Source organism: Pogoniulus pusillus, chromosome 30 (genome assembly GCF_015220805.1).
Source record: "Pogoniulus pusillus isolate bPogPus1 chromosome 30, bPogPus1.pri, whole genome shotgun sequence".
Lineage (NCBI taxonomy): Eukaryota > Metazoa > Chordata > Aves > Piciformes > Lybiidae > Pogoniulus > Pogoniulus pusillus.
The window spans coordinates 1,677,160-1,879,846 of record NC_087293.1 but is presented as its reverse complement, the minus strand read 5'-3'; the positions used below and the strand labels follow the sequence as shown (position 1 = coordinate 1,879,846).

Below are 202,687 nucleotides of genomic sequence, written 5' to 3'. Positions count from 1 at the left end.
AGCCTGTAGAAGTTGGAGGCTTGCTCCTCTGTCTCCTGCACTACTGACTGTGGAGTTTTTATTTCCCTCAGCAATTTCATTTGCCATCCAAGCAATGCATCTACTGGTGAAATTTGTGTGATTTAATACTTTCCTGGCACAAGGATTCCAAAATGTAGGAGGAAAACTGGAGACAAACTATTTCCATCTTTTGCTGTTTATTTTACTGCCTGAGTCTTTGCTCTTGACCCTTTTGAATGGCTTTCTTTGATGAGCTACATTTCAACTGCTTGTTCAGTGCAGTGTGAGACAGACAGCGCACTCAGACTGCCATCCTTGCAGCTGAAGGTGGTGAGAAAGCTTATTCTTAGGAATCTGATATACCTGACAGCTCTAGTATTCCTAGCTTAGAATTTCTGGAGCTGTTTTCCTTTCCACAATCTCCATAAGCTGAATGAACACATTTTTCAATTGTTTGCTTTACTAATCAGTGTTTGAAATGCAATTTTGAGGCCTCATTCCCCATTGCAAACTAACAGGTGTCATGCTGGGTTTACAGTGGCAGCCTGCCAGAAGTCTGAGGACTTCAACTGTGCCCAAGGGAGGGAAGATGAACATCAGAACCAAAGCAGCTCTTCACTGTGGAATACAGCAGCATATTGCCCACTTCCATTTATTGTTTGCCACCAGCAGCTAGTGGCAGTGAGAGCTGTGAAGTTTGAGTGCACTAGAAGGTAAAAAGTTAGAGCCTTAATTCAAGACTATACTTACCTAAGAAATAGGTGAGCTTTTAAGTTGAACATCACATTGAAACCATTAAGCTTCCTTCTGTCTTTGCAGTTAGACACATGGACATGTATTGTTGGATCAATCTGGCTGCATTAATGATTTGCATGAATCTCCAGGGAATGTCTCTGCTTCCTCAGGTGGCTCAGGTGTCTGAGTTATGAAGCCAGTTCCTGCAGGAACAATTTTCATTTGGTATTTGAGAGAATAATTTTGCCTTATCCTTCCTTGGAGGAGTGATAAACGATGGAATTAGACAACATTTCATAGACTCATAGAATGTCTCAGCTTGGAATGGACCTTAGAGATCATCTACTCCAACCTCCCTGCCATGGGCAGGGACACCCCTCAATTAGACTCAGCTGCTCAAAGCCTCATCCAGCCCGAGGGAGGCATCCACAGCCTCCTTGGGCAGCCTGTTCCAGAGTCTCTTCACCCTTGTACTGAAGAACTTCCTAAGCTCCAGTTTAACTCTGCTCTCACTCAGATTCAAACCATTCCCCCTTGTCCTGTCTCGAGACACCCTCAGGAAAAGTCCCTCTGCAGCCCTGCTGTAGGATCCCTTCAGGTATTGGAAGGCAGCTCTAAGGTCCTCCTGGAGTCTTCTCTTCTCCAGGCTGAACAACCCCAGCTCCCTCAGCCCTTGTAAAAGATGCATTTGAAGCAGCCTTTATTAAGCCTCCATAACCTTGTTACCTACCTGCCTAAAAGTACTTAAGATTACCAATCTTAAGAGAAGGAAGAGAACTTCTGATGACATCCTTGGATGCTCCATTGCTTGATTGTCCAGTCATCTGCAGGCCATGTAGTGTAACATACTGTGGTTTATTCTGACTCTCATCAGCTGCTGTGCTGGTTTAGTACCTCTGTCTGCAGCACGGAGTGACTGGAAGGTTGCCAAGCAAAGGGAAGCCTGTATGTGAACAGCCGGGAGGAATAATATGTAAATCTGGTGGAAAGAGGCAATTACAGGCAGTGTTGAGATATAATGGAAAAGAGACAATATTGAGCCTCAACAGAAATACCAACACAAACAGCAGCTACTCTGCAATGTCTCTGAAGTGAACTTTGTTGCATCAAACAACCACACTTCACAGAAGACAGATGGACTATGAAATCTATGAGCAGACTTCCAGAAAACAGTTTGGTCTTCAGTGACATGTCCATGTTGATGTTCAGCATATCCTCCCAAAACAAAGGGACAAAAGGTTTCTCCCTGCTGCTGAGTTTACATAATACAGAGAGGAGCTGGGAAACTGGATTACATGCAAGCCAAATATAGCTGAAAATAATACTGCATGTCATCTGTAACTATGAATGGACATGAGTAGAGAAAGTGATACCTGAGAGCAGCAGCATGAGAAATGCTGGCTCGTGGCTTCATAACCCAACAGCTGAGGAGGTAGCACACCAGTGAAACAAATCAGGAAGCCCTGACTAACCAGAGGGATCATGTCAAGAGCTTACCAGGATCTTGGTATCATCAGCAAACTCAGCTGCATCAAGAATGGGTGGCCTGGGAAGGCATAGAACATTCCCAAGTGTTTAACTTTGTATTACAAATGAGGATGTATTCAGACTGTCTTTTAATCCTATGGAATCCTATGGCCTAACTGGACCTCCACACACTCAAATTAGCACTTCATTAACTTCCATTTTTCCATCATGAGGACCAAAGCTCTGCAAAAAAATTCAACCCCAAAATGCCACATAAAAGGTCTAACTGGCACTTCATATGTGTGCCCTCTCACTTTTGCATTTGCTAAAGATATGTATCTGGAACAACACCACAGCTTGCCAAAAATTGATGTCACTTTTTTATGGTGCAAGGCACTTCTCAGGCCTTTAGAAAAGCAGGAAGTGCCAAATAGTTTTTAAATTCAGGAAGATCTTTCTAAAAACGAGTTCTTTCTAAAAAGATTAACTGCACTCTAAAAGGATAGGGCTGTAAATGCCCTCTCATGCTTGTTAAGGCTGCCTCTGCACAAGAGGATTTCTCTCTTTATTAAACATCCCTCATACAGGTAGTGTCAGTTACACTGAGAGCACAGCATGAAGCAGCACAGCTGCCCTAGTCTTGTGACATAGAATCACAGAGGGGTTTGGGTTGGAAGGAACCCCCAGAAGTCATCCAGTCCAACCCCCCTGCAGTCAGCAGGGACATCCTCCACTAGAGCAGGTTGCTCAGAGCCCTGTCAAGCCTGACCTTGAACAGCTCCAGAGATGGGGCCTCAGCTCCTCCCTGGGCAGCGTCTGCCAGTGTTCCACTAGTCTCATGATGCAGAACTTATTTCTAACAGTCAAACTAAATAGCCTCTAATTTCAAACCATTGCCCCCAGACATATTGCAGGTGAGACTCACAAGGCTCTGGGCGACCTGGTCTAGTCCCTGCTGACTGTAGTGGGGGTTGGCCTAGATGACCTCTGAAGGTCCCTTCCAGCCCAGACCATTCTATCATTCTATGATCCTATCACAGCAGGCCTTTGGGACCAGTCCCTCTGCAGCCCTCTTGTAGCCCCCTTTGGGAAGTGGCAAGCTGCTATTAGGTCTCCCTAGTGCCTTCTTTTCTCCAGGCTGAACAACCTGGTCTCTCTCACCCTGCCCTCATAGCAGAGGTGCTCCAGCCCCTCAATCACTTTTATGGCCCTCCTCTGTACCCTCTCCACCAGGTCCAAGTCCTTCCTGTATTGAGGGCTCCAGAGCTGGATGCAGGGTAGCAGAAGTGCTTCTGTAGCTTCTGCTAGCAGTGCTGGGAGCTTTTTAAAAGGTAATTTAGACATTTCATCACGAAAGCTTGGAGCATATCAGGCTGTGCTTAGCTACATTTAATTCTATCTCTGACATCTTGCTTCTTGTTTTCTCAGAAATCTGGAAGCTATCAAATGTGTACTTGTGGAACCTCTCTGGGAAACACCTTTGTGTTGTGCATATCATGAGAATTCCAGTGGAGACTGAAGTTCCAGAAAAACCAGTCTGTGCCACTCAGGTTAGAGCTGTCATTAAGAACCACAAAATGCAGAGACCTTCCATTAAAACCTGTTCCACAAGCAATTCAAGAGAGAAAGCCAAGAGTGAGTAAGAGAATCAGGGTGACTTTTATCTTCAGCTTCCTGAAATCCCACAAGCTGATAGAAAAACCAAACCCCAGGCCCTTTGTGTTATATAAAACAGCATGACACAGTCTAATAAAAACCTGGTTTGGAAGGGGAGAACAGAGTTCAGGGAATAATGTTGTTTTCAGGAGGGGATTTCTGAACATATCTTTGTAATTAATGCAGACAAAGGTTCAGATTCATACAAAAGAAGGAATTTGAGTACACAGAAAGGGAACAACAATATTTAATGAACAATAAAACTGATTTATGAATGTGCAGACCTGGTCAAAGATTTTTTTTTTTTTCCATTATTTGGGCTGACTGCTTCATAGATTCACCAGCAAAGGCTGAACTCCCACTTCAGCTATCCTCTCAAAGTAATAATCTCTTTCTACTCTCTGGCTACCTATTTTTATGACACTCCTAGAAATCTGGTGTCTCTGGGCTTATTCCTCACTATCACATCTGATTGAATTTGGTTAATGGTCTCAAAGCTTGCCATGGTGGGGAAAAGGAAACAGGCAAACACAGGGAAAGCAGCCATAGAAGATTTATTTCTTTCAGAGGAAGTGAGACAGTCATAGCTTATTAATTTAGAAAGTGCTTTTATCTAAGAATAAGAGAAAGAGAAATACATTGTAAAGGCCCTCCAGAAAATTAAAAGTCAGTTTAGCTTCTACATGGTTTACTATTACACGAAATTGTAAGGGGGGTTCTGCTTTTCTTGGCCTTATTGTTTTTCCTGGATAATACCACAACATCAAGAAAATGAACACTGAGTTTTCCTGGTCAAAGTTGTCAAAGTTCTACTTCAAAGACCCTAACAATCAATATATATTTAGCATTTCCAGGTCACCTTATTACACAGAATTGCAGAATGATAAGCATTGGAAGGGACATTGAAAGGTCATCCAGTCCAACACCCCTGCCAGAGAAGAATCACCCAGGGCAGGTCACAAAGGAACACATCTGGGTGGGCTTGGAGCATCACCAGAGAAGCAGACTCCACAACCTCTCTGGGCTCCAGCACCTTTGCTGTGAAAGTGTTTTCCCTTATGTTCACATGGAACCTCCTCTGCTCCAGCTGGCAGCCTTTGCCCCCTTGCCCTATCATCAGACATCCCTGAGCAGAGCCTGGCTCCATCCACCTGACACTGCCCTGCACATCTTTACCAACATGAACAAGGGTAGCCCTCAAACTCCTCTGCTGCAAGTTCCAAGCCCAGCTCCCTCGACCTGGCCTCACAGGGAGATGTTCCACTGCCTTCAGCAGCTTTGTGGCTCTGTGCTGGACTCTCTCAAGCAGTTCAGTGAGGCTTTTTTAGAACTGAGGATCCCAGAACTAGACACAATATTCCAGATGACATTCAGCAGGGCTGAGCAGAGGGGGAGAAGAACCTCTCTCCACCTATTAACCACAGCCCTTCTAATCCTTGGCCTTCTTGGCCACAAGAGCACATTGCTGGCTCATGGGCATCCTTCTGTCCACCAAGACACCGTTAGGTGTTGCTGTAGGACAGAGGTAATAACCAGAAGACTCCTTGAGGTCCTTTCCAGCCTTTTATTCTCGTATCCTAGTTATGCACAGTTACCAGTCATGCTCCTAGTTGGTATTTAGCCACTCAGACCAATTAGACCAAGCTTTCCCTTAGTCAGTTTATGAGGGTAGCTTGGTTCCTGTCATTCCAGAACTAGTGAAATTAGCAATAGATGCACAGCTGATTCATGTTAGTTACCTCATTTCTTTCCATTAGTAATATTTTCAAAGAACACATTCACTCTCTATCCACTTGATGGATGAGCTGCCAGAGGAAACACTCTGGAGGAGTTCAGCTTCTAAAAACGTTGGTGTAGCAAGCAGCCCTGACCCATCTGTCACGATTCTGAAGACAGAGATTGACTCCTATGCCCTTTGCTGTGCTTTGCGTCACTGAGCAGTAGACCTCTGTTTTCATAAGGCTGGGCTGGAGGAGTTGCAGTTTCAGCTCCTGTGCTGCCCTGCAAGTAGCACAGCATCTGTGCTGTGGAGAACACAAACACAAGTGTCCAGAGGAGCCCAATGCCCATTGGAATGCACCAGGAGCACAAATGTCAGCACTCTGCACACAGAAATGGCTTCTTCAGATGGGAGTGGAAGAAAGGTTGGCATACTGTTTGCAAGTGACTTATACATCATCATGGCATTAGCTCTGGGGTGGATCTAAAGACCTCCAGTCTTCACTGCCACTGTCTCTAGACACTTCTGTCCATTTTGACATTAAATACCATCAGTATTCATCATCTCCAGCAGGGAATATGGGACGGGGCTTCACATAGCAAACTCAATTCATAAGGTGACCTGAATTCATGATGTGACCAAGAAGATTTCAGGAGCTAAATCCACCACAACAGAGGACTTTCTTTAAATGCTAAATCTGTATGACATTCTCCTGCCAGGGAACTAACTGCAGGGAATTTAAACATTAAATAGTTACATGTTGAGCAACTCTGCAAGAAAATCTTTCCATTTCAAATCATTCCTTCAAAGACATCACATTTACAATTTTTACCGGTCTGCTCTTCAGGAGCTTGCTCAATGGCTTAAAAAAGCACAGAAGAAACCCATCCAGAGCCTCAGAGGACTTTGTGTGACCCAAGATGTATATGTGCAGTAATAAGAAGAACAGATGGAGAAAGGTGAATTGGATTCCAGCAAAAAAGAACATTACTTGGGTGGAATTTTGCATTAAAATGGAGAATGACTGTGTATAAGGAGTCAGTTCTGGATGGGAGATGAGGAGAGGAGACAGTTCTTGACTCAGCAGTGAAGAGCCTGTTGGAAGAAGAGAGCAGAGAGGAAAGGGGAGGGCTCCACTGTCTCCAGGAGACAAACTGGAAAGAAGTCCAAGGAGTGAGGGTGTGGTTTGAAAAACAAGGAGTCCGATTTCAAACTGGATCCTGAAGCAAACGGGGCAGTCAGAGAGGACCTCGAGAGGCATGAAGTGTCAGTTTCGCCTCTGAGAGAACAAACCAGAGCTTTTGGAGTCATTGTTATGCTCAGCCTATGCTGCACCAGGACATCTCTGCACTCTGACTGCTCCTAAGGCTTACATTCATCTGCAGGCCCAACACTGACACTAGGGGGGCACAGCCAGCCCACAGCTGAGAGCAGGTGGGGATCAAACACTCTGCATCAAAGGCTGTGCCACATGCAGAAGCTCTCCAGCAGTTAGTAATGGTCAGCTGCAAGGATGTGCAAGTCCAGCTGACAGACTCTGTGTCACTTAGAGCTTTACTTGTCCACACTGTGGCAGGCAGGTCTCCTGCTGTCAGCAACTGGACGCTGTCTCACAGAGGCCAGGATATGTGCTAGAGTCTCATCTGCAGCTTGTACACTCCTGTAGTTAAACTGATTTGAACTGGTGTCGTGGAGCAAGAGTCTGAGAGGAACGCTTAAGAGAAAAGGACACTGCTTTTGTAGTGAGACCTCCTTGGCCGATTCTGTGGGAAGAAGGCTGGGGACGTGCACAATGCCTATACAAGTAACAACCGCTCCGAGGCAAACACACAGCTCTCTTCAGGGCTGTTCTTGAAGACTGGAAGAGAGCTTCAGGCTGCCATCCATAGGACAAGCCAGAAAACTGAACATCTGGAGGACAGCAACCACTGAGAAAACAGAGAAAATGTTCCTAGGCACTTTTCCATGTGCATTGTTAGAGGATTGCTTGGGATTACACCCTTCTCAGCTGCTGAGTGCTGTGGCTCTGCCTTTTACAAAGCAGGGAATGGAGCAGCTGGCTAATCAGAGGGGTAAAAGCACAGCAAACGGTTAAGGCTCTTTACGTTTCCTTTTCATAGACCTTAAATGAGACCAGCAGTGCCTTTCCATTGAGAGATCCCAACCTAAAGATACAAAACAAGGTTCAAAGTCGCAGTCAAAACACGGGTGCACCCAGCTGACAGTGCAGAGGTCTTTAGCTATGGAAGCTCAGCTGATTGCAAAGTGGAGAAAAGAAGGCAAAATACTTTCCCCACTTTTTTCATTTGGGTCAAAGTTTCCAACACTGCCAGCTAGCTCTTCAGAGCCAACCACACTTGCAAAGAACTTGAGCCCTGTGCTCACCAAAGCCCGGTGGTATTTAGCACAAGGATGTAAAGAAGGCACAGAGGAGAAAGACATCAGCAGACAGAAGTATGGCAAAGCACCGTGTGTAGAAGTGAGATGCTTTTTTTACTACAGAAATGATGGGATGCTGTAATTAGGATTTAGCCAGCTGGGAGTGGGCATGAAGAATTGTATTATTAAAAGTGGATTGGAGAAATGTAACAGACCCTTAATTTTAATTATACTTTAAATGAGTCTTCATCTCCTTAGCCAGTGATTTCTCTAGCTCATGTCAGCATTGTGCCAGACTCCTAAGAGTGATTGCACACAGAACATGGAGATTTTTGTGCATTTGTAATGCCTGCTGTTTCCTTCTTTTGTCACAATCTGCTCTAAATTAGAAGAGTTAGAAATATCTAGCCTGTGACTATGTACATTACCTAGGAGGTCCTACTTCGTTTGTGAAGTACTTGGTGAAATGCTCTGGCTCCTTGTTGTGTGTTTGGTGGGTTTTTTAAACAGAGCTAGTTAGCAATTGGAGCTCTGGGTAGAAATAATTAGCATCTAAAAGGCGATCATGAGGGAGGGCAGCTGACAGAGGCAAACACAGAACCAAGTTCTTTGTACCAAACGGCTTGGTGACAGACCATGCCCTGCTGCCTCACTGACCCTCTGCTCTGCCCTGGTGAGACCTCATCTTGAATACTGTCTTCACTTTTGGGCTCCCCAGTTTAAGAGGAACAGGGATCTACTAGAAAAGGTCCAGTGGAGGGCCACAAGGATGATCAGGGGACTGGAGCGCTGCCTGATGAGAGGCTGAGGGACCTGGGGCTCCTTAGTCTGGAGAAGACTGAGAGGGGATTTAATCAATGTCTATAAATCGCTGGGGGTCAGGAGTGGGGACAGGCTCTGCTCACTGCTGCCTGGGATAGGACAAGGAGCAATGGATGGAAGCTGCAGCACAGGAGGTTCCACCTCAACACCAGGCAGACCTTCTTTCCTGTAAGGGTCCCAGAGCACTGGAACAGGCTCCCCAAAGAGGTTATGGAATCTCCTCCTCTGGAGCCTTTCCAGGCCTGTCTGGATGCATTCCTGTGTGACCTGAGCTAGATTGGATGGTTCTGCTCTGGCAGGGGGGTTGGACTTGATGATCTCTTTGGGTCCTTTCCAATCCCTGACATCCTGTGATGCCTTGTCTCTGCAGCACTATTGGCTTGCCTTCATTTAGAACCTGCTATAGCTAACCCACCCTAAGGAAGCTGCTGCTAACAGACCTATGGACTAGTTACTACTACTCAAACAAATAAAAGTTATCCTTCACCTCAGCTCCATTTTTGCTTGCTCTTGAGACAACAGACCTTGGTGCCTAACCCCAGGTGTGAGCTCTCTGGAGAGAGCTACAGATCCGAGATTTCCCAAGGAATGGGGCTTCAGTGGCACCTCAGTCTCAGCACCTTCTGCCATCTGTTCAATGGCCTGCTCAGAGTTTCCTCAGTCCAGTTGTAGACCTTCAGGTCTCCCATGTATGGCAAAGGGGTCCCAATGGCTGCACCCTACAGCTATGCATGCCAGTAGGAACCCAAGTGTCTCAGCAGAGCCATGTCTAAGATGCTTTTGGAAACCTAACCCAGTTTGGGGAATTTCCTGCTCCATGTATTAAAAATGAATGTGGTAAAGTAAAATTAATGAGGTTTTAAATTAGAATACATTTGGAGTAATTTTAATCTGCCTTCTGGTTTTGATTCTTCAGGGGTCCCTGGCTCAGCTTTTCTTTGCAACCCACAGCCTGAGAAACTCATTTGTGAAAAGTTAAATCCGAGATTCTCCTGTATCCCTGCATGTCTCTGGAGCTGGGCTCACTGTGAAGAATTCAACAACATCACTCCTGGGGTAAAACCTCTGGACTTAGCAACACCGTAGCAGTTTCCATCAGGAAGGATTACTGTAATTTAGGAGAAACATAATAGCAGTGATGTTACTTTCACCTCCCTCATCTGAAGCGAACAGGCTGACTAGCAGCGAGGCTTCAAAAGAGAGGCTGATGTATCCCTTCCATGACAGACCCTTCACTTCTTGGTTAGTCAGTAACTTTCCAATTTACAATGTCAACTCACCAAGGGAGGAAGCTTCTTTGTGTTTGGAAGTCCAACAGGTCAGGACAGCAGGATGGCTTTTCAAACACCCATGACAACTGGTCACAAAGCTCCTCGTTTACCTTCGGGCATGGCAGGAGACAGAAAGCCTGTGCGGCACTGCGCTAAGATCTGTAGGATCAAGCCAGGCTCAAGCACGGACTAAGCACCTTAGGACTCCCTAGGGCTGTTGAGCAGCAGTGGCCACGCTGGCCCTTGTGCCTTGAGCCAGGGGACTCGTCTGTCAAAGGCCGTGTGGCCCTCTGCTCCCCCATGGCCAGACGAAACAGCGTCCACCTAGAAGAACCATTCGTCACTACAAACAGCCACTCTCGGCTAGAGCAGCTGCAATTCCCCACAACCAGCTGCAATTCGCTACAACCACTGCCGACGGCAGGTGCCGGGGCAGGCCGCGGGGCTCTGAGGCACAAGGAGCAGGCCTGCTCCCGCTCCCCAGTGCCCGCCAAGGGCCACATTCGGGCAGCAGGGCAGCACCTTGGAGACGCCTGCCTTTGTCCTCAGCCCCGGGGCCAGGCAAGGAGCATCGCCCACCGGCTACAGAGAAGGCTGAAGAGCACCCACGGGGCCTGGCGGCTCTGGAGGGGTCCGTGTGAGGCGGAGCAGAGCCAGGAGGGGAGGCAGCGCCGCAGGGCGCTGGGGAGGGGACCGAGTCGCGGGAGTGTGTGTGGCAGCAGCGGAAGGATACCTGAGCTCTGCAACCCTCCCGCCTCTCTCTCCGCTGACCGCAGCTGGGGCGGGAGGAGCCCCCCTGTCCTCGAAGCCCTCTCCTCAGTTCCGCCCATCAGCAAGAGTGGGGAGGCAGCCGACGAGAGAAAGACGATGGGGGAGGCTGAGGGCGTAGGAGAAGCAAAGGGGGGCGATGGAGTGGAAGAAAAGGCGCTGCGGGGAGGGACTATTTGAGAAGACCCTGTCAGGCTGGCGGGGAGGTGCGGAGTGATCCCGCCGCCGCAGTGAGCGGCCCCGGGCTGAGGCAGAAAAGGGAGGCGAGCCCGCCGGGGCGCCATCCCAGCCGGGGCACTGCGCCTGCGCCGCCTTCCCCTCCCCTCCGCCCCGCTGCCGTGTGGGGTGCAGCGGCTCCTGCCCTGCTGCCACCGCTGCTCCCTGCCCCGCGCCCCTGTCCCGGGGATCTCGCCCCTAGCCATGGCCCAGATACTGCCCATTCGCTTCCAGGAGCACTTCCAGGTGAGCGGAGCCGGGGGGCGGCGGAGGCGCAGGGACGGGGCTCCCCCTGCGCTGCCTCACCCCGTCCCTCAGAGAAGAGGGGGCCGCGGCCTAGCCGGGGCTAGGGGCACGCCGAGGGGAGGGGCGGGGAGGGGAGGGGACGGGCCGCCAGAGCCCTTCCCGCGGCCGCCGTGGCGGGGGGACCCTCTCCCTCCTTCACTCCCTCCCGTCCGCTGCGGGACTGCCGTCCCGCTGTGCGCCGCGGGAAGGAGCGCGGTGCGGGCCCCCCCCCCCCCGGTGCGGACTCCCGTGCTGCCGCCTGCCGCCGTCCATCGCTCCATCCCCGGGGCTGCTTCTCCGCGGCGTACGGGGCGGCCGCGATTTGTGCAGAGTCACTCGCCGCCGGAGGGACCTCCCGCGCCGGGGAGGGGGAGGCACCGGGCCGGGCTGCTCGCCCTGGGGACCGCGGGGGCTGCCCCGCTCGGCAGCTGCGGTGGATGCCTCTGCGAGAGGGAGCGAGGCGTTTGGTTGGGTTTTTTTCCCTTTTCCTTTCACCTAAACGAACACCGGGCTCCGCATCGCGGAGGTTCCTGGGAACCTCTTTCTGTGCAGCTGCGAAGTGGAAGGAAATTGATGAAACGAGGTGCAAGAAACCGTTCGGACTTGGAAGCCGCTCAGCCGCCGTCCCCTCATCCAAACATAACAACATTAAAAACCACCAAAGAAACCTCCCTAAAAATGACATAGTTTTGTTCTTAATATCCTGCGAAAGCCCGAATGCCAGCATTGGAGAAGATCCATGACTAATGGATGCAGCACAGACAAACCGGTTTATCTGTTTCCTGGTGAACTGGTGTCGAGGGAGGGCTGTAAATGGAGTGAGAGAAGAGCAGTCTCTGAGCATGCAGTTTGAGGCAGGAATTAAAGGAATTTGCTAAATGAATGAGAGAACAGGAAGTGGACTTGGCAAGTCATGCCTCTGCCTCTGCACCGCCCCTTTCTGTCAAATCGGGCTTCCATTTCAAAATGCGAGCTGGGAATCGCACATCGCTGTGGGCTTGGGGCCACTTCAAGTATTCCAGCCTGGAAGATGGTTATTGCCCCTTCCGGCACCCTCTGGGAAGCATGAGGGTTTTTTCCTTGCTTGATAGAAAGAACTGCTTTGCTCGCTTTGGGAGAAGCAAAGCCCTAGCTTGAGAAACTAGTGAACTCCAGAAATGCCTGATCTCTGTGGCCAGCGGAGCAGGCACCTGTCTCCTCAGCGCTGTCGTGGGAGGTTAAAAGTGCTTCACGTAGTAAAGAAGAATCATTTAGTTACTTCCCTTCCCTTTCCCCCCATGTCCAGTGTAGCAGTGATTGCAGTAACCTCAAATGAATTCTGAAGAGCTACGATACAGCTGTCTGTGCAGGAAACTTGTGATCCAAGTGGTTTTGATGTCACTCTCCTGAGGAAGAGGCATATAGTCCTTACAACTTAAAACGTAGCCCATCCTCCTGCCTTTTGGTCTGTGCAACGTTTGGAGAACATCCCACTTGGTGTAATGCGCTGCTCTGTATAATCAGTGCCCAGTTCTGTGATGGCTGATGCTGTATGTCTGGCAGCCTTGCCGGTATTGGCACTGGAGTGCTTTTGTTTTGGGTGGGGGGCTGGCAACTTCCCGAGGGATTTGTATTGAAGTCATGTTCTATTTTTTGCCGCCACCTGCTTTTGGTCTTGAATATTTTGATCTTATTGAAAGGACTAAACTTATACTTAAGGGACTTTCTCCAGCATGGAGGCCACATAGAGGAGTAGGGGGAGGCCTTGGGACCCCCTGCTGCTAAGATGTAGGACCAAATTAATCGGGATTTACTCATTCTTGCTTCTCCCCACAGTGGGAATGCAGTAGCTGCAAAGCAGCACTCTGCTGAAGAGACACAGAGATAAGTAGTAACTGGGAGTAGGAATGCAGTCAGGCTCCTCAGTGATGTTTCTGCAGGTGTTGGGATAAATAGGGAGAGAAACCAGAAGGGATGTGGGAACTGGTAGTGTTTGTTCTGGCTAGATATCTGCAGGACAGTTTTATCAGCTCTAACTTAATGTTGTGTTGTAAACACCCAGTCAGGAATAAATGAGCACGTGGTGCTTGTTGTTGGCTGCTAGGGAATTCATGAGAAGATTCAGTCTTCACTCTCCATAATGCTTCACCATCACCCATATGTACCTTTAAGAGCTTAATCTTGCTCTGCTATTCTCCCATGTTACTTCCCAAGAGATTGGCTTAGCCCTGCTTAAATTGTCATATTAAAAAATGGTGTAGTGGATCTACTACAGTGCTTTATGATGTTAAATCCAAAGAAGTTGCAGTTCCTTGTAATTGTGCTGTCTTTGTGATCCTACACTGTTTTTTTTTGTGTGCCTTAAGTCAACCTGTAGCAAATTTAATTAATAAGGCTCTAAGTGGTTAGAGTAGCTGTTAGCACCATAATTACTCAATTGCAGCTTCACCCTGGTGCTGATGAAACACTATTTCACTCAAGTTCAGAAGCTTCCCAAGACGGTTGCATGTACTTTACTAAAAGAAGAAATGAAGCATGCAGAAAGTGCTCTCCAGGGAAACTAAAGTTGCAGTGATAAATCCTGAACTCTTCTCTCCCACTCTCTAGCTGAAAGTGGATAAATGATAGTGTGAAGTGAAACAGGGATCCTGGACCATGTATATTTGTAGGAGTACTAGGGATCAGCAGACTGTTTACATTCCTTGTGAAGCTCATTTTGCCTTATGTTGATCATCCTTCTGACTGAAGTGCAGCTCCAAGCCTGTGCAGAGAAGTGACTGCCAGTCACAGTGCACGTTAAATTTGGAAGCTGTTATGGCTTGTACTTGAATGTACAATCTGAGTCCCAAGTGATCTGAAAGATGGAGAATAGCTGCAGTAAGAGAAAGATATCCAGGTCTTGGTGTGGCAGTAGTCAAGTTGAGAATGAAGTTGAGTTTAGTTTCCTCTTCCATGCAATTGAGCAGTTGTTTCTACATGTCTGCTCTAGCTGAGCCTTCAAATTCATGAAGACCTTGCACCTGGCTTGTTCTCCCAGAGAGCGTTTCATAGTTGCATACCACAGCGAGGGAGGAGAATAAGATAAGGCCTTAGTTTGTGTCTGGCTGGTGGCTGACCAGCCACAGCAGTGCAAACTATGCCAGTGAAGGACTGGTGCACACTACTTAAGCTGCTGTGATTTAGTCCAGTTCTTAACCCCAGTGCTTCTGTTGAAGTGGTGAATGATGAATTACCAGACTGAACTCTTCCAAGGGAATTGCAGTTTACAGTGGAAATGCTGTAGAGACTAAATATACTGGACTGGATGCAATACTACTGGAATTCAGTGTACAAAATGTTCTTGATCTAAAATTAAACTTTTCCTTTACTTAGTCATTGGTTTGCTCCTCAAAGCTTTTCTTTGCCCCATTTTGAGACTTTTTTTTTCCCCTAAACCAGCAAAAATCTCTGCTTGCCTCCAGAGAAAATTGTTGCTTATACAAAATCTGAGGTGCTGGGGGCTTCATCCCTTGGGTAGATGTGGATCTGCAGACAGAGTTCTGGTTTCTGCTGAGTAACTGGTACAGGCTCTTGAGCACAGGCAGCTAATGTGGAAAAAAAAAGGTCTTTCCTTCATGTACTCTGGATGCCTCAGGTTTTAAGAATCTTGTAGCACTGAGAGGCTAAGGTATGGTTTCAAATGTGAAGGATGTAGGTTTACTTCTGGCTTTTTCTGGAGAAAAATACTTTCTATTTGGCTAGTCTGAGGTGTTAAGAATTACTGTCTGTTGTGCAATAGACATGACTGAGATGAAGTGTAATGGCTTTCAGCAGGTTTTTTTTTTTGGCTGGACATGTAGACTTAAGAGCACTCAGGATATTTGCAAGCTGTAAATGACTTTTTGGACTTGCATTCAAAAGGTAAAGCTGAATAGCATGGCTTGATACACCTATTTAGTGTGGAAGAGGCTGCATGTGCTCACTGGTATGAGAAATGGCCTAGGTGTTGTAGGGAGGCTCAATGGATGATCTAATCCTCATCAGACATACAGGAACAAATAGTTGATCACCTTCAGAAAGCATTTCTGCTAGAGCTGTGTTGGATAAAGCTGAAATGAGATCCTAAATTTGGAGTTCTTCTAACTAGCATTTAGTTGATGGTGGATCCCAAGTGTTGGCATGTCAGTGTCGGACAGTAAGCTAGGCTTAAGTGTTTCCCATTTAAGTAACTGACTGAAGACTGGTTGTACCTGTGTCTAAGCTGGTCTGTGCTGGCTCAGCCTGAGTCACTGCAGCCCACAGAAAGGGAAATGCCTTAGCCTGATACTTAGTACAACTCTTGTGTAAGAACATCTTGACTCATTTCTTAGCAAATGGTATCATGCTTGTGAAGTGGAACAGAGAAAGATTTACTCTCAGAGTAGTTGTACTTTGCCCTAAGTGTAGGACTGGTGTTTCTTCATTCAGCTTGAGAATCAAATAGTACATCTCAAGATCGTCTCTATGATGTCAGCAAGTTTTTGGTATCTACAAGATGCTGAGAAGTAGGTTTGGTACCTAATTCAGCCTGCAATCACACTAGATAAGGTCTTTGGGTCATTCCATCTGATTGTGAGGGTAGTTCTGTGCTGTGGATAATGGGCATTAGGGCATGGAAGGGAGTTAGGCTGGTACTTGTAGAACCTCTACAGGATCAACTTGGCCTAGATGGAGTTAACTCTTAACCACTCTTGGGATATTGGTCTCTTAGCCTGGACTATGTTGGTGGATGGACTTGGATCATGCTCAGTATTGAAGTGCTCAAGTGTCTACTCTGAACGTGTAATTTGTTGCAACAGGTGGAAGTTGTCCAGCCTAGAGCATGTGACCAAGACCAGTGGAATTAGGAGTCCATTTATTCCTCTGTCTGAGGTCCCAGAAGTTGGTGCAGCTGTAACTTGCCTGTTGTTTGGCTACTAAAACTTTCAGCATTACATATAAAAAGTACAGGAGCTGTCTTGATATGGAAACTTCTTTCCTTTCTGACCCTGAAGCCTGTAAAGCTGCATGCCTGGTGGACTTGTTTCCAAAAGTCCAGGTGCAAGCAGCTTCTGCTGTTCTTGAGCCAAAATCTGGATTCTCTTCTAGAATGAGTGACACCTACTGGAGTTGGCTGGTGTGCATTGAAGTACCAAACTGCAGAGTGAAGTGTTGGGCTGAACAGAGCTCGAATTTGCTGAGAGACACTTGTGGGAGGGAGTCAAGGTCTCTTTACACATGCCTACAGCTGCCTTGCGTTGCTGAAACTTGAGTGCGTGGAGATTATCAGTTCCTGAGCTGAACAGCTCTTCATTAGTAAGCTGAAGGAAAAAGAAACAATTCCTGAGGCATTCCTGGGTGCAATCCTGACACCGTACTGAGGTATCTCTCTCATATACTCTGTTTATGACTTAATGAGTGGCTTTACAGAAGCTGCAACAAGCCATGATCAGCCACATCAAAATACACTAAAACAGTGCTTGTAACGCCATTATGGGACGCGTTGCCCGAGGAGTTTAGTCTATTGTGTGAAGGTCCTGGTGGTATCTATCAAAGGAGTCTGATGACTCATTGGTGATGGTAGTTTCTGCCCTGACTCCTTGAGGGCACTCATTTTTCACTGAAAAGCAGTGTAGGTTAATCCCTTTAGCTTCAGTGAAGCTGATAGAGTTCCTCTGCTTAAGTTCCTCGGGGGCATGAAGCAGGTGCTCAGGCTTGTCACAGTTACTGTTCTATAGAGTACACGCAGGCCAAGCTGGGGTGTGCTGCACAGGTAAACCTGGCTGCAGCCTGGCCTGGCTGCCACCTCCTGCTAACCTGGAATTGGAAATGAATGGAAATGAGAAATAGGCATCTGCTAGGGCAGTTCATTCAGTGACACAAAAGTAAGATGCATTAAGAGCGACTGCTTTCTAACCACTGTTTCATGATTGAACACAGGTTATGTTTTGAGAGCTGGACATAAGACTGGAGGTATCCTGCATTGAGATCCTGCCCTTGCTGACCCCAAGTGGCATCTTGGGCAAGGAGGGATGGATTGCCTAATTATTTTAGCACACCTTCCTTTCTTTTCACCTGTAAGAATTGTATTCCATGAAGCAAGATGAACAAATCTACTTGTAAGAACAGGCCATTAGAGACCTGTGCAGACTTGATTCCATCATGTTGCCAGGAGTGAGTTGCATAAGGGTTAATTGGGTCTTTCCCTAAGTCTCACTAGTGCTGTATGTTGTAGTCCTGCTTCTTAAGTTTTTAATACCAGATTTACCAGCCTTGCTAAATCTGGAGTAGTGATGCTACTGATAGTCATTGCTTAACCTAGTTCTAGCCACAAATGCTTCAGATAAAACCCCTTTTACTTTGCACCAATAATGCAGCTTGAGAATGTCTTTAGGAGTCAAATACTGAGGTTTGCACAGTCTGTGGAAGCTGAAGTGTAGCTCAATAACACCCATTCTTGTCAGAGAAACATGCTAGCCTTGCACTTCTTGCAATACAAGCTCAACATGAGCCACCAGTGTACACCTGGAGCCAAGAAAGCTGGCCGTATCCTGGGCTGCCTCAAGAGAAGTGTGGCCAGCATGATGACAGAGGTGATTCTCCCCCTCTATGCTGCCCTGATGAGACCCCACCTGGAGTACTGCATCCAGTTCTGGAGCCACTATTACAAGAAAGATCTGGACATGTTGGAAGGGGTCCAGAGAAGGGCCACAAGGATGATCCTCTCCCGTGAGGACAGGCTGAGAGAATTGGAGCTGTTCAGTCTGGAGAAGACCTTGTTGTGGCCTTCCAGTACCTGAAGAGGGCCACAGGAAAGCTGCTGAGGGACTTTTTAGGGTGTCAGGTAGTGATAGGACTGGGGGGAGTGGATCCAAGCTAGAGGAGGGGAGCTTTAGACTGGATGGTAGAAAGCTCTTATCCATGAGGGTGGTGAGAGACTGGCACAGGTTGCCCAGAGAAGTGGTGAAAGCCTCGTCCCTGGAAGTTTAAGGCCAGGTTGGATGTGGCTCCAGGCAATCTCATGGCATGGGGGCTGGAACTGGGTGGTCCTTGAGGTCCCCTCCAACCCTGATAATTCTGTGATTCTATGATTCTTTCTGGAGGAAACTTTAGACCTTCAGCATGAGTAGGATAATAAAACACTCTTCTGTCGTTCTAGCTCCAAAACTTGGGCATTAACCCAGCAAACATTGGATTTAGTACCCTAACAATGGAATCTGACAAGTTCATCTGCATCAGGGAGAAAGTAGGAGAGCAGGCACAAGTAGTGATAATTGACATGAGTGATCCAACCACACCCATCAGACGTCCAATTTCTGCTGAAAGTGCCATCATGAATCCAGCCTCCAAAGTGATTGCTCTAAAAGGTGAGTAACCCTTTAGTACTGCAATGTCAAACCTACTGTTCAGCTGTGCTGGTGTTTACCTATGCTCTGAGGCTTAAGATAGATGTAAGCTTTCTAGGAATGTACATGAGAATGGGAATTCCTGCCCAAACTTGCATGAGTATTTTTGGCAGTGGATTTTTTTTTGTAATCCTTGGATGATTTGCCTCCAGGTAGGTGTGAGATGCCTGGGCTTGGCACTGCAGCCTCCTATTCTCACTGAGGACCAGGTCAACATATGATATACTTTCCCTTTAAACAGGTGTTGTGAGCATAATGGGCACTCCTAAAGGTGAATAGGAGTGTAAAGCCATTCTTAGTCCTTGCTCTGTCCTAGCCCTTGATTGTGGCTCTGAAGAGCTTACTTAATACTGCCAAAATGTCATAGGGTTGTCCAGTAACTGTGCACATCTGAATGTACAAGCATGTTGAGTCTGGCAATCCTGAGACCTTGCAGATAAGAATTCTGCTTAGCAGTGTTGATATTACTTTTAAGTAGGACTCGAAGCTCAAGTGTGTGTGTATATATATATATATATAAAATACAGCTCTAGCTCTTTTCTTCTGATATTTAATTTCCATAACTGACTCTGTACTTTTCTTCCTGCATCTAACTAAACAGATGGTGAGTGAACTTTGTCATGACATTTTATGTTCAGTAGTACAGAATGGTCTCATCTCATAAAAAGTCCTGAACTGAAGGTAGCCATTTGACAGTTCATAGCCAGGTGGGAGCTCCTAATCCTCACCTGGTACTGTACTGAAAATGTTTTCCATTGGCTTGTTACCAACCATTTGGTTGCTTTGACTATTGACTGTACTGAGTGAAAGAGAGGAGCCTGCTCTTAATGTCTGTATGTGTGTCTGTGTGTTTAGATGATGGAAGTACAGTTGATAGACAAAACCAAGTTGCATATTTTTATGAGAGACCTCTGCTAGCATGTCCTGTGTGCTATTCATTTCTGCCTAAGTGTGGTTTTGACTGTGACAAATCATGGTGAAGTTAGGGGGCCAAGAAATAACCGTCCTCAGAACTGGCACAAAGTCTGTAACTTCTTGTCTTTGAGCTCAGGCTTATACTGACATTAGGGGGAAAGTGATGTCTTAATGTTTGACTTCAGCTAAATCTGGTTCAGCTATGATGCTTACACATCATGCAGAGGGCTGCCTTACCTGGGGTGTGGTTAAAGGTAGCAGTGGAAAAAAATGTTTTAGATCTGTGGAGTTCACTGCCCTTTAATCTTGGGCCCCTTTAAACAAACTGTATTGGCAAGGAAAGTGCCTTCTCTGCACTATCAGAGCTTCATCAAGCTTTTAAAAGGAAACTCATCTGGTTTTAAACTAACCTACTGAATAAGTTATCATTAGCTTTGAAGAATACAGCTTTCTCTTGCCAGCATTAAGACTTGCTCAAAAGGAGTACTTCTCTGTCCATGCAGAGGGAATAAGCTTGTCCTCTGAACAGAAAAGGTTGGGTGAATGATGTCACACTGACATGAAGAGTTGTGTTGTCAGATACTGCAATCTGAGCAATCTCCTATCAATAATCTAATAATCAAGGGGTTGGGTAGAGAACAGGATGTGTATAGAGCTACCTAACCAGTATGTTGTTACACACAATAACCTGCAGAACTCCAGTGAACTGCTCTGGTTTAGGTCAGTCTGTCATTCCAGGCTTTCCCTGCTGATTGACTGAAGCTTCAGTAGTGAAAAATGTATTGTGTATTGTGACTGTGTGCCATGGGTGGGAGTTGCTCATAATCTGAGGATTATTGAGCAATAAAGGTACAAACTCACCCCTAGAAAAAGAAATGAAATGGTTCTTGATTTAAACAAATACAGGATGCACAATTTCATTTCTGGATTGCATGTGGCATTCTCCTGGTGTACCAAAGTTCCTGCCTTGTCCTTGTGTTCATGATTCTCTTGCTTTGTTCTGTACTGAGAGTTCTGCCCAGTCAGTGTAAATGGAGAATGCAGTACTTGGGTGCTTCCATTCTTCATGGAATAGAGAAACTTCATGCTCCAGTGAACTGAAATGTAAATTCTTGTGCCAGTATTCAAACTTGACTATACCTGTAGAGAATAGTGGAAGTAGATTGATCAGAAAAATTATGTAGGAGCCTGGCTTTTCATCTTCATTCTTGGTCTAAGTGTTCGAGTAGACATAACTCACAGTTGCCTTCACTATGACTTTATAGCAAAGTCTGTTCTCAGTCCAAATAACTGATTTGCTTGAGTAGCACAGCAGTCAAATGTAAACTAGAAAATAGGCAAACTGAGTTTCCAGCTCATTTTAGTAGCTTAACAGTTTCTTGTGTGGTCTTAAAACTGGGAAGGACATCCTGCTTCATTTAAAGGAAGACTGAGAGCAGTTTCTATATGGATGTACTGGTATTCCTGTTGAGGTGGTGATTAGAGTTCTTCCAGAATTACTTGCCTGCCTTCTGTGTGTAAGTCTGCACACCATGGAAGTTCCAGAGTCAATCCCTTAATAGCACCAGTCCACTGCTGGACAAATTGTTCTCCAGTAGAAGAAATAAGTTGTTTCCAGCTATCTGCTTACAGCTACTCTTAGGTCTGGGCTTACTTCATTTGGATAATATAGCAGCAGCATGTGTGGAGCAAGGTGGTCAGCAATAGGCTGTTTTTGCTCCCAGGAATGCCAGCAATCTGGCCTAGGAACTAGTTGGTCAGGTTAACAGTTCTTTGTGCAGTTAATACAGAGAACATAAATGCTGCCTGTGGTAGCTCTGAAGTGTTGTGTTGTCTCCTGGCACTGCATTAAACTAATGTGATCAGTTTATTGCATCAATCTATGCTAAAATGTTACAGAGCGGTCTCAGATGCCTACCAGCTTCAGGTTAGTGTCTCTCAACAACAGTTCTTTAGTGGCCAGCAGCAATCATCTATCGAAACTTCCCAGCAGAAGGCACATCTACCAGTTTGACAGGGAGAAGTGTTACTAGCAGGGAACACTTGTGAAATGTGGAGAGAAATAATGGCATTACAAGCCAATACTCTGGCAGTCTGAGTGGGTGTCTTGTGAACAGAAAACAATATTCCTAGAGCTAAGGCATCTCATCTGCAGGGAAGTAAGACATCATTTGGATTTCCTGAAAGGAACAGAGCCCTTTATTCTTTATAGGTTAGCTCAATTAACATTATTTTTAAGCCTATGCTTGCTACCTACTTCTGGTAGTTGAAAGGAATCCTGAATTCAAGCTTAAACCTGCAAATCTTGAAGGACTAATTTTAACTGGAGCCAAAGCTGCAAACCTTTCTATAATCTTTGTGAACTTCTGATTGTCCTCCTCAATGAGCATTCATGTTACTGTTGTACAGAGCCCATCCATCTCCTAGTGAAGAGCACAGCTTGTTCAACAGAAATACAGAGTGCAAGGTGTGGTCTTTGGCTGTCTTGAGCTGTTGCAAGTCTTGTGCTGTTGGACTCAGCCCAGATCATTCACAGTAGCTACTAAACTGATACAAACTGGAGCCCTTCTTTGTTAATGACGCTGAATGACATCTCCTAGGCACCCATCTCTGGATACACCAGTGCTGCTACCAAAGACAGAGCTCACACAAGCTCTGTAGTTTAGACTGTCTTGTAAATACAGCGTAGAGGTGGTTGAAATGTCTCTGCTTGTCCCTTGTTGGAATGTCTGTGTAAGTGTCCATAAAAAGTCAACCCTTCTGCTTCAGCGATGGTAGAGGTGTTTGGGGAGGGGAGTCTGATAAGAATCAAGTATCAAAGGAGTCTTGGATTTGGCAGGACCCTTACCCTGTCTGTAAGGTCACTGGAATAATGGGTTAAACAGGGTGCTTGTAAATAGGCAGCCTGCAGGTTGGCCATGGTGGTAATCTGTCTGTGATGTTTCTTGGGTTTTGTCATACTAGCTGGGAAAACTCTTCAGATCTTTAACATTGAGATGAAAAGTAAAATGAAAGCCCACACGATGGCAGAGGAAGTGATCTTCTGGAAATGGATATCTGTGAACACAGTTGCCTTGGTGACAGAGACAGCAGTCTACCACTGGAGCATGGAGGGAGAATCCCAACCTCAAAAGATGTTTGACAGACATGCTAGTCTTGCAGGCTGCCAAATCATCAACTACAGAACAGATGAACACCAAAAGTGGCTGCTGCTGATAGGGATTTCAGCTCAGGTAAGTTACCTGGAAACAGGATACTGTGAAGAGACAGGAAACCCTGGCCCCACACTTGCTATAGTTACTTAATTTTTGGTCTACAGAAACCAAAGGTCAGAAGTATCTTTTGTCTGGGAATAGTCTGACCTGTAATGTGGTTCAAGTATCAAATAAAGGGGGGCATTTGATGCTCTTTTCTGTCCCATACATCTTGCTCCAAACATCTGAAATCTTGTCTCTCAAAGCTGACCTTTCTTCTTGTTTTTTTTTTTCCTAGCAAAATCGTGTGGTTGGTGCAATGCAGCTGTACTCAGTTGATAGAAAAGTCTCCCAACCTATAGAGGGCCACGCAGCAGCTTTCGCTGAATTCAAAATAGAGGGAAATGCCAAACCTTCCACCCTCTTCTGTTTTGCTGTGAGAAGTCCTGCAGGAGGCAAGGTAAAGTCTGCAACTGTTTCTACTGTAGTAGAACTCTGTACTCAGACCTTCAGTGATCAGAGTTTAGTGCATGGTCTCTGGAGAACATCTTGGGATGTTTAGCATCAAAATGTTTTCTTTCAGTAGACAGAAACTGCAGAAAGTCTGAGATGCTTGGATGAAACTTAGACCTAAGAACAAATGTAGATGCTCTTGAGAGCAAATGAGAACAAAGCTCAGGGTGTTAAAGCATTGCTTTATGCCCATGTGGGGTTTTCTGTGTAAGAAGTTAAATCATCAGGCAGCCTTTTGTCTTGAATTCAGTGCAGAAAGGGACTAGATAAGCCTCAGTGCTGTGGGTAGGTGGTTTGTACCAAACTGATAGTGGGATTCAGTAGCAGTTGAAATGTTGCATCTGCTGAGCAGTCTGTAAAAAGCTGAGGTAGCACTCAAATGCATTAAGCTTTCCAGTCTCATCCTGCAAAACTGAGTAGACAAGTCTTACCCAAATCATCTTTGGCTAGGTTCTGCAAAGAAATAGCCTGGTTTTGTAGGAAGCATGAGGGCTCTTGGGATTTGGTCTTGTCATGGTTTTCACTTGTTAAGACGTTCTGGAAAACTTGTCCCTCTGATGAGTAACTGGAACATAGCTCCTCAAATTGTGGTTTGGAATTGGGTGGAATCATCAGTCGAGTGTAGCAGATGACTGGGTAGCATATTTGAAGAGAGGAGCTCCTTTCATGTGGCTGTGCTTGCAGGCAATCTTGTGACATGTATTCTTTTCTTCCTAGCTACACATAATTGAAGTAGGTCAGCCAGCTACTGGAAACCAGCCATTTGTTAAGAAAGCTGTGGATGTGTTTTTCCCACCTGAGGCACAGACAGACTTTCCTGTGGCAATGCAGGTAAATGTTTGACCTCCCAAAAATCAACTCTGTAGCTGCTATCTCTGTCATAAAGATTGCTTTGTTGGCATTCTTCCCGGTTCTGGGAAGGGTCTTAATAGACTTGTGGGAGGTAGTTTGGAGATTAAAACAGTCACTCAAACATGCAGGCTGATTCAGAACTTGTCCAGATATGTTGGCTTGAAGTTGTACTAAAAAAAAAGAGGGAAGGAGGCAAACAGAAGTCTCTGGCAAAAGCCCTACTGAAAAAAAAGGCAAACCAGTAACAACAAAAAGCCTCAGCAGTGTCTTCTGGTGGAATATCTAACGTTGCTTTGGCTGTTCAACTGCAGTTCTAGGTTTGCTACTTGATGTAGCTTCACATGAAAGTGACTTTTCATCTACAGTATGTCTCACTACTAGGCTGAGTAAGGAGTCTTGTATCAGCTTAACTCCTACAGCAGCAGCACAGAAAGGGCCATTTAGGGACATTCATGGGAGGTCCTTTAAGAAAGAATGGAACTGGTTGCCATGATAGACCAAGCCTCACTTAGCATGTCTGCAGAACTTGAAGTTGTGTAAGAAAAGCAGACTTTGAGAGCATGCAACTGCTGGCCAGTCTGACAGAGCAGCTTCATAAATGAACCAAGGGATGCCTTAAACTCAGCTGAAGGAAGCAGCTGCCTGCATGGCAGAGTTCATGTGGTTCTGGAACTCAGCATGAGGCTTAATTAACAAAACATCTGAGGACTTCTTCCAAAGTGAAGGGACTTCTTTGAAGACTATTTTTTGACTTGAAAGCCTCCCCATTTTAAGTAACTTGACAGGTAAACTGGAGCACTCAGTAGCTGAGCTTGGTTTAAGTTCTGCTGGTGTTTGGGGCAGCTCTTGTTGGACGAGTAGGATTCTGTCATCAGTGTTTCTGAATAGGAACTTCTAGTGACAGACTAGAATGCTCATTATGCCTCAGCTTTCTGCTCAGCCTAGCTCATTGAGATAAGGATGATGTCCTTTGCTATAGTTGGACTTTGGTTTTCCTTCAGCCTCTGTTTAGTGGAGCTGTGGCTCCAGATGGCCAGCAGGACTGCTCCTTGCTTTGAGTCTGTAAGGAAGAGGCCAGAAGCTATATTTGTTCTTGGTGTCAGTGCAAAGGCATGGCACTGCAACAGGGCCTTGGCACCAGGCTACAGGCAGCTGTCCTGACTCTCTGACAGTTTTAGTCTTGACTAATAAAACTGGGTTTTTGGCAGATTGGAATTAAGCATGGAGTTATCTACCTGATCACCAAGTATGGCTATATTCACATGTACGACTTGGAGTCTGGCGTTTGCATCTACATGAACCGCATCAGCGCTGACACTATCTTTGTCACAGCTGCTCATGAACCTACCTCAGGCATTATTGGTGTGAACAAGAAAGGACAGGTAACAAATCCAGCATTCTACTTTTCAGGCTTCTGAAGCTTAGATGGAATGTAACAGACCTACACAGGCTCACAGGATGTCAGGGATTGGAAGGGACCAAAAGAGAGCATCCAGTCCAACCCCCCTGCCAGAGCAGGACTATCCAATCTAGCTCGGGTCACACAGGAATGCATCTAGACAGGCCTTCAAAGGCTCTGGAGGAGGAGACTCCACAGCCTCTCTAGGCATCCTGTTCCAGTGCTCTGGGACCCTTACAGGAAAGAAGTTTCCTTTTGTGTTGAGCTGGAGCCTGTGCTGCAGCTTCTGTCCATTGCCCCTTGTCCTATCCCAGGGAGCAAGTGAGCAGAGACTGTCCCCACCCCAGTCCTGACCCCCAGCCCTCAAATATTGATAAACATTGATTAAATCCCCTCTCAGTCTTCTCTTCTCCAGACTAAAAAGTCCCAGGTCCCTTAGCCTCTCCTCACCAGGCAGTGCTCCAGTCCCTTAATCATCCTCACAGCCTTCTGCTGGACCCTTTCCAGCAGATCTCTGTCCCTCTTCAACTGTGGAGCCCAAAACTGAAGGCAGTACTCAAGAGGAGGTCTCACCAGGGTAGAGGAGAACCTCCCTGGATCTGCTGGACACTCTTCTTAATGCATTCCAGGATCCGACTGGCCTTCTTGGCCACAAGGGCACATTGCTGTGCCATGGTTGTTATCCACCAGGGCGCTCAGGTCCCTTTCCACAGGGCTGCTCTCCAACAGATCGCCTCCCAATCTTTACTGGTGCTGTTTGCTATTCCTCCCCAGATGCAGGACTCTGCACTTGTCCTTGTTGAACCTCAGAGTGACTTGATGCAGCAGTCCTCAAAGGGAGCAAGTAATTGATCAGTCAGTTCTTAATCATTCCTAGCACAGAACTGCTCAGGCAGGAATTTGGTTTTCAGTAGTCTGCTGCTTCACTGGTGGGCTGCATACCTACTTGGTTGCTGTAGTTCATAGTAGTTGTAGAAAGGACAGTACTTACTATGCCTTTTATTACCTTTCTAGGTGCTTTCTGTGTGTGTTGAGGAAGACAATATAGTGAACTATGCTACAACTGTTCTCCAGAACCCTGACCTGGGCCTGCGTATGGCTATACGTAGTAATCTGGCTGGGGCAGAGGAGCTGTTTGCCAGGAAGTTCAACACACTCTTTGCTCAAGGAAGCTATGCAGATGCTGCCAAAGTAGCTGCATCTGCACCAAAGGTAAATTAACTCCTGAAGGTGAAGTTTAGAAGTCCTGGGGATTTGCCTAGCTTAGAGGACTTAGCTCCTTTGCATTTCAGTACCTGGCATTCAAAAACCAAAGTCCTGCAAGAACACCCTTAGTTTGCTGCAGCTCAGTTGTTGTTCTGATACATTCTCCTGTTTCGTAAAGGAGCATCTGCTGTTTTGGGTTTTTCTTCAACCACAGACTGGACTTGCTGTGGCCACCAATGTTTGTTGCTAGAATGTCATTGGTTTGAAGATCTCCACCCTGAAGATGCTTCTGTGTGTGCCTTAGCAGCTGTTCTTAACTGATACTGTTCAGCTTGTACTAATTAAACACTGCTGCTCTCTATCTTGTGCCCCTTTAGGGAATTCTGCGTACCAGTGATACCATCAGGAAGTTCCAGAGCGTACCAGCTCAGTCTGGGCAGGCCTCTCCCCTGCTCCAGTACTTTGGAATATTGCTTGACCAGGGGCAGCTGAACAAGTTTGAGTCTCTGGAGCTCTGCCGCCCTGTCCTACAGCAGGGCCGCAAGCAGCTTCTGGAGAAGTGGCTGAAGGAAGACAAGGTAGGCTCCATCATCACACCTGGCTTCCTTCTATTGCCTCCTAACAATTGTCTGAACAATACTTCTGGTGATACTGCATCTATGAATTCCTTTGCTTAATCAAGTGTCACTTCTGACTTCAGCTGGAGTGCTCAGAGGAGTTGGGAGACCTGGTGAAGACTGCGGACCCAACCCTTGCACTCAGTGTCTATCTTCGTGCTAATGTGCCAAACAAAGTGATTCAGTGCTTTGCTGAGACTGGCCAGTTCCAGAAGATAGTGCTGTATGCTAAAAAGGTAAAGCTGTTTATCACAAACTGCTGGGCTCTATCTTATGTGCACATTCTTAAGCTATCTTCCATGAGATAAGTTTGGTTCCTGTTGCTTCAAACTGCTAAGTAGGTAAGATTGAGAAACAGCCTTTTCCTCATTGCCTCAGTGTATGATTAAGGTTGGAGCAGTCTGCAAAGAATTCAATTCAAAACATCCAGGATCTTATGAATTACCAAATTCCTGGTCTGGCTCCAGCTTATTCTGGAGAATCAAGACAGGACTCTTTTGAAACTCTTCAGAATTCTTTATTTTTCCAGGGTTGATTGCCAATCTGTTTGCCTGATGTCCAGGTCTAAATTTAGGACCTCACCTGATAGTGTCTTCAGGCTGGTGAATGGTTTGTTCCCAGCAGTTTTCTTACCTTGCAAGACACATACCCTAGTGCAAGTTCAGTTACTGGGTGAATACTCAATTTGTCAACAAACAAGCAATGCTTTTATCTGAGAATCCCTGGAAGATGGGGGACAGGCACAGCAACCTCACAGCAGTTCATGGTCCTATGCTATAGAATCTGAAGACTTCAGTCTGTGTAAAGCTTTCTATACAGGCATGACTGTGTCTGAAATCTCTAGGTTGGCTACACCCCAGACTGGATTTTCCTGCTGAGAAGTGTGATGAGAGTCAGTCCGGAGCAAGGCCTGCAGTTCTCTCAGATGCTGGTACAGGATGAGGAGCCACTGGCTAACATTAACCAGGTGATGCCTACAAGAGCACTGGTCTCAGTTTCTAGACAGAGGCAATACCATGGTACTTTTCTGGGGACTGATAAGGCCAGTTTAGGTCTCTATTGTGCTTGGTTAAAGTGACTAAACTATTCTAGTCCTATTTGGTTACCATTAAGATTTCAGAGGCAAGTGTGCTGTCCTACAGCTGGTTTTAGTAGAGCATGCATCAGCTCTTCTTGTGCAGAGACTTTAGAGGAAGATGAGCAAATAAACCTGAATGCTGCCTGCCAGGGGCTGTTCCTGATTATATGGGCGAGAAACAAGGCAACAATTTGCATTATTAAATATTTTAAGCTACTTAAAGTCTTTGCTTTTCTTGTAGGAACAACTCCAGCAAGGAGACAGGATTTGCATGCTGTGTTAAAACTAGAGTGGGTGGCAAAATCTGGCATAATAGCTCAAAGTAATGTGCTGCTTATGTTCTCTGAAGTGTGAAACTTGTCTGTTACTCTGGTAGTAATCCTCTGAAAACAGAGTGTAGCACACTAGGTGCTGTGATGAGCTGCAGTGCCAGCCTTCTAGCCAGGCCATAACTGTACAGATGAATGTGCATGTGTGCCTCTGGACCCCCTCCTCCAAGGTGCCCATCTCCACAGATCGTGGATGTGTTCATGGAGAACAGCCTCATCCAGCAGTGCACCTCCTTCCTCTTGGATGCCCTGAAAAACAACCGCCCTGCAGAAGGCCACCTTCAGACTCGTCTCCTGGAAATGAATTTGATTCATGCCCCACAGGTAAGACCTCTTCCCCTCGTTCCTCCAAGTGAAGGACAGACAGCAACCAGCTTGCATGAGCACCTGCTGCTTGATGCTGAGATCCAAAGTTACTTCAGTGATGGGAGTTACTGCTTTGACCCAAAAAAAATCACTAGTATGGTTTTCAATGACTTCTAGACTGAGCTGCTGTCATGCTCTGAGAATCTGAATATAGAATAGCTGCAGTGGCTGCCACACCAGAGGCTTGTGCCACCATGCAGAGAGACTTGGGCTGAGAGTTGGGCAGGGAGAAATTTAATGAAGGTCAATGGGGCAAGTGTAGAGTCATGCACCTGAGTAAGAACACCCCCAGGGAGCAGGACAGGTTGGGGACTGAGCTGCTGGAGAGCAGTGAAGGGCAGAAGGGCAGGGGAGTGCTGGTGGATGGAAGGGTGTCATGAGCCAGCAGTGTGCTCTAGTGGCCAGGAAGGCCAATGCCATTCTGGGGTGTATTAGAAGGGCTGTGGTTCGTAGGTCGAGGGAGGTTCTCCTGCCCTCTACTCTGCCCTGGTGAGGCTTCATCTGGAGTGTTGTGTCCGGTTCTGGGCCCCTCAGCTCAAGAAGGACAGAAGCTGCTTGAGAGAGTCCAGTGCGGAGCCACAAAGATGGTTAAGGAAGTTGAACATCTTCCTTCTGAGGAGAGCCTGAGGGAGCTGGGGCTGGGAGTTTGGAGAGGAGGAGACTAAGGGGTGACCTGATTAGTGTTTGTAAAGATGTGCAGGGTGAGTGCCAGGAGGCTGGAGCCAGCCTCTTCTCAGTGATGCTCAGTGACAGCACAAGGGGCAGGGGGTGGAAGTTGAGGCATAGGAGGTTCCATGTGAACCTGAGGAAAAAATCTTTCCCATGTGAGGGTGACAGAGCCCTGGCACAGGCTGCCCAGGGGTGTTGTGGAGTCTCCCTCTCTGGAGATATTCAAAACCTTCCTGGATGTGTTCCTGTGTGGTTTGCTCTAGGTGATCCTGCTCTGGCAGGGGGGCTGGACCAGATGAGCTTTCAAGGTCCCTTCCAGCCCCTGACACACTATGGTTCTGTGAAATGTCACCTCCTAGGTTGCAGATGCCATTCTTGGGAACCAGATGTTTACACACTATGATCGTGCTCACATTGCCCAGCTGTGTGAGAAGGCAGGCCTGCTCCAGCGAGCCCTGGAGCACTACACGGATCTCTACGACATCAAACGTGCTGTGGTTCACACTCACCTCCTGAATCCTGAGGTAAGACTGCTGCACACAGCAAGAAAGTGACAGCTTGAGTAGATACTCTTCTACACTTCTGTAGCTGCCACAAAGATGGTTTGCAGGTACCAACACAGCCTATGTAGTTGAGATTCAAGAGCATCTGTCTAGTTAGTGATTAAAACATCCATAGCCTTGATGGCTTAAATCTAACCTCAGTTTCCCAGGGAGGCATTGCAGATCTTGCTTCCAAGCTGCATTTTGGCAGTTGTAATGATGGTGTGTTTCTTTTTAGCTGGGATGCAACATCTAGCTAGCTGCCACCCCTTAGAAGTTGGTCAAATCCTGTAGAAGCTGCTGAGTGCAATTTCTTTCTCTTTGCAGTGGCTCGTGAACTTCTTTGGCTCTCTCTCAGTTGAAGACTCTGTGGAGTGCTTGCGTGCCATGCTGTCAGCCAACATCAGGCAGAACCTACAGCTCTGTGTGCAAGTTGCTTCTAAATACCATGAGCAGCTTGGGACTCAGTCTCTTGTGGAGCTTTTTGAGTCTTTCAAAAGCTACGAAGGTACAGTAGTGGAGGGAAGCAGCTTCCTTGGAAGCGCTGCCTGAGTGAAGCTAATATTAAGGGTTGCAGCTTTTCTGGGGGAGGTACTTGCCACATGGCTTAACAATGAGCTCATGACGGTGAGTTCTAGGGGTAGCTTTGTTCTAGGTTGTTCCTTAACCCTCTTGAATGAAGATCAGAAAGATGAAACCTGGAAGAGGGGAAAAGTCATCCTGCTCTTTCCTGCAGTTGTATGAAAGCTGCTCACTTAGCAGGGGTGAGCTGAATCATAAGCTGCAGTCTGTGCTTGCATCACTTGGCCTTCTAACTATCTTAAAAACATGATTGTTTCTAGGGCTGTTCTATTTCTTGGGTTCCATTGTAAACTTCAGCCAGGATCCAGATGTTCACTTCAAGTACATCCAGGCAGCTTGCAAGACTGGCCAGATAAAGGAAGTGGAGAGGATTTGCCGTGAAAGCAACTGCTATAACCCAGAGAGGGTGAAGAATTTTCTGAAGGCAAGTGTTCTGTCCAAGGGACTTAGCAGCTCCCTCTAGTTTTGTTCAGCAGCAAAAGGCTGCTTACAGCCTTCTCATGGAGGGAAATGCCAGCCCAAGGTTTAGCTGGCATGGCTGTGGGTGTTCTACTACATAGCTGGAACAAGAACCTGATCCTGTTCGAGGCTACCTCTGGGGGAAGAGAGGCCCAAATTCACCACTCCTTTTAAAATGGCTTGTATGGTGTAACTTGTACTGAACTTGTGAATGTTATCACCTAACAGTAGACAACGAAGAAAAGACAATGCTGAAGTATTCAGCAGGAGCTTTTCCAAGGATATTGGCTAGAAAGATGTTACTGAAATGTGTACTTCAACACTTGGTGTGCTCTGAGACTGGTGAAAGGGGATTTTAGTGCCACTTCATTTTGTATGAAGCTCTTGTCCTAGCAAATATCTTCTGAATTGATAGGGGATTTGAGTTTGAAGCTAGAGAGGTAGACCTAGCATGACACTTTGTTCATGAAAAGCTTGACCTTGAAGCTCCACTGAGAACTGGCTGTGTGGCATTCATAGTGAGTACCTTGCTTTTGAAGTCAGTGCCTTAAACACGAAGCTATTGTGACTTCTAGTGCTAGGGAAACTTGGTCAGACTTCTCTGCTTTGAAAGCACTAACAAATAGTGATTGTTTGTCTCTTTTACCCCACAAAATACAGGAGGCAAAGCTGACTGACCAGCTGCCTCTGATCATTGTCTGTGATCGATTTGACTTTGTCCATGACCTGGTGCTCTACTTATACCGGAATAACTTGCAGAAGTATATAGAAATCTATGTGCAGAAGGTAAGGAGAATCCAGTTTTAAGCTCTTTTTCCTTTCTTGGAAAGGCCTTGACTTTTTAGTATCCTGAAGCAGAATGTCTAATGTCCTTTATACTTGTACTTCTAGTGCAGGTGCTCTTCAATAAGCCTTTTGTCTATTGCCAACTACAAAGTGTAGCCTTTCCTGTGTTAGCGACCCAAAATTCATCTCTCTGCAGCACAGATAAAATTGTTAACTATTGTTTCCCCATGTAGAGGACTGGGGGTGGGCTATTAATTATTCTAATAACTGATATTATTGATGGTGGCTTATTCTAGGTGAATCCTAGCCGTATACCAGCAGTGGTTGGAGGGCTTCTTGATGTGGACTGTTCTGAAGATGTCATTAAGAACTTGATCATGGTGGTTAGAGGCCAATTCTCAACAGATGAGTTGGTGGCTGAAGTGGAAAAAAGAAATAGGTAATGGAAACAGGGCTGTAGACAGCAATGTTGAGCTTCCCTGACCCTGCTATACCCAGACTGAATCAGATGCAGTTTTGTTGAGTGATGAAACACAAATGTTGTTTTATTTTTCTTTATAGAAAAGCAGCTTAAATTTGCTAATCAGTCTCTTGATCATCTAGGTAGTCTAGGAATGCCTGACAGCCCTGCATGATGAAAGCCATGGCTTTTGAACACTTCTACAGCCAACCATGGGGTGTGACTTTGGAGTAAAACTGGACAGAACTGTCTTGACAGTTTTGTTATAGGCACACAGCAGCTTGTAAGATCAGTTGGTAATGGCATGTAAAGTGAGCAAATGGCTTTAAGTGTCAAATGGCTGGGGACTGAGTGGCTGGAGAGCAGCCAGGAGGAAAGGGACCTGGGGGTACTGATAGATAGTAAGCTGAAGATGAGCCAGCAGTGTGCCCAGGTGGCCAAGAGAGCCAATGGCATCCTGGCCTGCATCAGGAACAGTGTGGCCAGTAGGACAAGGGAGGTTATTCATTCCCTGTACTCAGCACTGGTCAGGCCACACCTTGAGTACTGTGTCCAGTTCTGGGCCCCTCAATTCAAGAAAGATGTTGAGGTGCTGGAAGGTGTCCAGAGAAGGGCAACAAAGCTGGTGAGGGCCCTGGAGCACAAATCCTATGAGGAGAGGTTGAGGGAGCTGGGCCTGTTTAGCCTGGAGAAGAGGAGGCTCAGGGGTGATCTTATTACTGTCTACAACTACCTGAAGGGGCATTGTAGCCAGGTGGGGGGTGGCCTCTTCTCCCAGGCAACCAGCAATAGAACAAGGGGACACAGTCTCAAGTTGTGCCAGGGTAGGTATAGGCTGGATATTGGGAAGAAGTTCTTCACAGAGAGAGTGATTGGCATTGGAATGGGCTGCCCAGGGAGGTGGTGGAGGCACCGTCCCTGGGGGTCTTCAAGAAAAGACTGAATGAGGCACTTAGTGCCATGGTCTGGTTGACTGGCTAGGGCTGGGTGATAGGTTGGACTGGATGATCTTGGAGGTCACTTCCAACCTGGTTGATTCTATGATTCTAAGAGCTAATAGAACAGGAGTTGAAATGAAACATTGCAAAACTAGTGTCATCTGCAGCCTTCCCTGATGTTAAATTGCAGACCTACTGAAAATAACCGTGTGGTCTCCACCTGCTTTGAAGCCTGACCAGCAGACTTGCTTGAAGGGAGGACTGGGTGTTAACGGGCAGCTGTCAAGCCTAGCTCAGCCTGACTTGTAAACCTAAAATGTTTCCTTCTTCAAAGGCTGAAGTTGCTGTTGCCATGGCTTGAATCAAGGATTCATGAAGGCTGTGAAGAACCTGCGACTCATAACGCCCTGGCCAAAATCTACATCGACAGCAACAACAATCCGGAGCGCTTCCTTCGTGAGAACCCTTACTATGACAGCCGTGTGGTTGGCAAATACTGTGAGAAGAGGGACCCCCATCTGGCCTGCGTTGCTTATGAGAGGGGGCAATGTGATCTGGAACTCATAAAGGTTAGCAAGACTATATTCATAAGCATGTTACAGAGCTGCTTGCTGCCTGAAGTGGAAGCCTAGCTGGCTGTTGGCCTAACGCTTGCAGAATCCTCTCTTGCAGTCTCACCTAGGAGTTGAGGTAGGCAGGATTCTTCTGTATGGAAACAGTCATTTTTATCCTGATGAGGAACTCTCATGCTGTGTCTGAACCAAAATGTGCAGTTCTGCAGCTTTAAGGTACTGTTCATGTCTTTCATCCACTGACTCTGCTCCAATTTGAATTGTTTATTGGGCTCAGCTAATGAATTATTGTTAAACTTCTGATGTGATACTTTTTTGAGCCTTGATCACTTGATAAGCAGAGAGGACAAGTTATCATCTAGTCTGACTCTACAGCAGGAAGAAAAACTTCCCTGAAACTAGAACGTGGCTTGTAATTTTCCCTTGTTGTGTCTGACCCTTAGAGTTGCTCCAACACTTAGCTAGGAATGAGGAAAATAAATGTTGACAGTCAAACTGCGAGGACTTGCTCTGATAGCATTCCTCTGCTATCATAAACATGTTGATTCCTAAGCCTCCCTCAGAAGTTCAAGGGCAAGTGAAATTCCCAGAGTTTTCCAAACACATCCTAGTCTCAAACAACACCAGAGCTCAGTTTCAGATTGTACTGCCTGCAGCTGCTGAGAAGGAAAACCTGCTCCACCTACCTGCTCTGCCACGCTAGGAGATGCAAAGGCTGTCAGCTGTGTACAGGCAGGAACTAGCTGGGTTTGCACTGTTCCAGAGGAAGGAAGCACTGCCCCCTGGCAAGGCCAGCTGCGGTGTGGTGGTGTCATCTAACCTTGCTGCTCTGCCACCCAAAGCAGCTGGTGTTTTGAAGTAGTGCCTCCTCTGTAGCTGTAAAAAGATAACTGCCTACAGTTGGCACCTTTATTTCAGGTTATGAAAGTGGCTCTCAGCTGTTTCGTTAGGAAACTTTGCTAGGCTAAGCTTTAAGGTTCTGGTTAACCATGGAAGCCTGCCAGTACCACTTGGTGCCTTGAACTGTTCTGAACAGCTGTTTCTGGTTATGGAGAAAAGATCTTTCATCTGTGAAAACTATTCTTGAGGCTTCTGCCTTACAGAAAGAGGGTTCAACTCCTCACCTAAGAAATGTACAACATAAAATTGTGCTACTACCAATTTCTCTACAGCAAAATACTTGAGGTTCCAAGAGCTAATTTGGATGCTAACAAAACATGACCTCTTTGTAGATGGAAGAGGCCTGAAGGTTTCTATTCTAGTTGGAAATCGAAGTTAATGATGCTAATAGGATCACAACTCATAACTCTTCCTTGATGCACTTCTACAGAGATTTCACATTTGTTCTGTACCCTTAACATTTTAACAGGGGACTCCAAGGCACTTGCTGCTCTGAGCACTTCTAGTGTAAAGCCAATGACACCAATCACACAACCTGTTTCTGGCCTTAAACACCAGCACCATTCCTCAGTTCACTACTTAATACTGCCCAGGCAAATGGCTCCCTTTCTAGATTTAAAACTGAAGTTCTTCAAGCTTCTGCAGGTCTTCACTCCAAACAGAAGCAAATAGTTACTATGAAGCCACTGTCAGAGTACTTGTGTGTCAGGCAAAACCTGGAGAAGCTATAGAATTCCTGCTGGAGACCTTCTCCATGAGCATTCCAGATCAGAGGCTGGGTAAGAACTTGTCTGTGGCATTTAGCATTGGGCAGCAATTAGTTCTAGTCAGTCTTCTAGACTGTCTGATACCCAACGAGCCAAACCTGTTTTGTGGCACTGACCCCTAACACGAGCACCAATGCTTGTAACTTCTCCCTCAGGTCTGCAATGAGAACTCTCTGTTCAAGAGCGAGGCTCGCTATCTGGTGCGCAGGAAGGACCCTGAGCTCTGGGCAAACGTTCTAGAAGAAAACAACCCCTTCAGGCGGCAGCTTATCGACCAGGTACAGCACAAAGCCTCAACTTCCAGCACAAGGAGACCTCAGGATGGCTCAGAAACATAGCAGAGCATCAGAGTAGCTTTCTGAGCTCAAGAAGGACAGGGAGCAGCTTGAGAGAGCCCAGTGCAGAGCCACAAAAGTGATTCAGGGAGCGGAACGTCTTCCATATGAGAAGAGCCTGAGGGAGCTGGGGCTCCTTAGCTTGGAGAGGAGAAGCCTCACTAATGTTTAGTAAAGGGTGAGTGCCAAGAGGAGAGAGTCAGGCTCTGCTAAGTGATGCCCAGTGACAGGACAAGGGGCAATGGGTGGAAGTTGAGGCATAGGAAGTTCCATGGAAACATGAGGGTGATGGAACACTGGCACAGGCTGCCCAGGGGAGTTGTGGCATCTCCTTCTCTGGAGATACTCAAAACCCACCTGGATGCATTCCTGTGTGACCTGCCCTAGGTGATCCTGCTCTAGGAGGAGGATTGGACTAGATCATCCTGCAAGGTCCCTTCCAGCCCTTAACATTCTGTGATTCTTTACCCACAAAGTCCCTGAAGGCTCCATCCAAGCCACACAGAAATTTCTAAGAGTTTGAGTGGCAGATAGGAACTCTTCTCATTATGGTTAGAAAATTTAAGTTACCAGCAAGGTACTGTTTCTGTCCTGTGGAGTGACCTACCTCTAGAGAATCTGCTTCCTATACAGACCCAAGGTCTGCTGTTAATAGCTCTGTCCACTACAGAATTGGCTCTTACTGCCTGTGACCAAATACAGCTCTGAAGCCTGAATTTGTAGCTCGGTGGAATAGGTTGGCAAATTTCTCCTTCGTGGAAAACACTTAATGCTTTCCTGCCTTCAAATCCAGGTTGTTCAAACAGCTTTATCAGAGACACAGGATCCTGAGGAGGTTTCTGTCACTGTGAAAGCTTTCATGACTGCTGACCTGCCTAATGAATTGATTGAGTTATTGGAAAAAATTGTCTTGGATAATTCTGTATTCAGTGAACACAGGTAAGAGGAGAGCGTTGTCCAGAAGCTTAGTCTACTCATTGCCTATGTTTTAGGTTGCAGGACTTAAATGTGTATAATCAGATGAAAAAGCAGAATTTCAAGTGCTCTGTGCATTTAGAACAGAGCTAGCTCACACTATGCAGTGTGCAGTGGGGTGCTGAGAGAAGAGATCCCTGCTGTTCGTAAGCCGTTTCTCTTTGATGGTGAGTAGTAATGCTTCTCAATCTGGGCCTGAAAGGTTGCTGCAAGTGACAGCAAGTGGTGGCTGTATTTTCTTGTCTGTGCAGTGTGTCACTTAAGCAGGTGTTGCCATGCACTGCTTATAATCTTCTGCTAACCACAGGAATCTCCAGAACCTGCTGATCCTGACTGCCATCAAGGCTGACCGCACTCGTGTGATGGAGTACATCAATCGGCTGGACAACTACGACGCCCCTGATATTGCCAACATTGCCATCAGTAATGAGCTGTATGAAGAGGCCTTTGCTATATTCAGAAAATTTGATGTTAATACTTCAGCTATTCAGGTGAGGTGTGCTTCCTGCCTGCTGGGAACAGAGAATGGCAAGGTTGCAGTTGCATTGGCTCTCGAGGAATCATCATCACTTAAGTTAGTGAGACTGAAGAGTGTAGTTCCTGTATGATACAGCCAAACACTCAGAAGCTGACCTGGTCAAAGCAGTGTAGAAGTGTTGGCTGTGGCTTAAATAGTTTGTGCTGCATTTGGTTCAGAGTGACTATCTTGGAGACTCATGCTTGAAAGGTGCAGGAAAAGCAGACAATACCAGGCATTATCTTTAGGCTGGTGTTGCTTCTGTGAGGCAGAGGAGACACAGCAGCAGCAAGAATCTTATTTTCTCTGCCTCTACTTCACCAAACAGGAATGGCTGTTCTAAAAGCAACTTGCTTCAGCTGCTTACACAGAACAGCATTACCCTTGAGGAGTTGTTAGAAAGGACGATGTGACAAAGCTTCATTTGTAACTTGCAACTTCAATTTCAAACAGGTGCTGATTGAGCACATTGGCAACTTAGACCGTGCTTATGAATTTGCAGAGAGATGCAATGAGCCTGCAGTATGGAGCCAGCTAGCCAGAGCACAGCTCCAGAAGGACTTGGTGAAAGAAGCCATTGACTCCTATATAAAGGCAGATGATCCCTCTGCCTATATGGAAGTTGTTCAAGCAGCTAATAGAAATGGTAAGGCAAAGCATCTTCAAACTTAATTGTCTGGAGATGAACTAGGTTATTTCATCTACCTCAAGCCACAGAGATTCATGAGACTTCTGAATTGTGTTTCAGAGGAAAAGGGAGCAGTCAGTGCATGGAAAGGATGAGTCAATGTTTAGTGAGATTCCTGTCAACAAGCTTGTCTGTGTTGCTGCACCAAAGATAGACCTTCCTCTGGAGATAATTTGGAGTGTTATCATCTAAAATACAACCAAGTATAATGGATTTATTTAGCTGTATGTGGCTGAGTTGCTTGCCAGCTGGGTTGTGGAACAGTTGCAAGAAGTTCAACCTTACATGGGGGTGACTTTGTGTCTAGCAGGGAGTCCCTTAAACGGCTTAGTGCCACCGTGGAGATGGTTTTGAGACTGCTAGTAAAAGCTCTTCCTAAAGTGGCGGTGGGGGCAAGATGAGTGATACAGAACAACTAAACAGAGGCTCTTGAATCTCTCTTCAAGATAACTGGGAGGACCTAGTCAAGTTCTTACAGATGGCCAGGAAGAAGGCCAGAGAGTCTTATGTAGAGACAGAACTCATTTTTGCTTTGGCAAAAACTAACCGTCTGTCGGAGCTGGAGGAGTTCATTAGTGGCCCTAATAATGCCCACATACAGCAGGTATGTCCTGATCCACAGCTCCCACCTGAGGCTTGCTGCTTCTCTGGCCCCTGATCCTTGCCATTACCCTCGTGTGACTTGAACTCCTCATGCAGGTTGGCGACCGCTGTTACGAGGAGGGCATGTACGAAGCGGCGAAGCTTCTCTACAACAACGTCTCCAACTTTGCTCGCCTGGCTTCTACCTTGGTGCACCTGGGAGAGTACCAGGCAGCAGTGGACAGTGGCCGCAAAGCCAACAGCACAAGGACTTGGAAGGAGGTAACTTAGCCTAGAATCATAGAATGGTCTGGGTTGGAAGGAACCTCTGAAGGTCATTCAGTCCAACCCCCTCTGCAGTCAGCAGGGACATCCTCCAGTAGATCAGGCTGCCCAGAGCCCTGCCAAGCCTCACTTTGAACATCTCCAGGGATGGGGCTTCAACTACCTCCCTAAGCAACCCATTCCAGAGTTCCACTACCTTAATGGTAAAGAACCTGTTCCTAATATCCAATATAAATCTGTTTTTCTCTAGTTTGAAGCTATTGCTTGTGGTCTTCAATGTAGAATGTGCTCTACTGTTACTTCTGAGCATGCTGCTTTAGCTCTGGCAGTAGCTTGCTAACTGTGGCTGGCTACAGAACCCATCTGTAGCTTTAGAAGTTGTCCTTTTGCCCAGGATAACAAAATGAACAGTAGAGGCTTTAATTTCTAGAACAAGCATTATGGAAATGCCTCAGATTTGGTAAAGCTTTGTTAATTATCTTTTCCTTTGCCATAAGGACATGAAGCACTGCAGTATTCTTCTGCTGACCGTATGCTAACTTCCCTCACAGGTGTGCTTCGCCTGCGTGGACGGGAAAGAATTCCGCTTGGCGCAGATCTGTGGCTTGCACATAGTCATCCATGCTGATGAACTGGAGGAGCTGATCAGTTACTATCAGGTTCGATCACTGTTAATGCCCTACAAGATGCAATATACTTGCATCTGCTGGCAAAGTGGGCACAGGGAAAACCTGTTACCTGTGTGGGGCTGATTGTTAAATTCATTCTTCTCCTATCTCCGTTTCCTCATAGCTGTGTGCATCTTGTTTTTTCTACAGTAAATAGAGGGGTGGAGGTTTCCCTTTCCAAGCAGTCTCATCTGATGAGAAAAGCAAAGCATGCTGAAATGAAGCAAATACTTTAGCAAGCTTGAAGTGCCAGTTGGTCATGAATTTGCAGTTAATCCTTATTTTCTTGACATCCAGGATCGTGGCTACTTTGAGGAACTGATTGCCCTTTTGGAAGCTGCTTTGGGCCTCGAGCGTGCTCACATGGGAATGTTTACTGAACTTGCCATCTTGTACTCCAAATTCAAGCCTCAGAAAATGAGGGAACATCTGGAGCTCTTCTGGTCTAGAGTTAATATTCCAAAGGTATGCAGCAAGGTAGCTCCACTGCAAGTGAAGGTGGGAAGCAGTCAGTGAATCCAACTGATTTTGTTCTGTTTTATCAGGTGCTCAGAGCTGCAGAACAGGCTCATCTCTGGGCAGAACTTGTATTCCTCTATGACAAATATGAGGAGTATGACAATGCAATAATTACTATGATGAATCATCCCACTGATGCCTGGAAAGAAGGGCAGTTTAAAGACATAATTGCCAAGGTAAGTAACTGGTTAACTGAACCAGAGGGCTGAAAGCTCTTTCCAGAACGGTGGCAGAAATGCACAACAGAGCTGCTGTTTGAAAATGAGCTTGCTTAAGCTACTATTCAGTTTTCCTGCTACACTTGAAACAACTTCCAAGCAGTTTAGCAGAAGAATTAATGTAATCTGATACTCCTTGTTTTCTGCTGTGCTGCACATTCTGTTGAGTGGCAGCAGCTAGCACAGAATGTTTTTGGAGACTGCTGAGGACCATAGGTCACAAGCAAGAGGCGTAACCTCCTTAATAGCTTTGTGCTGGCTGCTGTCTGAGGCTGTAACTGTTCTTGAAAGGGCTCTGCAAATGTTTCCAGCTGTTTCAGTGTTAGAGCTGGGACGGGCACCTCCTTGAATACAGAGCAGTGAATTTTGAATAGCTTAGACAAGATTTGAGACTGAGCACTTTATGATTGGTCTTACCAGGCAACAGCTTGAAGACTGGCTGAGGCTACAGCCATTACTGCCTTCAGGAGTTCAGCAAATAATCACATTTCTTGTAGTGGATTACCTGAGCCAGGAGAGTGACCCAAGGACTGGAGGACCTCCATGTGAGAAAGGGCTGAGAGCTGGGTTTGTGCAGCCTGCAGAAGAGGAGGCTTAAGGGAGACCTTAGGGGCATGGACCAGGGCAGAAAGGGTTGGTGCCAGGAGGATGAAGGGAGAAGAAAAGGGGTGATGGGGACAAGTTACTGCTAGGTGTTTAAAGCCAGGCTGGATGAGGCTCTGGCCAGCCTGATCTGGGGTAGGGTGTCCCTGCCCATGGCAGGGGGTTTGGAGCTGGCTGATCCTTGTGGTCCCTTCCAACCCTGACTGATTCTATGACATTCCCATTGAACTCCAGAGGAAAATGTTTCCCCATTAAAGACTGGATGAGGCACTCATCATGGTCTAGTTGATTGGATAGAGCTGGGTGATAGGTTGGACTGGATGATCTTGGAGGTCTCTTCCACCCTGGTTGATTCTATGATTATCTCTCAACTGTGGACGGGTTAGAATTGGTTTGTACTATCTCTGTTAGCTGATGGCTTTGCTCTCTTAGAAGCACTCAAAAGATTGAACAGGAGTTCTGTATGTGAGTGTAACACTCCTGGCCTCTAGAAGGAGACTAATATTTTTACTCAGGTAAATTTTAAATTAAATGAACTGAATGAAGCACCTCAGGCTGATTTGTGTTTGAAGTATTAAACTGGGGTCTAACCATACAGGTGGCCAATGTGGAGCTGTACTACAAAGCCTTGCAGTTCTACTTAGACTACAAACCTCTGCTGATCAATGATCTTCTGCTTGTATTATCTCCACGGCTGGATCACACCAGGACAGTCAATTTTTTCTCAAAGGTGAGTTGGGGAGATGGTAGATAAAGAAGAAATTCTCTTGCTCAAGGCACTTCCATCCCTAGGTGGAATAAAGGGTTGATACCTGTCGGGTCGCTTTGCCTCCAGTGCAAAGAACTGAGAAGCAGCCCAGTGCTGGCCTGATACAGGAAGCGCTGGAAGAGTTGGCACAGCTGGTCTAGGAGACTCTTGCTTTACTTCTGCAAATACAAGATGCTTTGTGTGAGGGGTCCTGACATGGTAGTAAGCACAAACTCTTGTATGAGCAAGTGGGAACTTGCTTCAGGAGTGTGAAGTGTCAGAATTGGTATCCTTGTAATGAAAGCATCTTCATTCCAGGTTAATCAGCTGCTCCTAGTAAAGCCTTACCTGCGTTCAGTCCAGAACCACAACAACAAAGGAGTCAATGAAGCTCTAAACAACCTTCTAACAGAGGAGGAGGATTACCAGGTGAGCCCTACAAAACAGATTGCTGGGCCTGAGGGATGTTCCTCTTTCTCCAGCAAAAAAGGCCATACTTTGGTTGTTCCCCAGCTGACAGAGTGATTCCTTTGAGGAAAAGATAACATCTGCAGTGTGCTGATAGTGGGGGTGGAACTAGGCTGTTTGCAGGTGTCTTGAGACCCTGATTTGCAAACAAAGCAACTGTCACAGTGCTGCTCAGAACAGCTTCATGAAGGTTGCTATCAGATGAGTCCTCTGCTGGGTGACTCTTCTGTGAGCAGACTTGGTTCTGGCTCACTGGCTGGTAATTGGAAGTCATGCTTTGTATCTTCTAAGGATAGCCTTTCTGTTCTATCAAGTGAAGTCAGTCTGACAAAGCAAGCACCTTGCTTTGTGGAAAACCACTCTCTGGAGAGATGCATGAAATTACACATGGTGGACAAACTGTGACCATCCAGCTGGCGGAACCTAGGCCTGCTGCACCGTGCTTAAATACTTCTCTGCTTCTCCCCTGCTACCATATGGGAGGTGAGGTAACAGTTGTCTCCCCAACAGGGTTTGAGAGCTTCCATTGATGCCTACGACAACTTTGATAACATAACGCTGGCTCAGCGCCTGGAGAAGCACGAACTGATCGAGTTCCGGCGCATCGCAGCCTACCTCTACAAGGGCAACAACCGCTGGAAACAGAGCGTGGAGCTGTGCAAGAAAGACCACCTGTATAAGGTGAGGTCATGCAGCCTTCCTCCCTGACTCTCAGGAGTCATTCAGGGTAGAGCTCGATGGGGCTCTGAGCAGCCCTGTCTAGTTGGAGGTGTCCCTGCTAACTGATGAGATGACCTCTGGGGGGATCCCTTCCAACCCGATGCAGTCTGTGACTCTAAAGTCTGAGCTGTGAAGCACTGGATCAGTGCTTCATGATCTGCTGGATACTCAATGTGTTTTCTTGGTTTCAAATCAGGAGGTCTAATTAGTCTTAGCCTTTCCCTTCAAACTTAAGGAAAGATTCTTGGAGCAGAAGTGTTTGCAGTTCCAAACATGTCTTCAATCTAACTGCATGATGTTATCTATCTCTATCAATGGTGTCTGTACAGCCTTCTGTGTCAGTACAGAACATCCTCTATAGAACTGAGGACTGATACCCTTGTAAAGGTACAGATGAAACATGGTTACACTGCTATGGTCTTCCAGCCTGAGTGTTCACATGGGGCAGTTTTTGCCTGTTCTGTAGGAGAGCTGGCAAACACTCCTGTCTTGCCACACGGCAAGCTGTTGATGCAGCAATCTCCTCTGGCTAATCCTTAATGACTAATGGTGAGGTAGGCAGGGTGCCAGAGGGACTGTTTCATCTTCTCTGTTACAAAACTGAACAAAATCTCATCAGGTCACTTCAAGTACTTAAGGAAAGCCTGTTGGATAACGTTAGTACAAGTGCTGGGCTCCCCAGGGCAAGAGGGACAGGGATCTGCTGGAGAGAGGCCAAGGGAGGGCTGCAAGGATGCTGCAGGGCCTGCAGCACTGCCTGAGGAGGAGAGGCTGAGAGCCCTGGGGCTGCTTTGTCTGCAAAGGAGAAGGCTGAGAGGGGACCTGAGCAATGTCTGCCACTAGCTGAGGGCTGGGGGCAGGGAGGCAGGCACAGAGACAGCCTCTGCTCACTTGCGCCCTGGCACAGGACAAGGTCACTGGGTGCAGACTGCAGTGCAGGAAGTTGCAGCTCAAGGTGAGGAAGAGCTTCTTGGCTGGAAGGCTCCCAGAGGCCTGGCACAGGCTGCCCAGAATGGTTGTGGAGTCTCCTTCTCTGGAAACTTTCCAGATCCATCTGGACATGTTCCTGTGCCACCTGTGCTGGATTCGGTGGTCCTGTTCTGGCAGAGGATGGACTGAATGCTCTCCAGAGGTCCCTTCCAATCCATAACATCCTGTGATACTGTGATCTGGGTTGCCTCAAAGTTAGAGAACTGAGTCTATGTACTGTAGCTTGACTCCTACCGAACATGTCTGGTGCTATCAAAGACTGACTTCCTGCTGTGCCAAATAGCTCACTTCTCTAGCCAGCAGTAGCATGCACATAAGGTGTAGAGCAAGATGCTGACAGGCAAGGGTTGATTCTAACCATTGCTCTTCTCTGCAGGATGCTATGCAGTATGCTGCAGAGTCCAAAGATGCAGAGCTAGCAGAGAAGCTGCTTCAGTGGTTCCTGGAAGAAGGCAAGCAGGAGTGCTTTGCAGCCTGCCTGTTCACGTGTTACGACTTGCTGCACCCAGATGTAGTCCTTGAGCTTGCATGGAGGCATAACATCATGGACTTTGCAATGCCTTATTTCATCCAAGTGATGAGAGAATACCTTACCAAAGTGAGTATTGCACAGGCTGAAAAGCTCCGACTTGCAGTCAGCTGGGTGACTAGTGTTGTTTGCAGGTGTTTGGAATATTGATGGAGTAGTTCTCAAACATTCTATGGAGAGCTCTGTGGGTTTAATCACTAGGCTAGCTAGCAAAATTTAGGTGTAGCTGCTTGGGAACTTGAATCTAGTTCAACTTCTGCTTTTAACAGTGTGCAGCAACAGCTGTGTGCTTTTTGGAGCAGCTCTGTAGCTGATGTCCTTAGTGAGGACCCAAGCTAGAGGAGGATAGATTTAGATTAGATGCTGGGAAGAAGCTCTTCACCATGAGGGTGGTGAGACACTGGTACAGGCTGCCCCAGGGAAGTGGTGGAAACCTCATCCCTGAAAGTTCAAGGCCAGGCTGGATGTGGCTCTGGGTAACCTGATCTAGTGAAAAGTGTCCCTGCCCATGGCAGAGGGGCTGGAACTGGGCTATCCTTGAGGTGCCTTCCAACCCTGACAATGCTGTGATTCTGTGGCCTGTGTAGCTACACAGAAGTGTTGTTTTCTGGTTACAGAGAGGTGGGAGTAGACTGGTAGCCAGTTCTAAAAATGGAAACCAGAACTTTAGCTGCATGGCCTGGCTGTACAGTGCTGCTACCAACAGATAGCACATTGAGAGAGAAGAGACATTCTGATTGTGCATGGTCCTGAAATGCTTGTCTCAAACAGCTCCAAGATACTAAGGAAAGAGCCTTCTTTAGAAGGCTTTAGGGTTGCATAGGACATCAGAGTAAAGAGCTTCATTACAATGAGTAACCTAAAGTGACTGCTTCATGTTAAGTGTTCCCCTCTGAATTTTCTTGCAGGTTGATGGGCTGTTCTATAAGGTGACACTCTGATTTCCAACTCTTTGTGTTCATTTGTGTCCCTCAATACCCTAGGTTTCTTTTACAGGAAATCTAGCTGTAGCTTCTGCCAGAAGAGCAGTGTAATTTAGCTCTAACTCGTTTCCTGTTCACTTTCTAATGCTAAAAGGATAACTTAATTCACGAGCAACTTGAAAATCCAACCAGACTGCTCCTCTTCAGGGGAAAAACAGAAGCAAGGGATTGAGGAGGACTTGCGTGTCTGGACTCCTGTTTGCTGTATCACAGCTACCTTGTGGCAAGCAGAGGGCTGTTCAGATGTAAACAAGCAGTTGCCCAGTAGCAGGATGTGTTCTAAGTGCAAATTTCTTCTTCAGCTGCAAATTCCTGCAGTGTGCAATCTTTCAGGCATAGTGAGTTCAGGCATAGCAGCATGAACTGCTCTGAGCTTCTTGCCTGTTGGTACAACGCCCTGATTTTAAATGCCATCTCCTCCTCAAATTCCACTGAGGAGTAACTTGCTGCACAGAGTTCATCTGAGCTTTGCCACATGAGGTTCAGGTGTGAAATTGTGGGTTTAGAGCTGCTGGTTGGATTTACAAGAGCTCAGATGTACTAAATGGGATAACCTGCCAGAAGGAAAAAATCTGCATGGTGGAAGTGGTTTACAGTGGAACTAATTTAGTTTGTGGAATTAACTGCAAGATCTGGAATTAGAGAATGGGCTTTGTAAATGTCTGTGTCTGAAACTGTCGTGTGACTAACTGCAGAAGTACAAAAGAAGGGACCAGTGCTGGGCCCAGCCATGTTCAACACCTTCAGCAGCGCCATGGAGGGGAGAGTCTGCTCAGCAAGTTTGTTGAGGACACGAAGCTGGGAGGCTTGGCTAAAACACCTGAAGGCTGCAAGGCCATTCAGTAAAACTAGAACAGAGTGGAGAGCTGGGCAGAGGAACCTGATGAGGTCCAACAGGGACAAGAGCAGAGTCCTGCAGCTGGGCAGGGAGAAGAAGCTGCAGCAGTGCAGCTCAGGAGGTGACTGCTGCAGAGCAGCCCTAGGGACAAGGCCCTGGCAGGGCTGGGGCACAATAAATGCTGCATGGGTACCAATTTGTCCTACTGGCCAAGAAGGCCAATGGGCTCCTGGAGGGCACTCAGAAGAGGGTGGGCAGCAGATCCATGGACGTTCTCCTGCCCCTCTGCCCTGCTGAGCACACACCTGGAATCCAGTGCTGGGCTCCCCAGGGCAGGAGGGACAGGGATCTGCTGGGGAGAGGCCAGGGCAGGGCTGCAAGGATGCTGCAGGGCCTGCAGCACTGCCTGAGGAGGAGAGCTGAGAGCCCTGGGGCTCCTTAGCCTGCAGAGGAGAAGGCTGAGAGGGGACCTGAGCAATGTCTGTCACTAGCTGAGGGCGGGAGGCAGACACAGGGACAGCCTCTGCTCACTTGTGCCCTGGCACAGGATAAGGGCACTGGGTGCAAAGTGCAGCACAGGAAGTTGCAGCTCAAGGTGAGGAAGAACTTTTTGGCTGGAAGGGTCCCAGGGGCCTGGCAGAGGCTGCCCAGAGAGGTTGTGGAGTCTCCTTCTCTGGAAACTTTCCAGATCCATCTGGATGTGTTTCTGTGCCACTTGTGCTGGATTCAGTGGTCCTGTCCTGGTAGAGGATAGACTTGAAGCTCTCTAGAGGTCCCTTCCAACCCCTAACATCCTGTGATCCTGTGAAAAGAATAGACTAGTTCATCAGCAGGGCATGTTTGTCTTCAAGAGTTGATCTTTCTTTTATGGATAAGAAGATGTTAAAGCACAGAATAGTCTGTCCCGGCAGGGACCAGGCACACAGACACAAGGACACTCATTTGCAAACCTTTGAGAAAGCAGACAGACGTTTAGGCTTCCTGGAGAGCTGCTCTTTTGCTTTCCTCGGCATGCCTGCTCTCGGCAAACCTGTGCTGTTTGTCCAACAGAGGGAGCGACTGCACCTTCCAAAGCCCCTTAACGCCTTAGGGGCAGTGAAGAGCGAAGTCGAACTCAGGGGAGAGTGGGAATCCCAGGTATTAAGTAGAGCAGTGCTAGTGTGAAACTGGCAGCTCCCAGTTGCTTTGATCCGTAGGAATACGGACAGCATTTGTGGTACCCTGAGGGGCTGCTGGCCTGACAGCTATAACTGTACCAGTTACAGCCTCACTGCCACTCAAGAGCTGTGAACTTCAAAAAGCCCAGGAAATGGAAACACTACATCTAGAAAATATCTCTGTAACAGTGATCTCTCCTGCAGCACTGCTCAGAGCAGCTGGAAAAGAGGATGAGGAGTAGCTGAAATGCAGCACTCAACTAAATGTAGGCTTGCCCAGGATGTGGGCACTGCCCATGTTGGGATGTGAAGCTGTGTGACTTTTATGCCTTGTAGTCTTCAGTCTGAACGGTTCTCTTATGGAAACCATAACTTCCTAGCCCTGAGAAGAAGGCAGGCACTGTTTCCCTCTTGGATTACTCCTCCCATCCCAAGTTCAGAGCTGTGTGCAGGGCTCCTGCATTACTGTGGCACTTTGCATGAGCAGAGCTTTATTTGGCACGACACTGGGATCTGTATGAAGCTGATACTGTAGGACTGCTCTCCAGGATGGTTCTAGAGCTTCTTATGTGAAGCTGATACTGTAGGACTGCTCTCCAGGATGGTTCTAGAGATTCTTATATGAAGCTGATATTGCAGGACTGCTCTCCAGGATGGTTCTAGAGATTCTTCTAGAGGAGCTTATGCAAATGCTAATAAGGTGGAGGCAGTACTCTACAGCCCAGGTTAGGCTATAGTCCTAGCTGAGATCAAACTTCATGGGTCTGGAATACCTGCAAATATCTGGGTGCTCCCACTGAAGGTAAGAGTGGGGTTGCAGGCTAACAGATAAGTGTAGATGAAGCTCATTTGAGAGGGTGCTTTGGAATAGTGAGTTGATGGGCTTGTTGTCTGGGTCACAGAGTTAACAGTGACTAGAATAGGGCCCCCGAAAGTGCTTCACTGGAAGGTAGTTATTATCTCAGCTGCATTTGACAGCTACTGTTAGTTGCAATAAACCTGAAGCAGTTGGGAGGGCAGGTTTACCACAGTTTGCTGGCAGCATGCAGACTTTCACAGTCTCCAGCTTGGACTAATAAAAGGAACACTTCTGATAGCTGAGGGACCATGAAAAGCCTCACACAGTGGTGCAATGCCTGGACAAGGCCTTCATGTATCTCCTGTTCGCTTCAACGTAGGTGGATAAACTTGATGCTTCTGAAAGCCTAAGAAAAGAAGAGGAACAAGTAACTGAACCCACTCCAATAGTATTTGGTAGGTGAAAGATTTGGTTTTAATTGGTTATCTATTGTCACTCTGGTCTCCTTAAGGAAGTAACATGAATGACTACCTCCAGGCAAGGTGAACTGGTTTCTAGCAGGTAGAATGGTTGCCTCTGCTAGATGAACTGTAAGTCGTTGAAGTGACATCTCACTCTCACAGTCCTTCTCTTCAGCTCAAGTGTGGCTCAGAACTCTAGCATAGGAATAGCCTTTCAGTATGGTAACAGGACAGGGGATACCAAGCTGTGCACAACCCAGGAATAACTTCCAGAACATGCAAATTCCTCTTGCTCTTCCTGTCTAAGAGGAATGTCTCTGCTTTTCCAAGTAGAAAGGCAGAGTGGCTTTCTAGCTCACCCATTTTAAGCCATGTACAGCCCACAAAGCATGGCTGTCATCAAGTGTGCTGCTACTTTAGGAGCCCTTCTGAAGAAGTATTCTAGCAAGCATCTAGAAGTGGCTGGTAAGGGAAGGATGTGACTGGCTCGCTGTCTGCAGTCGTTACCCTGAATTTAACCTGTGCATGAGGCATGTGTGTTCCTAGTGATGAAGACAAATCTGTCAAGATACTTGGAGGCCTTCTGCAGCACCCTCCAGACCAAGACCTAACAGACCTAACTATTTCCTTGAATTGCTTACTTTCCAGTTCTGAACATGCATGGGTTAAACAGTATCAGTTTGTTTGGCTTTCAGTATGGTCACTTCAAAACAAGCCACTTTAACATGCCCTTAAGGTCAGTCGATCCTACCTTGCCTCCATCCCTGCCTTGCTTTGGTAGTTCTCTAGCAGCAAGAGCAGATGGCCTGGGTGCCCTCCCTGGGGTGCACCTTGAGTAACAGTAACTTGCTAGTGTGTGCTTGCACAGTGGCTGCCCTGTAGCTAAAGCCTCAGAGCCCTGACCGCAGCACAGCCAGCACTGTGGGGCCGTGGGTTCTGGAACTGACTTTCTCTTTTCTCTCTGCTTTTCTAGGCCAGCAGCTGATGTTAGCAGCAGGCCCCAGTGCAGTACCTCCCCAGGCAAACTTCCCGTACGGATACACAGCGCCAGGATTCACCCAGCCGCCTGTTTACGGTTTCAATATGTAATGAGCTCTCTGACAGGCCTCCACTGTCTCTCTTCTCTTCCTCCCCGTCCCTTTTTAACTTCTCCAAGAAGTGTACGATGGTCCTAAAGGCACAGATGACCTTCTGTTGGCTGAGCACACTTGCTGCCCAGCTGAGGGAGGAGACTTCAGCGGGATGCCTGCACTGTTATTTATTGATTGTTGTCCGGTTACATTTCAACCTCTGAAAGGCAGCTTCCGTCAATGGCAATGTGAGAGCCACGTCTGAAGTTAAGGCACTATTTCACTAACTCGTATAGCAATAACTGCTTGAGGCCAGGGGGAGGAGAGCAGATTCTTTCTTTCTTTCTTTTGCCAAGCCCGTTGAAGGCAGCTGGGAAATGGCCTGGCACCAAGTTGTTAAAGCTTTAGCTGAAGCTACAGGAGCGGCAGGGTTGCTAACAATGCAGTGAAGCATCTCGGTGGTGAGTTGTCCAAAGCTGGTGTTACAGCTAACTGACCCTGTTCTGTTTGCAGGCTTACCTGCAAAAGAAAATGGGCTGTCTGGTATTTGTGCTCTGAATGTTTAGAGGAGTCTTGGGGGAGTTTCCTTTTCTGGACAATAATGGGGTTGGGGTTCGATGCTGTTGGAGTCTGTTCAATATTTTCTGGAGTAGATCTGAGACTTGAAGAAAATAAACCTCATGCCAGAGAGCAAACACTTCCCAGATCCTTTTTGTTTAACAAGAAGAGAGCATGTTGCTTATTGAGGTTAAATGGTACTACAGGACACCTCGGCTCTGTGTGGCAAGCAAACACAGGAGTGTGCACGGGCTGCCAAAGTACTGGAGATGCAAGAGCACAGTGTCAGGGTTGGGGAGGGGGACACACTGCTCAAATACTGAGGCAGTGGCGGGGAGGGCCATAATCCTGACTTCTTATTTGCACCTTTAACTGACCCTGGCATTGGCTTCCTGCCACACCATGTTCTGACCCTGTCTGGTGGGCAGAGGCAGCACCCTCTGAATTGCCAAGCCGCAGTGACTCAGTTCCGCTGTGCTGCAGTGGTGTCGGCAGCCTGTCCATCACCCACCCTTTCCTTTGAGAATGCCAACAGGGATGTATCATTACTTTGTGCCACTTCAAATCCATGTATCATTAACGTTTTATGTACTTAGATAACAATGTATAATTTATGGTTATGAATCTTGTGCTAATCTGGAATATTATAAAAGTCCAACTATAAATGTAAAACTGCAGTACCCACCGTGTGGTTCTAGTCTCAATGTCTCAGGGGTGGGGGCTGGTCTGTAGGAACACACTGACAGTGTCTGCAGCTAAGGATGCCAGGCAGCAGAAGGGAAACTTGTAGCAAAGCACCTAACCTGGAAGGCTTAGCAGTTGTAACTGAGGAGGGAGCTGTGGTCTCTTCACTGGAGATGCCAGCACACTGTTGTGTGCGGAGGCCACGCTGCAGGAGTTGTGCTTCCATGACTGGGAAAGCTTCAGTCCTGTGCTGAGGCAGATGCTGCAGTTAGTGTCTTCTCCACTAAAACACACCAGCACAGCAGAGGTTTTGTGCTGAATTGCGCTTGAACAGGGCAAGACATCTTTAAGTGCCAACCAGAAGAGACTTCCAGGGTCATGAGCAGCAAGCTGTGCCTCGGCACGAGTGGAGTTGGTGTATTGTATCCCTGGGTCGCTGCACTGTGACAGCGAGGGCAGAGACATGTCCTGATAGAGAGCAGCGTGGTCCCAGTGGTAATCCACCATCCTGGCCTCAGTTCTGTACTGCTCGAAGTGCTGAGCAGCCAGGGAGTTCAAATCTGCAGGAGCCAGCCAGGCAGCATGCTGCTTTCCAGGCAAATGGTGCTTGTTTTGTAGCCAGTTCCTTGAGGGGAGAAAGGAATTTGGGTAGGTCAGCTGGAACTGAAGACCAGCTCTGGTGGTATTATGATTGTGGGAGTTTCCTTCCTCTCGAATTTTGTGACCTCACAGTAACAAGGACAAGGCAATGGTGGAACAGAGGGCACTGCTAGATGAAACACTCCAACAGCTCAAGTCCTGTAGGAAATTGGGCTAGCCTGGGGATCCTTAACAGCTTCAACATAGTAAAACCTTGTTAGAGGAAGGGCTGATGTCTCAGGGGAAGCAAAACTGCCTCCTCTGAGGAACAGGCTTGCTTTAGTTGTTCTCTTGGTATCTTGAGCTCTTGCTAAGTATGGTTTATAAACTTTGTGATCTTGCATTCCAAAGCATTCCCTGCCACTGAAGTGCAGCTCTACCTCAGCTGTGGAACGAACCCTTGTGTATCAGTGCACTTCCCTGCTTCTTTACATTAAGTGCAGTCGTTCTCAGCAGGACATCAGCCCTCTTCTGGTGGCCTGAGTGGAGGATTTCATTCACTTGAAGCTGCAGTGTCCATCCAAGTTTTCAAGAACTTCTGGATAAGACCCTTTTGCAGGAAACCTCCTTTCAAAGTGAAACTTCTCACTCATTCCCCTTGCTTCAGTGAGATGGGACCAATGCTGCCATGAGCTGATCGTGCAGAGTGCAGCACCTGCAGACTGACTTCTGGGCTTACAATCCTGTCAAACAGTAACTTTCTTGTGCCTGCATGCAGGCCTTGGCTGGCTCAGGCTTTCCCTGCAAGAAACTGAGCATGGATTTCCTTCTATTTGGCAGGGGAATTTCCCCCAGTCTGGCAAGTTTTGGGTACCTCTAGCTGTGGCATCAGGGCTGAGAAGCAATTCAGGAGGGTTGCTGTGCAGCTGCTGTAATGTCTTGTGAGCTAGGTGGAAAGTGATCTCCCTGCCAAGTACTGCAAGGACATGTGCTCCCCTTGGCACCAGATTCTGAGCTGCCTTCAGCTGCTCACTCGGCACTAGCACTAGGGCTCCTCACGCTATTCTTTGCTCCCTTGCAGCTTTAAAGGTTACTGCTTGCTTTTGGTACAAGCACCAAGTGAAAGGGGAGGAAGAGTGTCCAACAAAGCTGCTGCTAGAAGCAGAGTTCTGGTGGAGGCTGCTGCTGTCTGCTCTATTGGGTTGGACAAGCGAGCCCTGTAAGCTCGGGAGGAGTTAAACCTGGGAGGAAGTTGTCACTGGGGTAAGTTCTGTTTCTTATTTGCTACATAATGTGGTGCTTTAGAGGACTTTTATTTCTCCAGTCCTCTTTTTAGGACTCTAATTAAATAGAGTAGCAGAAGAAAATGCTCTTAGCTGAGTTTGCTCTTTAGGAAACAAAATTAAGAGTTAGATGAAGCCTGTTGCAGTTTGTACATGGGAATGGAGGAAAGAGTAATGACTGCAAGGTCTGAAACTTGATTTAATAGCTTCTGTTTTTAGCAGCTGTGATGCTGAGAGCTGGCACTTAGAGCGTGGCATGGATCCCTTAGTAAGGCTGTATGAAATGAGGAACAGCTTTTTGCTTTTACTCTGGCAAATACTTATGCAGAAGCACAAAAGATTTCTTCTGGGTTTTTGAACTCTCAGACTGACAAACACCCTTTGTTGTCTGATGCCCACTTAGATGAGCGTGGCTAACTTCTGTACTTTGGCACATACCCTTGGGTAAGGCTGAATGTCCAAGGGCTGTATAGATAAAGTTCATGCTTCAACATGTGACATTCTGATCAGCAGGCTACATCTTAGCCACTGAGAAACTCTGAGTGTGATTAAACCAGCGTGAGAGTGGCTGCAGCTCACACTGCAAACAAGTGGAGGCCAGAGATCTTGCAAAGCTTGGAACACACAGCATTGCATGTCCTGGGCTCCCAGAGCAAGCAGCTTAGGAAGTGTGTGTGCTGCCTTGTGACAGGGCACATTCCTCCTCTGTAGAACTTCTTTCATCCTTTCTGGGTCCTTTCTGTTCTGCTATGAGTGCTTTGGCTTGTCACTTCTTTGCAAGCTGACAGTTTTTGCTTTGCAGATTAGCCCAAGACTGATCCAATTTAATATGTTCCTGCAAAATAAAATTGAGGCGTCTTGAATTTGTGATAAAAAAGTTATGGAACATAAGGCTGGAAATGCTGAAGGACACCAGAGTTGGTGTGTCATTAGGTTGTGCATTGCTAGGTGAATTAACACTTGCCCTAGCTATCTGCAGGTGCACCAGTCCCTCTTAATGGATCACAGGATCAGAGGATGTGAGGGGTGGGAAGGGACCTCTAGAGAGCCCCCAGTCCCCCCCTGCCAGAGCAGGAGCAGAGAACCCAGCACAGGTGGCACAGGAACACATCCAGATGGATCTGGAAAGTTTCCAGAGAAGGAGACTCCACAACCTCTCTGGGCAGCCTCTGCCAGGCCTCTGGGACCCTTCCAGCCAAAAAGTTCTTCCTCACCTTGAGCTGCAACTTCCTGTGCTGCACTTTGCACCCAGTGCCCTTGTCCTGTGCCAGGGCACAAGTGAGCAGAGGCTGTCCCTGTGCCTGCCTCCCTGCCCCCAGCCCTCAGCTAGTGCCAGACATTGCTCAGGTCCCCTCTCAGCCTTCTCCTCTGCAGGCTAAGCAGCCCCAGGGCTCTCAGCCTCTTCTCAGGCCCTGCAGCATCCTTGCAGCCCTGCCCTGGGGAGCCCAGCACTGGATGCGCTATTCCAGGTGTGTGCTCGGCAGGGCAGAGCAGAGGGGCAGGAGAACCTCCCTGGTTCTGCTGCCCACCCTCTTCTGAGCGCCCTCCAGGAGCCCATTGGCCTTCTTGGCCACAAGGATCTGAAGCCTTTATTCTGTTACATCTGATCCTGGCAGACATTCAGCTTGCAGAGGGCTTGCTGCTGGTGCAGGTTTGCTGGGTTCCAATACATTGTTTTCTGTGGGTGTCTTTCCAGAGGTGATGACAAAATGCTCTTAGCACAGGTATGTGTTTCAGCCCAGATCTTTCAGTGTGCACCCTTTGAGATCGTTCAGCAAGGAAGCAAAACCCATCTCTTCTCTTCCAAGCTAAATGAAACTCCAACGTTGCCAGCTCTTGAGCACTGGGGTGGTGGGAGTTTGAAATGCAGCCCACGAAGGCTAAGTCTTGTCTTGCTTTTGTGTGTCAGACATCCAAAGATCCCGAGTCAAAGTCTGAACGTGCTCAGCCATGCACTCTGCTGCCTGCTTCAGTGACTCAAGCAGATGATTTTTTTTCCCCTGTCTGCTCTGGTTGTAATCAAAACCTTAAAATACTCCATCTAAAAACCTGTATTTGTTCTTTTCCCCCTAGCGGTTATGGAAGGAAGGAAAGAAAAAGTCATCTGGGCTGTTCTTTCCTGCAGTGATGAAGTCTCTGGTGTTATTCCCCAGGTGCTGCTTATCCAGCTGGGATGCCAGGAGTGGATTCCAATGGGGAGGGTTGGTTAGTAAGTGTCTCAATTGCTTCCCTTTTTTGTTTCCATTTACGGGGTGGGGAAAAGGTCTTAAACTGCTAACAGGGCTTGTCAGCTGGAGTACTTTCTTCCTGCTGTGAGGGAGGCAGCACCGGGGTCTGGTGGCAGAAGGATAAGCTGTAAACACTGTGCAGTGCATGGATTGCACTCGTCTGAGATGAGTCAGGGCCACCCAAATGTTAATGTAACAGGGACTTCTGCTGGGCTCTGGAGAGGCTCAGGCTTGGTACTCTCAGTGACTAATCTTGGCTGTCAACAGGAGCTCTCTTTACGTGGCTACTCCAGTGGGAATCATGCAAGTTGCTTTGCAGTAGCATCCTCTTACAGCCAGAGTAGCTCCTGCTGCATGCAGCTAAAAGGTGGGGGAACACTGGCTCAGACCTGTTCCTTGAAGCCTGTTACACACAGGGGCTGCTGCACACGGGGCAAGCATTTGCTCTCGACAGGGAAACCAGAGGCAATCAGTTTCTCTTATTTTCACCATCAGCCCCCAAGTGTTTTGGACTATTGCTGTGTGGAAAGGTTTGTGGTAGCCAATGAGCTGTAACACTGCAGATAAGAGAGCTGTTCAGGGAAATGATTCTCTGATTCAGGGGCATAAATCAGGGACTTATCTCCCTATATTGAGCAGCTCTCATCTCTGAAACCGAAGTGTGCTGCAGGTGCATCAAGCTGTGCTAATTGGGGGAGGAGCAAGGGATGGCAAAACTGATGAGCTGCTGAAGCAGGGGCACTGTGCACATACTGCTTGGGATCCAGGGAGCTCTGCCTGCAGCCAGTTTGTGCTCGAAACCAGCACGGAAGTCGCTTTCGTTGCTGGTAGCTCTGTTTAACACTGATGAGAGCCTAGAGGGATGCCAGGAGGCAGAGAGGCTGCAAGAGCACCTGTTTCACAACTCTATCTTCTTATGGCAGCAGGGGCAAGCACCAACCAGCAGCAAGGGAGGTGGGCTCCAATTGTCAGGGAGTTCTTTCGCTGAGAATCCCTGAAGTGAGAGGGGTAAGACAGAGCCACATAGCTGTCAGGGTTGGAAAGGACCTCAAGGATCATCTAATTTCAACCCCTGCTGCCATGGGCAGGGACACTCTCCACTAGATCAGGTTGCCCAGAGTCTTAAAAGCAGAGGCCCTGATGTCTTATCTGCAAGAGTAGCTGCTTTTTTCATGCTGTGACCACCTATTTCCTAGGAGATGCCCTTGACCATTAAGTCCACTCAAGCCTTTACTTCATGTAAACCTCTTATGGTATTTAAAGCACACCTTTTGCAGCCTCCTGTGTTTCAGGGGTTGCTTATCTTCCTTAGATGCCCTTCCTCTCCAGGCACTCTGCTGGGCAGTGGCGTTAGCAGCCACTTGGAGGTCAATTTGAGATGGTTTGCAATCTGTGTGTGATTGAGTATGACTAATCCCTTCCCTGTGGAGCAAAGCAAGCAGTGTCGTGAGCCCCACTGACTGTTTTTCTTGGGCAAGATGAGGCTGTGTGCACAAGAGCTCTGTGAGTTGGTTTGGGAATCCCTAAGAATCAGCATTTGTTGTGAAGCTGCTGATGGGCTGACAGCAGCAGCTGCATGTGTCCACAAGCACACATACATGTGGTGGTACCTGCTGGAAGTTGCAGAGGTTAAGCAGAGACCCAAATGCTTTTCCAGATGTTTGCTATTGGTTTTACTATTCCAGTACTGCTAACCTGAGCACTGAGTAGCTGCTCTGCATCTAGGGCTGGGGCTGTGAATGTTTATTCCTTCTGTGTATCCTTCATTTTGGTTTGGGTTTTTTCCCCAGCACTGGAGGGAGTTTGCCCTAGGTTTGCCATGGAGCCACCTCAGTCAACTTGCCTCTGTGACTGCCTCAAGTCTGTTCTGAAACCATGTCTAGTTTTGGCATCATCCAGGAATGAGTTCCGTCCTTTTGCTTAATCTTGGCAGGATAAAGGTGCTTCAGTTTCCCAAATGGTCTCTCTGCAGTCAGTTTAGCCACAGAGCCATAGCTGTAGCGCTGCTCTCCACCTGCACAGTGTGCTTTCAGATGAACCCAGCTGCCTGAGTGCTGAGTCCTGTTAAGCAGAAGTCAAGTCACAGTGCACAGATAGCACATGCTCCTGCCAAGACCTGCTACTCATGGCCTGGGGAGACCTCTTACACACTTTGCAATAGAGTGGCTGTGCCAGGTGTGAAAGCACAGCTCCGAAGTCCAGGTGCAGTGTTCCCTGCTTCCTGTGACATTCCAGACACAAAAGCAACTGGGGTTGGTTTTTGGCCCCAGCATTCCTGTGCATGCAGCTTTCAGGGCTGTCTTCCTGCAGCGAAAGCAGAACCAAGCAGTGGTGCAGTTATTTGGTGGTTATGTAGGAGCAGCAGCCACAGCCTCCCTCTCTAAGATCCTAAACGTGACCTGGCCCCCACCCTCTGTGCACCCACAGGCTCTCCTTGGCTTCCAGAATGCTTTGGTTTCTGTTCCTGTTGTGTTGGGTGTTTGCTTGTGGTCAGTGCCTTGGCCCTTCCCATGTCTTCCTTCCTTGCCAACTGTGAACCAGAGGACTGAAGAATGGGTGCGGGGAGGAGCAAACCCACACGCTTGAAGTGCACTTGGACCAGCAAGGCTCAAACCTGCTCTGAAGGGAGCCCAGAGCGGATGTGTTGTGCAACTCTTAGGTAGGAGTGTGCTTGGGGGGGGGGGGGTTACAGCCTGCTCCGGGAGTGCTGCTGCCTGTGCTGGCTGCTGCCTGCTCTTCATGGACTGATAGGGGTTGGAAGTGACCTCTGGACCCTGTGCTAACACAGGGGCACCTAGGGCAGGTTACAGAGGACTGCAGCCAGCTGTGCTTTGCGTGCCGTGGTGCCCAAGGCCAGCAGCAGCCTGAGGTGCATTAAGAACCCTCTCTGCCGAGCCTGCACCTGGAGTGTTGTGTCTAGTGCTGGGCTCCCCAGTTCATGAGGGACAGGGAACTACTGACGAGAGTCCAAGGGAAGGCTGGGATAATGATGGAGGGGCTGGAGCATCTCTTAAAGGAGAGGCTGAGAGACCTGGGTGCCTTTAGCCTGGGAACGAGCTGACGACGGCGCAGATCTTACCGAAGCACAGAAAGAGGTGAGGGGTGGAGGCCCTGAGGGTGGGAGTAGGACCCTGCCTCGGACACGAGGCAACAGCTACGAGCTGCAACCCTGCAGGCTCCATAGGAGCTCTTGCACTGAGGGCGCCGGAACCCTGGCACAGCTGCCCTGGGAGCTTCCCACACCCGCCCCTGTGCCTCCCTCCCTCCCCGCCCGCCTGCCGCCTCTCCGCGTCCCTCCGCCGAGCGGCTTTCCCGTAGGCTCCGGCGCACTCCTCATTGCCGCACCGGCGGAGCCCGGGCCGCGGCCCAGCCGCCCTCCGCCGCCTCCGGGCCGCTCCGCGCTCCCCCCCTGCGCTCCCTCTGCCGCCGGCCGAGCCCCGGGACCCTCCCCCGCCCCGCCCCACGAGGATGTGACGCCGCCGGGGCCGCCCCTCCGCGGGCGCGGCCCTGAAATACGGCCCCGGCCGCCGCTGCCGCCGCCGGGCAGCGCAGGAGCCGCGGCGCAGCGCGGCCATGCCCGCCCCCAGCGCGCCCCGCCGCCTGGCAGCCGCCGCCCCCGCCGGCAAGGCCAAGCTCACCCACCCCGGCAAGGCTATCCTGGCAGGTAGGTGTCCCCCCGCACACCCGCCCCGTTCGTGGGGCTCTCCTCGCCTGTGGGCTCTGCCCGGCCGCCGCTGCCAGCGTGGGCATCCGTGCAGGGCGGGGGCTGCCGCGACCCTCCCGGGGAGGCAGTGCGCTGCCCGCAGGTGCTGCTGCCCGCAGGTGCTGCGTCCCGGCCGCCCCGGCACTGCCGGGCATCGCCCGCTGCCCCCCCGGCCCCGCCGCATCCTGGCAGCCGCTGCCCCGCGGCGAGCAGGATTTCCCTTCGGCAGTGGCAGAGCCCCGGCAGATGCCCCCTAGGCTGGCTCAGCTCGCCGGGCTCCTGCTGCTCCTGGCCCCGGAGCCGCAGCGAGGCTGTGCCTGCAACCTGTGGCCTTGCTGGGGACGTGTCTCTGTTCGCACCGCGGGCTGAGCGCGGGGCTGCGATGGGGCAGGTCCTCATGTCAGCAGCAGGGACTTGAACCGATGGAGGAGGCGGCAGTAGGGGACCTCCTTGTGCACCTCCGGATGACGTTGGGGGAGAAGCTGAAGCGGCAGCTTAGGGCAGGAGCAGCGGTAACTGATGTTGCATGCTGCTCTGATGCAGCTGCTGGGTGCCTCCTTTGTGTCTCAGCATCAGTCCCTGTGGATCAGGGCGTGTTTTCCCAGCGAGTCCTGGCCATTTCCACGGGATCTGAACAGTCTCTAAGCACAGCAGTAACTGCACAGTTAATGCTCCTCCTTCTGCATGTAGCTGCTTTGAGTTCTGAGCTGAGTGCGGTCCAAGACAGTCACAGGCTTGTTAAACTCCTTTGTAGCCGTTCATTAGCTCCCTGCTTTCTCCTGCCGCTCTGGAGACAATTCCCCGAGTGGAGATTAGTGTCTTCCCTTTGAAATGAGCCACTGCAGTCTCAACGTGATTGACGTGTTTAGACCTTTTGTGTTTTCCAGCCAATTCCTCCTCCTACGATTGTGCCTTTGTTCGTCTGTCCAACTCTGCTCCTCTCCAAGGGCAGAGCTCCAGCCCCCTGTAGCGAGGACCCGGAGGAGCAAGCTCTGCCCGCCTGGGCTGGCTGTGGGGAGCCTGCTCTTGCTGTTCCAGCTCTGCCCGCTGGCGCCGGCCCCTGCCTCCTTAGTCAACCACCCCTCGCCAGCTCCATGGAGCTGCCTGTGATGGCAGCGCAGGGGGAGATGGATGGTGCAAAAGGTGGCAAGGACTCCTAGGGCCGTGTCACCTCGAGGGGTCTGTGCTGTCAAATGAGAGGGTGTCATCTCCTTCAGATGGACCCTTCAGTGAGGTAGGGCTCCAGAGCCCTCTGCTCCTCAGGGGTCCCAGGGTTTGTGGTGCCATCCCCTTGAAGTGAGCTGTTAATTCAGGGCTTTCGTTTAGAGGGTTTCAAAGTGGGATTTGATCCTGCATCAGGATGGAAAGACAGGCTGCTTGCTCCCCACCCAGCCTCCCCAGCCGTTCCCAACTCGCTCTACACGTGTGCTGTGCCAGGCTGCTACTGCCTGGGCCAGTGCATCAGGAGACTTTCACAGTCCCGGTGCAGGTTTGCAACTAGGGATCATCAGATGTGGATGGCTTACTGACATACCCTGACAGAGAGGCTGCAGCAGCCTTGCCCTGCGCTCCCATCCAGGAGATGGTGTGGGTGTGCCTGGAAGCTGTTCAAGTGTAAAGGAAGGAGCATGGGTTTTGTGGCCTCTGCCAGGTGTCAAGTTGGGCAACGTAGCACAAAGCTGCACATGCCCCCACTTGGAGGAGCCTGTCTAGGTCTGTATGAGGCTGCAGAGGTGGGAGAAGGACCTCGTTTTGGTGCTGGTCCTTTCCTTGCATGCAGCAAATCAGAGTAATTGGTTAATGGGCAGAAGTCCAGCCAAGCCTCTGTGACATCTAATTGTGTTAGAGAACCACAGAGAAGAGAGAATGCTGCTGTTAACCCTCTGTGTCCCAGGCTGCCCAGCCCTCCAGCCCCTTGCTGTGGGCATGGAGTGCCATTTGTGTCTGTCTCTGCCGACAAAGGAGTTTGCTGACAGTCTCAGGGTTCCTCATCTGACATCTGCCTGCACACCAGGGGTGCGTGCTCCAGAGCTCAACCTTCTGGAGCGCTGGAGATGCTCAAGCCAGAGTGACTGTGCTGTGTTTCATCTGCCTTGTGCTGGTAGAGCTAAACAAGCACCCTGGGTGCAGATCTGCTCCCAGACCCTGCGTGTGGCTGAGATCCTCTGCCGAGGAGGCACAGCTCCCTCACCGTGCCAGACCTAAGCATGCTGAGGTTGGCTCTTCCGAAGAGACGCAGTCAGGCCCTGGCTGCCAAGAACTCTTCTCCTTCAGCTGTCACAAGAGATACACTCAAAAGTTAAACATTAATTTGCTAATGGGTCCTCGTTTGTCCAAGCAGTTGCGTGCCAAGGCAGTGCTTCACCTTGCTGTGCCCACACAGCCTCTTCCAAAGCATCCTTTAGCTGGCCACACTCCTGTCCCTCCTGCCAGCCTGCTGCAGGGCTGGGAGCTGCTGCTCCACCTCGCTGCAGCAGGAAAGCAGGGAGCTCGAAGTAAAGGCAGCAAGGGGGGAGACAGGAGCATTGGCTGCAGAGCTAGCAGGGGCTGCCACCCCTGTGGTTTCCATGGAGGGGGTTTTCAGGCACCATGGTGTTCCTAGACCAGCTTGGTCCTCCCTGGGGTGGACCGTTTAGGGCCCCGCACAAATGCTCCTTGCTGTTTTGCATGCAAACCCCTGCCCTCCTCCTGAGAATTTTGCTCCTGGTTAGCAGCAGCTGTTTGATGAAAGGCTTTGCCTGCCCTTCCCGGAGTTAAGTACAGACTGACTCTGTTTTTAGCCAGCTTTGAAGCCAGGGGTCTGCTCCCTCCCACAGAGCCTCGCTCTTCGGATGGGACCTCTGCCTGCGTGGGGGCTGGTGCTCAGTTGTTCCTCCTGCCTACACCTAATCCTGCCTGCTCAGGGCGGCAGGGTGCCTGGATGCTCCCACATGGTGCTTCCTTTGGACAGAGCTCGCCGTGGCCGTGGCTGCTGCTCCTCTGCCGCTTGCTACAAACACCGAGTGCCACCGGGCAACAGCAGTGACGTGCGTCAAGGTCTCAGGAGGGGCATGGGCATGGGGGAGAGAGGCTGCAGGGTAGGAGGAGAAGGGCCTGCAGGGCAGGGCTCGAAGCAGGGAGCCCAGATGAGAAACAAAGCAGTAATTAGAGCTTCAGTTTCCTCCTCTTTGTTAGTCTGTGATATGATCTCTCCGAGGAAGTGCAATACCTGCAGAGGAGAGCAGGCAGGGCCCAGGTGTGAAAGCTGAGACCTGCTTCTTGCAGAGCAGGACTCCTTCCCCTGGAGACCCAAGTCCACCTGGACTTGCAGGGCACTCCAGGGGGGATGGGAGGGAGGTTGTCCTGCTGGGAATGGCAGTGAGTCAGCATGCTCCCTGGCTTTCAGATGGATGCCTGCTGCTCACAGCAGGGCGGGGAACGTTGTCCCCTCGGTGCTGAGCTGGGGGAGCTGGCTTGTGGCTAGCATGGCAGTGGAAGAGGATTGATGAGCATAGAGGGAATCAATCTTGCTAGGTCTGCTGGCCCTTGGTGCCTCACATCTGGTAAGAAGCCCCCCTGGCTGTCATCTGCTAGGGAGTGGGGCAGAAGGATCGCCATGGCCTTCAGCCTGCATGGACTGCAGCTGCTAAGAACCCTAGAGCAGCCCCAAGGCTTCTCTGGTGTGAATGAGCTCTGTGGGAGCCGGGCTTAACCCCCTGCTTTGAAAGGCAAGTTCCTGAGCTTTCCAGGTGCCTGGTGCTCTGCCTGGCACTCTGCAGGCAACCATTTTCTCTGAGCTGATGTGGCGGTGGGAAGGAGCCATCAGTCTTCCCCGGGGCCACAGGCGCCGCCAGCGACAGCTCAGGGACCTTGCCGCATCTCTCATCTCCTGATGGCCTTGTGTGGTGCATGCCAATGCAGCCTCCCTGCAACCCTTCGCTTCTGTGCCAGGTCTCAGGTCACCTCCTGACAGCAGGAGTTGATTTTTTGGACGTGTCTTCTCTCTCCCTGTGCTCCAGTGCCTGGTGCAGCAGTCATTCTCCCACGCTGGTGGCAGGGGACCACAGCCTGGCCCCAAGGAAGCAGGGACCCAGCAGTGGCTCCTTCCTCCAGCTTCAGGACTGTGCTGGGGAAGACCTCCAGCAGCCCCAGGCTCTGACATTGGCTCCCTGTTGCCTGCCTCTAGAAAGAGTTCTGGACACGTGAAGAGTAGGTGTCTGAGGTGGCGTGGTGGAGTGGCAGCCTTGGGGTGCAAAGGGCAGTGGGCTGAAGGTGAGCTGAGCCAGGGTGAGACACTTGGCGGTCCCCAAAGGTGTAGTCAGCGGCGAAGGCAACTGTGAGCAAGGGGAAATGGCTTCTGCCATCACAGAGCCCCGAGGTCTGAGAGCTGGCAGTGACCGATTGCAGCCTCTGCCCATTGGCCGTCAGCGCGGGGAGGCTGTGCAGGGGCAGCCTGCTGGAGCAGGACCCTCCCAGGGAGGCTGCGGACCGACGGCTCCGTCCCACCCCAGCCTGATGTGCAGTGTTTGCTCGGGGCTGTTTACCCACCTGATGGCACATGTTTGCTGTTCCGTGCAGAGCAGCCCCTGACGGCAGCAGCCACCCCCGTGTTTACTGACGGGCACTCCGAGCCCTCCTGCCCCTCACCGGCCTTGCCCTGTCCAGACAGGAGACCGTCCAGGGGCCCCAGCCCCGCTGTGGGGCAGGGGCACCCTCTGAGACGAGCTGACCTGCTGCAGGTCACGTTTCTTCCCTCCCAACCAAGACTCCAGCAGCCACCTGGCAGGCCCCGGGCAGAGCAGCCCTCCCTCATCTCTGCCATGCAGAGCAGCAGCCCCCGCGGTGGTTCTCCCTGAGGACAGGGCTGTGGATGGGGAGTGAAGGGCCATGCCCTCAGTGCCATGGGAGAGCTTTCCCTGCAGGGCAGCCCCCGTGGTGGTTTTCCATAAGGATGAGGCTGTGGATGGGGAGTGAAGGGCCATGCCCTCAGTGCCATGGGAGAGCTTTCCCTGCAGAGCAGCCCCCGTGGTGGCTTTCCCTGAGGGTGGGTGGTGAAGGGCTGTGCCTACCAGAAGGTGCCCAGGTGAGCAGCGTGGTGCCAGCCCTGCTGAAAGCCAGCTCTTTGGAGGACACTGTCCCCAGGGAGGTGCCTGCCTGCGCTGAGCCTGCCGCTGGCTGTGGGGTGTGCGGGGCGGGAGGAGCCTGTTCAACCCGTTCCACCGCTGCAGGCAGGGCTGATTTCTCCTCCACCGCCTCTGGCTGGGCTGCGTTAACAGCATGGCTCAAGAGCAGTGGGGATGGCTGCCAAGGGGGGTCTGTCCTGCCGAGGCAGGGAGCCGGCAGAAGGTTGCTGATGGGGCAGCAGCTGGGGTTGGGTATTCCTGCCTCCCGGATTTGTAGCACCCTGCTGGTCTTTGATTGCTTTTGTGTTTTGGTTCTTACTCCCCCAGCTCTTGGCTAACGGGGAAGGGCACCAAGTCCCCGTGTGAGGGTAGGAGCCATGAGCACAGCACCCAGGGGGCAGGCAGCCTGGCTTGCAGTGCCTGCAGCGTGTGGTCCGTGCCCACCCCTTGCACCTGCATCTCCTGCCCTCTGAACAGGGTGGGCATGCAGGAGTCAGCCACCACTGGTGCTCTGGAGAGGAGCTGGAGGCCTCTTTGTGCCTGTCCCAGTGCTGTAGGAGCTCTGCTGGTCTGCTTCCAGGCCCTTAGGAAAGATCCTGCTAAATCTGAAGTTTAAGGAGCATTTTGTATGGAAATCAGGTGCTTGTGAAATTACTCTCAGAACGGAGAGGCTGAAGTTGCTCTCCAGGTGCTCACTTCTCATCAGTGCTGCCTGGGGACCTGCTGCTCTGTCGGCAGGAGCAGGATGCATTTGCAGGCCCAGGCAGTCATTTGCAGGAGTGGCAGAGTGCCACTTCTGCCCCTCCGTGGTTGCTGAACAGGGCAGTGGGTGCTGGCTGGAACCCTTGCTTCAGGGCAGGGGCTTGCAGAAGGTAGCAGTGCCAGCCCTGACTGTGCAGCCTTGGTTTGTGATGAGCCCCTGGGGCTCTGCTCTTCTCTACTGGGGCTGCATCCTCCAGCCCTCAGCACTCACCCTGGAGCTGGTGCTGGTGTCCCTGGAGCAGAGAGGCCAGGAGGTGGCCAGCGGCGTCCCCAGGAGGTGCTCGTTCGTGAGGTTTGAGGCCATTGTCTGAACCGAATGTGCTGATGCCATCCCCTGCTGTGCAAGCGTAGCAGAGGCAGCACCCTCCTGCTGTCCACAGGAACCCTCTTCCTGCCAGCTCTCCCCAGCTGTGCCCCTCTGCAGGGCAGAGCCGAACTTTTCCTGGAACAGCTGTGCCAAGGGCCTGGCAAACAGGTGTTCTTCCTGCCCTGCTGAAGCTGCAGGGCTGGCACTGCTGGCAGCCGAGGCGCTGGCAGGCTTGCTGCCGGCAAGGAGCCCTTGCCAGTGACAGCAGTGGGATTCGCTGCCAGAGGCACCTTCTCTGGGGCCAGGCAGAGCAGCCTTCCCTCAAGCGTGTGCTCTCTCCTCTGGCTCCACTGCATGCAGCTGCCCTCCCGGAGCCTGGCTGGGGATCTGGGCTGCCCCACGTGCCCTTTCACCTCCCCAGCGCTCGCTGCCAGCTGTTCCTGCTGACTGTGTTGCAAGAGCTGAAGCTGCTGGTTAAAGTCCGGGTAAACAGGTTGCAAAGCCTCGGGCAGCCCTGCCAGGGGAGGGCAGGAAGAAGCTGCTGCTGCTGAGCAGTGGGGTGATGTATTTGCATAGATCAAGGTTTCCATTGGAGCAAAGTGGTGTAGGGAGAGGACACCTGACAGCAGAGTGAGACCTCTGATGGATCTCATCGGCGGGGTGGGTGTTTGGTGCTGCTCTGTCTCTGCAGACAGAGGTAACACAGGTCACAGAGTGCAGCTGGAGTCTCTGCTGGATGCACCTTCCTGTGGGATTTGGGGCCAGAGCAACACTGGGTGGCAGGGAGGAGAGCTGGCAGCAGAGGCAGCACACGTTACCAGGCAGGGCCAGTGATCCTCCTGGGTGCATTTCCCTGAGCACACCTGGCTTCGCCTGTCCACACCTGGATTTGCCTGTGCACAGCCACTTCAAGGGTGTTGGAGTCTGTCCTAGCTGGGCAGGCTCCACTTGCCTTGTCTGTCCCCAGCAAGAGGTGGCAGAGGCAGTCAGGGTGCCAGCATCCAGCACTGCCTGTGCTGCTCCTCAAGCTCTGAGGCATCCCCTGCTGCAGACCTGTGTCTGCTGCTCTGTGTTCTGCAGTGTGCCAGGGAGGAAGCCAGGCCCTGTGGCTCTGGGATGGAGATACTGTCTCTTTCCACTCCCTGCTTCGCTCCAGGGAGCCAGCACAAGCACCTCGTTTCTCCTCAGCTCAGGCAGTCCCAATGCCCCAGAGGCTGCCAGTTCCCAGGAGCAGTAAGCTGTCCCTTTGCCAGAGCACTTCACAGCTCCTGGGGATGCAGCTTTGCCCATGGGACGCCAGGCAGAAGCTGTCTGCCTTATCTGCACGAACAGATGCCCTTAGTTCTGATGGCCCCCGAGGCTGTGGGCAGTTGCAGGTGTGGCATCCCTGCCTGTGCCTTCTGCTGTGCCTGCCATGAGCCAAGGTGCTGATTGCCCCTGGACCGGTGCTCGTCCCGAGCATTTCTCTGCTGCTTAGCTGTCAGAGGTGCTAGGGAAGCAGCTGGTGCTGGAGGACTGAAAGGGAACAAACATTACAGCTCTTAAAATGTCCACACTCCTGACCTGCCGCATAGGAGGGAGGGCAGTGGCCTTGGCAGCACCTGGAGTGTTTGTGTGGCAGCAACGCTGGTGACACAGTGGTGCATGGAGAGGTGCCAGCCAGTGCTCAGCTTGTCAGGGACCATTGTGCCCAGCTGGAGGATGCTGCTCCTCGTACAGCTCCCCACGGCCCCACAGCCGTTCCCACAGGAGCTGCTGGGCATTGCAGAAGAAAGAATAGTGCTTGGCAAGCCTGGTGCCATGGCGCTGGCAGTGTCTGCACCTCTGACGGGTGTGCCAAGGAGAGGGTTGAGGAGGGAGCAGGAGAGCTCTGGGAACCCTGGGGCTGGTGGCTGTCCTCCCACGGTGCCTCGGGAGCGGTGTGAGCCAACCTCACTGTGGCTGTCAGAGTTTCCTCCTAGGCCAGCAGAGCACAGGCTGCTGCGGAGGCGTAGTGGCTGGCAGTGGGTGCCCATCGCTGCCTCCTGGGTGGTGCCTGCCTGGCCCGGGCTGAGCAGCTCCGTCCCCTCCTGGGAACACAGGGGCAAACAAGGGGCCTTTGTCTGCTGCAGTGGAGCCTGGCTGGCCTCATGCCCTCACCCCACTGCTGCCTGGGCTGGGGCACTGCCAGGCTGGGCTGGTGGCTCCTGCTCTAGGGCTGGGGGACCAGCACTTAGTGCCATGGTGTCCCCATCCCTGCCATGCCTGAAGGAGGAGGGGAGATACTCTTGGAATGTGTGGCTGGTGCTTTTCTGTTATCCTGGCAGCGCTGAGTGCTGGCACAGCTTCTTGGCCACCTCGGGGAGGAGAGCACAGCTCTGCCTGGGGGCTAGAAACAGGACAAGGCTGCTTTGGGGTGGGCACTGCTCAGCTGCTGCAGGGAGCACAGAGGCTGCTCTCAGCTCTCTCTAGAGAGGGGGCTGAGAGAGGGCAGTGGTGCCCCACGGGGTGCCAGCATGCCTGCCGAGAGGTCCCTGCGCTGGGTGAGCAGCTCCACGGCTTGGGCTCCGTGGGACGAAGCTGGAGGCAGCACCAGGGTGACTAAAGGCCTCTTGTAAAGGCGGAGGCCATAGCAAAGAAAGGAGACTGTGAGAGCCGGGGCCGCGGAGCTGCCTGCTCCCGCCGTGCGGAGCAGCCGTGCCCTGGCGGCTCCCCTCGCCGGGGAGGCTGCTGATGAGCACAGCCTGCAGCGCCAGGCCTGTGCTGGCCCGGGGCAAGCCCTGCCCGCGCCCCGCATCCCGCCCTTCCCCCGTGGCTGCGCCGTGCCCTGCCCCGGGACGTGCTGCGGCCGTGGCTGCGCCGTGCCCTGCCCCGGGACGTTCTGCGGCCGTGGCTGCGCCGTGCCCTGCCCCGGGACGTGCTGCGGCCGTGGCTGCGCCGTGCCCTGCCCCGGGACGTGCTGCGGCCGTGGCTGCGCCGTGCCCTGCCCCGGGACGTGCTGGGGCCGTGGCTGCGCCGTGCTGGGGCCGTGGCGGGGCCGTGCTGGGGCCGTGGCTGCGCCGTGGCGGGGCCGTGCTGGGGCCGTGGCGGGGCCGTGGCAGGAGCGCTGCTGAGTCACGCTGAGGCCGGGCCGGGCTGCAGAGGCGGCGGTGCGGGAGCTGCGAGCTGCTGCCCAGCCCATGCCAGGCCTGTGCGCTGAGGCCCAGGTTGCCCTGAGGGAGGCCCTCAGGGGCTGCTGCCAAGGGTGCCCAGCCCCAGCAGCATGCTCTGGGGCTCCCCAGCATTGCAGGGTCCACACTTGTTCCTATCGGGGGCTTTGCCCCAGTGCCAGCTCGTGTGTGCAGCATGGTTTGGCCCTGCAAGGCTCTGCCCCACGTTTCTCCCTTGCACTGGCACAGAGAGCTGCCATGGCATGGCAGGGTCCAGCTGTGCTTTGATGCACGGCACTGAGCCGCACGGGTGTGGGCTGAGCTGCAAACCAACCATCTGAGACCAAGCCTGGACCCCGGGGACCTCCAACCCAGCTGGCTTGGCTCTGCTGCCCCAGGGTAGCTGGCGGTGGGGCTGGCTGCAGGTGCTTCAAGTGAGCCAAGGGGATCCCAGCCACCGAGAGCCAGTGCCACCGGCTGCCAGGGTGGCTGTGGCAGGGAAGCTTCAGCCACTGTAATCAGCGCCCAGCAGCCGCTGCTGCGTGAGCTGCGAGCAGCCGGCGGGGGCTGATGGCGATTGTGCCTCCCCGCTGGCACAGCTGGGTCTGCAAACCAGCTCCTGCTGCACTGGGCAAGTGGTGCTGTGCCCCATGCTGCTGGGCTCCGCGGGGTTCACAAATCCCTGTGCTGGCAGCTCACCTGCAGGATGCAGGGCTCCAGGCAGGGAGAGATGCTGTTGGAGGGGAAAACAACGCTGAAACCATGGCCACAAGTGTGGTGTTTTGGCCACTTTTCCCACCCCTCTGGCCAGTCCCCTTGTCAGCTCTTGCCGTGGCCTGTGCAGAGTGCTAGGCTGGCACAAAGCCCCGTTGCCCCGTGAAGTCAGAGGTTTGGCGAGGACGGGAACGCCACATCCCAGCCCAGAGCTGGCTGCCAGCTGCTGCGGAGCCGGACAGGCGCAGTGCTGCCCCAGCCCCAGCATGGCCTCCTCTGCTGCTCAGGTGGCCTGGCCGGAGGCATCGAGATCTGCATCACATTCCCCACCGAGTACGTGAAGACGCAGCTGCAGCTGGACGAGAAGGCGAACCCTCCCCGCTACAAGGGCATCGGTGAGCGAGTGCCTGCCGGCTGGGGCTGGAGGCTTCCGGGGGTCCTGGTGGAGCTGGGGGGGGAGCGGGACCCGGCGGGGCGGGGGCGGCACCGCGGCCCTCGGCGTGGCCCCGGCTGACGGCGGCGCCGCTGTGCTGTGCCGCAGGGGACTGCGTGAAGCAGACCGTCCGCGACCATGGCATCCGGGGGCTGTACCGGGGGCTCAGCTCGCTGGTGTACGGCTCCATCCCCAAGGCTGCTGTCAGGTAGGTGTCCGCTCCGGCACGGGGCGAGTTGGGGGTGCCCCTGAGGCAGCAGTAACGAGGGGAGTGGGTTTGCCCTTCGCACCCCCAGCAGCACTTTCCCGGGCGGGGAGGGTCCGCTCGCAAGCTGTGCAGGGGCTCCTGGAGACAGACCCAGAGCAGGGGGGTGCGGCCCCCAGCCAGGTGCCCGGGGTTGGCACGGTGGCTCCTTGGCAGGTTCGGCATGTTCGAGTTCCTCAGCAACCACATGAGAGACGAGCAGGGGCGGCTGGACGGCACGAGGGGGCTGCTCTGCGGGCTGGGCGCCGGCGTGGCCGAGGCCGTGGTGGTCGTCTGCCCCATGGAGACTGTGAAGGTGGGTGGGAAGCAGCTGCCGGTGTCCCCCTGCCCTACCCCCCTCTCCCCAGTCCAGTCTAGGAGGGAGCAAGAGCCATAACTGCCTGAAGGCCTCGTGGGTTTGTTCATACCGGTGGTGTAAGGGAGGGATGGGTGCTGGAAAGCTCTATGGAGAGGCCAGGTCCAGCAGCCACAGCTCCTTCCCTGCTCCAGGGAGGAGTCCCACACGCAGGAGCCATCCCAGCACCCATGTGAGTTCTGTAAAAGCCATGCAGTCACTGGCAGAGGTGGTTCCTCAGGGCTTTCTCTGCAAAGGGGTTGAGGTGCTTGAGTGTGCCCAGAGAAGGGCACTGAGGCTGGTGAGGGGGCACAGCCCTGTGAGGAGAGGCTGAGGGCGTTGGGGCTGTGCAGCCTGGAGAACAGGAAGCTCAGGGCAGAGCTCGTTGCTCTCTGTAGCTACCTGCAGGGAGACTGTAGCAAGCTTGGGTTGGGCTCTTCTGCCAGGCACCCAGCAACAGAACAAGGGGACACAGCCCCAGGCTGTGCCAGGGCAGGTTCAGGCTGGACGTTAGAAGAAATTCTTCACGGGAAGAGCGATTGGCACTGGAATGGGCTGCTCGGGGAGGTGGTGGAGTGCCCATCCCTGGAGATGTTTAAGAGGAGGCTGCATGAGGCACTTAGTGCCAGGGGTTAGTGAATTAGAAGATGTTAGGGGGCAGGTTGGATTCGATGATCCTGGAGGTCTTTTCCAGCCTGGTTCCTTCTGTGAGAGGCCATGGGCACAGCCTTGCCCCGTGGTCTCCCCTGGTGTTTCCTGGCCGTGTGGGTTGGCTCTGATCTCGGGCTCAGCCCCAGGGCAAGGCGAGAGGTGGCCAGCAGCCCTCCGGGGCCGTTGCACTCTGTGTGTTTTCTCCCCACAGGTGAAGTTTATCCATGACCAGACCTCCCCCAACCCCAAATACCGTGGCTTCTTCCACGGCGTGCGGGAGATCGTTCGGGAGCAGGGTGAGTCCCACGGGCCTGGCCTCTGCGTGTCCCCACGCTGCGGGGGTGGGGCGGAGGGTGAGGGCGACCTCGAGCGGGGGCCGGGAGGTGAGGAGGATTTTCCTTGCCCGGGTGAGGCTCCTTCCAACACCTTCTCTTGCTGCAGGACTGAAAGGGACCTACCAGGGCTTAACTGCGACTGTCCTCAAGCAAGGATCAAATCAGGCCATCCGCTTCTTCGTCATGACATCCCTCAAGAACTGGTACAAAGGTATGGTGGCCCTCATCTCCAGGGCACCCCAGCTGTCCCCCTGCTCCACCAGCACATCCCTGGGAGCTGGTCTCAGGCTTTCTCCTAGCGTATCCTCTGCTTCTTGGGTCTCAGTCTCTTGGGAAGGAGAAGTGTGAAAGCCAGAGTAGGGTGGTCCCAGCCTGTAAGGCTGAAGCATCACTTTCACCCTGATCCTGAGCTTCTCTGTGGGGCTGAGATTGCAGGATAGTCCCCCAGTTCCTGGCTCAACATGAGCCCTGACTACAAGCAGCCAGACCTGGGACTTGCCATGCTTCATCCCCACACCACTGCTCTGCCCTCAATCTCTTCTCCTTCTCAGGGGATGATCCCAACAAGGTCATCAATCCATTTGTCACGGGGGTGTTTGGAGCCCTTGCCGGAGCTGCAAGTGTCTTTGGCAACACCCCACTGGATGTGGTGAAGACCAGGATGCAGGTATGGCACTGGGCCACGGTGTGGGACTGCTCTGCCTGTGGCAGGCTGGGCTCACCTGCTGCTTTAGATGATGCAGTGTGGTTTGGGGGATGCCCTTTGCAACCAGGCTGTGGGGGTGCTGGAAGTGTGCACGGAGGTGGGGACATCCCTGCCAGGTTCAGTGGCTCCCAGTAGCAAAAGAGGATCAGTTCCTCCTGGCACACTCCTAGCTCCCTGCATCCCCCTGGAGATCTTCCCCTGGCTCCAGCCTCTGACCCTGCTTTTGCCGTGCCACAGGGGCTGGAAGCGCACAAGTACAAGAGCACCTGGGACTGCACCTACCAGATCATGAAACACGAAGGGCCCCTGGCGTAAGCTCTGCGGCTGGGCGATGGGTGTGGGGGGGAGGATAAGTGGGGAGGGGGCTGTGAGGGCACCCAACCCCATGGCCTCTCTCTATCCCTGGCAGGTTTTACAAGGGCACAGTGCCTCGCCTGGGCCGTGTCTGCCTCGATGTGGCCATCGTCTTCATCATCTACGATGAGGTGGTCAAATTCCTCAACAAGGTGTGGAAAACGGACTGAGGGGGGCGGGCCGAGCTGCCCTCCCCCACCTCCCTCGCCCCGCGGGGCTGCAGCTGGAGAGCCATGACCAAGCCCGCAGCTGCCTGCGGGCACTGCCCGGGGCCAGGTCTGCCCCACGCGCACGCCCTCTCCCCAGACCCAGCCACCTTAACCCTTAGGAACAGGCTCTGGAGCAGGTTAAATTATTAGTTGTGTTCTAAAAGGAGTGGGGAGGGAGCAGCACCTCGGCCTCCAGACCTCCAGCATCTTGGTTGTGCCTGCCCCAATCCTCTGGTGATACTTCCCCCTGGGCCCACATCACCTGTGAGTGCCAGTTATCCAGGGTGAGGTGTCCCCTGGGATGGTGGCCCTGTGCCCCTGGCATCCCCCAGCAGCCAGGAACTGCCAGATGTTTAGAGGCCGTCCATTTTTGGCGGTGCCGAGTCCCCCCAGAGCCACGTGGGTGCCACTGCAGTTGGAGTCTCTTGGGGCTGCCAGCAGCAGCTGGAAGCGACGCACCAGGTCTCACAGTGCCTCTGAGGGGACCCACCAGCCCTACACCCCCTGGGATGAGAAGGTAGTGACCCACTAGTGCAGCCCCAGGCTCCCTCCTTCCTGCCAACACCAAGCAGTGCTGGGGTGCAGCATCCTGGCCCTTGAGTCCTCCTCAAGCCCAGGCTGCTGAGCAGTTGCTGCCCAGAATTGCACACAGAGCCAGGCCTTTAGTTCTCGCCCTGGGCCGAGCTGGGTGCCTCCATCACTTGAGTTTACAGTCAAGATGTGTGTGTGAGCCGAGGTGAGAGGTGCAGCCCCGTGCCACAGACCTGGGCCCTCGGCTGGGGGTGCAGACCCCTTCTTCTGCCACATTCCCTCCCCTCCCCCCGCCCTCTTGCCGCCTCTCTGCGGCCCTGTTGGTACCCCCGCAGCTTCCCGAGCTTCATGCTGCTCCACTAACACCCGTGGCCGTGGGGCCAGAACCCTGCGCTGCCTTCTGCTGGGCTCAGCCCTGCCAGATTTGTGCCAAACCTCTCAAAGTAGCCGAGGGGAGTGCGGGAGCTGGGGCTCGACCTGTCCCTTCCCCCTCCTGTTGCCAGCGATGAACGAAGCCTTAACGCGGGAGGGCGGAGGAGGAGGAGAGCCTGGGCGCGGTTCACCTGCGGCTTTCTGCTCTGAAGCCAGCGAGGGTTGTTTTTTTTATTGTTATTCTGGTTTACATTCGCAGTTTGAATAAAATGAGTCTGGCTTTAGCAGCTGCCTTGGTGTCCAGGCTGTGCTGGGGGGCAGCGAGCGGCTCCCGGGGTGCAGGCACGCCCTGGGCGCGGGGTGCCCCATTCCGTGAGGACTGGCCCAGCGCTGCCCGTTCAGAGATGCTCTCTGGCAGGTCCGGGGTTGCCTTGTCCCGGGCACAGCATTTTACTCACCGTTCTGGTTAATTTTGTGAAGCTCCTCGGCCCTGCCGCGGAGCAAAGAGCCGGGCGAGGGGCGGTGGAGCAGAAGGGAACAGGCTTTGTCCCCCCGCCCAGCCCGGGGGCGGTGCAGCCAGGGTTCCAATGCCGCCGCTGCCACCACCGCAGCCCTCACTCCTCGCCCGGCGTCCTCGACTTGCGGAGTCCCAGTGCCATGCGGGCACTGCTGCTCTGTGGGGGCTGGCTGCTGGCCGCCGGCTACCTGGTGGGTGCCACAGGCAGCTGCCGGCAGCGGTGCTGCCCGGGCAGGAACAACGCCTGCTGGGCTCCCGGCGCTCGCCGGGCTCGCTGCTACTGCGACTCATACTGCCAGAGGACGGGCGACTGCTGCCAGGACTTCCACGCCACCTGCCGCCGCGCCGGTGAGTGTCGGAGGGGTAGCACCGGCTGCACGCCACTGGCGGGGAGCGCCGGTCTGGGAATGCCAGCCCGGGCTGCTGCTTGCGGTGGCATGTGCTTGCTATTATCTGTCAGCCCCGTGGTTTGAGCAGGGGTGGGACGTGTCGGGGGCTGCCGGCTGGCTGGATTTAGAGTGAGATCCCGATTTTCCACTCTTTTCCATGCTAAATGCCTGGCTGCTGCCAGTGCAGTAGGAGAGCCCACAGGGATGGCCTCTGGGCTGCAGCTGCTGGTTGTGCTGTCGTTGCAAGCCTCGGAATCTGCAGCGTGGGACCTGAGTGGCACAAACCCCGGTGTCACCCCTGCCACTGCTGCGGGCAGGGCCTGGCACAGGGACGTGGGAACCGGGTGCTGTACAGGGAGTGTGGGCTTGGGGGCTGCAGAGCCAGCCCACCCTGGGGACCCAGCGCCGGGCGGGCGGAGGCTGCGGCCCCCCGCACAATTGCAGCAGTCAGCCCTGCCTAATCTCCGGGGAGATTAGCGGGGTCCCAGCTCAGCGCGATGCGGAGCCGCGGCAGCAGCACGGGGATAAAGGCCTGCGGAAGCAGCGCACAATGCCGCGGCACTGCCACGGCAATCCCTGCCCAGGAGGTGGGGAGAGGGGCTGCTGGGGTCCCCCTGGCCCTTTCCCTCCCTCCCCTCTCCCTTCCCCTGTGCTGCATCTTCTCTGCTCTCCTCCTCCCGTCTTCCATGCCACTGAAGCTCTCTTTTCCCGTTCTCCATCCCACGGGCAGCAGTGGGCTGCGTGGTGGGGCCCTGGGGGCCGTGGAGTGGGTGCAGCTCCCTGTGCGGGGTTGGCAGCAAGGCCCGCAGCCGCCAGGTCACCATCCCACCCCGGCACGGAGGGGAGCCCTGTCCGGACCTCAAGCAGCGTCGTGGCTGCCTGGGGGAGCACCCAGCCTGCAGGTCAGCCAAAGGTAAGGTGGGTCCTGTGGGGCTGCCAACCTCCCCCGTGCATGACCAACCCTGCTGCCTGTCCCAGAGCGTCTTTAGCCACCCACGTCCCTCACTCTGGTTGCTCTCCCGTCAGAAGTGGCTGAGATACTGCCCAGTTCCTTCAGCTGGGACTTCAGAGATCCCTGGCGGAGAGCCAGGCTGGTGCCCCCAGAGGAGCCATCTGGGTAGGCTTCTCTGCACCCTCCCCTCCCCAAAGCTGTGACTGATCTGCACAGTTCCCTGTAGCTGTGGCCCCTTTGCGACCTGCAGACCTTTGCAATCCCATGGCCATTACCCTTCTCTCTCTTTCTTCAATCTTGCCCTTTCTGCACTCCTTTCCTAGACCCCATGACCCATTTGCACCCCTCTAGAGCTATTACCCTCCTCTCCCACCCCCAGCCCCATGGCCCCTTCGCAGCTGCCCTAAAGCCATTCCCATCTCCCTAAAACTATGCCCCCTTTGCTCCCCACCCCAGATCTGTAGTCCCATCGTGTGCCCCACAAGCCATTATCCTCGCCAAATATTGACCCTCCCTAGACCACTCTCACCCCACCCCCAACCCCAGCCTCTTTACTACCCATCAAAGAAACACCACAACCTCAACCCTTCCCTCCGAGCACCACCTTCCCCTGCCTTTTCCCTTCTCCTGGGCCTCCTTTCCCCAGCCACTGCTGCTATTTCCACCTGATGCAGGTAGGGCCTCCCTACCAGAGGAGCTGCACTGGGACAAGTGGGTGTGCTGGGGGAGGACACACACACATGTCCTACCACCACTGTAAGGAGCCAGGTAGGTGGGAATTTGGGGGGGGGGATATGTCTTTAGAGGTGCAATGCGCCCTAAGGGCGCATTGCACCTCTAAAGACACATCCCCCCCTCCCCCTTCCATGGAGGAACATCTCTCCATGCCCTTAGAGCATCTCCTTAATCATAAACACACTGTTTTATCTATAAAACTAGTGTCACAACAGCATAGGCTGCTGTAACCTGTACCCTGAGCCTTGATCTCATTTTAATTAAGCTTACATTGATGGCACACCCCCAGCACTCCCTTCCAGGCTGTGCTCATCTCTGTGGTGGGGTGCTCAGCATTTCCTCCCCCTGCCCAGGGAGGTGAGCTGAGCTTCCCCGTGATGGGGAACGAGTGAAAATGCAGTGCCTGTTGTAATGTCACCCCCAGTGCAGGCTCCTGGCTGGCAGTTGGAGCGGACTCCCTGCATTTGAAGCCTTTATTGTTGAAGGAGGGGAAGAAACTTCTGCTTAGGAAGATTAAAACCAGTGAGGAAGTTGCTAGGATGTGGTGGAAGAACGTGGTGCTGAGGTTACAGCTGAGGGAGAAGATGGTGCAGCGGTGAGGAGGGAAGACAAGGCTCAGCCCTGACACCACTCCACGCCGTGAGGGGCTGCTGGCTGGGCGACGTGAGGCTGGAGGTGGCAGCTGGCATCTGAGTGCTGGGGCCGGCCTGGCTGCGGTGCGCTGCTGGGCGAGCCCGGGCAGGTGGCTCGGCTACAGGCTGTGGTTTGCAGAGGGAAATTAAACGGAGGCACCCGGAGTCTGCGTGGCAGTGACGGCACCGTTGCGGGTCTGGGTTCGGCTGTCGGGCTCGGCAAGCCCCTCCGCGGGAGCAGGGCCAGGCTGGGCAGTGCCCCGTACTCTGGGCACACACAGCCCCAGGTGCTCCAGCACTTTCCCTCCGTGCCCCTGCCGTTCGTGTGTGACTGCGCCCCCGGCCAGAGGCTCTCCATACACAGACAAACTGCTGGGCTGGGTTGCCGATGCCGAAAGCAGACGCCAGGACTGGCTCCTGCCCGCGGAGTCCCCACTGCGGCGGGACCGGTGGCGGGCGGATGGCGGCGGGAAGCGGATGTGGCCGCATCCTGCTCCGCGCCGGGGCGCGGCCGGTACCGGGGCGCGGCAGCGGGGCTGGCCCAGCGGGCGGCCCCGGGGGAAACGGGCGCGGCCGGGGGAGCTCAGCCGGGCGCTGGACTCGGCCCGGCTGCTGCAGCCATGAGCCCGAGCAGCATCCCAGGGCTGGCTGCTGGCGGTCAGGCCGCTCTGGGGCTGGGGTTTGGAGCTTCCTGGCGGCAGCCGGTGGCCGTTGCCCGTTTGCTGCCCTACGATGCGTCCGGGTCCTGCCTGCCGTCCCCAGCCACAAGCTTCCCCCTGCCACGGCCACCTGAGCAGGGAAATATGAAGGCTTCAGCGCTGGGGGTGTCCATGGCTTCTTTATTTGGGATACAAGCCCACATCACCTGTGAGGTTGGTTAAAAAACACAGGTGGTGGGAGTCGAGGGGGTGCAAGGGCTCTGGGGCACATGTCCCCTCCTGCCAACCAGATCTGAGGGCAGGGATGTCATGGGCCACGGGGCTGCTGCTCTGATGTCTTGGGATAGAGGTTAGAAAACACTGGGAACGATGTGAGTGTGTCCTGCACCATGAGTGGGGTTGCCCTGAGTTACACGCTGAACCCACAGTCCTGGCTGGTGACCAGGGAGCGTGCAGCAGATGGAGGGATGTGGCAGGGTGAACCAGGAGTCTCCTGGCCGTGCTCTGACACTGCTCCATGCTTGGAGCTGTCAGGCAGCCCCAGACAGTGATCCTGACTTCCCCAGTGCATTGCTCTGGCCTGGCCCAGGCGCCAGCCCATGCTGCTCCAGTAGCCTCTGCACCAGCGTGAGCTCCTGCTCCAGCTCCTGAGCACTGCAGCCCAGCCCTGGCACGGTGGTCACAGCTTCCCCCAGCACCCGCAGCAGCTGTGCCACCAGCCGGGCCCTCACCAGCAGCACGGCCACAGCCACATGCAGCTTGGCACAGCCCAGAGCCTTCATCCCCCAGCGGGCAGCGGCCTCTGCAGAGACAGCAAGAGGAGGAACCTTGAGTGTGGGGGAGTCCCTCCCCAGGCAGAGCTGGCCTGAGGGACAAGGACACCAGCTTAGGAGCTTCGTTCTGTGCTGTACCTTGGCCCCAGCAGTGCTTGCAGTACCGCAGGTCACGTAGCACGCTGGGGGCCGTGGCCACCAGCCAGCGCAGAGCTGAGGCAGGGAGTGGGCTACCAGTGGGCACCTTCTCCAGGAGCTGCAGCAGGACAGGGAGCAGCTGCCAGGCCAGGCTGGCTGGCTCTGCAAAAACGTTGGGCTCATCCTCTCTGTACAGGCTGACAGCTCTGGGAGGGGGGGAAGGCCAAGGCATGAGTGAAGCCCAGGGACAGAGCCATGGTACCCCATGCTCCCTCGCACTCAGGCAACTCACTTGTTGGCCTCCAGCCCTTCCACAATGCCCCTGAGGTCCAGGCTGGGGAGGTGTTGCAGCAGTGAGTGGAAGGTTTCTGGGTGCTCCCCGAACTCCCCCAGGAGCAGCTGCAGAAGCACCTGGAGCCCCACGGTGTCCTGCACAAAGACGCAGCTGCCTTGGAGCAGCTCCCTGGGGTCATGCCGCAGGAGGCTGGCGAAACCCGAGGACTCCTGCCGCACCTCCCGCTCCTCATCCTGCAGCAGGTGAATGCCCACATGTATCAGCCTGGGGAGAGGAAAGAGCAGGGAAGGGAAGGCCTCCATGCTCCCCAGAGCAGCCTTAGCCCCTCCCAGGGCAGTGCTTCCCTGAGGGTCTTTTCTCTTGGGCGGAGAAAGACACAGCCACTGCTCAAGAGCCCGTGGCTTGGAGGACAGGGACTGAGAGCCCCAGCAGTGCCGAGTGCCCAGCAGGGACTGAGTGCCCAGCACGGACTGAGTGCCCCAGCAGTGCTGTTTGCTGCTGCTGTTAAAATCCTGCCCATGCATTTTCTGTAGGCTCCAGGTTCTTAGGTCTTAACAGTTCTAGACTGAGAGGTTCTCCTTAAGCCCCCCGGGAAGTTTTTGCAGAGGACACCTCCCACAGACTCAACCCACAGCAGCCCGAGGCTGGGGCTCCAAGGAGCAGCTGGTGCTGGGAAGCATGACTGTCCCAGAGGGTGGGCTCAGGGACCTACCGCAGAGCCAGGGGGACGAGCGAGGGGCAGGCACCGTGCAGGGATCGCTGCACCACGCTGGCACCTGCCAGCCGCAGGGAGCGGGCAGCTGCCAGCCGCAGCACCTCGGACGAAGCGGATTGGCTGCACTCCTCCAGCACCGTGCACCAGCGCTCCTCCAGCGACCTGTCCTCGTCCTCAGTCCTGTCAGAGGCCAGGGAAGGAGAGGCAATTCAGGCAAGCCTTCCAGATCCATCCAGGGGCCCAAAGGCCACCAGCTGCGACGAGGCCACAGGAGCCAGGTGTGAAACTGGATGTGATTTACAGGCAGGAAGCTGTGGCTCTGTTTCCAGCCAAGACCAAGGAGTAATCTCCTGGAAGGGTCAGGCAGAGTTCCCCTGGCAGTGGCAAGGACCTACCAGTGAGCAAGCAACAGGCTGGCAGCGCACAGTGCCTGTAAGAGCAGGTCAGGGCCGGGACACTCAGCCTCTACCATGTGCAGCAGCATCTCCAGGCATGCTGCCAAGGAGCCCTGGAGCTTAGGAGAAGCTTCCTGGGGCCATGCTGATGGCTCTTGGTAAAGATGCAGCAAAGCCTCAAGGTACAATCTCAGGAACTCCTTGTCCCTCCTCTCTCGCAGCACTGACTGCAAACTCTCCTAGTTGACAAGGGGAAAGAAGGCACAGTTAGTGTAAAAGAAAGAAGGTACACAGTTGGTGACCCTGGCACTCTGGGCTGGCAACCTCAGCCAACCAGGCAAGTGCCCAGGTGCTTCTTAGCAAGCACTGGGGATCACAGCCACACAGTGTACTGGGGGCACTGCTGTAGTGACTTTGAAGCCTCAGCATACCAGCAGCGTCAGCCCAAGAGCCTTCTCCAGCTCCTCACAGGTTCCTCCTTCCCTGGTGACCACCCAGCTCAGGATGGCAAGCTGCACGTCGGGATTCGGCTGCCAGAGAAGCGAGCAGACGGTGCCAATCTGCTCGCTGCGTGCCAGCCGTGCCGCCTCGCTGCACACGAAGTGGGCCATGGTTTGGTGCAGCACAGCCAAGCCCACCTGCGGGAGAACCAGCAAACCCTTCCACTGCGCTGCCTCGGCTGAGGCCTCTTCGCCTCCCGCCTCTGGCCTCGCTGCCAGGCAGCCCCTGGCTGTGATTCTCCTGGCAGCAGCAGTACCTGCTGCTCAGCACATCTTGGCTTTCCCCGCGGTGGGAGGCTGCCCAGCTCAGCACTGATGGCATCATGGATGCTCTGGGTGAAGCCAGGGCTGAAAGATGCCGGCAGGAGGGCGAGGACCTGGAGGAAGGCGGCGCGGATGAGCGGGCAGCGCTGGGCAGGGGTGAGCAGCCAGCCCCGAGCCTCCAGCTGCAGAGCCAGGGGGTGCAGTGCCTCAGCCGACAGCCTGTGGGAAGACAGAGTGCTTACCGTGGGGCCCCTTCTGTGCCCAAAGGGCTACGTCAGAGACCGCAGTGGCTGCAGGCAGAGGGGTGGCACAGGACCGCTCACCTGTCCGTGCCCACAGAGGGGGCCAGCAGCGCTCGCATCTGCAGCAGGTGTCCGTGCACAGTGTTGTGTGAGCAGACACATCCAGGTGCAGTGGGGAGCTGCTGGGCCAGCTGCAGGAGGAGTCCGTGGCGCTGGGGCGGGGGGAGGACAGGCACCAGTGCCTTGGCAGCCATCGCTCGCACAGCATAGATGGGGCTCCCTGCCAGCCCCAGCAGTGGCTCCAGGAAGGGAGCAGAGGGCCTGTGGAGTGAAAAACGCACCACAGGTGATGCTCCAGCTGGAGAAAACCCCTCAGAGAGACAGAACCAGCTCTGGCACCATGGGACCACCTCCCTTGGCCAGGGCAGATCATCCCCACTTCCCTCCTACCTGCCAGGATCGTCAGTGCCAGGCTGCAGCTGGGCTAGGAGGGTGAGGACGGCATGGAGCGCAGGGCGCAGGCAATGCCCCCCTGCTGTGGGCCCTGTGGCAGCCTCCAGCTCTGCCAGCAGCACAGTGCTCAGCTGGGGGTGCTGTCCGAGGAAGGCTTGCAGGCTCAATCCCTCTGCCAGGCAGCCCTCCCCACAGCTCCGCTGCTGGCCCAGCAGCCGGGACGTGAGGGCACCTGCAGGGACAGGGCAGAGAGCAGTGTCAGGTCCCCTATATCCCCTCTACACTTCACCTCAGCCAGGCTCTGCACGCCAGGATCTGCAGGGATCTCTCCTCGGTACTCACTGAAGAGCTGGATGGCTGCGTTCCTCATGGCCCAGCACGGAGAGCCCAGGCCCCGCAGCGCCAGGGCCACCATGGGCGCAGTGTGCCGCAGCAGCGCACTGCCCAGCCCTGCCCCACGGACCAGCGTCTGCAGCACGTGGAGGGCACACACCTGGGGAGAACACTGCGTGGGGACAGGGCTCACGCTGCCCTGCCAGGGGAGGGTGGTGGCAGGGCTCAGCAGCACTGCGTGGGGACAGGGCTCACGCTGCCCTGCCAGGGGAGGATGGTGGCAGGGCTCAGCAGCACTGCGTGGGGACAGGGCTCATGCTGCCCTGCCAGGGGAGGATGGTGGCAGGGCTCAGCAGCACTGCGTGGGGACAGGGCTCACGCTGCCCTGCCAGGGGAGGATGGTGGCAGGGCTCAGCAGCACTGCGTGGGGACAGGGCTCATGCTGCCCTGCCAGGGGAGGATGGTGGCAGGGCTCAGCAGCACTGCGTGAGGACAGGGCTCATGCTGCCCTGCCAGGGGAGGATGGTGGCAGGGCTCAGCAGCACTGCGTGGGGACAGGGCTCACGCTGCCCTGCCAGGGGAGGATGGTGGCAGGGCTCAGCAGCACTGCGTGAGGACAGGGCTCATGCTGCCCTGCCAGGGGAGGATGGTGGCAGGGCTCAGCAGCACTGCGTGAGGACAGGGCTCACACTGTCCTGCCAGGGGAGGATGGTGGCAGGGCTCAGCAGCACTGCGTGAGGACAGGGCTCATGCTGCCCTGCCAGGGGAGGATGGTGGCAGGGCTCAGCAGCACTGCGTGAGGACAGGGCTCATGCTGCCCTGCCAGGGGAGGATGGTGGCAGGGCTCAGCAGCACTGCGTGGGGACAGGGCTCACGCTGCCCTGCCAGGGGAGGATGGTGGCAGGGCTCAGCAGCACTGCGTGAGGACAGGGCTCACGCTGCCCTGCCAGGGGAGGATGGTGGCAGGGCTCAGCAGCACTGCGTGAGGACAGGGCTCACACTGTCCTGCCAGGGGAGGATGGTGGCAGGGCTCAGCAGCACTGCGTGGGGACAGGGCTCATGCTGCCCTGCCAGGGGAGGATGGTGGCAGGGCTCAGCAGCACTGCATGAGGACAGGGCTCACGCTGCCCTGCCAGGGGAGGATGGTGGCAGGGCTCAGCAGCACTGCGTGGGGACAGGGCTCATGCTGCCCTGCCAGGGGAGGATGGTGGCAGGGCTCAGCAGCACTGCATGAGGACAGGGCTCACGCTGCCCTGCCAGGGGAGGATGGTGGCAGGGCTCAGCAGCACTGCGTGGGGACAGGGCTCATGCTGCCCTGCCAGGGGAGGATGGTGGCAGGGCTCAGCAGCACTGCGTGAGGACAGGGCTCACGCTGCCCTGCCAGGGGAGGATGGTGGCAGGGCTCAGCAGCACTGCATGAGGACAGGGCTCACGCTGCCCTGCCAGGGGAGGATGGTGGCAGGGCTCAGCAGCACTGCGTGAGGACAGGGCTCATGCTGCCCTGCCAGGGGAGGATGGTGGCAGGGCTCAGCAGCACTGCGTGTAGACAGGGCTCATGCTGCCCTGCAGGGAAGGATGGTGGCAGGGCTCAGCAGCACTGCGTGAGGACAGGGCTCATGCTGCCCTGCCAGGGGAGGATGGTGGCAGGGCTCAGCAGCACTGCGTGGGGACAGGGCTCATGCTGCCCTGCCAGGGGAGGATGGTGGCAGGGCTCAGCAGCACTGCGTGGGGACAGGGCTCACACTGCCCTGCCAGGGGAGGATGGTGGCAGGGCTCAGCAGCACTGCGTGGGGACAGGGCTCACACTGCCCTGCCAGGGGAGGATGGTGGCAGGGCTCAGCAGCACTGCCTAGGGACAGGGCTCACACTGCCCTGCCAGGGGAGGATGGTGGCAGGGCTCAGCAGCACTGCGTGGGGACAGGGCTCACACTGCCCTGCCAGGGGAGGATGGTGGCAGGGCTCAGCAGCACTGCGTGGGGACAGGGCTCACACTGCCCTGCCAGGGGAGGATGGTGGCAGGGCTCAGCAGCACTGCCTAGGGACAGGGCTCACACTGCCCTGCCAGGGGAGGATGGTGGCAGGGCTCAGCAGCACTGCATGTAGACAGGGCTCATGCTGCCCTGCAGGGAAGGATGGTGGCAGGGCTCAGCAGCACTGCGTGGGGACAGGGCTCACACTGCCCTGCCAGGGGAGGATGGTGGCAGGGCTCAGCAGCACTGCCTAGGGACAGGGCTCATGCTGCCCTGCCAGGGGAAGATGGTGGCAAGATGAAGCAGCCGAGGAGCTGCCAGCTCTCAGGCTGCTGGGACGGGCAGCGTGGGCAGGGCTGGGGGGGTTTGCTGACCCCGAGGTCTCATGCCAGGGCACCCAGCACAGCTCCCTTTAGGGGACCTCTTACAGGTCGCCCTGTCCCCAGACACGTACAGCAGCCAGGAGCTCCGTGCCCGCCACGCTCACCTGGGGCAGGTCGAGGGTCTGGTCCCAGTCCTGCGGCAGGGCTGCGGTGGCCAAGGCCAGCAGCGTCTGGACGCAGCGCGCCAGCAGCGGCCGCGCCTGTGCCGGGGCCTCGCCGCTGACGATGCAGAGGAAGAGCATGGGGAAGCCAGCAGCGCGGCGTGTGATGGAGCTGCTCCGCGGCCCGCTCAGCGCCTCCAGGCCCTGGGGAGCACAACCCACCTGAGATACGCTGGAAACCTGCCAGCTGGAGTCCGCGGCTGCTCGCCCCGGAGCGGGAGGAGGCAGGGACGTGGCTCTGGGGCTGCCTAGAGCCGTGGGAGAAGGCAGGGCAGGCGCAGTACCTGCTCCAGCACGGTGCGCGGGATGGCCTGCAGCTCTGCAGCTGGGTGGTTCAGCAAGGCGGCACAGAACTTGGTGAAGCCCATGCTGCAGCCCTCCACTGCTCCCTAGGGCACAGCAGCGTCAGGCACCCAGGCCCTGAAGGCTGCCCCTGCCAGTGTCCCATAGCCCCCAGCGACCTCTTTGCAAGGGGGAAGGAGAAAGTGAGAAGACACCAGGGTGTGGGGGCATGATGGGGATTGGCACTTGGATCCCAGATGTGTCTCACGTCCTGCCCCAGAGCAGACCCTGCCCAGCTGTGCTTGTCCTCCCTGCATGCCAGTGAGAGCCCCTGGCTACTGGCCCGGGGCAAGGACTGGACTGCAGAGGTGGGCAAGGGGCCAAGCCACCCCAGGTGGGACAAGCTCTTACCCAGTGCCGGCACCGCAGCAGGATCTCCTGGAACACCTTCGTGGCCACCTGCAGGGTGGGGAGCGGCAGGAGGGGCCCTGATCCGGCAGCCACTGCCGGGGCCAGCAGCAGCTCTGCCAGGCCCCCCAGGAGCAGCCCTATTTCCTGGGAAGAAGTGGAAGGTCATGAGGACCAGTAGCAGGGCTGCCCCACCCCTGTCCAGCCCCATTCCTCTCCTGCCCCATCACCAGTGCCACAGGGAAGCACGGTGGGTGCTGCTGTCACCCCCAGCTCGGGTGCTCTTGGTTGCTGGCACCATCAGGCAGCACAGCCACTGGCATGGGCACTGGCATGCCACAGCACAGCGGTTCCCCAGGCACCTGCAAGGTGTGTGTGGTGGACAAGGCACTTCTCCAGGGTGCCACTGAAGAAGCTAGGGAGGAGGAGCTGGCATGGGTTGCTGCTGGAAAGGAGCTGGGATGGGAGCCACAGGACTGCAAGGCAGAGACCCAGCTCTGCTGCACCGGGGGTCTGCCAGTGCTTGGGAAGCAGCTGAGCTACATAAGGGCATGAAGGCAGGTGGCACAGTGGTGGTTGTATTCTCCTTGGCAGTGAGTGAGGATGGCCTGCGGCAGCCCCTAGATTAAGGACACAGGCAATGCCCCCCTGCTGTGGGCCCTGTGGCAGCCTCCAGCTGTCCCCTGGGGCATTTTTCCCCCACTGAGGACAAGCAAGAGATTCCTCTTTGTTTGTCCCCACTGGGGGAAGAACATCCCAGAGGAAGAACCCAAGCGCTGGGGTGGGCAGGGTGCTGGGTGCTCTGCTGGGTTCTTCCTCTTCCCAGTACCACGGGGTGGGTGCCCACCTTCACTGACACCCAGCAGCAAGTCAGGATCAGGCTGTGCTCTTCCGACAGCAGGACTGAGTCCTCCTCCTCTTCCTCCTGCCCTCGGCCTTTGCCCAGCATGATGAGGGAGCCGATGGCGTTCCCCATGTCTGCAAACGATGGGGCAGCAGCTGTGGAAGGGAGAGGGCTGAGTGGGGCTGCGTGGGGGAGCGCCTGTGGGGCAGAGGGAGGGAGCTGCTGCTGGGAGTCCCTTGTTCATGTACATAAAAAGAGCAGTGGCTCTGGTCCTGCAACCAGTCCTGCTCAGGCTCACAGCTGCCCTTTGGTGGCTCCTGTCCTGCAACCAGTCCTGCTCAGGCTCACAGCTGCCCTTTGCCTTGCTGCTTCTCTGGAGTCCTCGCAGTGGGTTCTGCCAGCCCCACTGCTTGCCCAGCTGCTCCCACTGGGCAAGTGTCTCGCTGCTTCTTGGGAGGCTTTTGCCTCAGTTTCTGCTGCTGTTCTCACGTGCTGCTGAGAAAGGGACCCCAACCAGGTGCTGCTCGCTCCTGTATCCCCTGCCCACCATCTGGACCACCCCTGCCTGAGTGTCCTGCTTTGGACCTCACTATCCCCTCCCACCATCTAGACCACCCTTGCCTGAGTGTCCTGCTTTGGACCTCACTCCTGGTCCAACCTTCCCTGCTCGGCCCCACTGCTGTCCCCAGCTAGAGGCAGTGAACCCACAGAAGTGCCTTGCCCGCAGGCTGCAGGGCTGGGCCAAGGACAGCTGTGGTAGAGGTGTCAGTGGTTCCTGGGCCTGGCCCCCACCCTGGGGACATGCTCACCTTGCTCCTCAGCACCGGGGCCTCGCTGGCTCTGCAGAGCACCCAGAAGGAGGGAGGTGATGTCTCTCACTGTGTTCACAAGGCAGGCGAGGAGCTCCTGCCAGCTCTGTGCCAGCTCTGCTGTCCGCATGGAGGTGGCCACCTCTGGCACCTGGAGCAGGCACCTCCGCAGGGCTGTGATGGCTCCTGCACACACACAGAGCTCTGGTCACAGCGGTGCCCAGCACAGCTCCTGCTCTCCTGCCCGAGTCCGCAGCTGGAATGGCTTCACGGGCAGGGGAGCAAGCGAGGCCCCTGGGGGAGGAGCAGGTGGGGCAGCAGTAGAGGGAAACTGAGGCAAGGACATGGCACCAGCAATGAGCTGTGGCCTTGGTCCTGCCTGTGCAACTCCTGCCTGCTCCAAGTTCCCAGGGAGGGGATCAGCTGCAGGGGTTGCTTACTGCCCTGCCAGGCCAGGGCCTTACCATGCATCGGTGCAGTGGCTGCTGCCTGCAGCAGGTCCTGGCGTGCCACAGAGTACTGAGCTTGCAGCACGTGGAGAAGGTGCTGAGCAAAGCACAGCCCTCGGCTGGGCAGCGCTGGGGCTGCTGCAGCCTCCAGGGCCAGGCTCCTCATGGTGCTGCTGTCTGACCTGGGGGAAGAGGCAGGTGCTGCTGCGAGGGCAAAGGACTTTTCAGCCCATCTCATGCCAAGTGGCTCCTTCCTTCCCCACTGCAGGCTCCTGCACCCAGGTCCCAGTGCAGGGATAGTTCAAGCCATGGCTCCCTGAGCTTAAGCACAGACTCCAGCGAGACACCGGTGTCACGGGCATGCTCTCAGGGGCTGCCACGCCGCTGCGGGGAGGGGGAAGCCTGGAGCTCATACTTCTGCAGAATGGTTTTCATCAGCACGGCTCCAGCTTCAGCCTCCTGCACTCGGGGGCTGCCCAGGGCATCCTGGGCCAGCTGGAAGAGAGCCAGGGCGATGGGCTCAGGGAATGTGGCAGGGAAGTAGCGGACAAGCAGGTCTGAGGCCAGGTCTCTGATCTGCCAAGACAGGAGAGGAGAACTGTGACGTGGGAAGAAGGGAAGTGCCCAGAGTAGGGCAGGAGGGGAGCATGGTGGTCTTTAGGGGGTTCACCTCATTAGTGCTGTCCTGCAAGCAGCTCAGCAGCACCAACAAGTTGGGCTGGGAGAAGAAGTCCCAGCAGCCCCTCTGCCTGGCACAGCTCAGCAGTGCGGCCATGGTCCCTGCAGTGGGCACAGAGGGTGGTGGGCCAGGGTCGGCAGGGAGCACCCTGGCAGCCGAGAGGTGCTGCTCTGAGCAGGTTGCCCGTACTCACGCGGGGGCTGCCCTTTCTTCCTGGCAGGGCTCCAGGTGTCTGTGCATGTCTCCAGAACAGCGGCCAGGAGGAGCAGAGCTGTCTTCCTCCTCTGGTAGTTTGAGCCCGGGCTGAGGGAGGTGATGCTGAGCTGCAGCAGCCACTCCACAAAGCCTGTGGGCAGAGAGTGTGGCAGAGTGGCGCTGGACCGGGCACTGAATGCCCCGGGGCTGTGATGGAGTTGCTGGGGGGGGCTGCCTCACCTACTGCCTGGGCGAGCTGCTCCTCTCCCTCTCCCGGCTCCATGCCATGGGATGCCTTGCCCCGCAGCTGCGCCAGGGAGCTGTCCCGCAGCCGTACCAGCGCCTTCCTCACTGCTGCCTGCAGCAGCTGCCGGAACGAGGAGGAGTCGCAGCTGAGGTTGAGGGGCAGGAACTGCCGCAGCAGCTGCAGCTCGGTGCCCGAGAGGGGCCGGTTGGTGCTGGGGCTGCAGCAGAGGAGACTCAGCGCTGCCAGCCGGACGCCCTCCTCGCGGGCATGCAGGCAGCAGGAGAGCCGCTCCAGTGCCTCCCCCTGCAGAGGCAGGGCCCCTGCCACGTTCTTCTGTGCCTTCAGCAGCGAGACCCAGGCCCGCAGCGACGCCGTGTCCCGGCCGTTGAACTGGGCAGCCAGCAGCGCCTGGCTGGCCGGGATCTGCCGCAGCGTCCAGGTGAGAAGGTGGTTGGCAGTGTTGTTCTGCAGGATGGGCAGAGGGGAGCGGAGTGCCTGGGAGAGCAGGGGCAGCCAGCGCAGCGCCCACCGCTCTGCCAGCGCCACCTCCGCGCCCTGCTGCCTGTCCTGCCGCTCGGCACACTGCTGCCGCACCAGCGTCTTGTACACCTCGGTGGCCGCGGGGCACAGGTGGTTGGTGGAGAGGCAGCTCAGGAGGTGTTGTGGCAGGTCTGGGTAAGCGTCCAACACCTGGAGAGAGGCAGATGACCCTCATCCCCCTGCCAGGCTGAAGGCTGCAGATGGTGGGGGACAGATCTGGGTACAGAATACACTGCAGTCACTCATGGCACTGAGCAAGCAACTCTGCTACTTCAAGCTGCATTTGGTGGGCATCAACAGGCAAAGCTTCACTCCCAGTTGGCAGTCCCCAGGAGTGCACCACCGTTCCTACAGCTCACTACTCCACCCTCAATACTATCCCCTGGGTGATAGTATAAAGAGTTCCCCTGGCTGGAAAGGCTGCCTGCCCCCATGGCTGAGCTAGGCAGGGCAAGGTGACAGGCAGCAGGCAGAGGCCAAGCCAACCTGGCAGTACTGCCAGCCAGGACTGAGCCACCCCATCCCCCTGCCTTCCCTACCTGCTGGCTGCCCACATAGGGGACGACAGCACACAGGGGCACATATCTGGCCTTGATTTGCCATGGCATCGAGACCACCCTCTGCAGCATCTGTTGGTAGAGGAGCCTGTCCTGGTCCTGGAAGCGCTGGCACTCGAGGTGGTAGATCTCCAGGAGCAGGCGGAAGGAGCTGTGGATGAACTCAGAGACCCCTTCCACCTGCGGGGAGAAGAGCGGCAGCAGGAGCGGCTCGGGTGGGTGTCCCCTCCTGCCTCGCTGCCTCTCTGCATTCCCATGGCCATGGGCTGCCAGCACTGGCTGCTAACCTCAGGCTTAGGAGCTGGGGCCATGGGGATGGAAGGCAGTAAGCCAGCAGACGTGGGCAGGCTGGCACTGCACCAGTGGGTGCTCCCTGGGGAGGGCAAAGCACTGGGACGTGGCCCTGCAGAGCCTGTGTGTGACAAGTGCCCTGGCCTCGGCGGGGTGAGTGCCCCTGCCCTGCCAGAGGGCAGCTGCAGGCAAGGGGGCTGTATCCCGCTGGGGGAGCTGGGACAGGTAGGGTTGTGTTGGGGGCAGGGCAGCAGTTTCTGCCTCGGGCACTCTGGCCTTACCAGCGTCTCGGCGTTGTCCCACACCAGCTGGGTGAGCTGCTGGAGCAGCTTGGCACCCGGGGCCAGGACGCGGGTGCCCGTCAGGTGCCAGATGGCAGGGAGGCTCTCCCGCAGGCGCTGCAGCCACAGGGCACAGGCTGCAAGAGCAGAGAGCCCTGCTGCAGCCCTCGCCCCCAGACCTGCCTGTGGCACAGCTGCTGCTGGGCCTGAGGAACCCCCAACAAAGGGAATGGTCTCCACATTAGGTACAGAAGAGCTGGGGAGGGTTTAGTGTCCTGACACCAGTTCCCAAACCGGTTCTCAGGATGTACAAAAGCATCTTCCCTTCCTCCCTGGGAGATGCTGAAGCAGCACAGGGGCCCTGTGCACCCTGAGCCCAGTGAGCCTTTCAAACCACCCCGAGGTGGTGGGGTCGCCATCCTACCTTGGAAGCAGTAGTAGTGGCAGTCCTTCTGCTCCCTGGTCAGGGCACACACAGTAGGGAACACCACGTCGAGCAGCAGGCAGGCCTGCGGGAGCACAGCAGCTCATGAGCAGGCAGGTGTGGGCTTTCCAGGGCAAGAAAACCCTGCCAGGAGACAGGTGAGGGACACTGCCTGCTGCCTCTGCTCTTGCAGCAGCTTATTGCTGGCTTTTCCTTCCTGACTGGAAGTCCTCAGCTCTTGAAGACTCAAGAGAGGCTGGAGATGGGCAGACCTGGAGGCTGCACTTGATCTGGGCAGCCCTAGGTTCAGCCTGCAAGAGCACTGCTGCCACTTTGCTTGCTCAAGGGCTACTTTTGGCGCCACCTGGCTTCTTGTCCCCCCAGGAGAGGGGAAATCCTGCTCAGATGTCTTTGGAAAAAGCAGGCTCCTGGATAATGCAGCAGGATGCGTGGAAGCATTGCTGTGGAGGGGTGCAGCCTGTACACTGGGGATCCACAGCCCCTACCAGCAGCTGCCAGCCTCATGCAGGGCACTCTCCAAACCCCTGGTGCTGCTTTTGAGCTCCCCTACCCGGTGGGTGAAACTCTCCAGCTGGCAGCTGAGGATGTCCATCTTGCAGCAAGTCAGCAAACCTCTGGTGAACACCAACTTCTCCAGCCCGTCTGGCTCCTGCACCAGGGGCACACTGACCACCAACTCCCCAAACTTCACTTCTCCTGTGCCTGGTAGGAAACAGCTGTGTTAGATGGCAGAGGGATGCGAAACACAAATGCTGCTCTGAGAGCAGACTGCCCTGCCTCATCCCGGAGCGCCCACGGGAGGCAGCTAGGGCCAGCTCGGGCCTCTGTCCCCTCACACCCGCACGTGCCTGTCCCTGCCATGCCCTTCCCCAGCTCGGGCCGGAGCACACACCCTGGTCAGGGAGCTGGCAGAGCGCCAGCAGGGCGCTGGCTCCGCGCCGGGGCTGCGGTGCGGTGTTCGCCAGCATGCTCAGCGCCGTGCCCGCCAGCAGCCGCGTGTCCTTGTTCAGAGCCTGCGCCCGCAGGGGAGGCAAAGGCACAGCTCACGACGTCGCTCAAAACAAAACCCCCTGTAGGCATTGCCCCACATCCGTGCAGGCAGCTCTGCAGGGTCCCCTGACCCCCCAGGCGCAGGGGCTGCCTCTGCAGGCAGGGCGGGGAAAGGAGAAAGCACCCAGGAAGGATGGCACTGCTCTGCTCCTTGGGACAGGCAGCCCCATCCCTCCCTGGGGGCACAGGTACCTTCCCCCAGGCCACCTCCAGCAGCAGTCCCAAGAGGCTCTGCAGAGCTTCACTCTTTCCTGCTGCAGTCCACACCAGGGGGCCCACATCCTTTGGCAGCGTCTGGAAGAGCTGGAGGTAGGCCTGCAGGAGGAGGAGGAGGGAGGGAGAGCATGGTGATGGCTGCCAGCATCTCTCACCTCTCCAAAAGCAGCAATGTGCCACGTTCCTGCTGGACTTCATGGCCAGCGCCTGGCCAGTCCTCGCAGGGACTGATCCTTCCCCACTCTCACCTTGATGACCAAGCAGGCCCAGGAGCTGCTGGGCACAGGCTGGCTCTGCAGCACCGCGCGCAGGGTGGCGGCCAGGCGCCGCAGCAGCGCTGCCAGGTGCTGCCGCCAGTGCTGCCGGCCCAGGCTGCTCTCCTCCAGGAACATGCACACTGCGGGCAAGGGGATGGCATCGGCTCCCGGCACGGTGCCAGCAGCCAGCCGGCTCCTGGTCGAACCGAGGGCTGTGCCAAGGTTAAGTGGGGTGAGACAGGGCTGGGATGCAGGGGCTGCTTTGGCTTGTCTGCTTTCCAGCCACCCTGGGTGGGTGGGCAGAGCCACTGGGTGCTGCTGGGACCCCTGCAGATCCCACAGATCTGATCCCTGTCCCCACCTCTGGGTCTGGGTGGGTGTGAGGTCTCCTTTTGCATTAGTGGCGTGGGCTGGGTAAAGCCCTCAAAGCGGAAGGGGCAGAGACTGACCTGATTGAAGGTCGCCAGGAGACAGTACCTGCAGGGACAGAAGGACAGTTTGTCCCCCATGACAATACACTGGGGCTTGGTGCCTTGGGCAGAAGGGTCTCGCTGGCACCAGAAGCTGTCCCAGAGATGAGCAAAGGGCTGGTGTGATGGGCAGCCAGGAGCTGCCAGATGCAAGCAAGGGCACACCCACAGTCAGTGGGAAAAGAAGTAGAGGACTCTGGGCAGCTGAAACCAGGAGGACCCTGATGAAAACGTGCTCCAGCCAGGCTCCCACAAAAGACAGTGCCAGTGAGGAACCGGGGTGCTCTCACCTCTTCCTGTGGTGCCAGGCCAGCCAGCAGTGTGCCCACCTCCTGGGCCAGCAGGGCTTCCTTCCCCACTGCCAGCTGGGTCAGGATCTGCAGAGAGATGCCCTAAGTCCGCTGGTCTGCCTGGAGCCCCAGAAGCACCAACTGCAGAGTACTTTTATGGGAGCTCTGTGGCACCACCATAGCCCCTTTGGTGGCAAGGATGCACCACGCCAGGGCTGTGCCAGCAGCACACAGAGCTGGGCGAGACCAGCACTTATACTTGGGGCTCATAGAGCTCGACAGCCTCAGCTCAGCCAGTCGTGTTACAGACCTGTTCCAGCTTCTGGAAGGAGCTGGAGCTGCTGGTTGCCTCCATCTGGAAAGCCAGGACGCAGCGGAGCAGGGGCCGTGCCTCTGCCTCACTCAGCCCCCGCAGACCCTCGCTCAGCGCCCGCGACAGCAGCAGAGCCTCCTCCAGGTGCTTGTCTTTGCATCTCTTGGTAGCACTCCTGAAAGTGGGAAGGCAGTGAGGATACCCCAGCTCTGTGGGGATTGGGATACCCCATCTTGGTGGAGATTATTAGCATTGGGGTTGGAGTGGGAATAACCCAGCTCGATTTCAGTTTGGGTGAGGACACCTCATCTTGGTGGGGTTTAGGGTTGGGATACTCCAGATTGAGTCCCATGTTGAGGGGGGTTAGGGTTGGAGTGTCCCATCTTTCCATGCTGGCTCCTCCCAGCTGCTCTCAGCATGGCACGGGGCAGGGGGAACCTCCTCAGAGCTCTGGCATCACCCGGCCTGGCAAGGGGGGCAGGAGCACCCAAAAAGATGCTAGAACTTGCAGCCCTGCTGCTGCAGCGTGGGCTGGAAGAGGATGAGGGCAAGCGGGGGTGGCTCTGTCCCCACGCTGGGGATCGAGCGGAGCCGCCCTCCCTCCCTGCGCCCAGGAGATGCCCGGGGAGCTGCGCCCTGGGAATGCCCGGGGGACCCGCGCCAAGGGGATGCCCGGGGGACCCGCGCCAAGGGGATGCCCGGGGGACCCGCGCCAAGGGGATGCCCGGGGGGGCTGCGCCAAGGGGATGCCCGGGGAGACTGAGCCAAGGGGATGCCCGGGGGACCCGCGCCCAGGGAATGCCCGGGAGAGCCGCGCCCAGGGAATGCCTGGGGGAGCTGCGCCATGGGGATGCCCGGGGGAGCCGCGCCCGGGGGAGCCGCGCCCAGGCGATGCCCGGGGGAGCCGCGCCCAGGCGATGCCCGGGGGGGCTGCGCCAAGGGGATGCCCGGGAGATCCGCGCCCAGGGAATGCCCGGGGGAGCCGCGCCTAGGCGATGCCCGGCGGACCCGCGCCGCATGCCCTCGCTCGGGGGTGCGGCGATCCACGCGGCGGGAAGCGGCGCTCCGGGGGACGCTGGTGCGGGGCTCCCTCACTCGGGCTCCGCGCTCTTACCCCGCGAACTGGCGGAGGCAGCGCAGGCAGGGCAGCACGGCCGGGGCCATGCCCAGCGCCTCGTAGAAGGCAGCGCAGGCCTGCGCCTCCCGCTCGGCTCCCATGGCCGGCGCCGCCGCACCATAGAGCTCGGCCGCGCCCCCGCCGGCTCAGCGGCCCCCCCTAGCGCCGGCCCCGGGCCGCGCGGTCCCGCCGGACGGCGGCAGGAGCCGAGACCCAGGCACCGGGCGGGGAGCGCCGCCTGCTCCCGCAGCCTTCAGCCCGCCGCTGGGTCCATCGCAGGCTGCAAACCAGGGGCGAGAAAGCAACGCGGAGTCATAGAAACATCATCTGAAGCTGTTCCCTGGGCTGGCGGAGAGCGAGAGCCCCCCGGGAAGGCTGGAAGCATCCCTCCGAGCCAGCACCCCCACGGCCAGCATCGCTGTTAGCCAGCATCACAACACTAGCAGCCAGTGGAGCCATTCTGCTTCTTCCTACAGGGCGAAATGGCCTTTGGAGAGAGAAACAGCTTTATTAGAACGCTTAGCATCATAGAGTCAGCCAGGCTGGAAGAGAGCTCCAAGCTCAGCCAGCCCAGCCTAGCACCCAGCCCTGCCCAGTCAACCAGACCACTAAGTGCCCCAGCCAGGCCTGGCTTGAACACCTCCTGCCACGGCCACTCCACCACCTCCCTGGGCAGCCCATTCCAATGCCAATCACTCTCTCTGCCAGCAACTTCCTCCTTACACCCAGCCTAGACCTGCCCTGGCACAACTTGAGGCTGTGTCCCCTTGTTCTGCTGCTGGGTGCCTGGCAGCAGAGCCCAACCCCACCTGGCTACAGCCTCCCTTCAGGTAGCTGCAGACAGCAATGAGCTCTGCCCTGAGCCTCCTCTGCTGCAGGCTGCACACCCCCAGCTCCCTCAGCCTCTCCTCACAGGGCTTGTGTATTGTCAAATCCAAATGATTTCCTTTTGTCAGCAAGATTTTAGGATGACCTTTAGAGGTTCTTCCCAGCCCAAACCATTCTCTGATTCTATGCTGTCTCTACTAAACACAGTTATCACCCCTGACTAGTGCATCCCACTGAACTTTACCCAGCAGCTATCAAGAAGTTGCTCCTGGCTGGTTTTGACCTCCAAGGGTTGTTTTGTGCATGGTTGTTTCTCGCGGTGGCACTGGGGTGAGCTCAGCAATGGCACTGGGTGATTCAGTGGCACAGGCAGCCCAGGAGAGCTCAGCTGGGGTGGACCAGTGTGCCCTTGCTGAGTGGCCAGGAGCACACTGAGATGTGGCTCCATGGGTGAGCACTGCACCTGGAGACAGAGAGGCCCCAACTTGTAACTCCTGGCAGCATCTGCCAGCAGCACCCATCTCTAATCGGCTTTAGAAACCAGCCTGGAAGCCCAAATTCAGCCAGGGGGGCAGGTATGCCCTGACTGCTGCCAGTATCAGCCAGCAAAACAGCCCAAGAGCCACTCCAGCTAAGGCAGACAAGTGCAGGGTGGTCACCTCCCTTGGACGCACTCCTCCCCTCCCCGGGCACCACGGACACCTCCCACAGGTGATAAGGAAGCCTGGGGAAGTGCTGCCAAACCAGAGCTTGCACGAGTGCTAGCACCCAGGCAGGGCAAGGCAAGGGAGGCTGCTCCCAGGTTTTAGGGTCTCCAAAGCTCCTATTTCCATCTCCTTGTCCTGCCTAGGGGAGGGAGGGGAAGGAGAGGGACAGGAGGATTTCTTCTGGCTTCACCACGGGAAGGATTTTCAAACCCTATAAATTCACTTTTGACAAGTGAACAGCTAAAGCAGATTAACCTTTTTTGGCTAATCCTCTATAATGGCTTTGGAATCTCCTTAACCAATAAGAAAATGATAAGAGCCTGTTTCTTTCCTTTTTATCTCTATCTACATTGTCCTCTCTTGTCTGCATTCCCCCCCCCCCCTTCTTGTTTTATTTTCCTTCCTCTCACATGAAATAGCTCAGTGATCCTATCTCAGCAAACAGGACATCAATAATCCCTTCCCTTTATTCCTCTCCACTAGCAGGGTGCAGAGCAGTGTCTGCCGATTGGGATTTGATTACCAGCAGCTATCAAAAGGCTCTTGTGCAAGATCTGGGTGCCAAATCCCCTAATTCTGTGATAAAAGAAGTATTACCAGTCCATTTTCTGCAGTGAAAGGCACGGGAGGAATGAAAGAAAGCAATCAGTGCAGATCCTAATAGGCTAAGTGCCTGCGTGGTGGGCAGGCAGGGACGGGCAGGGGAGGGCAGGGAAAGGCCTCCTTTGTTAGGGGTGGGGAAAGAGAATTAATCCTCGGGGGGTGTATGATTATTACAGCTGAGAGCAGAAAGGGTCAGATCCTGCACCTGCCCAAGGCATGTCCCAGCTCACCTGCCCTGCTGTTGCTCTGGCCCTGCACAGTGTGGGGAGCACAACCCAGCCCCACATCCATCTGCTGCATCAGCATTTCATACAACCATGGAATCAGCCAGCTTGGAAGAGAGCTCCAAGCTCAGCCAGCCCAGCCTAGCACCCAGCCCTGCCCAGTCAACCAGACCATGGCACTCAGTGCCCCAGCCAGGCTTGGCTGCAACACCTCCAGCCACAGCCACTCCACCACCTCCCTGGGCAGCCCATTCCAATGCCAATCACTCTCTCTGCCAGCAACTTCCTCCTCACACCCAGCCTAGACCTGCCCTGGCACAACTTGAGGCTGAGGCCCCTTGTTCTGCTGCTGGCTGCCTGGCAGCAGAGCCCAACCCCACCTGGCTACAGCCTCCCTGCAGGCAGCTGCAGGCAGAAATGAGCTCTGCCCTGAGCCTCCTCTGCTGCAGGCTGCACACCCCCAGCTCCCTCAGCCTCTCCTCACAGGGCTGTGCTCCAGGCCCCTCCCCAGCCTTGCTGCCCTGCTCTGGGCACCTTCCAGCACCTCAACATCTCTCTGCAATGGAGGAGCCCAGAACTGGACACAGCACTCCAGGGGTGGCCTGAGCAGTGCTGAGCACAGGGGCACAAGAACCTCCCTTGTCCTGCTGCCCACACTGCTCCTGAGCCAGCCCAGGATGTCATTGGCTCTGCTGCCCACCTGGGCACTGCTGCCTCCTCTGCAGCTCCTCTCTGCCAGCACCCCCAGGGCCCTCTCTGCCTGGCTGCTCTCAGCCACTCTGGCCCCAGCCTGTAGTGCTGCTTGGGGTTGTTGTGGCCAAAGTGCAGAACCTGCCCTTGGCCTTGTTCAATCTCATCCCCTTGGCCTCTGCCCACCCATGCAGCCTGGCCAGGTCCCTCTGCAGGGCTCTGCTACCCTCCAACAGCTCCACAGCTGCTCCTAGCTTGGTGTCAGCTGCAAACTCACTGCTGCTGGACTCAATCCCCTGGGCCAGATCATCAGTAGAGATACTGAAGAGGACTGTGCCCAGCACTGCTCCCTGGGGCACACCACTGGTGCCAGCTGCCAACTGGATGTGGCACCATTCACCACCACTCTCTGGGCCCTGCCTCCAGCCAGTTCTTGACCCATATCAGAGTGACTCTGCCCAAGCCAGGAGCTGCCAGCTGTGCCAGGAGCTGCTTGTGGCAGACAGTGCAGACTCCATGCACAGCCTGCCCCACACTCAGCAGGCAGGTAACAGTATGCACTTGGGTATATGCATATGTCTGGGTTCTAATTAACAGTTCCCAGAGACTGAAATACAGTTGATAGAACCAACAGCAATTTACAGGATGCCCTCCCCTCTTCCCTCTTCTTTCCCAGGGAAAAGGAATTAGGTGGAGAGAGAGGAAAGCTGTGCAGACACAGGTAAATAACCTGGAGGTTAAAAGAAGAAAAGTTTAACCACAAATCAAAGGTATCTGAGGTAGGGAAGTTACAAAGGTGTAGGGAAGGGAAAACAAGACACATGTAAGCACACAGCCAGGTTTGATGGCAGTGGGTGGTGTCTGCCTCGTGGGGTGAGACAAAAAGCAGCAGGAAACAGGAATGGCGATTTCTGGTGGGCAGGAGGGCAGGGAGAGCAAGAGCCAGAGAACAGGCAGCTCCCCCTCCCCCCCTTTTATGGCTCTTTAGGCAGGAAGGGGGAGTGGGCTAACCATGAATCACCTGCTGGCGCTCAGACCCACCCCTGGGGAGGGGTCAAGCCCACCTGGGATCAGGCTCAAGATCGCTGCCCCCGCCCCAAGAGGGTTAACTCTGTACAGTATAAAAGCTGCCACGGCCCCTAGCATCAGTGCACCTCCAGTGCCTCTCTGGAGTGCTGGCAGGAGTGGCAGGGCAGCAGTGAGTATGCCCAGATGCTACCAAGGCTTCTTCCTCCCAGACCTGCAGCAAATACATCGAGATTCAGAGCATGGTTAGAGTGGATCCTACACCATCAGAACAGCAAAAGGAGAGGCCAAGAAAGGGCTGGAAGGAAAAATTGTGATGTGGCTGGAGGTGAGATTTTACAGAGGATTGGAGGTCACAGGTAGAGTGCCCATGGGCATCTCTTGCCAGCACTGGAGAGCCCCAGGGTGAGGACTGGCAGGCAGAAGGCAAGGCCAAGCAGAAAAGAGTGGGGACCCAGGAGGGGCTGTCCTGGAGCCTGACTCGCATCTTTGTGTGGCACTGGAGGAGCTGCTGGATTCAGTGTGAAGCCACAAGGAGCCAGAAGGGCCTTTGATAGGATCATAGAGCCAACCAGGTTGGAAGAGACCTCCAAGATCATCCAGTCCAACCTAGCACCCAGCCCTATCCAATGGCACTAAGTGCCCCAGCCAGGCTTGGCTTCAACACCTCCAGGGACGATGACTCCACCACCTCCCTGGGCAGCCCATTCCAATGCCAACCACTCTCTCTGCCAACAGCTTCCTAACAACATCCAGTTGCTATGTTTAACTGTTACCTGACTACAGTGATTTCAGTGCTCTGAAGAGGGATATCACCATGTAAAGGGTATGGCTGTGGACAGACTTTGAGAGAACAGTGTCTGTACACAGCATAGCCTACTCTGCAGCCACAAAGCTTGCATTACCACAGGAGAGATGAATCTATACCCTCATTTGCAGTGGTTTCACAGCACTTGCCTGGGTGTCTCCTGGCAGGTGCCAGGAGTGGGACTGGCATCTTCTCTGCCCTGCAAACAAACACCAGGCAGGAGGGTGCTCCCCGTGGGAGCTGTGCTGCTCACCTTGGCTTAAAAGCACCAGGGGCAAGAGAGCCTGGGTTTGAACATCTGTGAGCAACCTGAGCTCAACCACACCACCACTGTCCTAACCCCAGCTGCTCATTTCAGCCACAAACTCGAGGGGAAGGAGCCATCTCTCCTCTTTTGGATCACACCTGCCAGGCTTTGCTGTGTGCCCTGGGGAGGGTCAGTGCCAGTCACCCTGTCCTGAGTCACACCTCTTGGCTGTAGCCTCACTCCAGTTTCTTGTGCTGCCATCCAGAGAGACCTGAGCAGACAGAGCTGGGCACAGAGGAACCAGATGAAGTTCAACAAGGACAAGTGCAGAGTCCTGCATCTGGGGAGGAATAACAAACTGCACCAGTACAGGCTGAGAGGTGACTGCTGGAGAGCAGCCCTGTGGAGAGGGACCTGAGGGTCCTGGTGGCTAACAAGTTCCCCATGGCACAGCAATGTGCCCTTGTGGCCAAGAAGGCCAATGGGATCCTGGGGTGTATCAGGAGGACTGTGTCCAGCAGAGCAAGGGAGTTTCTCCTCCCCCTCTACTCTGCCCTGGTGAGACCTCATCTTGAATATTGCCTTCAGTTTTGGGCTCCCCAGTTGCACAGGGACAGGGATCTGCTGGAGAGGGCCCAGCAGAGGGCTACGAGGATGATGAGGGGACAGCAGGGCATGGCTGATGAGGAGAGGCTGAGAGACCTGGGGCTGCTCAGTCTGGAGAAGAGAAGACTGAGAGGGGATTGGATAAATGTTTATAAGTATCTGAGGGCTGCCAGGAGTGGGGAACAGGCTCTGCTCACTGCTGCCTGGGATAGGACAAGGAGCAATGGGTGTAAGCTGCAGCACAGGAGGTTCTGCCTCAACACAAGGGGGAACTTCCTTACTCTAAGGGTCCCAGAGCCCTGGCACAGGCTGCCCAGAGAGGTTGTGGAGTCTCCTTCTCTGGAGCCTTTCAAGGGCTGTCTGGATGTGTTCCTCTGTGCTCTGTGTTAGGTAGCATTGTCCTGCTCTGGCAGGGGGGTTGGACTGGATGAGCTCCTTGGGTCCCTTCCAACCCCTAACATCCTGTGATCCTATGATCCTGTGACAGAAGCAGTGGGAATTTAACTGACAAGGCTCTGCAGAAGCTCAGGGGCTGCAGGCAGCCATCTGGGCTGCTCTGGGCTCACTGAACCCCCTGCTAGCTGTGGCACCAAGACTATGCTCCTGCCCAAGCTGCTGCACCACCTCTGTCTGCCTGCCTGCCCACACACAGAGGCAGCAGGCAGCAATCCTGCCCTTCCCTTCCCGATGCCAAGCAGGGGTACTGCTCAGCTGTGCAGGAGGTGGCTGCATGCCACTAAGCTGTGCCACAGAGCTGCTCAGGCTGTCAGTAATCTAATTTCTTAACGGCTTTGAGCCCTCTCAAAGAACCTGTTAGATACAGGCAAAGCATCTGCATGGGGGCAGGAGTGGAAATACAATTCCCCTGCTCCCAGCAGAAAATGAACCAACTTCTGCAGAGAGCTCTGCCACAGCCAAAGGCTCTGCTGCCGTGAGCAAAATGATTTGTTTTTATTAAGCTGAACTCTCTCCTCTCTCATATTGTAGGATATGACAGCTCTCTTTTGACGGGCAAGCTTTCATTTGGCCAGAGAAAGGGATCATTTGCTTCTTTTAAGGAGCTAATCCTCTGGTCCATTTCCGGGCTGGGAGCAGCTATCCTCCCCCTGCCTCGGATGGGAGCCTGCAGCACAATGGAGATCATAACCACCTCAACTCCACACCCGAGATGGAGAAAGCAGATTTCCTTCTCCACTCATTTTGGTGGGATTAGCTAAATCTTAGATCCACACTAACCCTGCACAAAGCTGCCAAGATTAGGTGGAATTCATTTTATTCACAGAGGGCTTTAGGGTTCTCTTTCCAAAGGGATTATATCTCTCTCTATGGATACATATATATATATTTAGGGTGGCTCCAGCCATGAGGCAGCTGGGTTAGGAGGAAAAGTGCATGTGTGTAAGGAATCAAAACTTGGCTGTGGCAATGACACTTGGCACTTGAAATGCCAAGACAAAGCAGCCCTTCTGGATGGCTTTGCCAGTCCCTTTTAAAAGCCACCTAAGCTGTCTTTCTTTCCTTGCAAGACCCCACTCTGGACGTAGTGCACAGGGAGCAAGCCCAGCTCAGCCCGAGCTGCCTGCTCCCGCGGCTGCCACCCCGGCACAGGATGTCTGCAGAGCCGGCACCGGAGGCAGATGCCAGCAGGAGGGGCCTCAAGAAGCCCTGTTCATTCAGCATCGAGGACATCCTCTCCAGCCCAGCAGAGAAGAGCCCCCAGGTCCTGGTCCCACTGTGCCTACGGAGCATCTTGGACTGCACACCCAAAGGGCTGTGCGAGCTAGAGAGCATCCCAGCCGGCTCCCTGCAGGAGGAGGAGGAGGACGAGGAGGAGGAAGAGCTGGAAGGGGCAGGCTGCAACTGCTGCTGCTGCTCTCACACGAGTGTCCGCTCCCTCCAGGACTCACCAAGCTGGCTGGGTGAGTGTTTGGCTTTGGCTCACAGTGGAGGGCTCACGGAGGGGCTGGTTCCAGTGCTGGGTGGAGGGGAAAACCTGGGTGTTGAGTGACAAAATAGCCTCTGGTCTCCCTCCAGCTCCAGCCAGCTCAGCTCTGCTCTCAGCCTGGCTGCCAGCACCAGGCAATCCTCCCTGCAGTGCTGCTGGGGGTTCAAAAGCAGCAGGTGCTGTTTGTTGCTGGGTACCACTGCTGCAGTGTAAGACACCTGAGATGCTTCCAGGGGTGCACATTCTCTCTGGAGCGTGGGCCCCCACGGTCGTGCTGCCCACGTGCAGAGCTGTGCCTGTGCTTCCTGGGAAACCTCACTTGTCCTTTAAGGAAAAGAGGGTTTGGCTGCCCCTAGCTTTCAGGAAAAGAGGTAGCAAACACTTAAAAAGGCAGACCAAGAGCACCTCAAAAGTTCAGAGCCGCCCTGTGTCAGGGCTGAAACGCAGCTCCTCACCAGGCTGTGAGCTGCTGCTGTTTCCTGGGGCTGGCCAGAAAACTCAAGCAGTGCTCCCCACCTGCCAAAGGGGTCACAGAATCATTGAATCAGGCAGGGTTGGAAGGGACCACAAGGATCAGCCAGCTCCAGTCCCCCTGCCACGGGCAGGGACACCTCACACTAGAGCAGGCTGCCCACAGCCTCATCCAGCCTGGCCTTAAACACCTCCAGGGATGAGATTTCCACCACCTCCCTGGGCAACCTGTGCCAGGCTCTCACCACCCACACACTGAAGAACTTCTTCCTAACATCCAGTCTGACTCTCCCCACCTCCAGCTTTGTTCCATTCCCCCCAGGTCCCCCCCTGGTCTCTGACAGCCTAAAAAGTCCCTCCCCAGCTTTCTTGTAGCCCACTTGAGATACTGAAAGGCCACAGTAAGGCGATGCCCTAAGCCCTTCCGTGGCTGGCACGGCGATCGCACAGCTCACCGCCCACGCCGGCTGGGCAGCTGCCTCCTTCCAGACACCCCCTGCGGCTGCAGCTTATGCCTGAAGTGTGCCCAGCAAGGCAGCGCCGGAGCCCCCCAGCCCTGACGCTGCTGCCGTGGCTCTCCCCACGCAGACGCCCGCTTGCCCTGGCCCACGCAGCTCTTCCACTCGGCAGCCAGGGGCTGTAGGAGTGCCCAGGGCAGCTCGGGCGAGCTGCAGCCGCTGCAGCGGCGGACGCGCCGGCACCGCACCATCTTCACCGAGGAGCAGCTGCAGGCCCTGGAGGCACTTTTCCACCAGAACCAGTACCCAGACGTCATCACCCGCGAGCTGCTGGCGACCCGCATCCACCTGAAGGAGGAGAGGGTGGAGGTGAGACCTGGCGCCGGGCGGCTGCTGCGGGCTGCAGCGCCTGGGGCACGGCGCTGCCTCCGCTGGGAGCTGCAGTGCCTGGGGCGCGGCGCTGCCTCCGCTGCGAGCTGCAGTGCCCGGGGCACGGCGCTGCCTCCGCTGGGAGCTGCAGTGTCCGGGGCACGGCGCTGCCTCCGCTGGGAGCTGCAGTGTCCGGGGCACGGCGCTGCCTCCGCTGGGAGCTGCAGTGTCCGGGGCACGGCGCTGCCTTCGCTGGGAGCTGCAGCGCCTGGGGCGCGGCGCTGCCTTCGCTGGGAGCTGCAGTGCCTGGGGCAGGGCGCTGCCTCCGCTGCGAGCTGCAGTGCCCGGGGCACGGCGCTGCCTCCGCTGCGAGCTGCAGTGCCCGGGGCTTAGCTCAGGCACCGACCTTGGCTGTTTGGCTAAGCACTGGAAGAGCACAGAACAGCCCTGCCAGGCTGATCTGCTCTGGTGTCCAGCCCTATCCCCTCCTCTCAGCTACACAAACACTGAGGCGTGCCCAGCGCTGCCCACCCCTGCACCCACACCTGTCTCCCTGCTTATCTGACCTGCCACGGGGGGCTCCCAGCTCCCTCCTGCCCCGGAGGCTTGCCAGGGAGGGACTGATTAAACGCTGGGTCAGATTCTGATGTTGGGAAGTGGATCACAGCACCCTAAAGCTTTGGCTGTACGGTGCAGGAGGGCACCTGCCTGCCCCGCTCCAAGGAGCAGATGAGATGCCAAAGTTCTTCTCTCGTTTTGCACTCTCAAGGTTTGGTTCAAAAATCGCCGGGCCAAGTGGCGGCACCAGAAGAGGGCATCCGCTTCAGCACCGATCCTCCGCGGCAGCAGGAGGCCCCCTAAGGAGAGCTGCTAGCGGCTGCCAAGCTGCGTGGCTGCAGGTGAAAGCCAAGAGCATCCCCTCCCCACAGCTGACAGGCTCTGTAGGGAGCAGCCCCGCGGGGGCTCATGAAGCCAGAGGGGAGGTCTGTGATTCCCAGAGGAGGTAAAAGGAGACAGCACTTCCACATCCCAGTTTTTCCTTCCCAGCTTAGTTCACACAGCAGCTCAGCAGGCAGCGTCTGCAGCTGCTGAAGCAGAAATCACTGCCAGCAGCCTGCGCAGGGGCCAGAGCTGTGGCAGCACAAAACGTGTGTGCTTCAGGGGAAGGGAAGTCTCCTCTTAGACTCACAGCATCGTTCATGTTGGAAAAGACCTTTAAAATCATCAAGCCCAACCATAACCCAGCTACCAGGAACACTCAGCTCTACCCTGAAGTGCCACATCTGCACACGTCCAGGGACGAGGACTGCACCACCTCCCTGGGCAGCCTGTGCCAACTCCTCACCACTGTCTCAGTAGGGAAGTGTTTCCCAGTGTCCAACCTAACCCTCCCCTGGCACAGCTTCAGCCATCTGCTCTCGTCCTGCCGCTGGTTACCTGGGAGAAGAGACCACCCCCAGCCCCACTGCAGCCTCCTTTTGGGTAGCTGCAGAGGGGATCCGAGCAGTGGCAATACCTTTCTGTTCCTCTCACTTCTTAACTCTCTCTCTCTCTTTTCCCCGCTCCTTTCCCCCGCGTTCCCTCTGCTCCAGCCCATTACCAGGGGTTTGCATTGTCTCTAATAAACTGCGCTCAGCAGCTGCTTGGTGCTGGGTTGCTTTACATTGCTCCAAGGGAAGCTCTGAATCTTAGCACAGCCTCCTGCGCTGCCAGGGCTGGCTCACGACACTGGCTCATGACAGACGCCCTTGGCCACCTGGGCTCACTGCTGGTTTGCGTTCAGCTACCCCCAGCACCCCCGGATCCTTTGCCCCGGGGCAGCTTCCCTAGAGCACTGCTCGGGACTGAGGTGACCCAAGCGCAGGACTCGGCTCTCGCCGTGCTGAACCTGCGCTCCCACCCTCAAGCGGATCGACTTTCCCGCTCGGGTTGGTGGCACCTGCAGATCCGCTGGTGGTGCCCCGGAGCCCTCTATCCCAACCATTAGCGGCACAGAACCGGCCCCGAGCCCCCGGGGAGGCTGCCGTGAGCGGCGCCAGCTGCCTCCAGCTCGGCTTATCACAGCTCCCTGGGCCCGGCCGGGCAGGTGCCAGTGCAGCCGAGGGTCCGCCTGGCTGTGCCAAGCTCCGGGAGCGTGCTGCGGGGGACGCTGACAGCCGGTGCCGGTGCCGGTGCCGGTGCCGGTGCCGGTGCCGGTGCCGGTGCCGGTGCCGGTGCCGGTGCCGGTGCCGGAGCGCAGAGCGCGGAACGGGAGGGACCTCCCAGCCGCCAGGGGGCAGAGCGCCCCGAGCCCGCTCCCGCGTCGCGGAAATATGACGCCACGGGATGGCGCGGGGGCGTGACGTCACGGCGCGTCGCTCTGCGACGGCGGCTGAGGAGGGCCAAGGTTCGCGGCCCGCCCGGCGCTATGGAGGCGGCGGCGCCGGTCCCAGCCGCTCCGGCGGTCCCAGCCGCTCCGGCGGCCTCCTCCAGCGCCTTGGTGCCGGCTGCTGCCGCCGCCACCGCCCTAGCGACGGTGAAGGAGGCGACTCCGCCGACCGCTAAGCGCCCGAAGAAGATCCTGGATGAGGACGCCTACATCGAGGTAGGCCTCCGGGCCGGGGCCCGCTCTGCACCCGGGGAGGACGGGGACAGAGCTCGGCGGACCGCGCCGGGAGCGGGACCGGGACCGTGCCCTGCTGGCACCGGAGCCGAGCGGCTCCCGGCTCGGGTCTGTGCGGCTCCAGCCTGTGCCGAGTGTGGGCCTGAGGGCGAGGCAGCTCTGGGGTTGCTGCTTGAGCTCCCAGGGCGCTGCCACCTGCCCAGCCCCGGCCCGAACAGCCTCAGGCTGCCCGTCCTGCCCGCGGGCTGTGTGCCGCTGCCCGCAGGCAGAGCCGGCGCTCCGGCTCCCAGCGCGGCCGTGCCGCTGTCTCTCTCTGCAGAGCCTGGAGAAGATCATCCAGAGAGACTTCTTCCCGGACGTGGAGAAGCTGCGAGCGCAGAAGGAGTATCTGGAGGCTGAAGAAAATGGGGACTTGGAGAAGATGAGACAAATTGCTATCAAGTTTGGCTCCTCCCTGGGCAGGTCATCAAGGGACACACCTGCACCCTGTAAGAACTGCCTCACTGGGGCATAAGGAGGCCGAGGGGGGCATGTTGGGAGAGAAAAACCAAGGGGTGGGTGCCAGAGGCCTTGCTCTGGACTCCTGACTTTTAGACTTTTTTAGCAGCTCTGCTGCTACAGGCTGGGGACAGAGGGGTGGAGAGCAGCCAGGAAGAAAGGCACCTGGGGGTACTGGTAGGTAGTAGCTGAACATGAGTGTGCCCAGGTGGCCAAGAGAGCCAATGGCATCCTGGGCTGGCTCAGGAGCAGTGTGGGCAGCAGGACAAGGGAGGTTCTTCTGCCCCTGTGCTCAGCACTGCTCAGGCCACACCTGGAGTGCTGTGTCCAGTTCTGGGCTCCTCCATTGCAGAGAGATGTTGAGGTGCTGAAGGTGCTCAGAGCAGGGCAGCAAGGCTGGGGAGGGGCCTGGAGCACAGCCCTGAGAGGAGAGGCTGAGGGAGCTGGGGGGGTGCAGCCTGCAGCAGAGGAGGCTCAGGGCAGAGCTCATTGCTGTCTGCAGCTGCCTGCAGGGAGGCTGTAGCCAGGTGGGGTTGGGCTCTGCTGCCAGGCAGCCAGGGCCAGAAGAAGGGGACACACCTGAAGCTGTGCCAGGGCAGGTCTAGGCTGGATGTTAAGAGGAAGTTGTTGGTAGAAAGTGATTGGCACTGGAATGGGCTGCCCAGGGAGGTGGTGGAGTGGCCGTGGCTGGAGGTGTTGCAGCCAAGCCTGGCTGGGGCACTTAGTGCCATGGTCTGGTTGACTGGACAGGGCTGGGTGCTAGGTTGGACTGGATGATCTTGGAGCTCTCTTCCAACCTGGTTGATTCTGTGATTCTATGACTTGTTTGACACACAACTCCTGTAGTGGGAGATGTCACACCAACATATTCCATGCCCTAGTAACCATGTGAGCCTTTTTTTTCTGTCACAGATGTTACTCCAGCCACTTTTGAAACCCCAGAAACGCATCCAGGTGGCCTTCCACTAGGGAATAAATCCAAAGCTGGAACCAAAGCTACAGAGGAAGGTAGGAAGCTGATGTTTCTGTAGCTGAAAATACATTTGTGAGCTATGAGGGGTTTGGCTGTTTAGCAGATGTTTAAGCAGTTTCCTTTAGTAGGTGGAAATGATCACTCTGATGCATGTAACTGTTTACATCCTGTGTGTGAGTTCTCAATTATGGCTCTCTAAGCTTTAAAGTCATTGGATCTCTCTGAAGGCAGTACAGTTTTCCTGTGTCACCTGAAATTAAGTATGAAGTAAGCAAAAGTTGTGGAGTCAGAGCTATTCATGGGGTATGTTAAAAGTGGCTGCTGGCAGCTGGCCACTTGTGCACTGTGCCTTTCACACAAAGAGCTATGAATGCCACAAGATTTTGTGTGAAAGTTGGTTATATGTCTTCCCCCCCAAAAAAAAAAGCCTTTATGATTGTACCACTCTGTATATGTTTTGCTAACCAAGTCCCATGTTAAGTTTTGGTGGCTCCATAGAAGCCTTGGTCAGAAGGGATGAAGAGTTAGATATAAGGGAGGTATTAACCTTTCTCAGGCTTCTCTCCTTCTCTCTTGCTAGGAGAAGCAGAAAAAGAAGATAAAGATGCACTTCCCAGTCTGGATACCTTCTTAGCAAAACACACCAGTGAGGATAATGCTTCATTTGAGCAGATCATGGAAGTGGCCAAGGAGAAGGAGAAGGTCAAGCATGCTTGGTTGTACAGTGCAGAGGAGGAGTACACCCAGGTAGGGAAATGGCTCAGCTCCATCTCTGCTCTTCCCATTTTACTGCGTTTTCTCTTGTTTGATTCAGTAGATATTGTCTTACTTCTGGGTTTGAGTCCTGCTGTGAATAGGGATGAGGATTTGTTGGTGCTGAGGGTAGGGAGGGCTATTGCATGACACCGTTGGATGGCTTCTGTTATGGCCCTCAAATAGGAAAGTCTTGGTCTGCAGTAGTAGGTATGTGAGGTGATGCCATCTCAATCAGAGTTAAGCTTGAGTTTGTTGGATCCTGTGACAGCTCATTTCTTCTCTTTGCAACCCTGTTTCTATCCCATCTGATAACACAAGAGCAGTGTTGGCACAGGGTAGTTGCCGTAGCTGAGGATCTGTCTCTTCCTAAAGGTTTGAGGCTGGGAGGCACTGCATTAAGTGCAAGTTTTGCCCTCCTTGGCAGCACTTCCATGAACAGCAATACCAAGGTGAGCAGCTGAGGGCAGTTCCTGTTGCTCATCTGCCAGCCCTTTATTACTTGCAGTCAGATTGGCTTTCTGTTGTCAGGGATAAGCCATGCAGTGGCCAAAGTGCTGTAGTTGCCATGGCTGGTTGTGCTGTCTTCCTCAGCTGGCTTCATGGCAGGTTCAGGAGCTGTTCTGAGGCTGCCTTCTGCTATGAGGACAGGCTACAAGAGTTGGGGCTCTTCAGCCTGCAGAAGAGAAGGCTTCCAGGAGACCTTATAGTGGCCTTCCAGTATCTGAAGGGGGCTACAGGAAGGCTGGGGAGGAACTATTGGCAAGGTCTGGTAATGACAGGACAAAGGCTAATGGGTTTGAACTGGCAGAGGGGAGATTCAAACTAGATGTTAGTTACAGGGAGGGTGGTGAGACACTGGCACAGGTTGCCCAGAGAGGTTGTGGCTGCTCCCTCCCTGGAGATGTTCAAGGCCAGGTTGGATGAGACCTCGAGCAGTCTGTTCTAGTGGGAGGTGTCCCTGCCTATGGCAGGGGCTGGAACTGGATGAGCTTTGAGGTCCCTTCCAACCTAAACCGTTCTGTGATCTTTCTCCATCAGCAGTGAGCATCTGGCACTGCCGTTGCCAGGTGTCAGTGATGGATGTGAGCTGCTGTGCCTCTTAATGAAGTTTGGCACTGAGATGTGGCTGTTTGCTGCTGTCCTTGTGAGTGAGTGCTATGGTTTTGTCCCAGCAAACGTAAGCCCTGGGAGGCTGTTACAATAACAGTGCCCTCTGTGGCTCCTTTGTACATCCTCTTTGAATGCTTCCATCCAGCCTTTAAAGGCAGGCAGCAGGAGGATATTCCCAGAGCACAGGAGTTGTTTCAGGTCAAGGTGAAGTTGCAGGAGCTGGTCTTGTGCTCCTGTTTTGGCTTCACAGAATCATCAGGGTTGGAAGGGACCTCAAGGATCATCCAGCTCCAACCCCCCTGCCATGGGCAGGGACACCTCACACTAGATCATGTTGCCCAGAGCCACCTCCAGCCTGGCCTTACATCCAGGGATGAGGCTTCCACCACCTCCCTGGGCAACCTGTGCCAATGTCTCACCACCCTCATGATGAAGAACTTATTCCTAACATCCAATCTGAATCTCCCCACTTCCAGTTTTGCTCCATTCCCCCAGTTCTGTCATTGCCTGACACCCTAAAAAGTCCCTCAGCACCTTTCTTGTAGTCCACTTCAGTTACCTGAAGGCCACAATGAGGTCTCCTTGGAGCCTTCTCCAAACTGAACAGCCTCAGCCCTCAGCTTGTCCTCGCAGCAGAGCAGCTCCAGCCCGCTGATCCTTCTCGTGGCCTTGCACTTCCTTGCCCAGCCTGTTGGTGTAGCAGCAGCTCAGCTGTGCCTCATGGCACCTACTGGGGATGCTGCTATTTACATGTGTATGGGTGGCACAGCTAAGCTGATGGCTTTAACGCAGAGCTGCTGGCAGTAAGTGCCCAGTTTAATTAGCTGGCAGGTTCGGCTTGGCTCCCTTATCAGTGGCTGGCTGCCTGCTGTCAGTTTCTTTTGGGCTTCACTGGTGCTGCTAACAGCACACAAGTAGGCAGTAGTCTGTTGGTGGCAAATGCTCCCATAGCTGCTCTGACCCGTGGGGATCTTTGCAAGCTCTGCAAGCACTGAAGAAGTGTCTGTTCCTCTCCTCCTGCTTGCGTTTGCACTAGACTGGGGTGGTGCAAATATGCAAAACCTTGTAGGTGCCTTTACAGAGCCACAGATTGCACTGGGTTGGAAGGGACCCTCCGAGGCTCTTGTTCACCCCCCCTGCACTGAGCAGGGACACCTCCAGCCAGAGCAGGCTGCCCAAGGACACACTGAGTCTGATCTTGAATGTCTCCAGGGGTGGGGCCTCAGCAGTCTTATTTAGCAGGGAATGCTGCATTGGAGTTTTAATGAGTAAATAGAGAAGCAGCAGTGAAAATGTGAACCCTCCTGAGTGCTGTCATAACATGTAGTGGAGAGTCATCACCATAGTCTTCCTCAGAAGCTACTTCTTTACTTCCTTGCTCTCAGGCCAGAACTGGGTGCAGGCTCACCTGGGAACAGGATGGTTTGTTAGATGTGCTCCTGCCGTGCCAGGTGCAGAGTGCTGGGGCAGGTAGCTGAGCCCAGGAGTGAGCTCCCTTGCTAAAAGGACTGCAAGAGTCTCTTTCAGGTGTGTTTTTTTTATCTCCTTCTCCCTTTCAGCGACGGACTGAGAACTTGGCACTGCCTTCAGCAGAGCAGCAGGCTCTGGAGAGCGTGAAAGCTGGGCTGGAGACCTGGGAGTACAAAGCTCGCAACACCCTCATGTACTACCCAACAGGTGAGCCTGCAGCTGTCTCAGAGGCCCCTGGCCTTTTTGCCCTGCCCCCCCTTGCCTTTTTGCCCTGCCCCCCCTTGCCTTTTTGCCCTGCCCCCCCTTGCCTTTTTGCCCTGCCCCCCCTTGCCTTTTTGCCCTGCCCCCCCTTGCCTTTTTGCCCTGCCCCCCCTTGCCTTTTTGCCCTGCCCCCCCTTGCCTTTTTGCCCTGCCCCCCCTTGCCTTTTTGCCCTGCCCCCCCTTGCCTTTTTGCCCTGCCCCCCCTGCCCAGATTTCAGGTGCCACACATCATGCATCTGGTGCAGATTTTGCCTAGGGATGCCCGCAGCAGCCACTGCTGGGCTCTGTGCCGCTCTGGCAGCGTGTGCAGGTGTCCTGTCTGGGAGCTGGGGGCACACTGCTGGGTTCTGTGCTGCTCTGGCAGCGTGTGCAGGTGTCCTGTCTGGGAGCTGGGGGCACACTGCTGGGTTCTGTGCTGCACTGGCAGCGTGTGCAGGTGTCCTGTTTGGGAGCTGGGGGCACACTGCTGGGCTCTGTGCTGCTCTGGCAGCGTGTGCAGGTGTCCTGTTCGGGAGCTGGGGGCACACTGCTGGGCTCTGCGCTGCACTGGCAGCGTGTGCAGGTGTCCTGTCTGGGAGCTGGGGGCACACTGCTGGGCTCTGTGCTGCTCTGGCAGCGTGTGCAGGTGTCCTGTTCGGGAGCTGGGGGCACACTGCTGGGCTCTGCGCTGCACTGGCAGCGTGTGCAGGTGTCCTGTTTGGGAGCTGGGGGCACACTGCTGGGCTCTGCGCTGCACTGGCAGCGTGTGCAGGTGTCCTGTTCGGGAGCTGGGGGCACACTGCTGGGCTCTGCGCTGCGCTGGCAGCGTGTGCAGGTGTCCTGTTTGGGAGCTGGGGGCACACTGCTGGGCTCTGCGCTGCGCTGGCAGCGTGTGCAGGTGTCCTGTTTGGGAGCTGGGGGCACACTGCTGGGCTCTGTGCTGCACTGGCAGCGTGTGCAGGTGTCCTGTTGTTCGGGAGCTGGGGGCACACTGCTGGGCTCTGTGCTGCACTGGCAGCGTGTGCAGGTGTCCTGTTCGGGAGCTGGGGGCACACTGCTGGGCTCTGTGCTGCACTGGCAGCGTGTGCAGGTGTCCTGTTCGGGAGCTGGGGGCACACTGCTGGGCTCTGTGCTGCGCTGGCAGTGTGTGCAGGTGTCCTGTTGTTCGGGAGCTGGGGGCACACTGCTGGGTTCTGTGCTGCGCTGGCAGCGTGTGCAGGTGTCCTGTTTGGGAGCTGGGGGCACACTGCTGGGCTCTGTGCTGCTCTGGCAGCGTGTGCAGGTGTCCTGTTCGGGAGCTGGGGGCACACTGCTGGGCTCTGCGCTGCACTGGCAGCGTGTGCAGGTGTCCTGTCTGGGAGCTGGGGGCACACTGCTGGGTTCTGTGCTGCGCTGGCAGCGTGTGCAGGTGTCCTGTTGTTCGGGAGCTGGGGGCACACTGCTGGGCTCTGTGCTGCACTGGCAGCGTGTGCAGGTGTCCTGTTGTTCGGGAGCTGGGGGCACACTGCTGGGCTCTGCGCTGCGCTGGCAGCGTGTGCAGGTGTCCTGTTCGGGAGCTGGGGGCACACTGCTGGGTTCTGTGCTGCGCTGGCAGCGTGTGCAGGTGTCCTGTTGTTCGGGAGCTGGGGGCACACTGCTGGGCTCTGCGCTGCACTGGCAGCGTGTGCAGGTGTCCTGTTGTTCGGGAGCTGGGGGCACACTGCTGGGCTCTGCGCTGCGCTGGCAGCGTGTGCAGGTGTCCTGTTCGGGAGCTGTGGGCACACTGCTGGGTTCTGTGCTGCGCTGGCAGCGTGTGCAGGTGTCCTGTTGTTCGGGAGCTGGGGGCACACTGCTGGGCTCTGCGCTGCACTGGCAGCGTGTGCAGGTGTCCTGTTTGGGAGCTGGGGGCACACTGCTGGGCTCTGCGCTGCACTGGCAGCGTGTGCAGGTGTCCTGTTGTTCGGGAGCTGGGGGCACACTGCTGGGCTCTGCGCTGCGCTGGCAGCGTGTGCAGGTGTCCTGTTGTTCGGGAGCTGGGGGCACACTGCCTGCTGTTACCCGAGCCCGCCCTTAGAGGCCGTTTTGGTTTCGCAGGTGTGCCTGAGGAGGAGGAGGTGTTCAAGAAGCCCAGGGAGGTCGTCCATCGGAACACTCGCTTCGTGAAGGACCCATTCAGCCAGGCCCTGAGCAAGTCACAGCTCCAGCAGGCTGCAGCCCTCAACGCTCAGGTTGGACTATTTTGCTGCTTCTGACTGAAGCCTCACTAAGCTCTGAGCTCAGTGTTGTTCAGCAGGCAGCAGAGCTGTGTGAGTGCTGGCTCCAGCTGACCCAGCCCTTGCTCCATGTCGATGGCTTTTGTCTCTTTATTTCAGTACAAGCAGGGCAAGGTTGGACCAGATGGGAAGGAACTGATACCTCAGGAGTCTCCAAAAGTGAATGGATATGGATTTGTGGCTACCCCCTCTCCTGCCCCTGGTAAGAGGGTTTGCCTGTGCCTGTGCTGTTCAGCACTGGGATATCATTGCTGGCTCAGACAAGCCTCCTGTCTCTGCATGCTTCACCAGCTGGTGACGTTCTGCTGTGCCAAGTATGTCCTAGTGCAGTACATTGGCAAGAGAAGTTGTGCTGTACCCAGGAGGCTCTGAGTAAGCTGCCATGTCATTGCTTAGGAATCATCTAGAGGGCAAGGAGCATTCCTAGGCAACTGGAGTGTGCTGGCTGCTTGTTTTGTTCCTTGGTGATGCTTCTCTGGAGCCTAAAGAGAAGAAATTTCACCAACACTAAGCTTCCAACAAGTGCAGGTGGCTCTTTTTCTAAGAGAGGAGCATTCAGATCAGTTCATCCAGTGTTTTGCTGAGTGATGGTTCAGCCTGGCTCATAGGGATGAGGCATATCTCCCTTCCTTTACAGTCCAAACTACTGTTTTCCTCCAGGTCTGCTGCTTTCTAGGTCCTTTCTTTGCCTGAATACACTTAGGTGTTGTAAATTCCTCCTGTTCAGATGTATTAGCTGCAGGATGCTTTCACTTAGAACAAACTGATTGGCTTCTTCCAGTTGAAATGTGAGTTTCTGAACTTCCAGCTGTTCTTCCCCAGCCAGCAGGATTTCCCTGTTCACCTGTTAATGCTAAAAGTGAACATCTGAGACTTTTTGTTTGGAAAGCCTGAAGGTGGCATTGGGAGTTCACCTCCTTCTTCCATGGTAAATGCCTCTTCCAAAGCCTAGGCAGTAAGATTTTGTAGCCAGTGACTTAATCAGACTCTTGGAATCTATCCTACAGGTGCAGCTAGGATGCAGCAGTGTCTGGCAGAGGCTATGATATGTTTAAGTCCTCTGCCCATCGCCCTGTTCTGAAATAGTTGTCTGTGGTGAAGTTTCCCTGCATGGTAGAGGAGGTGACAGGGGCCAGAGAGGAAGGATTGGAAGTGTTACTAGGAAAAAAAAATCACCACATGGGAAAATAATCAGAGGGGAAAGGCAGTGCTTGGGTGTTGTAACAGCCTGGGAGACACAGCCATGGCAGCCCTGCGAGTTGAACATTGATCAGATCCTCTCCCAGGCTGCTCTTCTCCAGGCTCAACAGCTCCAGGGCTCTCAGTCTCTATTTGTCAGCTTCTCCTCATGCATTACTTCCATGTGTGGAAGTAATTACTTCCATAGTGGAAACTGTAGGGCAGGGAGGAGGAAAGAGGCTGGAATGGTAAGAGGTATTTTCTAGATCACTGCATGGTGCAAAAGTGCTCCAAGATTGTATGAAAATGTTGCTATGTTACGTGTACTGTGAAGGTGGATGAAGTGGGGGAGTAAGACAAAACACTGCAGTTCAGCTCTGGCTGGGGTTTCCCTGGCAGTGGGGAGGCTCCTTCCTCTGGTGAGCAGTTTGCTGCATTTCACAGCATTGAGCTTCTCATCCACCAGCACCCCCAAGTCCCTCTCCTCAGGGCTGCTGTCTGGGTTTGGTGTATGATGGACAAGCAGTCAAATGTCTTGCATGAGCTGACTCTTTCAATTTGCTCTCAGGTGTGACTGAGTCTCCTTTTATGACCTGGGGGGAGATTGAGAGCACTCCTCTGCGCCTGGAGGGGTCAGAAACGCCCTACGTGGACAGAACCCCAGGACCAGCCTTCAAGGTATCCCATGTCTGCAGTCAGCATGTTGTGCTTTTGTGAAGGGAGGGAATAGGAAGGGAAAGGCAAGTGAGAAGCTGACAGATGAACTTTGCTGTGGGAGTGTGACACATCTCTGGACTCTGCTCCCAATCCTTCGGACTAATAATCTTGGCTCTGCTTGGAGGGTGGAGGTGGACATGGCCCTGAATGAAAGCTTCCCTGGTGCATATAGAATCATAGAATCAACCAGGTTGGAAGAGACCTCCAAGATCATCCAGTCCAACCTATCCCCCAGCCCTAGCCAGTCAACTAAACCATGGCACTAAGTGCCTCATCCAGGCTTTGCTTCAACACCTCCAGGCACGGTGACTCCACCACCTCCCTGGGCAGCCCATTCCAATGCCAATCACTCTCTCTGCCAACAACTTCCTCCTAACATCCAGCCTATACTTCCCTGGCACAACTTGAGACTGTGTCCCCTTGTTCTGTTGGTGGTTGCCTGGGAGAAGAGACCAACCCCCACTTGGCTACATCTTCCCTTCAGGTAGTTGTAGACAGCAGTGAGGTCCCGCCGAGCCTCCTCTTCTGCAGGCTGCACACCCCCAGCTCCCTCAGCCTCTCCTCATAGGCTTTGTGTTCCAGGCCCCTCACCAGCTTTGTTGCCCTCCTCTGGATACATTCCAGCACCTCCACATCTCTCTTGAATTGAGGGGCCCAGAACTGGACACACATAAGCTCAGTGTTTGATGATGGATGCAGCAGAGGGACTTCCAGAGGAAGCTGAAGAGATGGCTCATCTCTCTGATTTTAATGTGTGCATCAACAGAAATTGTAGGGCTTCTCTCTGTCTCAATCTTCTGACTGTCACAGCCTGAGGCAGCAGCACTTGAGAGCAGAAAAGGTGCTCTGGCTCTGCTAATGGTCCCTGGCCCTGCATGCCACCTGTCTCCTGCTGGTGTCATTGAATGTGAGCCGGCTGAGACTCTTAGTTTAAGCAAGCTGCAATTTGCTCTATGTGCCTCTGTTTTGTCAGACTCCAAAGCCCTTGACTGGTTCTCCTGCTGTTTAGCAATGTCTGTGTTTGCCTGGGAGCTGGCTGGATGCAGGCCAAGCTAGGCAGGACACAGGTGACATTGTTTGTCTAGGAGAGACAGCAGGAGGAAATGCCAGAGGTAATGGCTGATTCCTTGACTGAACTGGTTTTGCCATTTCTGCTGCTTGCTAAGGCAGGCTGAAGGTCTCTCTGTGTCCTCTCTGGCTTTTATATAGCAGCAGAGAGGTGTGGTTTTGCCTTTTCTGGTGCTTGCTAAGGCAGGCTGAAGGTCTCTCTGTGTCCTCTCTGGCTTTTATATAGCAGCAGAGAGCTGTGGTTTTGCCTTTTCTGGTGCTTGCTAAGGCAGCCTGAAGGTCTCTCTGTGTCCTCTCTGGCTTTTATATAGCAGCAGAGAGCTGTGGGTTTACCTTTTCTGGTGCTTACTAAGGCAGGTTGAAGGTCTCTCTGTGTCCTCTCTGGCTTTTATATAGCAGCAGAGAGCTGTGGTTTTACCTTTTCTGGTGCTTGCTAAGGCAGGTTGAAGGTCTCTCTGTGTCCAATCTGGCTTTTATACAGCAGCAGAGAGCTGTGGTTTTGCCATTTTTGATAGATTGAAGATGTCTCTGTGTCCTCTCTGGCTCCTGTATAACAGCAGAGAGCTGTGGGCTCTCACTTCTCCCCAGCTTAGCTCCTTGTGGTCTGCAATCCAGCTGTGAAGGGGCTTTGACTTATTTATGCACACTCAGAGGAGTGCCTTGGCAAGTGACCTGTGTGGTGCCTTCCTAGATCCTGGAGCCTGGGCGCCGTGAGAGGTTAGGACTGAAGATGGCCAATGAAGTGGCAGCTAAGAACCGAGCAAAGAAGCAGGAGGCTCTTCGGAAGGTGACAGAGAACTTGGCCAGGTGAGAGATCTCTTCTGACAGCAGAGCTGGGCTTGGGCAGGTTCTGATGAGATGCAAATCAACATAGGCAGAAAGGGAGAGTCGATAGGAGTGCTGGAAGCAGGATTTTGCTGCAGTCAGACTGCACATTTCTAGAGGTTAGAAGACAGAACTGCCAAGGGAAGGTAGCTGGGGGCTGTCCCTGCTGCTCCCTCCTGTCACCAGTGCTCCTCTGCTGTACAGCTGCCCAGCAGAGCATCTGGGCTGATGCCTTGCCCCACGGTAAGGCTTGCTTGGCTGGGTCACGGGAAGGAAGGGGCAGGCAGTGCCACCCAGGTTTGGGAGGGATGTTCCTTATCTCTCTGGAGAGGCAGGGCTGCCTTTCCCTGCAGGCAGAGGGCCTCCTGCAGCACGTGTGTCTGGTCTGTGGGAGGGGTGGATGCAGTCTGCCCGTAGAAACACTGATGCTCTTCCTGGAAAGTGGCAGAGTTTAACTGTGAAGTCTTTTAAACCTCTTTATTCCGTTGCAGCCTCACTCCTAAAGGGCTCAGCCCAGCCATGTCCCCAGCTTTGCAAAGATTGGTCAACAGGACTGCCAGCAAATACACCGACAAGGCGCTGCGAGCCAGCTACACCCCTTCCCCTGCCCACTCAGGAACTCCTGGCTACAAGACCCCAGCAAATGGGCCTCAGACCCCCACGGGCACCCCACAGGCTAGGACAGTATCACAGACACCAGTATCTCAGGATACTACATCAATCACAGACAATTTGCTGCAGCTTCCTAAGAGGAGGAAGGTTTCTGATTCCTTCTGAGCCTTCCAGTCAGCAGCAAGTGCTCAGCTGCCTGAGGGCTGGATGCTGAGAGCTGACCTCTGTGTCTTGAGACAGCTGCCAGCACACCAGCCAGTGGCTACACGACGTGGGACCAGTGCTACTCTTGCTACATAGCTAAAACAGGCAGTGGGGTGCTTCTTTGGAAGCAGAGTGTCTCCTGCTGTGGTCTAACTTCCCTTTGAACTGCATGGGAGGGATGCATAGGGCTGCTGTAGAGCAGATCCTGGACTCTGGGAGGACAGGGCTAGTTCTGTAAAGATCAGTTTCTCTTTCCGAGGTGGCTGTGCACTTCAATGTGTTTCTGTACAGGTACAGCTATTTATAAAGTGTGGAATCCTTCCTAAAATGCTGAGCTGAACTTTCTTCCTTCTTGTGAGTTGCAGAGGAGGGGCCACAACCCTGACAAGACCAGGAATGTCCCCTCTTAACTCGAGGGGAGGTGAAACTGATGCTCTCAGACCTGCCTGGAGAGTTGGTACATTAGCAAACTAGTGTGCATATGTTTTCAGACATCAGATCACACTCCCTGATAACCTGCCCTGCAAAAGGTGGCTGGTGCCACGTGTGAGTTGTGCAGCTGGTGTGGGCAGGAACCTGAGGAACGTGAGTGTGAGAGCTGCTAAATGCCAGCGGCGCTGGGGGAAACCTGCCAGTGCGTTTTGACAGGAACTTCTCCCTGCAAAGCACACCAGAGACAGCTCTGTGGAGAGCAGCAGCTTTCAGCTGCTCTCTCACCTCAGCAGAGGTGAATGCCAACAGCAAGGGCTGCTGCTGAAAGGGTGCAGAGAAGCTGGAGCTGAGAACCAAGAGTATGCAACTTAGACCAACTTTTTATGCTGTTCAGATTAGCCACCCTTAAGAGCCTTCTGTTCCCTTCTCTCCTCCTCCTGAATGCGATTTGGTTTGCTGCAGGTGCTCAGGCTTTCCTTCACGTGGACTTTGGGAACTCTCCCCCTCTTCTGCAGCCGGGAGAGGGGAAGAGATGGTGGATTTTGGAGTCTGCAGCCACGGGTGTTTCAAAACTTCATCTATGCACAGCCTCTGAGACACATCAGGCTGGAGCAAGCGGGAAACGAGGTCCTGAAAGTCTGCGGTCTGGCGTTTTGGGTCAGGGAAGGGAATCCTCTGCCGTTTCTGAAGGGAGATCATTTTCTTGACGTTGGAATCATCAAAGGGCATTAAAGCATAGACCATGGCATAGAGGATGACACCCAGGCTCCAGACATCAGCAGCCCTGGGGTCGTAAGGAGTGCCCTCCAGCACCTCCGGAGCTGCGTAGGCGGCAGACCCGCAGAAGGTTTGGCTGAGGATGATGTTTCCGTTCTCATCCCGAGACAAGGATTTAGAAAAGCCAAAGTCTGACAGCTTGATGTTGAGGTCTTCATTGAGAAGGATGTTCTCACATTTCAGGTCCCTGTGAACGAGTTCCAAGTCGTGGCAGTACTTGATGGCAGAAGCCAACTGCTGAAACTTGATGCAAGCAACATCCTCCTCCATAGCTCCTGTCTCCCTGATGTAGTTCAGGAGGTCTCCCTTTTCCGCCAGCTCCATCACAATGTACACTTTGCCAGATGTCACCTCGAGGATCTCATAGGTTCTGATGATGGAGGGGTGGCTCAGACATCTCAAGAGCTTGAGTTCCCTGGGGAGGAATCTCTGCACGAAGTCAGGGGGAATGTTCTTCTTGTCGATGATCTTGATGGCCACGTTGCGCTTGAAGCGGTTGCAGTAGGCAGCTTTCACCTTGCCATAAGAGCCTTCTCCTATGGTGTTGCCCAGGGTGTAACCTCTCTTTTGAAGCAGGGCAGCATCATCCATGGTGCTGGGGGGAGCTGCATGAGTAGGCTGTGGACTGCATCATGCGTGGTGACAGGTGGTGTGCCCCTGTGCCATGGTGGCTGCCAGGGCTGCTGGTGTGCTGGCCAAGTGGGCAGCCCAGCGCTGGCTTCTGTGTGATGTCACAGGCAGTTGTGTCTGCCAGGAGGGCTTGGAAGGACCTTGCAGGTGATGTCATCCAGGGCAAGGCTTAATGTGGAGTCCCTGAGGGACACTGGCTGCCTGCTTCATAAAATGAATTTTAGCTGCAGCTTTGCTCATGGGCTTGGAAGTATCCAAAGAGTTTTCCTGTTTGAAATGAGAGCAGAGCAGGTTGAGATTGGATGCAAGGAACAAGCTCTGCACCATGAGGGTGCTGCAACACTGCAACAGGTTACCCAAGGAGATGGCTGAGGCCTCGTCCCTGGAGATGCTCAAGGTGAGGCTTGACAAAGTTCTCAGCAAGCTGATCTAGTAGAGGGTGTCCCTGCTGACTGCAGGGGGGTTGGACTGGATGACCTTTGGCAGTCACTTCCAACCCAGACCATTCTGTGGTTCTACATTAGGTGAAATTTGGTTGTCTTTTTGTATGTCTTGGATGAGCTTTTGAGCCCCACATGGGCTTGCTGCTGGTGTGCAGTGGCCATGATCCTTGTTGGGCAGCTTTCCTGGAGAGGGGTGGGGTGCTGCTTTCCCTGCCTTCCCCAGGGTTGTGTCCAACAGCTGGTTTGGGGTTTTTCTCTCCTGGGCTCGTTAGGGGAGGCAGGTTGCTGCTCTGAAATTGATTTCCTTGTCCATCCAGCCCCTCTGTTTTGTAGCTCTGATACTTGGCTGCTTTCGTGGCCTTTGCAGCTGGCTCCTAAGCCCTTGTTCAGTGAGGGAGTCACATTTTGACTTCCAGCCTCTGGTGTTTCTGAGAAAGGAAGGTGTTGGTCTGAGCTTCAGAAGGGCTGCTGGTCTGTGTGGGGCTTGCTCTGCTGTACTCAGCACCTGGGGCTTTTGGCCTGGTGTTGATTTCAGCTTTCTCACATTTGTTTTCACAACTGCTGCCTGTTTGGCTCCGGAGACTTGATGATGTTGATGATCACAACACAGGGGCTAGGGACAGTCCCACGTTGTCTCCCAGCACGGGTGGCAATGTCACTGTGAAGAACAGAAGTGGTGCTTCTGGCAGCCACACTGAGGCTTTCACTTGGCTTTTTCTGTTTGGTTTTCCCCTCCTGTTTGAAACTTTTGGCTACTTTTTCTCAAGAAGTGAGGAGCAGCTTTCACCATAGACAGCCTGCACTCAGAGCTGTGGCTGCTCCTTCGAGTGTGGGATGGGCATCAGTGCGGTGTGAGGCAGGCTGGGGACACGCTGAGCACCTTTCAGCAGGGAGCAGGCGTAGGCAGCTGTGTGCACGTCCTGCACCACGCCGGAGTGCAAGGCAGCCTGTGGAACACTTGGCAGCCCTCACGTTTCCTACAGTCAGGTGATGCTTTGCTGAAGGAGCAGCCATGGAAAATCTTACTTAGCTCCTTCAGCACTGCCTGCAGCCTCCTGTAAGGTTTGGGGTGGTTTGGTGCTGTTTGCCTTGGTGAAGAGCTTCCTTCCTTCCTTCCTCTGCTGCTGCTTCCAAAACTCCTGTCCCTGACTGGTGAAACTTTCCAGGGCACTCCTTATTTGTAGCCCATCTTGTACAGCTCAGCTGATCAGTGTGGAATTACAGGGCCACTGGATGTTAGGGGTTGGAAGGGACCTCTGGACAGCTTTGAGTCCACCTCCCCTGGCAGAGCAGGAGCAGAGAATCCAGCACAGGTCACACAGGAACACATCTGGACAGGGCTGGGAAGGCTCCAGAGAAGGAGACTCCACAGCCTCCCTGGGCAGCCTGTGCCAGGCCTCTGGGACCCTTAGAATCATAGAATCAACCAGGTTGGAAGAGACCTCCAAGATCATCCAGTCCAACCTAGCACCCAGCCCCCTTCCAGTCAAGAAGTTCTTCCTTACATTGAAGTGGAATTAAAGCAAATCCATTTACTATTCCCATGTTTTAGAGATGCTCCAAGGGCTGGAAGTGATAGCATGAGGGCAGTGGCTTTGAGCTCGAGGAGGGCAGATTGAGACTGAAGATTAAGAGGAAATTCTTTGGAGTGAGGGTAGGGAGACACTGCCACAGGTTACCCAGGGAGGTTGTGGCTGCCCTCTCCCTGCCTGGAACACAAACCCTATGAGGAGAGGCTGAGGGAGCTGGGGGTGTTTAGCCTGGAGAAGAAGAGGCTCATTGCTGTCTACAACTACCTGAAGGGAGGATGTATCTGGGTGGGGGTTGGCCTCTTCTCCCAGGCAACCAGCAACAGAACAAGGGGACACAGCCTCAAGCTGTGCCAGGGCAGGTCTAGGCTGGATGTGAGGAGGAAGTTGTTGTCAGAGAGAGTGATTGGCATTGGAATGGGCTGCCCAGGGAGGTGGTGGAGTCACCGTCCCTGGAGGTGTTGAAGCCAAGCCTGGCTGAGGCACTTAGTGCCATGGTCTGGTTGACTGGCTAGGGCTGGGTGGTAGGGTGGACTGGATGAGCTTGGAGCTCTCTTCCAACCTGGTTGATTCTATGATTCTAAGGCCAGGTTGGATGAGTCAAGCAGCCTGGGCCGGTGGGAGGTGGCCCCTGCCCATGGCAGGGAGTTGGCACTGGATGAGCTTTGAGGTCTGCTCCAACCCAAACCATTCTGTAATCTATGAATCTGTGAACCTGGCTAAATAAGAGTGAAGTTCTTAGGTCAATTTAAACCCTGATTTATTTCATAATGGTCACAGGATCTGCATACCTCCAGGCAGAAGGTCAGGCCCTGGCCTGCAGCTTGTGTCACCGAGCAGAGCAGGAGAAAGGAGCAGATGTGGCATGAGAAATGGCTGCATGCAGCAGGGAATAGCTGCTGGACCACCACTCGGGGCCCTGTCTGAACTCCATAGATGACTGAAGAGGAGCATGGGGAGCAGTTGGGGCATGGAACCCAGTGAGATGGAAGTGACCCAGAGAGAGGTGTCAGAAAAGCCAGGTTTGGCCACAGAGGTATCAGGTCTGAGCCTGATAGCAAAAGGTAATTGGAGAAGCTTTATTTTGGGAGGAGGTGATGGTTAGAAAGAGGGAGGGATCTGAAGAAGCAGCATGGGAATGTGGAGAGGAGCTGGGATGTGGGCTGGACATTGCAGAAGCAGCCTGTGATCACTGTGCATGTCTCAAACCTGCTGTCTGGTTTCCCTCATCATCTTGTTAGGCAACTCCTACCCATTCACTGCATGTCAGAGGTCTCTTCTGGGCACAGGTTGCATTAAAGGCTGGGCAGCACTTGGGGGACCATGAATTGGAAGCAGGTCGAGATGTGTGCATGTTTCACAGCCTTTCAGGCTGGTCCTGCTCACACCAAGATGTATCTGGAGGAACAAGGGATCTCTGTGAAGGATTAATTCATGCTTACAAGCAGATTGCATTGAGTATCCTGTGGAATGGTGTGGGGTTTGTGCCAGTAAACTTTTTGCTGCTGTAGCCTTACAGGGCCAAATCCAGTGTGAAAAGCCCTCTTGGTCCTCAATGACTTGTGGGTTTGGGGTTTTTTTTGTCTCTCCTGTTTTTCAGGAGGGTATTTTCCTTTTGCTGTTCCTGTATATCAGCATTCTCCTATGTGCAAGGCCTAAGTGCTCAGCTGAATTAGCACCCAGAGGTCTCCTAACACCACAGAGGTGGCTGCTGGTGGTGGCAGGGCTGCCTGCCATGTCTTGCTGCCTGCTTGCAAGAAATGATGGGAGCCTCAGTGGACCTGCAGCCCTGGGGCTGCAGCGTGCTCACAGGCAGAGTCTGTGGGTACTTGCATGTACAGCCTGGGGCTTGGCTCCTTGCTCCATGCAGGAAAAGAAGATGAGGCACTACAGGAGCGTCTTGTTCTTACAGGTGGACATGAAAGAGGCAGGCTGTGGCTGATGCGAGCAGCAGGGTGTAATTCTTAGAGAGAAAGTTGCCAGAGCTGGTAATAAAAAGCCAGAGAGGACGAGGGGGGAGGTGCTGGAACCCTGATGGAGAAGGAAGGCTCAGAGGCCTTCGTAAGGAAGCAAACCACCACTCACAGCAGAGGTGTCTGCTGCTCTTTTCCTTGCAGGGCGCAGGTAAGGAAATGCTGAGCAGCAGACAAGCAGCAGCACAGGGCTTGGTGAGGGGGGTGAGTGAGAAGAGGAACCCTCACAGGCTCCCCAAGCCACACGTGAAGCAAGCAGCCAGGCTGGGGAGCAGTGGGGACACTGTGCTGGGGCAGGAGGCTGCACTCAGGCTCTGCTTTGCTGATCCCCTGCTGCCTGCATGAGCTGTGTCTTGTGGCAGGGAGCTGAGCCTGCAGCAGGACAGCCCAAAGAGCCCCAAGCACCTCACCTCCGGGGCCCAGAGCAGTGCCCTGGGGCAGGGGCTGCAGCTTTGTACCTCCCCAAAAGCTGGTTCCAGAGAGGGCTGAGGGCTTGTGCTGCTTTCTGCTCCTCTGGTGGCTGAGCTCAGGAGGGAAGCTGCGGCTGGAGAGCCTTTGCTGCCAAAGTAAAGGAAATGGATCTGTTCACCCGGGGGAGTGGGAGATGGAGCAGTTCCTGCTTCCTGCTGCTTGCACTTTCTTTCTCAGTCTCAGGTTGCTGCTGCAAGCCTCGGTTTGGAGTCAGGCCAGGGCAAGAGCCAGGCTTGGCCACCCTCCCCGGGAGGCCCTTCCCTCTGCTCTCCCAGGCACCACGTCTGGGCACAGGGGATCAGCACCTGCTGCTTAGAGAAATGCTTATTCCCAGTAGGAAACTGGGAGTGCCTGGGACGTGCCAGCTGCTGCATGCCCTGAGCAGAGGTGCTCAGTGTGTTTTCACTTACATACCCTCACCCCTCCTGCCCAGGGCCTTGGGGTGCCCCCAGCTCCCCGCAGCACAAGCTCAGTGTCCCAGCCTGGGTTTTGGGGCTGGCACAGCTCTGCCTGGGCGCTGGCAATCCTGTGCCGTCAGTCCTTGCCAGCAGTATGGCATGGCACAGCCTGGGGTAAGGGTGCCTCTTGCCCTTCACCTTGGTGCTGCTGTGTGCCAGGGTCACTTATTGCCTGTTTGCTCAAGGGCTGTGGTGCTTGCCTGGCATACCTGTGTGCCCCAGCCCCAGCTGTGGCGTGGGCAGTTGAGGTCTGCCTTTCCCTGGGGCAGAAGGCAGGGGTGAGCAGTGCTGCAGGGTATTTATCTGTGCGCTGTCAGAGATGGTGTAATGCCCAGCCCTGGGTGGCAGGGGCTAGGAGCTGATCGGTGTGGGCTCAGCGTGTGTGGCTGGGCTGCAGGAAGCCAGGCTGAGAACAGCCTCTCCCCGCAGCATCCCTTGGGAGGAGCAGAGCTCTGGAGCTGGACGCTGGAGCCTTTGTGCTGGAGGCTGCTGTCATGCGTCAGGTCCCCAGGGCTCACGACAGCGTTGGCAGCCCCTGAGAGCTGACAAAGTGGGGTTTGGTCTAAATCTTCAGGCAGCCCCTGCTGCTTGTGCCGCACTCCAGCGGGTCCCCGAGCAGGCATCCGCGGCCGCGCAGCCCTGATGCGGCCCCGCGGGGCTCACAGCTCCGGGCCGTGGAGCCGCAGCCGAGGGCAGCAACCCTTCCCAGCCCGCTGCAACTGCTGCTGCCCTCCCAGCCAGCGAGGCGATTCCAGCTCAGCCTGGGACGCGGCTGTGGAAGGCGAAATTGCCCTTTGAGGCCGAGCACCGCCTGGGCTGTCCCCCAGCACCGGAGGAGCTGCGGCGCCGGGGCAGAGCTCCCCTCCCCAGGCCGGCTCCCCGGCAGGGACCGCCACCCCCCTGCCCAGCCGGAGGGGCAGCGACGCCCAGGCTCAAGCTCCTGCGGGCTCCTGTCATTTGTGGGGCCGTTAACGATCATCTGAGCCTCACAATTAGTTTTCCTTGTGCGTTTCCTCTCTGGCTGGGTCTGGGAACCGGGTCCAGTGTTTCCAGGAGGTATGGAAATGCCATCAGGCTCTGCCTCTGCTGCCGCTCCGGGACCTTGGCTGCAGGCACGTCCCGGCAACAAGTGGCGCTTGTTTGTGTCACCTCCTAGGAGATGGGAACACGGAGCACCTCACGATGGGCAGGCAAGTGAAGGAGACAAACGCCAGCGGCCGTCGGAGCCCGCTGGGGCTGGGAAACGCCAGCGCTCCACGCCTGTGCCGTGGGGGCAGGCAGGGCGACCAGGCAAGGATCTCCCCACTGCAGCAGAAGACAGACCGGTGTGGTGGTGGAGGGCACCGGGGAAGGCCGTCCTGGGGGACAGACGAGGCTGGTTGAGGCTGTGGAGGATAGGGAAAGGCTGTCTGGTCGTGATGGAGATGAGCGGCAAAGGCCACAGCGGCCGGGGACAGCGAGAGGCTGAGGAGCCGGAGGGGACCGGGGGCGTCCATCGCGTGGGGTCAGAGGGATGGACAAGGCCGTACTGGGAGGACGCAGTCCCTGGGGTCGCCATCCTGGTGAGGACGGAGCTGGGCAGGGGGAGGCCAGCGCAGGGCCGAGAGGCCGCCGCGGCACAGCGCTGCCCGGCCCGGGCTCAGCCCGCGGCGCCCCCCGCAGCCGGCGCCCCCTGCGCGCCCCGCTCCGCGCTCGGCCCCGCCCCCGGCGCTGATTGGCGGAGCGGCGCGGGGCGTGGCGGGGGCGTGGCGGCGCGGGCAGGCGGCGGGGAGGCGCGGCCGCCATCTTGTGCGTCGGCGGAGCCAGGCGAGGGGCCCGCAGCGTGGCGCCGCCCGACCCGCGCTGCTCCCGCCGCAGCCGCCGCCAGGGCCGCTGGCTCCCGCCCGGGGGCGGCGGCGGACGCGGGAGGGGAAAAGCTCGGTGCGGACGGGATCCCCCCCTGCGGGCTCGGCGGCAGCGGCGGCCCCTCCTCCCGTGGCTCCCCGCTTCCCTCCCCGCGGGTTTGTGGCGTTGCGCCGGGGGAGGATGAACGGAGGATAAATGGTGCCCAAGGCGGACAGCGGCACCTTCCTCCTCCTCTTTCTCCTGGTGCTGAGCATCACCGAGCCGCTGCGGCCAGGTAGGGGCGGTGGGGCCGGTCCGGGGGGCGGGGGAGCCTGGGGCTCCAGTCGTCCCTCTTCAGCCTGCGGGCGGGTCCCGGGCCCGGAGCCTTGCGGGGTTCCTCCGGGGCGGGAGCGCGAGCGGTGGGCCCGGGCGAGAGCCGCCGGTGGGCGCCGAGGCCGGCAGGGTTAGCCGCCGGTGAGCGGCGTCCCCGGGAGGTCAGCACCGGGCGGGCGCGCAGGGGCGCCGGTGCCGGGAGCGGGAGCCTGGAGGAGGCAGGCTCTGGCACCGCTGTGGCCCGAAGCCGGTCCTGGGCTCGGAGCTTGGTCGGGCTGAGCCAGCGGCGTCTCTGCCGCTTCTGTGCACTTTAGAAAGGGGTCGGGACGCGGCCGAGCCGTGGGGCGGAACGGGGATCCTCCGTGCCGGCAGGCTGGCTCCAGGGAGGACTGCGAGTTAGGGTCAAAAAACAATCGTTGTGAACTTTGAAAGCTTGGGCGGAAAGCTCCTTAACCCTGCGGGTCATTAGCAGTGGATATGTGGCAGCATGACTAAGTTTTCGGGTGCTTCTTACCTGCTTCTGTGTTATGAGCCTCGGGTGCCAACAGAAGAAGACAGACAAAAAGCTCCTTTTCAGAGTGCTGTTTGATGCTGCCGGGGAGGAAGAACCCCCTGTTGCATCTCAGCTTCGTGTGGCACCTTCCTAGCTCTGCCCTTGCCTCTTCCAGGGCAAGCCTTTAGCGCCGGGAGTTGTGCGGTAGCTGCTGTGCGCAGTGCTTTAACGTGCTAAGGTGACTGGTGATGAGGGGGTGTTTGCTGCTTGAGAACGACAGCTTTCCTAGGTACCTTGCTTGGTTGGGCTTTCTCTTTGGCTGTTGAAGTCCGTGGGGGAGCTTAGTGGAGCCTCCACGTATCTGGGGCTGCTCTTGCCCAAGCGTGAGGCTGCCTGGAGCAGCTTTGCAGGTCTGGAAACCATTGCACCATGCTGCTGCTCCTGGGTGCTGCCTGCTCCTTCCCAAACAGGAGCCTAAGAAGGAGGATGATGATGTCCTTTGAAATCCTCTTGTTCTTTCCCTTCCAACTAACTTTTATGACCTAGACTCACGAAACCAAGCAGTACCAGCCAAGCGCATGGAGGCAGTTCCCGAAGCACAACTGGGTCAGTGTGGGCAGGCTTACTGAAATAACCAGCTGGGATGTTGAAACCACTCTGTGTGTGCCTGGTTTTGTTTTAGCTTGTTTTTTTTGGCAGGGCAGTGCGTGTGTGTAGGGTTTAAGAGAGGCTCTTAAGTGGCTGGGAAAAAAAAAGAGCCATGGAGTTGCTAACCAGAAGCTTTTACCGGGGAGAAGACACTGATTTGGAGCAGCTTCCTCTGGAGCTGGCGCTGAGTGCCACAGGCAGCTGAGCTGCTGGTTGAAAAGGTTCAGCAGAGGTTGGGAGCTGTGTGTGCCCGTGTGCAGGTGGGTAGCTGTGACCCTGAGCTGTGTTGTGTCCTCTCAGAGAATGGCATTTCCTGCCTGGTCAGAGCCTCGTCGCTGCAGCTGGGTGTCAGAGCTCCCTGAGCAGCTGATGTTGGGTGGACCAGGACAGAGGTTTCACTGCTGCTCTGATGTGTCTGCTGTGGGGATTATTTGTGGTGCTGTAGCCACACTGGCATGTCTCATTCTTGTGAGCCAAGCCTGACTCTCCCCTGCTCAGGTTATACACAGCTGGCTTTGAAAGCTGTAGAATTAGGGCTCCTCTGTGGCAGCCCCGTGGGCATTCCCCACAGGGTGCTCAAACCATCTTGTCTTCCTGAGACTAATGTGAAGTAACCACACTGGGTGTAGTGTTGCTGCTGGAATTCCTTGCTCTGTGAGGTGTTCCTGTTTCCCATTTTGGGAGATGCTCCTCCATCAATCAGCAGCTTTCACATAAACCATCATCATGTTTGGGTTTGAGTCACTTTGGAGGGGAAAAAAGGGAATGAATGAAAGATTCTGAAGCTGAAACTGGCATTTGAGGCTTGAGGAGGGGAGATTTAGACTGGGGATTATGAAGAAATTCTTTACAGTGAGTGTGTTGAGACACTGGAACAGGTTGTCCAGGTCGCTTGTGGCTGCCCCCTCCCTGGAGGTGTTCAAGGCTGGACTGGATGAGGCCTTGAGCAGCCTGGGCTGGTGGGAGGTGCCCTGCCTGTGGTAGGGAGTTGGAACTGGATGATCTTTAAGGCCTCTTCCTACCTAAAGCATTCTATGAATCCTGTTTACTTGGAGGCTTGGGTGAGTGTGGTGCTTGAGCTGTCCATGGTGATGCCTCTTCTTCCCCAGGAGAAAGCCCATCTCTTCAGGGTGGCCTCCTCACATCATTTTGCCAGTGTCATTTGCTTTTCATTGGGCTTCATTTAACGTTCTGAGTCTCCTGTCTCAGTGAGGTCACCTGCAGCAACAGGTTAAATGCTCTGTGGCTTGATCCTGAAACAAGGTGCAGCCAGGGCAAGTCTGGTTGATGCAAGCAGGGAGGCTGCGCAGAGCCATATCTAACACTTGAACTGCTGCTGAAGAAGTCTCCTTTGTCTTTTTTTAGGGGAGGTGCCTGGATTTCCTCAGGAAAAAAGAGGAGTTTGGGGCTCTGTGGTGGTGTTTTTTCTTGATGCTTCCTTAAACCTGCGCCTTGTAGCAAGTGTCAGGGGTTTAGAAAGGCTGCCTGCGGCTCGCTTAGCTTGAGTCTGCGCTGGGAGCTCTCCGCTGAGTGCTGGGAGGTTTGCTGTACCCTCAGCTGAATGTGTAGTCCCTTCACAATTCAGTCCCAGCGAATCAGGCACCTCTTTGTCCTTCCCTGTTAATTTGACACTAGCTTTGTGTCCATGTTCTTGCTGTGCTCTTCAGATAAATAAACTCTCCTTTTAAGCCTCCTCCAGCGCAGTATCTTCTCAGGCGATGTGAAAGGCTGCGGTGTTACACAGACCTCTCCTTCCTGCGGTCAGGGTGAGGTGGGGGTGAGCAAATTAGGAGAGAAATTTGAATTAAACTTGCCTTCCTTGCCCCTCATTTTTCCTCTTTTCAGTACATGAGTTTGTTTTATGCTGCTGCCACGGCTAACAGCATCAGGTCCCTGCGACACACCAGGACACCAAACCTCAGTTCCTGGAGGTACTGTGGGCAGTCATTTTTTCATCTCAGCCTGTGGATTTAATGGCAGTTTTGTGCCTTTGAGATTCTCTGCTTGGGTCTTTTTGTCCCTGTGTTTCCCCTTCTCCCTTTCTCTTTTGACCCTAAGTTGCTTGTTCTGCCTAGGTGCTGGCTTCAAAGAGTTCTCTCTTCTTTTAAAGCAGGGCATTTCTCCTTGAGTTGTGTCTCAAGGACTAACTTAATATTTCCTTTAAACACTTCCTGAATTGATTATGTCTGGTGCTGTGACACTTGTTTTGGGGGGAGGTATTTACCACAGTAGGCTTTGGCTTAATAATATCTTTTGCAGGATGATTCAGAACATCTGCTTCAGGTTATCTGACAGGCTGCCTGAGAGCTGTTGTCTGATGTGCAGAAGTATTCCAGTGGAGCGTTAAGCGAGTCGCAGTCAGCGGTGCTGGTTCTGGCCTGCATTCAGGCTGAGTTTCTCAACACCAGATGTGTTTCTGTTGGTTGTTGAGAGAGCATCAGAGATGCAAATTGTTATAAGTCCAGCATAGTTTGAGAATCACAGAATGGTTTGGGTTGGAAGGGTCCTCCAAAGCTTATCCAGTCCAACCCCGCCCTGCAGTCAACGGAGACATCTTCCACAAGAGCAGGTTGCTCAGAGCTTTGTTGAGCCTCACCTTGAATATCTCCAGGGATGGGGCCTCAACTGCTTCCTTGGGCAAGCTGTGCCAGTGCTCCAGCACCCCTGTGGTGCAGAATTTGTTCCCAGCATCCAATCTAAATCTGCTCTGCTCTCATTTCAAACCATTGTCCCTAGTTCTGTCACTGCAGACCTTGGAAACAGTTCCTCTTCAGCCTTGTAGCCCCCTTCAGATATTGGCAGGCTGCTCTTAGGTGTCCTGGAGCCTTCTCTTCTCCAGGCTGAACACCCCCAGCTCTCTCAGCCTGTCCTTGTAGCAGAGGTGCTCCAGCCCCCCTGGTCATCTTCATGGCCCTCCTCTGGACCCACTCTCTGCAGGTCCTGTAAGAAGTTCCAGTTTCTGTTAACATCCCTTTGCGAGGCAAAGCTTTTGGTGTCTTTATGTAACACTGGGAACTCGAAACAGTCTGGAGTGATGGGGGTGGCATGTTTAGAGGATTCATTGGGATGATCATTGCTAAAGACAATGGCATCTTTTCCTATTTCTCTAACAAGATCCTGCTGCTTGTTAATGGAAAACACTTAAGGATGGTCAGGCTTTAGACTGGGTTTTGTAAGAGTGGTTTAGTACAGAGCCTGGCGAATGTAGGTCAGCGGCTTCCTTATTAGAGCCTTTGCTAGGCAGCTAAAAGCCAGTTGAGTTCGTGTTCTTGCAGCTTTCTTCCTCCACTTCAAAGCTAGACAGAGGAAGTCATTTTATTACCCAAGTTCTGTTCTGAAAAATTTTACACAGCTTACTTAATCTGCAGTGCTCCAAAAGGCTTTTGCCTCCTCTGATGAAAAAGCTCTGCAACTTTAACCTGAGGTTTGAACCTTTCTTATGCTGGTTGCTTGGACAGGGCTGGTGGTTATGGTCTTACTGGTGGGGAGTTTTTATCTTCCCATAATCACAGAATCACTGAGGCTGGAAAGGACCTTTGAGATCATCAAGGCCAGGCTGTACCCTAACACCATGGCATCAGCCAAACCACACCACCGAGTGCTGCATCCAGTCTTCTCTTAAAGACCTTCAGGGGTGATGACTCCACCACCTCCCTGGGCAGTCCATTCCAGTGCCTCATCACCTTTCTGTGAGGAAATGCTTCCCAGTATCCAACCTAAACATCCCCTGGTGCAGCTTCAGACCATGCCCTCTTGTCTTGCCTGGGAGCAGAGCCTGACCCCCACCTGAATACAGCTTCCCCTTCAGGTAGCTGTAGAGAGTGCTCAGGTCCCCTCTGTGTCTCCTTCTTCAGGCTGAACACCCCTCAGCTCCCTCAGCCTCTGCTTGTAAGACTTTCCCTCCAGTCCCATCCCCAGTCTTGTTGCTCTCCTCTGGACCCAGTCCAGCACCTCAGTGTCCTTCTTGCCCTGAGGGTCCCGAGCTGCAGCAGTGCTCCAGGTGAGGCCTCCCCAGTGCTGAGTACCCAATTCAGTTCTGGAGGCTCCTTCTCTGGAGCCTTTCCAGCCCTGTCTGGATGTGTTCCTGTGCAGCCTGCACTGGATTCTATGGCCCTGTTCTGGCAGGGGGGTTGGATCTGAAGATCTCCAGAGGTCCCTTCTGACCCCTAACATCCTCTGACCCTGTGAAGTGAGGAGTGTATTTCAACTGCTGACTCTGTATAGTCGCTTAGGTAGAAGTTGTGGGTCTGAAATGCAAGGCAGAGCTCTTTGGAGTAGAAATGTAAGCCAGCCTGCAGCCAAAGTCATTTCGAGGTGATCCACTTGTGTGCTGCTCTGGCTGCATGTGTCTGGGTCTGACCAGCTGAATGGCATCAGTTAGTTCAGCTCAGCCATAAAACGTGTCCTGGGCCCAGCCTTCCTCTGCTGTGAAGGAAGTTCCCTGGCAGGCAAGTGGAAGCCCTTTCTGGTTCCCTGTCTCTACCTCTCTGAGAGCTGTTGTGAGTAGCACTGATTCTGCTCACTGCAGCCTCTGTCTTTGTGCTTAGCTGAATTCCCAAGTGGCCTTCTGGCTGTGAGGGGCAGAAGAGTTTTTGTCACACCTCCTCAGGTAGTTTTGCTGACAGTGGGGCTTGCCTGCCTTCCCTTCTCCATCTGCTGGGGTTAGGTTTTCTCTGTTTTCCTTCTGCTCCATATTGCTGTGCTCCTTTGCTGGTGGTCCTCTGCTCTTCTGTTCCGAGCTGCAGAGCGAGGCTGATGGATTTGAAGAGGCTTTCTTCCACCTGCTGTCAGTGTGGCAAAGAGACAAGGCAGAAGGTACCAGACCTTCCGAGGTCTGATACTTAGATGATTCCTGATGGTAATTAGAAAGGAAGTTTTTTTGAACTGTGAGTGAATAGAATAGAATAGAAAGAATAGAATAGAATAGAATCAAGCAGGTTGGAAGAGAGCTCCAAGCTCATCCAGTCCAACCTAGCACCCAGCCCTAGCCAGTCAACCAGACCATGGCACTAAGTGCCTCAGCCAAGCTTGTCTTGAACATCTCCAGGGACAGTGACTCCACCACCTCCCTGGGCAGCCCATTCCAATGCCAATCACTCTCTCTGCCAACAACTTCCTCCTAACATCCAGCCTAGACCTCCCCTGGCACAACTTGAGACTGTGTCCCCTTGTTCTGTTGCTGCTTGCCTGGGAGCAGAGCCCAACCCCAGAGTGGGTTTGCTGCTAGTTGCAGCTACTGAGTAAAGCAGAAGAAAGGGTTCAGTAGGCAGAGGGCTGCTGGCTTCTATTGCTCTGGCTCTGAGAAGTAGTAGAACAGAAAGGGAGTTTGGGACTTTGCAAACACAACTTCTGTGCCTCTGTGGTGGGTTTGGGAATAGAAGAAGGTCAGGCCAGGACAGAAGTGATGGAGGAGAGAGCACTGCTGCAGCCACTCTGTCGTGGGAGGAGGCAGTAGCAGGAGTATTTCTTCTTTCTCAGCAGCTAAGGGGAAAGGCCCAGCTAGCTCGAAGAGAGGAGAGTTTTACCTATTGTGTGTGAAAGGTGTAAAATCCCCCAGTGCGTGTCAGAAAACCAGCCCAGACCTCGGGGACTTGCCCTGTCCCCTGGCATTAGCTTTGCAGGGGCTGGTTGTGGTGCCTCCCTCTGGGGTCAGCCTCTGAGTACTGCCTGCCTCCCAGGGCTTTTACATGGTGAGCTCTTGTGAATTTTATAAGGCCTCATTTCACCCTGGGGGGTGCAAGTCAAGAGCTACTTCTGCGGTGAGCAGAGCTTGCTGTTGCCCTTGCACGCACCGCACCATGCGGAGCCCTGCATGACCTGCTGGTTCCTGCAGAGCAGGGAGCCTGGAGGCAGCGCAGTGGCATTGGTGCTCCTGCCCTCTGGGGGCTAAAGGAGGTGCTCCAGGGGGTTGTGTTTCAAATTGAAATACGTGACTGAGGAGTTCTTGCACTGACAGCCTGAGCAAGGCAGTCCTTCAGATAGAAACAGGTCATGGCCAGTGGCAGGCTTGGTGGGAGGCTCTGCTGGTCTTTGCCTGGGTGATCTCAAGGGCTAAGCTGTGATGGGAAGAGCCTTGCTAATATTTTATTCTGTGTAGACTGATAGAAAGTTATGTCTGGAAGTGGTACTAAGAAAATGGGCTGTCCATCTTAGAATCATAGAGTCAGCCAGGTTGGAAGAGACCTCTAAGCACATCCAGTCCAACCTAGCACCCAGCCCTATCCAGTCAACCAGACCATGGCTAAGTGCCCCAGCCAGGCTTTGCTTCAACACCTCCAGGCACAGCCACTCCACCACCTCCCTGGGCAGCCTATTCCAATGCCAATCACTCTCTCTGCCAGGAACTTCCTCCTCACATCCAGTCTAGACCTGCCCTGGCACAACTTGAGGCTGTGTCCCCTTGTTCTGTTGCTGGCTGCCTGGCAGCAGAGCCCAACCCCACCTGGCTACAGCCTCCCTGCAGGCAGCTGCAGGCAGCAATGAGCTCTGCCCTGAGCCTCCTCTGCTGCAGGCTGCACCCCCCCAGCTCCCTCAGCCTCTCATCTTCCTGTCCCAGGACAGAACCTGGTGCAGGCAGGCAGCCTTGGAAGGATATCTGTCTGGCACATCTCAAGCTATTTCCTATGATGACACTCAGAACATGAGAGTCTCTTGGTAATTTTAACAGGCAGTCTCTGGCTTGTCCTGCAATTGTAGCTCATTATTCACAGACTCACAGAATGGTTTGGGTTGGAAGGGACCTTAAAGCTCATCCACTTCCACCCCCCTACTATGGGCAGTGACACCTCCCACCAGCCCAGGTTCCAGCCTGGCTTTGGAATACCTCCAGGGAGGTTGTGGAGCACAGAAGCACAGAATGTGATCAAAGATCACATTCTGTGCTTCTGTGCTCCACAACCTCCCTGGACAACCTGTGTCAGTGTCTCACTGCCTTCAACCTGTGCCAGTGTCTCCCCACTCTCACTCTCAAGGATTTCTTCCTGTCTGAGTACCCTTCAGGTGCCAGCACACAAGAGTTTTTCAGCATCTCTACGTGTGGTGGCTGCCTGGCAGTGACTCTTCCTTCCTGGCTTTCCACTCTGGGAGGCTTTATGTACCATTGCAGATCCTTGCATGGCAGGCTCACACCTTTTGCCTTGTACTTCCTGGGGTGGCTTTGCAGAGAACCTGTGGAGTCAAGGAGATATCACAGCTTGGTGAAGCCATTGATTAGCTGCAGCAGAACCTTAGCAGCTGAGTTGCTCAAAGACATGAGTTCAGGATTAACCTTTAAGCTGCATTCCCCAACCCCATGAAATCCTCTGGCATCTTGTGGTTTCCTGAGAAACTTTGTCTCTGTATTAAAGGGTCAACCTGCTAATTCTGGGCTTGATGAACAGCATTTTAATGGTCTTTGCTGGATGGAGCTCCTAATGGAGTTATTAGCCCTTTTGATGCTGCCATTTAGATTATTTAGAAACCCAGTTTTAAGTGTAATGGAAATTGATAGTTGCCTCATTAACTGCAGCTGAACAAAACAGCATTTGGCTCCCCAGTTAATTGAAGTTAAAACTGGGTGACCTAACCCTTACATTTAGCTTCTGGTTTGGGTATTGAGCAGTGCTTGACAATTGTCAGCCAGCTCATGGGGTAGAAATCCTCATCTATTCTGCTCTGCTGAGACCCCACCTGGAGTACTGCATCCAGTTCTGGAGCCCCCATGACAAGAGGGATGTGGAGATGCTGGAGCCTGTCCAGAGCAGGGCCAGGAGGATGCTCAGAGGCTGCAGCAGCTCTGCTGTGAGCACAGACTGAAAGAGTTGGGGCTGTGCAGGCTGGAGCAGAGGAGGCTCCCAGGGGACCTTCTTGTGGCCTGCCAGGATCTGAAGTGGCCTCCAAAAAAGCTGGGGAGGGACTTTTGAGGCTGTGAGGGAATGACAGGAGTGGGGGGAATGGAGCAAAGGTGGAGGTGGGGAGAGTGAGGCTGGAGGTGAGGAGGAAGTTGTTGAGCAGGAGAGTGGTGAGAGCCTGGCAGGGGTTGCCCAGGGAGGTGGTTGAGGCCCCCTGGCTGGAGGTGTTTGAGGCCAGGCTGGCTGAGGCTGTGTGCAGCCTGCTCTAGGGTAGGGTGTCCCTGGGCATGGCAGGGGGTTGGAACTGGCTGCTCCTTGTGCTCCCTTCCAACCCTGACTGATTCTGTGATTCTACCTGGAGAATTAGCTCTTGGTGGCTGCTCTTGGGCCACTCCCTGCTCGTTTGTCCTTTACTGCTTTGTTTTCTTTGTCATATTTTCATTTGTGTAAATTATTTCCCCCCCTGTGTCTGCCTTCTCTGCTGTGCTTCTTGTACCTTTCTCACTGTGAAACAAGTTACTTGGGGTACCCAAAGGAATTCTTGGGGAATGTAGCTAGCAAAAAATTGGGATTAAGTGCTTTTGCTGGTAGAGCAGTGCTGGATGTTCTGGGCTGGCTGCAAATGCATTCTCCTGAGGGAGCTTTAGATGTCACTTCGAAATGCTGAAGCCTCCGTGGGTTTGTGTTTTGCCACTCAAATCTGCATTGCAGAGTGGGTAGTACCACAGCAGCTGAGGTTTGAAGTGGGTGAGTGTAGTCCTTTGATCTGTGCTCAGGGAGGTCAGCTCCAGTCTGGACTGTGGCTTGCCCAGCCCAACTCTGCCCTCAGATCTCTGTGGGAAGATAAATGAGGTGATAGAAGGGCAAGTGTCAGGCATCACCTCGGTCTGAGCGAGTTAGTGTTGTCCTTCTGTGTGTTTTGTCTGCTGTATTTCTTCAGCAATGAAAAGAAGAAGGTTTCTTCTGACTTGGAAGCAGCACAGCTTCATTTGGACTCTCTGAAAGGAAACAAATCATCCTGCTTCAGCACCTGCTTAGTCTGAGGTTGTGCCCAAGTACCATTTTGCCTTGTGTATGCTAAACTTCCAGAGCCTCTTACAACTTCTTTTAATGTAGGGCTGCTGCTCTGAACTCCTTTTGTGAGTTCTCTTTTTGAGTGAATTGGTGAGCTGATTTGTTCTGTTGAGATTACTCTTCACTGATTGAAATGCACAACAGAAATTTCCTGCTGAGGTCTTGGGGGAAAATGGTTCTGAAAAGCAGAGGATCCTGCAGGACTGGGAGCACACAGGTCCTGGGAGCACACAGGTCCTGGGAGCACACAGGTACTCAGGTACACAGACTTAGGGATAGAATCAAGCAGCTTGGAAGAGAGCTCCAAGCTCACCCAGCCCAACCTAGCACCCAGCCCTGCCCAGTCAACCAGACCATGGCACTAAGTGCCCCAGCCAGGCTTGGCTTCAACACCAAGGGCGACGAGGCTGGGGAGAGGCCTCGAGCACAGCCCTACGAGGAGAGGCTGAGGGAGCTGGGATTGGTTAGCCTGGAAAAGAGGAGGCTCAGGGGTGACCTTATTGCTGTCTGCAACTACCTGAGGGGTGGTTGTGGCCAGGAGGAGGTTGCTCTCTTCTCTCAGGTGGCCAGCACCAGAAGAAGAGGACACAGCCTCAGGCTGTGCCAGGGGAGATTTAGGCTGGAGGTGAGGAGAAAGTTCTTCCCTGAGAGAGTCATTGGGCACTGGAATGGGCTGCCCGGGGAGGTGGTGGAGTCGCCGTCCCTGGAGCTGTTCAAGGCAGGACTGGACGTGGCACTTGGTGCCATGGTCTGGCCTTGAGCTCTGTGCTAAAGGGTTGGACTTGATGATCTGTGAGGTCTCTTCCAGCCTTGGTGATACTGTGATACTGTGATACCACCAGGCACAGTGACTCCACCACCTCCCTGGGCAGCCCATTCCAATGCCAATCACTCTCTCTGCCAACAACTTCCTCCTCACATCCAGCCTAGACCTGCCCTAGCACAGCTTGAGGCTGGGTCCCCTTCTTCTGTCCCTGGGGGCCTGGCAGCAGAGCCCAACCCCAGCTGGATTCAGGTAGTTGTAGACAGCAATGAGGTCACTCCTGAGCCTCCTCTGCTGCAGGCTGCACCCCCCCAGCTCCCTCAGCCTCTCCTCATAGGGTTTGTGCTCCAGGCCCCTCCCCAGCCTTGCTGCCCTGCTCTGCGTGCTCCTGAATCCTGTACTGGGGGGCAAAAAGTCAGATGCACTTCTTGTTGTCCTGCAGAGGAACAGCAAGTGTTGCCTTGTTGAAAGACAATGAGTTTTCTAACTAACCCTGCTGAAATCTGCCAGTTCCTGCTTCCAGTATAGTAGTGGCTACAAATTAGCCTGGGTTACTCTGTCAGTCCTTGGGTTGCTGTTAATCATCTTTCATCTGAATGCTCTTCTTGTGGAAACCAGATCTAAAGAACAGACCAAAACAGTTCATAGAAAACTTGAGACTGATTTTTTTCCCTTGCCTCTGATCTCCATGGAACAGTTGTTGGTTTGCTTTAGCTCTGGGTTGTTTCAGGGTGGGGGTTTTTGTGCTGGTTTGAGGCTAATTGGAATATTTTAATGAGAGAAGTGAAATAATTGGTTGTAGAAAGAAAATAATGATGAAGTCTGTATCATTCACTGGTTTGCTGAGAGGGATAAAATGCCAAAAAGTAAACAATTTGTCCCAGTCTGGTCTGTGATGCTGCTTCTATTTGCTTCCCCCTCACTCTGCTCTAGTATTGCAGAATCAGGCAGGGCTGGAAGGGACCACAAGAATCAGACAGTTCCAACCCCCTGCCATGCCCAGGGACACCCTACCCTAGAGCAGGCTGCACACAGCCTCAGCCAGCCTGGCCTCAAACACCTCCAGCCAGGGGGCCTCAACCACCTCCCTGGGCAACCCCTGCCAGGCTCTCACCACTCTCCTGCTCAACAATTTCCTCCTCACCTCCAGCCTCACTCTCCTCACCTCCAGCTTTGCTCCATCCCCCCTAGTCCTGTCACTCCCTGAGAGCCTCAAAAGTCCCTCCCCAGCTTTTCTGTAGCCCCCTTCAGATGCTGGCAGGCCACAAGAAGGTCACCTGGGAGCCTCCTCTGCTGCAGCCTGCACAGCCCCAACTCTTTCAGGCTGTGCTCACAGCAGAGCTGCTGCAGCCTCTGAGCATCCTCCTGGCCCTGCTCTGGACAGGCTCCAGCATCTCCACATCCCTCTTGTCCCAGGGGTTCCAGAACTGGATGCAGTACTCCAGGTGGGGTCTCAGCAGTGCTGTGCGCTGCTGCCCTCGGAGCTGTCCTAACCTCCTCACTGGTACAGACTGGCTGGGAAGTGACGGGAGAGGGAGGAGAGCAGGTCTGGTTGCTGGAAAACCTTTCTGGGTTCATCCAGGGGGGTTGAAGAACAATTAAGGGGGATCCAGTTCTGGGTACCTCGATTTAAGAAAGATATTAAATTGAGAAGATATAAGAGGAGGCTCAGGGGTGACCTTATTGCTGTCTACAACTACCTGAGGGGTGGTTGTGGCCAGGAGGAGGTTGCTCTCTTCTCTCAGGTGGCCAGCACCAGAACAAGAGGACACAGCCTCAGGCTGCACCAGGGGAGATTTAGGCTGGAGGTGAGGAGAAAGTTCTTCCCTGAGAGAGTCATTGGACACTGGAATGGGCTGCCTGGGGAGGTGGTGGAGTCGCCGTCCCTGGAGCTGTTCAAGGCAGGACTGGACGTGGCACTTGGTGCCATGGTCTGGCCTTGAGCTCTGTGGTAAAGGGTTGGACTTGATGGTCTATGAGCTATCTTCCAACCCTGATGATACTGTGTGATACTGTGATATTGAGGTGCTGGAAGGTGCCCAGAGCAGGGCAGCAAGGCTGGGGAGGGGCCTGGAGCACAGCCCTGTGAGGAGAGGCTGAGGGAGCTGGGGGGGTGCAGCCTGCAGCAGAGGAGGCTCAGGGCAGAGCTCATTGCTGCCTGCAGCTGCCTGCAGGGAGGCTGTAGCCAGGTGGGGTTGGGCTCTGCTCCCAAGAAAGCAGTGACAGAAGAAGGGGACACACTCTCAAGCTGTGCCAGGTCAGGTTCAGGCTGCACATTAGGAAGATCTTCACAGCAAGAGTGATTGGCACTGGAATGGGCTGCCCAGGGAGGTGATGGAGTCCCCGTCCCTGGAGGTGTTTACCAGGAGACTGAATGTGGCACATGGTGCCATGGGTTAGCTAATTAGAAGGTGTTAGGTGCTAGGCTGGACTCAATGATCTCATAGCTCTTTTCCAACCTGGTTGAATCTGTGATCCCTGTGAGGGTCCTTGTGTCGTTTTCTGCCCTGTAAGTAGTGGTAAGTAAATGTGAATAGATGTTTACAGCCACACACTGCATTATGTGCTTTTAGATTTTAGCTTGCTGTGAACACATTGCTTCATTTGCCTCCAAGCCTTCTGAGCTGGTCTGGTGGCCTTATTTCAGGGTAACTTCCACCCCACCACAGCAGGTAATGCTGGAAGCTTGTGAAGCCAGAGCTGAGAACCAGAGGTGTTTGTGGTGTACTGTGGATGAGACACTGGCACGTGTTGCCCCGGGGAGGCTGTGGATGCCCCCTCCCTGGAGGTGTTCAGGGCCAGGCTGGTGAGGCCTTGAGCAGCTGAGGCTAGTTGAGAGGCATCCCCACCCCTAGCAGGGGGTTAGAATAGATGATCTGTGAGGTCCCTTCTGTGGTCATTGGCACCCACAGGTGTGCTCTGTAGGCACTGAGGTTCGGTGAAACCTGCGCTCCAGGGAACCCCACAGAATCATCCTAAATGTCAGGGGCTGGAAGGGACCTCCAAAGCTCCTCTGGTCCAGCCCCCCTGCCAGAGCAGGATCACCCAGAGCAGATCACACTGCATCCAGGTGGCTCTTGAACATCTCCTGAGAGGGAGACTCCACAGCCTGCCTGGGCAGCCTGTTGCAGTGTTCTGTCAATCTCACAGAGGTTCACATGGAACCTCCTGTGCCTCAACTTCCACCCACTGCCCTTTGTCCTGTCGCTGGCATCACTGAGAAGAGGCTGGCTCCAGCCTCCTGGCACTCACCCTGCACATCTTTACAAACACTAATCAGGTCACCCCTTAGTCTCCTCCTCTCCAAACTCCCAGCCCCAGCTCCCTCAGGCTCTCCTCAGAAGGAAGATGTTCAACTTCCTTAATCATTTTTGTGGCTCTGCTCTGGACTTTTCAAGCAGCTTCTGTCCTTCTTGAGCTGAGGGGCCCAGAACTGGACACAATACCCCAGATGAGTCCTGTGTCCCTCTGCTCCTGCCACTGTTGGTACCCTTGCCCGGCTCTACTGATTCTGTAAGGCTGTGTCTTCCCCATGTCCCTTTTCTCAGTCCACAAGGTGCTGGCAAACGTGAGGAAGCTGTGGGTCCTGCTGGGTCTTTTGCAGGGCTTGGGTTTACCCAGCTGTGAGCCACCCCAGTGCAGTGTCAGTGGTGGCACCTGGGTGTGCAGGTGTGCTGGCAGCAACTGCTCAGTGAACCTCCTGCGGCTTCGGTGCCGCCTCGGCGTGGAGGCAGGCATCGCTTCCTCTCCTGGCTTCCCAGCCCTGGCACTCAGGCTGTGCTTTCCTGACCTTGCCTCCTCTCTCAGACTTCAGTCAGAGTGCTTCCTGAGCTTGGTTGTGAGGGGTGGTTGGTGCTTTCATTACCACCTTACTGGAATGGGCTTCTGTGATGGTCTGGGAGTTACCCAACCCCCCCCGGCTAGACTCAGCCGGCTGGAAGTTAGGGACTGAAGCTTTACATTCACAGCTTAGCACAAGATGCAAGCAGGGAGTTACAGTAGATACAGCTAGAGACAGAAATAGACAGGGTAGAAAAGCAATACAGAAACACAGCAGCCCCCCCCAGAAATCAGAGTCCCCAGCAGGGGCTCCCAACCACCCTTCCACCTTCTTCCCACCCCTCTACCTTATCCCAGACTTTGCCTTACGTGCAGGGTGAGGTTGGAGGATTGGCCAGGGGGGTTAGAAAGCAGAAGGATTAGTGACACAGAAAGCAGGCCAGGGGGAAAAGTACAGAGACACACATCAAGGACATCTTATCTATGTTCTTGTTTTTATCCATCTCAGCCAGCCAACGAGTGCAGCAGACATCAGCACTGTTTCCTTTTCACAGCCTGTCATCTAATTTCTCTCACTAAAATACTCCAGCTAGCCTCACACTAGCACACTGCCTTGTCCCAGAGTTTGCCTTACGTGCAGGGTGAGATTGGAGAGGCAGCAAGGGGGGCTAGAAAGCAGAATTAGTTGGGTTACAGGCAGTGACTGTGACAGGGGCACACACACACTGACCCACACTGTCTTATCTAGGTTTTGTGTTCTTGCTTTTACACGTCTCAGCAAGCCTGTGAGTGCAGCAGACATCAGCAGCATTTCCTTTTCCTGGCATCTAATTCTTCTCAGTAAAATATTCCAGCTAGCCTCAAACTAGCACAGCTTTCTTTAGGCAAAGGCCACAGCTGTGGTGATGCACAGGTTTAGGTCACCCATCACTGCTGTGCCAGGTGAGTCCCACTTAATGCTCTGCAAAACTCCTCAAGTCACAGAAGGAGGTTTTTAGAGGAGTCTGAGCCACGTTAATGGGCTCTGGAGAACCCCTGGCTTTGGCTGGTTGGTGCTGAGTGCTCTTGGTGCCAGTGCTGTGGCTTGCTTTTCCCCACTGCCTGTTTACTCCTGCTGTAACATAAGAGTTTCTGGGGGGGGGGAGGGATGAAATGCAACGCTGGTGCTGAGCTGGCATCCTCACTGCTACCAAAATCAGCTGGCTTTTGGTCTGGAAGGTTGCACTGCCTAATTCCCACTGCTCTTAGGCTTAGTTCAAGCAGCAGGATTTGGTTTCTGTGTAGTTTTAGCTGTGCTGAGGAGCTGGGCAATCTTTATCTTTTCTTTTTTCCTGTTTCAATGTTAGGATTAAGTGTCCATGTCTGTACAGCACAAAGGCTGTATTTACTAAGGCTTAGGCATTCATAGCTCCCATTGAGGGAGCTCTGATGGTGCTTTGGCTGGGTGCTGCTCTCTTGCACTGCCTCAGTTGTTTTTATTAGGGGCTGGGAGGTGTTTTTTGTTAGTTTGGGGGTTTGGTTGGTTGCTTTTCATTTGGTTTGAGATTTTACTTTCTTTTTGCCCCCCAGTGGTGCTAGTTTGAGCCTAGCTGGGATATTTCGGTGAGAAGAATTAGATGCTAGGCTGTGAAAAGGAAACAGTGATGATGTCTGCTCCACTCATAGGCTTGCTGAGATGTATAAGCACATAAATATAGATAGGGGAGTTGCTCTTTGTCTCTCGGGGCTGCATGAACTTCTGTCTCTAACCTGCTTGACTAATCCACCTGCTGGCTGACCCTCCAAACTCCCTTGGGCATAAGGCAAAGTCTGGTAGAGGGGCAGGGAGAAGGTGGAAGGTTGGTTGGGAGCCCCTCCTGGGCACTCTGGTTTCTGGGAGGGTGCTGTGTTTCTGTATGACTTTTTTAACTGTATAGATTGTAACTCTCTGCTTGTATCTGGTGCTCAGCTGTAAACATAGCTTCGTTTAGTCAGTTCCCAGGGGCTGAGTCTAGTCTGGGTGATTTTTCACAAGGGTGGGGGAGTGGGTAACACCCAAACCATCACACCAATCCTTCCTGGCATTGAGTGTGCCCTCCAGACAAAGAGCAGACAATGAGCTGCAGTGAGTGACACTTGTGAGCAAGGAGAAATTGGGTCAGTTCCAAGCAGAGCGTAGGTACAGCTGATAAGAGGGGGTGAGGGGCAGGAGGCTGCTGCTCTCCTTTAGTGAGCTCTAGAGGCTTTTGATGGACGCTGAGGTGATCCAGCATAACTTCCTGTAGCAGGACACTCAGCCAGGCAGAATGTTCATTAGAGTTGCTCATTAAGGATTTGCAGTTTTCAAGTGGGGTGCAGTCACAGTTCTGATTACCTGCTGAAGCCACACGCCGAGGTCACGCAGGAAACGCCGCTGCTGGCTGCTTTCAGACCCCGTATGTGCCTCCTGAATGGGATTGTGACCTCAGAATCCTTCGTTTCCAGGAATTACATCTGGGAATATATGTCTTTGGCTGCCTGCAGGTGTCTTGGGTCTAGTTGAAATTTCCCAGAGACTCAAAATATAGCCAACGATTAGAGGATGCCTTCCCCTCTGCCCTGCTGCTGGAAAGAAAGGGAATAGATGTAGAGAGGAGAAGGTAAAACACACCCAAATAATCTCACTTAGGTTTGGAAGTTGGAAGAAAAAAAGCCAACTTTAACAATAAATAGAAGGTATGCAAGGTAGGGGAGTCACAAAGAGGTGTAGGGAAGGGGTTGTGTATCTCTGCAACCAGATCGCTGGCAGTGGATGGGGGCAGAAGCAGGAGTTGCTTCTGTGCACCACGTGGAAGGATGGCCATGGGGAACCTCAGAGAGCAGCAGGGTGGTGGCTAACAGGCAGGGAGGCAAAGTAGAGAGAGGAATTGGAAGTTCCTTGCTCTACAGGGGGCAGGACAGGCAGTGGAAGTGGGATAACCACTACACCTGGGGCCAGGGTCAGACCCACCCCCGGGGAGGAGTCAGCAGGACCTGGGGGCAGGTTCAAGATCACCCCCCCAGGAGGGTTAACCTTTTATAGTATAGCAGGAGGTTCTTTTGCCTTTCTTGGCCTCTGCCCTGGTGCTTTCCTATCCCCTGCACATCCTCAGGCTACGATGAACCAAAGCTGCATGACCTGCATGAGGCATTGGATGTTCCATGGAAACATGAGGAGCACAGAATCATAGAATCAACCAGGTTGGAAGAGACCTCCAAGCTCACCCAGTCCAACCTAGCACCCAGCCCTATCCAGTCAACCAGACCATGGCACTAAGTGCCTCATCCAGTCTTTTCTTGAAGACCCCCAGAGATGGTGCCTCCACCACCTCCCTGGGCAGCCCATTCCAATGCCAATCACTCTCTCTGCCAACAACTTCCTCCTAACATCCAGCCTAGACCTGCCCTGGCACAACTTGAGACTGTGTCCCCTTGTTCTATTGCTGGAGTGACAGAACTCTGGAACAGGCTGCCCAGGGAGGCTGTGGAGTCTCCCTCTCTGGACATGCTCCAAATCCACCTGGACACGTTTCTTTGTGATCTGGTGTAGGAGATCCTGCTCTGGCAGGAGGCTTGGACTGGATGAGCTTTGGAGGTCCCTTCTGCTCCCTGACATTCTGTGGTTGTAAGGATTGCACTTCAGCAGGGTTTTGGTAGCACAGGTGAACAACTGAGCACTGTTACCTTCAGTGGAGCTGACCAGGACAATGGAGTGCTCTGCTCTATGGTTCTTTAATCCTTCTCAGGTTCTAAATCTGAATTGTTTTATGGCTTTATCATTTGAAGACCAGTAAATGGAACAAGTTTTAGTGAGAAACTTCTGCAGACTTCATCTGTGGAATGGATAAATTGTGTGGTGGGGACTTGGGAGCTTCACAAGTAAGTGTTCTTCTCAGAAAATAAGGAGATGTTCTCATAGTCTGATTTTAATGTGTGCTGAAGTACTGTGTGCACTCTGTGCTACACTGAACACAGCAGTGTGTGGGGTCAGGATGAATTTGAAACCTAATGGCAGTGAGATTCTCCAGGTGACATCAAGAGACCTGCTGGGAAATGAATGAAACCTCTCTGAGATCTGGAGCTCAGGGGAGGTACTGGTCAGGTGTGCTTCCACTTGCCCGAGAGCAAAGGATTTGTGTGGGATTGGAGGCAAACCAAGAAAACCTGTTCAAAGGCTGTGTCAGAGCATCCTCAGGTTCCAAGTCAGCTTCTCCTGTCACTGCAAGGGGTTCAGCCACTGACTTCTGGCCACCCTGAGCAGCAGCTGGGCAGCACTGCCCTGCTCTATGCCAGCTGGCAGGCTCTCAGCAGTTGTGTGAGAGGTGCTTTGACTGCTCAGGTGAAGAAGTTCTTCACCATGAGTGTGTTGAGACACTGGAGCAGGTTGCCCAAAGAGGTGGTGGAAGCCTCATCCCTGAAAGCTTTTAGGGCCAAGCTGGATGTGGCTCTGAGCAGCCTGATCTAGCAGGAAGGGTCCCTGCCTGTGGCAGGGCAGTTGTGATGAGATTGTCCTTGAGGTCCCTTCCACCCCTGACAATTCAGACTTCACCTGTGGACCTGAGACAAGTCCAGATTTTCAGGAGTTGTGTGTGAGTTGCTTTACTTGCTTCAGTGAACTTCACCTGTGGTCCTGAGAGAAGTCCAGGTGCTGAAAACTACTTTTCAAGTGCAGAGGGTTGGCTTCAGGACAGTTCTTTGTGCTGCTGTGTTGGGAATACTAAGAGTATCTAAAGATTCTCTTACTTCAGTAAATAGCAGTTTAGAGAAACACTGCTTGTGTTCTGCTGCCTCTTGAGCATAAATGTTAGACATGGAGCTCCCTGTGATGCCTGTGGTGTCCCTCTTCTTGTTGTTTTGTTTCTGATGCTTGTTTGCAGGCATTTGTTGAGTACTGGTGTTGAGCAAAATCTCCAGGAGCTAAGGACTTAGAGGTCAGGCTTAGAACCATAGAACCAAGCAGGTTGGAAGAAACCTCCAAGCTCACCCAGTCCAACCTAGCACCCAGCCCTGGCCAACCAACCAGACCATGGCACTCAGTGCCCCAGCCAGGCTTTGCTTCAACACCTCCAGGCACAGCTCCCTCAGCCTCTCCTCCCAGGGCTCTGCTCCAGGCCCCTCCCCAGCCTTGCTGCCCTGCTCTGGGCACCTTCCAGCACCTCAACATCTCTCTGCAATGGAGGAGCCCAGAACTGGACACAGCACTCCAGGGGTGGCCTGAGCAGTGCTGAGCACAGGGGCACAAGAACCTCCCTTGTCCTGCTGCCCACACTGCTCCTGAGCCAGCCCAGGATGCCAGTGGCTCTGCTGCCCACCTGGGCACTGCTGCCTCAGCTTCAGCTCCTCTCTGCCAGCACCCCCAGGGCCCTCTCTGCCTGGCTGCTCTCAGCCACTCAGTCCCCAGCCTGTAGTGCTGCTTGGGGTTGTTGTGGCCAAAGTGCAGAACCTGCCCTTGGCCTTGTTCAATCTCATCCCCTTGGCCTCTGCCCACCCATGCAGCCTGGCCAGGTCCCTCTGCAGGGCTCTGCTACCCTCCAACAGCTCCACAGCTGCTCCTAGCTTGGTGTCAGCTGCAAACTCACTGCTGCTGGACTCAATCCTCTCGTCCAGATCATCAGTAGAGATATTGAAGAGGACTGTGCCCAGCACTGCTCCCTGGGGCACAGCACTGGTGCCAGCTGCCAGCTGCATGTGGCACCATTCACTACCACTCTCTGGGCCCTGCCTCCAGCCAGTTCTTGACCCACACCAGAGTGAATCTGTCCCAGCCAGGAGCTGCAGCTGTGCCAGGAGCTGCTTGTGGCAGACAGTGCCAAAGGCTTTGCTGCAGTCCAGGCAGACTCCATCCACAGCCTGCCCCACACTCACCAGGCAGGAACCTGATCATGAAAGGAGCTCAGGTTGGTCAGGCAGGACCTGCCCTGCCTAAATCCATCTTCTTGCTGAAGATGCTAAGATCTGTTCATGCTCCTAGAATTTAGCATAGGTCAGGGTCTTAAAAAAGCAAAACAATTGAAGACAGATTCAATTTTCAATTTGAGTAAACATTCTGAAATGTGTTAAAAGACAAACTGATAGAGCAACCTGCAGGGACAGGTCTGAAATGTGTAGGTTTACTACCATAAAAGAAAAGAAAGACCTGTTGGACACGTTAAAATCTGAATAAGAAGAGTTACTGGGCACAGGCAGTTCAAGCTCTGCTTTGTTAATGCTTAATCAGCTTTTGAGAGCTGCAATTGCCCCTTGAAATCTGAACAGAGAAAAGAAGGCTCCTGGGAGACCTTAGCACAGCCTTCCAGCACCTGATGGGAGCCTTCAAGAAAGGCAGGGAGGGACTTCTTCTGAGGGCTTGTAGTAATAGGATGAGAGGGAATGGATTGAAGCTTGAAGAGGGCATATTTAGACTGGAGATGAGAGAGAAACTTTTGAGTAAGGGTGAGGAGACCCTGGCACAGGTTGAGGGTGGTGAGACCCTGACACAGGTTGCCCAGGGAGGCTGTGTGATCTTTGATCACATTCTGTGCTTCTGTGCTCCACAACCTCCCTGGAGGAGACGTTCAGAGCCAGGTTGGATGAGGTCTTGAGCACCCTGCCCATGGCAGGGGGGTTGACACTGGATGGTCTTCAAAGTTCCTTTCAACTCCTTCAGAGTAAAGTTGGGGAGACACTGGCACAGGTTGCCCAGGGAGATGTTCAGGATCAGTCTGGATGAGTCCTTGAGCATCCTGTGCTGGTGGGAGGTTTCCCTGCCCATGGCAGGGGGGTTGACACTGGATGATCTTCAGAGTTCCTTCCAACTTCCTTCAGAGTAAAGGTGGTGATTCCCTGGCACAGGTTGAGGGTGGTGAGACATTGGTACAGGTTGAGGATGGTGAGACCCTGGCACAGGTTGAGGGTGGTGAGACATTGGTACAGGTTGAGGGTGGTGAGACATTGGCACAGGTTGAGGATGGTGAGACCCTGGCACAGGTTTCCCAGGGGGGCTGTGTGATCTTTGATCACATTCTGTGCTTCTGTGCTCCACAACCTCCCTGGAGGAGATGTTCAAGGCCAGGCTGGACGAGGTCTTGAGCAGCCTGTACTGGTGGGAGGTGTCCCTGCATGATCTTCAAGGCTCCTTCCAACTCAAACCGTTCTGTGGATCTTACAGGTTGGTTCATCTGGTCTGGGACAATGAGTGACTAAGAGAAAGCAGGAAGAAGTTTTGTCTTTGCCTTCAATCTGTGTACAAAAATGCTGCCAAAACATCTCCCAGATGGCAGCCTTGAGGAGAGTGATGAAAATGAGGGAGGTACACCTGAAGTAAAGACAAACCTGCCCTTGTTCCTTCACAGCTGACGTGCAAAGCCAAGCCATGTTCTTGTTCTGGAGCTTATCTGCTCCAGTACATGCCTTCTGGAGTAATAGCTTGTAATTGAAGTACCACCAAGTGCTGGGTTTGTGCATCTAATCAGGTTTCAGTTTCCATCCTCAGGAAGCTCAGCAGACAAGAACAATTAGCTCAGCTGATGAAAAGTTGATGTTTCTTTGGATTCAAAACTTGAAAGAGATTCGAATCTCTACTTGCTGTGTAAATGCTGAACCCTAACATGAATCTGTAGTCTCAGCTACCAAAAAGGTATCTGTGTGTTTCAGCCTCTGCTGGCTGCTGAGTGGTGGAGTTAACAGAGGGAAGTGAAGCCACTGCAGCTAGCAGAGCCCATGTTCTGCTCACCCATGCTTGCAGCTCAGCCTCTGTATCAAAGCACTCCCTTCAGTTGAGAGTTGTGGTTTGTGGCTCTGGCTCCTCTTCCCTACTCCTCAATTTGTTACTTGCTCAAGACATCAGGGAAGGGCAATGAGGCTGGGGAGAGGCCTTGAGCACAGCCCTACGAGGAGAGGCTGAGGGAGCTGGGATTGGTTAGCCTGGAGAAGAGGAGGCTCAGGGGAGATCTCATTGCTGTCTGCAACTACCTGAGGGGTGGTTGTGGCCAGGAGGAGGTTGCTCTTTTCTCTCAGGTGGCCAGCACCAGAATGAGAGGACACAGCCTCAGGCTGCACCAGGGGAGATTTAGGCTGGAGGTGAGGAGAAAGTTCTTCCCTGAGAGAGTCATTGGACACTGGAATGGGCTGCCCGGGGAGGTGGTGGAGTCGCCGTCCCTGGAGCTGTTCAAGGCAGGACTGGACGTGGCACTTGGTGCCATGGTCTGGCCTTGAGCTCTGTGGTAAAGAGTTGGACTTGATGATCTGTGAGGTCTCTTCCAGCCTTGGTGATACTGTGATACTGTGATTTTGTGCTGCTGCTGCTGCTGCTGTTTGTATGTCAGAGTGAGGAAGGCAGGGAATCTCCTGCCTGCCAGGGATGTGTTCCTGCTGTAGGCAAGATCTGCCTTTCTGGTGTTCCTTTTGCCACTGGTTCCTCTAATGGTAAACTTCAGAACCTTGCAAAGATAAGATTGAAATGTAGATTTGGAAGGCTTTGATGTGTTCACCTAATGCTTTACAGGAGATAGCTGTTACATGTACCTGAGACAGGGCCTCTGGCGTTTATATTGGATGTAGCATTCCTTCAGGCTTGAAATCCTTTTCTGTCTCTCTTGACTTGAAGGAAGATAAATAACCCTGTGAAGACAGTATCAGAGCATTCCCATTTACCCACCACCTTATCTGTGCCCAAGTTTTGATGAACAGATAGTGTTTGTGGACTGGAAGGATGCTTCCCTGAGGGCTGTGAGCAGCTGACAGGATCAGAGGATGTTAGGGGGTGGAAGTGACTCTGGAGAGCTTTGAGTCCACTTCCCCTGCCAGAGCAGGAGCAGAGAATGCAGCGCAGGTGGCACAGGAACACATCCAGACAGGGCTGGGAAGACTCCAGAGAAGGAGACTGCACAGCCTCTCTGGGCAGCCTATGCCAGGGCTCTGGGACCCTTCCAGTCAAGAAGCTCTTCCTCACATTCGTAGAATCATAGAACCAACCAGCTTGGAAGAGATCTCCGACATCATCCAGTCCAACCTAGCACCCAGCCCTGTCCAATCAACCAGACCATGGCACTTCCCATGCTGCACTTTGCACCCAGTGCCCTTGTCCTGTGCCAGGGCACAAGTGAGCAGAGGCTGTCCCTGTGCCTGCCTCCCTGCCCCCAGCCCTCAGCTAGTGCCAGACATTGCTCAGGTCCCCTCTCAGCCCTCTGCTCTGCAGGCTAAGCAGCCCCAGGGCTCTCAGCTCTGCTCCTCAGGCAGTGCTGCAGTCAGTTTGTTCCTGTCGTGTGGCAGAACTGTTTTTATTAACCTGTGCTGAAGTCCTTCCAGTGGATAATGCCAGTTGTAAATGACTCTTCTGAGTGCAAGTGTCTGGTCTGGACAGGTAGCAGGAAATCTGGGTGCTGTGAATGCAGGCTCCAAAAGGTTGCTGAGCCTGTGTTTAAAGCACACAGTGAGTGCTGGGGGACCTAAGCCCTTCGGTGTGGCATCAGAAACGTCTTTGGAGCAAAGGTTTTCTGTAAGGATGCAGGCCACCACCTTGGGAAAAATTGGCTTGGTTCCTTAGATGCAACCTGGGTTTTTCTGTGAGTCAAAAATCTGGCCTGTTTTGTCACTTAGGACCATCACATTTGGCAGCCAAAGCAGCTGAAGACTCCTTGCTTGAGAGCACTGTTTAGGTTTATTTCTAACCTTGCTGGTTAATTCTGGTGTTTGATTCCTTAAAGTTTCCAACTGTTTTGTAAGCTTTCTCTTAAATTTCAAATTACAGGTCCAGGACTAGCTTTGGCAAGACTTCTTTCAGGTGAGTGACTTGTGGGCAGGGTATATCATCAGAGAATGGTTTGGGTTGGAAGGGACCTGCAAATATCATCTAGTCCAAACCCCTGCAGTCAGCAGGGACATCCTCCACTAAATCAGGTTGCTTGGAGCCTTGTCCAGCCTGACTGTGATTGTCTCCAGGGATGAACCCTCAGCTGCCTCCCTGGGCAAGCTGTTGCAGTGTTCCAGCACCCTCATGGTGCAGAATTTGTCCCTAACATCCAGTCTAAATCTCCTTTTCTCTCATTTCTTGCTGTTGCCTCTCATCCTATCACCACAGGCTTTCAGAAGCAGTCCCTCTGCAGCCTTCCTCTAGCCCCCTCCAGATACTGGAGGGCCACTTCTAGGTTTCCTCAGAGCCTTCTCCTTCCAGGCTTGACAAAACCCTGCCTTCCTCAGCCTGTCCCCATAGCAGAGGTGCTCCAGATCATTTTTTGTGCCCCTCCTTTGGACCTTGTCCAGGTCTATGTCCGTCCTGTGATGAGGGCTCCAGAGCTGGATGCAGTTGGTACTGAGTTTTGTTGGCCTTCACTCAGCAGTTTTCTCTTGGCTTCTATATGAAGCTGGTGGAACTGATACGCAGCCTGAACCCCATTTCAGTTTCCCTTCTCTTCCTTTATAAAGCTAAAGCTTTTCTAGCTCCCTCTGGCCAATTTGTAGCTCTCAATAAACCAATCCTGGAGAGAACAGGTGAGCTGTTAGCTGTTGATGGTTGATGTTTCTGCAAGACAGACCTCAGCTGGGGTCAGCCAGCAGATTTGCTTGGGTTTTAGGGTAGAAACACACCACGGTTGTGGAGGTACAGTCAGGACAGCTGACTTCTGCTGATAGGCTCCTCTCAGCTGCAGCCTTTGGCAAGCTGGAGTTGCTTGTATCCACTGGCAGAAGGATGCCAGGGGCTGGCAAGGGTTAACGCGGTGGAAGTGCTTTGAGATGAAGTGAAGAGACTGCATAATGACCCCTTGCTGCTGGGGGTGTTTTCACGTTCTCACTCTGCTTGAATTTCAGGGTGGTTTGTTAAGGTTGTTACCTGTAGTGCACAAACTACAATCGCTGCTGCTTGCAGTGCTTTTCCTGCCTCCTCTCTTCAAACCCCAGAGTGGCTCTGAAATGAGATCTCAGCCTCTTGAATTCTAGGCTGTCACACAGCAAATATTCCTGACGTCTGCATCTCATCCTGAAAAGCAAAGAAGCCTTTTCTGGGAGAGGTCCCTGTGTGGACCATGGCAGTGCTGATGTGACTGGTCCCTGCCCTACCTGAGCGCCGGGGGGCTGCATTTCCCTCTCTTCCCTTCCAGGCAGCTGTTGATGCTGTTAGCTGCTGTTGTGTGGGTGCCTCTGCTCCAGCAGCTGCTTGCCTGTGGCTGAGCTGGAGCCACTGCAGATTTCTGGTGCAAACACAAACCGTTTCTGGTTTAGTAGCAGCTGGTGCAAAATGAGTGTTTCCCATGCTGCTAGGTGCTGAGAGTTTGACAGCATTCCTTCCTCCTCTCCCCTTGCTCTGGGTTACCATCACTAGCTAGGAGCAGTGTGGCTTGAGAGCAGCCCTGAGGGAAAGGGCTTGGGGGTGCTGGTGGGTGAGAAGCTCAACGAGAGCCACCAGTGTGCACTGGCAGCACAGAGAGCCACCCAGAGCCTGAGCTGCAGCAGGGCCAGGGAGGGGATTCTGCCCTTCTGCACCCTCTGGTGAGACCCCACCTGGGGCACTGTGTCCAGTTCTGGAAACCCTGCTACAGGAAGGATCTGGAGGTGCTGGAAGGTGTCCAGAGAAGGGCCATGAGGATGAGCATAGGGCTGGAGCTGCTCTGCTGTGAAGGCAGGCTGAGAGAGTTGGGGCTGTTCAGTCTGGAGAAGAGAAGGCTCCCAGGAGACCTTCTTGTGGCCTTCCAGTGTCTGAAGGGGTCAACAGGAAAGCTGGGGAGGGACTTTTTAGGGTGTCAGGTAGTGATAAGATTGGGGGGAATGGAGCAAAACTAGAAGTGGGGAGATTCAGATTGGTTGTTAGGAAGCTCTCCAGCATGAGGGTGGTGAGAGCCTGGCACAGGTTGCCCAATTTGGTGCTGGAAGCCTCACCCCTGGGTGTTTTTAAGGCCAGGCTGGATGTGGCTCTGAGCAACCTGCTCTAGTATGAGGTGTCCCTGCCCATGGCAGGGGGTTGGAACTGGATGATCCAGCAGATCAAGGAAAATTCTCCTCCCCCTTTGCCCTGCTGAGACCTCCTCTTGGGTACTGCCTTCAATTTTGGGATCCCCAGTTGCAGAGGGACAGGGATCTGCTAGAGAGAGTCCAGTGGAGGGCTGTGAGGATGATGAGGGGACTGGAGCACTGCCTGGTGAGGAGAGGCTGAGGGCCCTGGGGCTGATAGTCTGGAGAGGAGAAGACTGAGAGGGGATTGAATCAATGTTTATCAATATCTGAGGGCTGGGGGTCAGGAGGGGGGCACAGGCTCTGTTCACTGCTCCCTGGCACAGGACAAGCAGCAGTGGATGGAAGCTGCAGCACAGGAGGTTCCAGCTCAGCACAAGGGCAACTTCTTGCCTGGAAGGGTCCCAGAGCCCTGGCACAGGCTGCCCAGAGAGGCTGTGGAGTGTCCTCTGGAGCCTTTCCAGGCCTGTCTGGATGTGCTCCTCTGTGATCTGTGTTAGATAGGATTGTCCTGCTCTGGCAGGGGGGTTGGACTTGGTGATCTCTCTGGGTCCCTTCCAGCCCCTGACATCCTGTGAATCCTCGAGGTCCCTTCCAGCCCTGACCATTGAGTGGTACCTGGCTTTGGGTGCAGAAGTGGTGTGTTGGAGCCTTTGCTGTTCTTTGGAGCAGCTGGGAGTCCTGTCTGGCTGAAAATGGAGTTTTTATTTAGCATGTTCCTGGAAAGTAGAAAGTCTGAGAGTCTGTTAAGTAATTCCTGGCATTTCAGGGAAGATGGATGGATGCTTTGTGTTGTGCTCCTCTTTGCTAGTGCTCATATGTCTTGCAGAGCCCTGGTCCTCTGCTGGCAGCATGACTTGCCTTTTCTGCAGGAAAGGATAAGCTTGGCATGCTTTCCTTTTTAGCTGGTTTGTTTGAAAATAGGCCTGAGGGGGTTGTGGGGACTGGCACCTGACCTCTGCGTCCTTGCCATTCCCAGGAGCCTCTCTTCCTTGGCTGAGTGTCCCCCAGACTCACTGGGCTTCTGCCTGCTGCTCTGTGTGTGTTTGACCTCTGAGGGCAGCTGCCCTGGCTAGCTGCTGTGCTCTGCAGTAGGAGGCTTGAGCCTGGGGCTCTGTGGGGCACGGAGGGGGCAAAGAGGCAGTGCCAGCAGGCAGCCCTTGCACTGCTGCCCACCTTGAGCTGTCTTGTACAGGTGCCAGCCTGCTGGTCTGTGCCTAGTGGGATCTTTGGGAATGGATACCCACAATCTCAAGCATCAGTCCTTAAAGAGCCCATTGGGTATCATAGAATCAAGCAGGTTGGAAGAGAGCTCCAAGCTCACCCAGCCCAACCTAGCACCCAGCCCTAGCCGATCAACCAGACCATGGCACTAAGTGCCCCAGCCAGGCTTGGCTTCAACACCTCCAGGCACAGCTCACCCTGAGCACAGCTGAGAGAGGTAGCTACATTTCCTCAGGTGATTGCCTCTTGTTCTCTTCATGCTGAACCACAACAGGCAGCAGTGAGAAGCCAGCCAGTTGAGCAGAAACTCTTCCAGGAGCTGCACGGCGATTCAGGGAGCTCAGTGACTTGTGGGGATATGAGGTCAAGGCTAGGATGGCTCCAGGAGATGTTCACAGAATTCACAGAATGGTTTGGATTAGATGGGACCTCAAAGATTGTCTAATTCCAACCCTCCAACCAGCCCAGGTTGTTCCAGGCTTCATCCAACCTGGCTTTAAACACCTCCAGGAAGGTTGTGGAGCACAGAAGCACCCAATGTGATCAAAGATCTTTGATCTGTGCTCCACAACCTCCCTGGACAGCCTGTTCCAGTGTCTTACTCACTCTAAAGAATTTCTCCCAGTCTGAATCTGTCCTCCTCAAGCTTCAATCCATTCCCTCTCAGCCTATCAGAAGCCCTTGGAAGAAGTCCCTGCATTGGCAGTGTTTGCAGAAGAGGGACATGCTCATTCTGCAGTATTTCAGTGTCTCTCTTCCCTCTCTGCAGTAGAATTGCACAGCAGTTCCTGTTCCTTGCCCTGAAATAATTGGAGCCTGCTTTCCCTTGGGAACAACTGGCCAGGGCTGGGTGCTAGGTTGGACTGGATGATCTTGGAGGTCTCTTCCAACCTGGTTGATTCTAATGATTCTTCAGCTGCTTTGAGTGGAGTTTTAAGAGGAATGGTTTGGGTTTGTTTTTTTCCCCAACTCTTCCATGTATCCACATTCTTCCAAGAGGAGTGCCTGTGCTACAGGAAGTAATGACATTACAGCATGGAACTGGCATTCTTTAATGCCTCTAATGCTGGGCTGAAGTCATCCTTTCATCTGCAGCACTCAGGTGTAATTGTACATAGGGCAGCAATGGCATGCGGGAAACCAGAGAGACAGGAGGGCTCCTTCCAGCCTTCCCCCTGCACACGTTGGCATCCTGGGGGATGCTGTCAGCCAAACCAGGCTCTGTGCCTGCCTCCCATCACAGCCAAGCAGTTTAAAAAACAGAACAGTGTGGTGCTGGTTTGAGCCTAGCTGGGATGTTTTGGGGAGAAGAGTTAGATGCTAGGCTGTGAAAAGGAAACGATGGTGATGTCTGCTCCACTCGTAGGCTTGCTGAGATGGATAAGAACAAGAACATAAATACAGATGAGGGAGTTGCTCTCTGTCTCTTGGGGCTGCATGAACTTCTCTAACCTGCCTGACTAATCCATTTGCTTCCTAACCCCCCTGGCCTACCTTTCAAACTGCCTTGAGTGTAAGGCAAAGTCTGGGGTAAGGTTGAAGGGTGGGAGAAGGTGGAAGGGAGGTTGGGAGCCTCTCCTGGGCACTCTGGTTTCTGGGAGGGCTGCTATGTTTCTGTATTACCTTTACCTTGTCTGTTTCTGTATAGATTGTAACTCTCTGCTTGTTTCTTGTGCTCAGCTGTAAATAGAAAGCTTCAATCAGTTCCCAGAGCTGCTGAGCCTAGGCTGGGTGATTTTCTAAAGCACTGGGGGGGGGGGGCAGGTAGCACCCAAACCATCACAGGTGTATTTGGAATTCAGTTTTGCCCTAAATGCAGGTGGATGCAGAGCTGAGGATGGTCTTTCCCAGATTGATTCATAGATGATACAGGGCAGTGGTTTGAAATGAGAGCAGAGCAGGTTTAGGTTGGATGTTGGGAACAAGCTCTGCACCGTGAGGGTGCTGGAACACTGCAGCAGGTTGCCCAGGGAGGCAGTTGAGGCTCCATCCCTGGAGATATTCAAGGTCAGGCTGGACAAGGCTCTGAACAACCTGACCCAGTGGAGGATGTCCCTGCTGACTGCAAGGGGGGTGGATTGGATGAGCTTTGGAGGTCCCTTCCAACCCAAACCGTTCTCTGGTTCTGTTCTGTGGTTTGTAGAATGGTTTAGGTTGGAAGCGACCTCAAAGCTCATCCAGTTCCAATCCCCTGCTATGGGCAGGGTCACCTCCCACCAGCTCAGGTTGCTCAAGGCCTCATCCAACCTGGCCTTGAACAACACCTCCAGGGAGGGGGCATCCATGACCATCCAGGGCAACCTGTTCCAGTGTCTCCCCACCCTCACTGTCAAGAATTCTGTCCTAATCTCCAGTCTAAATCTGGTAGCTGTGTTATGGTTGGACTTGCTGCTCTTAAAGGTCTTTTCCAAGCCTAATGATTCTATGATTCATGTGTTAAAGTACCTACCAGAGGCTCAGGTGTAAATTCCACCCCTGAAACTGTGATAGGACTTTCTAAGAACCCTCCAGCTGCCTGCTGGTGTTGCACAAGAGGCCAAAGAAGCTGCAGTGGCTGCTGAAGAGTTGATGCTTTTCTATTGTCTTGCCATGGGAGCAGTTTTCATTTCAGCTCGAGGTTTCATTTGCTTTCTGTGATTTAGATTTACAGTTCAGGTTTCCTCTTCTGCTGCCCTGGGCAAGAGAAGCTGCACTTTGTGTTGCCCTTTTTGCTCTTTGGGTTAAAGAAATGACTTCACTTTTCGTTCTGGGTGGGGAGGAGAAATCTTTATGACCTAAGCTGGTAGATTTCCTTTTCCTTGTGTTTTACATTTCTCCCTCTCTCTTAGCTCTGTGGCTGCAGCAAAGCTCTCCATGGGTGAAAGGACCCTTGTAAGCTAAGGGCTGCTGCTGCCATCAGTAGTCTGGCAGGTCTGCCTGAGTTCTTAGCCACTGTGTGACCTGAATGCTTGCTCTGAGTAGGTGGTTGCTAAGAGGATGTGCCTGCTTTTCTTTTTCGAGATGAGCAGGTCTGTGCTTTGATGAGGAACCAGTGCTGGGGCTGGATTTTAGTCTGACACTGAATTAGCAGCCTATTATCAATATCCTGCAGCAATTACTGGGTGTGTGAGTGCAGCTTTTATGGCCAGCACACCGTGACTGGGTTTATTATACCTGCTCATGTGGTCTGAGCACTCACCTGTGACCTCTGGCTTGCTTCAGCTTAGGATGCTGTTTCAACTAGGTAACAGCTGCCATTGCAGCTCTCTTCTTGGGTTATAAACTGAGTGAGAGAGGACATGCCTGGATTTTAATGTCTATTATGTGATTTCTCCCTGTTTTCCTTCTTTAAAAATGAAGAAGGATGAGTGTGGCTTACTTCAAACCACTTCCTTTCCTTTAAAGGTGCTCCTTCTCTAGACAGAGTTTATCTGGAGTTGGTGTAACTGAGAAGAAAACATCCTGAGTTGTTCAGTTTTTCAACAGCAGCCAGCACTGGTGGCTGGCAGCCCAGAGCCAGCTGTGTGCTGGCTGCAGCCAGAGCAGGGAGAGCAGCAGCACAGGGAGGGGATTCTGCCCCTCTGCTCTGCTCAGCCCTCACCTGCAGCTCTGGGGAACCCAGCACAAGAAGGACCTGGAGCTGCTGGAGAGGGTCCAGAGGAGGCTATGAAGGCGATCAGAGAGCTGCAGAAGCTCTGCTGTGGGGACAGACTGGAAGAGTTGGGGCTGTGCAGCCTGGAGAAGGCTCCGGGGAGACCTTAGAGCAGCTTTCCAGTAGCTGAAGGGGCTCCAGGAAAGCTGGGGAGGGACTTTGGACAAGGGCTGGGGGTGACAGGGTGAAGAGCAGCGAATTGAAGCTGGAGGAGGGGAAATTTACATGAGATGCTAGAAGAAACTCTTTAGAGTGAGGATAGTGAGACACTGGCACAGGTTGAGGGTGGTGAGAGCCTGGCACAGGTTGAGGGTGGTGAGACACTGGCACAGGTTGAGGGTGGTGAGAGCCTGGCACAGGTTTCCCAGGGAGGTTGTGGAGCACAGAAGCACCCAATGTGATCTTTGATCACATTGGGTGCTTCTGTGCTCCACAACCTCCCTGAAGGTGTTCAAGGCCAGGCTGGATGAGGACTTGAGCAAGCTGAGCTGGTGAGAGCTGTCCCTGCCTGTGACAGGGGGATTGTAACTAGGTGATCTTTAAGGTCCCTTCCAACCCTTCCAATCTGAAAATGATTGCAGGAAAAATTGGCAGTCACCATCCAGGAGGGAGGTGTTTGGTGATGGCCTGGTGCAAACCAGCCTGTGGATGCTAACAGTGACCTGCAGACCTGCTGCCTGGAAACAAGCTTAGAACTGTTCACCTGTACAGACACAGTTTGGTTCCTTTGTGTTCTCCTTGCCAAATATTCTGAGGGACAAAACTGAAGCTGAATTAGTAGGTTCTGGCATTTGATAGATGGGGCTGCTGTAAAAAAGTGGTGACAAAAAAATGGTAGTTTTTGTGATGCTAATTAGGTCTGACAGTGTAATGGTGGCAAGTAGGCAGTGCTCTTGCAGAAGCAGGAGCTCTGTGTTTGCAGATATTGGCAGCTTCTTGAAAAGGATGTGTTCATCTGGAGACATCCTGCAGAAGAGCTCAAGCTGGGGAGGGAAAACAGGTTCATGGATACAGAAAGTGTTTTGCAAATAGTTCTGTGGAGTGACTAAATCAGGGTGGGTGTTGGTGCAGCTCTGGTGGGGCCTGGCAGTCCTTGTGACTGGAAGAGGAGTGGAGTTCTGGATTCATTGTGCCATTTAGCTTAGCATATTTCTGTTGAGCTTTGGTTCTGAGGAAAGGGAAGAATTGGCACTTTGGCCACAGCAACCCCATGCAGAGATACAGGCTGGGGTCAGAGTGGCTGAGAGCAGCCAGACAGAGAGGGATCTGGGGGTGCTGATTGATACCCACCTGAACATGAGCCAGCAGTGTGCCCAGGTGGCCAAGAGAGCCAGTGGCATCCTGGCCTGCATCAGGAATGGTGTGGCCAGCAGGAGCAGGGAGGTCATTCTGCCCCTGTACTCTGCACTGGTTAGACCACACCTTGAGTGCTGTGTTCAGTTCTGGGCCCCCCAGTTTAGGAGGGACATTGAGATGCTTGAGCGTGTCCAGAGAAGGGCAACGAGGCTGGGGAGAGGCCTTGAGCACAGCCCTACGAGGAGAGGCTGAGGGAGCTGGGATTGGTTAGCCTGGAGAAGAGGAGGCTCAGGGGAGACCTTATTGCTGTCTGCAACTACCTGAGGGGTGGTTGTGGCCAGGAGGAGGTTGCTCTCTTCTCTCAGGTGGCCAGCACCAGAACGAGAGGACACAGCCTCAGGCTGTGCCAGGGGAAATTTAGGCTGGAGGTGAGGAGAAAGTTCTTCCCTGAGAGAGTCATTGGACACTGGAATGGGCTGCCCGGGGAGGTGGTGGAGTCGCCGTCCCTGGAGCTGTTCAAGGCAGGACTGGACGTGGCACTTGGTGCCATGGTCTGGCCTTGAGCTCTGTGGTAAAGGGTTGGACTTGATGATCTGTGAGGTCTCTTCCAACCTTGGTGATACTGTGATGCTGTGAAGTAGTCTTCAGTGCTGTGGTGAGAGCTGCTTACATGGGAGGTGGCTGAGAGAACTACCTCCAAAGCTGCGGGCAGCAGCCGCTGGGGCTGTTAAAACACGAACATGGAAGTGATCTGCAACAAAGCCATTTTCAACAGGTGGTGGTGGCTGTTTCAGTGATGTGTTGCCATGACAGAGCATTCATGCCTGCAGAGGCTGGCAAGGCTGAGTGACCCTCCCAACAAAGCACAACTTTCTTCTCTCCTAGAGCTCCGCTGCACCCCAGGGCAGTTTGCCTGTCGGAGTGGTACCATCCAGTGCATCCCTTCCAACTGGCAGTGTGATGGGTGGCCCACCTGTGAGGATGAGAGTGATGAAGTTGACTGTCCAGGTGAGTAAAGCTGAGAAGACTGCACATCCCAGAGACACAGGGTGCATTGGGTTGGAAGGGGCCTCCAAAGGGCATCTTGTCCAGTGGCCCTGCAGGCAGCAGGGACAGCTCCAGCTAGAGCAGGCTGCACAGGGCCATGCTGGAGCTGATCTTGAATGTCTCCAGGGATGGGGCCTCAACCACGTCACTTGTCAGCTTGTTCCAGTATTTCACCACCTTCATTGTGGAGAACTTCCTCCTGATGTCCAACCTAAACCTCCCCTGCTCCAGTTGCAAACCTTTGCCCCTCGCCCTGTCACTGCAGTCTTCTTGTAGCCCCTGTCAGGAAGTCTGCTCTTAGGTCTGCCCAGAGCTGCCCAGAGCCTTCTCTTCTCCAGGCTGAGCAACCCCAGCTCCCTCAGCCTGTCCTCATAGCAGAGGTGTTCCAGCCCCCTGACTGTTCTTGTGGCCCTCCTCTGGACCCTGGCCCTGTCCATCAGGTCCATGTCCTTCCTGTGTTAAGAGTCATAGAATCACAGAATGGTCTGGGTTGAAAGGGACCTCTGAGGGTCGTCCAGTCCAACCCCCCTGCAGTCAGGCTGCCCAGAGCCCTGTCAAGCCTCACTTTCAATATTTGCAGGCATAGGGCCCCAACCACCTCCCTGGGCAACCTGTTCCAGTGTTCCAGCACCCTCATGGTAAAGAGGACTCCTGAGCTGGACACAGTGCTCCAGATGCAGTCTTACCAGAGCAGGGGAAGCAGAGGACTGGAGTTACCAAGAATTATTTGGCATATTTGGCTAAGAAGAGGATGTTGTACAAGTAACATTTCTCAACAGATAGCTCTGCTTTTAGTTTGAAGGGGTAGGTCTCACTGGACTGTCTGGCCTGACACAATGAGAAGAGCTTTTAAGGTAGGCAGTGAAAGGAGACCTGTGGGGGAGCCTCGATTCGTGTCCACGGCTGTGTGCAGGAGGAGAGCAACAGGCATAAAGAACAGCAGAGGGGAAGATGATGGGCAGCACGGGGAAGGGAGGGACTGCACTTGATGAGAAGGGTAATTGGCTAAGGAATTGGTGAAAAGGCTGTGCTCAGTAGGAGCCAGCAAGCAGGGTGTGGTGCTTAGGATAGGGGTGAGATATTTGCACAGTAATGCAAGGAGTGCAGCCAGCAAACCAGAGGAACGAGAACTACTGGTGCAGGGTGTAAAATCCCTCTTAGACCTGTAATAAAACATTGGTGGGATAGCTTTGTCACCTGAAGTGGGTGTTGAAGGGCTTGTGCTGTTGAGAGCTGTCAAGAATGAGGACAGGTTGGTGTGTCAGTGTGCATGGGAATGATCTGCTGGAGTCTAAAAAGGAGTAGCATAAACGAAAGTAAGTCTGAGGCTGGGGTAAGTTCAGAAGAAATTGGGTTTCTTGTGCTTTATCAAAAGCAGTGTGGCCAGCAGGCTGAGAGGGGGGATTCTGCCACTCTGCTCTGCTGGGGTGAGACCTCACCTCGAGCACTGCATCCAGCTCTGGTGCCCTCAACACGAGAGGGACGTGGACCCGATGAAGCAGGTCCAAAAGAGGGCCATGAATGTGGCTGAAGGGCTGGAGCAGCTCTGCTGCAAGGACAGGCTGAGGCAGCTGGGATCGTTCAGCCTGGAGAAGAGAAGGCTCCAGGGAGACCTTAGAGCTGCCTTCCAGTACCTGGAGGGAGTTCCAAGCAGGCTGCAGAGGGACTGTTCCCAAAGGCCTGCAGGGACAGGACGGGGCCCCTCAATTCAGGGGAGATGTTGAGATGCTGGAAGGTGTCCAGAGAAGGGCAACAAAGCTGGTGAGGGGCCTGGAACAAACCCTATGAGGAGAGGCTGAGGGAGCTGGGGGTGTGCAGCCTGCAGAAGAGGAGGCTCAGGGCAGAGCTCATTGCTGTCTGAAGGGAGGCTGTAGCCAGGTGGGGTTGGTCTCTTCTCCCAGACAACCAGCAACATAAGAAGGGGACACAGTCTCAAGTTGTGCCAGGGGAAGTATGAATGGATGTTAGGAGGAAGTTGTTGGCAGAGAGAGTGATTGGCATTGGAATGGGCTGCCCAGGGAGGTGGTGGAGTCACCGTCCCTAGAGGTGTTGAAGCCAAGCCTGGCTGGGGCACTTAGTGCCATGGTCTGGTTGACTGGCTAGGGCTGGGTGCTAGGTTGGACTGGATGAGCTTGGAGCTCTCTGCCAATCTGGTTGATTCTATGATATGATTCTATGAAATGAGAGCAGAGCAGATGGAGATTGGATATGAGGAACAAGTTCTGCCCCAGGAGGGTAGCAGAGCACTGGCACAGGTCACCCAGGGAGGTTGTTGAGGACCCATCTCTGGTAATACTCAAGATCAGGCTGGACAAGGCTCTGAGCAACTTGATCTAGTGGAGGATGTCCCTGCTGCCTGCATAGGTTGGTCTGGGTGACCTTTGGAGGTCTTTTCCAACCCAGACCATTCTGTGATTCTGTGCTGGTGAAAACAACCCATAGGAGAGGCTAAGTCCTGGCCTGCTGCTTGGGGAGCTAATGCTCCTAATAATAGTAGCACTGCAGAGTGATTACTCTCTTCTGTGGTCACTGAATTAAGAAGAAATGCTGCAGCTTTAAATTTAGAAAATGCCTTTGGATTTAGATGAGCAATCAGGAGATGATTCAGCTAAACTTAAATGCATTTTAATTAAGGTTCTGAATTTCAATAAAGCCAGACTGGTCACTGAAAGAACTAGCTAGTGAAGCCACCTGGGCTTGTGAAACTTAAGAGAATGAAAATAGCATGAATTTAAAAGGTATGAGAAGAAAGCTTGCCAGGAGGGGCTTGGGTGGGTTCAGCCTTTGAGCTCCTAATGGCACACTCCAACGTGGAAAAGATCAGTGGCAGTGAACTGGGGTTTTGTGGAGGTGATGAATGTGTGTTTGAGTGACTGCTTAGTCATGTTGGTGTTTCCAAAGGTTTAAGACAAAGCCATTGTGAGTTAGTTGGCACTGTTGCTTTTTTAGGCCTGACCTCATTCATGTTGCTAACAAAGCTCCTATTAAAAGCAGAGAATCATTAATTAAGAAATTAGTTTGATACTTGTTTCTTGTCTGAAGCAGAAGGAGCACCCCAAACGTTAGGACTCTTTTATCAGAATGATTTCTTCTGAGGTTTTTTGTCAGAACACAGATAAGACATTAGTTAACTGACAGCCTGAACGAGTGTGTGGTCAAAGAGAGGCTGCCCAAGAGCCAGCAGTGCCCTCCTGCAGCCCAGCAGGCAGCTGTGTGCTGGCTGCAGGCAGAGCAGTGTGGGCAGCAGGGCAGGAGAGGGCATTGTGCCCCTTGGCTCTGCTCAGAGCTCACCTCCAGTGCTGCCTCCAATTCTGGCATCCCCAGCAGGAGGAGGCCACAGAGCTGTGGAGTGAGGGCAGAGGAGGCCACAGAGATGCTGGCAGGGCTGGAGCAGCTCTGCTGGGAGCACAGGCTGAGGGAGCTGGGGGGGTGCAGCCTGCAGGGCAGAAGGCTCCAGGGGCAGCTCAGAGCTGCTGCCAAGAGCTGAAGAGCTCCTGTAGGAAGGCTGCAGAGGAACTTCCCCTGAGGGTGCCTGGAGCCAGGCCAAGGGGGAATGGTTTGGAGCTGAGGCAGAGCAGGGTTAGACTGGAGCTGAGCAAGAAGTTCTTCAGTGTGAGGGTGGTGAGGCTTTGGAATGGGCTGCCCAGGGAGGCTGTGGCTGCCTCCTGCCTGGAGGTATTTAAGGCCAGGTTGGATGAGGCTTTGGCGAACCCAAGTGTAGCTGAGACATCCCTGCCCGTGGCAGGAGGGTTAGAGCAGATGATGTCTGAGGTCCCTTCCAAGCTGAGCCATTCTCTGCTGCAATGCCTGGTTTTACTGGCCAGCATAGGCAGTCACCAGAGCTGGGTTTGCTCATCCTGTCTCTTTTCAGAGTGACCATTCTCCTTTAAAACCTGGAATCCCTTTCAGCTTCATCCTAGTGAAGTGTAAAGTGCTCTTCCCTCTGCCCTTCCCACTGGGCACAGCAGTGGCAGTGGCATCTGCAGCAGTGATTACCCTCAAGTCATGTCTCTGGTAGACTAAAAGCGTTGGCTGCTTGCTCTGGTGAGCATGCTGGAATTGCTGGGAGGGTTTTATGTAGCCTCTGCTCCCAGCCCCTGTCTACTGAGGCAGTGGAGACTCCTGGAATTTGTGTACTGTTCCATATCAACAGTAATTGAGCCTAAAAATAGGTTATCCTCAAGTGGTGTATTCTGTGAAGTGGTGGAAACAGGCATGCAAACAGGGACCTCCACAGCTGGGAGTCTGCTGCCTGCTCCTTCCTTTTCTGTGCAGGAGTTAAAGCAGGAGCAGTGGAGCATTGTAAGGGTTCTGTGTGTGAGCCCCTGAGCAGGAAGGGCTCTGCACTTTGCCTCTTGCTGCTCCCTGCGTTTCCAGCTTGCCTTCCACTGGAGCATCAGATCAGCTTCTCCAGATAGCTGAGCTCCTTTGCAGGCCTTCTGGGCAAAAATCCCATTGCAGCAGCGTGAGTGGGGCAAGGCTCGGTGTAACTCTGGCTGCTCACCTGCGTTCCGTTCCCTGGCTGCAGGCTTGCTGTTGCATGGGAGCAGAATAAGGGTGTCCGAAGTTCCAGCGCCTGTTTGGCAGCTTGTGCTTACACTGCTGCCCCCAGTGGCCCTCCCAGCCCACTCAGAACCAAGAACACTGGAAAGTTTCAGTGACCTGATTTCTTAGGTGTGTTTCCCCCCAGGAGCCTGAGTCCACAACGGGCACTGAGCATCTGCCCCAGGGCCATGTGCAGGCAGTGGCTGGCAGTGCTGTGAGCTGCCCAGCAGCGGTAGGAGCTGCCTGGCAGTTCACAGCATCACAGTATCACAGTATCACCAAGGTTGGAAGAGACCTCACAGACCATCAAGTCCAACCCTTTACCACAGAGCTCAAGGCCAGACCATGGCACCAAGTGCCACGTCCAGTCCTGCCTTGAACAGCTCCAGGGACGGCGACTCCACCACCTCCCCGGGCAGCCCATTCCAGTGTCCAATGACTCTCTCAGGGAAGAACTTTCTCCTCCCCTCCAGCCTAAATCTCCCCTGGCACAGCCTGAGGCTGTGTCCTCTTGTTCTGGTGCTGGCCACCTGAGAGAAGAGAGCAACCTCCCCCTGGCCACAACCTCCCCTCAGGTAGTTGCAGACAGCAATAAGGTCTCTCCTGAGCCTCCTCTTCTCCAGGCTAACCAATCCCAGCTCCCTCAGCCTCTCCTCGTAGGGCTGTGCTCAAGGCCTCTCCCCAGCCTCGTCGCCCTTCTCTGGACACGCTCAAGCATCTCAATGTCCCTCCTAAACTGGGGGGCCCAGAACTGAACACAGCACTCAAGGTGTGGTCTAAGCAGTGCAGAGTACAGGGGCAGAATGACCTCCCTGCTCCTGCTGGCCACACCATTCCTGATGCAGGCCAGGATGCCACTGGCTCTCTTGGCCACCTGGGCACACTGCTGGCTCATGTTCAGGCAGGTATCAATCAGCACCCCCAGATCCCTCTCTGTCTGGCTGCTCTCAGCCACTCCGACCCCAGCCTGTATCTCTGCATGGGGTTGCTGTAGCCAAAGTGCAGCACCCTGCACTTGGAGCTATTGAAGCCATCCCCTTGGACTCTGCCCATCTGTCCAGGTGGTCAAGGTCCTGCTGCAGAGCCCTTCTGCCCTCCAACCCAGCCACATCTGCCCCCAGCTTGGTGTCATCTGCAAACTTGCTGGTGACTGACTCCATGCCCTCATCCAGATCATCTATGAAGATGTTAAAGAGGATGGGGCCCAGCACTGATCCCTGGGGCACACCACTAGTGACAGCTGCCAGCTGGATGTGGCACCATTCACCACCACTCTCTGGGCTTGGCCCTCCAGCCAGTTCCTAACCCACTTCCATGGCAAACTGTTGTTGTGTTGAGATTGGGGACCTACAGAAGCCATCCTGCTAGGAAGCTCACTCTGAATGTTGATCTTGAGCAGTGTCACCTCCTGTGCTGTGCTTAAACACTTCCCTAGAAGCTCTGGTGAAGTGTGCAGCTCTTTGAGCTGGATTTCTACCTCAGGCATACAAGTACAATTAGGAACAGAGAAACTCAGGAGTGGAAGAGTGATGGAGCCTCTGAGGAGAGAGGTGAACGTTCCAGGGACAGGCCATAAAATGGCAACAGTGGATAAGTTGATCTAATTCCATTGGAGCAGCAAAAGCTTTGTCTGGAAGCACAGCTTGGATCTTTTGCTGCTTCTGCTGCACCTGCTGCTGCCTTCCCCTGCCGCTGTGTTGGCTGCTGCTTTGCTGCCACTCGTCCCCATCCCCATCCCCTCCAAGGTCACTACATTCTCTAAGAGCTGATTCTGTCTGTGCTGTTATTTTTAACTGGAAAAACACAATTTCGTTTTTCTGACTTCCCAGTTGTGAGTTGTAGTGAATTTACTCTCTCTCTGGGGCAGGTTTGTAAGAAGTTATTGGGGGAGGGATCTGCTCTACCCCATCCCAAGGTAGCTTGCCCCAGCACTTGCACACTAAATCACCCCAGGGTCTGCAGAGTCTCCTGTATGCAGCCTGCTGAAGGTAGTGCTAAAGCAGCAGCTGCAGCACTCTGCTTTGCAGTGCCAAGGGGCACCTTTGTGTCCTGTTTTGCCAAGGCTGTTCTGTGTGGCTGAAGTGGCTGTTGACATTTGTGTGTTTTGTAGCACCTCTCCTCCTTCAGAGTGAGATAATAGTGATAAAAACCTCTGATCCACACCTTTTCTGGGCTGAACTCCTTCCTTGATGCATCCTTTTCCCCCTACCTTGTGGTGATTAAATTCTAAGCTCTTTCCTGTAGGTCTATTACTTTGAGCAGTGCTCAGCACAGCAGGATGCTGCTGTTGGTTGGGTTTAGTTCCTTGGGTGATACAATTGATAATGCAGAGTGAGGAGCTGCTTGAGGTGAGAAAATCACTCCTGGGGATTTCTCAACTCTCTTTCCAAATCTGGAGAGGAGAAAGCTGAGAGGGGATCTAATAAATGTATATAGAATCACAGAATCAAGCAGGTTGGCAGAGAGCTCCAAGCTCACCCAGCCCAACCTAGCACCCAGCCCTGGCCAACCAACCAGACCATGGCACTAAGTGCCCCAGCCAGGCTTGGCTGCAACACCTCCAGCCACGGCCACTCCACCACCTCCCTGGGCAGCCCATTCCAGTGCCAATCACTCTCTCTGACAACAACTTCCTCCTCACATCCAGCCTCAACCTGCCCTGGCACAGCTTGAGGCTGGGTCCCCTTCTTCTGGCCCTGCCTGCCTGGCAGCAGAGCCCAACGCCACCTGGCTACAGCCTCCCTGCAGGTAGCTGCAGACAGCAATGAGCTCTGCTCTGAGCCTCCTCTGCTGCAGGCTGCACCCCCCCAGCTCCCTCAGCCTCTCCTCTCAGGGCTGTGCTCCAGGCCCCTCCCCAGCCTTGCTGCCCTTCTCCAAACACCTTCCAGCATCTCAACATCTCTCTGCAATGGAGGAGCCCAGAACTGGACACAGCACTGCAGGGGTGGCCTGAGCAGTGCTGAGCAGAGGGGCAGAAGAACCTCCCTTGTCCTGCTGCCCACACTGCTCCTGAGCCAGCCCAGGATGCCATTGGCTCTGCTGCCCACCTGGGCACTGCTGCCTCAGCTTCAGCTCCTCTCTGCCAGCACCCCCAGGGCCCTCTCTGCCTGGCTGCTCTCAGCCACTCTGGCCCCAGCCTGTAGTGCTGCTTGGGGTTGTTGTGGCCAAAGTGCAGAACCCTGCCCTTGGCCTTGTTCAGTCTCATCCCCTTGGCCTCTGCCCACCCATGCAGCCTGGCCAGGTCCCTCTGCAGGGCTCTGCTACCCTCCAACAGCTCCACAGCTGCTCCTAGCTTGGTGTCATCTGCAAACTTACTGATACATATGAGGGCTGGGAGCAGGGAGGCAGGCACAGGGACAGCCTCTGTTCACTTGTGCCCTGGCACAGGACAAGGGCACTGGGTGCAAAGTACAGCACAGGAAGTTGCAGCTCAAGGTGAGGAATAACTTCTTGCCTGGAAGGGTCCCAGGGCCATGGCAGAGGCTGCCCAGAGAGGTTGTAGAGTCTCCTTCTTTGGAGCCTTCCCAGCCCTGTCCAGATGTGTTCCTGTGTGACCTGTGCTAGATTCTAGTCCTGCTCCAGTGGGGGGTTGGACTGAATCTGTGGGGGTCCCTTCCGAGCCCTGTGATCTTTAGGCACAAAACTGGACTTCATCCTGAAGCTCTCCCACTCTGGAATTACAAGATGGAGTGAAAAGTGTTCCCAGGCCTTCAGTAGGTGATGTGCTGAATGGAAAGTTTGCACCTTAGGGGACAGCAGAGGATTGGGCAGCTTGTTGTGTAGAAATCAGGGAATCTTTGTGTTTAAGCAGGAGCAACTCAGATCTTGGAATAAACAAGCTGCAGTAAGGCTTGGTAGCTTCACAAACAGTTCAGTTTGGGCACAGTTTGATATAGGCCTCCACCCCTGTGGGAGCTTTGGCTTGGCTGACCTGGCTTCTGTGACAGGAGCTCTCAAAACTGTTTCACATTCCCCGAATCCAACATTCAGCTCTTTGAGTTGTGACTCTACCAGGATCTGCCTGTATTACAGTCAGTGTCTTCTGTCTGGCCAGCCTCTTTTGGTGCAAAGCAGCCCTTGGCAGGTGGGGCAGATTGCAGTTTCTCTTCCAGCTCCTCCAAAGAGTTTGGCATCAGTCCCCCCTGCAGCGCTGCTCTGCACGCCGGAGGTCCGGTCCCTGCCCAGCTTAGCCCCTGCCAGCTCACACTTGGTGTGGGCTCAGCTCCTCAGCCCATGTTCCATATTGCACTGCTTGGCTTTTTGGTTCTTTTCACTTGGTCTGAATGCTGGAGGCACTGAGAGAAAGGAAAAGGGAACCTTCTGCTCTGATTGTGTGCCTTGCTTCCCCTAAGGACACACCACGTGCAAAGAAAGTGTTGCTGCCATCCCATGGATAAAGCTGCAGAGTAATCTCCATGGATGTACATGTATGGAGCTTAGCAGGTGTGGGCTTTGGAGGCTGGATGGAGTTAGCAGGTGTGGGCTGTGCAGAGTGGAAGGAGTTAGCAGGTGTGGGCTGTGCAGAGTGGAAGGAGTTAGCAGGTGTGGGCTGTGCAGGCTGGATGGAGTTAGCAGGTGTGGGCTTTGGAGGCTGGATGGAGTTAGCAGGTGTGGGCTGTGCAGGCTGGATGGAGTTAGCAGGTCTGGGCTTTGGAGGCTGGATGGAGTTAGCAGGTGTGGGCTGTGCAGGCTGGATGGAGTTAGCAGGTGTGGGCTGTGCAGGCTGGATGCAGTTAGCAGGTGTGGGCTGTGCAGGCTGGATGGAGTTAGCAGGTGTGGGCTGTGCAGAGTGGATGCAGTTAGCAGGTGTGGGCTGTGCAGGCTGGATGGAGTTAGCAGGTGTGGGCTGTGCAGGCTGGATGGAGTTAGCAGGTGTGGGCTTTGGAGGCTGGATGGAGTTAGCAGGTGTGGGCTGTGCAGGCTGGATGGAGTTAGCAGGTGTGGGCTTTGGAGGCTGGATGGAGTTAGCAGGTGTGGGCTTTGGAGGCTGGATGGAGTTAGCAGGTCTGGGCTGTGCAGGGTGGATGGAGTTAGCAGGTCTGGGCTGTGCAGGGTGGATGGAGTTAGCAGGTGTGGGCTGTGCAGGGTGGATGGAGTTAGCAGGTCTGGGCTGTGCAGGGTGGATGGAGTTAGCAGGTGTGGGCTGTGCAGGCTGGATGGAGTTAGCAGGTCTGGGCTTTGGAGGCTGAATGGAGTTAGCAAGTGTGGGCTGTGTGGAGTGGATGGAGTTAGCAGGTCTGGGCTTTGGAGGCTGCAGTTAGCCAGGCCTGGGCTGTGCAGGCTGCAGTCACAGCCCTTGTCCAACTGAAAGGTAGTTGAAAAGCAAATTCTCCCCCTTGCAACCCTTCGAAACACCACAGTTAGGTTGTGATCCTTCTGACTTAGGTTGCTGCACTAAAGCTTAGTCCATGGCACAGGTAGCTTGGTTTGAAGAAAAAATACTTGCATGCAAGAAGCAGCAACAGCCAAGTGCACAGAAAAATCTGCTGCAGGGTGCTGAGGAGGTAAATAGAAACCCAGTCCAGTCCCACCTTTGCCATCAGACTCTGCAGCAGCTTTGGGTGGCAGTGAAGTGACTTGGAGCTGGTTAGCATCTCGTGGTTGTTGCCCTGGCAAAGCTTGGCACTGCTGCTGTTCTCAGACCCAGCATTCAGGTCAGATGGAAGCAATGGGCTGTTTGAAGAGCACAAGTTTAAGAAGCAGCTGACAGTGCTGGGCTTGAAGAGGAAGTGACTTGAGGTGGCTGCTTTCTGCCTTTCCAGCCCTGGCTGCTTTCAGCTGCGAGGCTGCTGACCTGGGCAGGTGCTAAGGAAGCAGCCAGCGTCCTGCTGCCTGAGCTCACTTGGGCTGGGAGCAGCATAGCTGTTTTTCAAAGCATCTGGCACAAATCCTGCCAGCTGAAGATGTTAGCCCAAGTAACCCTTTCTTAACCTTGCCTGTTAAACCCTGGGCACTCGTGGTTTCTTCCTGGGGGAGGTGAGTTGTTAAGCCCTTGTGGGCGTTGTGTTTAGCTGGGAAGGGTCAGCCATATGGCATCACACCTGCTCTCGCTTCTGAAAGGGAGCTAATTCAGTGTGCATTTGCTGCTCCCTGCTCCTTTGGGCTGAGCTGTCAGCATTTAATGACATGGGGAAACAGAGCTTCCCGTGCTGGGCTCTGCTCAGCTTTGGCATTGTTTGTGAAGTCCTGATACAATTAAAGATTTGCTTTTCCTTTTAGTGTCTCAGGATCGCTCTAAAATCACAGACCAAATCCTGCTCCTGACCTGTTGGCAATGAGGACAATCAAATTCTAAGCCTAAAAATAGATTGGCCTTTAAAGCAATCAAAAGTGGTCACAGTGTTCTTCAATGCCAGCTTCTTGCACCACTCTGTGTCCTCCCAGATGCTCCCTGCCTGAACTTCTTGCCAGAGATGAAAGCACATTCTGATAGTAGCTGAAGATGAGCCAGCAGTGTGCCCAGGTGGCCAAGAGAGCCAGTGGCATCCTGGCCTGCATCAGGAGCAGTGTGGCCAGTATGACAAGGGAGGTTCTTCTGCCTCTGTACTCAGCACTGCTCAGGCCACACCTTGAGTGCTGTGTCCAGTTCTGGGCTCCTCAATTCAAGAGAGATGTTGAGGTGCTGGAAGGTGTCCAGAGAAGGGCAGCAAGGCTGGTGAGGGGCCTGGAACACAGCCCTGAGAGGAGAGGCTGAGGGAGCTGTGGGTGTGCAGCCTGCAGAAGAGGAAGTTCAGGGCAGAGCTCATTGCTGTCTACAACTACCTGAAGGAACATTGTAGCCAGGTGGGGTTGGGCTCTGCTGCCAGGCAGCCAGGGACAGAAGAAGGGGACACAGCCTCAAGTTGTGCCAGGGCAGGTCTAGGCTGGATGTTGTTAGGAAGTTGTTGTCAGAGAGAGTGATTGGCATTGGAATGGGCTGCCCAGGGAGGTGGTGGAGTGGCTGTGGCTGGAGGTGTTGCAGCCAAGCCTGGCTGGGGCACTAAGTGCCATGGTCTGGTTGACTGGCTAGGGCTGGGTGCTAGGTTGGGCTGGATGAGCTTGGAGGTCTCTTCCAACCTGGTTGATTCTATGATGATGATGATGATAGCGAGCAGCAGGGTTTGCACTTCAGCCCTGCAGAGCCATGTGAGTGTGTCCTGCACAGCCATCCCTTTGTGGGTGATCTCTCCAGACAAGTAATTCCTGGGATCACCTGCTAGTTAACTGTCCCTTGCTCATCCCATTAACCCAGGGCAGACTGGCTGTGCCACAGCCAAACACGAGGCCACTCTGCTCTTCTGGCCTCCAGCTCCTGAGTGTCCTTGCTCGTCAGGGTTAACTTCTCTTTCAAGGATGGCTTTGTTTGGTGGCCTTCTGGAGGTCTTTCCACCCACATAATAGGATCACAGGGTGCTGGAGGCCTCAAGTAGGCTGCCCAGAGAGGTTGTAGGGTCTGCTCGGGAGACTTTCAAGACCTGCCTGGCTGCATTCCTATGTGGCCTGTCCTAGATGATCCTGCTCTGGCAGGGGAGTTGGACTGGATGGTCTCTGGAGGTCCCTTCCCAACCTAAACATTCTGTGATTACCCTAATAGATCATAAACTCATTACCTTAATAGATCATAGGCTCATTAAGGTTGGAAACAACCTCCAATGTCATCCAGTCCAACCATCAGTCCAGCACCACCATGGCCTCAAAGTGCCACGTCCACACCTCCAGGGGTGGGGACTCCACCACCTCCCTGGGCAGCCTGTTCTGGACCTTGACAACTCTTCCCATGAAACTGTTCCCCATGTCCAACCTCAGCCTGCCCTGGTGCAACCTGAGGCCATGTTCTCATGTCCTGTTACTTGAGATGGTCACTGCAGGGGGATGGTATTTTGTGGAAGAGCTTTGGTGATCTCAGAATGGCTGCAACTGACCACAAACATGCCAGAAACAGAACTTTTTCCCTTCTCCATCCCCTGTTCACAGGCACAACCATCTCTCCACCATCTTTCTGCAGGCTTGGAGCCAACATCAGGGCAGCACCAATGCCCCACAGCCATCCTCAGGCAGGATTTGACCCCTTTGAGTGTTGTTCAGCTCAACAAGCCGGGGCCAGGAGGTGCCTGATCTCCCAGCAGTGATCTCTACCTCTTGTTTTTAACCCTCTCATCAAGCACTTGCCAACCCTAGGTTTAAATGGGATGAGACTGAACAAGGCCAGGTGCAGGGTGCTGCACTTTGGCCACAACAACCCCAAGCAGCACTAGAGGCTGGGGCCAGAGTGGCTGAGAGCAGCCAGGCAGAGAGGGCCCTGTGGGTGCTGGTAGAGAGGAGCTGAAGCTGAGGCAGCAGTGCCCAGGTGGGCAGCAGAGCCAATGGCATCCTGGGCTGGCTCAGGAGCAGTGTGGGCAGCAGGACAAGGGAGGTTCTTGTGCCCCTGTGCTCAGCACTGCTCAGGCCACAGCTTGAGTGCTGTGTCCAGTTCTGAGCTGTTCAAATGAAGAGAGATGTTGAGGTGCTGGAAGGTGTTGAGAGAAGGGCAGCAAGGCTGGGGAGGGGCCTGGAGCACAGCCCTGTGAGGAGAGGCTGAGGGAGCTGGGGGGGTGCAGCCTGCAGCAGAGGAGGCTCAGGGCAGAGCTGATTGCTGTCTGCAGCTGCCTGCAGGGAGGCTGTAGCCAGCTGGGGTTGGGCTCTGCTGCCAGGCAGCCAGGGACAGAAGAAGGGGACACAGCCTCAAGTTGTGCCAGGGCAGGTTGAGGCTGGATGTGAGGAGGAAGTTGTTGGCAGAGGCAGAGAGAGTGATTGGCATTGGAATGGGCTGCCCAGGGAGGTGGTGGAGTGGCTGTGGCTGGAGGTGTTCTTGCCAAGGCTGGCTGGGGCACTTAGTGCCATGGTCTGGGTGATTGGCCAGGGCTGGGTGCTAGGTTGGGGTGGGTGAGCTTGGAGCTCTCTTCCAACCTGCTTGATTCTGTGATTCTGAATCATCACCCAAGAGCTGGGCACCTCTTGCCTTTTAAAGGTAGTCTGAAAGGAGGCAGTTGTTCTGGACATGGCTTTGAATGTATGTGACTGTGTTTGGCTGTAGCTGAACCTGCTGAGATGATAATGTAGCTCCTCTTCCTTGGCTGGTTTCTTTGGCTGAGAGCTGGGCTAAGTGGAGCTGATCAGCTTTAAAGGAGAAGAAGCTGATTCCATTTTCTTCTATAGAAACTGGCAGTGAGATGAGAGCTTCTTGTCTTGTTTCAGAAATAATCAGCTAACATTTGTGTTAATAAACTTGAGAGTGAATTAAGGACTTTGTTCTCCTGGCTGAAGCTTGGCTTTCTTCCCTGGTTTTAATTTTGTCCCAGATCTCAGAGAATGCTTTGGGAAGTTACTTGGAGAATCATTAAATAGTTTGGATTGGAAGGGACTTGTGAAGGTCGTTCAGTCCAACCCCCTGCCCTCAGCATGGGCTTCTTCCACTAGATCAAGTTGCTCAGAGCCTTGGTGAGCCTGACCTTGAATATCTCCAGGGATGGGCCTCAACTGCTTCTCTGGGCAGGCTGTTGCAGTGTTCCAGCACCCTCATGGTGCAGAACTTGCTCCTAACATCCAATCTAAACCTGCTCTGCTCTCCTTTTGAGCCACTGCCCCTTGCCCTATCACTGCAGGCCTTTGGGAGCAGTCCTTCTCCATCCTTGTAGCCACTTTGGGTGCTGGAAGGTCACTCTTAAGGTCCCTCTGCAGGCTGCACACTCCCAGCTCCCTCAGCCTGTCCTCACAACAGAGATGCTCCAGCCCTTGGATCATCTTGGTGGCCTCCTCTGGACTCCCTCCATCAGAAGTTGCCTTATGTCCTTGAATACACAACTGTGAGATGAAGTAGCTGCTGTGGGCAGTTCTGCAAGCAGGGGCAGATGAAAGCCCCTGGGGATGTTGCAGCAGTTGAAGTGATGAACCTGCAGCTCCTGTGTGCAGTTGCAGGCTGGGCAGAACCTGCCAGGAGGCTCAGTTTGCTCTGCAGTGCTGATGGAGTGCCTGGCTGGGGGTTGAACTGTAGATTCTCCACTGAAGTGCCCTGTACCATGGCCAAGCTGATTCAGAGAGTGGTTTAGATTGGAAAGGACTTTGAAGATCAGCCCAGTGCCAGCCCCCTGCCATGGGCAGGACACCTCCCACCAGCCCAGGTTGCTCAAGGCCTCATCCAGCCTGGCCTTGAACACCTTCAGGGAGGTTGTGGAGCACAGAAGCACCCAATGTGATCTTTGATCACATTGGGTGCTTCTGTGCTCCACAACCTCCCTGGGAAACCTGTGCCAGGGAGGGAGCAGCCACAAACCTGTGCCAGGGAGGGAGCAGCCACAAGCTCCCTGGGCAGCCTGTGTCAGTCTCTCACCACTCTCACTGTCAAGATTTTCTTCATAGTGCCCAGTCTAAATCTCCCCTCCTCAAGCCTCAAATGCCAATTTCACCTTCAGAATCCTTCATCAGTTCCCTGTTCATGACCACTCTGTTGGTGCAGGGATCTGGCATCTTCGTAACTTACATCAGAGGGCTGCAGCACCTCTCCTGTGAGGAGAGACTGAGGGAGCTGGGGCTGTGCAGTCTGGAGAGAAGGCTCTAGGCTGACCTTACTGTGGCCTTTCAGTATGTGCAAGGGGCCACAAGGAAGCTGGGGAGGGACTTTTTAGGCTGTCAGGTAGGGATAGGACTGGGGGGGATGGAACAAAGCTGGAAATGGGTAGAGTCAGCCTGGATGTTAGGAAGACATGAGCATGAGGGTGGTGAGAGCCTGGAAGGGGCTGCCCAGGGAGGTGGTGGAAATCTCATCCCTGGAGGTGTTTCAGGCCAGGCTGGCTGAGGCTGTGGGCAGCCTGCTCTAGTGTGAGGTGTCCCTGCCCATGGCAGGGGGGGTTGGAGCTGGCTGGTCCCTTCCAGCCCTGCCTGGTTCTGTGATCACATATACCTCGAGTGAGAGCCCAGGCCAAGTTCAACGCAGTGACCACTGTCTTTTGCCACTACTGACTGTTCCTTCTGGACCCCAGGCTTGACAGGGGACCAACGAACTTACCATGGGAAGGAGAATGTGGACTCGAGGCACAGCAGAGGGAGAGGAGGGGAGACCACCCGCTTCCACACCGTCAATGTGGCACAGCCCGTCCGCTTCAGCAGTAAGTTGCAGACTGGGAAATCTGGGCCATCTTCCTGGTAATTGATTTAGCCATTTAGGCTATTTAAAAGAAAATAAATACTGCTAATGAGGAATTAATAGGCTTTTGATGAGGTTTTATTCTCCTGCAGTGCTTTTGGAGGCTTTTGTGCATTTCTCTCCTGTGTGTCTCATTAAACGTCGGAGTTTCGATAGCAGAGTGATGCATGCAGAGGGTTCTGCTGCCCTGGTAGGCTTGGGTTTGTCAAACCAGAGCTGCAGTTTCCTGTTGGAACTCACTGCAATTACAGAAAACTAAGCCTGTGGTTTAAGTGGAGGTTTCTGCCTGCAGCAGGGGTGGTTGCTGCGCCCTTGTCTCTTGGTGGGAGCTTGCATGGGGAATTGTTCCCCTGGAACAGAAAGCACAGAGTCACAAAATGTCAGGGGTTGGAAGAGACCTCCAGAGAGCAGCCAGTCCAACCCCCCTGCCAGAGCAGGATCACCTTGGGCAGGTCACACAGAAACACATCCAAGTGAGGTTTGAAAGTCTCCAGAGCAGGAGACTCCACAGCCTCTCTGGGCAACCTGCTCCAGGCTCCAGCACCCTCACAACAAACAACTTTCTCCTCAGCCTCACCTCCAACTTCCTGGCTCCCACCTTAGCCCTCTTGGGCCTTATGCTGGCCCTGGGCACCCCCAGGCAGAGCCTGGCACCTTCACCCTGCCACCAGCCCTCAGCTAGTGCCAGACATTGCTCAGGTCCCCTCTCAGCCTTCTCCTCTCCAGACCAAACAGCCCCAGGGTCTCAGTCTTTCCTCATCAGATGTTCAAGTCTCTTCACTATCCTCATAGCTCTTCACTGGAATCTCTCCAGCAGGTCCCTGTCTCTCTTGAACTGGGGAGCTCAAAACTAGACCCAGTACTGCAGGTGATATTTAATTGGAGGCCTTCAGATGTAAGTTTCTGCATCATCACTTGATCACAAAGCTCACAGTTCCTGAAGGGAACGAAGAGGCTTGAGAGCTGAGTGCATGCAATGAACTGAAACCAGTTTGTGCCTTTCAAGTTGTTCCCTTAGTTGGTGTGCAAAGGAAACACTGCATCTGCAGGTGCTAAAATCATATTTCATACCTGTTTCAGATTTCATCCACCTGCCTCTGTAGTTCTCCCTGTTAGTTACCCTCAGCCCCAAGAATGCCACTCAGACCCCCATGGGCTCTCATCCAGAGTGCTTCAGCATTTGTGCTGAGTATTCCTTCGGTTGAGTTCACTGAAAAGAAGCAGAGGCAGCAGCTCACACCATCACCTCCTTACTCCCTCAGTGTCATTTTGTGGCCCTGTTTCCCCTGAGCAAACAGCAGTTGCCTCAGAATCCCCCTCAGTAGTGGCTGGTTCTGGGAGGAGGATGGTGTGGGTGCTGTGGAGCCTGTGAGAGGAGGCTGAGCGTTTCCCTGCTGCCCACCTCAGAGACACAAGCATTGAATTGGCCACTTCTGGTTTTTCCTTCCTGCTTCTTGCTGCTGGTTTTGACTGGGATTGATCAAACTGATTTCTATTTGTGAGGATGTGCAGGGAAATGTCTTCCACAGTAGGTTCTCAGTCTTAATTAAGGACTGTCACAGTACAATGAAACGTTACTGGGAGCTGTAGCTTTTAAAATACATATTGAAACAAATCCTGTATTGAAAGTGAGTTGTCTGTGAGGCATGCAGCTCAGAGAACCATACAGTGGGCTGGCTTGGAAGGGACCCCCAGAGCTCATCCCTGCAGTCAGCAGGGACATCCTCCACTAGAGCAGCTTGCTCAGAGCCTTGGTGAGCCTGACCTTGAATTGTTCCAGGGATAGGGCATCGAATTTCTCCCTGGGCAACCTGTTGCAGTGTTCCAGCACCCTTCATGGTGCAGAACTCGTTCCTTACATCCAGTCTAAATCTCTTCTCTTGAACCATTGCCCTTGTTCTACCCCTGCAGGCCTTTGCAGACAGCCCCTCTGCAGCTCACTTCAGGTCTGCATGGGGCTCCACCCCAACTCCCAGCCCGTGGATCTTTGTTGTGGTCCTACTCAGGTCCATGTCCTTGCTGGCTTGAGGGCTGCAGAGCTGGACACTCTCCCCCTGGCCAAGTGAAGGCTGCAGTGTGCTGTGTACACGTCCAAGCGGTCAGGCACTGCAACGTCGTAAACTGATTAGGATGCATTATCTCCAAGATCCTAATTTGGGGGGAATGGTTTCCCTTCTGTTCTTCATGTTTCCTAGGAAAGTGCCCAACAGGATGGCACCACTATGAGGGCACAGCCAGCTGCTACAGGGTGTATTTAAACGGGGAGAACTACTGGGACGCCGTGCAGACATGCCAGCGGGTGAATGGCTCCCTCGCCACCTTCACTGCAGACCAGGAGCTGAGGTTTATCCTGGCACAGGAGTGGGACTTGGAGGAAAAAGCTTTTGTAAGGAAGGACCAGCGCAGGTGAGTAGGCTGGAGAGGATAAAAGTCTCCTTTCTGTGTGGTAAATGCTGGTAGTTGAGGTTGCTTTGAAAGTCTGGGGGTGAGATGAACTCCGTCTGGGTTCCTAGCCCAGGATGGACACATACTGGTGAGCTCTTTGCTCACCATCTGGAACTTCTGTTTTAATTAACATGAGCAGGCTGCAATTCAGAGTCTTTTTATCTTCAAGCACCATGCTAGCATCCTTGAACTGCAGCAGGGAAGGATTTCATAATGAATTACTGCAGCAAAGAACTCCTTGACTTTTGCAACAGAACTTTTGTTCCTGTCAAGTCTCAATGGCTCTGACAAAGACTCAAGCTTTGAGATAAGAATGAAGTTAAAAAAGCCATTCTGAGCTGCATGAACTGTGTTGTGGTGGCTTCAGACAGCTCATTCTTTTAGTTCACAACAAATACCTTTCTTCTCTTGTTTGTTTTTTTTTTTGCTCATGGATGTTTTTTTGTCAGTCTCATGAGCTGCCAGGAGTGGTTCAGTAATGGTCTGGAGAGTTAGATGGATTGATCCAGACCAGTCTGACCTAAGTTGTGTGTGTTTATGAACTATTAGACTTCTGGATGCTTTTGTGTGGGGTTTGGGGTTGAGAAGTGCTGCTGTAACAGGCTCAGAGCAGTCACTTACCACTTTTAAACACACAGAACCATCAGGTGTTTCCCTCTCTTCCTCAGCTGAAGTCTCTCTTTCTGTGATGCCAGTGTTTGAACCTGAAATGTTAAGGAAAACATACCCAGAATGGGTTGAAATCGAGTTGAAAGCCTTGGGAAGGTTCTGTGAAATGCCTTTGAATCTGTTGTCACCTTATTGGTTTGCATCTCTAGAATCTAAGTGGGTTTCTCTGTGTAGGTTCTGGGTTGGATATCAGTATGTGATCACCAATCGGAACCACTCTCTGGAAGGTCACTGGGAAGTGGCTTACAAAGGTAGGCTTCTGAAGTTGGCACTCAGGTGGGCCATGGGAAGTGTCTTGGAGTGTGAATGTGATTGCCAGCACAGTGTGACTTCTGTCAGTGATAGTGGTGGGATAGAGAATCACAGGATAGGAGTGGCAAGGGACCTTGAGAGATCAGCCAGTCCAGTCCCCTGCCAGAGCAGGATCACCTCACATCTGCAATACTGTGTCCAGTTCTGGGCCCTGAGAGAACTGCTTCAAAGAATCCAGCCCAGAGCCCCCAGACTTCTGCAGTGAACATCTCCTGTGAGGCTGGGAACAGAGCAGCCTGAGGGTTGCCCTCAGTGCTGTGCTAGAGATGTGCAGGAGGACGCAGCCAGGCTCTGCTCAGGGGTGGCCAAGGGCAGCACAAGGGGCACTGTGTGCCAGCTGGAGCAGAGGAGGTGCCAGGGGAACAGGAGGGAAAACTTTGTCCCTGTGAGGGTGCTGGAGCCTGGAGCAGGCTGCCCAGAGAGGTTATGGAGCCTACTCTGGAGCCTTTCCAAGCCCACCTGGCTGTGTTGCTGTGTGCTCTGCTTTGCTTTCTAGTATCTAGGTGGAAGAGTGTAGCAGCCCACAGAGCTCTTACTTTCCAGTGTAGAATTGAATGTCTAAGTGCTGTACTGGTTTAGGTAGTGAACAATTTCACCTGAAGAAGAACTGCAAGCATTGGAGCACTCTGAAGTCCAGTGCAGCATTTGAAACAACTAATCTGAAGTGTTTTCTGCTCACAAACAGTTTTCTGGCAGGAAAACTGCCCATTGGCTATGGATACATAATTATGAGCAGGGATTTGGGGCTGGAGAAGCAATTCCTTTGACATATGAGAAGCAGCAGAGCCCTGCAGAGCTTTCTAATGACTGTGCTTAGTTACTGTGCTGCCGTGCACAAAAATATTGATTTCTTTTGTCATTCAAGTGAAAGGAGTTGGCTGAATGAATATTCAGAGGGAATTGCTCCTCTTGTGGAGACAGGAACATTTTCTTAGCTCCTTAAAGAGCCCAGAGATGTCTTTGGACAGCAGGGGAAAGGCAGAGAGGAGGGAGACTGCCAGCTCCTTGTCACGGAGGGATTTCTGGTCTGGACAGAACCGTTGATGGGTAGGTTTCCCCTGAAGGCCCAGATAAAACCCAGTTTCAAAGGACCTTCCATTGCTCTGTGGAAGTTGACTGCAGTGCCATCTGCTGCCAGTGTTTGCGAACGGGGAGGCACCAAAGTCCTTCTGCCTGTTGGCAGCCTGATTTTACTGCATTTGGTGCTTTATATAAATGGAAGCCTTCCCAACACTGTGTTCCTTTGGGGTTTCTGTTTGCTAAAGGGATGGCTACATGGAGTGAAGCACAGAGCAGTACACAGCAGCCTTCAGTGGCCTCTGGACAAACTGAGGCTTCATCGCCTTGCAGTGTGAGGCAGGTTCTGAGTTCCTAGGCTCATAGAGTGATTTAGGTTGGAAGGGCCCTCCAGAAGTCCTCCAGTCCAACCCCACTGCAGGCAGCAGAGACATGGAATCATAGAATCAACCAGGTTGGAAGAGACCTTCAAGCTCATCCAGTCCAACGTAGCACCCAGCCCTAGCCAGTCAACCAGACCATGGCACTAAGTGCCTCATGCAGGCTCTTCCTGAACACCTCCAGGCACGGTGCCTCCACCACCTCCCTGGGCAGCCCATTCCAATGCCAATCACTCTCTGGCAACGACTTCCTCCTAACATCCAGCCTAGACTTCCCTCAGTACAACTTGAGGCTGTGTCCCCCTGTTCTATTGGTAGTTGCCTGAGAGAAGAGCCCAACCCCACCTGGCTGCAGCCTCCCTTCAGGTAGTTGTAGACAGCAATGAGGTCACCCCTGAGCCTCTTCTCCAGGCCAAACAACCCCAACTCTCTCAGCCTCTCCCCACAGGGCTTGTGCTCCAGGCCCTTCTCCAGCCCTGTTGCCCTTCTCTGGACACCTTCCAGCACCTCAACATCTCTCCTGAATTGAGGAGCCCAGAACTGGACACAGCACTCAAGGTGTGGTCTGACCAGTGCTGAGTACAGGGGAAGAATAACCTCCCTCATCCTACTGGCCACACTGTTCCTGATACAGGCCAGGATGCCATTGGCCCTCTTGGCCACCTGGGCACACTGCTACAGTACCCCCAGCTCCCTCTCTGCCTGGCTGCTCTCAGCCACTCTGTCCCCAGCCTGCAGTGCTGCCTGGGGTTGCCGTGGCCAAAGTGCAGAACCCTGCACCTGGCCCTGTCAAATCTCATCCCATTGGCCTCTGCCCACCCATCCAGCCTGTCCAGGTCCCTCTGCAGGGCTCTCCTACCTTCCAGCAGATCAGCACTGCCAAAGGCTCATGATTACTGTCTCTCAAGAATCCAGTGGCCTCATACTGAGTTGATCCATGTAATGGAGGATATCCATGGATGCCAGATGGTATTTTTTTCAAAATTAATATTGTTTATTAATTTTCACATTCAGAGCTCTCACCACCTGCCCAGTAATTTTTAATAATTAAGTTCTTCCCAACAGTCATGAAAGCATTTTGGAAAGGAATACCAGAAACTGGAACACTCAAGAAACAGCTAGCAATGGTACAAACATTAAACTCAACTGTCCTCCAGCCCAACCCCACTGCAGGCAGCAGGGCAGCAGGGACATCTTCCACCACTGCAGGTTGCTGAGAGCCTTGGTGAGCCTGACCTGGACTATCTCCAGGATGGGGCCCCTGGACAGCCTGTTGCAGTGTTCCAGCACCCTTCTGGTGTGGAACTTGTTCTTCACATCCAGTCTAAATCTCCTCTTGTCTCCTTTCAGACAACTGCTCCTTGTGCTGTTACTGCAGACCTTTGCAAACAGTCCCTCTGCAGCCTTCTTGCAGTCTCCTTCAGGTACTGGGAGGCTGCTGTTAGGTCTCCTGAGAGCCTTCTGCCCTTCAGTTCCTGGTATCTGTTTGAAAGCTGATTTAGGGTGCTGCAGCCTGGCAACTGTAGTCTGTTACTGGGGAGGTGGTAGCAGAACCTGGCTGTGTTTGAAAAAGGAACAAAATGAAGCCTGCCAGGGTTTGGAGGGGCTGTGTGAGAAGGCTCTGTAATATGTTAGCTGCAAGAGCTCTTAAAGCCAGGTGTTTAAGCACAGAGGTTCAGAAAGCAGGCTTCTGAAGACATCCAAGCAGGTCACTTATCACAGCTGATGTGTCCTGGTCTCCTACTGATGCCAGCAGCTGTGTGAATCAGTGGAATTAGCAGTGCACTAACACTGCACTGCTCTGCTGAGACCCCACCTGGAGCACTTTGTCCACTTCTGGAGCCCCTGTTACAAGAAAGATCTGGAGGTGCTGGAAGGTGTCTAGAGAAGGACCACGAGGGTGGTCAGAGGACTGGAGCTGCTCTGCTCTGGGGACAGGCTGAGAGAGTTGGGGTTGTGCAGTCTGGAGAGAAGGCTCCCAGGAGACCTTCTTATGGCCTTCCAGTATCTGAAGGGGGCCATGAGAAAGCTACTGAAGGACTTTCTAGGGTGTCAGGGAGTGATAGGACTGGGGGGAATGGATCCAAGCTAGAGGAGGGCAGATTTAGATTGGATGTTAGGAAGAAGTTCTTCAGCATGAGGGTGGTGAGAGACTGGAACAGGTTGCCCGAGGAGGTGGTGGAAGCCTCATCTTTGGATGGTTTTAAGGCCAGGCTGGATGTGGCACAGATCTGGTGTGAGATGTCCCTGCCTATGGCAGGGGGGTTGGTACTGGATGATCCTTGTGGTCCTTTCCAGCCCTGACAATTGTATGGTTCTATGATTCTAAACACTTCAGAAGCTGTAAAATGCCTTCACCAGCTCTTGCAGTGTTTGGAAGCCATCACCATGGCCTCTGAACAGTAACCTGAGCTGGGGGAGCAAAGGTTCCACCCCAGCACTGCAGCAGCAGGAGTAGCCTTGCAGCCTTGTCAGCACAGCACTGCTCTGCACTCTGGCTCAGGAGGTGGGGTGGCAGCTCTAGGTGCTGCACAGGACAGGTGGGCACAGCTTTGGAAGCTCTGAGAGGTGCTTGGAGTGCCAGCTACCCTCAACAGGTGCCCTCTCCTTCCAGCAGCCCTGAGTGTGACCACATTAGTGGTGTTCAGAGGGCAGCAGAGCCACAGGCAGGCAAACCCCGTGGGACTCTGAGAGGCAGCAGTTGTAGAGAGAGCAGAACATGACTCTGCTGCTGCAGAGTGATGAAATCAGGCAGTCCTTGGAAAGCAGCAGCCACTTCTCTCTGAGTCACCCCTTCCCCCTGGCTGTGCCTTCCCCCAGAGGAGCGCCGCTAGTGGAAGCTGAAGCCGAAGCCAGCAGCGCTGTGGCGGGGTTGGTGTGCGTGCAGCGAGTGACGTGGCAGAGCCTCTCTGAAGCTCTGCGTGCCCCACAGGCTCTTTATGCCAATGCATCTCGTTCTAGGCTCTGCAGAAGTATTTTTACCCCCCGACCCCATCTTTGGTACGGCTATGTCTGAGAATGAAAACGTTCTTTGTGCTCAGCTTCAGTGTTTCCATTTCCCTACCCTGCGGCACCACGGTTTACACAGCTGGTATGCTGAAAACTGCTATGAGAAGTCTTCATTCCTCTGCAAAAGGAGTAAGTTGGCTTCAGTTTGGTGGTAATTGTGCTCTGTGTTTAAATAGCAACACTAAAAACCTGGGGAAATTTGGTTAATCCTCCTTTCTGCCTTCTGCAGGGGAAGGAAAAAGGGAGGGGAAGTTCAACTTCTGCTTGCTTTAACTAGGGAGAAGCATCTCCATGTATGATTATCACCCACCACTGAAATGCTCTTGCTGAGCAGCTCTATCAGCCCCAAAATACACTTGAAAAAAGAGGTTTAAAAAGAGCCTTGTTAGTAAATATCACTCTTACTTTCACATGAAGTCCCTAAACTGACACCTCAGAATCACTCAGGTTCTACTGATTTTTTCCCAGCCAGTTAGAACTAGGAGGGGGGAAAAGGCAAAGTGGAGCTACTTACTTGAAGTGGGGAAAAAAAGAGCTTTCATCCTGCATCTTGCACCTCTCTGCTCCAAGAGGCTTTTTGCCAACAGGTGTTGGCAGTATTTTTAGATGGTCTTTAAGAAACCTGATGCAGACAGAGGAAAGCTGTTGAACTTTTGCTGCAGCCTTCAAAGCTTTTCTAGCTGCTCTTCCTTCAAAGCAGGGGGGAAAGCTTTACAGCCTAGCAAGGGAAGGAAATGCAGCCCTTCCTTGCCTGGTTTTGCACCTGAAATACTCAAAACTGAGAAGACATCACATTGCTTTGTCTACCTTGAGGTGGAATCTGGTGCTGAAGGGCATATTTAGCCAGAAGATGCCTTTGTGATCATCTTTCCAGGATGATGTTGTACAGGAGGAGACAGCTTTGCCAAGGTGTGAAGCCAGAGGGTGGTGGTATCGGATGTGTAAGTTGAGTGAAAGAGTCCTGTCTCCAAGCTCAGGTGTTGGGGTGCCAGAAAAACCTTGAGAAGACCTTGGCAAATGGAGACAAGTACAGTGGGGGCAGTAAGGTGATGTGGGCCAAGTGCCTGTCCCCTGTGGTGAGGCAGTGGGAATGGGATTCCTTCAGCCTGGAGAAGGGAAGGCTTCCAGGGACGCTGGCAGCAGCCTCTCAGTGCTTGCAAAGGGGTTAAGGAGACTGAGGCAAGCTCTTTGCAGTGGTGCATGGCAGGACTCAAAGGACGTGGAGTTGAGACAGGAAAACTGCCAGGGAAAACTGTTTAATCCTGAAGGCAGTCAGGAGTGCAGCAACCTCCCAGGGAGGCTGTACAGCCTCTATCCCTGGAGGCTCTTATGACCAGAGTAGGTAGCCCCCTGAGCAGCCTGCTGGGACGCCGTAGCTGACCTTGCTTTCAGCAAGAGTTGAGCTGGAGACCTGCACAGGTCTCTTCCAGTCTGCATTTCCCTGTGGACTTGTGCCTAGGGTGGAGGAGACAGGCCACCCTCCCTGAGCAGCTGCTGCAGCCAGCAGGTCCCAGTGCTGCCTGTGGTTCCTCTCTGGGTTTGGTGCCTGCCTTCAGGGCAGTGGGAGGAAAAGACAGGAGGCAGAGGGCAGCTCAACTTTGTCGCTGGGCAGGGGGCGAGATGCAGGCAGGGCAGTGGAATGGCTGCTGTTGGGCTTCCTTTTTCAGGCCTGACTTGCTGAGAGTGGCCTTCAGGTTTGCTCTAGAGAAGACCCAGCTTTTCCTAAGCTTCAGGAGAGAGGGAGGGAGCTGCAGCAGGCACTGACAGTGAAGCTTAACCTTCTCAGCCGAATTGCTTTCCCAAAAGGTGTCAATTCCATTAAGTACTTCAAACTCACTTGGTCAATTCTGAGCAGTAAATCATCCTTGCCTGCCTCCAGACTATCCATTATCTTCACCACTCCTTGGAGATCCCTTGTCAGAGTTGCTTTCAAGTGAAGGTGTGACTTGTAAACATAAGCAGGTCACCGGTTTCAAATCACTTAGCGCAGCAGAACAAAGTGGGCTCCTGCCTGCTGGGGTATTGATGTCTGTTTCTCTTCCAGGCCAGACTTGTGTTGATATCAAAGACAACATCGTGGATGAAGGCTACTACTTCACCCCAAAAGGGAATGATCCCTGTTTGAGCTGCACCTGTCACAACGGTGAGCCCGAAATGTGTGTGGCTGCCTTGTGCGAGCGGCCCCAGGGCTGCCAACAGTACCGCAAAGACCCGAAGGAGTGCTGCAAGTTCACCTGCTTGGACCCAGGTGAGAGTTTGGCTGCTGCAGTCTGGGCCAGAAAAATGAGTCCAGTGCCTCACTTGGTTGGCTTTGGGTATAGCTGTTGGAAATACTGAATCCTTTTTGGTGCCTCCACGCTGCTGGGGTCAAGCCTCCCCAGCGAGGAAAGATCTGAAATGAAACTTTGTGGAACTGTTGGAGTGGGTCCAGAGGGGGCCACAAAGAGGGTCCAAGGGCTGGAGCAGCTCTGCTGTGGGGATAGGCTGAGGGTGTTCAGCCTGGGGAAGAGAAGACTGGGGCAACGTTGGAGCTGCCTTCAAATACCAGAAGAGAGGAGGCTGCAGAGGAACTTTTCCTAAGGGTGTCTGGAGATAGGACAAGGGGGAATGGTTAGAGCTGAGGGAGAGCTGGGTTAGACTGGAGCTTGGGAAGAAGTTCCTCAGTGTGAAGGTAATGGGACTCTGGAACAGCCCAGGAAGGTTGTGGCTGCCTCCTGCCTGGAGGTGTTGAAGGCCAGGTTGGATGAGGCCTTGAGCAGCTGAGTCTGGCTGAGAGGTGTCCCTGCCAGTGGGAGGGAGATTGGAGTAGATGATCTCTGAGGTTCCTCCCAACCTGAGGCACGCTGTGATTTTCCAGTCCTTACTGCTGCTTGTACAGCAGCCTGGTTTCTGGGGAGGTTGGCACTGCTGTGGATTTTCAGTAGTCTTTCGTGGTTCCTTCATCAGGTTTAGTTGTGAGAAGAAATGGCTTTTTCCTTGAGCACTGAGTAAGCCTCCTCTCCTGGACATGAGCATTTCAGTGGTGGGAAGTTTGCATGCAAGGACCACAGAGAGAGCAGAGTTTCTAGACCTAGATGAAGACTAGACTGGACTGGGATGCCAAATCCACCCAGCAAGGCTGCTTGGTGGATTTGGCATCTCAGAGCAGCTTCTTGTTTTGGATCAGTACAGTCTTGGGTTGATTGTGACACTTATCAGTCACCATTTGGAGATGTAGGTCTGAGAGGATTCTCCTGCAAAGAGGCCTGTGAAAAGAAATGTATCTGGCTTGGAATTCCCTGTGAGGAGTCAAGTACTGGAGCAGGTCACTTGGGGAGCCTTCATCTGTGGGGAAACTCAGCTGATTGGACTCTGTCCTGGGCAACCTGATGTAGCTGATGCTCCCTGAGCAGGGGCTGGTCTAGATCACTTCAGGACATCCCTTCCAAACAGAGCCATTCTGTGGTACTCTGATTTCCTGCTATTTTAAAAGAACCTAATCTTAGCTGAGTCCACTGCGAAGCTACTGCTGTGAGCTCCTGTGGACAGCTCTTCCCGTCAGAAGCTGCTGCTTCAGCCTGTGACCAAAAAGGGGAGGAGGAGTGCTTGTTGGCCTGCAAATTTTCAGTCTCATTTGTCTCATTTGCAGTCTCAATTTGTCTGCAGAAGGCTTCTCCCTGCTGTCATTCCTGTTCTGAGGGTTAAGCTTAACAGATGTGTTGGTCAGCGAAGGAGCAGGGCAGAAGCAGGAATCTTCCTCCCACTCCTAAGACTTTGGCTTCCCTTTTTTTATCTTCAGGAGGAGTGTCAGCAAAGCATCATCCAGCAGACAGGATAAGATGGCCTGGGATAACCTCATGTCGTGTTCTTTAATCCTTGCTTATTGCTGGATTTGCTATTTCATGAATACTGATTTGAAGAGTGTCTTTTGCCACAGCCTTTCTGATCCTTAAGTTCCTCTTTCTGTCCTGATGCTAAAGAAGACTTTCATTAGACTCTTGCCTGAAGTGGTCTGTTTTTTTTTAGTCACTTCATCTCTGAGAGAAGACTCATCAGGCAGTTGACAAACTCCCTTCCTAATGAAGTTACTTCAGCTAGTGGTAAATGCTGGGCTGTTTGAAGGGAAGCATCTCAGTGTCCCTGCTGGGTGTTTCTAAATGGCCGTTCCAGATGACAGAATTAATGCCCTGCTTGCTTCCATCAGCATGCATTTATCTTTGTCCAGTTCTTACACATAGCTCCGTGGCAAAAGAGAAAGAAAACAGTTTGCTAATCAACAGGGAGTAAATTAATCACCCAAGGAGAGACCAGGGGGAGATAAATCCTCCTGTTGGGCTGGCAGGTAATCAGCTCCTGCAGCGTGAGTGGGTGAGCAGTGATTACAAGTGCATAACGAATATTACTCGAGGACTTGGGGGGGGTAGGAGTAAGCTGAGCAATCACAGCTATACTGCCTTGAAATATGCTTCTCCACATTGAGCTGAAGATGAATAGCAGAGGAAGATCTTTCATGTGCTAATACTGAAGCTGAGGCAGTCTGTCTAGAGCCATTCCACGGAGGTGGCAGGAAATGACTGCTGCGTGGCTCCTGTTTGGCCAGACCCACAGCTCTGACCTGTGACAAGGAACAGAAAGAAAACACTCTGAGAGAGCTGATGGGCACAGGAGCTTCTCTGGTGTCTAAACTGGTGCAGCTGCAGGCTGTCACTACTGCACTGAGTGTAAAACGCCTGCACAGATGGGCAGAGTCCAAGGGGATGATGTTCAATAGCTCCAAGTGCAGGGTGCTGCACTTTGGCCACAGCAACCCCATGCAGAGATACAGGCTGGGGTCGGAGTGGCTGAGAGCAGCCAGACAGAGAGGGATCTGGGGGTGCTGATTGATACCCACCTGAACATGAGCCAGCAGTGTGCCCAGGTGGCCAAGAGAGCCAGTGGCATCCTGGCCTGCATCAGGAATGGTGTGGTCAGCAGGAGCAGGGAGGTCATTCTGCCCCTGTACTCTGCACTGGTTAGACCTCACCTTGAGTGCTGTGTTCAGTTCTGGGCCCCCCAGTTTAGGAGGGACATTGAGATGCTTCAGTGTGTCCAGAGAAGGGCAACGAGGCTGGGGAGAGGCCTTGAGCACAGCCCTACGAGGAGAGGCTGAGGGAGCTGGGATTGGTTAGCCTGGAGAAGAGGAGGCTCAGGGGAGACCTTATTGCTGTCTGCAACTACCTGAGGGGTGGTTGTGGCCAGGAGGAGGTTGCTCTCTTCTCTCAGGTGGCCAGCACCAGAACAAGAGGACACAGCCTCAGGCTGTGCCAGGGGAGATTTAGGCTGGAGGTGAGGAGAAAGTTCTTCCCTGAGAGAGTCATTGGACACTGGAATGGGCTGCCCGGGGAGGTGGTGGAGTCGCCGTCCCTGGAGCTGTTCAAGGCAGGATTGGACGTGGCACTTGGTGCCATGGTCTGGCCTTGAGCTCTGTGCTAAAGGGTTGGACTTGATGGTCTGTGAGGTCTCTTCCAGCCTTGGTGAAACTGTGATACTGTGACACTGTGAAAACAGCCTTGCTGAAGTAGTCTCTGTTCCTGTGGGTTGCAAGTCTCTGATGACTTATTTTGCTCTGGCCAAGCTGGGTCTTCCTCCTCTTGTTTGTTCATTTAGTTCCCCATGGCACAGCAATGTGCCCTTGTGGCCAAGGAGGCCAAGAGGATCCTGGGGTGCATTAGAATGAGTGTGTCCAGCAGATCAAGGGAGGTTCTCCTCCCCCTCTACTCTGTCCTGGTGAGACCTTATCTTGAGTCCTGTGTTCAGTTTTGGGCTCCCCAGTTGGAAAGGGACAGGGATCTGCTGGAGAGGGCCCAGCAGAGGGCTAGGAGGATGATGAGGGGACAGGAGGGCATGGCTGATGAGGAGAGGCTGAGGTACCTGGGGCTGCTCAGTCTGGAGAAGAGAAGACTGAGAGGGGATTGGATAAATGTTTATAAGTATCTGAGGGCTGCCAGGAGTTGGGGGGACAGGCTCTGCTCACTGCTCCCTGGGATAGGACAAGGAGCAATGGGTGTAAGTTGCAGCAAAAGAGGTTCAGCCTCAACACCAGGGGGAATTTCTTTACTGGAAGGGTCCCAGAGCCTGGCACAGGCTTCCCAGAGAGGTTGTGGAGTCTCCTTCTCTGGAGCCTTTCAAGGCCTGTCTGGATGTGTTCCTCTGTGCTCTGTGTTAGGTAGCATTGTCCTGATCTGGCAGGGGGGTTGGACTGGATGAGCTCCTTGGGTCCCTTCCAGCCCCTAACATCCTGTGATTCTATGACTTCACTTGACAGTAGTTCATGCAGTGATACCCAGTGGTGGGATGAGAGCCAGTGGACCTAAACTTCGTCACAGGAAATTCTGCCTCAAGATGGGTAGAAAATTCTTTACTGTGAGGGTGCTGGAGCCCTGGAACAGGCTGCTCAGAGAGATTGTGGAGTCTCCTTCTCTGGAGATCTTCAAAACCCACCTGGACATGTTCCTGTGTGGCCTGCCCTAAGTGATCCTGCTTGCAGGGGTTTGGACTGGATGATCTGTAAAGGTCTCTTCCAACCCGTACCCTCCCACAGTTCTATCATCCAGCCAAGCAGGTTGAACATTAGGAGCCCTCACAGGCTGAGAGGCCCAAGATGCCCCAGAAGGTCTGAGAGTTGCAGTTGTAGCTGTTGTGTGTGGAACAGGCTGCCCAGGGAGGTTGTGGCTGCTCCCTCCCTGGAGGTGTTCAAGGCCAGGTTGGATGAGTCCTTGAGCGACCTGTTCCAGTGGGAGGTGTCCCTGCCTATGGCAGGGGATTGGAACTGGCTGAGCTTTGAGGTCCCTTCCAGCCTAAACCATTCTGTGGTTCTAAGTCAGGCTTTCTGCCTACAGGATTGCCTCGAGCTTGCCCATGTGTGTATTTTACTGCAGTCACTTTGCTTAGGGCACTGCTTAGCACTGATTTCTGATGTTCTTCAAGTTAGCATTGCCAGAACGTGGAGGAGGAGCGAGGGCAGGTCTGTGGTGCTCAGCAGGGTGTGCTGGGTGGTAGGTGTGCACTGCTTTAAGCTCTGACAGTAAGAGCTGGCACAGAGGCTTTTATGCCACACAGCCAGATGTGAGAGCCTGCTGGGTCTGAGCTGTGTGCCCTCTGCACTGTAAATATATTTCTTGTTGCCAAGAACCACTGAGGCTGGAAAAGACCTCTGAGATCATCAAGGCCAGCCTATAATCTAGCACCACCACATCAGCCAAACCATGCCACCAAGTGCCACATCCAATCTTCTCTTAAAGACTTCCAGAGATGGTGACTCCACCACCTCCCTGGGCAGTCCATTCCAGTGCCTCATCACCTTTCCATGTGGAAGTGCTTCCTAATGTCCAACCTAAACCTCCCCTGGTGCAGCTTCAGGCCATGCCCTCTTGTCCTGTCACCAGTTGCCTGGGAGAGTGTTACCTAACAAATACCAGGCTGGTAGCCCTGTGCTTTAGTGATGGTGGAGTTTTCTGTTGCCAGTCAGCACTTCACAGGTTTTGTGAGGCTTGCAGATGATTTTTGTAGGGAAGCTTGGGTGGAACTTTAGTATCATCATAGTAGTATCATAGTATCATCAGGGTTGGAAGAGACCTCACAGATCATCAAGTCCAACCCTTTAGCACAGAGCTCAAGGCCAGACCATGGCACCAAGTGCCACGTCCAATCCTGCCTTGAACAGCCCCAGGGACAGCGACTCCACCACCTCCCCGGGCAGCCCATTCCAGTGCCCAATGACTCTCTCAGGGAAGAACTTTCTCCTCACCTCCAGCCCAAATCTCCCCTGGCGCAGCCTGAGGCTGTGTCCTCTGCTGGTAGGAAAGGTATTGAGAGAGCTGCTGGCCCCTGTGCCCCAGCAGCAAAAAGAGATGGCTGGGATCTGTCTCTGAGAAGTGCAGTGGCTGGGGTGAGGCTTTCCCAGAATCATGGAATGGTTTGGGTTGGAAGAGACCTCCAAAGGTCATTCCTGCCTGGTGATGCTTGTGTCCTGCCAGGCCGTGCAGCTGCTTCATCTCTTTCCTGGCCACCCCTGAGCTGGGTGGATTTCCTCTTCGGAGCTCTGTGATGGGGAATTGGTGCCAGCAAGACAGGTTTAGGTCATTTTTCTTTCTGTTCATGCTCCTTAAGTACAACCAAGCATGGTTAGCTGAACCAGAGGAAGTGAGCACCACTCGTGCCTGGCACTGGTAGGGCAGCTCTAGCTTGCTCCAGCAGCTTTCCAAGCCTGGATGTGGTTAGTAATGGAAAGGAGCTCTGAGAGCCCTGAGCTCCTGGCTCTGTTTCATGTTCTGCCACTTGCTTTCCACGTCATTCTAAGCAGTGCTCTAATTCCCCTTCACCTTAATCTCTGCAGGTAAGACAGTAAAGTGATTAACATTTCAGTTCACCTTTGGAAGGTATTTTTAGTCCCTGTCCCCTAATGGTGCTAACCAATGCCGTAGGGAACTGAGCTCACATTTTGGTGCTGATGACCATGGTTAGAGATTCTGGCAGTTGGAAATGTAAAAATGAAGGTGTCCAAAAGTCTTGAGAAGTGATGTGTGGAGATTTCTCAAACCTTTGCCACAGCTTGCAGGCCTGTGCAGTACCACATCAGCAGCTGTGCCAGGGAGCGAAGGGATGTGCAGAGTGCCATTAACCTCTCCTTTTCCCCCGCTCCTTTGCAGAGCTCTAAACCTTCACTATTTTGTCCTTTCTTTTTTGCTGGGGTATTTTTGGAAACCTTTGGATGACCTTGCAGTAGATACCTGACAGATCACCTGAGGAGCCCTGATTTTCTTGCGCCGTGGCGTCTGGAGCGGCGTTAAAGCAGTGCATCCCCACTCTGCAGCGCAGCTAACTGGCTGCTCTTCTCTGTGTTCTGCAACAGATGGCAACAGCTTGTTTGACTCCATGGCTGGTGGAATGCGACTGATTGTGAGCTGCATTTCCTCCTTCCTCATCCTCTCCCTCCTGCTCTTCATGGTGCACAGGCTGCGGCAGCGGCGCAGGGAGCGCATAGAGTCTTTGATCGGAGCCAACCGTGAGTAGCCTGCGTCTGTGAGGGGACCTGATCTGGGCAGTGTCTGTGCTTCGGGACACAGAGAGCAGGAGGAGCACAGATCTGAGGCTGTGCTTCCTGTACCCAGGTGCAGCTTTGTGGTGCCTGGTTGAACTGGTCAGGATTTGGACAGGTTCTGGTTCTCTGAACTACTCCACATTGAAAGAGAAACCCTCCAGAGTCACAGATTGCATTGGGTTGGAAGGGACCCTCCAAGGGCATCTTGTCCCAACCCCCTGCACTCAGAAGGGACACCTCCAGCCAGAGCAGGCTGCACAGGGGCACAGCAAGGCTGAACTTGAACTCCAGAGACAGGGCCTCGAGCACATCCCTGGGCAGCCTGTGCCAGTATTTCACCACTCTCCTTGTGGAGAGCTTCCTCCTGATGTCCAACCTAAATGCTCCTCTTCCAAACCATTGCCCTCGGCCTATCCCCACAGGCCCTTCTGGGCAGTGCCTCCTCAGCCTGCCTGCAGCTCCCTTTCACATATTGAGCTGCAGCTGCAAGGTCTCCCTGGAGCCTTCTCTTCTGCAGGCTGAGCAGCCCCAGCTCTCCCAGCCTGTCTGTGTAGGAGAGGTGCTCCAGCCTCTGATCCTTTTTGTGGTCCCCTCACGTCAGCACTTAGCCTGTGCCTCGTGTGTGTTGTTGCCAGATTGGCCTACACGAGGGTGAGAAGTGTCCTGGTCTTGCTCCCCTGTGCCTCTGTGTGTGTGTCTTGACAGGTTCTTCAAACTGGAGCTTTTTTAGCCAGTAATGGAAAAATACCTTTGATGTGTGAATGCTCTCCTTAGCTCCAGGAGGTCAGGCTCAGATTTAGAAGTGCTGCAGGACAAAGAGGCAGGGAACAGGTGGGCCTGGGTGTCATTGTGTGACTGCAGGGAGCTGACTGCTATAGGTGACGTAGACTTCTTGAGGTCTTCAGGAGATGTGAGTGCCTTGGGTGTGAGAAGGGAGGAAAGGTGTTGAGACCTGCCACAAGCTGCCAAAGCAAGCGCGGGATGGGCTCACTGAGCCGCTCCTCTCCTCCCTGCAACCAGTGCACCACTTCAACCTGGGCCGCAGGATGCCTGCCTTCGACTACGGCCCCGACGGCTTTGGCACTGGCCTTACCCCGCTGCATCTCTCCGACGATGGGGAGGGTGGAGCCTTCCACTTCCATGACCCCCCCCCGCCCTACACCGCCTACAAGTACCCAGACATTCAGCACCCGGACGACCCCCCCCCCTCCCTACGAGGCTTCTGTCAACCCTGACAGCATCCTCTGCTCCACACCAGGTAAGCTGCTCTCTGCTTCTTCCCTCCCTGCATCCTGCTCTCTGCTCCCCCCCTCTCTCCCTCCTTCTCTCCCACTCTGCTCCCTCCCTCCCACTCTCTGCTCCCTCCCTCCCACTCTCTGCTCCCTCCCTCCCACTCTCTGCTCCCTCCCTCCCACTCTCTGCTCCCCCCCTCCCACTCTCTGCTCTCTCCCTCCCTCCCTCCCGCTTTCTGCTCCCTGCCTCCCCCTCCCTACCTCTCTCCCTCCCTCCCTCCTGCTTTCTGCTCCCTGCCTCCCCCTCCCTACCTCTCTCCCTCCTTCTCTCCCACTCTCTGCTCTCTCCCTCCCTCTTTCCCTCCTGCTCTCTGCTCCCTCCCTCCCTCCGCTCCCTCCCTCCGCTCCCTCCCTCCGCTCCCTCCCTCCGCTCCCTCCCTCCCTCTGCTCCCTCCCTCCCTCTGCTCCCTCCCTCCCTCTGCTCCCTCCCTCCCTCTGCTCCCTCCCTCTGCTTCCTCTCTCCCTCTGCTCCCTCCCTCCTTCTGCTCCCTCCTGCCCTCTGCTCCCTCCCTCCTGCTCTCTGCCCCCTCCTGCTCTCTGCTCTCTCCCTCTGCCCCCTCCTTCCCTCCCACCCTCTGCCCCCTCCCTTTCATTTTGGCTGGGGTGTAGATGTATTTACTATTTTTTTAACCTTCAGTCGTGTTCCAGTGACTGTGATGGGAAAACAGGAGATGGTATCATGAAATTGTTGTTTCTGTGATGCAAGAGGCCTGTGTTGAAATGTGCCATTAAGCTTGGGTTATCTCAAAGGGTCTTTGCATCCCCTAAATTCTAAGTGCATGCCCCAGGCAGTTTGGCTCTTGGCTGGCTTGCCTGGTTACCTCATTCCCACCACGCTGCCACCTTTCGTGGTCTGTCACAGATAGATCTATGCAGGTTGGTATTAAAAAGCAGAAAGAATGTCAAGCACAGAGATTTGATTTGCCTTTTGAGTAAAACACACCCAGCATCTTCTCTCCCCACCCACACCCCCCAAAATGTGACCAAAAATACCACTTTCTAATGATTCACCCAGTGCTGTTCAGCTTTGCAGCTGTGATGTTCACACACTGTAGAAACTGTTCCCATTTGGGGGGTCGATAGCAGCAGCTCTCACAAGAGAAGGGAGCCTGATTAGTGCAAGGATCTGATTTAGAGAGCAGAGGTTTATTTTTGCTACATCATTTTCCTCTTTTGTGGTCTCATCTCTGCATTAATGCAAAAGGAAAAAGAAAAACTCAGGCCTTCCAGAAATACAGAGAGTAAATCTGTTGAGGAATGTGGGATACTCTGCTTCGTGTTCTGGCGCCTCTGCCCCTGGGTGGAGCAGAGGAAATGGTTCCAAGCTGAAGCTCAGGAACTATTTCTGCCCTGGAAGAGTTCTCAAACCTTGGAACAGGCTGTCCAGGGCAGTGCTGCAGTCCCCATGCTGGGAGAGGGTTTAAGCAGCCTGTGGAGCTGGTGCTGAGTGCCAGGGTTTGGTGCTGCTGGGTTGGAGGTTGGACTTGGATGACCTCGAAGGCCTCTTCTGTGGTTCTGACTGTGTGGTTCTGCTTGGGTCTTGTCCTCTGTAGACGGAGTCCTCTCTCAGGCTGTGCAAAGCAGTCCTCCATCACTAGGAAACTGTGACGTGTCCCCACAGCTGACAGAGGGTTCACTTCCTCCCTCAGTTGGTCCTTCCCCAGTGGAGCTGGAAGACTCTGTTGACAGCAGCACCTTTCTTGTCCCTCCCGACACGCCGCTGAACGAGACCGCGCCGGCAGAAACTCTCTCGGGCAGCCGCCACAGCCACTGCTCTCTCAATACCATCGTCTAAAGGAGTGACCAAGCCCTCACTGCTCAGAAAGTTTTAGCAGCTGTTTGCACAGACAAACACTAACCCTTGGCTGGAACTTCAGGTGGAATCTCCACTTTGTCCTTTCCTTTTTGGTCCTAGGTTAGCGTCGTGCCTCACGGTTTCAGCTGTCCTTACTCGTTCACTAATGGGTTCGTCCTGTAAATACGGACTTGGATAACTGCTCTCTTCTCCCGTGGGCTGTGGAGAAGAGGGCAGAGAGTTCCTTTGACTTCTGAGGAGGTGAAAAGTATGGGTAGTTTTATTTTTAATGGGTTGGGTATTTTTTTTTCTTAACCTGAGAGGAAACAAAATCTGCGTCAGAGAAAAAGCTGCTTGGATCGGGCTGGCCGCGGCTGGAGAAGGAGCCTGGGGGGCACTCCCCAGTCAGTCCACTGCTGTCTCTCTTGCTTCAGTGCTACACTTGGAAAAGGCAGAGAAGATGGAACTGCACGGCTGGGGGGAGGGCTGGGGGCCTGTGCTGCAGAGTGGGAACACTGAGGAGCTAAAAGCCATGCCAGCAGGCAGGGCTCGCCCAGCACCTTGCCATTGGCCGCGCTCTGCGGGGACGCTGCGGGGACTGGAAGCCGAAGGAGCTACGCAGCGGGAGACAAGGGGCTGATGGAGCAGGAGGATTTGCAGTTACTTCTTGTTGGTAGCTGCACAATCTCTTCTTGTTGGGTAAACTTCTGGCCCATAAGGAAATCTCTGTAATGTTTGTGTCCCTTCAGTAGGAGCCTCCTTTGTTAGGCCACGCTTGAGGGAAGAGCTGGGGAGCTTCGGTGACTCGGCTGTGGGAGCCTATGTTTGCTGCAGTCCCCTGAGGAGGAGCGAGGTGTTCCTCACTGCAGTGAGCAGTTCCACAGTGCTGGCCTGGAGAGCAGAGCATGGCTCTGGCTTTTCCTAGTGCATGCTATGTTTAGCATGTGAGTGTGTTCCCTGCCGCCACTGCACTTCCCCACAGTTCCTCCAGCACTCCTGTGAAGCCTCATCCACGAGCACTACACCTGGCGGTTAACTGGACACTTCTTATCCAAGCCCTCTGATCCTAGGGACTCCTCCTGTGCCCCCAGAGCGTTTCTCCCAGCTCCCAGGTGGTGACATCAATAAAGCAGTTTGCTTCACTCCGAGCTGGCATTGGAAGGTTCCCCCTCGGGCTGAACTGCAGGTGGTTTTCACGTGGCAGAGAGACGCATTCGCTCCTCGCACTGCTGATCTGGATCTCTACAGGTGACTTGGAATTTCAGTTTGGATTTTGGTGTGCAAACAATTTACCCTCCTGCCCCACGTCCTCCCCCCGTTTCTGCTTCCTCTGCACTTACTGTAGCAGTCAGCAGATGAGATGAATCCTAAGGAGTTTGTACCCAATGCCCCCTGTGAGTGTTCTTCTCTTACCTTATGAAGGGTGTGAGCCTAGAGGGACCCGAAGCAGGCACTGCACGGGGGGGTGTTTGTGATCTATTTTTCTAGTCAAGTCCTACTTGTATGACAAATCCAAACTCACTCTGGTGGCTTCCCAGTGCAGCTGACTCTTTCCCCGTTGAATATGCTGCTACTTTCTCTTCTGTGTCTTGCCTGTAGGCTTATACTGTACGTGGGGAATGGTCTTGACAGTTCAGCTCCTTTTTGCACACAGACCGTGGGCTTCGTTCCTGAGCTCCGATCTGGTGTCTTGACATTCAGACCCTTGCAAACAATCAGCCTGAATCGCGGCTCTGGGGTGTGCTGCTGGCTCAGCAGAGGGAGGGGGGCGCCGTTAGGAAGCCTCTCCACCGGCAGCCGGCCCACCGCTGCTGTGGCTCCGGCGGGATGAGAGGAGCAGTTCTCTGCCCTGGGGCATCTCTTAACCCTCTCCGCCTGTAAGCTCAAGCTCTGGTGTCAGGGGTGGATGGGCAGCAGCCGCCAGCGCCGTGCCTGCAGGTGGCTGAGCCTGTCTGCAGCGCAGCGGGGGCAGGTCCTGTGCGCTGCTGAGCGCAGCCATGCGGAGGGGCCGCTGCGTGCGCTGAGCTCTCCTTCGTTCCCGAGGTGTGAATGTGTGTGGGGGTGGTGTAGACATACCGTAGGCGGTAACCCTTGTGCTGTGTCCAGCCGGGTGAAGCTGAGCGCTGGGGTGTGCACCAGGCTCCTAGGGTTAGTACTCCGTGGCAGGGCAGGCTGCTCAGGCTGCACTGCAGTAGGTTGCAAAGTCTGTGCCGGGGCTGAGCAGTAGTTGGGTAGCTGTGCAGAGCAGAAAGCTTCTGAAGCCAGGTGCAACATCTGTAGCATCCTAGGGCAATAAGTAGAGGCCTTTGGGCTTGGTTTTAGTCTCTGAAGCTGGTTTGTGGCTGAGGTGAACAGATGACCTTACCTCACACTTGCCCTGACGCCGGGGGAACCCCCTGGGTGCTTTCCTGGGTCCCTTTGGGTTCCGTGGTGAAGCTCCCCTGGACGTCAGCTCCGTTCCAGCTGGCAGCTCGCTGCTGGCTCCTGGCTGTAGCTGCTCCAGGCGGAGGTTCTCGGTAGGAGCCTCGCTGTGATGGATTTTTCTCCCCTGTTACTTCTGAGCCTTTCTCACTTGTATCTTGGCCCAGAGGCTGTTAGTTGCTCTCCTTTCCCCTATCCTCCTTCTTCTTAACTGTAAGCAAGGGAAGCTTTGCCTTGAACAGAGCAGCTCACCAAGTGCAGCTCCCTTACCTCTCGGTGAGCTCCTAATTTGGCAATAAAGTTGTTCTTTCCCCCCCCCTTTTTTTAATGTAGCTTTTTCACACTGAGTACTCTCTCTTGAGGTAAGAACCTTTGCAGCAGAGACTGTCACAACTACTCAGACTTCTGGACCAAGTGGGGAAGAGCTGCTTGCTTGCCAGCAGCTGACTCCTCAGCCAACCTGCCTTGCCCTTGGCGAGGTGGCTGCCAAGCAGTGTGTCCTGAGCACCAATTCCCAAGGGTTGATGCTGGCCTGAGGCAGAGCTTTTCATTCTCACCTCCAGTAAATTGATTGAGATTTGTGCATTGATTTATTTTTCTTCCCCACCACTGTTCACTTGTGGATGTTTTTCTTAACTCCTGCTGCATCCCAGCTGTCCCTCTGGGCCCAGTGGGGGTGGTGGCATTGTTACCACAGCACTCCTAGCAGCATGCTGAGCAGAGAGAGCTCTTCTCTTGGCTTGGCTTTGCCTGCAGTTGTTGCAGAGCTGCAGCACTTGGTTCTGTGCAGGGCCTGCATCTCCTGCTGTGGCCTCAGGCAAAGCCTCTCCTCTGATCCCCATCCTTACAGCACACCTGTGGTGCCACATGGAAGAGAGGTCTCCCTTCCTTCCAGAGCAGCCCTAGATGCTGGCTGCTGTCGGTGTCAGCAGCAGTCCCTGCACACAGCCTCACAGCAGCCCCTGATTGACTAGGTGAGCGGTAGGGTGTGGTAACCCTGGAGGATGCTGTAACCCTGGAGGGACTGTGGCTGTCATCTTCTGCTCAGGAGACCCAACCTCTCATTCAGATGCACAGAGAGCTTTGTCTGTGTCCTGTCCTTGTTCAGTTCTGAGCCTCAGGCTGTTCCTTTACCCATTCGTAGCAGGGTGCTGATCTAGAAGGAGAATGACGTGGACGTGGTGGTTGTTCTCCTTCTGAAGGCTTAACCTCGCAGTCAGCAGCTGCTCTGCCTCCAGTGTCAGGGGCTGGTGGCCTGCTCCTGCACCTCCCAAGTCTGACTTGAGAAGGAAATGTCCTTGTGGCCAGCTGCTGTTCTCTTCCCATCTAAGGTTAAATGAATTTGAAGCTGTTTTTAAAGGTGTTTTTATCTTTCAGACGTGGCTTTGCAGTGGCAAAGCAGTGACATTGTGATGTTGCCTCATACAATCTCTTTTCAGTTGCTGAAACATCTTCCCCCCTCCCCCAGCCAATACACAGAAACTCCTTTTAACTTCCCCTTGCAGGCTGGGAGCTGGACCCCCACATTAGAGCCAGCTGAGTGTAGAGGAGGTGTCTCAGAGTTCACACCACTGCTGCTGCCATCCCCTAGCTCCACACGAAGCAGCTGCTGGTTTGCAGGAGCTGCTGTTGATGACAAGGATGTGCTTCCCCTCCCCACGCTCTGCATTTCCTGCCTGCTAGGTACGACATAGCTTTAATTTTCCACTCTTGTGCACCTTCAAAGTGGAGTGGGCTGGAGCCGGTGCCCCCCAGCGCCGGGCTGGAGGGTGCCTGGGGAGGCTGTGAGAGAGGATGAGACACTGCTTGGTACCTTCTCCTGCACAATGCTCTTGGCCAGCCTCGCACTGGCAGGCTTCTCTGTGTAGTTGGTTTGTGACTGGACTTAACTGTGGCAGTGTATAAAAGATTTTGCTATTCTGTGAGATGTAGAATTTAAATTTGATACTATAATAATTAATAATAATAATAATAATAATTCAGTCCCTGTGACACTGGGCTCTGGGGTTTTGCTTTAACTTCTTCCTTTGGGGGTGGCACTAATTTTTGGGTTGGTTGGTTTGTTTTCCCCCTTCCCTTCCATCTCCTCCCCCCCCTTTTTTTTTTCTTCTCTCAAGATGCTGTGAGAAACATTTCATCCAGATGCCAAATAAATTGTGTTCTGTAAGAGGAGTGGCCTCACTTCCCCTGTCTGCTGATTCCTGCACCCCCCTGGCTTCCTCAGTGCCGTGAAGGAAGCTCCTGTTCAATCATGTTTCTGACCAAAATAAATCGATAGCTGTGTTCGAGCTTCCAGCAGGGAGGCTGCCAAGTCCCTCTGTGTGTCCAAATTCCACTGCAGTCTACCTCTTAGTGTGGTTTTAAGGAAGCTTTGGGTTAATACCTAAGGTGGTGAAGTGCAGCCTGCTCCTGCTGCCCTCCACAGCCCCGCAGGAAGAAGCCGAGTCCCTGGGCAGGAGGTGTAGGTGGTTGCGTTGGCCGGGAAAGGGTGGTCCAGACCCCCAGCTCCTGCTGTGAGGTGGCAGGGAGCTAAGAAATGAACCGAACCAGTCAGAGCATTGACCTGCAGTCGGAGGGGGGCAGGGTTAGCAGTTAGCAGGCTGCCTCCGTGTGCTTGGGGGGGCTGGTGGGGAAGGCTGAAGGCTGTCCTGGCCTCTTGAGCTCCAAGCTTTCAATCGCTCTCCCAAAGGAAAGTTTTGGCTACCTGCACCCTTTCCTTGGTTGCGTTTTACACCTCCTGCGTGCTGCGGGGCCGGGAGGGAGCCTGGGCTGGCCTCGGGTGGGCTGGCAGGAGAAGGGGATGGCCGAGAGCCGTGTTTTGGGGTGAGGCTTCTGCCTGAGAGGGCTACGGCAGCAGGTAGCGATCCTGCTCCCACCGGCCCCAGCTGCTCCGCATCGCAGGCGGCTGCAGCATCCTGGGAGCCGGGGGGGAGGTGCGGTGGGAGAGGCAGCTCTGCCCCCGGCCCCTCGGCCGCGGCGAGCGGGGAGGTGCTGCAAGAGCCTGGAGCACAGGGAACGACGCCGGCAGTGACCTCGCTGCGCACATAAAGCTGCAGCAGGCTGGAGGGACGTGGGATGGAGCAGCACTGCTCACTGCAGGGGCTGGACGAGATGAGCTGGAAAGGTCCCCTCCAACTCACTCCCTGAGCACCGAGCCTGAGTCACACACTCGTGTCCCCTCGGGCCCTGCAAGGAGTGCTCAGCATCACCGTGGGTGCTGCTGCCTGGGGCTCACAGCCTGGGGGCGTCCTGGGCAGGGGGAGGTTGTGCTGCTCCTCTCAGCCTCCTGGGCCAGGGGAGGTTGTGCTGCTCCTCTCAGCCTCCTGGGCCAGGGGAGATTGTGCTGCTCCTCTGAGCCTCCTGGGCCAGGGGAGGTTGTGTTGCTCCTCTGAGCCTCCTGGGCAGGGGGAGATTGTGCTGCTCCTCTCAGCCTCCTGGGCCAGGGGAGGTTGTGCTGCTCCTCTGAGCCTCCTGGGCCAGGGGAGGTTGTGCTGCTCCTCTGAGCCTCCTGGGCCGGGGGAGGTTGTGCTGCTCCTCTGAGCCTCCTGGGCCAGGGGAGGTTGTGCTGCTCCTCTGAGCCTCCTGGGCAGGGGGAGATTGTGCTGCTCCTCTGAGCCTCCTGGGACAGGGGAGGTTGTGCTGCTCCTCTGAGCCTCCTGGGCCAGGGGGAGGTTGTGCTGCTCCTCTGAGCCTCCTGGGCCAGGGGGAGGTTGTGCTGCTCCTCTGAGCCTCCTGGGCAGGGGGAGGTTGTGCTGCTCCTCTGAGCCTCCTGGGCAGGGGGAGGTTGTGCTGCTCCTCTGAGCCTCCTGGACAGTGCCTGCAGTGCTGTAGGGCTGCAGAGCCCCTGTGTCCTGCTGCCAGTTCCGTGGTGACCTGTGGTGCCAGGGCTGCAGTTGGGTTTTCTGGAGGTGTGCAGAGACAAAGCCACTATCTGGAGGGAGCAGTTAAAGATTGGCCTCCTGCTCCCAGCCTGCCACAGGAGAGGTGGGTTTGGGTGCAGGGGAAGAGCAACAGCTCCTTTCTGCATGGTCTGGCCCTGGTGCCACCTGCCCGTGTGCCAGGCTGGGAGCTCAGGTTGTAGAAACACTCCCTGGTTCTGTGCCAGCTGCTGGGCTCACAGCGTGTGCTGAGGAGCAAGTCCCTGCAGCACTGCTGGCCTGCCCCATGCCCTGCTCGTGGCTGCAGCGCCATTGTCACCGTGGGTGCCACCGAGGCTCTGCTCTCCTTTTGCTGTGCCAGCAGAGGGCAGCTGCCACCGCAGCCATCCGCACTGCTGCGGGACCCGAACCAGCGCAGCTCCCTGAACTTCACCTCTGCTCCGCGCCGCAGGGCGCTGGCCGGGGGCGAGGGAACGCAGCCCCTGCTCTGCTGCTGCTCCTTGGCGGCACGCAGGGGTCTCTAGCAGCCTCATCTCACAAGCACCTGGGGGGGAGGGCTTAGCCTGGTAGGGACCCCATGGATGCTGGAAGCCCCTGCGCAGGTGCAGCTTGCCCATCCGCCCCCTCCTCCCGCCTGGGGACAGGGACAGGGCTGCAGTTAGGGAGCAACCAGGAACGCCTGGAGCACAGCCACAGCCCTCAGGGTCACTGTGGGGACACACCTGTGAGGGGGCAGCTGTCAGCACTGGCACTCGGATGCTGTGGCAGGGGCACTGCTGGGCAGCCTTCTGCTGTCAACTCTTACCGGCTTAATGTGCGTTTTCCTGGGCGGGCAGTGGGCAGCAGTGCTCAGCGCCTGGGACGACGCTGGTGGTGCACTGGCAGTGACCCTGCGGGGTGCCAGGACACGGCGGGGAGGTGCCGCTGTCCGCGGTGGTGGTGGTAGCTGGGGATGAACGAAGGGGCTGTGCAGCCGAGCGTGCCCAGGGCGCATCTGCCCGCCCCAGCGTCCGCTTCGTGCCAGCGCCAGCAGCGGGCTCCTGCTGCGCTCCCTGCGCGGCTCCCAGCTCCTGCTCTGGCTGGCAGCAGCTTGGTGCAGACTGAAGATCTTCATGGGAAGTTGGAGGATTTCTTTGCCTTCGACTGCACCTCCTCCCTGCACTT

General features: G+C 54.0%; 8 protein-coding genes across 14 annotated transcripts; 6 read left to right on the top strand and 2 right to left on the bottom strand.

Annotated features, from left to right (window-relative positions):
* The first annotated feature begins 10,971 nt into the window (after window positions 1–10,971).
* Window positions 10,972–51,236, top strand: CLTCL1 (clathrin heavy chain like 1). 2 transcript variants are annotated; one of them, XM_064168768.1, is made up of 33 exons: window positions 10,972–11,280; window positions 18,455–18,662; window positions 22,581–22,849; window positions 23,109–23,270; window positions 24,041–24,154; window positions 25,384–25,557; window positions 26,589–26,786; window positions 27,158–27,358; window positions 27,481–27,633; window positions 28,242–28,364; window positions 28,991–29,128; window positions 30,199–30,363; window positions 30,709–30,889; window positions 31,224–31,387; window positions 32,083–32,208; window positions 32,505–32,647; window positions 33,941–34,175; window positions 36,001–36,123; window positions 36,974–37,119; window positions 37,463–37,646; window positions 38,126–38,318; window positions 38,807–38,964; window positions 39,060–39,224; window positions 39,779–39,886; window positions 40,193–40,360; window positions 40,441–40,590; window positions 41,834–41,965; window positions 42,302–42,412; window positions 42,962–43,132; window positions 44,538–44,759; window positions 48,847–48,926; window positions 49,308–49,393; window positions 49,902–51,236. In XM_064168768.1, exons 1-33 carry the CDS (start codon window positions 11,239–11,241, stop codon window positions 50,015–50,017), a joined length of 5,109 nt encoding a protein of 1,702 aa, XP_064024838.1. In that variant the 5' UTR covers window positions 10,972–11,238; the 3' UTR covers window positions 50,018–51,236. The 2 variants fall into 2 exon arrangements, with proteins under 2 accessions (XP_064024838.1, XP_064024837.1); XM_064168767.1 differs by lacking the exon at window positions 49,308–49,393 and having other exon boundaries at window positions 10,987–11,280; window positions 48,847–48,922.
* Window positions 51,237–58,866: 7,630 nt separating this feature from the next.
* Window positions 58,867–73,520, top strand: SLC25A1 (solute carrier family 25 member 1). The gene is made up of 9 exons (XM_064168441.1): window positions 58,867–58,994; window positions 69,334–69,441; window positions 69,588–69,687; window positions 69,901–70,039; window positions 70,941–71,025; window positions 71,171–71,275; window positions 71,616–71,731; window positions 72,008–72,081; window positions 72,180–73,520. The coding sequence occupies exons 1-9, from the start codon at window positions 58,904–58,906 to the stop codon at window positions 72,292–72,294; spliced, it is 933 nt and encodes a 310-aa protein (XP_064024511.1). The 5' UTR covers window positions 58,867–58,903; the 3' UTR covers window positions 72,295–73,520.
* Window positions 73,521–73,893: 373 nt separating this feature from the next.
* On the top strand, window positions 73,894–75,858 carry LOC135188708 (somatomedin-B and thrombospondin type-1 domain-containing protein-like). The gene is made up of 4 exons (XM_064168322.1): window positions 73,894–74,101; window positions 74,873–75,055; window positions 75,169–75,259; window positions 75,769–75,858. The coding sequence occupies exons 1-4, from the start codon at window positions 73,894–73,896 to the stop codon at window positions 75,770–75,772; spliced, it is 486 nt and encodes a 161-aa protein (XP_064024392.1). The 3' UTR covers window positions 75,773–75,858.
* A 1,422-nt stretch (window positions 75,859–77,280) lies between these two features.
* On the bottom strand, window positions 77,281–93,590 carry LOC135188792 (tRNA (32-2'-O)-methyltransferase regulator THADA-like). 6 transcript variants are annotated; one of them, XM_064168448.1, is made up of 31 exons: window positions 93,480–93,590; window positions 92,363–92,540; window positions 92,053–92,139; window positions 91,742–91,769; window positions 91,284–91,432; window positions 91,012–91,134; window positions 90,662–90,782; window positions 90,320–90,471; window positions 89,749–89,833; window positions 89,325–89,461; window positions 88,735–88,932; window positions 87,649–88,345; window positions 87,407–87,559; window positions 87,205–87,314; window positions 86,950–87,110; window positions 86,550–86,716; window positions 86,086–86,271; window positions 85,280–85,431; window positions 84,436–84,579; window positions 84,027–84,131; window positions 83,686–83,886; window positions 81,238–81,388; window positions 80,893–81,127; window positions 80,524–80,763; window positions 80,194–80,419; window positions 79,868–80,074; window positions 79,437–79,675; window positions 79,039–79,221; window positions 78,324–78,590; window positions 78,032–78,237; window positions 77,562–77,922 (listed from the first exon to the last, which is right to left on the bottom strand). In XM_064168448.1, exons 1-31 carry the CDS (start codon window positions 93,581–93,583, stop codon window positions 77,651–77,653), a joined length of 5,664 nt encoding a protein of 1,887 aa, XP_064024518.1. In that variant the 5' UTR covers window positions 93,584–93,590; the 3' UTR covers window positions 77,562–77,650. The 6 variants fall into 6 exon arrangements, with proteins under 6 accessions (XP_064024512.1, XP_064024513.1, XP_064024518.1 ...); XM_064168442.1 differs by having other exon boundaries at window positions 77,281–78,237; XM_064168444.1 differs by having other exon boundaries at window positions 77,562–78,237; window positions 78,324–78,559.
* A 7,240-nt stretch (window positions 93,591–100,830) lies between these two features.
* Window positions 100,831–104,105, top strand: GSC2 (goosecoid homeobox 2). Its single transcript, XM_064168388.1, has 3 exons — window positions 100,831–101,140; window positions 102,226–102,464; window positions 103,234–104,105. The coding sequence occupies exons 1-3, from the start codon at window positions 100,831–100,833 to the stop codon at window positions 103,336–103,338; spliced, it is 654 nt and encodes a 217-aa protein (XP_064024458.1). The 3' UTR covers window positions 103,339–104,105.
* A 715-nt stretch (window positions 104,106–104,820) lies between these two features.
* Window positions 104,821–117,298, top strand: ESS2 (ess-2 splicing factor homolog). The gene is made up of 10 exons (XM_064168539.1): window positions 104,821–105,048; window positions 105,386–105,554; window positions 106,477–106,572; window positions 107,118–107,284; window positions 109,963–110,080; window positions 112,187–112,320; window positions 112,465–112,567; window positions 114,113–114,222; window positions 116,021–116,136; window positions 116,646–117,298. Exons 1-10 carry the CDS (start codon window positions 104,872–104,874, stop codon window positions 116,929–116,931), a joined length of 1,476 nt encoding a protein of 491 aa, XP_064024609.1. The 5' UTR covers window positions 104,821–104,871; the 3' UTR covers window positions 116,932–117,298.
* A 509-nt stretch (window positions 117,299–117,807) lies between these two features.
* On the bottom strand, window positions 117,808–118,770 carry TSSK2 (testis specific serine kinase 2). Its single transcript, XM_064169049.1, has one exon. The coding sequence runs from the start codon at window positions 118,768–118,770 to the stop codon at window positions 117,808–117,810; it is 963 nt and encodes a 320-aa protein (XP_064025119.1).
* A 6,755-nt stretch (window positions 118,771–125,525) lies between these two features.
* Window positions 125,526–198,225, top strand: DGCR2 (DiGeorge syndrome critical region gene 2). The gene is given in 11 exon segments (XM_064168236.1): window positions 125,526–125,802; window positions 159,383–159,505; window positions 175,084–175,209; window positions 177,443–177,653; window positions 178,536–178,612; window positions 183,032–183,208; window positions 185,124–185,327; window positions 191,949–192,101; window positions 193,158–193,336; window positions 193,338–193,395; window positions 194,983–198,225. Coding segments are annotated over 11 exon segments (1,629 nt in total). The 5' UTR covers window positions 125,526–125,723; the 3' UTR covers window positions 195,225–198,225.
* The last annotated feature ends 4,462 nt before the right edge of the window (window positions 198,226–202,687 follow it).

Excerpts from the sequence above, each read along its gene's own strand:
- SLC25A1 (XM_064168441.1), top strand. The coding sequence starts at position 58,904 with ATGCCCGCCCCCAGCGCGCCCCGCCGCCTGGCAGCCGCCGCCCCCGCC. Across the intron at positions 69,688-69,900 it reads ATCCCCAAGGCTGCTGTCAG|GTTCGGCATGTTCGAGTTCC; the intron begins GTAGGTGTCCGC and ends GCTCCTTGGCAG. Across the intron at positions 72,082-72,179 it reads AAACACGAAGGGCCCCTGGC|GTTTTACAAGGGCACAGTGC; the intron begins GTAAGCTCTGCG and ends TATCCCTGGCAG.
- ESS2 (XM_064168539.1), top strand. The coding sequence starts at position 104,872 with ATGGAGGCGGCGGCGCCGGTCCCAGCCGCTCCGGCGGTCCCAGCCGCT. Across the intron at positions 106,573-107,117 it reads AACCAAAGCTACAGAGGAAG|GAGAAGCAGAAAAAGAAGAT; the intron begins GTAGGAAGCTGA and ends CTCTCTTGCTAG. Across the intron at positions 114,223-116,020 it reads CCCCAGGACCAGCCTTCAAG|ATCCTGGAGCCTGGGCGCCG; the intron begins GTATCCCATGTC and ends GTGCCTTCCTAG.
- GSC2 (XM_064168388.1), top strand. The coding sequence starts at position 100,831 with ATGTCTGCAGAGCCGGCACCGGAGGCAGATGCCAGCAGGAGGGGCCTC. Across the intron at positions 101,141-102,225 it reads GGACTCACCAAGCTGGCTGG|ACGCCCGCTTGCCCTGGCCC; the intron begins GTGAGTGTTTGG and ends CTCCCCACGCAG. Across the intron at positions 102,465-103,233 it reads TGAAGGAGGAGAGGGTGGAG|GTTTGGTTCAAAAATCGCCG; the intron begins GTGAGACCTGGC and ends TGCACTCTCAAG.
- CLTCL1 (XM_064168768.1), top strand. The coding sequence starts at position 11,239 with ATGGCCCAGATACTGCCCATTCGCTTCCAGGAGCACTTCCAG. Across the intron at positions 26,787-27,157 it reads TAGCTGCATCTGCACCAAAG|GGAATTCTGCGTACCAGTGA; the intron begins GTAAATTAACTC and ends GTGCCCCTTTAG. Across the intron at positions 37,647-38,125 it reads TTAATACTTCAGCTATTCAG|GTGCTGATTGAGCACATTGG; the intron begins GTGAGGTGTGCT and ends AATTTCAAACAG.
- LOC135188792 (XM_064168442.1), bottom strand. The coding sequence starts at position 93,583 with ATGGGAGCCGAGCGGGAGGCGCAGGCCTGCGCTGCCTTCTACGAGGCG. Across the intron at positions 89,462-89,748 it reads CCACTACTACTGCTTCCAAG|CCTGTGCCCTGTGGCTGCAG; the intron begins GTAGGATGGCGA and ends CTGCTCTTGCAG. Across the intron at positions 80,075-80,193 it reads CAAGATGTGCTGAGCAGCAG|GTGGGCTTGGCTGTGCTGCA; the intron begins GTACTGCTGCTG and ends GTTCTCCCGCAG.
- LOC135188708 (XM_064168322.1), top strand. The coding sequence starts at position 73,894 with ATGCGGGCACTGCTGCTCTGTGGGGGCTGGCTGCTGGCCGCCGGCTAC. Across the intron at positions 74,102-74,872 it reads CGCCACCTGCCGCCGCGCCG|CAGTGGGCTGCGTGGTGGGG; the intron begins GTGAGTGTCGGA and ends TCCCACGGGCAG. Across the intron at positions 75,056-75,168 it reads AGCCTGCAGGTCAGCCAAAG|AAGTGGCTGAGATACTGCCC; the intron begins GTAAGGTGGGTC and ends CTCTCCCGTCAG.
- TSSK2 (XM_064169049.1), bottom strand. The coding sequence starts at position 118,770 with ATGGATGATGCTGCCCTGCTTCAAAAGAGAGGTTACACCCTGGGCAAC.